The sequence below is a fragment of the Linepithema humile genome, chromosome 6 (assembly GCF_040581485.1).
Source record: "Linepithema humile isolate Giens D197 chromosome 6, Lhum_UNIL_v1.0, whole genome shotgun sequence".
In the NCBI taxonomy this organism is placed as follows: Eukaryota; Metazoa; Arthropoda; class Insecta; order Hymenoptera; family Formicidae; genus Linepithema; species Linepithema humile.
The window spans coordinates 9,344,589-9,603,590 of NC_090133.1; the positions used below are offsets into that span (position 1 = coordinate 9,344,589).

Below are 259,002 nucleotides of genomic sequence, written 5' to 3' on the forward strand. Positions count from 1 at the left end.
ATAACCAATTAATATCCTATTAATTTAACAAATACATCATTAAATAATGTTATGAAAAAAATCAATATTAATGCACAAAAAAGATGACAGTTAACAGAAAATCTATTTCATCTGTTCACTTTACACTTTTAAATTATAGTCTGATAAATTAATTAAATTCAGCATCATTATTCTAGTTAGTTTTATGGCCATTTTGTTCATTACGTGGTATAACAGGTTAAAGAGTATATTTTGTATAAAAATTATACATATAAAAATATATATACAAGGATGAATACAATATATTATGATTAATCTCAATTTTAGAATTTATACATAATTGTAAGCCCTACTTATCTATATTGCAATTCGAGTATTCTGAAAATATTAATAGAAATGTATATCTCTTATCGATTATATCTCTTATCTATAATAATAATAATAATAATGATGATATTGCGTTTTATCACTTTGTTCAAGTTTAAAATAAGCTTAAAAAGCTTGTGAGTTATTCAATTAAAACATATCTATAAATATGTATGTATGCATGCATGCATATGCACACATACACACACACATAGTTGTATATAAAAATTAATAGAAATGAACAAATTTTTATCAGATGGATTCCTAATAAAAAACGCAGCGCAGGTGAAGAAGAAATCGTGTGGTATAAATAAATATAATAAATTATAAAACCTCAAACGGTTTCCTTGACATTTGAAGTAATGGTGGCCATCTCGTGTTCTGCTGCAGGTTTGTTCCTTCCATTAGATATTATAACTACATCTTCACAAGTCTAAAAGGAAATAATATACAAAGTAAGTAATTTTTTATTAGCCTCAACGAAAAAATACACATCTACACATAAATGTTTCTTATAGAACTGAAACATAATTACATTAACTTATACTTTGTCACGATTATTTCACATTAACACATTAACATATTTACATTAACTTATATTAATTCACGAAAGACTTCGACTGGAAGGTTAATTATGCGGATGCTGTTTTAAATAATTTGCGTTTTGAATCACATCTGTCAGTTCTTCATTTTCTTATTTGTGTAAATATTAATAATTTTTGCCCTTAATTATACCGTTGAAGATATTTGCTTTATATCTAAACTCAAATCTTGTGTAGGAGTTTTTGTCTTTGTCAAATTTTCATTTTTACTGTATAAATCATAAAGTTAAGGCACAAAATTTAAGCAACAATAAAATGCTTTAGTATTATTTAAAAAATGATGCGTTTACAAAAATCCCACATCAGATATAATATGTACATTATTTTTCAGAACGTCACCTCTTTACATCAGGCTCAGAATATTTTAAAACAAAATATCTCAGAAAGTGGAGAAGATCGTGATTCAAAGTGCAGATTACTTTGGACTGCATCCTCCATAATACATCACGGCTCTATCTTATATTACGAACAAAACAATAATAGCAAATTACCCATAGTTTCTTGTTGTAATTCTACCTTGTAGGAAGGATTGTCGTACGCTGACGTCGCTTTACGGGGTGATATGTCGGCCTTACTACTCGTTCGTCTCTTCATTAGCATCATTAACAGAATCAGAGTCGATAATATCGCCAAGGAAGCCACAATAGCCACTATCACCAGGGGACCGTAGTAATCTCCTTCGTGGAGAGGCAGCGTCGTGAATTTTCCGGCTGAAAAAAATAAAAAAAGATTCAAATTTGTTTTGTAATAAAAAGAGCTACGTTGCTTATCGCTCGAAAGCATTGTCTACCTTGTTGAGGGACAGTGGCCGCTAAGACGGTACCCGGTTTAGTGATAAAATCTTGCACATTACTCTTCTTTATTCTACCATTCGTCAAATATATTTCAAGCCACAATCGATATCGAGTGCCAGGCTTGAGATCACTAATTAATGTTTTGGCGTGAGAGTCTCTCTTGGCAATCTTGAATTTACTGGTATCTTCTTTGCCGGTATCGCTTTGATAGATCGCACGATAGATGTTTACGTATTTGTCTTCTGGATAAGGCACGCCACTCCATGACACTTCTACGTCTGTCGACTTGATGGTCTTAATCTCGACTTTTACTTCAAACGAATAGGGGTCTGGCTCCGTAGACGTGGTTACCTCAATCTGCGACAACAGATGTAATAATATAGATAGTTTTTTATACGACAGTCCTTATTTAATAAACTCGACTCGAGATTATAAAAATTCACAAAGATCGAATGAAAATATTCTAATCGGTTTAAGATGACCTTTTTCTTCAGCTCTCTTCATTTAACTTGTTATATTCGAAATGTCTTTACACAGATAAATACTCAAGAATGATCAAACTTCAATCATTTCAATACTTCTTACCGTCTTCTCACTCCACAATTCCGTAGCTTGCCCCGGGAATGGTATGAAGTAGATGCCGACTTCATATGTGGTCGATGGTTTCAGATTTTCGATTACGTAATTCGTTACAGCGCGATGAATTAACGGTGTCGTTGAATAAATTTTACTATGCGTATCATTCTCTTTATATCTCAATTGAACACCGTCTATGAATTCCAATTCATATACCGTAAATTTCTTCCACATTACGTTAATCCAAGTTGAGTTGACCTCCACTATTTGAAGCTCGGTGTCAACTGGTATTTGCGGCGGCAAAATTGACTCGTTCACGAGCTTGTCCAACGTACGCACAGAGTAAATTTTGCTAGTTGGACTATTAGTCAAATTCTTCAGCTTCACCGTGATCTTCACCTTGTATTCGGTTGACGGCTGCAAATTGTCTAATTCAAATTCCAAATGAGGCCTCTCGATTAAGTCATTAGGAAGACTGTATAGTTGTGTTCTCCACGTGGACAAGTTGTGATTTCTAAAAAAACGAAAAGCTTTTATTGTTAGAAACTGGTAATGTCAAGAATATCACACACATTATGACAAACGCAGAAAAAAAAAGGGTAAGCAAAAATTAATTCTATTTAACGCGGAATGATTTTGAATGTCCGAAATAATATCTCTAATCACCACAAATGAAGAAGATAAAAACATTTAGTCGTATAAATCTTCGGAACAATTTTGTGTAAAGACATTGTTTTATTTTCTTGAACAATGACGTTTCTTAAGTGTGTTCGAATCGATATCTTATTACATACTCTCTATCGCTGGTGTATCGCAGCTCGATCCTTCCATGCAATCCCACAAAAACCTGAGGTATAACAAATGTTACTCGAACTGTATGTTCGTCCAGCGCCTCCAATTCTTGTATTGTAATTTCGTCGGTGGGAAGTGCGGCTGAGAATCCAGGAATATTCCCGGGATAGCCTGGATATACATTGTCATGTCCCTGACCTGTAATACATCGGAGCGCATTTATCATTGTGCTACGCAATAATGAGAATCGATTCGTCTCGCGTGCGATTGGGACCCGTGTAACGTGAGGACGTATAACATAACCAGGAACGAACCTGACTGATTGGACGCTTGTGCTGCAAATGGGAGATTCAAGTGCGCGAAACCTGAATGCGGTATTTGGGAATCCGTGTGAGGCGGTAAACGGGGTGGCGTGCCGCTCGGTATATTGTGAGTCACGGCTGGTTGTCCGGGATAGTGTTGGAAGGGTCCGGGTTTCGAGTGGTGCTGGTTGATGTATTCTAACAATTCTTCGATCTGCTGCGGGGAATGCGGAATGTTGGGCGTGTGAATGTGATAAGTGACCTGCCCGTTCTCGTCCTTCTGCGCGAAGATGTGGGGCTTCGTCTTCTTCGACGCGGAAGACGGCGTTTCGAAGTAGCCGGGCGGCATGCGATTATTGGGCGGCTGCTTTTGACTAGAAATCTGATCGTACAAACTCGGGTGATCCTGAGAAAGGGTGTGATCGAGCTGAATCGGGCTATCAGGGTGTTGCAAATTAATCAAATGATACAGATGGTCCGACAAGATTTCCTGCTCGGTACTTTGCACATCTTGCGCCGGCCGATTCGGAGTTGGTTTCGGTCTCTCCATATCGACATAAGGGTTATTCGACGTGGGTTTCCTCGCTGGAACCGTGGGAACGATTATGTTCGGCTTGATCGCATCAGGTTTGACAGGAATCGAATCTTGATAAGAAAATTCACTAGTAAAATTGTTAAGCTGTTCGTCAAAATCGGCTGGCGGAATATTTTCTGCATCCGAATGAGAACTCAATTGCGTCGGATGGTCTTTCTGTTGCGATTTTTTCGTATTTAACAAATTCGAAATATGCTGATTCTCATTGACGGGGCGCGGAAGCGTCGAGGTGGCCTTTTGGGGGAATCGGTCGGGCGAGAACGGGCCGGGGAAATGATCGATCGCATCCTTATAAGGCTTCACCGGCTCCACCGGCTTTTTAGAATCAGACTTCGACTTTGACTTTTCCTTTGGAGTCGGTGTCGGCTTTTCGGTATGAGGAGACAAATGAAATATGTTTTCCACAGTTGGATGGCTGGATATGAAATCAGGATTGTAGGGTCCGCTGTAAGGCACTGTGGGATATCCTGGATCCATAGGATAATGAGGCGGTCCGTGAACAGTGGCATCTGTTTGGGTTTTGTCAGTTCGCGGGTCTTCCGGTAAGGAGAAAGTGCTATGCTCCGGTTCCTGGCTGGGCTTGAGCGTTCCCGACTTGTTATTCAGTCTATTGTCGATCGTTTGCCGATCAAAAATGTTTGTGGCCAAGGGGCCGGGGTACGCGGTCGTCACGTTCACTCCTGCAATAAGTAAAGTCCATTGTCACAGAAATTGTCGGTGATCGGTCAGAAAGTGTCCGTAGTCCATGCATATTTACAGCAAAATCCAATTTAAATGCCAATCCAATTTTCAAATGCGGTTGTGTTTCTACATAAAGCACGAATTTACAGCACTTTCAAGGCAAAGTATGTACAAGGAAGGGAAACAATTGCGGCTCTATTCAAGTGTGAACCGAGAAGATGCATGACTTGAAGACGCGATGCTCTTATATGTATGTGTCGGCACGAATATTTCAGTCGGAAGAATTTGTCTCTTCGTTTCATTGATATCTGACGAACTTTTTGTTTCAAATTATTACAAAAATCGTATTCTGTTCGTCAAATATTAATTGTAGCAAACAATACAATTGTTTTGGGGGTAATGATTCGCTTTGGAAATGAAGATGTTTGATGATATCTGGAAATATGTCTTTTTAAGAACACTGTGAGATCAAACAATTTATGATTTACATTCTTATATACAAAATCTCATCTCTGCAGATTATTTAATCCCTTCATTGTTAGACTTATGACGTGTTCAATGAGGATGTTATGGTGATTTACATAAAAATTAATCACAGAGTTTCTTTGTGTTGTATACAAGATTAACATAACATTTTTAAAGCTCAGGATTTTTTAATTTCCATCCAACTTTTTCAGAAAACGTTTAACATATTTGATTCTTTGATTCTAAACTTTCAAGTGCAAAATTATATATTGAAAATGTTTCTTTTATACACATTTCAAAGACAAATAGACACGAAGTCTTCTGAAAGTCAAAATCACAGGAATTATATTCCTTTCCTAGTTCGCGCGCGTCAAGGGTTTCGTTATTTAAAAGATTAAATATGTATGACGCAATGTCTCCCAAATGCTGCGTGCACCCTAAGAGTTAAGAATCATTAGACTAGTTGACAAGTAAGATATTGCTATTTACCGTGCGACGAGGACCGGTTGCAAGTCCATTCCATACAGCACGATCTGTTAAGATTGCGCGTCAATGTCGCTTCATCGGAAGCGCATGGCAAATATGAGGGTGGCAGAGCTGGCACGGGCAAGCAAGCGCGTTGACACTTCACATTGCCCATCTCACAATAACAATGGTTCTCACAGCCAGTGATATTTGCGGGTATCTCGCTCCAATTATTGTAGTTGACGCCTTTATAGTTACAGGAGCCATTGTTCCTACACTGTACTTCCTAAAAGACACATTAGAAACATCAGCGTATGCAAAAGTTGGTAAAGGCTTTAAATATTTTCGTTAGGAAATCCGCGAATTCCCACGAAACACGGCATAGAGTATCTCTTAATATATTGGGTTGGCAAATAAGTTCGTTCGGTTTTTGGTTGATACTGCTTGCAATACCGATTTCACTCTTTTCCTTTCGGTGCTACATTGTAACTCATTTCGGCATTTGAAAGGTTATCTTTTACGTAAATTTTCCATAAAGTTTGGTTGTGCTAACATTAGTATTGTGTGTGCTTGGTACTTGTAAAATGGAAGTGGACAAAGTGCATTATCGTCATATTTTGCGTTACTATTTCCAAAAAGGCAAGCGAGCCGCGGATACTCATAAAAAAATATGCCGTGTGAATGGGGATGATGCCCTAGCAGAACGCGCATGCCAAAAGTGGTTTGCCAAATTCCGTTCTGGAAATTTTGATAGGAGATTTGATCGCCCTACTGAGATTAATTCGGATGATATCAAGGCCTTCGTCGATAATAATCCATCCCAATCGGTGCGAGAGATTGCTACAGCACTCAATAGATCCCACACAAGTGTTGAAAGTCATTTGCGCAATAAATGTGTTATATTCCGTTATAAAAAACCGAACGAACTTATTTGCCAACCCAATAAAAATCTGAAGACTATACCTGCGGACAGCAGTGCGGTGGTTTTGGGTCAAAGTCAACCGTCTCCCAGTCGAGACAGTCAGGATTTAGCAGGTCCAGTCCGAAGTCCGTAGGACACTCTATCGTGGCGCACGAATTCGAAACGTGGCTGCCGTTGTCTAGGCAGACGCAGTAGAAGACGCAATCGTCGTACCACTCTGCGCCAATCTTGTACGACTTGCCTTTGTAGTAGCAAGAGTTTTTGTCCGGCGTTTTCTCCGATACGTTCGTCTTCATCACTTCGGCTGGCAGGATCACTTGTATGGCCGGCCCGGTGTTGCTGCCTTCTGTCACGCGAATGTAGTACGTGTGCGCGGGTGCCAAATTAGAAATTACACCATCTGCGAAATATACAGCCTTGTCTTTCTCATTCTGCTTGCCTTCATTTTTCGTAATTAATATTCTGCAATAAAGGACACCGGCGAAGAAAAGTGGAATTCGATCGATGGGACGCTAATACTGCGCGTAGAACTGAGGATCTACATGTTTGCAGCCTCTAAGTTACAGATTAACGCCTGCTGCTCAATAAATTTCATCTACCTTTGTCGATTTTCCGTTGACTCCACACATGACTGTTCTGTGAGATCTCTGTAACAACGTCTTCCGGGTTCTTCGTAGATAACTGCAGTTTAACCGCCGTCGAATTCAGTACCTTTACGTCTATCAAGTGTACATTTAGGTCCGTGGAGTTCTCCGATTTGATCTCGTGATCGCCCAGAGTGACGTCGCAATATGTGATATTGCAGCAAGGATCGCTAAAGAATAACGCGATTAAGTATGAAAATCGTATCTTTTCTTTGCGAGAAATATTCCGTTTCATCATTCAGTCTGTTCAGCAAGAAAGATCATACCTGGGGCTAGCTAATGTCACGCAGCGATCATGTTGATTGGCCGTGGTAGTCTCGTTCGGTGGACATCTAGGCTGGCACTTCAAATGACCACCGTCCTCGCAGACACATATTCTAGAACAGCCATCTTCAATGCGCTGTTTTCTAGCTACTGTCTTGTTGCCAAACATGCACGTCTCGTTGTCCGTTTTTTTGTTACCTGCAAGTATATTTCTTTTATAAACATGAGCTGGAAACTTGCCGGTGAAAAGACGCAGATAAACACTTCGCCGCACAATTAAGCAGAAACATTTTTTAATTTTCAATACAGATAGTTATTTTATATCAAGCTTTTTTTAGTTCTCGAGAATATTTAATTTACACTTGTCATTTTTGTCTAAAGTGACCATAATATGTAGCAATTGTAAATGTTAAAACGCATTATCTGTTTTACAATTAATTAATCTGTAAATACAAAAAGTACATTTTTGTCAGTATTTTCGAAAAATTTTTAAATCACTGAATTTATGGCATTAACTGGTCATAAATTTTCAACTGCTTCACAGTTGTGTCATACTGTATTGAAAGCTACTGCTGGAAAGCTAATGGCAATTACCAAATTGAATAGCTTATATTAGAAAGTAGTTTGAGTTAGAAAGCTCTGCTGCAAATGCATAAGATTGAATACTATAAATAGTATTATGTTCTCTCTGAAATTATAAATTTCGCACTCGTGAAACACTTTTGAATAATTAAAAAATAAACTATAAGTAAATACCAATAAATAAAATGATGAAATTTCAGGAACAACAACAGAAGAAACAAAACAAAAAGACTGAAGTAAGTCTACAATTAAAAAGCACATAAATTTTTATAATTTATAAGATTCTTCTATTCGCACACGTATTATATTTATTTAGACGAAGATGAATCAAACAGAGAGGATTTATACCTCGTGTTGAATTTATTAACTTTTAAAAATGTGAGAAAACGTACCGGAATGCGGCTCGCAAACAAGTAATGCGCAGCATGGCTCTTCCTCGGTCACGTGCTTCCGACAATACGGCTTGTCGATTTCTTCGCTCGCTTTGATAAAACGGTCGTTGCATACTGGCTGACAGTCAGTGATTCCATTCTCGGAGCACACGCACTTCTCCTCGCATCCCCGGACAATTTTTTCGCCTATTGAATAAGTGTAATTCTCGTAGGTGCATTCTGATTTCTTCGAAAATTCCGCTGAAGAAATACTTATGGCAGTTTCGTTATGCGGTGCGACGTACTCTCCGCCTAAAGACAGTCGGTCGAATTGTTGTAGTCTCAACAAAAGCACGTTGATGTTGGAAAAATAGTTCCCCAACGCTTCATTAATTATTATCAGTTATAAAAAAAAAACATCTGTCATTTATTTCTCGCAAGCAGCGCTCACCTTCAACTTCCTTATCGTCTTCGTCCATGCTGACATCACTGAGGTCCGTAATGTTAGCGTGCAATGAATTCGTTGGCTCCGGAGCGGAAATGTTCAAAGCTCTGCCTCTCGATGACGTTGTTTTGTCTGTCACTTTCACTGTACTGTTCGACATATCTCGAAGATTGGTCATCGGTGTCGCCTTCGTTACGGCGGCTATCGGTGCACCGTGAAGAAGAAACGGAATTGTCACATCTGTAGCGTCCTCGATTTTCGTCGTCGCCGAAGACTGGTTCGTCCTCATAGAAATCGTCGTGGGTGAAATCGATGACGTCATCGGAACATCGGGATTTACAGGTCTCCTCGAGTCATCGTCCTTAACGATAGGTTTCTGATACTTTTGATCGCTTCTAGCTTTAAAATCCATCACGGGCTTTTTCTTAATTTCGTTCGTTGTCTTCGCGCTGACTTCTTTCGTCGTGTACGCGCTTCTCGATTCCGTCGTGTCATTCTGCAATTCTGCTTCAAGTAGCTGCACTCGTTGAATATCTTTGTCATTGGTGTCTACGAATAGAAGGAAATTCAAGTTATTGAAAATTTTGCTTTCTCTTCTAAATTTAATAAATATTCAATACATACGCCATAGAAAATGTATATATAAATTTGGTGTATCGCTTCGAGCGGCGTTAATTATTATAAAAAAACCATCTATCATTTTTTTCTCTCAAGTAATGCTCACCTTTAACTTCCTTATCATCTTCGTTTATGCTAATGTTACTATGCGCATTTAAATATGCTGTTTATTTTATAATAAATATAAATCGCTTGCATAAAATAAATAGATTATTACATACATTTGAAGAATCGTATATAAAAAAATTAATTTATCAAAAGAAATATTTGTTTACTAATTTCAAATTGCATCTTACAAATGCACGTTTGTTTTAAAACCTTATATTACGCGATATGCAAAATATTTACAATAGAAAAAATAAAGATTCTGACTATTGTGAGAAAACACTAAGCAATCCATAAATTTGCAAAACTACATCTTGTGTTACGGACACGTCAACTTTCTACACTCCAATACATTCTTACACGCATCGTTATTATCTTTTGCCTCGTCTAAAACCGATTAGATTCGGTAACAAAGTAGGCTTCACTAATTTATTCATCATCTTTTTTGGCTTATGGTATGAGATCGATGTGGTGACGGAATGGAAAATTATGTTAATATTGTTTTTTAATTAAATCACAAAGCATAACGGAATCAAGATGTGTCGAGTAGACGAGTAACGGCATTCATACGGCTGACGTGAAGCCGAAGCAGGAACGGGAAAGCCGGTACAAATTACCGAGACCCGACAGTCCGGAAAGAAACTTGAGAGTTAAGTATGTTGCAAATGCTTTTGTGTGTATTGAATCGGTCAATTTTAAAGAATGTCGAAAAATGTTTCGTATCCTTAATCTTATTAAGTTACCTCATATTATCTCATATCTTTCAAGTTTCTTCTTTCTTACTTTATATTATTTATATTTACTTATATAAAAGACAGATTGTAATTAAATTTAATAACAAATTAATCAAAATTTGTTTCTATTAAATAAAATCCGCCTTTTCATTACCGATGCGTGAATTACTTATCTTTTACGAAGTCACAAATGTTTATTTATATTTAATAGCGATAAACAATTTTAATAAATGTTAGTCGGGAATTTTATATGTATTGAAGACACTTTTAATATAAGTTCAGTTTTATATTGTTTAAAAAATAGAGAGACAGATAATAATAAAGTACTCACGCGCGTATCTACGTGTTCCGAAATATTATTATTCTATTACGTTAAAATTTATAAATATTGCTATTAAAGTTATTATGTAAAATATTATTTCGCCGAACATTTGTCAATAAAATGCAATAATCAAATTAAATGAGAATGGAAAAGGAACAGGATTCTTATGAATAGCTGTGGATCTTAGCGACTCAGGTGGAATCAGGTTGCAGAACATATTGTAATATATTATCAAAATTTAAAATGATCGAAATTCTTTAAACATGAAACTATGCTAAGAATCGCTTATTAGGTTTGTAAAATCTCTTATTAATATTTATTTGTATCTATAAATATTCAAAAAAGTAACATTTTTTAAATTAAAATACATTAAAACAAATAAATAAAATATATTTAAAAAAGATTAACGGAATGCAACGAGAAAATAATTTATACGAATGTTAAAAAGTTAGAATTTAAAACGTAACGTACATTATTCAATAACACTCAGCGAGCGGTTCGAAAATAACAACACGATAAACAGCAGAAAGACTAAAAAAAAAAAAAAAAAAAATCATACCATTTCTTAAAGATCGTCACAATGTTTCTGTTCTCTATTAAACAATTTAACATAATAATATACTTAGACCGAGACAAGTACGCTTTCTCTATCTGCCATACAAACGAAAACAGGTTTAAATCCCTTTACATCTTGAAATGCCCTTTCACGACCGCCCGATCCACATTCCTTTCCATGTCTTCAAAAAATTTCGCATAATCAGGATGACTAATCCGATCACTTTTTCAGCAAACACGGGCAAAATGCTGTTTACAATCAACGGGGTTCATCCTCCGAAAGTCACTCACCAGGTGTTGCGGTGATTTGCGCTTCGGTGTCGACGGCCGTCAGGCAAAAGGTGACCCCGCCTAGAAGGCAGAGTCCTAGCAGGAAACATCTTTCCCGGGTGTACATCCTACCGCATTCTTCTGTATAGACATACGCACCAATACACGCGTTCACATGCACTCACTCGCTTCGCCGATGAAAAAAAAGTCAAAGATAAATCAAACAAGGGAAAGCCAAATCTGTGCTCTTCTCTTTGACGAATTGGCGTTCGCAGGAGACCAACAGCGCGGGAACAACGGGTAGCTCGTGGCCGACTGGAACGAGTTTCAAAGTCTTGGATGGCAAGAAGAGAAAGAGAATGGTTCACTACGTGTATGCGTATGTGTGTGAGAGACGGGAAGGGGTACAGGTCTCTCGAAGGGATCTACAGGCTCGCAGTTCTCGAAACCACAGTCTCGAGGACAGGTTGAGAACGCGCATGTACACGGCAATCAATTGACTGGTCGCCTCTCTCTCTTTCTCCCTTTCTCACCGCACGGCTTACAATCAGTGCCGGGATCTAAGATGAGGTGCGTTACCAGAGGTGAGCGGGCTTCGCGTCCGCTGTCGGCAGAGGTGGTGTCGGCGAGACACTTTTCTTACATCCGAAAGTGCGCCAAGTTATCGGCGGTCTTTTTCGTCGTATTCTTCGGTCAATTCGGTTTTTTTCTGAACGAAAAGCGTCAATGCTTTTTAAGTTACAAGATTACGATATCAAGAATTTTCGCTCCGCGGGAAGCCGAGTGACAAAACTTGTATATTCTTCAGCTAATATCAGATAGATTTTAATAGTGTTTCAGACTTAATTGCTAAAATATAGGATACAAAAATTTGGAAAATAAACAATATCTCTCACAATAATGCATTGAAGTCACCGAGTGGTTAATTCGTGATGGAAACGTCCGCGCAGCTCCTGAAAGTCTCTTGAGGGCCGCAACCAACGCCTTGCCTTCCGTCGTCGCAAGTACCCCAAGTGTTTCCGGTACGATAATGCCATCTGAATCAATGAATGAATATAATTATATATTAAATCGTCGTCTCTACACGCGAATTCTTTAATTCAACTTATACAAATACTTTAACTTTAATGATAAAATCGAGCAAAAACTTAGATCTTCTTACGCATTTTTAATCATCGACATTAAATAATTTGATAATTAAATATTAAAATGTTGTTCAAAGCTTTAAAATCAATAAAATATATAATATTTAATATAATTTGTATTATTTACAAAGCGCGAAAAGAAAGACTTTTGTGAAAAAGACATCTTTTCTCATTTTTAAAACAAAATCCTAAAGTTTGTTGTCAATTGATTTTTCTCCTTTCTTCTATCCTTCAACATTCTTATATAATCTTTTCATTCCTGACCTGATCACGCATTGTTGACATGTAACACCGCTTGGTAAAACCAGGCCAATCTTGAAGTCACCATTTCCATATTTCGTAATGGGGAACTTGTAGCCGCTACCGTCGGCCAATGATAAAGGATACCGGTCGAAACATTCATCAGTTTCTAATTCTGTCGTCGTCTTCAATGGACAGAGATGGAATTCGAAATGACCCAGATGACCGGCTGTGAGGCGAACGGTCACATCGATGTTAGAACCAGACTTATACCTGTGTGAAGTGACATTTTCGTACGATATTCTTGATATAGTAATTAATTACTACTTTTATGAATTAAATACATTTTTTTAAATATATCAATATATAAAATTCATTAAAGCTGTAAAAAAATGGTCTTTTTATGTAAAGTTGTCAAATATTATAGTTACAAATGTTATTACATTGCTCGCATTATAGAGATAATAAATCTCTTGTTGTATTTGATGAAAGAATTTAATCAAATTTAAATGCTTCTATTTATAACTTTGGATACTTCTTTTGTATATATTCACCGAATTATAATTGAAATAATAAAAATGTCATGTTTTACGATTTTTTTATCATATTGTCTTGTGTAATTTTACTTTTGAACGATGACGCCAGTTCCATAGATGCCACCATTTTCATTCGGCCGTGGTCGGGGGAAGGCGTAATTGTCACCGCATTCTCCACATTTGCCTCCGTTTTGCATATGTTGAACCTAATAAAAATTTTCTTATTCAAGTATACTATATTCTTTTTCTTCAATGCGATCGAAAATTGTTTTCTATTTATATTTTAACCAACACTCGATACACATAACTTTCCTTTCTTGAAGGATATTTGCTAATATTTGTTAAAAACAATATCGTCGTTGAACATTGAAACATTTTATCTGCAGTAACAATTAATTAGATATTATTTTTTTATGATTTCCCAAAATTTCAACGTTAATTATTTTAGGAAAAAAAATATTTTTCAAAAATTTGATGAACTACTCTCTTCATCAATTTTATATTTTCTACATTTTTTACAGTTTTCTATTTAAATTTTCAATTAAAATCATTAATCTTTTTAAGCAAAAATCAGCGTAAAATTAGGAAAAAGATTAAAGTATTTTTTCAAAATTCAATGAATGTTAAATCTTTTACTTTCAGCCACCTATAATCATTAATATCTTCATAGTTTAATTAAGGGAATATCCAAAAATACATCTATCTTGTGATAAGTTTTAGCATACATACAGTGCGTCCTCCACAGAAGTGTTCATTGTCTGAATAGTTGGGCTTCACAGGGAAGCCTTTTCTCCAGGCGCTGCTTCTGTTTATAGGTTCCAGCATATAGCCATGCCCGTAAATTTCCTGCAGATTAACAGCGACGACCAGGATCCACGTGAACAATTTTACAAACGCCATGTCAATTCTTTTTAAATTTTCAATGACGAAGACGAAGGCAACGCTTGAACGCGAATTAAGACACAAAAGACATTCGCCCTCATCTTTATATAGTTATACGGATTACGATAAGCCACCCGCGCCTCTCCCTCTATCTTTCTCATATAAGAAGTTAACGATTGCTTATAAAATTATCTTATCAGGTGCAACGGATCACACATGAAACGAACAAATGAAAGATTTTATACTTTATTCATTGCATTATCGTTATAGCAGGGTTGGCCTTACCGAGTGCGGAGACGCAATTTTTCCGCATCGGTTTCGACTTCATGCGACTTCTTATCTTTGATAATCGAAGGAGAAAACGGCCGAAACAGTATCAAAATATTTAAAGGCAGAGAGAACTGTGTTTCAATATTTAAGCGACAGGTTTTAACGATAGGTAATCGAATAAATTCATAGATTGAACATTTTTGATCTAATTTACGATCTCAAGAATATCATTTCTCTGCTAAGCTCAACATTCCGGTGCATCTATACTTCATTTAGATTATTATTGCATTGCAACATTTAATTCACATTTGTTTTTGTCACTTTTTCTGAAATTAATCGTAGAAATAGGATTATATTAGATTATATATAGATAACATATAGATTAAGATTAGATTGCTTCCTAGTTTTGTCTTCCTCAGTGTAAGGATTATATTATCATGTAATTTTTATATTTCGATGACAAATAGATGCAATTATAAATAATATTGTCAATATTTTCCAACTTCTGTTGTGATAACTTCACAAAAATGTTCTCACAAAGTATATTTGACGTTACACAAAATATTCACATAGAATATTTTTTGCTATGTGGATTTATTAAGCTATTTATATCAATTTTCAATTGTAAATCACTTTACTTTTTGTCATTTTATTATAAAATTATTTTCACAAATTTATGAAACTTTATTATTGAATCATCATTAATGAAATAAAGCAAACCCTATAATTGCGCATTCATGTTTCAAGTTAATATAAAAAAATTGTTAGACAGTTAAATAAAAAAATGTTAATATAAAAAATTGTTAGCAAAATCATATTAACAATTGAATTAAATAAGATCCAATAGCTGGAATATAAAAGTAATTAAAGAAGTTATTAAAATATTAAGACAAAATAATTCCTTTTGGGAAAAAAAGTAGATACATAATCAACACTTGGACAGTCTTTTACCATTGAATGTATAAATTGAATGCATTTTTACGCTTCGATGAGAAAAGAAAGTAATGTAAAATCAACATTAAGGATCATGACTTTGTATATTGACATCGATGTATGGTGCATCCATGCAAAAAAAAACAGATGTCAAAACATAAAGTAATTACATACATATCGTCAGATGGTTTTCGATAAGATAACGTAAATTACATAAAACTTACACTTCGTTTGATATCCGATGTACAGCAGGCATCATATTTACCTTTATATTTGTTTAATTTAGCGTCACTAATCAGTTTTTAATTATGTATTTCAATGATATATAAATATTCAGATACATTACGTCAGACAAAACGTCATGACTCTTCATTGTAATATTCAAAACAATGTTTGAATTAATTTTATAAATATTAAATTACCGCAAATATTAATGGCCTTGTAAAAGAAATTGCGTTTTTTATAAATACCAAAGTTCAATTATTTTAAAAACATACTGTAACTGTTGATTCTTTTTTAAATACTCTCCAAAATATTAATAGTTTAATACTAATCAAGAAATCGCGGAACGCAAACCCGACCGCGTAGGTATACAAATCTGAGGTTCGTAAAAACGACCACGAATATTCATATGCAATCGAGAGTTTAACACAACTATTTAAAGCTTACATCATGACAACATTTAATGGGCATATTTACAATATTTTTATTTAAAACAATTCTATTAAATTAAGAAAACGATATATTGTTAAACTCATAAACTAGTTTTGTTAAATAAAAAAATCAAAGACTTGAAACAAATTAATAAAAAATTTACAAAGACAAAAGAGTTTTGATTTAAAAACAAACAAGTTTATATTTTTATTCTCTAAAATAATTGCACAATTATACCACATTAATCTATTTTATGCCATTTGTTGTGCAAGATTAACATTAAAATTGTTAAGCATTCTACATGTTAGTAATAGTAATACTTAAATATTTTTTGTCACCAATATGCATACATTTAATTTTTTTCATTATTACTCTTCACGAATTTATGAAAATATTAGATCAACAACTTTATATTACATCAATCGAACGACATAAGAGAAATAGAAATATGGAATGCGCGATAATACTAATTTGCTATACACATTTGGCATAATTCAGTTAACATATAATGTTATTATATTTATACATTATGAATGAATATCTTCCGGATTGAACATTCCCTGTAAAGAAAAATTGTGAGTAAGATCTAAAGAACGAATGTCTAATCGTAAATTAAGTTGAACAGTTTCTCACAACTGATAAACATTTGGAAACAAAAGTGCGGGCATACCTTAGCACGTCTTAAAATGGAATCTTTGCTGGCATCATAAGGATGATCCTTGCTCGGAATTTCCAATACGGCAGGTATTGGTTGAGTGTGGCTGTCGATGACGTGACGAATCATCTCGGCTACCTATGATCACCGAGATAAATTTAAAGGGTGCAATGAAAAGTTATTTGATTAAATTTTTTGGTCATGTAAATGTACATACAACGATTTGACTGAAAAATGGCGGGATTAATTTCTTTGAATTTTTTTATGTAAGCGCCATCTACTGACAATTGCCAACACAATACTACCTAGTAACGTTTAGAAGTTTCATGTTGCAATAATGAATTTGAAATCATTTGAGATAATACTTTCCAGGAAGTGTAAAATTTGCATTCAAGCACTTTCATTATAAAGACAAAGTATAGATAATCTATACTCATATAATTTTTGTTGTATTTGACTCTATATTTATATTTTTTATATATTCTTCATATACATTTAAGCATTATCTCTATGTGTGCAAAATATTCTAAGCAATAGTTGACAGTAAAATAAAAATTGATAAAATAGAATATGAAAATAAGATGTAATTATCAATACCTCTCATTATTTGGCTACTTACATTCTGATTAATAAGAATGATGTCGATGTCATCACGTTTGATAAATCGTTTGAATGTATCCTCAATCTCGCTTACTGGTGTATCTATAAGAATTATTATTTAACATTAATTTTGCTATGTCATTTGCTTAAACAAAATAATTAACAATTATTAAATACTGAAAACTTGTAATTATTTTTTAATAAAATTATTAAGATATAATAATTTTTAAATTATCAATTCTTTAAGACATAAACAAATAACAAAAATCTTATTCTATAATTAATTAAAGTTATACTTTTGCAAAATTATTTGCCTTAAACAATTAATCAAAAAATTACAGAAATGTGTATATAAATAGCTTCCAAATAAAATTTAAACAAAATTATTTTAATTTAAAGGTATGCACTATATGCTAATTAAATATACTCAATTAGCTTACATTATAATTATTATACATACTTTTATCAACAACCATAAAATTAGGTTGGCGATGCTTATTGATCTCTCCGACTCCACCAAGCAAAAAGCCTACACAAGTATCCTAAAATAATAACAATTAAATTTTAACAAATAGATATAGATCTATGGTTCTTTTCCAGCTAATGACATAAATCGAGTATCAATCGAGTAACAAGTATCATTCTGTCTTTGTTCGATATCCAATAAGCAACAAACAGAATATTTTGTGTACTCTTGTGTCATTAGCTGGAAAACAACCTACATCATTTTATGCAAGAATGGATATTAAGACATAAACGCACACACACACACACATATATATATAGAGACTTCAATTCGATTCAGAAATATAAACACTTCTTTGAGATAAAATATTGCAAGATCATGAAACGAAACGGAAGACAAAACATCTTTCGTTAAACTATGTTTCAAAGAAAAGATTGTGTTCTAATTAATTTACTGCGAATCAATTAAGTCACATGAGAAACCTGTACTCACCTCATCACCAATCACTGCTAGAAGTTTACCTTTTCCTGCGGAGTGAAGTGCCATTGTACGTGTAATTTCTTAGAAGCAAATCAAGTGCTGCGAATAAAATTTTCAAGCGAAGTAAACTATGTCACAAATCGTCGAACAAATTATAAAATTGTTTTATCGAACATCAGCTGACAAGTTACGCTATAAGCATCACGTGTTACTCAGTGGTACAAACCCACTTCTCGACAAATGAAAAAGCGGCTTCCAGCGCCACTTACATCTATTCTCAAAGCGGCGGAGTATAGCAAATTCTAAATATAGAGTCCTGCCTTAACGGCCGTATAAAATACAGATCCCTGGAAGGTTGAAAAACGAAGTTCAGTTTTCATAGTTTGACGCATCATAGCGTATGATATGATTAAAAAAATATTTATTAATTATAAATTGCCATGTGTATATAAACTTTTGACATATTTGAATTACAATAAATTACGAAATTAACATAGTGTTACAATTAACTATTACAATCGGTAATAATCAACGTTGATAATAGCTCTTTTAGAAAGAAACTATAAATAGTAATTTTAAAAATAAACACGCTATATTCTATGTACATAATTAGTAAAATATATTTATTAATATGGTAGAACTTATCTGAAAATTTGTAGCAAAAGGTATAATTAATAAAAAAATCCAGATTGTAACGTTTATAAAATTTTAATAGAATGATAATTTAACAAATTGTAATTAAATAACAATTTGACGATTACTTATTCATCGAAATATACGATTTATATTTTAGTCTACTTATATATACGAAAATATCTATAAAATTAAATATGATTATATTATTCTAATTAAGCATTTCTTAAACCTATAAAAAAAATGTATTATTGTTATAAAGACGCAAAAATAATAAGCCAAGTAAAATTAATAACAAAGAATAATTACAACAAAATTTTTAATTATAACAAAATTACTAATTATTAATTCACATATAATGGAATTATATATAATTATTAAATTAATAATTACACAAAATTTACAAAAATATCCTCCCATAAAATTTTGTTTGCATAAAATAATATACTGTAACAAAAAAATTAGAAATTCCATGTCCCAATTTAATTTCCTAATTAATTGATTACTTTTCATCTTGTTCATTTCAAGTTTCTTTTGCATCTAGATATTATTTTATTTTATTATTAAAATATATTTTTTATTTTGATCAAATATGATCCTTATCTTCACTACATTACATATTTAACATCTCTCTTTCACTTTCGTACTTATTAGAGATAAAACTGTTCTTTGTAGACAAATGTAAACAGCTTACGCTTTTATCATAGTTAACCGAAATAGGCTCCACAATTTGAACAGCGCCTTGTCTTCAAAAGCATACAGCAAAGAATACCAAAGGGAAAGAAAAGAATTGCGCAGAGCAGACCAAGGCATGTGTAATCATCTTCCATGACACCAACCTATTTTATATATAAATTAAAATTATAAAAATCTTTTAATTTGACAGATATAATATTCAAAGAATAAAATGAAAATAGTTGCATACTCTGCACGCAGGACAGCCACCAACTAAAATAATCTCTGGAACAATTATTGCTGTTGAATGTGTAGAGCCATATGACGGAACATAGTTTCCTTGATTGCCAACGTTAGAGTTAACGTTAGGGCCAACGTTAGAGCCAGCATAAGAGTGAACATAAGGTCCAGCGTTGGTGTTGCTGGGATAATAGCCTGGAGGTGGTTGCCATGCCGTATTGACTAATGATAAAAATTTGCAACAATAAGTAAAACAATTGGCAAGTGAACAATAACTTTATCTCTTCCTCTTCAAATAAATTGCTTCTATCAAGTTCAAAAAGTCTACAGAATATCCAAAACTGCAAGCAAACTCTTGACAGTTTGTTCATTTATATTTTAAGTAACAATAGCATTTTATTATGATTTACATCGAAAGGAGATTAACATCTATAAAGCAAAATCGATAGTTATTTGTGCGTCACTACAAAAGACTACATCTTCTAAATATCATTGTGAAAAAAGATTCTCATAAAATGTAACCTGACTTAATCTAATCTAAAAAAGAATAACACACCTGTCGGTGCTGTTGCGACGGAATATGGCGGTGGCTTTTCAGTATGCTTTTCAGGGGTTTTTAATGGTTGAGTCTCCATAATTTACTCACTAATGCTAAATATCCTATATAACACGTAATTAATATATAGTAAACGACATAACCATAACAAATCGACACAATACACAAGACTCAGATAACGAAACTGATAGAAATTAAGGTGTATTCAGTAAACATAACTACATGGCGTGTACACATGTTTTATGCGATTATGCAAGTGTGTATAAATATACTTTTATGTTTTTTGAGAACACAGCATAAACTCATTCCCAAAAAAATTTAAAAACTTTCTAATACTTTTGTTAAATTTAGATATATAAATACATAACCGCAAAGAAACGGAAAAATACTTTTAATTTAAATGGTAAAACTATCAGCGTAAAAAAATAGGATTATTTTTTTGCACATACTAATTTACAATTTTCTAAGATAATATATTTTCTTTATATAACAATACACAATTTTATCAAAATACAATTTTTTTAAGTGCATAGCTACTAGCATATAAATACTTTTCATACATCATTTTACAAATGTTTTATAACTTAAGTAATTGATAAATATATACAAATTATCGCAAAAAATAATATCATCAATAAGCACACAAAACATTTCTTTGGTAACGCTAAAAACAATCGCAAAATCAAATGCAATTCTCAGATCTATCTTATTTGCAATATCTTTTTCACTCTCGTAACTTTTAGATGTAAAACGTTTCACATCTAAAAATAAAAGTACTTTATCAGTCTCTAATTATGCAATCTTTTTTGGTTTTATTCTTTTTTTAAAATTTTTTTTTATTTTTCATCTTTTTCTAATTTAAAAATTCGTAACGAATTTCTTTAGCTTTTTTTTTTACTCAAGATCAATCCCAGAGCCTTGTGATATTTATTTAATCAATCTCGCGTTCCTCTCTTGCAGACAGGAATAATTTCTGCACAGTGTGAGTAGCTTTAACTGAAAATATAAAAGTTAAATGTAATATATAAATATTGAATAAATATAATCAACAATATTTGTGCCAATTACGAACTGTTCATTTTTTGAAACCATATCGGTTTGTTTTTCCAAGCGACACCGAGAAAGTATGCGGGTATGCCAGATATGGTGATTACTAAACCCATGCCGACTTCAAATGGTCTTTCATAACACGGTACAACGACCAAAAAAATGCACAACGCTACAAACACTATAGGTATCCATAATGGTATCTAAAAAAGAAGGAATTTGCATTAATCTTGATATCTAGATAAGCACTTGATGATTAAATCACACTCTTGACATATAAATAGCGCTATCTCTAGATAACGGTAATTCCTTTCATGAGCTCCTAAAGCAGTGCGTTACCTTGATTGGTCGTTCCATATTAGGTCTTTTATAGCGCAGCCATAAAATTCCCGCCACGGAAATCATAATGAAGAAAGACTCTACTATGCTGCAGTATGTGATCAGCACAAATATATCACTTGTGCATAACATCACCAGAGATAGAATACACTGAAACACCAAGAAGATTATGAAATGCGACAAGAAACAGGCTTACTTCAATATATTTCAAAAATTCATTATTTTTGGCTTTTAACATTATAATAAAAATTTATTCAAAATTGTCAAATATATAATAAGCACTGTACATACCAAAAACACCAAGGCAGGCGTAGGCGTAAATTTGGTCATATTGATATGACTTAACATCGAAGGAAAATGACCGTTCCTAGCGCCAACAAAACACATCCTGGACGACGTCATAATGTGAACGCTTAATCCTCCGAAAGCAGATATCGCTACCATCACAGGTATTGTCCAAGCCATAAATCCAAGGAGTTCATTACCGAAAGTCTAACAAAAATACTGAATTCTACATGCCTATAATGTAGATTCAATTAATAGATCATGAAAAATTATGGAAGCACTTACCACAGCGATAGCATTGGAAGCGATCATAGCGGTCGGCGTCAAAACCGACAGATAAGCAATGTTTGCCATCACATATATTATAGTTACCATTGGCAGTGATATGTAAATCGCGCGTGGTAAATTTCTAATAACAAAAATTTATTCAATTGTTAATTCGACAATCAAGCAGTGAAATATTTTATAACAATTTCTTCTTTTTCACATTATTAAAAGCTGACTTTGTTGAAAGATGTAACTTACACATAAGGATTTTTTAATTCTTCTGTCATAAAATTCAGATAATTCCATCCTGAGTAAGAGAATATACCGGAGTAAAAAGCCACAGCAATTTTACCAGGATTAGTATTTGTGTTTTCAAAAGTATTCGAAAAGTTTTCCACGTGTCCTAATTAATACAATAAATTTTGATTAATGAACGTTACTCCGAAATGCACTACTAATTCATAAGAAAAACATACCCATGCAGAGCCAAGCTAATCCAGCTATAATAATAATCATCAGTGCACCGACTTTGGCGAACATAAATATATTCTGCATCTTAGATGTCTGATTTACATCGTAACAATTGATGAACGTGAGGAAACCTGTGTGAACATAATTTTTTTTAGTAATATATTTAAACTATTAAAATTTTGTACAAGCTATATGTATGTTTAGATATCCACATATATTTTCTTTTCTATGTATTTTTGTCTAGATATGACGTACCATAAGCATTTTATGTATAAATATATCATATTTTGCGTAAGATGATTTTGCAATTGTATTTATATTTAGAAAACTAATTATATTTTTAACAATGCAAAAATCTTACATATACTAAGTGCAGCGATTAGTCGCACACCATCATCCGGAGTGGTACAATTTGGGAAAAACGGTTGCATAACGTACTGAGCAAAGGTCAATCCCATAATAGCATTTGTTGTAGGTCTGTAAACAATTAGTTAAGCAACGTTCTTTTTCAACTGAGAAAATTTAAGCTTAGCTAAGAATTTACTCACACAAAAATTAAATTAGCAGCCCATAAGTACAGAAATGATGGTAGCGGGCCGAAAGCTTCGTGAATGTAAGCATAATCTCCTCCGCTGCGAGGTATGCTGGTACCCAATTCTGCATAGCATAAGGCACCTATCATAGAAAGCAGACCGCACAGTACCCATATGATCAAAGACAATCCTACGCTGCCCACTTCTTTTATTACTCCTATTGGTGAGATAAAGATGCCTGCAAATAACAAATATTTAATCTTGTAAGAATTATAAAATTAATATTACATCGTGAAGTAAGTTATGTATTAAACATATACTGAGTTATTTGAAAAATTTTTTAGTTTCTTTTTCAATTCTATTTAAAAAAAAACTAAAAAAGTTTTTAAATAATTCAATACATTATTTTCTATCTGAGAGAATTATTGTAAAAGATTAAACTTGAAGAAAATGAAGAGTGAAAATGACACCAACAGATGTTTCTTTTTGATTGCATAAACGTATATAAACAACGTTATCATTTGAGCACACATATGGGATCAAATTTCGCAACATCCACGTTATTGATCTTAATTAACACTAGCGTCCACTCTTCCTTTATACATAATAAAACTTTTAAAAAAATTGACTTAGACACAATTGAACTTCTGTTATAAAAAAAAAAAATAAACCAGTAAAATTTACCAGAAATTAATTTTTATAAGATATATGTATGTGTAATCTGTTCTCCAAAATTAGTGAGAAAGTAAATATTCTACATATTTATAACTTGAACATACCAGAGCCAAATATAAATATTCTAAATAAATATTCTATATATTTATAGCTTGAACATACCTGAGCCAAATATAATTCCCAGTATAATAGCTACTCCTTCCAAAAGACCTAATTGCTTTTTCATCTGTACTTTCTCCTGTTGTTTATCAGATTGCAATTTGGATTCTTCTGAGCTTATCAAATGCATCTCTCTGAGAGATTCATCAAATACTTGAGTCACCATTTTTAAGCAATGCCTTCACAGAAGGTATCTAAATTTTTTCGATCAGGATCAATAATAAATTAATTTAAAATTTTTTAATTAATTTCATTAAATGTATCCACCAACAAAAATTGTCATAGAAGATTTATGAAAACTTGATATGTACAGTATCCTTTATTTATGTATAATAGCAGCATTATCTGAAATTCTAATAGAAATCCTTATGTAAAATTTTAGAGTATGATGTAATCCTATGTCTCAATATACACTAAAATTAGTTAATTTAAAAAATAAAAATATATATGTAATTTATTATAATAAATATTGTAACTATTAATTTTCTATTTCATAATTTTTTGTAATTATTAATAACTTCTTTCTCTTGGAAAATCACTTAACACTAAGTAGAAATTAAACAAAATAATGATTATACATATTTACAATGCCAAAATTCAACTGTAAACAAATATCAATGGATAAATATTAGAGCAAACCGCCAATAAGTAAATAAAATATGTTATGAAAAAGGAGTACTAACCTGACTATCGAAGTATGCAGTTTGAATGTAACGTCTACTCTCAGTGCTGCGTTTGCCTGTCCTTCTTTACTTCCTTCTCACTTAACTAATAATTAACGGTGTTGCATGAACCGGTTATGAGTGGATATGTGTCTTATATTACATTCATTTCATACTTTATCTTAAACATAGATTAGGTTACATTTAACTACATCTTACCAAACACGTGCGCCCAACGCCAGCTATATAACACACTAGAGTGAGCCTTGAAAAAGTGGGGGTAATCCAGCGTGGAAGAGAGAGAAAGAGAGAGAGAGAGAGAGAGAGCTATATTGCACTAGAGTCCCTATATATAGAGTCTGGCTTGTGTTTATTTTTATTGGTCGAAACAAAGTTTGGAAAAACATGGCGGAACCAATAGGAATTCTTATAGAAAGTATAATAATTTGAAAAGAAATAGAACAAGAAAATTAATAACAATTTGTAAGATGCAAGCAATAGCATCCGATAGACGGCGCCAGCGGACGGCAGCCGGTTGATCGAGAGCAGCGCCTCGATAAAATAGATCCTGCGCGCACGCATTCCCGCTCCTCATAATTTGTTCATATTAAATTGTAACTGATCTAAGGATCGAGAATATTCGAGGAAGTCGACCTGCGAGAGAGCCGGAGATCGAATCTCACTCTCTATCGCCGAACCAGCCAGAACAGTCGTACTAATCGAAAAAATATAGAGAGACAGTCGGGCCGAATTTATTAAATCGAAACTCAGTCGTTTTCGCACAGTTGTATTTTCTACATAAAGACTATTTGTTAAATATCACATAAAATCAGTGTCGATCTTATTTAATTCATTTTATAACCATCCTCAAAAACAGTTACTTTATTTATCAGTATTAATTGGACAAGGTCGTGTCGTACTCGAATGTCGAATACGTTAAACTTTGAAATAAAAGAGTCGAGTCGAAATTAATATTACTAAGAAGTCGATGATCGAAAGATTTTCGTAAGGCTTCTTTCAAATTAATATTATTTTTTTCTAGAAATTTTTAATTGAAAAATAAAGAAAAATTAACTAATAATACTTAAAATCATATCATTACAGTACCCACATAGCAAAATTTCATCCTACGGATGTCCGTGGGATGTAATGTAAAAAATTTTCAGATATCCCTGGGATGTCTGTACAAAGCCGTAGGATATCCGTAGGGCATCCGTGGGATATCCAAATGTCCGCTTTTCAGATATCCGTAGGACATCAAAAAATAAATCCCTGGGATATCCCTGGGATATCCTACATATGATTAAATTAGATCCCAACAATGTCCCCTGGATATCTTTTTTTATTCAGATAAAGTCCAAATAAAATTATTGAATATAGGATAGTGTAAATAATCCGATCTTATATTCGAAATTATTTTAAAACCTCATTTAATCAACAAAATGGTTGCGCAACATTATTTCATTGTTGAATGAAATCATAAGACGATTCTAAATATAAAATCGGACTATAAATACCACCCAGAAAAATATCTATTTTAAATATTTATTTAAAATGTCTTTAAAAAATATATTTTTTTAAAAGATTTAAACAGAAATTGTTTAGTTTTAAGTTAAGGAAGCAATAAAACAGTAATCTTAATAAGTAACGTTTCTCTCTTTCTCTCTCGAAAAGTTTTATATTAATTATTATTTATATTTTAAAAAATTACGACAATCTCGCTTTAATGACATCACTATCAAGATATTGTTTTATTACTATTTTTTATTACTCCTTTAAAACTAAACAATTTTTGAAACATATTTTCAAAATACATATTTTTTTCAAATATTTTATATAGACATTTGACATGTAAGTATCTTTATGAGCATAAAGGAAAGATTATTAGCAAAATTTCTTCAAAATAAAAGCTTCTATTATATTACATTATTTTAAGAAATAGACATATTTCAAAAAAGGTAAAGTACGTATAAGTAATATAAATAATAGTACATTTGAAGCACATTTTATTATAAAATATGTAATTTTTTAAAAAATTTTTTATTTACTATATAATGTAAAAATAGTCACAATAAAAATAAAATTTGTATATATAAAAACAAAAACTAAAGATACGTCTTGTACATTTCAAAATTGCACTAGTCACAGTGTTAGATGATGGGCTTGTTCGTTTTAGCTACACTGGGGCTGCTCTGGGTCTGCTCTACACAGGATAATACAGGACAGATAAATAGTTTGTCCTGTATTATCTTGTTTAGAGCAGACCCAGAGCTGCCCCAGTGCAGCTAAAACGAACAAGCCCATAAATTAATAAACTTAATATTACTAAATATTATAACTTAATATGAATAATATTACATACATAATATTTTATACATAAAATTGCTAATATTATGTATAAATTATACACATGAACAAAATATAATAAAAAAGTATTGAATATTTTATTGTGCAGCATTCAGTTTTTTTATTTTTTCAGTTGCATGACGAAGCCATGATTTAATTGGTTCCGAAATTTCGTGCTTGGTAGCTTGCGGGTATTTTAATTGAACTGCACCTACAAATACGTATAAACATTTATATAAATATAAACATATATCTCTCAATATATTTTTAATTTTTTTAAACTAGATGTTTAATGAATTAGATGGAAAGTTAATCTAATTTTTATAATTTAATAACTAAATCTAATGACGTTTCCGAAACACTATAATGAAGTTATTTTTCATTAAATACTTTTCGAGTTATGAGGCTTGAAAGTTACAGCATTTTGACACAAAATACAAAATATCTTGTAAAACATTCAATTTTCGGGAATCTTACCTTAATACTTTTATGCATAAAATAATGAGACGAATCAATTGATATAAAGAAAACACATTGTTGCTTTTAAGAAAAAATATGTAATTTGCAACATGCAGCTGCATATTTTTTTTTACTTGTACAAAAAATACTTGTACTTTGATACTTGAATACTTGTACTTTACTTGTACTTTAATCTTAACAAATGGACGGATTAAAATTATATTTGTATGTTATATGTGTGTCTACGCATGCACACAAAATTAAATTTGTTCTCTGTTCAAATTAAGCAAAAAAATGTCTTACTAGAAAATATTTATGTAAAAAATCTTTTGCTAAATTTGAAGAAACAGCAATTTTAATGTACGTATATTTTTTTGTGCTAGAAATATCTTCAGGAAATCCTACGAATAACTATTTATTATCGATCTGTATCGTTTGGATCATTTTGGATTATTTCATCAAAATGGGATGTCCTGCGGAGATCGTACATAAGATATCCACAGGACATGCTACACGGGATACCCTCAGGTAATCCTACGGATAACGTTTTGCTCTGGATCAAACTGGGACCATTTCGATCAAATTGGGATGTCCTGGGGAGATCTTTGCTATGTGGGTTATATATTCTTATTACTTATATATTCAGTATCACAATAATGTTTGTATCACAATAATAAATAAAAATTATTTAAATAAAACTTATTATAAATAAAACTCATTGTAAATAAAACTATTAAAAACAATGTGAGGTTAGAATTACAAATTTTATGACAAATCCTACTTCTTTATAATATCATTATTCTTAGATATTTTATTTTAGAAACCTTATACCAAATAATTGTACTTACTTTTATAGGCTTCACTCTGCTTTTATTAATACTATCAATTTGTAGTCGAATAAGGTGTAGTCAATAAAAGCTTTATTCCATAAATATGGTAAACACAAGATGCGTTTATGCATATACCGCCGCCATGTTTTTCCAAAACTAATTGAAAGTTCTCCGACTAGTTTTAATCGACAAGCGGCTCGACCCGGCTGGACAAGAATCCAGCTAGTCTTTTTAGCAATAATTTGTAACGGTCGGAGCACTGAGTTCTCTCGTTCAAAATGTCCGTTAGCCTTATTAATTTAAACCACGTGCTCCGATTGGCTACCGACAGCAATAATAATGTAAACGCGGTGTATGAATAAATCACTTTTACCAGAAAGAAGAATGGCCTTTATTACTTTGCCTTAATACATTTTACACTGCATATCGCTCGACTCGACTAGATCTATTCTCACGACAATTATCGACGACTCTAAACGCGACTGACTCTATCGCCGGTTCTTTACAGAGTGCTTTACCGGATTTCTCTTCGGATAGTCCTGCTCCTGGGGAAGATTCCGGATCGTTCTCGATCCTTCGGCGGATCCGGTGGCGCGCGCATAGATCGATCCGTTAACTCTCGATCTATCGAGAGTCGATATCTTGCGACCCTGTGTATCGCCTAGTGCATATTTGCGCCTCCTATCGGTCGACCGTAGCTATAACTTACAGCTCGGCCATTCTGCAAATGTACTACGTCCCATTTGTAGTACGCAGACTCTGGATGAAGCTCGTGTGTGTGACGTGCATGTGACATCATGCAGTACCGGTAACTATTCCTGTATTTTACTTTTATTGTTTCTTTCACTAACATCACAGTAAAATTGTTAGTTACTAAACGCAACTTATTCTAACGTATCTTACTCTAACGCAACTTGATTTAACGCAATTTATTTTAACGCAACTTATTCTAACGCACTTATTCTAACGCAACTTATTCTAACGCAACTTATTTAGTGCTGGCTGTCCGTTTTTTGTTTAGGACCTCCTGCGTCGGGCATCTGTTTGGCCCAGGGTTTCATCCGCTCGCTTGACATAATCGTGTTCAGCGGTTTCATCTTTACATTAAAACCAGGTATATCTTTTATTACATATCTGTTATTGCCCAGACTTTTGCCCACTATATACGGGCCGATAAATTTAGGTTTTAATTTAGCGTTTTCCCCGGGTTTAGCCCTTGTATTCCTAATTAATATTAAATCGCCTTCTTCATAAGTTGAAGGTTTCTTAAATCTGACATCGCGGTATTTTTTGTTATAGGCGCGAATCAATTCTGACGCCTCGTGCGCCGTAGCGCGTGCGGCGGTTCGCTCACGTTCCAGGTCCGTATCAACGTCGGCTAGGACCCGTGTGAGACGCGCGAACGGAAAGTCTGCGTGGCTGCGTTGCTCGTACCCGAGCAATAGCTTCGACGGGCTGGACTTCGTCATCGAATGGTAAGTATTATTTATAATATATTGTAATTTACTTAATGCGTCTTTCCACTGCGACGCGGAATCGATTAATTTAGTCAACGAGGACTTTAGGAAGCGATTCACTCGTTCTACCCTCCCGTTCGCCCAAGGCGCAGCCACGGCAACTTTGCGGTGTTTAATTCTGAATTTTTCCGTAAATTCCGTGAATTCCTTCGACGTGAACGCCGTTCCGCGGTCCGAAATTACTTGTGACGGATTACCAAATGTACAAAAGATATTTTTTAAATGATCAGTTACTTCACGCGTCGTGGTTGATTTCGTCGGGCACAACCACGTGAAGCGCGTGAACGCATCCACTACGACGAAGATGTGTTTAAAATGATCTTTCGTTTCTTCCAGCGGCCCGAAATGATCCACGTGGAGTACTTCCAGCGGGATCGACGACGAGGGGTAGAGAGATGTCTCCCCTTCAAAACGATTGACGGCATCGTTCGCCATCAGACAGGTAACACAATTTGCAATGTGCTCATTAATCTTTTTACGCATCGACGGAAACCAATAGTTTCGACTAACTCCCTCGTATGTTTTAGTCAGGCCGCAATGAGCCATATCATCATGATGGGCCCTAATCAGACTCGTCTCCATTGAAGCAGGTACGACGAATCTACAATTATTATTTTCTGTTTTCTTATATACTAGTCCGTTGAACAATATAAATTTATTACTGTCACTAACTGCTAAATTATCGCTAATTTCCTTAATTCTAGGATCAGTGAGCTGCCTCAATTCCAGCTCGCGTTCGATGGGGTGCTCGTTTACATAGCCGACGCAACGACTCAGGGCATCTACGTGTGCCATCTTCTTTCCCGGCCGATGGACCATCCGAAAATAATAATTCTGAAGGGTGAGTGTCCATCTCGCAATACGCGGGTTAAGATTAGCTTTGTTTACGGCATATACTAACGCGCTGCAATCAGTTACTATTGTGAATTGCAAACCGTATAAGTATAAATGAAATCTCTCGACTGCGCGTACAATGGCTAACATTTCTAATTCAAAACTGTGATAGCGTTGCTCTGCCTCATTGGTGGTCTTGCTAAAGTAAGCCACCGGGCACCAGGATCCGTGCTTCTGCCGCTGCAGAAGGATTGCACCGAGGCCTAAGCTGCTCGCATCAGTATGCAGCTCAGTTTCTGCGGCCGGATCAAACAACGCTAACACCGGAGCTGAGGTGAGTTCTTTCTTTAATAATTCGAACGCCTCAATACATTTGTCATCAAATCTAAACTCAGTGTCTTTTTTCAAAAGATCTTGTATCGGCCTAGCCTTAATCGCGAAGTCTTTAATAAATTTTCGAAAATAGCTGGCTAATCCTAAAAACCGTTGCACCTCATGTGCGTTAATTGGTTTTTTATAGTTACGAACCGACTCTACGTGTCTCGGACTCAGTGTAATACCATTACTAGATATTATGTATCCGAGAAATTCTATTTGTTTTTTAAGAAATTGACATTTTTTATAATTTAACTCAAAATTATACGACTTAAAAATGCTCAATACTTCTTTTAATACCGTTAAATTTTCCTCTACAGTTGCCGTCGGGACCAGTATGTCGTCTATGTACACCAGCACTTTCCCGGCACGTATCAGCGGATTCAAGATTTGGATCACTCGCTTCTGAAACTCGGCCGGCGCTTCCGAGTAGCCAAAGGGTAAGCGGGTGTACTCATACTGCCCGTCGGGCGTCGCAAAAGAAAAATACTGTGTTGAATTTTCGTGAACTCGAATCTGGTGAAACCCGTCTTTAAGATCTAACAACGTGAAAACGGCTTTATTTGTCAATCGTGAAAGACAATCCTCAATAACCGGAAACGGATATTTTTGTTTTATAATTCGACTATTAAGCGGTCTGAGGTCCACACACAATCTAATTTGTCCGTCTTTCTTCCTTACAGGTATCACGCGTGCGCAGTATGGCGAGATACTCGGCTGTATAATTCCTCGGCGCATCAGGTCGTCCGTGATCTCTCGGATCTTGATGCGTTCCGCATACGCGAATCGTCTCGGTGAGTATGCATATATTGACGCATCTCTCAGGTGCACTTGCACCTTGTAGTCGTCGTTAATCGGAGTGACATTTTCGCTCTCTATATTCAAAATCGTTTTTTTCAACTTTCTTTTAACATCGGCGTCAAAATCAATCTCATTATTTTCAATTATTTGTTCCAGATTTTCCGGCGTGTTCTCGACAGCGTAAAGCGGCAACTGTTGCAACAAGTTAACTCTATAGTTAATTTGACTGTCCTCCGACTCGACAAGATCATATGATACAGAAATTTTATGTAAGCTAATAAAATCTCTTCCTAAAATTAAATCGCATTCAACTGATTCTCTAATTATATATAATTCTACCGCTAGTGCTAAATCATTTAATTGCTTAATTGTTAATTCGACCGGCACGACTCCGATTATTTTTAATGGTACGCCACTAAAGTTATAAAACCGTTTCATGGTCGGTAATAACCTATGCGGTCTCGGCTTGACAAGATCTCGGTATACTTCTTCTCGAATAAATGAAACAGGACTCCCTGAATCAACTAAAGCTCGTAAATTGCAATTAAAATTACAGATACTTGTAACAACCGCAAACGGCTTGCTGAGACTCCTACTGGCGCCCTCTACTTCCATGACCGCAGCGACGACGGATTCAGCATCGACTTCAGATGGGGCTGCCTCTGTAACAGCTGCTACTGTCCGCGCCGCCGACGGCTGGTTCGGCAACGACGACTTCCCGCCTGCTCGACCCTTCAGCGCGGGACAATCGAACTGGCGGTGGCCCTTCACTTTGCAGTAGAAGCAAACGACGTCGCTTCTGCACACCATATGTGAGTGGCCCTTTCTCCCACAATTCCGGCACACACCGTCTTTGTTTTTCACAGACGCACTCGGCACTGTCTTTTTTTCATTCTCGACACTGCCCTCGGTTATTATTCTCATTCGCTCCAGAAAACTGTCCAAGGTTTCATTCGGCACTGAAAGCGCGATAGCCCTCATTGAGTTTTGCGTGATTCCACCGATTATTAGATGGATCGCGTCTTTTACCGGCAAGTCCATTTTATTAATAAGCGCGAGTTTAGCGATCGAATATTGATCGAAAGTTTCTTTTTGCGCGTTCCACTTCCGCGCTTCGACTCGTTGCATAGCTTTATAAAACGGCACTTTTCTATCGAAAATCTTTAATAGCTCAAGGCGCAGGCCCTGCCACGACTCGATTTCCGGTCCCGACTGTATGTCGTACCACTGGCGCGCGAACTTGACTAATTTGCTCGACGCGGCAAGTAAGGTCACCCCGTCCGTTGCACTGTGTATTTGTGCTACTCTGTCCACTCGTCGCACCCACACCGACACACAATCGTCTTCGGACCCGCCGAACTCGGGAATTTGCGAGGCTAGCCAGGAAATTGCGTTTCCTGCTGGCAGCCCGCTCCCGATGCTCACCAATTGCATCGGTTGAGCTGTATTTAAGGACGACCCCGCGGAGTTCGTCCTATTTAAATTTTCATTATTGTTTATCGGAGCCACTGGCTCCTCGGCTCGGCTCGCAGGCGCAGCGGGCCTCGCTGCCTGCAATTGTTGAACAATTTGTACCATAAATTGCTGTTGCTGGAGCTGCAGCATCGACGTCATCTCAGCGAAAACTTGTCGGAACACCCCAGCGGTCAACGGCTCCGCAACTGTTGACCGCGTGGCGGCCGACGGCACCGGTCCTTCTCCGAACGCACCGTGTGGCTCCGCCGGTGCATCCGTGCTCTTAGCCTTCTCCCAATGGGCCAAAATTGTTTTTATGAGGACCTCGCGGTCCTCCGACAGCGGAAGCTGGTTATGCTTCGCATAATTTTGGAGTTGCTCCAATGAGGCCTTCTCCAAATCGGCTTGCTCCATTTGCGATCTTGTCCTCGGCATTCTCTTCTTTTACTCTCACTCGACTAAGTCTTTGATTTTTTTTCGGCACGACGCGGGTTCTTGAGCCCGTTTTTCTTCTCGACACGACACGACAATGTTTCTTTCTCGACACGACGCGGGTTTTTGGAGCCCGTTCTCCGTTTCGACACGACACGACAACTTTTCTTTACCGACTTCACTTATCCGACACGACGCGGGTTTTTTGAGCCCGTAATCCCACTTCTGAATTTAATACTGAAAGTTCTCCGACTAGTTTTAATCGACAAGCGGCTCGACCCGGCTGGACAAGAATCCAGCTAGTCTTTTTAGCAATAATTTGTAACGGTCGGAGCACTGAGTTCTCTCGTTCAAAATGTCCGTTAGCCTTATTAATTTAAACCACGTGCTCCGATTGGCTACCGACAGCAATAATAATGTAAACGCGGTGTATGAATAAATCACTTTTACCAGAAAGAAGAATGGCCTTTATTACTTTGCCTTAATACATTTTACACTGCATATCGCTCGACTCGACTAGATCTATTCTCACGACAATTATCGACGACTCTAAACGCGACTGACTCTATCGCCGGTTCTTTACAGAGTGCTTTACCGGATTTCTCTTCGGATAGTCCTGCTCCTGGGGAAGATTCCGGATCGTTCTCGATCCTTCGGCGGATCCGGTGGCGCGCGCATAGATCGATCCGTTAACTCTCGATCTATCGAGAGTCGATATCTTGCGACCCTGTGTATCGCCTAGTGCATATTTGCGCCTCCTATCGGTCGACCGTAGCTATAACTTACATAATCGAGTGGCCAGACTCTATATATAGGGACTCTATATTGCACGAGAACGTCTGTCTCATCTTCTTCTATTAATTGTTGGCTCCGGGAGGCTTTCTCTCTCCTTATGGCCATATGGGTCTTGCGCAGTGCAGGGTGCGGGAAATTTAAATGGATAGGTTGACGTCTATCTCATGTCCGTCTTTATTTTTAATATTCCCACCGTACACGATAGTAAATGTGGAAGAAAAACAAATGTCCCTCTCTACTATTGCCATCCTTGAACCGCAAATTACATATTGGTTCTTACGAGAAAGACACATTTCAGTATGTTATATAAGGTTTGTTCTGTATTGCTGCACTGAATTCACACTGCACTGAACTAAAGGTTTGTTCTTTTTAGCTGAACTAGTTCAGAAAGTGTACACTGATGCCCGATTCCACCAACGTAGATTAACTTTAATCTCGGTTCAACTTACTCTGCACCTTTTTCTAATGCTTAGAACTAGAAAAAGATAAAGAGTAAGTTGAACCGAGATTAAAGTTAATCTACGTTGGTGGAATCGGGCATGAGGCGTTCATTTTAACGGAACTGACGTCAGATGTGGCTGTTCTTTTTCAAAGTGTAGCGATCCTCAGTTCAGTAGTTCTCTGCACTGCTTGCCCTAGGTCTTGAGGTAGTGCAACAGTTCAGTGCAGTGAGTCTGGCGCTGCACGCGAACGTGAACACACGCAATTATGTAGTGCTCGGAAAATTAATTGTGCAATAATTTACGTATTAAGCTATTAAAGTTGTTTTTAGTGTCTTGCAGATTTTTAGCATTTTTAGCTCGTCTTGAAAGGCCAGGCTCTATTGCAGGGAAACCTGCCGCTTTTCGGTGAGAAGGGGGGCTAACCTTCCTGATCCCTTTGCACGTGACCGACATGCCTCGTTCTCGATCCCGTTCCCGCCTTAAAGGTAACAAAGGAAATTCTAAAATACACGATGGGGTAAGCAATCCTAAGAAAACTACCTCTATTATTAGTGATTCTAGTGATTCCGACATCGACATGAATACTAATAATGAATTAACCTCTAAGGAAAGTACTAATACGTACCTTGACATCACCAACGATCCAAAACGTATTTCCGATATAATCGGGGCTAATTCTTCCAACTTAAATCCTACACATGATCACGCCACTATTTCTGCACCATCTACGTCTGGGATCAAAAGATCTGCCAATAATGAACCTTATTCGGATTCTGAGATCAAAAAATCCATTAAAATTACCACATCCAATAATAACGCCAAAGACTCTTCTAGTCAAAAAAGCGAGACAATCAATGCTATCGATAACCTAACAAAAAATAGATATGCACATACTAATCAAGGTCCATTTTATGTGTATATTCAATCCTCTTCTTCTCCTCCCTCACCTATTCATCCTCTCTACATAGGACGCACCCTTACTAAATGGGGTAAGAACGATTTTACCGAGGTAAAGAAGTTGGGTTTTTCCAAAATCTCCGTCAAACTAAAGACCAAAGAAGCGGCTAATCTATTAATTTCACAACAGCCCTTCAAAGATCGCAGTATGTCATGCTTTATCCCAAATTATAGAATCTTTCGTCAGGGAATAATCCGAAATATCCCTACGGACATTGATTTAGAGGATCTAAAAACGGGAATTGACTGCCCAACTGAGATCACTGCCTTGAGAAGACTCAACAGAAGAGTCTCTATTGAAGACGAGTCTGGTGGTAAATCCACCCAATTTGTACCTGCTAGGACTATTGTAATATCCTTTTTAAACCAAATCCTTCCCAAATATATCTATATATTTGGTGTAAGATACGAGGTCACTCCTTTTATACCAAAAACAACAATCTGTTATTCTTGTTATAGATTTGGCCACTCAGCCACTCAGTGTCGAGGCAAACCTCGCTGCGCTCATTGCGGAAGATCAGATCATGACAACTCAACTTCTTGCCCTAACATTGCGTCCCCACCATTTTGCGCCAACTGCAGAGGAGAGCACTCTCCTATGGACCCCCTCTGCCCTGAATTTGCCATCCAGAAAAATGTTCAGCTACTTGCAGCGGATAGGAACATCCCTCTTAAGGAGGCTAGGGACTTACTCTCAGGTAAAAATCAGAATTTTAACTTGAGGAACGACATTTTCAATTTCCCCCCTCTTGGTGGGAGTCCTTCCCCCGACTCACCACCTAGCTTTTCTCACTTCTCTTCACCTATCTTCAGATCTTCTCCTTATACTAATGACTCGCCAGTCAATTATAATAATGGTATTTCTTATGCGCAGGCGACGGATAGCTCTAACTCTTATAATAATAAAACCAACAAGAGTCCGTTCTCTAACATAAGGGGAGTTCCTACTCCTAAGGCCCCCAATCGTCCTAATCAGGACAGCCGAGGTTCTGGGCATGACTATTTGCTCGAGCCAAACGGTCGATCTCTTTTTAGACCTCCAGACGGGTGTGCTATCCCTTCTGAACGACCTAATATCAATCACCCCCCCTCTCCTCCTTCTGACTCCCAAGAGAGTCAGCTAAATTTTATTCTGCAGCTGTTTACTCAGTTAATAGCTACGGTTTCTAATATAAACCCATCTTTATATAATATTCTCATTAACAGATCCTCTTTGTCCTATTCTTCCCGGGAAAAGGAACTTCCTTTCAATCCCTACAATAATTCTTATAATGGATAAATCTTCATACAATAATTTAAAAATTTTCCAATGGAATGCCAGAGGACTAATTTCTAAAAAGGGAGAACTCCTTAAGATTATCAATAATTATGATGTTATTGCCATCTCTGAATCGTGGTTAAATCCAAAATTCCACTTTTATATTCCAGGTTTTATAATTTACAGAAGAGACTCTCTTTGCAATAAATCTAGTGGGCTATGTCTCATGATCCGCAACGACATCTAATCTATTATCGAAAATGAAATTATACATTATGAAGGAACCTTAGACACTCTTGGAGCTTCTTTTTCAACCGTACACGGTCAGTTACTCATAGTCTCTCTTTATAAGCATCCAGAAGTTCGTATAGGATATGATCAATGGAACTCGCTTTTCTCCTCATTTACGAACTTCAAAAATATAATAGTACTGGGCGACTTTAATGCTCATAACCTCTCTTGGGGTTGTGCTACTTCCTCTTTCACAGGTAGATCGCTTGAAGAAGCAGCATCAGATAATAATCTAGCAATTCTTAATAATGGTTCGGCAACCAGATTAACATCTTCACTTCAAAACAAAAGCGCTGTTGACCTTACATTTGTCAATCCTGATCTCATCCCCGTTTGCTCTTGGCAAGTTTTAAATGACTCCATGAATAGCGATCACTTTCCTATTATTACTACCATCAATGCTATAATTCTCTACTCTAAAAGATTTTATCACAAAATCGACAATAATGCCACCGACTGGAAAATTTTTAAAGGATACTTTGCTCTCCGAGAAGACGAAATTTCAACTAGACTTCATCGTGAAGACTTTAATGTCTCTGAGCAAATTCACTATCTTTCAACTCAATTTTTCGAGGCAGTTAGTTCAGCCAATGGTAAACCTCTTTATTCCAACTCTCAAACAACCTATCGCTCAATAAAAGGTCCCCCACCAGCTCCCTGGTGGAACCTTGATTGTAAGTTAGCTGCTATTGAAAGGAAGACAGCCCTAAAAAATTTCAGAAAGATTCCATCCTTATCTAATTACATTCTTCTAAAAAATAAAGAAGCTTTAGCTAAAAAAGTATTCCGTAAAGCTAAAAGCGAATCTTGGAGAAAATTCTGTAACGAAATTGAATTCAAAACAGCTTCTGGGAAGATCTGGAAAATTATTAAATGCTTCAAAAATCGTAATCTCTCCGAGGTAAACTACCATCCAAATTCCTTTAAAAAAAACGAAGAACTCAAGGGTATTATTCATTCCCTTTGTCCCGACTCCTGTGCTTCTCCTACTCCTTTTGAAAACGTAGACTTTTCCTCAGGGGAGTGTATACTCTCTCGGTCAATTTCAGTGTCTGAGGTTTCGGATGTAATAGCCAGGGTTAACTTACACTCGTCCCCGGGTATTGATGGTATTAGTTATCGCATGATTTCCCATCTTCCTAGTTTCATGCATGAACACATCTGCAAGTTATTCAACCAAATTCTTTCTTCAGGATCTTTCCCTCAGGATTGGAGGAAAACCTTGGTTTTCCTAATCCCCAAAGCTACACCGGGTAAATATCGTCCGATATCGTTAACCTCTTGTCTTCTTAAAGTCATGAAAAAAATCATTGCCTCAAGACTTCAATGGTGGTGTGAGCACAATAAAATAATTACTAAATCTCAATTTGGATTTCGTAAAGGCAAGTCATGCTATGACAACTTAGCTCTTCTTTCAACAGAAATCTCTACTGGCCTCGCTCTAGCACAGTACACTCCATGCCTTTTCCTCGATATCAAAGGAGCGTTTGATAACCTTCTTCCCAACATCCTAATTCATATCTTAAGGAAACTAAAAATTCCTGAAAGGCTCTGCAAATTCATCTATAATTTTACCTCCTTTCGTACTCTCTTTTTCAATCTGAATGGAGAACTGTCTCAACCATATCATACATATAAGGGCGTGTTTCAGGGCTCAGTGTTAAGCCCTCTTCTCTTCAATCTATACATTAATAACTTACATAAACATATATCTAATAACTGTCGCCTTCTTCAATTCGCAGATGACACGGCTATCTATATAAGAGGAAATAATATTGAGGAAAATCTCCTCAACCTATCTACATCCGCATCTAAAGTGGTAAGTTACCTTGAGGAAATTGGGTTGGAAATCTCCCCTTCCAAGTCATCCTTGGTTATTTTTACCAGGAAAAGGATAGATCCCTTCTCCTGCTGTATTGATGTCAATGGAAGTTTTATTGACTGATAGAGCCAAATTCTTGGGCATTCTCTTGGATTATAGATTTACAGGACACTTACACGTTAACTATCTTTACTCTAAAGGTATCAAGCTGCTTAATATCCTTAAAATGCTAAGAGGTGTATGGTGGGGATCCCATCCCTCTGCTCTGCTAAATATCTACAAAATGGTCATACGTGCTTCCTTGGAATACGGTAATTTTGTCTTTTCCGGTGTTTCTTATAATCTATTTCAAAAACTTGAACGCATTCAGTTCCAGGCCCTTAGACTAGCACTTGGCTACAGGTTAACCACTCCTACTAATATCATTCTTGCTGAGGCCTGTGTATTACCTCCTTACACAAGATTCTTGCTTCTTACTCGAAGATACCTAATAAGGGCCTTCTCGCTGAAAAAACATCCGCTAATTACCAAATTGGAAAACCTTTCTGACATAACTTCTATTCACACCAGACATAACATTTCTAATTCTTTTCTTCTACTTAAGGCCTTCTATCTCTGTCGTACTTTTAAAAATCGTATTAAATCTGAACCCCTGGCTATTGCTCACTCAATATCCTTTGATGCTCTACTTTGGACACCTAACATCAGAATTACAGACAGATCCAACTTTGTTGAGAACTCTGACTCTAATCAGATCTTTAGATTAATTTATAATGATATTATCAGTGGAAAACATGTCTTCTATACCGATGGATCCAAAAAATCCGACGGTCTTTATGTGGGGTTGGCTGTTTATGCCCCCTCTCTAGAACATTCACCCTTCTATAGAATTACATCTTATGCTTCCATTTTCACTGCGGAAAGTATGGCAATAGATATTGCAATTGACCTCAGTTTCTAACCAACTTAAAAGCTCAGTTATTTTCACTGACTCGCAAAGCATAGTCCGTTCTGTTGCAAATTGCTCGCCTTTACATTGCAAAAATGATCTAGCAGTTTATCTTAAAAATAAACTTTACTCCGCACATGCAATTGGGCTGCATATTGAGTTTATTTGAATCCCCGCTCATATAGGGATAGACGGTAATGAAATGGCTGACCGCCTTGCAAATTTAGCCATAAGATATGGTAATAACTTAAATGCACCCATTCCTTATTCTGATTTTTTTCATCATTTCAAAGAAAAAGCATATTCAAGATTTTTTGCCTTTTTGGATCGTTGGAAAAACATAAAAGGTCATTACTTCAAACATTATTACAACAGAAACAAAAAACCCTGGTTCTATCCTTTTTAATCTTCAGATCGGAAATTGATCTCTTCCTTAACTCGCATAAGAAGTAACCATTACAATTTAAATGCTTCTCTTGCCAGATGCAATATTATCGACTCTCCGAAGTGTCAATGTGGCTATCAATCTGAAAACATTGAACATGTTTTATGGAATTGCCCACTTTATAACAGTGCTAGAACTGCTTTTCGTTCGGAATTACTAAAAACTGGAATCAACCCCCCTTATTCAACTACTATTTTACTAAAAAATCCAACTCCCGAAACCTTACACGCTTTTGAAGTTTTTCTAAGAATGTCTAACCTCTCTTTTTAAATCTCCCGCTTCCTTTATCACCCCTCTTCTGCCGAACCAGATGGCCGCAAGAGGGAAGAACCTTCGGAGCCACGACATATTAAACTAAACTAACAGTGCAGTGTTTTAACCTGGAAATTTATGTAAACATATTAACTTTATACTATCATATAAACATTTTATTTTGTGAAGATTACTAAAATACAAGTTACAATATGTGCATATGTTTTTATTACATTATGCAATTAACATATTACATATAATTTACAATTATTACTCTTAACAAGAATACATAAAAATATTTTTTGTTTTGATAATAGCTGCACTAATAAAGATATATATATATATATATATGGGGCATTCTTTCTCAACTTTACACCCATGCTGCCCATTTTCTATTTGATCTAAAAATTTTTGAAAAAATCTTAAAATTTACAGAAAAATGTAAGCTTTCCAATGGCGCGTGGCAAAATTATCAAATTTAATTGGATCATACTTAAAATTTCAGAAAACCAAAAAAAAATAATAAAAACGGTAATTATAAGTGTAGCGATTATTCATTCGACGTTTTTCTCTTCCAATTAACATTTTCGAGTACTCTGTTTATCTGTGCACTGTCACATGAGTCTAAACTAAAATGGCGGATCCAATATGGCCGCCAAAAATTTAAAAAATTTAAGAAATTAACGGATTTTTGTAAAACTTAATACCAAAGAGTTTTTCTGTATGCTGAATACAAATCTCAAATCGGATTTTGAAAATTCAAAATGGCGGATCTAATACGACCACCAAAAATATTGAAAAATTTAAGAAGTTAACGGATTTTTATAAAACTTGGTATCAGGAGTATATTTGGGACGCGATTTTAAAATTTTATCATTAAATTCGTATTTATCGACCTATTTGGTCTAAAGATTATCGAAAAACTATTAAAATTTATAACAAAATTCAAATCCTCCATGGGCGCGTGGCAAAATTATCAAATTCAACTGGATCATTATTTTTTTTCTGAGCCTAGTCAAAAAAGTTTCATAAAATAAGATCGTGAAATCCATTTTGTACACATTCGAGAGAGTTTCTCTACCGCGATATTATCGCCATTTATTACAACATTTTAACGTTAAAAAACGTTTAATTGTGATTCCGTAAATTTTCCGTAAACGCTTTAATATTTGGATTTGTATATCCGACTCCCATGGTTCTGGGCTTTTTTGTGCTTTGAGCGTTTCTCTGAGGTTTTCTTCGAACAGTTCTTTTCAGAGCTACTTTTAACCGTTCTTTTAGGACTGCTCTCAGAACAATACTACAGAAAATTCTATTATCTGTACTATTTTTGATCGTGAATCTTAGAATTTGATTTTGAATATGTCCAGTATACACGGTAAAAGATGTTGCAATCCCTACAATGTGGAAGATCACAGAGGGAAAGATCTTCAATGCATTTCGAGTGTTATCAAACGATTATTCCCAAAATTTCCAGATAATGCTAAAATTTGTGCAGCATGTAGGAAAATGAAATATCCTCGCATGAATGAAGATACGCACGTCTCATCGAGTCTTGATAAAACGTTTGATAATTGTACTCATGATACTGAACAGAATATTTCTGTATCTTCCGGTGCATCTTCATTATCTTTCAGTGGAATTGAATGCAACATAAAATCACAAAGAGAGATTAAGTTGGAAGATATGTTGAGTGGATTGAAAGAAAAATTTTCCACTCTTGAAATTAATGATCCTTTGAGATTGACGATTTTGACTGTAGTACCAGATGCATGAAGTCTAAGTCAAATTTCTCAGGAATTCAACTGTTCTAGGTATTTTGCAAAAAAAGCTAGAGAATTGAAAGCATCTAAGGGCGTTTTAGCAGAAACAACTGCTAAGAATGGTAAACCATTGCCGGAAAGTACTGTTACACGAATTAAAGATTTTTACAATAGTGACGAAAATAGCAGAATCATGCCAGGTATGAAAGATATGGTTTCAGTAAAAAATGACGAGGGCAGAGATTTGATTCAGAAACGTCTTCTCCTTTCAGACTTAAGAGGTCTTTATGATATTTATAGTAAATGCCATCCTGACTGTCATGTTAGTTTTAGTAAATTTGCCCAACTCCGACCAAAACATTGTATACTTGCTGGTGCGAATGGTACGCATTCGGTGTCTGTACGATACATCAAAATTGCAAATTGATGATTGACTCTGTCAATTTAAATAATCTTACTAAAGATTTCAATGTGATTTTACATGATTATAAAGATTGCTTACGCCAAATCGTGTGCAAAAATCCTGATGAAAATTGCTATATTGGTGAATGCAGTAAATGTCCTAGTATTATTGAACTAAAAAAACATTTGAAAGAACTCTTAGATGAGAAAGATATTCACCACATACAGTTCAGTGTCTGGACAACAACTGACAGATCAACTCTTCAGACGCAAATTCTTCCGTCGTCGGAATTTGTCGATGAATTTTGTGACAAATTTATCATTCTAAAACCTCATTCTTTCATTGCAAAAGAACAATCTCGATTCTATCAGGAAAGAAAAGAGAATTAAAAAAAAGGAGAAGTTCTTGCAGTATTAGATTTTTCTGAGAATTACAAGTATGTTGTGCAAGATGCATCGCAGGCGTTCCATTTTAATAATTCACAATGTACTGTCTTTCCTGTCGTGTTACTATAAAAAAGAGTTAGAACTTGAACACAAAAGTTTTATTTTTTTGTCGGATAGTACACTTCATTACACAGCTGCTGTATATACTGTACAAAAGATGCTGATTCCTGAATTGAAAATAATAATTCCTGAGCTAAGAAGAGTAATCTACTTTAGCGATGGGACAAAACAGCATTTTAAAAATAAATATCAGATGATGAATCTAATGCATCACGAAGAGAATTTTGGTGTTGCAGCGGAATGGAACTATCATGCCACTGCACATGTAAAGGTGCTTCAGACAGTGTAGGTGCTGTGTTCAAAAGGGAAGCTATGCGAGCTAGCCCCTTAGTAAACCGAACGATGCCATTCTTTCATTCGAGAAACTTTGACTGGGCTCAAAAAAATTCTAAAAGTATTAGTATACTGTCATATAATGACAAAGAGCACCAAGAGACAAAAAGATTTTAGCTATCATTGCCGGCGTCGCATGTTTTCTTATAAAATGCATATTTCCGCAAATTTTCAATGAATCGATCTGAAAATGTCCAGAAATCTTCCTTCAATAGTGAGGAACAAATGTATCACTGGAAGTTGTTCCAAATTTCAAGTTCTCTCGATACTTTTTGTCGGCGAAACTAAAAAAACGTGGTTACCGATTGGCCTCAATTTGCAATTAATTATTATTAAACAATAGGCATTTTCAGCTTCTTTATTGTTTTGTAGGCATCGCTAGACTATACTGCATGCGTATACCAAATTTCAAACAATTTCAATAAAATTTGGCCAAATTACGACGATTTATATCTTAAAATCTTATTGAATTTGGAGATAAAAATTTTTCAGTTTTTTATTTTTATTATTAAAAATAAGCATCGAACAAAAAAACTGCAAATAGAAAAAAGTTGCATCTCGTCGTTCTCTACAAGTCTATATTTAAAAAAATTAATTTTGCGACTTTCAAAATTTTCATGCTCTGAGACGTTTGGATAATACTTTTACAGGATTTCAAGCGCTGGGCGAATTCTTTGATCCGGGCCGTCAATTCTATCTATCTGTTACGCTCGGTCGACCCGCTGAACTTATTTTTAGCCGAGCGCGCGTTACACAGGTACAGTGTTTCGTGTGTGCGTGAGATGTGCTTGGGCTCGAAATCCCGCTGATCTTATCCGCATGCGCTTATATTGTACTTTATTTAACTATTTTTTCCAGTAGGTCCACTCCACTGAAGATAAAAATGCGTCAGCATTAGTACCTCATGGGTGACGTGGAAATCTATTGAAATATTTTCACTTAATAAATTTAATAATAAATTTATTTTTAATAAATTTTAATAAATTTTTTTAAATTTTAATAAATAGGGAGAAGAATCCACTCATAATTAGATAGTGCCGCTCTTAACGCTCGGCGGCGTTGGCCCTAGCGGCTGTGGCGAGCGCGGTAAGGAGAAGAAAGAAGGCGTATACCGCGGAAATCGGCAGAAATGTTCAACAAACTCCGAGAACTGTACTAGGAAATGGTTTTATAAAACTATAGCACAAAAATTCATAAATGATAAGATCTGGCCAAGTTCCAAAAAAGACACTCCAATATGTTTATATTTTAATAATTATCTAAATTTTTAATATATCACCAACATGAAAAGTAACTGATATATTATTCAAGATGTAAATTCAAAATAAACATACATAAAATATACAGCACATAGATAGTATGTGCTTGCTTTATAAAAAAACACTCCAATATGTTTATATTTTGATAATTATCTAAATTTTTAATATATCACCAACATGAAAAATAACTGATATATTATTCAAGCTGCAAATTTAAAATAAACATAAAATATACATAAAATGTATAAATAAAACTGATCAAAATTTGATTGAAAAAAATTTAACTAACACAAGTATTTTGTATCACACTTACATTCTGTGAAACAGATGTTTTATTTCGAATATTCAAACTAAACTATTTTTTGTTGAAACATCTTTGGTTTGACTGTCCCATTGATATGAAGTCATGGATAGCTGATATAAAATATCATTGGTTTGATATCACGGTTATGTTAAAATTTTTACAAAATATGCGAAATAAAACTATAATATCAAATCAAAGACATGTTAAGCATAAAATAATTTAGTTGAAACATTCGAAATGACACTTATTATGTTTCACATAGCGTAATTGTGATATCAAACGCAATACTTATGTTATTATTAGTTATTTTGTAATATTACCAATAAAATATCTGTTTCACAGAACACAAGTGATATGAAACAAAATGCTTGTGTCAGAATGTGAAATAATTTAGTTAATATGTAATTAAGTTTATATAAATGTACAAAATTAATTATGTGACAGAATTTAAATTATTTTTTAATTATTTTTGCACATTTTGGATGTAACATTTATATTAACTCAATTATATATTAACTAAATCATTTTACATTCTAACACAAGTATTTTGTTTCATATCACACTTACATTCTGTCAAACAGATGTTTTATTTCGAATATTGAAACTAAACTATTTATAGTTGTAATATGTCTTTGGTTTCACTGTCCCATTGATATGAACCCATAAATAGCTGATATGAAATATCTTTGGTTTGATATCACAGTTACGTTAAAATTTTACAATATGCGAAATAAAACTATGATATCAAATCAGAGACATGTTAAACATAAAATAATTTAGTTAAAACATTCGAAATGACACTTATTATGTTTCACATAACGTAACTATGATATCAAACACAAGACTTATGTAATTAGTTATTTTCTAACATTACCAATAAAACATCTATTTCACATGACGTAAATGCAATATAAAACACAAGACGTATTATAATGTAAAATAATTTAGTTAATATGTAATTAAGTTAATGTAAAAATGTACAGAAATGTACAGAATTATTGAAATATACCATACAAATATGTATGGCCTTGAATTATTAAAATATTCAATTATTTAATTGAAAATTTATTTGAAATTTCCGTAGTGCAACTTGAGGAAGTCGAATTCGTTGACCCTTGGCACCTGGTGCGAGAAATTCACGTAGCGCAACTCGGGGTACTCGAATTTATTGACTCTTGACACCTGGTGCGAGAAATTCCCGTAGCGCGACTCCCGAAAGTCGAATTCGTCGACCTTTGGCACCTGGTGCGAAAATTTCCCGTAGCGCAACTCGCGAAAGTCAAATTCGTTGACCCTTGGCACCTGGTGCGAGGAATTTCCGTAGCGCAACTCGGGAAAGTCGAATTCGTCGACCCTTGGCATCTGGTGCGAAAAATTTCCGTAGCGCAACTCGCGAAAGTCAAATTCGTCGACCCTTGGCACCTGGTGCGAGGAATTCCCGTAGCGCAACTCGGGGAAGTCGAAATCGTCGACTCTTGGCACTTGGTGCGAGAAATTTCCGTAAATTATAAATAATACCCTGGGTCCCGCAAATTCTTCATCCGCCCCTGCGGACAGAGGAGAAGAAGGAGACGACGTTTCTTAATTAAAAATGAAAAACATCACTTTTTAATCGCATGTATCTCCGGAACGGCTGGACCGATTTTAATTTTTTTCGACCCAAATTACTCGTGGCGATGCCACCTTTCAGGACATACTATGTGTTTTTATAAAATTTTTTATATTTTAGTTGCTACAAACCCCCGAAAAGTCGACTTTGTGCGCGCAGGATAAGAGACTTAGTAGTGTCATTTTCTGAACTTTGCCAGAGACTCTTTTCCTGACTTAGTAGTGTCGTTTTTTGAATTTGGCCGGAGACACTACCGCGTCTCCTGATAATCTCTTTCAGGACTGTCGATGATATATATATATATATATACTGTGAGTCACAAAATTATTCGCTCAGTCGAGAATGCAACAAAGATGAATGAAATAATGAGACAACAAAGGACTTTTTGAAATTTTTTAATTTGAAAATACATAATTTACAGTTTAATATAACAAAATTGTAAAAAAATTTGGAACATTGTGGTTTATAATTACAGAAAAACAGGTTATAACAATTTTTTACACGTTTCCACGTCATAAAATTATTCGCTCATTTTGTAGAAATTATTATTTTAATAAAATTTATATTTAGTGGGATACCCTTTTTGTTTTATAACTTCGGCAAGTCTTTTTGGCATCGATCCTACTATTTTTTTTAAATAATCGCTTTATTTTTTGCTATTCCTTTTGTAATCTATTTTGCAACTCAGTTTTGCTTGTAATAGAATGTTTGCGTATTTTTTCCGTAGTACTCTTCGAACTGTTTCGTGAGAAACTTCTTTTTCAGAGAAATTTTGAAGAAGTGAGTTTATTCGGAGAGCACTAATCTTCGGATTTTCTTTAACTTTCGTAACTACAAACGCTCTTCTATGAGGAATTTAATAATTTCTTTCTACCACGGCCAGTTTTATTTGCTATTCGTCCTTCTTTTTTGTATCGTTTAATAACGTATCGCACCGTCAAATAACTTTTACAAACAATACTTCCAATTTCTCTTAAAGATTTACTATTTTTTCAATAAAAAATAATTAATTTCCTAACTTCAAGATTTGTTTCTATGCTTTTTTTGCCCATGATAATGAATTATTGTATATAAATAGAAATCGATGCTTACTGAATGCTTTTCTACGTTATACTGACTATCTTAAGCAACAATCAGAAACAAATACCCATCGAAGTTAGTAGACTGCATTTGTTTTAGTCGGTTCGTAGCGTGAGCGAATAATTTTGTGACGTGAAAACGTGTTAAGAATTGTTATGACCTGTTTTTCTGTAATTATAAATCACAATGTTTCAAATTTTTTTTATGATTCTGTTATATTGAACTGTTAATTATGAATTTCCAAATTAAAAAATTTCAAAAAGTCCTTTGTTGTCTCATTATTTCATTCATTTTTGTTGCATATTTTTATTTATCAATCTTTTATAAATAAGATATTTTTAAAATAATTTTTGACAATATCTCATTTATAAAGGATTGGTAAATACAATTTTTAAAAAGGGCAATTTTTAGGGTAGTCATATTTTAAAAAATAAACAAGTATTCGATCCGACCAATATAGTTTCAAGTTTTATGACACGGTTTTTTTCAATTGATATACAATATTTGTTTTAGAAAAAATTAAAGTCTTCCAGAACAAGCACACAAAATTTTGTGTATGTGTAGTGTTAAGAATGTAGAATTAAATTTTAAAACTTAATTGTTAAATGAAACTTTGTGCGGTGCACAACTTGCACACTTGCTTGCGGCGGTTCATGATTATAGTCCTCTCAAATTATAAATGAAAAGATTGTTTTTACTGTCTAGCTTGCATTCGTGTTTAATATGCGAGTATTTTTACATTTATTATAGTTTACGTGTAAACGCCCAACCCTGGCTGTTAATATTCAAAATAAGTTATTGGTCATTATTGTATGAAATATCTATAAGAGTTTATTATCTTTTTAAATATTAACAAAAATGCAATATTTATTTACACACACGCACGCACACACACACACACACACACACACACACGCGCGCGCGCACGCGCGCGCGCGCGCGAAATTATAGAAGTAATTTATTAAAATAATTTAAATGTACATTTTCAAATTACACAGGTTATTGAAATTAACTGATCTTTTGCTAAATAAACTGTAAATGCAAAAACAAATGTTATAATACATGTATTTACAATACGTGTGTATTTATATTTTAAATCTGATTGATATACATAATCATGTTTTACAAGTATGCATTACCGACACTTTGTAGATATAGCACATATTGGAACCAAAAAGTCGTGGACATTACCTACGGGATTCGTGGACATCGGCTACGTAGTTCAATGTGCACGTTTTGTGCACATAGAGGCGCTAGCCCACAAAAACACGAAAAATGCGGGTGTTACGTCCTGATAGATGTTGAATTTTTTTTCATTGGGCTTGGCGATCAACGTAAACGGGCCTGACCGCATGAGCCGAGCGGCACGTTTAGGACTTGCGACGGATCAGCGACTGGAAGAGTCGTTTTTACTCCGTCGACAGGTCAACCGCTTGTGGTTCCTTTTTTGGGTCAAGGAATTGAATCCCTTTTACCCGGGACGGAACCTTTGTGCGCAATTTGAGAAGGAAGATGTGAGGGGGTGACGAACGAGGAGGGTGTGGTTAAATGAAAAAGAACAAAAGTTTAATTTACCAAAGACTTAATATTTTAATTTGATTGAATTTATAATTAGGATACAAAAACTTAACTCTTAATCGCATGCGTTTATAATTTTATTTGTGTATTCTTTACAAGTGTGGGTGTGTGTGTGTGTGTGTGGGTTATTCCTTAGGGGAGAGGACTAGGTTTAGGAAGTCAAACCCTGTGAATACAGGGTGAGGAAGATACGGAGGAGGCTCGACGTATTCTATAGTGGTGGCTTCGGAGTTGACGGATATGTTGTCGAACTCCAGATCGTTATGTGGGAGTTCCTCCAGTTGAGCCTCTACTGGGGGAGGGTGGAAACGGACAAGCGAAAGGGGTCTGTACTCTAGGAGCTCTTTAAGGATCGGAGAGATAGACCTGGGAGTAGGAAATGGTGAAAGGTCAAGCACGGGAAAAGGTTGAGGAGGTTGTTGACGAGATTCCTGAGGAATCGATGGTAATACAGGAGGTGGGTCGGTTTGCGTGTGTGTGGTTGTACGAGAGTTATTACATAGGGTGTGTCGCCTAATTCTAACGGGTCTTACGGTGACCCTCGCCGCGTATCTAATGTATGGTGGGAGAAATATGGCTAGGCAGAGAGCGAATGCCGAGAGGTCCGAACGGTTCCGACAATTGTTGGGTCGCGGCGAATGTTCAGTTCTCACTGATAATCAACACAAAAAATTTTAAACGAAATAGGGACGGAGCACATAATAAGAACAAAGAGAATACTAATAAGAGGAAAAATAAAAACAAATGAACTAACTTACTCGTTGCAGGATAGTTTCGGATCGGGTTGAATATGTTCGGTGGTTCTGAGCAGGCGCCCCGTTGAGGGATGGTGTTGTATATGCGTCGAACCCTTTTGTAAACGTGTGGGCACCTTGCTGCAGGATGGTGTCGTCAGGGTGATGGACCCTCTACTTGAGATGCACCACTTGGTCGCAACAAAGTATCGACTTTTTTAATTCGCGGCCCGACCTACTCGAAAAACTGTGTGAAGAACTTGGCAAAAACTGCTTGAAGAACTGAGTGAATAATTGTGTATAATTGCGTTTGGAGCCATCAAAACACGGGTTTTTATACCCTTTCCTTGGGGTAGATCCATTTGGAAAATCTTAGGTTTTTGAAGCGGGGATCGAATAGGAATTAGTCTGAAACGGTACGTTGTTTTACGCGGAATAACTCGTCGGAGTCAGGAGTTCGGTCGGTTGGGGGCACGTAAAAGAATGCTCGGATGAAATGAGTAAAACGAAAGAATAAAATAAAATAAGATTTATTTTCTCAACTGACGAAGTCTGCTATATACAAATCCGTGTGGATACAGAGCGTTTAATATGTTTGTTTGAACGCGGGTTATAATTTATCTCGGCGGTGATGAACAATGTGTAACGGGGGTCGTACGGTGACGAGCAAGTGTCGGCGCAAGCGCGGGTGCCGCAGTTGTCTCTAGACCAGCGCTCGGAATTAGTTGCACATTTCGGGCCGATTTCCGAGACAACGCCTCCTATTCCCCCACTACCGCTTGGCCGCTGGCGGCCGAGCCGCCGATAGCTCTGGCTCAGGAGCGTTTTATATTAGAAATAGGCTGGATTGTTTAGGCATCTTTCGGGAAATCGTAACATTTTTTTCACTACATAAATAATGTTTATTTTTATTAATACATAATATATATATATATTTAATTATTAATGAAAATAAACATTATTTATGTAGCAAAGAAAATATTACTATTTTCTGAGAGGTGCCTCAACAACCCAGCCTATTTCTTATATAAAACGCTCCTGCGCCAGAGCTATCGGTGGCTCGGCCGCCAGCGGCCGAGCGGTAGTGGGGGAACAGGAGGCGTCGTCTCGGGAATCGGCCCGAAATGTGCAACTAATTCCGAGCGCTGCTCTAGACAACTGCGAGCGCGTGGATCGATACGTTCGAGCGGCGTCGATGGTCGATCGACTGATCGATATGCTCGGGCGCGTGCGCGGTGATTTCGATGTTCGCTGTTGCTTCGATTAGTTCGCGATTGCCTGCCGGATTTGAGGACCCGATTTTAAAAGGATGAAGACGGGAGCGAGGACGCGCGTATTGCCCGCGTCCTGCAATGGCCGGTGATCTGACGTGGAGCCGAGTATTCCCGGCGGTATACGGGTATGCCCGTATGTAAGAACGAAGCCGAGTGCGCTCGGTAATATACGAGTATGCTCGTATTTAGGTGACGAAACCGAGTATGCTCGGTTATTATACGAGTGCGCTCGTATGCGAGGATCGAGGCCGAGTATTCTCGGTAACGTGCAAGTATGCTCGCACGGAGGAACGGAGGACGGTTCCTGGTGGCCGAGTATGCTCGGCAGGAATACGAGTATTCTCGTATCGCGATCTAGAGCCGAGTATGCTCGGCGAGGATACGGGTGTGCCCGTAACGTATGGAAGCGGTTCCTGGGGCCGAGTATGCTCGGTCGGTGCACGAGTATGCTCGTGCTCGTGGACCTGCTGGGCATAGATTTCGAGTATTCTCGAGGATCACGAGTGCTCTCGCGATAGGATGTTCACTGGCGAGCAGTGAACAGGATCTGGTACAAAAGCGTACAGCCGGGCCTCTTTTATACCCGGCTGCCCCCCGACTAGCGAAGGATCGGCAAGCATCGGCGGTTTAGCCGGCGGACCCCCACCTGGTAAATTTCGAAAACGGTCGGGTGTGGGGGGGCCGTCCGGCGATTGACCGTCGGTGTTTATGATACTTTTATCGGCGCTCGATGCGCCCTTTTTGGCTACGGACGATGTTCGGTCCGTAGCCGTGACGATGCATGCTGCATCGTTACAAGTCTTGTGAGAAGATTTTTAATGTGGGGGAGGGTGGCGTCATTTTTAGCTAATAGGATTAGGTTTAGGTAATTAGGTTACTTGGAATGGGGGTAGGAAAAAAAGGGCCCTAACAAATAAGGAATAGCGTCGTTTCGGGTCCATATGCGACGGGGGTAGGTTTTTGAGGTGGCGTAACCCGGTTGGTGTTAATTAGTATAGGTGGAGTGCATCTCAGTGTCTTAAGATCTAGGTGGGCGTAGTCTTTAGACCGTACGACGGAATGAAGGGTGGTCTATAGAGGTGCTTGCCCCGATTCCCGGCTTTCGGATTGGAGGGTTGAGAATCGGTATATGAGTTCGCGAGGCATTGAGTCACTGATCTAATAATTTTGACAGTTTACGACTGTCGCGTAGCCCTGGGGTCGCGTGGAGAGTGCGATTAATGCATCTCGGTTTCCCAGACCTACTGAACACGTGCACCGTATCAGGTGTCATGTCTTCTAGGCGTACGACTGTGGTCATTGCCCGATTGTCACTCGGTAAAACCCTATCTACTAGCTAGGGTTCCCGTAGGCGGAATCGAAGTATATGGCTAGCTGGTGCCAGTTTTTATTTCTTACTTTAAACTTTTGGAGTCGACTAAAGACTCCGGTTACCGCAAGTTTTGACTTTTATGATTTTTCTGACGACGTTAGGCACGCTGACCGACCAAGGTATTTTCAAATATCTATCCCCTTTGCTATTTTTCTCTGTGAGAAAGTTCGAGCTTCTGGTGTCTCGTGAGAAAAACAACTCTAGCGTTATATTAATCTTTAAGAGTTTTTTGTTGGTTCCGTGTTTACTAGGTCTGGTATTTAATGAAAAGAAAAGAATCGTGAAGTCTGATCAGGACGTAACACGGGCATGTCCACTCTCAGTCTTCTCTCTGGTGCGGTAGCAAGCTCCCCGAACGCACTCTAGGGATGGGCGATACAGTATCGATATTTCGAGTATCGATATTTTAAGGTCCGATATATCGATATTTTTATCGATACTTTTGCTACTGTATATTATACTGTATACGATTGGATATTTAACAGTATCGATACCGGATGTTTTGATATCGAACTTCGATACACTCAAGATGCCTTTTCACGCTGACGCTCGCCGCTCATTTTTAGCGTTAAAATAGGTTACGTGATTAAAGTTGACGCTGGATTGTGAGAAATGCATGAAAAGAGTTTCTCGTCAAATTTAGCGTCAGTCAGCGGTCATTTTTATCGAAAATGCTAAGAAAAAGATATATATGGTTATCAGAATTCACAAAATTATTGAAACAAAACCGACGACGTAAAAAACTTTTGGTAGCAGTTCTAATAAATGAATTGCAACAATAAAAAAGAAATTATCGTAAAAAACGTTTTTGGAAAAATCCAATATTTATGAAACGATATCATGGATTTTATCACGTAATCTTTTTTGTTATTATTTTAGAAGAAATGCAATTCAGAAATTATTTTCGTATGACTCCTACACAATTTGAAGAGTTACTAAATTTAGTAGCACCATTTATTGTGAAACAAACAGTGATCCGGGAGCCTCTATCTGCGGAAGAACGGTTATGTCTGACACTAAAGTAAATTCATAGAATTGATTTTGTTATATACTTTTGATTTACTTAACTTATCTATACATAAATTTTTTTTTTATAAATATCAAATTTTTTATATTGATTAGATTCCTAGCTTCTGGTGATTCGATGACATCGATTTCTTATCAATATCTTGTTGGATTAACAACTGTGAGTAAAGTCATTGAAGAAACATGTTACACAATTTGGAATTGTCTGCAGAAGAAAGTACTTCCTTTTTGTTTAAATCAAGATGATTGGTTAAACATTGCTAAAAACTTTAAGACAAAATGAAAATTTAATGTTTGCATTGGTGCAATCGATGGGAAACATGTTCTTCTTCAGGTATGTACACGTACACATAAACTCACTCACACTCTCCGTGTCTTCTCTCTCTCTCTCTCTCTCTCTCTCTCTCTCTCTCTCTCTCTCTCTCTCTCTCTCTCTCCCTCTCCCTCCCTCTCTCTCTCTCTCTCCCTCCCTCTCCCTCTCCCTCTCCCTCTCTCTTTCTGTGTGCGTGCGTGCGTGCGTGTGTGTGCGTAAGAATAAATTAAAAATTTTTGAAATCTTTTTTCAGTGCCCAGATAATGCAGGTTCTGCATATTTTATTTATAAACATAGTCACAGTATTGTATTACTTGCAATTTGCGATGCAGATTATATTTTAATCTTTGTGGACATCGGAGGTTATGGTCGACGCAGTAATGGTAGAATTTTTAGAGATTCTATAATAGATCATAAATTTAACAATCGTAAAATGAATCTGCCAACACCAGAATCTCTTACAGTAGATGGATTACCTTTACCTTATGTGCTTGTCGGAGACGAAGCATTTCAGTTAACAGAATATTTACTTCGACTATATCCTAGAAAAAGTTTAAATCAAGAACGAACTATATTTAATTACCGTCTGAGTCGAGCCAGAAGAATGATTGAAAATACTTTTGGTATCTTGGTGAGCCGATGGAGAATTTTGAAACGACCAATTATTTGTACGGTAGAAAAATCCATGAAAATAATACAAGCTATTGTATGTCTGCACAACTGGCTTCGTAAGCAAGATATCGGAGTAAACCAATATGTTGATGAAGCACTTGTTGATCAAAATAGACTTGATGAGTTTGTTCCTGGATCTTGGAGAGAAGATATGAGATAGTGCATTGAAAGATATTACTCTATGTGGTAATAACAATAGTACGCAAAACGCAATCGAAATTCGTGAAAACTTCTGCAAATATTTTAATACCGAAAAAGCTGTATCATGGCAATTTAATAATAATATTTAAACAAGCTTTTATATACTTATTCTTTACATCAGATCTTGTAAGTTTACATCAGTTTACATTATAATTCTTTATCATGTACATATAACTAGAGAGTGATTTGGAATATGTTTATTTGTTCTTTTAGCAAATCAACAACGATTCACTATACAGTTCGTAATTAGTTGTCTTTAATGACATGTAATGTCATGTCTCAATACTCTAATTACATTGACACGCTAATTCAAGTACGTATCGCTAATTTAACAGATAAAATTATTTATTATATTAAAAATTATTACTTGATAAAATATAAAATACATGAATGTGTTTGCAGGAATATTCAGTTAAACTTTTAGTCGGATTAATTTCGTTGATGTGTCAAAATAATAAAAAAACTTGACACCGATTAATAATGCTTGTGGAAAAGCAACGACTCACATCAGTAGACAGCATCCAATTATGTATTACAAACCTGTTCAAGAAAGAAATACGAGATGATTGTTGATTAGCAACTTTTTATTTTAAGCATATAAATCTGATCGAATATATTCATGTTTAAATTATTTTACATTTAATTCTTGGAAATATTCTCATAAATTGCATTAGGAATTGCTCTGGCTAATAGCGTAAATAATTTGTAATTATTTTTACTAAAAGAGCTATACAATTTAATAATATTCAATTATAATTTTTTGTATTTATACAGAAAAGATTGCGTGATAAAATCCATGATTGTAACGTTCTATAAATATTGAATTTATTTAATAACATTTTCTACAACAATTTCCTTTTCATTTATCGTTTATCAAAACTGCCAAAAGTTTTTCATTGATTTTGTTCGGATAATTTTTTCGTACACTCGCTTTATTAATAAATATTAAGAAAGATATAATTAAGTAAGAATAAAATAAAACCTTCAACTAGTTATTCAATTTATTTTATTTAGAAACACTTTAATATTTACTTTAAAGCTCACTGAATGTTTAAATATATTATTTAATAACATAATAAACATAATAAAAAATATGAAACAAAATATTCTTATTTCAAATAATATATGATTATATTAAAAAAATATAATGCAAATAAAAATAAGTATCACCTTTTGTACTGTTACGTCCTAACCTGAAGGGAAAGGAGCGGAATCAGGCATACGGACGGACGCAACAATAAAAGTATGAATTTGTGGTGTTTGCTTGCTGGTCGGTATGAGAGGAGGCGACCGCGCGAGCCGAACGATTTTCCTTGGCTGAGAACAGGTCAACGATCGTAAGGATCGATATTACGCTGTTAGAGGCCTCAACCAATCGTTTGTGGTTCCCTTTTCAGGTCAAGAGACTTAACTCCTTTTACCAAGGGCGGAACCTCGTGCAATTTTCAAAAGGGGAGGATAGAGAGAGAGAGAGAGAGAGAGAGAGAGAGAGAGAGAGAGAGAGAGAGAGAGAGAGAGAGAGAGAGAGAGAGAGAGAGAGAGAGAGAGAGAGAGAGAGAGAGAGAGAGAGAGAGAGAGAGAGAGAGAGAGAGAGAGAGAGAGAGAGAGAGAGAGAGAGAGAGAGAGAGAGAGAGAGAGAGAGAGAGAGAGAGAGAGAGAGAGAGAGAGAGAGAGAGAGAGAGAGAGAGAGAGAGAGAGAGAGAGAGAGAGAGAGAGAGAGAGAGAGAGAGAGAGAGAGAGAGAGAGAGAGAGAGAGAGAGAGAGAGAGAGAGAGAGAGAGAGAGAGAGAGAGAGAGAGAGAGAGAGAGAGAGAGAGAGAGAGAGAGAGAGAGAGAGAGAGAGAGAGAGAGAGAGAGAGAGAGAGAGAGAGAGAGAGAGAGAGAGAGAGAGAGAGAGAGAGAGAGAGAGAGAGAGAGAGAGAGAGAGAGAGAGAGAGAGAGAGAGAGAGAGAGAGAGAGAGAGAGAGAGAGAGAGAGAGAGAGAGAGAGAGAGAGAGAGAGAGAGAGAGAGAGAGAGAGAGAGAGAGAGAGAGAGAGAGAGAGAGAGAGAGAGAGAGAGAGAGAGAGAGAGAGAGAAAGAGAGGAGTGATTATGAAATTTAGACTTACTACTTGGATGTCTTCGAAATGTATTTAGATCTCCAATTCTAAAGTCCAGGTGTAGTCGGCCTTGAGGTGTACTTGATCTTCCTGGGGTCAGTTAGTGGTATCCGCACTGAGTCGATCGGGGATTGATTGCAGCTGAGGGGGATGAGAGTGAAGGGCCACGGCCGATGAGCGTTGTATCCTTCGCGCCGGGAAAACTGGTCGGAGGCGTTGCACAGATCCTCGTATTCACAGTCAAAATAGTTTCTTTGAACGCCGATGTATTCTGAGTTATTTTCCGTAACCGGTCTCGTGTACTGGAGAAGTAATTGGCGCGCACGGTATTTTACTCCCCCACGTCGCGTCTTATAGCGTTTTCGATTATACAGGATTTGAACGACCCAGGGTTGGTTAATGACGTCATTGCAACCTCTCCACCAATGAAAGACTTGCATTTATAGTAAAATAGTGATTGATCAACCCTGGGTCGTTCAAATCCTGTATAATCGAAAACGCTATTAGATTTGGGCATAAGGATAATGTCGTCAATCCGAAAATTTCAGGCTAAAAGCGTGCGGTGGTCCGCACAACGATTAGCGGGGATACAGAAACCAAGTACAACGTGCGGTGGTCCGCACCGGAGCAAATAGTTCTGAGTGCTGATTCAAAGAAATAACTGGGTTGGGTGTTAGGTAGGGTGTAGGTTGTACACGAGAAAAGAGATCGAATAGTTTTAACAAACACTTTACTGAATCTATATTGTTACAAACACTTACAGTCACTTAAATATGTTACGAATTATTTCTAAGTTCCAATATTCAAACTGTTCGGATAATACTAAAAGTCTCTCTCTACTAACTGGCTAACTCTCTAACTAACTGTCTACTCTCTAACTAACTGGCTACTTTCTAACTACCTAAGGGTGCCGTCACATACAGCCCGTAATCCGCACCGGAAGTCCGCAAAAGTTACTAGGTATTTCGTCCGTAACGTTACGTGTGTTTTTATCTCCTTGTGTCCCATGGAGCCGTAATTCCATGAAATTTCCGTAAAAGTTACTACAAGTTGCTAGTTATTACTAGTAATGCTTTTTTTAATTTTATTTATTTAACTAAATTTGACGATTTAATTAAAACTTTTGTTAAAATCATAATATATTCTGTAGTTTTCTTATGAATAAAATACAAATAAACAATTATAATCTGTTAAATAAAAAATAGTACTACCGTTACGTCTGTATTTACGGCTCCATGGGACACAAGGAGATAAAAACACACGTAACGTTACGGACGAAATATCTAGTAACTTTTGCGGACTTCTGGTGCGGATTACGGATTACGGGCTGTATGTGACGGCACCCTAAGGCCGGCGTCACATAGAACCCGTAATCCGTAATCCGCACCGAAAGTCCGCAAAAGTTACTAGGGATTGCGTCCGTAACGTTACGTGTGTTTTATCTCCTTGTGTCCCATGGAGCCGTAATTCCATGAAATTTCCGTAAAAGTTACTAAAAGTTACTAGTTATTACTAGTAATGCTTTTTTTAATTTTATTTATTTAACTAAATTTGACGATTTAATTAAAATTTTTGTTAAAATTATAATATATTCTGTAGTTTTCTTATGAATAAAATACAAATAAACAATTATAATTTGTTAAATAAAAAATAGTAATACCGTTACGTGTGTATTTACGGCTCCATGGGACACAAGGAGAAAAAACACACGTAACGTTACGAACGCAATCCCTAGTAACTTTTGCGGACTTCCGGTGCGGATTACGGATTACGGGTTCTATGTGACGCCGGCCTAAGGGTGCCGTCACATACAGCCCGTAATCCGTAATCCGCACCGGAAGTCCGCAAAAGTTACTAGGTATTTCGTCCGTAACGTTACGTGTGTTTTTATCTCCTTGTGTCCCATGGAGCCGTAATTCCATGAAATTTCTGTAAAAGTTACTACAAGTTACTAGTTATTGCTAGTAATGCTTTTTTAAATTTTATTTATTTAACTAAATTTAACGATTTAATTAAAACTTTTGTTAAAATTATAATATATTCTGTAGTTTTCTTATGAATAAAATACAAATAAATAATTATAATTTGTTAAATAAAAAATAGTACTACCGTTACAGGCGGGAGCACTGACTTTTGCATAAAGCATAACGCATAAGCATAAGGAAATTGATTGGTCCGTTTCCTTATGCATTTGCTTATGCTTATATATAGACCAATCAATTTCCTTATGCTTATGCGTTATGCTTTATGTAAAAGTCTGTGCTCCGGCCTTACGACTGTATTTACGGCTCCATGGAACACAAGGAGATAAAAACACACGTAACGTTACGGACGAAATACCTAGTAACTTCTGCGGGCTTTCGGTGCGGATTACGGATTACGGGCTGTATGTGACGGCACTCTAACTCTCGCTGGGTCTCTTCCTTTTATACCCAAATTTTTTTATTTTGGAAGGGAGGTATTCCTTCTGAAGGGAACGAATTAAGATTTTAGATCTTTGAGGAAATCTTAGGGTGGAGCAGTGATGCGATCTTTCCCACAGCGGTCCCGGCTCCGCTGCCTCACACAACCTTACAGAAGCGCTCGTCACGTATCCGTGTGAGCTCGGCCGTTCAACCAATGGAAGAGAGCAAACGTCTCCCTTCCACCGAGCCGACATAACAGACGATAAATGCAGGTGTCGTTTAAAATGGGACACCTTGTATTTCTCATTACTCTTGATAGCAAAATATATTTTGTATTTATAGAAAATTATAAAGTAAGTAATTTTCCCAATTCGCCAATATACGCGCAACGCGCAAAAGTACAAGTACAGTGAGTATACAAAATACAGTAAGTATATAGATACAAAAATACAGTGTCAACTACTGTAAATTATTTTAACCTGTAAATAACAGGTGTAAAAAAGTGGTACAATAGGGCTCCAGGCGACGATCCACTTAAAAAAAAATCGAACGCGCCATAAGTGAAACCTCAAAGGTGGTACGGGAGACCACTACTTATTAATAGTACTAATAAAATTACTAATCTTACATCTATTTGACTGCATTTTTAATATGTTACTGTGTTCCTCCACTAATCTTCACAGTACATGTATATGTAGTTACTGCAGTAACTCTTGCTAATATGCAGTAGTTTAAAATAAATAATTAAAAGCTTTGCAGGTGTGTAATCTTTCATGTTGATAAATGTAAAATAGTAAGCATGGCTAAACGAGTAAGGCGAATGGCAAGAATATTAAAAATCTCGTGTTTGAAAACTGTGATTTTGTAACTTTTTTTCTTTTTTCGATATTTATTTTAAGAAAATTATTAGATAATGTTTTTGGCTAAAAGAAATTATTTTATCTTTATTAAAAATATTCGCATATGTTAAATTAGCACTTTGTTGCAACATTGTAAAATAACTTCATTTTTCTATTGACAATAGCAGATCTGTATTATTTCTAAAATTGTTAGTTTAACATATGCGAATATTAATAATAAATAGAAAATATTATTTTTTTGGGCAAAAAAATATTATCTAATGATTTACTATGTTAGAAACAAATGCGGAAAAAAGAAAAGAAAGTTGCACGAAGCAGGTCTCGAACAGGTAATCTCTAATATTCCAGCCACTCGCCTCAGAATTTCTTTTCTGAATCAGAAACGCTTGCTTTTAACATGCAAGTAGCATGCATTTATCGTCTGTTGTGTCGGCTCGGTGGAAGGGAGATGTTCGCTCTCTTCCATTGGTTGAACGGCTGAGCTCACACGGATACGTGACGTAGCGCTTCTGTAAGGTTGGTGAGGCAGCGGAGCCGGGACCGCTGTGGGAAAGATCGCATCACTGGGGTGGAGGAAAGTAATAAAGATAGATTTCCAATAGGAAATCGAACTTAAGGATTAATGTCGGGATAGGCGGAAATGAGACAAGGTACCTGGTGGTGGTATTTAGTATAGACGCTATAAAATTTTATCGGTGCAAACGTGATCGTCCCCGGAAACTCAAAGGACAATTTATCTTATCGGAAATCTCGATTTGTGTCTGAAATAATCTTAGTGAGTTTTATGGTTTTATTTTTATTTGTAAAGGCCAAATTTCCATTAAGATATATATGTATATTTTTTTTTCTCGATAAGATATGTAACGGACAAATTTCCATTGGGGATCTCTTTGAGTTTTACCGACTGATTGTGAGAAAGTTGCGCAAAGAAGAACCGTGTAGGATGTAGGACGTAACAGTACTATCACTTTTTTTTCTTCTTCCTTCATTAAGATTATGAAAAATGACATGTAAAAAAATCATTTAATGCAAACGTTTTAATTAAAAGTATCAAGAAAAATATTAATTCAAACAAATGTTTAAAAAACTTTAAAATATATTTTGAAAAAAGAAAAGAATATCTTATGTATTATATAAAATATTATTCATTAATGTCTTCTTGCATAATTATTTCGTATATTAACTGCAATATTTGTTGCATTATTTTAAACCTAGTCTTTGATGTTAGTTTTTGTAATCTAAATCCTATTAAAGATAAAAAAGAATCCATCTCATTAGGTTCTGGTATCGGAGGAAGAGCTATTTTATCTTCTTTACATATGGCATCTACGACTTTGTCTATTGCACTTGAGGTATCAGTTTGTTTCTTCTTCTTCCTTCATTAAAATCTAAATTATAGAAACGCATTTTTTTCAATTATTTATAATTATTTATAACATAATTATTTATAATAATAATTTCACATGTTTTATTGTACCTTTTTTGATGTATCCTGAATTATTTTCATCATTCGTTAATGATGAGCTTGAATCGACATCACTACTATTTATATTAGACACAGTGCTGTAATGTTATTTATAATTAATGGAACACTTTAATATATAATTCATATAATTACTTAATAAATTTAAATATTTATATTTAAATCTCTATAATATTTATATTTATATTAATATTTATATTTATATCTCTGAGGAAACTCATAGAAAGATAATGAGCCCACTTTTGTACTGTATCCCTCCTAGCAGATCCACTCATTCGTTTTTCTGATTGTATTATTTTACGATATGTATCATGCAATGATTTAAACTTTTTTTGTGCTTTTTCTATACTTATTTTACCTATAAAGAATATAAATTTATTGTTATTTTTGGTATTTTTTGTATTTAGATATTTTTAGAAATTATTTTTTTATACTCACCATTTAATGCCAAAACTATTTCTGCCCATAATCGTTGTTTGATTGTACATCTACGTTGCATCAAAGGTAAAGAATAATCCCACAATGGTGGCCGTTTTTGTACTTCGAGAATTAGTAATTCTTTTTCATCAAAATTTAATTTGATTTCTGAATTATCATTCAGTTTTGAACGTTTAGACATTTGCTTACGTTCTCCAGAAATGTTTCTTTTTTCTTTTTGTGATACATTATTTAAAAAAAAAAATATTTATAAAAACTATTTTTAGAAAGACATTTCTCTATTTAAAAGAATTTTTTACTTACTGATATTGTTATCAAAAGGCTCTTCTACTAATTCCTTATTGCTTCGTCTTATGATAGTTACACCATCATCTAAAAAATATAAAAAAATATTAACATTTCTTTCAATAAATATAAAAAAAGATAAAAATTATGTTATATTAATTATATATTAATTATATATTAAAGTTTTTGATTAATTATAATTACAAACATTGCAGCACGCATGCACACACACATACACACACACACGCGCGCGCGCGCGCACGCACGCACACACATTACCTAAGACAATAAACATTGAAGATAATTCAAACTTATATTTTTAATACACAATAAAAATGACGCAAAAAGCATTCAAACAAATATAGTTAAAACAAATTACAGTAAAAGTAAATTATTTTTCTCAATTAAAAGTAATTAAAAAAAAAATGCTGTTTTATATTTTAAATTCAAGTGAAAGAAAAAAAGAAAAAAAATATTTCTACAAATGGAATAGAAAGAATGATAGATAAAAATACACACCTGCTAATGGCCTGACTTACAAAGGTATTCAAGGTCAAACTGAGAATTTCTCATATATATTAAGTAAAATGACATAGCAGGAATGTGCAGGAATCTAAGAGCAATTTTGTTTATTAATTTCCCAGTAAATGCAGCGATGTAATATATATCATTTTCTTCTATTAGTTGTTGGCTCCGAGAGGTTTTCCCTCTCCTTACGGCTATATGAGTCTTACGCAGTACAGGGAGCGGAAAATTTAAATGATTAGATTTGTTTGGTTATAAAGTTTATAATATATATATATCTCAGATTCATAACATTAAATATTATAAAGTAACCAGTTACATAGTAAGTAACATACATATATGTTTTTATAGTATACATATATAATGTGTATGTAAGACTTAAGTATGTATGTGTGTGTAAGATTTTATTTTGGTTTTACATTGTATTTTTTTATAGTTTTTTTAGCTTGTTATTACTAAATATCATAATATAATTAAGAAAATTATTTGAAAATCAATGCATTATTTATTTTAGTTTTCTTTGGTAAGATCATGTGCGTTTACTTCACGTCCATGTTTTTGTTCCCTTGAAAATCGTAATTTACTCAGCGGAATCATTCACTCGCAGTCTTTTGAAAATGCATTTCTTGAAAATTATAATGCGATGACAATACTACATCTAAAATATTTGTATTAGTACAGAATAATAATATTTACATGTAAATAAATTACATATCAATGATATTTTTCTGATACTTTCTGGTTATATAGCAGAAAATATCAGTTACATGAGCGTTTACTGAGGGTGCGTTCCACTTAACGCTCGCAACGACCGCGACCACGACCACAAAATTGCGCGTTCCACTAGCTCGCAAACGTCGCGAGCAAAAATTTTAGTGGAACGCATTAGACGACCACGGCATCTTCTTCTGATAATTTACTTCTATAACTGTGTCGCTTTTAGTATTGTAAAAAGGAATTATTTGCGACGACATTGTCAAACACTGTCAAACACTACGAACATTCTAGTTTAAAAACACGCGCGAAAATAGCTAAGATCACGACGACCCACGTTTGAACCACGGGCGTCGTGAGTTCGACGCGGTCGCAATCATTGGGCGCATTCAACGAAACAAACCGTTCAGTAGCAATCGAACGTGATTGGCTCTTACTTTTAGAGCCAACAAATTAACAGCGTCATTCAGCGGAAAATCTAGTAACTTTGTCCAACTGTTGAGTCCGCTGAATGCGGTCATTGACGTCATCTATGACGTTTCAAGTGTGACCACAGCGACCGCGGTCGTTAAGTAGAACGAGTTAACGGGTGTTGCGAACGCTGTAGACGTTAAGTAGAACGCACTCTGAGTTGTTCTTAAGCCTTGTGTCCACGATGCTAGAACTCAATCCGAGATCTCGGTCCGAGTCCTCGAACAATAATATTTATACTTGGCTGAATATAGTTAGCGTTGTAATCGAGTTACGATTCTTTACGATGATTTTCTGATCTATGTTATATATTGCCAAGTTGGTTTATAGATATCATCAAGTGATGCACCGCTTGATTTCGAATGTTTTATTTTATTTAGATGGTCCAGATATTGTGATCTTAAATTATTAATTTTTTTTTTGCAATTTCAGTTGTTAGTGGTTGTCCTGTTAATTCTTTGTACTGATTACAGATTATCTGTAAAGCTTGATCTCGTTTCATACGATTATGATAATCAACACTTTTTGTAACATATAAACAAGAATGTTGTTGATATAACATTAATAAAATTTTAACATTTTCCTTATTATCCATTTTTTATTATAAAAAAAGTTTTTTCTGAAAATCAATTTTATATATAATTATACTTTTCTTGAAAAATAATATGTATATATAGGTTATAATATATTTTTAATGTCTAATTTAATCTGCATTAAAACTAATAATAACTACTTATGTAAATCTTATTAATTATTAATCTTATTAATTTATTTTATTTAAGAATTATATTTCTCTTATTTTTTCAATTCTATAATTACTTACTAAAATATTATTTATATTGTTCACAGTATCTCGTATCACTATAAGTATCTTATATTTTGTCTTAACAGATAGTAAAAGAAACTAGTAAAATCTAATAACTCGCAATAACTCGTACCGAAAAATGGGACGCAACGCATTTTTTCGTTCGAGCTTCTTATTCGAGTTTTGCATCCAAGTTCAGTGTGTACATGATCCGAGTTCTAGTAACTTTCCCTCCGTCCGAGATCTCGGACCGAGTTCTAGCATCGTGGACACAAGGCTTTAATAGATTACAGATATTAGATTTTATTTAATAAAATCATTTAACACACTCAATTCCACAGTATTTTATGATTACATTTGTTTAATTTGACCAAACCCCAACCTACCTACATAATTATATTACGTTTTACTTGGACGTTATAACATCTGTATTATGGTTTACACACAATTATTATATTGAAGACATATAATCTTTTACATTAATTAAGTTTTCACACACAATTTCACAGTATTTTATGATTACATTTGTTTAATTTGACCAAACCCTAACCTACATACATAATTATGTTACGTTTTACTTGGACGTTATAACCTCTGTATTACAGTTATACATACAATTATTAAGTTCTTAAATTTATAGACGTGTCTATATTCTGTTCAGCGAGAGAGTACTCCCGGTCTGCGCATAGGAGAAGTATAACGGGCAAAGTGGGGAGAGCGGGCAAAGTGGAAACCTCTGAAAAATGGAATGACTGTAATTGGCCAGTTTTATAAATACAGATGTTATTAAACCCGATTAAGGGTGACGTGTAGACGTAGTCAATGACGTTCCGTTTCGTGCATAGCATCTATACTATACACTAGACCGCTAACTCCCATTCATATTGTACATAAAATTGGTACCCAAAAACCATGTAATATGATGGTCATGCATGCGCAATGCTGATAGAAAAAGAATATGGCGAATATCTGTGCCGATATCTAACCATTGAAATATATACCATACTGGAACGAGCACGCCTTTGTTCTCGACCGGTCAGATGGAGATAGCTGTTCGGACCCGGATCTCTCTATCTAACCAACAGTTTTGGTCACGTGTTCACAGCTACTATTAGTCGAGAGTAGACGAGATAGAAAGAGAAATCCGGTACCGAGTCACTGCCTTGTTTGACCGTTTTGTCGAATGGAGGGGGTAGCCTGTGCTCGTTCCAGTATGGTATATAGTTCAATGTATCTAACTGACCGATACATACACATATAAACATCATACATAGTAGTCATATAGCTCATACATAACATCAATTAAAACGTGACTGCTATCTTATCAACGTTACGCATGCGCGAGAATTTAGTACATAGATTTTGGGGTCATGATTTGACTTGAGTTAGCGGTCTGGTATGGGTGTTTTCCATTTAGTGACGCAAGTCGACACAAGTCGACTCCTAGTACCATTTCTGTTTTCCATTAGGGTCTATCCAGACAAACTTATATAGCTGCATAAACATATGCAAAAACATAAGAAAATTGATTGGTCCATTTCCTTATGCATTTGCTTATGGACCAATCAATTTCCTTATGCATATATTTATGCGACTATGCAGTTTGTCTGGATAGGCCCTTACGTTTGTGTTGCTTTTTGTCGATGACACAAGTCGACTTCGATTGACTCTGCTCAGTTGGTGAGTCTAGCGTGGTTAAATATATGTAATATTCTTATATAGCTGATTGAGCTCGAAAGTTCAAGAAAACATTACGATGCGAATCTTTGACTATGGTTTAGTTTACACCGATTATTTAGTACGCGTACCAAGTACTACATCTGCTTCTCCGATAGGTATAAATCGTTTAGTGTAAAATCTACACCAATCAAAGAGCCACTTTGACTAGAATCAGACAGAAATTCTGAAAATCGCGATATGCAAAATGCATAGACTATGCGGAGAACAAGTTAAACTTGATACAAGCGTTATCATTAACCGAAAAAGAAAAGATCGATTTATCAACAGACGGAGTGAATGATCCGATTAAGGAAAAAGCTTTTCAGTACGTAGATAACGAACATTCCGGACTACTTAGAATACATAAGAAAAATAATCGAAGAAACGACCTTGCCTAAAAAGGCAGCAGACGGACCCTAAACCCTGCCGCCTACTCGCAACCGATAAAAACACCAAAATTCGCTATTCAATAGATACCAGATTCGAAGGATGCGCGAAAAATTTGCGCGCAACTCAAAGGACCAGGAACAGCTGTCGAAGAAAAACAGTGAACTCTCGATGAGCCGTCGTAGTGACTGTGAGACAGTTCAGAGTCGAAAGAACTTGAAGACACGTGTATTTGGCGAATTGTATTAAGAGACTAGAGCTGAATTATTATAAAGTAGAAGTTTGTGAGTATTGTGTAGTAATCTCGATTTATTTATCTGCGCCTCCCGAATCCTTACGCTTACAGTTTAAAATATCAGAAGTAGGATTCGAGCTAGAGTGATTCGTAATTAATCGCAGAAAAACTTGATCGTGCTATTAGGTACGGAGAGCGGCCTTACGTGGACCAATCAAGGGGTGCCGCGCTAGATAGAACAGCGTGGCAAAGATATCGGGCTTTTCGAGCAACCGGTTAACAATAAAGGACTAAGACAAACTAGTTCTGAATCCGGAGGGCTCCAAATACCGAGGGAAGTAAATATGCAAAAGATTGTGCAGGCCGTGGTGCAAGTGATGGGAGAAAGACAGAGAAATCTAGGAAGGCTGCCCCCGGCCACTCGTAGCGGAAGCGCGGTTAGCTCAAGCGGCCAAAACAAAGTTTCGATCAAGGACGTTGCCAACAGACAAGATTCGTCAACGTGCTTCAACTGTAAGCAATCGGGTTACCTATCGAAGGACTATCTGCGGAGCAAGATAACTTGTTATAATTGCGAGCAGGAAGATTATGTTAGTCTTAACTGGCCGAGGAGTTGGGCAGCAGCAACAGCCGGTACGAGTCATGTGATAAACCAGGAAGAAGAGATACCCGAAGATCCAGCATCGTTTTTTGTAGCAACGTTACAGATTAATAAGATGGACTTGCTTGATAAGGACATATCGTGCGTTAAGCTACGTAGTTTAAGTGATGCGAGCATAGAGATAAAAGCGCTCGTGGATACGAAAAGGTTTGCAAGTTTTTAAAAATTTCGTTTATAATAAATTTTTCGCGCCTCCCGAATTCTTACGCTTACAATATGTACACACTGCCGCGTATACGTGTATCTATGTGCTCGGGCTCAAAGTTAATCTGAATTAACTAGTCTTAAGCTCTCCGCGGACGAAAGAGGGAAAGAGGAGTGAAAGGAGTAGCGAGGCGGGACAAAAATCGAGATCAAAGAAATATGCCCTCTGGAGAGAAGAGATCAGCCTTTCTTTCTCTCTTTTTCTCTCGGATGCAGCGGGCTCTGGTTCAACTCTCGAGTCGCATTGGTAGGCGCATCTGAGTTGAAGTGCATTGTCGTATGACGCAATGGAGAACTTCCTTTTCTCTCTTGTTGTCTGTGCGTCTGTCGTGGCGATCAACTCGGCAATTACGCCGACGACGACGTACGCAGCTAGAATTGTGTATCGCTCTACATGCATATCGAATTATTCTGAACCATGCGAACTATTTTTAACAATAAGTAGATTCACATCAATTTGAACGTCGTACACTAAGAAAATTTTTCTTTGTCAAAATGTACATCTATAATTTCCGAGTAGTAAGCTACTAAGAATAAAGTGTTCTCTTTGAAGTTTCGCTATCGAAGCGTGGAAGTATCGTGTTAATTCTGCACATTAACATTTACTTTCTAGTAATTGACTAGAACAAGTCAAACGACACATTTTTGGACAATTCTTTAGAGAAAATTACTTTTTACATTTCTTCAATCTAAAATTTTACGAAAATTTACTTGAATTTTAAGCAATAATTATCTAGTTTTAAATTAGAGCTCTTCCGAGCTCTCGAACTGCAGAAACGTGCCTGCCGATTCGGCGAAATTGTAAATCGCAGCAAGCCATTCAATTTCGACGATTGCTCGCGGCTTCTACTAAAATTGCGGCCAGGCCGCGTACACATTCGTGCGCTTACACGAGCATGCACACAGCTTCGCGCGGATTGCAAAACAATAATTTGCGAGTTCGGAAAGAACAATATTTCGTGCCGATTGTATTAATTTTCTCTCATCACAAGTGAAACGTTATTTGTCACGGCACACGCTTTACTTGCGGGGACTACGTTTCTCATGTTAAATAAATATATATCATTTGTTAATTAATATCCAATTCAAATATAAAAAAATATTTTTGAAGCAAAACAGAGAGAAAAGAAAAAAAGAAAGAGACTGTATATAAACAAAGACAAGTCAAAATAATCAATGATATTTATTACACGTGGAAAAACGCGTTTTTACTCTGTGTCAACCGCACCAAGCTTAGAAGTAAAAATACAAACCCAACTCTCAAAGTGCCCTACTATAAAGGTAAAGAAGAAAACGAGACAGAATACTAAATAGAAAGATTATGTTAGTGTTAGTTAGGAAATTAGAATTGGATGATGTGTTATTATGCGAATGGGCCATAAACAGAGTGACGTATAAGAGAAAGAGGAAACATCGCAACAAAATTTAATAATTATTCAAATATAGTATGCAAATCGAATAATAAGGAGGTTATGTTGGTAAGAGACATAAAGTTTGGATGATGTGTAAGTGCGTGAATGGGCATGATATACGTGTGATAGGCGAAGTGACGTAGTGTTATTGGGAGCTTTCCATCAAGGCATTTAGGCGACACACATCGACACGGTGTCAGACACGGTGCTTTCCAACAATAACACGCCACGGCACGGTTCGACACGGCAGAAGAGCATAGTCGAACACTGAGTCTAGTTCATGGCTGCCAATTTTTGGGATGGTATTCTAGAGAATTTTCATTTTATCCATCTGCAAAATATATTTATACTCATCGCGATCGTAAACAATAATTAATGATGGTTATGTTTGATTTGTACGTACTTTAAATATGTCAATATGTTCTTGGTACGCCAATTTTTCAATTAAATGAACTTACTAGATATCATGGGAAGACATAAGCAGACTCTAGCAGTCTAATTCAGAACTAAACGTATTCCATCAAGTATCCAAGCACGGTGTTTGACTGTGTCACAAAGTGTCGATCTGTGTCTCCTAGATGGAAAGCTCCCATTGTGAGCAGAGGTGATCGCGTTTCCAAATTTCCATACTGTTACCGAATTCAATTTGTGTTACCGATTTTGCGGGCGAATTGTCTCATTACCGCCTTATTAAACAATTACCGCCGTATCGGTTCATGCCGAACTATAATTCTATCTCACACTGCTCATCTTTAACCTTGTCCAACTAATTGTTGAAATATATTATTGTTAAATATCAATTACTGAGTTATCCTTGTGTTCGCCTCTCACTCCGGATTCTCAGCGAAAAATAAAAGAACTGTGCCCCTCTGCCATATACTGAGCGAGGAGCGACCAGACATATTAAGAGAATAATTGAAGTTACCGTTACCGCGGTGCGATTACACGCACCTGGCGCCTATATCCGGATACCGATTTCGTCGAGTTACCGCTGTTACCGAATCGAGCATCTATTGCCGATACCGTGAGTTACCGAATCGTGCATTTATTACCGATATCGCGCAAGTTACCTAGCACCCGAAATACATGGAGTACCGCGAGTTACCGAATCGAGCATTTACTGCCGATACCGCGTAAGTTACCTAACTCCCGAAGAACGTGGAGTATCGCGGGTTACCGATTTCCATTGGGCGTGCTCCCTCGGATCTGGTGTGATTCCAAGACTAGTTCACGTCGCAAAATAAGTCAATCATAAAATCGATTTATTATTTTTAATTCGTGTGCATTAAGCCACGAAGGTCTGCAGTGAGGTAAATAACTCCATAATTAAGTCTACCAATCCATTTAAATCTTCTCTCTAAGAAAAAAAATCAGCTTTGAATTTTGATAAAAATAGCTTCTCGCTTTGTTGCATCAGATACATTACGTTAGAATATATTAAGAGTTGAAAATTCAGCGTGAATGTAGGCCAAAAATAATCTTGCAAAAAGATGTGTATTTTTAAATAATTGCGTATTTGAAGGAAAAAACGGTTTTTCTGTTTTTATTTTACATTATACAAATTTCTTTGTGCATTATATTTCCATTTTATTGCTGAATTTTTTTCGTCGACCCCAGGCGATAAAAAATTACCTTAACTTAATCTTTTAAATACCAAAAACTTTTCTTTCGCCGACCCCGGGCGATGAAAAATTTACCCCAACAAATCCCCTAGGGAACAAAACTTTTTCCTTCGCCGACTCCGAGCGATGAAAAATTTACCCCAACAAATCCCCTAGGGAACGAAAATTTTGTCGCTCTTCTCCTTTTGCAAGAAGGAAGTTTCGAGACCCACAAACAAAGTACAAAAAAGACCGATCCGATACGTGCGTCGAAAGACACCCTTATATATAATTTTTTTTCCAGAGTGCTGCTGCAAGCTCCATCCCAAAGAAAAGATAAAATCATGTTGCCGTCGATCAACGAAAAAATGGAAAACGATGCTACGGAACTTTTGGGTGTGCAAAGTGCGAATTCCACGATAACCAGCGTAAACAGCATCAGTAGTCTTTTGAAGGAGAAACTCCAACTGTCGTTACCACAGGTTCTGCGAAGCAGTGCGAGACGTCAAAATGCTGATTATAGGTAAAAACTTGTTTTTGGGAAAATTTAATATAGAGATAACATAGATGTGGCGGCTCACCGCCACACCGCTGCATTGACGCGGTATAATACGCCGCGGCGCCGCTACGCGCCGCAGGCCTTCTATTAGTTACAAGCTTGCGGACCCACCGCCAGGTTGCGCAGGCGGTGAAGAGCCTTCTCGCGATCAAGCTTCGATCGACGAGATATAAAAGAGCTGCTCCGCAGATCTTTCCTCACTCACTCGCTTCAAGGCGAGCTCTCTCCAGGGCCCTTGAACTGAGTCGTACTCTGCCTCGGCAGAATCTAACCAGAGACACATAGTCTCGCAGTTTTCCTCACGCTGCCTCGCAAGGCGCGTAAAAAGAAAACAGAGTCCCAGCATCGGCCGCACATTTCAACCAAGCGGCCCGCGGATACTCCACTTTCGCCGTCACCTCCTCAGTCTCTAGTTTGGAAATTAATTCCACTAGAGTTCTGCGTCCGGTTGACTCGACCACCAAGGGACACTCTTACACAAGGCGACATCCGAATTCGGAGACCTCTCTCTCCTCGGTACACGGAGCAATCCGCAATTCCAAGAGCCGAGACGGTTGCTACCACCAGCACATCAGAGACTCGTTCCGTAGCAGTACAGACTTCACCGCTCAGAGCCTGCTCAGAGAGCAGTTGTCAGACGGAAGACCACTTCCCGAACGGAGTTCCCCCGACGCCCGGAAAGGGGCTGCAACGAGCTAACTCAATTGAACCGTCCTTTTTAGGACCCGTTCAACACACTAAGACGCGGCCGGTAATTTCTTACCGCGCCCGTCAATTTTTCTTTTGATTCTCGGCCTTACACTCTTGCCGAGAAAGCGCCTCTGGCGCAATCAATCAAATCAAACAAAACTTGTACATTTACTCTACTTCTCTGACGAGGAAAAATAAATTATATTTTTCTAAGAAATTGGTTTCATAATTTCAACCAAGTCGAACACAATCCATTAGGCTATACGCCTATAATAGACATAAATAGATTAACTTCTAATTAACGACAAACCACCACCAAAATCACTTAAACAATTCTCGGCAAGCTAAAAATAATTTGTCGCTCTTCTCCTTCTGACAGAGAAAGTTCCGACGCCCTTACACGACATACAAAAGAGACCGATCCGATACATGCGTCGGAAGACACACTTATACCTGAAAAACCACCCCTAAAATTACTTTGCAGTGACTTGCTATATTTTTTATCAGTGAAACGAACACTTCCTGCAATCATTTTTTATGCATTCATCTTTCAATGACTGAACGTTGCTCGATCAAGGCGAGCTTAATAACATCATGCAGATTTATTTATTATTATTTTAATTAGAATAACAATAGCTGTATACAGATTTCCTTCATAAATAAAAAAGTGGATAAATATAAAACTAGACAAAATAAAAAGAATCTAAAAAAATGACTATTTATCTGTAAATTAGAAACAGATGGCAATTAAAATAATTGAATTTAGAACAAAACATTTGTTACTGCTACATTTTTGTATTAAAGAATTTTAAACGATAATGTTACGAAATCGAAATTTACGCAGATCGAGATTAATCAGTCTTTCAGTCTACGCAGATCGAGATTAATCAGTCTTTTATGTGATCAGTCTTTCAGACAATATCCTTTATGCATTGATAACAACGTATATCCTGTTGGCAATAAGCTAATATCGCCGCTGTTTAAGAGATGACGTAATCTGCATGATGTTATTAATCTTGCCTTGGCCGAGGAACGTTCAGTCATTGACAAACACGCGAAGTGTTCGTTCATTGATAAAAAATACAGCGCACCGCGGGATTTTGGGACAGCGGCGACAACTCATAGCGCCAATAGGCAAGTCGCACCGAACACCAGATCGGTAGCGACGCAAACCTCGTCTCCTCGGGCCTGCTCTGAGAGCAGTTGTCACATTGTAGACCACTTTCCAAAGGAGGTTCCACTAACGCCGGGCAAGGACCTACACCGCGCCCCGTCTGAGGAACCGTCCTTCCTTGGACCAGAACAACACACGGTAATTACCTACCGGACGCGCATATTTTTATTCTGATTCATGAACTTGCACCACACGCCGTGAAAGCGCCTTTTGGCGCAATAACGCTCAAACATAATACTGACTCGTGTACGTAGACGGAATATAATAAAGACTTGTTTATAGCCAACTACTCTTCTCTTTGTATCCTGTAGAGATATCTAGTTTAAAACGACGACTTGGTTTAACGCGCCGCGTCGATATCGGATCTCGAAATACTTCTGGAAAGCCAACGGACAATGCCCTAACAATATTCGTTACTATGGATACTGATACTTCTATCAAACATCGACAACAGATACCTAATAGACATCTATAATGGATTTATAGACGTCATTTATCATAGAGATAATATAAATTTCTAATAGAAATCTATCTAATATCCATCGTAGAGATAGATGTAGTATGGAGTTATGGAGATTATATGGACGTCCATTGGATGTCATGTTCTGTGTGGGACCTTACCGATCTCGCCCGATCCGAGGATCAATCGAAAGCCAACGGCCCAGTTGTCCGGAGAGGGATTTGAGGTTATTTAGCCACCGGAGCGATTGGTAATCGGTGATTACGGTGAATCGATATTCTTCCAGGTAATCCCGCATCCGTCGGATTCCCCAAACGACCGCGAGGCATTCGAGCTTGGTGGCGCTATAATTTTTTTCGGCGGGATTTAGCGTGTTAACGTAGGCGGCTAGCGTAGGTGATGACGCGTTCGCCTTCGTCAAAATTTTGTATAAATACGGCGTTTAGTCCGAACGTGCTAGCGTCGGTCTAAAGGCAAAAGGTTTATGGAAGTCGGAGTACGCGAGAACGGATGCGGAAATTAGAGCGGTCTTGAGGGCCTAAAAGGCATTTTTTTTCTTCGTCCCTCCAGCGAGCATTCTTCCACGTTTATAACCAACAAGACTGTTTTCCTTTCTCGCCAAAACAACGAAAGCAACCCCCATAAACTGGTGACCCCGATGACTGGCAGAGAGAGAGAATGAGCCTCCCGGATAAAGTCGGAGAAATGCCAGGTGCAGAGCCCACACAAGTGGGCAGGGTTTCCGTACGAGTACCACCATTCTGGCCGGAAGAACCGGAACTGGTTTGCACAACTCGAGAGCCAATTCCTGCTAAGCGCAGTCACGGCAGATGCGACAAAATACGCGTACGCAATCTCACAAATAGAGACCAAATACATTCGGAGAATCAAAGATGTAATTACCAACCCACCGGCATACGGAAAATACGACGCCGTAAAGAAGGCATTAATACAACAGTTGAGCGACTTGCAGGAGCACCGCATCCGCCAATTATTAGAACGCGAAGAAATAGGTAACAGAAAGCCGTCGCAGTTCCTGCACCACTACCAAAAGTTCGCGGGGAACGCAGTGCCTGACCAGCTCCTGCGAACATTGTGGTTCGGCCGACTACCGACGCAGATGCAAATCATTCTGGCAACACGCGCTGAGGATTTACTCGAGGAAGTGGCAGATCAAGCAGACTGCGTCCACAAAGTGACGTGTCGAACCGTCGCCACCATTGGCCAATCTACCGAAAGAGAGGAAAAAACACCTAAGCCGACAGGCTCACTGGTGGAACAGATATAGTCACTGATAAATCAGGTGGCTGCTTTAAACACGCAACTGAGCCGACACGAACGCCACAACAAGCAGTATCGCCCGAAGTCACGAAGCCGCACGAGGGCAAACTCTATAACGGAAACTGAGAACAGTTTCTGTTTTTACCACAGGCGTTTCGGCGACAAGGCCAGGCAATGCACAGAACCATGCTCTTACAAGAAGGAGAAAAGCAAGAAACAGGAAAACTGAACGAGCCGGAATTGATGGCGGCAGACAAATCCGAAACCATGCCACCGTCTAGTAACTGATAAACAAATCAAGGTCCGCTACTTAATCGACACAGGGTCAGACATTAGTGTCTACCCTCGTTCGATGGTACACGGGCGAATGTCCGGGGCAACGCAAGCCCTCTTCGCAGCAAACGGATCACTGATACATACATACGGGTAGATCGCACTGCAGCTCAACTTCGGATTGAGACGTGCCTTTCACTGGAAATTCATAGTGGCCGACGTCACACAACTTAATCGGATCGGACTTCTTAGGATATTTCCACCTGTTGCCGGACGTACGAAAAGGCAAGCTGCTGAACGCAACAACAGGACTAGCCACCAATAGCTTGTACAAGTCCGAGCACGTGTCAATGTTGGAAATTATTTTATGGGATATTTAACAGAGAAAAATATTGAGCACGAATTACAGGTTTATTGGATACAAAAAGACAAGAAGTGAAAAGTGAAAAATCAGTATCACCAACGTGTATAGTTAGATTCTAACGCAGTGGAACAAACTTAAAAGATTAAAATAAAGATACATATTTGTTCACTATACCAACAGTCAATTAAAATCCTGCTACAGGAGACGCCTTATCATGCGTTATTGGCTGAGTATCCACAATTAACCAGCTCATCAGGAAAAAAAGAATCGGTACCGCACTCAACGATGCATTTCATTGAAACCACACCGGAGGCGTGCCGACCACGGAGACTCTCGCCGGACAAGTTGAGAGAAGCAAAATTGCAATTTGACCTGCTCTTACAAAAAGAAATAATCGCACCATCAAAAAACGCATGGACCTCACCACTACACATGATACCCAAAAAAAAAGGCACAAATTAAGAACTAAATTTGTTTCTTTGATTGGTGTAGATTTTACACTAAACGATTTATATCTATCGGAGAAGCAGATTTAGTACTTGGTACGCGTACTAAACAATCGGTGTAAACTAAGCCAATGTGTACTTTGATACAGACATAAGGACCACTTCGACCAAGTTCTGATTAATTTAATTGTCGATTACAGAATCGCCAACATGACAAATAAAACACATGTTATAATAGAAAAAAGTTAAAGAAACGGATATATCGACAGAAATACTGAAGGTAACATTAAAAGTTAATCGTTGATTACTTTAACTGAAACTGGGTTGAAGTGGCCTTAAGGTTGACGTGTAAACGTAAAAAGGTAAAAAAAAGACGCCAAGTGCACGCTCTTGTCACAACTAAAATAAAACCGTATTGTTTTACCTTTCAAAAAAATTGTCGTATATATTAAACCTTCCAAAAAACCTGTCATATATATCTAAAAAAAAAACTGTTGTATATATAATAAAATTTTCAAAACAAGCTATCCTACATACTTTTTACAAAAATTCTGTCAAAAAAGCACATGATTCGAGACTTTAGTGTATGATTTGTCTAAAATAAATAAAATTAAATATCAAAGTTTAATATTTCTGTTTTATGTATACTAAATTAGTTCTAACAATATTTATAATTTTTAGTCAATTTCATTTTGTGTATTATAAGATTTCTTGTCAAGTTTGTGTTTATAATTTTTTTTTCTATGGATAAATAAAATTCAATAATATACCTAAAATATGATATAAACATTTTTTTACGCTTAATTCTCTGCCCACACTGTGATGTGGACAATTTTGTTGTCAACCATAGCGTTAACTATAGAAGACGACTTATGCTTAATTTTAAAAAATATAAAATTGACTGAGAATTATAAATATTGTTGAAACTAATCCAGGATACTCAGAACAGAAATATTAAACTTTGAGCTATTTAATTTTATTTATTTTAGACAAATCATACACTAAAGTCTCTAAACAATTGTCACATAAGGTATAGTGATAATTGATATGATTGTATAAATTTTAATTTTACCATACATTCTGTCAAAAAAGTACATGATTCGAGACTTTAGTGTATGATTTGTTTAAAATAAATAAAACTAAATATCAAAATTTAATATATTTCTGTTCTATGTATACTAAATTAGTTTTAACAATATTTATCATTTCCAGAAATACTTCACTTAATACGAATTTCTAACAAATTTGGTCACTCGCACTACACTGCTCTGGATTAATAAGCAGTCTTCAGTGTGCACCAAAGTAACAGAGCAATGTAGTGTGAGTGATCGAATTCACTATTATTACTTTTTATTTTAACACTTTCTGATCTGAAAGGTTATGTAAAAATGTCAAATCGTAAGCGCACACCGCGCGGCTTCTCAGCGCCATCAGCGCACCTAACGTCAGAAATCGGAAACTGAACATTTTAGCTGGACATCCTAGGAAAACGACAATTATTTCAACATTTCGACTTTGGACTATTATAACTTTTTTTCTACAGCACCTACAGTAAAAACAAGCATACTTTTTTATGTAATTTGGGTATGCGCTATCGATTGAGCCTATTATCAATCGGCCCAGCCATTATTGAGGTCCGATAATCTCGGCTCGTCTCAATTTTCGGGCTCGCGTAAAGATACACGGTTGGTCTTGTGCTGCGCGTGAATTTGACACTACCGTGTCTCTTGATCAATGACTCTTAATAATCGAAAACACTATTAATTTACTTATACAATGCTTTCTTTAATACTTTACGTGTGTGTAATGTGTAAATGCGCTAGTGTATATGTGTATGTATGACCGTAGTGTGTGAGCTCAGGTCCGTGGGTTTGCTAAGCCCAAATGACTGTGCGATTCAGCCATCCTTGCGGAATCGGATATTCTAATTAACGATAACTCTTGTGGGCTTGTCTATAAATCTGAGAACTTAAAGGTCGACAGGAGTGACGGCCTGAGTCCAAGCTAGAGTCCATATAGATAGAATCTGGCCACTCAGTTTTGGAAAAACATGGCGGCAGTACAGTATATAGGGTGTCTGGTAATTGCTGAATCACTTCTCGGGTGCAAGTAGAGTGGGTTAAATCGAGTCCTCTATCGTTTTGCGATTTTCGCAATAATTAATGAAAAATTAATTAAAGATCAGCCAATTTGCGCGAATCTAAGCGCGCGGCGAGAAAAGACAGCCCACTGTTACGTGATCGCTAGGACGCAAGGATCTAGCGTTACGCACCGCTCGTATGTTGCCGTTGTTATTTGTAGAGCGCCCAATGCTTCGTCGTGCGCCTAGTTACCAAATAACAGTGAGCTGTACTGCCACGGGTTTCTTCTCGCCGCGCTCTTAAACTCGCGCGAATTAGCCGATATTTTTTAATTAATTCCTTATTAATTAATGCGAAAATCGCAAAATGGTAGTGTAGAAATCGGAAACGACGAGGCAAGTTCCTCGTCACGTAGCTCGCTGCACATTCTAAATCTCGTCCAGAAATATATATCTGTTCAAAACATAATTCAACTATGCAACGGCAATGTGCAGAAGCAGTTTCTCTGCCGGCTATGCGTCGAAAAGACGGAAATATGGAAGAAGAGCAACGGTTGGTTCTTTAAGAGCATGCCTTATAATTATATGCTAAAAACGGAGAAAAAGGAAAATTTAATGTTTTTTGGACTTTAATATTGCCCACTGTTCGAAAAGTTCGGCGTGCTGCTAGAGCCGCGCGCGAATTTGTGTAAAAGATGCCAAAAATATATCACCAGAGAAATATCACTACAGTAGAACCTCGATTATCCGAGGTAATGTGGGAGGAGCATACCTCGGATAACCGAAATCTCGGATAATACGGAAAATAGATACATACAAAGGCTGTTTTAACTTTTATGTATGTATGTTTTTTTATGTATTTGAAAACATAATTTTATTATTAAATAAAAATATAAAATATAAGAGTCAATTGACGAATGCACATTATTCTTTGTTGCAAACATGCGTTATTGGCTTAACAAAGTCAATAATACAAGACTGCTTTAATTTGCTCAAACGTTTTTTAGCTGCAATATCTCTCCATCTTTTTATTAATAAGAGATCATTTGCAGTAGCTTCTGATTGTTCCTCAACATATTTAAGCAGCGTAATATAAATTCATATTAACGTATTATCCGAGTTTTTCCGTATTATCCGAGCAACCGCCTCGGTTAATATGGAGTGCTCGGATGAATTCGGTGCTTCGGATTACGCGGAACGTCAGTTAATCGAAGATCGGATGAACGAGGTTCTATTGTACTAATCAACCGAAAAAAAGCGGCGACGGAAACGACGAGGCGAGTTTCTCATCACGTAGCTCGCTGCGTATTCTAAACCTCGTCCAGGAGTATATATATCTGTTCAAAACATAATTCAACTATTCAGAAGCAATGTGCAGAAGCAGTTTCTCTGCCGGCTATGCGTCGAAAAGATTTTTCTCCGTTTATAGCCTATAATTATAAGGCATGCTTTTAAAAAACCAACCGTTGCTTTTTTTCCATATTTCTGTCTTTTCGATGTATAGCCGGCAGAGAAACTGCTTCTGCACATTGCCATTGAATAATTCAATTATTTTTTGAACAGATAAATATTGGACAAGATTTAAAATGCTTAGCGAGCTACGTGACGAGGAACTCGCCTCGTCGTTTTTTATCTCTATACTACACATTAAACAAATATTATTATTACATTTTATACATACATTCGCGCGTGGTCCGAACAGCATGCCGAACTTTACAGCGCACATCGCGCAGGAACAGACGCAGCCACTTTTGCCGGTGCACCGGCTTCCGCAGCGTCCGTCATCTTTTCTGGCTCTCCTTATGTTTGTTTTTAAGGCTTCCAGCCTTTGAAGGAGTTGTTGGAGACGTTGTTGCTCCGATTGTTCCAGAGCTTCCTGTCTTTGTATCACCTGTAAATATATTTACAGCTTAAAACCAATTTAATTGATTCAATTCATAAATCTGTTTAAGAGGATGCTTAAGTCCTACTTTATCGACCGGTATTTTCAATTTTCTGGAAAGTATGGCATTTTTTATTGCTTTGATAGAATTACAAATCCTTTGGTGTAAGTAAAGTACACATGTTAATCTTTCGGCAGTAAGTAAAATTTAGACCAAAAAATAAAAAAAATTTTGGAAAATTTATCGACAATGTCACCTCAAAGAATTATATCTTTTATATCAAAATTATACTGCTTCAATCTGCAAAACAAGGGTGTGTGCCGAAGAAGAGCGTATGAAACAATAATGGAAAACCAAAAAAATAGAGCTTAGAGACTTATTTTCAAAATGCCATACTTTTCCAGAATTTATGCAAAGCATGCGTGCAATATAGAAGAATAAGGTAAAAAAGAGCTATATATTAGTTCTGGGATTTTGGGATAGAGGCGCTATACAGTTCTCAGTGCTATCTGTCATATACAGAATCTTTTAGGTTAGTTATGGATGTGTTAGTTGTGTGTGTGTTTGTGTTATGTGCTACGAAACCCGGCTGAAAAAAATGGATTGAAGGCACTCTGAAGGATAAAGTGTATGTATTACATATAAATTTTGCAACATTTTTGCAAACATTCACATTATTTAGTTATATACATTCATATTCTAATTTCTGTAAAATACTTTTATTTATGTGCTTCATGTGTATATATTATGTATATTATGTGCTCCATATTATACATATTTACATCAAAGTATCTATGTAAAAAGTTAATATTATTTTGTATATTGTTATAATAAATGTATATGTCATATAACTTATATTATATATTAGTTATATGACGTATGACATATGTCATTTAACACATATCCATTATATATATACAGGGTGATTCAAAATAACCTGATGTCCTCGCAATGCCATATTCTTGAGCGAATTCTGAGACGATTTTTCCTTTTACAAAATTTTGTCCAAAGTTTAGTTTTCGACTTATAATTAAAAATAGTTTACTACTTACGAGTCCGATACAACGGACAGACAGGGACGGTGCAATGCGCCATGGGACGATAGTAAACACTTGACAGTCTCATTATACGTTGCGCGTCCCTGCCTGCCCGTTGTACCCAACTCGTAAATTGCTACCTATTTTCAATTATAACTCGAAAACTAAGCTTCGGACCAAATTTTGTAAAAGGAAAAATCGTCTCAGAATTCGCTCAAGAATATGGCATTGCAAGGACATCTGGTTATTTTGAATCACCCTGTATATATATAAAGCATATGACGTAATAAAAATATCTTACAATAAAGAGTAAGACAAGCCAGAGGCGGTTTTCTCGTGGACTGGCATTAGAAAATTCTTATTCTTCTCTTCAAGCCATAGGCGGTTTTCTCGTGGACTGGCATTAGAGAATTCTTATTCTTCTCTTCAAGCCAGAGGCGGTTTTCTCGTGGACTGGCAATACAGAGTAAGACAAGCCAGAGGCGGTTTTCTCGTTGACTGGCAATATAAAATAAGACAAGCCAGAGGCGGTTTTCTCGTGGATTAGCATTAGAGAATTCTTATTCTTCTCTTCAAGCCAGAGGCGGTTTTCTCGTGGACTGGCAATACAGAATAAGACAAGCCAGAGGCGGTTTTCTCGTGGACTGGCAATATAAAATAAGACAAGCCAGAGGCGGTTTTCTCGTGGACTGGCAATACAGAATAAGACAAGCCAGAGGCGGTTTTCTCGTGGACTGGCAATATAGAATAACACAAACCAAAGGCGGTTTTCTCATGGACTAGTATTAGAGAATTCTTATTCTTGTCTTCAAGCCAGAGGCGGTTTTCTCGTGGACTGGCATTAGAGAATTCTTATTCTTGTCTTCAAGTCAGAGGCGATTTTCTCGTAGACTGGCAATATAAAATAAGACAAGCCAGAGGCGGTTTTCTCGTGGACTGGCATTAGAGAATTTTTATTCTTGTCTTCAAGCCAGAGGCGGTTTTCTCGTGAACTGGCATTAGAGAATTCTTATTCTTGTCTTCAAGCCAGAAGCGGTTTTCTCGTGGAGTGGCAATATAAAATAAGACAAGCCAAAGGCGGTTTACTCGTGGACTGGCAATATAGAATAAGACAAGCCAGAGGCTGTTTTCTCATGGATTGGCATTAGAGAATTCTTATTTTTGTCTTCAAGCCAGAGGCGATTTTCTCGTGGACTGGCAATATAGAATTCTTATTCTTGTCTTCAAGCCAGAAGCGATTTTCTCGTGGACTGGCATTAGAGAATTTTTATTCTTGTCTTCAAGCCAAAGGCGGTTTTCTCGTGGACTGGCAATATAAAATAAGACAAGCCAAAGGCGGTTTTTTCGTGGACTGGCAATATAGAATAACACAAGCCAGAGGCGATTTTCTCGTGGACTGGCATTAGAGAATTCTTATTCTTGTCTTCAAGCCAGAAGCGGTTTTCTCGTGGACTAGCATTAGAGAATTTTTATTCTTGTCTTCAAGCCAGAGGCGGTTTTCTCGTGGACTGGCAATATAAAATAAGACAAGCCAAAGGCGGTTTTCTCGTGGACTGGTAATATAGAATAACACAAGCCAGAGGCGGTTTTCTCGTGGACTGGTATTAGAGAATTCTTATTCTTGTCTTGAAGCCAGAAGCGGTTTTCTCGTGGACTGGCATTAGAGAATTTTTATTCTTGTCTTCAAGCCAGAGGCGGTTTTCTCGTAAACTGGCAATATAGAATAACACAAGCCAGAGGCGGATTTCTCTTGGACTGGCAGTAGAGAATTCTTATTCTTGTCTTCAAGCCAGAGGCGGTTTTCTCGTAGACTGGCAATATAAAATAAGACAAACCAGAAGCGGTTTTGTCGTGGACTGGCATTAAAGAATTTTTATTTTTGTCTTCAAGCCAGAAGCAGTTTTTTCGTGGACTGGCAATTTAGAATTACAAAAGCCAAAGACGATCTAACGTCTGATAACAATTGAAGGCCCGGATCTAAGAACTCACCCAGGGCTCGAAATCCTGTAACAGTATTGTCCAAACGTCTCAGAGCATAAAAATTTTAAAAGTTGCAAAATTAATTTTTTTTTTAATTTAGGCTTGTAGAGAATGACGAGACGGAACTTTTTTTATTTCGTCGCATGTTTCGTCGCATGTTTTCTTATAAAATGCATATTTCCGCAAATTTTCTATGAATCAATTTGAAAATTTCCAGAAACCTTCCTTCAATAGAAGAAACAAATGTCTCACTGGAGGTTGTTTCAAATTTCAAGTTCCTTTGATACTTTTTGTCGGCGAAATTAAAAAAACGTGGTTACCGACTGGTCTCAATTTGCAATTAATTATTAATAAACAATAGGCGATTATCAGCTTTGTTATTGTTTTGTAGGCATCGCTAGACTATACTGTTTGCGTATACCAAATTTCAAACAATTTCAACAAAATCAATAAATTTGAAAGGAGCGTAAAGAGCCAACAGCCAGATATTCGTGCGAAGGTTATCGTGTATTAATTTATAACCATTGAACAATACATTAAAAAACAAACGTTTCAGTCTGTCATCAGGTCTTTATCAATGTTATTACAAAAATCAATCAATACGCAACGCAAAAATTAAATACAAAAAACGAAGTAAATTGACATAATTAACCGAAGAGTAGTTAAACCACGTTAAATTGTGTTAAACATAGTAGAAAGCTCATCCACACAAGATGGAACGAGGTAGGAGAAAAATCTTAGAACCATATAATATGATGGTTGAAACCTCAATTGAGGCTGAAACGTTTGTTTTTTAATGTATTGTTCAATGGTTATAAATTAATACACGACAACCTTCGCACGAATATCTGGCTGTTGGCTCTTTACGCTCCTTTCAAATTTATTGATTTTAACAATTATCAGAGCCTGATACTTCTATAATTTCAACAAAATTTGGCCAAATTACGACGATTTATATCTTAAAATCTTATTGAATTTGGAAATAAAAATTGTTCAGTTTTTTATTTTTATTATTAAAAATAAGCATTGAACAAGAAAACTGCAAATAGAAAAAAGTTTCGTTTCGTCATTCTCTACAAGCCTAAATTAAAAAAAATTAATTTTGCGACTTTCAAAATTTTCATGCTCTGAGACGTTTGAACAATATTTTTACAGGATTTTGAGCGCTGAGCGAGTTCTGCGATCTGTGCCCTCAATTTTTAATAAATATAGTCGGAGGCGATCTAACATCAGCTGACAGTTTAGAAAAAAGACAGCTAAAGACGATTTATTCGTGAACTGGCAGATTTGAAGAAATACGTATTTCTTTTACTTAGTAATTTATTACACGTGTGGTCTGTTTATGTTTTATCGGATAATTTATAAGATCATTTAACCTTTTTTCTCGCAATTAAAATTCTATCGTATGGCTGTATGATGTACATACAAGACGAAATAGACTTATACAAGGTGTCTAATAGATATAAATTAGATATGATAAAATATTTTATTTGAAAAATGTATGTATAATACTATATATATTATTGGGAAAAAATGTTATATGCTTTCCCTATTTTTATTTTTAATTAATACAAAATAAATAAATAAGTTAATTAATTGTTCAATACATACATATACATATTGAATATAGTTATCTTTATATTGTATTTTATATAACTGAAATGATATATACTCTCATTATTTCAGTCATTATGATATAAAATACAAAATAAAGATAACTATTTATTCAATATATGTGTATATGTATATGGGCATAATGCCCTAAGGATGTGTTCGACTTGGTTAAAGATTTATGAGAACCAATTTGTTAGAAAATATAATTTATTTTCAACTTCAGAGAAGTGAGTATGTACAAGTGTGCTGTATTGTGTTTGAATTATTTTATTGCGCCAGAAGCGCTTTCTCGGTAAGAGTGTAAGATCGAGAAGTTTTAAAAGAAAAATTGACGGGCGCGGTAAGAAATTATCGGCCGCGTCTTAGTATATTGAACGGGTCCTAAAAAGGACGGTTCGATAGATCTGGCTCGTTGCAGCCCCTTTCCCGGTGTTGGAGGAAATCCGTTTGGAAAGTGGTCTTCTGTCTGACAGCTACTCTCTGAGCACGCCCTAGGCGGGGAGGTCTGGATAGCCACGGATCGAGTCTCCGGTGTGCCTGAAAATGCAACCATCTCGGCTCTCGGTGCAACAGAATGTTCTGTGTACCGAGGAGAAAGGTCTCCGAATTCGTATATTGCCAGCAACGAGAGTATCCCTTGGGGGCCGAGTCAACCGGACGCAGAACTCTAGGAGAATTAATTTCCACGCTAGAGTCTGAGGAGGTGACGGCGGTACTGGTGAGTCAGCGGGCCGCTTGGTTGAATTGTGCGGCTGAAGCCGGGACTCTGTTTTTCTTTTACGTGCTTTACGAGGCAACGTGAGAAAAACTGCGAGACAAATTTGCCTCTGGTTATGCTCTGCTATTGCAGAGTAAGACTCAAGTCAAGGGTCCTAGTAGAGAGCTCGCCTTGAAGCGAGTGAGTGAGGAAAAGCTTGCGACAAAGCTCTTTTATACTGCTTCGATCGATGCTTGATCGCGAGAAAGCTTTACACCGCCTGCGCAACTTGGTGGTGTATCTGCAGTAGGGATGGTCGATTATTAATCGATTCAACAATGAATCGATTTATTTATTTCGATTAATTGAAAAAATTGTATCAATTCAAGTGTTCCGATGAATCGTATGAATCGATTCACGAGAAGTGACAATCCCGAATCCCAAATCCCGGCTGGCGTCCCATGTGTTCCATGGACTGATATTTTCCGCGTAATGGCTTCTGCACACAGGACGTGGTCAACGCTGGCCGCGCGGCAAAAGACGATGCGGCAGCCAATCAATTTTTTGCTCTTATGGAAAAGTTGTAAGTTGATTGGTTACCGCGTCGCGTCTTGCCGCACGGCAAAGGTTACCGTGTCCCAAGATCTATAGAGAGAAGGTTACCTCATGCACAAAGAGGGACGAGCGGCAAGAGGGACAACGATGATCTCATCGGCGAACAGAAGCTATCTCAGACAGCTACTGTTTGTCGATGAGATCATCATGCTCTCCTCTTCCTTCATCGCCCCTCACCATCAAGCTGTTTCTAGCTCCCCCCTTCCTTCATCGCTCCTCGCCATCAAGCTGTTTCTAGCTCCTCCCTTACTTCATCGTCCCTCGCCCTCAATCGGTTTTACTGAGGTAACCTTCTCTCTATAGATCTTGACCGTGTCCTGTGTGCAGAAGCCATAATCGTATTGCGTAACCAATCAACTTTTTGAAATAGGCCTAACAACAAACGTAGGACATTTCTGATTGGGTTAGGCGATATGCGTTACGCGGAAAATATCAGTCCATGGGACGCCAGCCTAAGGCCGGATACACATTATCACGCAAATGCGTAAGCCGCACTCTGCGATTCTATTAGCTTTGACTCTATTAGCTCTTGTTGCTGTGTAATACAATACGTGTAGCGTCGTGTACTAGTAGCAGCCAATAGAATCACAGAGTGTAGCTATGCTTAATGCTTACGCATTAATGTGTATCTAACTTAATTGTTGCATCAATTGTTAAATGTGCAATAAAAAATTAAAAATAACAAAATTTGTTGTATTATTATTTCTGCAATTATAATGCCTCCACCGAGAGTAAGTGTAGTATGGAAGTATTTTATTCAAGAATCTTCTACAACAGCACGTTGTAGGTTGTGCAATGTTGTTATGAAAACCTGCGGCAATACAACTAATTTAAATAATCATTTAAAACGAAAACACATTAATAAAATGAAAATTTGTGAATTTGAGCAAGAATCGCATTCATCAAGCCGTCTTTCAAATTCATCATGCGTGAGTGCGAGTTCTTTACAATCTGTGCAATCTCAGATAGTTTTGGATTTGGATTCACCAATTCCACCAAGTCCAGAACCAGAAGCTATTTCATTTTGCGTGGCTCGAAGTTCTCAACGGATGAGGATGATATGTGATTACGGATACGAAAGATCACGGGTAAGTTTTCAGACAGCTATAGCATATCTATGTTTAAAGGATATCCCAAAGATGTTTTGAAAACAACAGAAATTGGATCTTTTGAGTCTTTGAGTGTCCTTTGGATGTATTTTGAACATATGTGCTATCTGAGTTTGTAAGCTGATTGTAAAAACTATGATTTTAAAAATATTTATACTTAGTAATTTATGTAAATATTACAGCCTTCAACTTCAGCCGCTTCTTTTTATGAAGAATTTAGTTCTGAGAACAGTGAGAACAGAAAGCGATCTTCAGCTATTTCATCATCAACTACTTCATCAACATCAACTACCAAAAAGAAAAGACAAATTCCAATTGATTTTGCATTTGATAGCATAAATTCATATTCAAGTAAGTGAAACTATATTAGATATTGATTAATAAGTAGGTATAAATATTTGTATAAACATTATATATTTTTTCCTAGGTGGGGGTGTTCAAAATGAGAAAATTATTAAAGCTCTACTTTATATGATAGCAAGAGATTGTTTACCAATATCTACTGTAGAAAATGAAGGGTTTCGAATATTTATGAAAACTGCTATTCCTTTATATAAAATACCTAGTCGGCAAACTATAACAAGAGGATTGGATAAGGAATATGACTACTTGAGTAAGAAAATAAAAAATTATTTTCTTTCTGTATCGCACTTTACATTGACTACAGATATTTGGACAGAAATGCAAACAACAACAAGTTATTATTTAGGAGTTACCGTTCACTATTTAGAAAAAAATCTATGCAACGTTACTATTGGCGTCATTAAATTAAAAGAGAGTCATACAGCTGCTTTAATAGGAGAACAATTGGAGGAACTTTGCAACGATTGGAATATTCAATTAGAAAAAGTTATTGCTGTAGTGACAGATAACGCGGCAAATATAGTAAAAGCTGTGAGCGATCTTTTTGGCAAAAACAAACACATTTCATGTTTTGCGCATTTATTGAATTTAGTTCCGACAAAAGCAATTAAATCTACGGAAGACATCAAAGATGTAATTAAAAAGGTTAAAACTATTGTGACCTTCTGTAAGCAGAGTGTCAGTGCTGCAGATAAGATACGGAGGATTCAGGAACAACATGGTAAAACAGATGGCACATTTTTAAAGTTCATTCAAGAATGTCCAACAAGATGGAATTCTCTTTTCTATATGTTAGAACGATTTATTCTGTTAGCGGATATAGTAAATTCTACTTTGTTAAAATTTCCTCGTGCACCGCCAATGCTAACTGGTAATAAGCTTAATATTTTAAAAGAAATTGTTCATCTGTTAAGACCTATTGAACTGGTTACAAAAGAACTCTCTGGACAAAATTATGTTACCTGTAGCACTGTAATTCCTTTAGTCAACTGCATGAGCAATGCAATCAAGAATTGTTTTCCTGATTCGGATATTGTGAAAAATTTTAAACAACATTTGCTTAATGAATTAAATAAACGCTTTAAAAACATCGAGGATAATAAAATTTTGGCGGTAGCAACATTATTAGATCCTAGATTTAAAAAGCTACATTTTCAAAATCCACTAACTCTTGTAAACGCAATGAGAAAAATAACAACTAAACTTAGAGAACTACCAGATCATTCAAATCTTAGAGAAGTTAGAGAACAAACCCTTTCGATTACGGAGGAAATTGTAGCATCTTCAGAACATTCGTTGTGGTCTTTACATGATGAATTAGTTCTTTCTGCTAATAGTCGGTCCAACGATGATTCAGAAGACATTGAATTAAAGCAATATTTAAATCAGCCCGTGATCGCTTAGACGACCCATTAAAAAATTGGATAAATATGAAAATGATTTATAAAAGCTTATATAAAGTTATGAAGCAATTTTTACCAATTGTGGCAACATCAGTTCCTTCAGAACGTCTCTTTTCAAAAGCAGGGAACATAATAACACAACAAAGAAACAGATTGTCTCCAAAGAGATTATCAAAATTATTATTTCTTGGATCTCTATCCAAAGAACAGTGGTTAGGTACTTTATAATTTTCTTTAATGTAAAATTATATCTTTTATTATTATTAATTATATCTAAATATATCGTAATAAATAAAAAAATTATCTAAATCTATCTATCTATCTGTCTATGACCTATTCTATAAATAATAATTTATTAATAAAATACAAAAATATTAAATCATAAATTGAATTTTTTGATTCAAATTGAATCGATTCAAATTATTCGATTATTAAGATAGATCGAATCGGCCTTATTCGATTTGAATCGATTCACGGGAATCGATTTAATTCATTTTTTTGGCCATCTCTAATCTGCAGGCTCGTAACTCGACAGAAGCCCTGCGGCACGTAGCAGCGCCGTGACGTACTATGCCGCTTTAGTGCAGCGGTGTGGCGGTGAGCCGCCACAATGTATATATTAATTAATTGATTAATTAGTTATTTTGTATGTATTACATAAAAATAAAAATAAGAAAAGTATATGACATTTTTCTTCAGTGATATATGTATATAGTATGATATGTATATTTTTTATTTATTATTTTGTCATATTTAGTTCATATTTATTTGACACCTTGTATACGCCTATGTATTCTTGGACATTATATTGCAGCCTTGCGACAAAATTTCAGTCAAAGAAACAAGCGCAAGTATTGTTTGTTTACAAACTATCCGATCATCCGTACACAGACTATACGTCAGTGTAGTGAGTTACCACTACAAACAAATACGTACACACGGACCTACGCGGCGTAGGCTACGCCGATAATGTCATTTCATTTTTAGTACCATCGAAATGATGGCGCTTTTGCGTCGGAGTTCGGCCAGTGATGCGCTGTCGTAGGAATAAAGTTACGTCTGCGCACTAAGCAAACGCTTTGAACCCTCAGTAATTCACCCTCTTCTTTCACAATATCAGCTGATTTCAATTGTAATTGATTATAATGCACTATAATATGTCGTGTGTCACTAAAAACGCGGGAAAACTATCATATCCCCTATAGTACACCTAGATACATCTGTGGTAGCAGCCGACGTCTAGCTGTGACATTAGCTTACGCATGCGCACGGAGGTTCCATACGGGAAAAAATCCCACGACAGCGCATCACTGAGTTCGGCTGCCACTCCAGCATCCCCTTAAACACTTTAAACTTGTCAAACAGCTATTAAAATAAAGCTGTCAAAATACAAACTGTCAAACGCAATCATCTCTATAAGAACCGATCAATAATAAACAAAATCGTCAATGTGAACTTCGCGATAGAAAAACGATCGATAGAAAAACGATCGATAATCGTCGCGATGACAACGAAAAGAGATTTCAAAAGTCAATAACATGCCTTTTTTAAGATAAGATTGCGTGCCAAAATTCCAAGCCCCCGTATTAAAGTGATAATCGAAAAATTGGTAAATAGGCTAAAATGTGTCGTGAATTATATTACATCATCGCTAAATTTACCTGGATAATTGTTTGCAGTTCATCTTCATTGAATTCGTAAGATTCTCCGTAAATAATACCCGCGTACATATTATCCAATCTCTCTCTGAATTCAGTAGGTGTTTCGAGTCCTGTTCTCACGGACCATCCTCTTTGAGATCTGTAAATCGTGTATAAACTTAATTATATCCTCATATTTTTGTGTCACACAATTTATTATAATTTATCACTTCTAACTTTACTTTCAGGCTAAAGGTAATGAAAATTACGTTACTTGTAAGTTCAGTCTTTAAGCAGAATTTCCCCATAGCAAAACAAATCACAGTGATATTATAATGATATTTCTCTGTGACGCTCAAATATGTCATAATAAAATCATAATAAAGTCTTGGTGACATACGAATATTCGCTTTATCACAGATATAATGTCGCTATCCCAGGGAGAAATGGCATGTCTATAGATATCGAATCGATGTCTTTTATATGCTTCTAAAGGAGATCTAATTTGACGTCTATATAGACGTTTAAATCGTTGAATTTCGATGCCGTGTAGACGTTAACATCGACGTCTATAAAACATCTAATAGACATCTATTTGATATAATAGGTGCATTTAATATTAAAGCTCATCTATATAAGACGCAGAACGCAAGTCGCAAATCGCAAGATTAGACGTAGCGTGCCATGTTTCCAGTAGTTTACAATTTATCTTTCAAAAAAATTGTCGTATATATTATCAAGAGATATATTAAAACCTTTTAAAAAAAACTTGTATATATTAAAATTTTCAAAAAAGCTATTATATATACTTTCTACAAAAAAATATGATATCAGGAAATGGCACCAAGTGGAACTAAAGAACTATGAAAAAAGTTGTACACTATTTCTATAAAACTCTTCTATAAAATTCTATAAAATTAAAAAATTTTTTAAAATATTTAAAAAATAAAAATATTTAATTAAAAAATAAAAAAATATAAAAAATTTAATCAAAATAAAAAGATATTTATTAAAAAACGCAAAAAAATTTGGCGCTGCTACAGTAAACTACATGTTAATTTCATTGTTTTATAATACTTTGTGGTGTAGCAGCGCCAAATTTTTTTGCGTTTTTTAATAAATGACTTTTTATTTTAATTAAATTTTTTATATTTTTTTATTTTTTAATTAAATATTTTTATTTTTTAAATATTTTAAAAAATTTTTTAATTTTATAGAATTTTATAGAAGAGTTTTATAGAAATAGTGTACAACTTTTTTCATAGTTCTTTAGTTCCACTTGGTGCCATTTCCTGATATCATATTTTTTTGTAGAAAGTATATATAATAGCTATTTTAAAAATTTTAATATATACAAGTTTTTTTTGAAAGATTTTAATATATCTCTTGATAATATATATAACAGGTTTTTTTGAAAGGTTTAATATATACAACAATTTTTTTGAAAGATAAAACAATACGGTTTTGTTTTAGTTGTGACAAGAGCGTGTACTTGGCGCCTTTTTTTTACCTTTTTTTAAAAAAGGTAATTTTTTGATAGATATTTCATTTTTTTGTAATATATGCCATGTGCACAAAGTACACTTTTTGTTCTGTCTGTCCACTGATTACAGAATACTGAGAGTGTTGACCATTGAGTTCAGTGTTGCTAGACGGGACGCTTTTTCTCGCGCATGCGCAGCGCTGCAGCTATGAATCCAGCGGTGTATACGGCTTATAGTGTTGGGTGCTGGCGCGAAAAGTTAGACGTTTGACAGGCTACAGGAGAAAGTTAGGCGAGTACATGTAAAAAATAATAATATTTATATCATATATATATTTATATGTATTTTTTGTTACGCGAAATATGGATAGTTCAAAAGGAGCCATTAAAAAGACGCATATTAAAAATTTTCAAAATTCTTGGTTAGCTGACGATTTATTTAAAGGATGGCTGGCTCCTCATCCTACGGAAAATAAGGCAATTTGTAACTTGTGCAATATTACCATTAGATGCTGTAAATCAGATTTATTACGACATTCACAAAGGGCTAAACATATTAAAAATTGTGACAGTAATTCTCAAATAAGTCAAAACCAAAGCCAACATTCCAAAAATTCTCATATTGAAAACGTTAAACGAGCCAAAATTAAATTAGCAGCTTTTTATTCTGAACATAACGTTGCTCTTTATACTGCAGATCACTTAGTTCCTTTGTTAAAAGACATTTGTATAGATTCTTCAATCGTGCAAGATCTTTCACTGGCTCGATCAAAGTGCACCAATATTATTAAAGAAGTTCTTGCAAAGCGGGAAAATAATTCTGCCAAATAAAATATTTTATTGTTATTAAAATGTTATTAACAATTATTTAAACATCCTTTCCTTTTTTAGCTTATTTTTTATTAATATTATTAATTATTTTATTATTATAAAAATAAACATAATATTTACATGCGTTTAATTTATTATTATTTTATTACTTTTTATCACTTTTTAACGATAAAAATTTTCTAATAATTTTTTAATAGAAGAATCTACAAGTGCCCTTTTTTTTCCTCAATTAGTACACCGTTAAGGCCGATTCTCAAGTGCGTTCGTGAAAAAAAGCGTCCCGTCTAGCAACACTGATTGAGTTCTATAACATACTGGAGCGAGCCTTTCAGGAGTGGGGATGTCTCCATCGGTCGAAAAAGACAGATAGATTTACGTTAGGCTAGTCTTCCTTGTCCAGCGTATGTTTTCAGCATAACGTAAAAAGAGACAGAAATCCTCACATTGCTATGTGTCCTTTTCTAAATCGCGGACGCAGTTTTCTTTGTTCGAGATAGGAAGGCTCGCTCTAATATGTTATAGAACTCAATGGTGTTGACAGCATGTCTTGCTACACTTCTGCACTTTAAGATTGAAAAAAATTTTTTTTATAAAGAATACTATTATTTTGGATAAAGTTCCGAATAGGTGAAACGCCATTATTTTGATATACACTATCTTTATTCGTCTCCACAACACGTTATATATATATATACATTTTACGACCGATATTATATCAATGTTAATTAATATCATCAAAGCTGCGAGCTGAGAGGTCTGTGCGCCGCCATATTAGAAATTAGAAAAGGAAAGACGTCTTTTAGAAAAAGAAATCTAAACGCATTAGTTGAGTGCGTTCTGATTGGTTGCATGCTGACAACGCTGACCAATAAGACATGCGTGACATTCTAGCGTGACATCCGAGAAAAATAATGATTTTTTAGATTTCTCGACTTTGGATGCATATATCTTAATTTGTAAAGCACACAGAGCAAAAACAAGCATACTTTCTTTATATATTTTAAATATGCGCTTTCGATTAGCCTATTGCCAACTCAATCGGCCCAGCCGTTATTGAGATCTAATAATCTCGGCTTATCTGAACTTTCCGTCTCGCGTAAAAAGACACGGTCGGTCTTGCGTTGCGCGCTGCGCGTGAACTTGGCGCGAGACACTACCGTGTCTCTTGATCGCAGGCTTTGATACGCAGGATGCACAGAAGTTGACGTTTGCCCAACTTTTCAACATCATGCTGCGTCTAATCTTGTGACCTGCGACTCGCGTTCTGCGTCTTATGTAGATGAGCCTTTACATCGTTCAATAAACAGTTTATTTTGATTGGAATATATTTTTAGATATACAATAAATATAGAAAAATATTCTAATAAAAACAAATCATTTAATGAGCATTCATTGAGTTGTAATACTAAATGCACAAAATATTTTCGGTCTAGAAAATTCACATTACCTTTTCAATTCGTCACTGAAGCAAATAAAACTAAACAACAATTATTTGAATCCTGACATTTATATATTGATTGTTATTTATGTAATTAAGACTAAATAATGGAAAAGATCTTAATCAGAAATTAAAGTGTTTTCTTATTAATCAAAAATATGTATTAAGAGACGCGGTAGTGTCTCCGGCCAAGTTCAAAAAACGACACTACTAAGTCAGGAAAAGAGTCTCTGGCAAAGTTCAGAAAATGACACTACTAAAGGCTCATCTACAATGTGCTTTTTGCGTCTTGTGTTGTGCCTTCTGCTTTTTGTTGTTTGTTTCTTGTACTTTTGTCATATGGAACTGTGAAACATTGTCATGTACAATTTGTTTCTTCTGAATTTCCAAAGAAAAATGTTATTTCACATTGATTAGTCATAGATCAATATTCAACAGCACTCTTATTGACTAATGATGTTTAAGGTAATATTTTAAGATAATTTTAATGTATGAACTATGAATATCGATTAAATAAAATAAATAAATATCCGATACCATTGTTGTCATACGATGTTTCTTTGTTTTCTGTCGCTCGAGATAAAAGTTGACGAACTTCGTAAGAAACAAGAAACACGTGACAAGAAACATGATTATCGGTAAAACAGTGCTCAAAGAGGCAAAAAGATAACAGACAAAAAGCAAAAAACAGGAAGCAAAGAGCACATTGTAGATGAGCCTTAAGTCTCTTATCCTGCGCGCACAAAGTCGACTTTTCAGGGGTTTGTAGCAACTAAAATATTAAAAATTTTATAAAAACACATAGTATATCCTTAAAGGCGGCATTGCCACGACTAATTTAAGCAAAAAAAAAAATTAAAATTGGTCCAGCCGTTCCGGAGATGCAAGCGGTCAAAAAGTGATGTTGGTAAAGCAAAAATTAAGAAACGTCGTCTCCTTATTCTTCTCCTCTGACCGCAGGGGCGGATGAAGAATTTACGGGGCACAGGGTATTATCATTATCATTAAAATTTACGGGAATTTCTCGCACCAGGTGCCAAGAGTCGACGATTTCAACTTCCCCGAGTTGCGTTACGGGAATTCCTCGCACCAGGTGTCAAGGGTCGACGAATTTGACTTTCACGAGTTGCGCTACAGGAATTTTTCGCACTAGGTGCAAAGGGTCGACGAATTCGACTTCCCCAAGTTGCGCTACGGGAATTCCTCGCACCAGGTGTCAAGGGTCGACGAATTCAACTTTTGCGAGTTGCGCTACAGGAATTTTTCGCACTAGGTGCAAAGGGTCGACGAATTCGACTTCCCCGAGTTGCGCTACGGGAATTCCTCGCACCAGGTGTCAAGGGTCGACGAATTCAACTTCCCCAAGTTGCGCTACGGGAATTCCTCGCACCAGGTGTCAAGGGTCGACGAATTCAACTTTTGCGAGTTGCGCTACAGGAATTTTTCGCACTAGGTGCAAAGGGTCGACGAATTCGACTTCCCCGAGTTACGCTACGGGAATTTTTCGCACCAGATGCTAAGGATTAACGAATTCGATTTTCGGGAGTTGCGCTACGAGAATTCCTCGCACCAGATCCCAAGAGTTGACAAATTCGAGTACCCGAGTTGCGCTGCGTGTATTTCTTGCACCAGGTGCCAAGGGTCAATGAATTCAACTTCCCCAAGTTGCACTACGAAAATTTCGCAAACTTGAAAGAGAGAGAGAGAGATATGACATATTTTGGTATAAAATCTAAAATCTCTTAAAATATTTAGTTATCGATAATCTTACCGTAATATTTTTATGCGCAGAATAATAAAACGAATCAATACGTGTTAAAAAAACCCATTGTTATTTTGAAGAAAAAGTATGTAATTTACAATGTACTTTTTTTAACAATTCTGCTTTCTTTATACCACTTGATTCTCATTATTCTAATCATAAAAGTATTACGGTAAGATTATCCATAATATAATATTTTCAGAGATATTTTAATTTAAATTTTATTTCGAAATATGTCAAATTATGATATAAAATAACTCGAAAAGTATTAAAAAGAACTTCTGAAAAATATGAAAAAGAAAATTATATCCTTTAATCTTGTTAATATTTTATTAACAAATAAACTGCCATGTAATAGAATTTTATTAGTATTAATGAACGAAGAACATCTTATCGACGTCGACATCGATCCAGTCGCAAAACTTATAATGTAAAATAATTTAGTTAATATGTTATAAAGTTAATATAAATGTTACATTCAAAATGTAGAAGAATAATTGAAAAATAATTTAAATTTTGTCACATAATTAATTTTGTACATTTCTGTACATTTTTATATTAACTTAATTACATATTAACTAAACTATTTTACATTATAACACGTCTTGTGTTTTATATAACATTTAAGTCATGTGAAACAGATGTTTTATTAGTAATATTAGAAAATAACTAATTACATAAGTCTTGCGTTTGATATCACAGTTACGTTATGTGAAACACAATTAGTGTTCTTTTGAATGTTCTAACTTAATTATTTTATGTTTCATATATCGCTGATTTGATATCATAGTTTATATTATGGTTTATATAAGTATTACATCCGAAATGTACAACAATAATTAAAAAATAATTTCAATTCTGTTACATAATTAATTTTGTACATTTATAGTAACTTAATTACATATTAACTAAAATATTTCACATTATAACACAAGTATTTTGTTTTATATCACACTTATATTCTGTAAAACAGATGTTTTATTGGTAATATTAGAAAATAACTAACTCAAGTAATGCGTTTGATATCACAATTACGCTAGGTAAGACATAATAAGTGTCATTTCGAATATTCTAACTAAATTATTTTATGTTTAACATGTCTTTGATATCATATCATAGTTTTTTCGCATATTTTGTAAAAATTTTAACATAACCGTGATATGAAGCCAAAGATATTTCATATTAGCTATCAATAACTTCATATTAATGGGGCAGTTAAATCGAAGACATGTTACAACTAAAAATAGTTTAGTTTGAATATTTGAAATAAAACATCTATTTCATAGAATGTAAGTGTGATATGAAACAAAATACTTATGTTAGAATGTAAAATCATTTAGTTAATATATAACTGACTTAATATAAACGTTACATTTAAAATGTGCAAAAATAATTAAAAAATAATTTCAATTCTGTCACATAATTAATTTTGTACATTAATATTAACTTAATTACATATTAACTAAAATATTTTACATTCTAACACAAGTACTAGGTGCGCAATTAAGTTTCCGGGTTTTTTTTTATCAATGCAAAATGGAAAATTTCAAGAGAAATACAAAAAACGGTTTATTCAAAGTATCGTCCCTCGCTAGCTACACATTTTTGCCATCTCTCTGGCAATACATGAATACCGCGACGATAAAACGACGCGTCTTTGCATCGAAACCATTTATCCAATCAGTTTTGCACTTCTTCGAAATTGGCCAAGTGTAGCCCAGCTAAGCCATGTGCCATCGACCGGAACAAGTGATAATTGGAAGGGGCCAGGTCTGGTGAATACAGCGGGTGCGGTAGCAGATCCCATTTCAGCGTTTTGATGGTGTCCTGGACGATGGAAGTGCGATGGCACGGAACGTTGTCGTGCTGCAATATCACTCGTTCGTGTCTCGTGTCCCATTCTGGCCGTTTTTCGAGCAATGCATGGTTCAAATTTATCAGTTGTTGTTGTCTTGTGTTTGCGTATCATTTTCATCTAATAACGCTTGCAGATCGGCGTCCTCAAATGTTTTTGGTTTTCCGGAGCGCTCCTTGTCCTCAGTGTCGAAATCGCCATTTCTAAAGCGTTTAAACCAATCTTCAAAAGTAGTTTTCGATTGTGCATGTTCGCCGTAGGCTTTCTCAAGCAAACGGCGTGCTTCAGCTGCATTTTCTTTCAAGTTGAAGCAGAAAAGCAAAGCTTCCCGCAAATGCTGTTTATTTGGCACAAAACTCGACATCTTTATTGTTAGAAAAAATATTTTTGCGTTGCAATATGTGTTGGTATTATGACTGGTTATTGTTGACAGATGTCCAAGTTAATAAAAAAACACAACTTTAGACATGTATATCGACTACATGTATCGTTAGCGCCATTCATGTGTGAAACCCGGAAACTTAGTTGCGCACCTAGTATTTTGTTTATTATATCACACTTATGTTCTGTGAAACAGATGTTTTATTGGTAATATTACAAAATAACTAATAATAACATAAGTATTGCGTTTGATATCACAATTACGCTAGATGAAACATAATAAGTGTCATTTTGAATGTTATAACTAAATTATTTTATGTTTAACATGTCTTTGATTTGATATTATAGTTTTATTTCGTATATTTTGTAAAAATTTTAACAAAACTGTGATATCAAACCAAAGATATTTTAACATCAGCTATCCATGGCTTTATATCAATGGGGCAGTTAACTCGAAGACATGTTACAACAATAAAATAGTTTAGTTTGAATATTCGAAATAAAACATTTGTTTCACAGAATGTAAGTGTGATACAAAACACTTGTGTTAGAATGTAAGATAATTTAGTTAATATACAACTGACTTAATATAAATGTTACATCCGAAATGTGCAAAAATAATTGAAAAATAATCTCAATTCTGTCACATAATTAATTTTCTACATTAATTCTACATTAATTTTCTCTTTTATAAAAAAGTAGGTGATATAGCACAACAATTCATAAATGATAAGGTCTGGCCAAGTTCCAAAAAAGACAATATGTTTATATTTTAATAATTATCTAAATTTTTAATATATCACCAACATGAAAAGTAACTGATATATTATTCAAGGTGCAAGTTCAAAATAAGCATACATAAAATATACATAAAATGTATGAATAAAACTGACCAAAATTTGATTGAAAAAATTTAATTAAAATAACAAAACATTTATTAAAAAATACAAAAAAACTTGGCGCTGCCACACCAAACAACATGTTAACTTACATAATGTCAATTAATTACATGATGTCAATTAATCATTCTAATTATTACACTATTACTCATTTTTATTGTTTCATAATACTTTGAGGTGTAAAGAGAGGCGGAGGGGCTCCTCGACGGGGGTGAAGGGGAGATGGCGCGAAGAGCTGTGCTGGGGAGGGGAGGCAATTAAAGGGGAGGAGCAAAGCCCGTTAGCAGCGTCAAGTTTTTTTGTATTTTTTAATAAATGTTTTATTTTAATTAAATTTTTTTCAATTAAATTTTGGTCAGTTTTATTTATACATTTTATGTATATTTTATGTATGTTTATTTTGAATTTGCACCTTGAATAATATATCAGTTACTTTTCATGTTGGTAATATATTAAAAATTTAGATAATTATTATGTTTATATCTGTGCAGACATTCTTTACCTGCATTTGTATATACATTCTGTACCTTAACTCAAAATTAAATCAGATATATTATTTCAAATCAGTTACATAAATGAAAAATAAAATAAATAATAAGCAAAATAAAGCAAAAAATATCAATAACGTAATACTTTGCAAATTGCACATAAATAGAGTCAATAATAAACGAACAATCCCACACAACACGTATGTTTTAACGACGTTCTGTAAACGTCTTTTTTATTACGTCTTTAAGACATTACCTAAAGACAATATACAGACGTCTGACGGATCTTTTGTAAGACGTCACTAAAAGGCCTTATAAAGTCGTCTGCTATGGCAATTCTGAGAAAAATGCATAATCAATAATTTTATCCAGTTATGCCTAATCTAAACCGGAGGATGATCCTACTTGTAGAGTGGATAATTTCAAAAATGCTATAAAATAGCATTATATCGGTGGAAATAAGTTTAAAACCTGTTGATAAGTTTCCGGTAAAGAATCAATATTGCTCTGTTTATTTAAGTCTTCTTTCTGTCTTTTTATGAAAAGCATCTCTGAAGTATGTCTTTTCATGTAAGAAGGTTCCTCATCTAATATCTGAATGTTATTCCAATCAAATTCATGGGTAGAATCTAATTTGTGACGAGAAATGACAGAGGGAGAGCCACTTTTTTTATTAATATCAGTCCTGTGTTCTTTGATTCTTGTATTCAGCTGTCTTTTTGTCTGTCCTACATAGGTAGCTTCATAATCCAAACATGAAATTTTGGAACTTTTTCGGAAATTTTTCGGAACATTATCATTTCAACCATCCGACTTAGTTTAACTATTTATTCAGTTTTAATCATGGACACTTCGGGCTTTTTAAAATAATTCTACCATGAACTTTAAAGGCATTTTGATGGATAATACCATTCTCTGACTCTTCCATGTTCTTTACTGGACATACAGATCCGATATCTAATTACAAGTATGTATCACAGTTTTTATATTTTATAAAACAAAATCGTTATTATATACGGGCAGTATTGTTGCAGTGCCAATTTACCAATCTTTCTATAATGGAAATTATTTATCATGAGGAATACTCTGCGTATTTTGTCTTATTTATTTACTAAACGCTTTGACTCTTGTAATACCGTTTTATTATGATTTTTACTCGTAACGACACTGAAGAAAGCCTGACATAGGCAGAAACGTTTGTAATTTTTATAATATAATGTGATTTTTTTGTGGCACAAACATCTAGCAACGGCTCTTTTTGCCTTTTTCTCCCAGATTAGTTGTTTAAAAAGTATGTTATAATTAACACAGTAAATTAGTTACTTTTCTTTAAATAAATTTCAAGTATGAAAAACAAATCAATATATACAATTGTTAGATCAATCTAACAATTTAAATGTAACAATTGTTACATTTAAATCTTTATATTTTAACAACAGTTTTTAATATTAAAGTATAAATATTCAATATTAAAGTATAAAGGAATTGTAATTTAAACAGAATTTTGTAATTATTTCAGATTACATTTCTACGGTAGAAAATTGCAGTCTTCATCAGGTGCAGAAAGTTATTCAAGAATGGTCGCGGCACGCAGGAGATTGCCTCAATTATTTATTAAAAAAAGTGACATAAATAAGTACAATTACAAATATATATTTTTATAAGTGTTACAAATATACTTATGTATATTTGGATTTTATATTTTAACATATACTTATATCTTAATATAAAAATCATATAAGTCAAAACTTGCGGTAACCGGAGTCTTTAGTCGACTCCAGATGTTTAAAGTAAGAAATAAAAAGAAAAACTGGCACCAGCTATCCATATACTTGGATTCCGCCTATGGGAACCCTAGCTAGTAGATAGGGTTTTACCGAGTGACGATCGGGCAATGACCACAGTCGCACGCCTAGAAGGCACGACACCTGATACGGTGCACGTGTTCAGTAAGTCTGGGAAACCGAGATGCATTAGTCGCAGTCTCCACGCGACTCCAGGGCCACGCGACAGTCGTAAACTGTCAAATTTATTAGATCAGTGACCCAAGGCCTCGCGAACTCATATACCGATTCTCAACCCTCCAATCCGATAGCCGGGAATCGGGGCAAGCACCTCTATAGACCACCTTTCATTCCGTCGTACGGTCTAAAGATTACGTCCACCCAGATCTTAAGACACTGAGATGCACCCCACCTATATTAATTAACACCAACCGGGTTACGCCAACTCAAAAACCTATCCCCATCGCATATGGACCCGAAACGACGCTATTCCTTATTCGTTAGGGCCCCTTTCTACCTACCCTCATTCCAAGTAACCTAATTACCTAAACCTAATTCTATTAGCTAAAAATGACGCCACCCTCCCCCACATTAAAAATCTTCTCACAAGACTAATTCCTATTCGATCCCCGCTTCAAAAACCTAAGATTTTCCAAATGGATACACCCTAAGGAAAGGGTATAAAAACCCGTGTTTTGATGGCTCCAGACGCAATTATACACAATTATTCACTCTTTATCTACTAGTTCTTCAAGCTATTCTCTATCAGTTCTTCACAGTGTTTTTCGAGTAGTTCGGGTCGCAAATTAAAAAAGTAAAACTAGTCGATACTTTGTCGCGACCAAGTAGTGCATCTCATATTCAAGTAGAGGGTCCATCACCCTGACGACACCATCCCGCAGCAGGGTGCCCACACGTTTACAAAAGCGTCCGACGCCTATACAACACCATCCCTCAACGGGGCGCCTGCTCAGAACCACCGAACATATTCAACTCGATCCGAAACTATCCTGCAACGAGTAAATTAGTTCATTTGTTTTTATTTTTCCTCTCATTAGTATTCTCTTTATTCTTATTATGTTCTCCGTCCCTGTTTTGTTTAAAAATTTTTGTGTTATTTATCAGTGAGAACTGAACATTCGCCGCGACCCAACAATCGTCGGAACCATTTGGACCTTTCGGCATTCGCTCTCTGCCTAGCCATATTTCTCCCACCATACATTAGATACGCGGCGAGGGTCACCGTAAGACCGGTTAGAATTAGGCGACACACCCCATGTAATAACTCTCGTACAACCACACACACGCAAACCGACCCACCTCCTGTATTACCATCGATTCCTCAGGAATCTCCTCAACAACCTCCTCAACCCTTTCTCGTATTTGACCTTCCACCACTTCCTACTCCCAGGTCTATCTCTCCGATCCTTGAAGAGCTCCTGGAGTACAGACCCCCTTCGCATGTCCGTTTCCATCCTCCTCCAGTAGAGGCTCAACTGGAAAAATTCCCACATAACGATCCGGAGTTCGACAACATATCCGTCAATTCCGAAGCCACCACCATAAAATACGTCGAACCTCCTCCCCATCTTCCTCACCCTGTATTCACAAGGTTTGACTTCCTAAATCTAGTCCTTTCCCCTGAGGAATAACACACACACACACACACACACACACGCGCGCGCGCGCACATTTGTAAAGAATACACAAATAAAATTATAAACACATGCGATTAAGAGTTAAGTTTTTTTTGTATCCAAATTAAAAATTCAATTAAATTAAAATGTTAAGTCTTTAGTAAATTAAACTCTTGTTCTTTTTCATTTAACCATACCCTCTTCGTTTGTCACCCCCTCACACTTTCTCTCTCAAATTGCGCACAAAGGTTCCGTCCCGGGTAAAAGGGATTGAATTCCTTGACCTAAAAAGGGAACCACGAGCGGTTGATCTGTCGACGGAGTAAAAACGACTCTTCTAGTCGCTGATCCGTCGCAAGTCCTAAACGTGCCGCTCGGCTCGTGCAGTCAGGCCCGTTTACATTGATCGCCGAGCTCAACGAAAAAAATTCAACATCTATCAGGATGTAACAGACTTGATAGAAAGAATAAAAATTGGGGGCTCGTCCGAGATGAAAAGTGCAATTTTTGAGAGGTAGGAATGACAACGAGGTCTAACTTCGATAAAGATAAAATAGAAGAACAATTTAATGCCGCTATAAAAGGCAAAAAGAAAACTAAATTAGACACATTAGATACACTTCACACATCCACTCTTGCAGCCTCCTCCGCTCGCGTCCCCAAACGAATTAAATTCAACGCTAACGAACCTGAAATTGAAGCATTCTTAGTGGAACCTAGTGCTCCCGAGCACGATTCCGACGATTCTGGCGACGAGACTATTAGACCGTGTGGTGAAAGCGAACACTTAAACTTTAAACTAAGTCCAAGTGACAGTAAAAAGGTGAGAAATATGGCGCAAGGTAATCCGTTCGCTACCCTAAAATACGTGGTCGAAGCCGTTCCATTTTTCGACGGAAAAAATATCCCACTAAATTATTTTATCGAAGGATGCGAAGAGGCAAAGTCTATGTTGCCCCATGAAGCAGAGTCTCAATTTACTAAAATTTTACGAACGCGAATAGTCGGCGAGGCGCGACAAACAATTAGAGATGAAAATTTCGAAACAGTAGCGCAATTAACTAAATATCAAAAACAAATTTACGGCGGATCTAAAAATGTGTATCAGTTACAGGGAGAGTTAGGAAGCGTATATCAAAAGAATGACGAGGACGTCGTCACTTATGCTAATCGTGTAAAACTCTTAGGAAAACAGATATGAGAAGCTTATCGTAGTTTGGAACACGCGTTAACAGATCACGACGTGCGAGCATCTTTAGAAAAAGATATGTGTAAATGTTTCATCCGAGGCCTAAAACCCGAAATTGAGCAGAGGATCGCTCGAAACTTAGACGTACAGGCGACTGTAACAGATGCCCTACGTATAGAAAGAGAGCTTTGTGCTATTACAAACTTACGACATGGACCTGCTAACTCCGACCGAAATAATGTACAGGAAGATCGTTCCACCGGAATTTGTCAAATTTGCTTTAAAATTAGCCACTCAGCAGCTAATTGTAGGAAACTTATGCAAATGGCAGACTCTTTTAAACAAAATAATCTAGGCACTGAAATCCTGATTTACCAGATTTGTAAAAAACGCGGACATAGTGCAGAAAAGTGTTGATTACGAGATCCTCAAGCTTAACGATCAATAAATATGATGCAAGAAAATACCAAAATGTCAATTATGTTTTAAACCGGGTCATAATGCAAAAAATTGCCGCTTAAATAATTCTAATAACCAAACAAGTAATTTTAACAATAAGATCTCCATAATTTGCCAGTGGTGCGACCGACCGGGCCATTCTGCCAATAATTGTTGGAAAAAACAAAACGAGCAAGCAAATCTTAATAATCAAACCAGAATCATCTGTCAAATTTGTAATAACTTGGGCCATACGGCTAAAAACTGCCGTTCAAATTCTAATCAACGAGCAAATTCTGCTGACGGAACGTTTTGCCGTTATTGTAAAGAAAACGGGCACCTAATTGAAAATTGTCAATTACGCATTGCAAGCAATAATCGTAAAAGAGAAGGAAACACGGGAAACGGGAACGGCCCCTCGAAATGCGGGCGTACCGCAGGGGTCCGACCAGACTTCACGTCCATCGACCTCACAGAAAAATGCGTAAAAAGTGACCCTTCGGAAATTCGGCCCGTAACTGTAAATCTTAACAAACAAAGTCGAGTGCCTACTGTCCAAATAAAAATTAACGAAATGATTTTGCCCATAACCTTTATGCTAGACACCGGTTCCGGTCCTAACATAATTAAGGAAAATTTTGTGCCTCAAAATTTAAATATTAATTATAATAACGTTTTACAGTTAAATGGTATAAATAATTACCCCGTTTATACACTCGGAGAAATCGCTCTTACTCTTTTCGGCGAGTCTGTAAAATTCCACATAGCCATGGCCGATGACTTTCCGATTACGCAATCAAGAATATTAGGAACCGATTTCTTTAAACAAACAGCTTCAACCATCGATTACGCACACGAACGACTAAATGTTTTTGGAAACTGCGTGACATTTTCTTTTCCGGAAACTATCGTAGCATCACCCAGATCAGAATCCTTGTTTTACGTGAGAATAGAAAATCCAGAAATAAAAATAGGTTATTTACCAAAAATCAAATTAGCGCACGGAATATATTTGGAAGATACTATCGTGGAAAACGTGTCGAGAAAAGCTTATTTGAATGTCATAAGCACTTTGGATGAAGAAGCTGAAATTCGAGTGCCTACTCTTCGACTCAGGCCCCTGAGTGAACTGCTCGACGACCATAAAATTGATCTTAACCAGGATAGTTTAAGGAAAACGCAAGAGACGACGATACAACCTAAAAGCGACGAAATTCTTAAGATGCAAAATGAATTTAACAACGATGAACTCGACAATAGAAACATTAATAACGTTAACATTATTAATAATAATGAAAAATTCGAAGATGGTAGTAAAAATAAAACTAACAAGGGGAAGACGCGGACTTCGGGTCACCGATTTTAAAGAAATTTTTATATGGTATAGTATTCTATCAGAAGAGTACTTTAGTAAAAGGATAGGGCGCAACGCTCAGCCGTTTTCGAGAAAAATCGATTTGAAGTTTATGGCGTCCTTTATATTCCGGTCCTGTTGGATCGATTGTCGAGATGGCGGCGTAGCTCGGGCACTTAGGCTCTGAGCTATCACGCTGTCGACCTGGGTTCGATCCCTGCCTATTATACTTTTTTTTTCATTTATTTTATTTATTCTAGCGAATATTTATTCATTATATTATTATAATGAAATAAATTTATATTAATTAACAATTTTGTTTTTTTTTAATTTGCACTTTCACTACTTCTATCATATAAAAAATAAAGTAAAAAAAACATCTACGATTTAAATAATATTATAATTATTATTTAATACCAGAAATATTTTATTAATCATAATTTAATTTGGTATGTAATTTTTCACTCAACTTCGTTGAGTTACTTATTGCTCCAACCATAATATTTGTATACCTAATGTTCTCACACCAGGTAACTGCTAACAGTTTTTAGCTCCCCTTCAGACTACTTCCCTTCTGTAACGTATATTCCTACACATCAAATTAAATTATGATTAATAAAATATTTCTGGTATTAAATAATAATTATAATATTATTTAAATCGTAGACGTTTTTTTTACTTTATTTTTTTATATGATAGTAGTGAAAGTGCAAATTAAAAAAAAAAAAATTGTTAATTAAAATAATTTTATTTAATTATAATAATATAATGAATAAATATTCGCTAGAATAAATAAAATAAATGAAAAAAAAAGTATAATAGGCAGGGATCGAACCCAGGTCGACAGCGTGATAGCCTAGGGCCTAAGTGCCCGAGCTACGCCGCCATCTCGACAACCGATCCAACAGGACCGGAATATAAGGGACGCCATAAACTTCAAATCGATTTTTCTCGAAAACGGCTAAGCGTTGCGCCCTATCCTTTTACTCAAGTACTCTTCTGATAGAGTACTATACCATATAAAAATTTCTTTGAAATCGGTGACCCGAAGTCCGCGTCCTCCCCTTGTAAGATCAAAGTGAACAAAAATGATAATGTGTCAAATAATAAAATTAAAAAAGAAATTAAAAATAAAGATAAAATCGAAGATAAGGATAAAATTAAAAATAACGCTGAGAATAAGAATGATCCTGAAGGTAGAAAGGGAAGTTGTCAAACCCCTCCAAAATTATTGAACAATTGTAAAAACGGGGAGGAAAGCCGTCAAACCTCGTCAAAAGAAATGAGTGATTCTATATCCTTTGAAGGGAGAAGTTTCCGTACTTTTCCGAATCATCAAATCATTCCCGGAGAGGGAAGTTACCAAACCTCTCCAGACCCCGTCGGTTGCGAGGAGAGAAGTTACCAAACCTTGCTACGCAATTCGGCACAATCTTCTTTTAAAAATTTAAAAGGGAGAACTTTTCTATCCTCCCTAAAAGATATAAAATTTCCAAAGGTTGGATCACTCTCGAAAAATAATGGAAAAGAAAATCAGGATACATATGTAACAATTGAATAGCTACTGGATAAAATCTAACATTTTAATAAAAAAATAACGATTAATGACAGTATTAAGAATAAAAATAAACCATCTTCGAAAATTAGGACTCAGGAAATGATAGATTAATTTATGCGCAGGAGAAAATCTAAACATAAACATGAAAATGTGAAAAAATTAGTAAATTGCATGGAGAAGTTAACTCCGCGTGAAAATCTAAATCAAGACGTTCCAGTCCGTAGCAAGTGTCTAGTAGTAGCAGAAAAATCTGGAAAGGATCGTCTTACAGAAATCATTGACCTACTACGTTTGGAACACTTAAACGCACGAGAAAAAGAAAGCATAAGAAGGCTTATTACACAGAGTCAAGACCGATTTCACATACCTAAAGAAAAATTAACTGCCACTCAAATATTACAACATCAAATTTCAACAACGGATGATCGACCGATAAACACGAGGCAATATAGATTTCCGCAATCTCATAAGGAAGAAATAAATAAACAAGTAGAAGAACTGCTGACAGGAGGTATAGTTAAACCTTCGCAATCACCGTATAATACACCCATATGGATACACTGAGAAAAATGGTTTTATTATATTAACAAAATTCTTCTGGTTGACCGTATTTTAGTCGAACGAAACAGAATTTCTGGTTATCGTCACAAAATTTTACACCTTATATCAACACCGTTTGGTTAACTTTACTATAAGGATTTGAATAAGTGTTTTCTTGTTGGATCTACAAAACTTCTTGTTATATTTACATAAATCGCAGCGCTCTGCAACAGTTTTGTCATCACTCACTAAACGGTTGATCAACTGTTCGCCGCATTCATTTGTTACACTGCTACTGCGCCCTCGCTACTCGCGGCGTGTATCGCGCGCATTAGATCTTTCGCGAAGCAATGGCGTTAAGCAGTCGGAACAGTCTCAACTGAGCTCGCTAAAGTTTTACGTCGCGTCGTGGAATCCATTACGGAATATTAGTTAGGCCGATGGCAGAGAACGAGAAGTAAGCACTTATGTCTGTCGTAGACGTCTGTCGTGGACGTATGGTAAGGCAGAGAAAAACGTAAGTCGTGAAAGGTTATTGGATACGTGTGGAAACGACTACGACATACATAAGTTTTTACGTCTCGGTCTCTTCCATCAGCCTTACATCCGAAAAGTTTTATGATCACGTGGTGTTTTTTTTTTTAATGAAATATATGTATACCAGTGATGTAATGTTTCCTACCGGGCTCGGGAGCCGGGAGCCCGGTAGGAAACATCACATCACTGAGTATACTTTAAACCAAAATATATTGTTAGTATTTTACAAAAACCACACCTATCCGAACTTGTTTTTTAACTACAAAGTTGTGTTAACCTAACAAAACGATATAGTAAAGTTAACAAGAAATTCTGGTAGAGTTTTGTAAATCTAACAACACAATGTGGTAAGGTTTACAAGAAATTCTGGTAGAGTTTTGTAAATCTAACAACACGATGTAGTAAGGTTTACAAGAAATTCTAATAGATTTAAACAGGATGAAATTTAACAGAATCTTCTGGTAATTCCAACAACAAATTTGTTTCGTCCATTTTTGAACAAACGTACTAGTAGAATCAACCAGAATTTCTTATAATACAACAAAACTTTTTTTCCAGTGTAGTACCCAAGAAGGAAGACTTGAAAGGAAATAAACGCTGGAGAATGGTTTTAGATTTCCGAGCTTTAAACGATAAAACAATCGGAGATGTTTATCCATTATCGAATATTGTCGATATTGTTGATCAATTAGGAGGAGCGCAATACTTCTCCGTATGTGATTAAGTTTCCGGATTTAATCAAATAAAAATAAATCCTGCAGATGGCCATAAAACTGCTTCCACCACTCCTTTTGGACATTATGAATTCGATAGAATGCCTTTTGAATTAAAAAATGCACCCACTACTTTTCAACGTTTAATGGATCTAATATTATCAGAACTACAAGGCCAGGAATTATTTATTTATATGGACGACATCGTTATCTACGCCGCCTCACTGGAAGAACACGAAAGGAAATACAATTTATTAATTGAAAGGCTTCGAAAGGCCAATTTAAAATTACAACCGGGCAAATGTAAATTCTTAAAAACGGAAGTAACTTATCTAGGGCATATAATTAGTAAAAATGGAGTTAAATCTGATCCTAAGAAATTAGAAGCAGTAAAATTATTTCCTAGGTCCAAAACGCCAAAAAACATTAAACAATTTTTAGGACTCGCCGGATATTATAGACGATTTACACCGAATTTTTCAAAACTGGCAAAACCATTAACTAATTTGTTAAAAAACGATACACGATTTGAATGGACGATTACTCAAGAAGAATCTTTCGAAATATTGAAACAATTATTATGTAAACAACCCGTATTGCAATATCCTGATTTTTCAAAACCATTTATTTTAACAACGGATGCTTCTGGGATAGCAATAGGAGGAATATTATCGCAAGAAGAAATAAATAAGGATCGTCCAGTGGCCTATGCATCTCGTATCTTAACAGATAACGAATTGAAATACGATACATACGAAAAGGAAGCATTAGCAATACTGCGTTAAACATTTTCGACCATACTTATACGGACAAAAATTCACACTGGTAACCGATCACAAGCCTTTAATGTGATTTAAGAATGCTCAAGATGCGAATATGAGAATATTACGATGGAGACTAAAATTAGCAGAATACGATTATGAAGTGGAATATAAAGCAGGTAAAATGAATGTAAACGCAGATGCATTATTACGAAATCCTATAAACCTTGAAGAAGTCGATTGTAAACCAGTTAGAAAAGGCAGACGGAAACGAAAAATTTCCAAAGATGCTAAAACAACCTAAAAAACGCAAAGAGAATTTGACGAAGAAAAAGATAATTATAAATTGTGTCTCCCCGATTCTTCAGAGGAAGATGATAATTACGAACTACACCTTTCTGACACTGAAGAAAATGATAATTACAAATCGCATTTTTTTGATAGCGAGGAAGAAAATTACGAATTACATTTTTCCGATACCAAAGAAAATGAAAATGTAATTAAAAATAATACAGATTCGATACCATTTACCCAAGAAGAATTAGATGAACCAAATCAACAAATAATAAAGAGAGCATTAATTCACTGCCCACCTACACATGATAGAAAACTAACGAGAAGTCGGACAGCACGATGTCGAATTACCGATCAAGACGATTTATTAAAAGAGCAAATAGACGATAACATTATATCGTTAGACGATAGAAATGATCTGCCTGATAAAGAAAACAGTGATGAAGACAAGGAACAAGAAGATATAGACAATAACCAAGAGATCAATATATATCAGTAATTATAGTAAACCCACTATTAATAATCAGCAAATAATGAAAAACAATATGATTGAATCTCGCGATCTATTATTCTTATTCTTACGTAAAAACAACATAGCATATTTTGTTGATACAAACGGTAAACCTTTAGATTCCGATTCGCAAAAGTTATTCGAACGAAACAAACTTCCAAATTTAAATAATCTTACGTTAAACCAACCTAAAACCATTAAAGTAAAAAATTATTATCATATAATATTTCCGATAAGCAAAGAACAACGAGAAGGCCCAACATTAACTTTATCTCGAATCATAACCGCTTTAAATAACTTAAAAGAAACTGTTGAAAACTTAAAAATCAAAACACTTAGTATTGCTAAAACAGATTTCATTAACAATGTACCGTGGAACAATGTCAAAAATCAGTTACAATTAATATTTATTGACGCACCAATTAAATTAATTATTTGCAATGGATTAGTTAAATATTCACCTAGAGATCTACGACCAATAATAATAGGAGAAACGCACTGTTTACCCACTGGGGGACATCGTGGAGTAACTAAAACGTATAATAGAATCAAACATAATTATTACTGGGAAAATCTAAAAATAGATGTACAGCGTTTTATTCAACAATGTTTACATTGCCAATTAAAGAAACTAGTTCGCATAAAAACTAAACAACCTATGGTAATTACCGATACACCCGGATCATCTTTCGATAAGGTCGCCATGGATATCGTAGGACCTTTGCCCTAAAACCGAACGTGGCAATGAATATATCTTAACCCTACAAGACCAACTCACTAAATTCAGCATGGGAATACTGTTATCCGACCAAACTGCCGAAACGGTAGCCGAAGCTTTCGTCGATCGATTTATTTGTGTATTCGGTTCTCCGAAGGCAATTTTAACAGACCAAAATAGAAATTTTATCAGTGACTTAATGAAAAAGATAGCTAAAATATTTAGAATTCATAAATTCAGTACAACCATTCCATCCTCAATCAAATGGCTCATTAGAAAGATCGCATTATGCATTAGGAGAATATTTAAAGCAATATGCAAGAGAACAAAAACAGTGGGATAGATGGATAAGTCTCACGATGTATAATTATAACACCAGTATACATGAAGCAACTAAACACACGCCTTATGAATTAATCTTCGGTAAAATAGCACGAATTCCGTCAAATGAACCTCTAGCACCTGGCGATAAATTAGCAACTTACAACGAATATCTTGTAAATTTAGTTAGTCAACTCCACGCAATTCAGAAAAATGTCCGAGAAAACGTTGTCGAAGCAAAAATTAAATCGAAAAGACACTATGATAAAAAGATAAATCCACAAACATTCAAACTTGGTAATCAAGTCTTTTTATTAAAAGGTCCTAAACCTGGCAAATTAGGAGATCAATACACAGGACCCCATGAGGTCTTAGAAATATTGAATAGAAATAACGTAAGAATTAAAATAAAAAAGAACAGTCGCGTTGTGCACCCTAATCGCCTACAAATCTCACACATCAAACCAACTCCTAATAATTAAGTTATTAACCTTATTAATTAAACTAAGTAACTATAAAAAAAAATATATGTATATATATATATACAGGGTGTCCCAAAAATTTTGACACAGCGGCCGTATGCCGGTAGAGCAGACCAAACTGAACCGAAAAGTCCTCTACCATTTTACAATTTTCACAAGGGTTAAAGAGATATTAATTATTAAAGATTACCGAATGCGAACGCACGGCTGAGATACGATCGCCTACAGACTACGGTCGCTAGGCGCGCGGCGTGCGGTAAGCGGCGAGCGACAAGCGGCGAGCGGGGAGCGGCGCGTCTCGCTAGACGTTGTTCTAAATCTTGCCGCTTGTCGCTCGCCGCTTACCGCACGCCGCGCGCTTAGCGACCGTAGTCTGTAGGCGGTCGTATCTCAGCCGTGCGTTCGCATTCGGTAATCTTTAATAATTAATATCTCTTTAACCCTTGTGAAAATTGTAAAATGGTAGAGGACTTTTCGGTTCAGTTTGGTCTGCTCTACCGGCATACGGCCGCTGTGTCAAAATTTTTGGGACACCCTGTATATATATATATATATATATATATATATATATATATATATATACAGAGTGTTCCAGACTTACCGTATCACCCGTTAATGGCAGATTCTTGAGGTCATTTGGAGACGAAAATCTTAATACCAAAAATGTCAAGGCTACTATAATATTTGAATGGGAAAAGCTTAAAGTTTACCCATAAAGAATAGAGATCAGGAGGCCGAACTAGGCTTTCAGAAATGCGACCAAAATCAGGTTTCTTAAGTAATACTGGTGGTACTCGATAGGCGGCGTTCGAATCGCAAAACTCCTCACATATACATATACGCTTGCGTATACATACACAAGAACGAAAGATGTAAAGAATAGAGAGGTTATTGAGTGATATACTTAATGAGCATTGAACTATATACCATACTGGAACGAGCACAGGCTACCCCCTCTATTCGACAAAACGGTCAGACAAGGCAGTGACTCGGTACCGGATTTCTCTTTCTATCTCGTCTACTCTCGACTAATAGCGTTTTCGATTATACAGGATTTGAACGACCCAGGGTTGATCAATCACTATTTTACTATAAATGCAAGTCTTTCATTGGTGGAGAGGTTGCAATGACGTCATTAACCAACCCTGGGTCGTTCAAATCCTGTATAATCGAAAACGCTATAATAGTAGCTGTGAACACGTGACCAAAACTGTTGGTTAGATAGAGAGATCCGGGTCCGAACAGCTATCTCCATCTGACCGGTCGAGAACAAAGGCGTGCTCGTTCCAGTATGGTATATATTTCAATGTTAATGAGCAACCATGCAAACTGTGAGGACGGTGTCGTGGAACGCAAGCGACATCTCGATTAGCATTTTGAACTAATTCAGATGACCACTTTTGAGCTCATAATCTGACGCCATCGCCTATTAAGTTCGGCCTCCTGATCTCTATTCTTTATGAGTTTACCAATCAGCTTGTCAGAATTTCGCGCGCTCAGGGACATCGCATCTCGAAAGGGCCCTTGCACAACACTTTATTCAATACGTTTTATTCACTTCACTCAGCTCTTATTCACTTTATTCACTTTATTTACATTGTTCGCAATACTGACGAATTTACTAACAATAATAATTTCTAAATTGTATTAAAACACGATGCGCGTCGAACTGTCAAAGCAGTCGTGCCATTGACAAATGACGTTTCTCATGTCATGAGAGAAAATCAATACTATCGGCACGAAGTATGATCTGCTACATAAAGTGTTGTGCAAGGGTCCTTTCGAGATGCGATGTTCCTGAGCGCGCAAAATTCTGACAAGCTGATTGGTAAATTTTAAGCCTTTCCCATTCAAATACTATAGTAGCCTCGACATTTTGGTATTAAGATTTTCGTCTCCAAATGACTTCAGGAATGTGCCATTAACGGGTGATACGGTAAGTCTGGGACACCCTGTACATATATATAGTATATACAGGGTGTCCCATTATAAAACATCCACGCAAATTACTCCGAAGATAAGGGTGATAGCAAAAAATGACCTTAACAAACGTTGTAGGATTAAAAGGGGGCCAACTGAAGGTGACCTTGACTTTGACCTCGCAGTTGATTTTCAAGGTTATTTGAAGGTCAAAGTTATTTTTTTAAATGGAAACCCCTATTTTTTATTCCAAAATCTAATAACTGGTGTCAAGAGCTTTTCAAAACACTATAATGAAGTTATTTTTTATTAAGTACTTTTCGAGTTATGAGGCTTGTAAATTACAGTATTTTGACATAAAATACAAAATATCTTGTAAAACATTCAATTTTCGGAAATCTTACCTTAATATTTTTATGCACAAAATAATGAAACAAATCAATTAGTATAAAGAAAACACATTGGTTTTTAAAAAAAGTATGCAGTTGCATGTTGCAAATTACATATTTTTTCTTGAAAGCAACTATGTGTTTTCTTTATACCAATTGATTTGTCTCATTATTTTGTGCATAAAAGTATTAAGGTAAGATTTCCGAAAATTGAATGTTTTACAAGATATTTTGTATTTTATGTCAAAATGCTGTAACTTTCAAGCCTCATAACTCGAAAAATACTTATTGAAAAATAACTTCGTTATAGTGTTTTGAAAAACTCTTGACACCAGCTATTAGATTTTAGAATCAAAAATAGGAGTTTTTATTTTAAAAAATAACTCTGATCTTCAAATAACCTTGAAAATCAACTGCGAGGTCAAAGTCAAGGTCACCCTCAGTTGGCCCCCTTTTAATCCTACAACGTTTGTTAAGGTCATTTTTTGCTATCACCCTTATCTTCGGAGTAATTTGCGTGGATGTTTTATAATGGGACACCCTGTATATATATATATATATATATATATATATATATATATATTATATATATATTTAACACAACAACAAATAAAATTAAAAAAAATATATATATATAATAATAATAATAAATAATAAATGAGTTAGCAAATAAGGAAATAAGTAATAATAATAACAACAAGTTTGACAATTAAAGGTGCGCTATATTAATATACCTTAGACGTGCTAAATTTCAGATGGATCTCCGAGAATTTTTAATAATCGCCGTGCTAAATTTTTGGTTACGCGGCACTAAAGGCATAATAGGATATGATTGCGGATCTGCAACGACGAACATTACGACTCTATCATTACTGGGGATAGAGGAATGTGATATACCACAGCCAGAAGTAGCAGCTCAGAAGATTTATATACAATTGCTACAAATTAACGAATTTACCTCCGCGAGAGTTATACAATGCAAAATAGAAATAGACAGATTAATCAGGAGATGCGAAATGTTCTCTCATTCCATGGACGTGTACAACGGAAAGCACGCGTATATAGAAGAGGTATCAAGAGACGCCTGCCAACGAATGCATATGTATGGTACTTACGAAATCGGGAACACTCGAATAACAGGATTGAAATCCAATCAAACTGCAACACAACCGGTAACACTGGCCGGACACGTGAACAATGATGGCACCTGTTCCGGAACAACATATAGCGATCCATTTGGCACATGGGAAAAAGCCGTGGTACTCGCAACCATAAAAATTACACTACAGGATTATATAGCTGACGTGAAGATAAACACGAACCAAGTCCAACTGAGGTCTGGAGTGACCTGCGCGTTGAGCGCAACACATTGCACCGACATCGAGGGTGGAAATACCTACTGGGCATCCATGCCCACAGATACCTGCAGGTTCGGCACTTATGGAGTATTGTATGAAGGATATGCACACAGAATAATAGACGTCGTCAACAAACAACAGCAAGTTGTTTATTCTATGATTACAGAAGACACAGTTTTTGCATTGGCAAGCAGAGATCCTATTCGACTTGTGGATACACTCTTTTCCACACGAAACATCCAAAATTAGTAATTTTCGAAACTTCACCAAGCGTAGCAATTTTTAAAAAAGAATCACGCATAGCTAATCTGGACATCTTCACCTATATAAATTCTAAATTTGTATATGTAGAGAAACATGTGCGGACTCAATTTAGTGAACTATACAGGAATATTTTACTGCAACAATGCCAGCTCGAACAGAAAATATTACACAATTCATTAGCCATAGCCACGCGATCGCCGGATGTCTTCGCTTATCACTTCATGAAGGGACCAGGATACATGGCCTTACTGGCTGGCGAAGTAATACACATAGTAAAATGTGTGCCTGTCGAAGTAAGAGTAGCACACATCGAAGAATGCTATGATCAATTGCCTGTGACGCGAGAAAACAGAACACAATTTTTAACACCGTAAACCCATATACTGTTACGACAAGGAACGCAGATTACGTACAATTTATTCGCACCACCCATGTATCTTCTGAGAGATGCATGGTATAGATTCACTCCTAAACCAATACATACAGTACCGCCGATGACCATAAAACCGATGACAACACCTAGCTGGAAATACATTAGCCCCGGATCACTTGCTACCAGCGGCACATATACTGAAGGAGATTTAAGCGATCTCAGGGATCATATTATGTTTCTTGCTGAGAGACCAGTAATGTTAAACACCTTGGCCAGAGGAATGATGGGCCACTCTACAATTATGCACGATGGAGGATTTTTTGCAATTTCCTAGATGAGGCATCAGTTGAAAAAATAGGTATCTCGGCATGGCAGAAATTTTGAGATCAATACCTAATTTTCGGCAATATAAGCGCTGGATTTTTAGGAATTTACTTGGCAGTAAGAGCAGTAAAACTAATATTGGATATCATTGTGCATGGCTATACTCTACACACAGTATACGGATGGTCCATATACCTGCTTAGAGCCATCTGGGACTCGTTAACTCAGCTCCTATTACACTTAAAACTGAAAAAACCACGCGATGAAAACCGAGAAGCTACACAACCATCCACAGAACGAAACCCGATAGAAGACTCTTCACAAAGGGAAACCTACCCCCTACTACCTACAAAAGACGCATCCACTTATACATTCGCACTGAAGGATTGACCGCTTGATTTCTCTTTCCCTTGAAAAAAAGGATAAAAAAAAGGGGGGGGGGACGGAAAAAAAGGAAGAAAAAAAGAAAAATACATAAACAACAGCTTCCCTATTAACTTTATACAAGCGCCAACTTTGATTTTACGCATTTTATTGTTTTATCTATTTTAATCTGTTTCGCTCCTTATTATGAGGTCTCGCGACTCAAAATTTGCATCTAACCCCAACACCACCTTTTTGTTTATAGAAACATTGAGATCGAACACCTCGATACTCAAAAACTGAGCCGCTCGCCGTTTGCTGTTAAAATAGTAAGGGTGTTTTCGCCTACGCTAACTTGGATTCACTTGGAAAATAGTAAAGAATCCTTCCAAAAAATGATGGAGGACTTCAACCAGCGGATGAACAAACGCCGATTTTTCCACAAGAACACAAAACTAGGTGACATTGTTGCCCTTGAAACAAAAGGAGGATGGCAACGCGGCATCGTTACAAAGATGAACGGAGATGAGACAGCACAGATAGGCCTCCGAGACTGGGGCGTGTATGTTTGCCATGCAATAGCTGAACTCTACCATCACGAAGAGAGGTTCAGAGAACATTACTGGCAAGCTGTGCCATGTAGCTTAACCTACACAGCCCTAGAGACCCTAAAAAGAGAGACTCGCCAACTCGTCACGTGACTGTTAGTGGACTCTGATTGGCTGGTGTATGGATCGTACATTTGTGTCCCGTGTGCACCATAAAGCTACACTGAACTACACTATAGGTCTGTTCTTTATAGCTGAACTGGCTGCACTAGTTCAGAGTTTATCTTTTTCTCTCCATATTGAAAGGAAAAAGATAAACTCTGAACTAGTGCAGCCAGTTCAGCTATAAAGAACAGACCTATAGTGTAGTTCAGTGTAGCTTTATGGTGCACACGGAGCACAAATGTGCGATCCATACACCAGCCAATCAGAGTCCACTAACAGTCACGTGACGAGTTGGCGAGTCTCTCTTTTTAGGGTCTCTACACAGCCCCTGCCACCACAGGACCCACATGGTCCCGTAGGGCCATAAATGTTACCAGAAGCATCGCAGAACAGCAAGCCGGAATTATGGAGATAATCAAACCAATCCGTGACGAAGGTGCACTCATCAAATTAGATATCAAGAACGAAATTAACAACGTCTACCACAACCTCAGAGACTTATTAATAGAATTAGGAGTTGCGCAAGAAATAGCAAATATAGCCACACACACTGTATAGCCACACCATCTGCGTTAAGTTAAACACCACACCCTTATTATCACGCATAAGAATATATACATAATTAGTTCTATAATCACAGATAATAATGACAAAATAATAAGAATAACAAAAAAAATATACATATACATATATATATATATATATATATATATATATATATATATATACATACATATACAGGGTGTCCCGTAAAGACCGTAACAACGCTTAGGGGTATATTTCTGAGATAATTCTGAGCAAAAAATCTTAATATCAAAATACTCAGAGTGTAATGGTTTTTGAATTAGAAACATTTAAAGTTAGCGAGTAAGATAGCCTGAAATTTGCGCGCTCAGGTGTGTACAACGTACAGTGATAAAAGCGAAATTGACTATCGCTCCCCTGTTGTCAATATTAATATTTGGAAAATAAATTTGCTAATACATATTAACATAAATATTGTTTACGCAATTAAGATTTTGTTGAAAATATTATAAAGAAAAAAATATTATGGTACACAAAACGCAAGCTGTCAAAAATTACATTTTATATTATATAATAACTAATTATAATGATAAAAAAAACATCAGATGACGATTATTTGCTACTTAAGTATAAAATCGTCATATTAATAAAACGTTTGTCTTAAGGGTATCTTAAAATAAGTCTTACAGACGTCTTATAAGACAAATAAAAAAACATCTCAAAGATGTTTCTAAATCGTCGAAAATTGTTGCATAAGACGTCTCATAAACGTTTTAAATACGTCTCTTTGACAGTTTCGTAAGACGTCTGAGTGATTTTAAGATGTCTTTCAGACGAATATAAGACGATATAATGTTGTGTGGGATATCACTGTAACTTTCTGATAATGTGACAGTGACATCACAATTTTTCTGTGACCTTGTGACTCTATTGTGAGTCTGTTGTAATGTCACTGTGACTTTTTTTGCTATAAAAGTTTCTTCCTAAAATAAATTTAAATTTGTCAATTTAAGGGGTTACATACACCTAGAAATTTTGAAAAAATGCATTTTTTTGCATATTCGAAAAGTATAAGGTCTTGAGAATATCCTCTGCAAGTTTCAAAGTGATTCCTTGAAAATTGTTAAAGATATAGCGAAAAAGGTCTAAGCGCGTATCAATGTTTTTATCGGAATGTCAAACTTTAAACGCATTTTTCTCGAAACCATGTTTTTAAAACTCGTGCCAAAAATATCTCGGAAACGGCTGGACCGATTTCCTTGAAATTTGGAAAGCTTAATCTACACAAAAAAAGGCAGTTTTTATCGTGGCGGATTTTTTTTAGAGTTTTTATTTTTTTTGCAGCTAAAAGAACAATCGATTTTTACCCTAAAAATCACTGTTTTTATTTAAACGGCCGCCATTTTGTCAAAAATCAATATTTTAAAAATCGCTCACGATAAAGACTAGATAATTTCATACAGTTTAAGAAAATTCTAGTCTGGTTTATTTCAAACAAGTCCTGTAAGAGCTGTATCTAGTACCGCGGAGCACCTTTTTTCAACATGGTCTTGTGCCGAGGACAATATCGCCATTTTCAAATATTTCTATTTCAAATTTATTTTGAAACACGTTGTAACAACGTACTTTAAAGTAAAAAAAACTAGGATTAATTACATTACGTTTCAAAAAAAAAAAAAAAAAAAATCGAGGAAAAGGCCCATTTTTTACATCTTTAGGTGTATGTAGCCCCTTAAACGTAGAGAATTGATTTTTATTCGTGTCATTATTTAAACATCGATATCAATACCCACATAGCAAAATTTCATCCTACGGATGTCCGTGGGATGTAATGTAAAGGATTTTCAGATATCCCTGGGATGTCTGTACAAAGCCGTAGGATATCCGTAGGGCATCCGTGGGATATCCGAATGTCCGCTTTTCAGATATCCGTAGGACATCCAAAAATAAATCCCTGGGATATCCCTGGGATATCCTACATATGATTAAATTAGATCCCAACAATGTCCCCTGGATATTTTTTTTTATCCAGATAAAATCCAAATAAAATTATTGAATATAGGATGGTGTTAATAATCCGATCTTATATTCGAAATCATTTTAAAACCTCATTCAATCAACAAAATGGTTGCGCAACATTATTTCATTAGTTGAATGAAATCATAAGACGATTCTAAATATAAAATTGGACTATAAATACCACCTAGAAAAATATCTATTTTAAATGTTTATTTAAAATGCCTTTAAAAAATATATTTTTTTAAAAGATTTAAACAGAAATTGTTTAGTTTTAAGTTAAGGAAGCAATAAAACAGTAATCTTAATAAGTAACGTCACTCTCTTTCTCTCTCGAAAAGTTTCATATTAATTATTATTTATATTTAAAAAATTTACGACAATCTCGCTTTAATGACACCACTATCAAGATATTGTTTTATTACTATTTTTTATTACTCCTTTAAAACTAAAGAATTTTTGAAACATTTTTTTAAAATACATATTTTTTTCAAATATTTTATATAGACATTTGACATGTAAGTATCTTTATGAGCATAAAGGAAAGATTATTAGCAAAATTTCTAAAAATAAAAGCTTCTAATATATTACATTATTTTAAGAATAGATACATTTCAAAAAAGGTAAAGTACGTATAAGTAATATAAATAATAGTACATTTGAAGCACATTTTATTATAAAATATGTAATTTTTTTTTAAATTTTTTATTTACTATATAATGTAAAAATAGTCACAATAAAAATAAAATTTGTATATATAAAAACGAAAACTAAAGATACGTCTTGTACATTTCAAAATTGCACTAGTCACAGTGTTAGATATAAATTAATAAACTTGATATTACTAAATATTATAACTTAATATGAATAATATTACATACATAATATTTTATACATAAAATTGCTAATATTATGTATAATTTATACACATGAACAAAATATAAAAAAAAAGTATTAAATATTTTATTGTGCAGCATTCAGTTTTTTTATTTTTTCAATTGCATGACGAAGTCATGATTTAATTGGTTCCGAAATTTCGTGCTCAGTAGCTTGCGGGTATTTTAATTGAACTGTACCTACAAATACGTATAAACATTTATATAACATAAATATAAACATATACCTCTCAATATATTTTTAATTTTTTTAAACCGGATGAATTAATGAATTAGATGGAAAGTTAATCTAATTTTTATAATTTAATAACTAAATCTAATGTATGTATTATATGTATATGCATTATGTATAGATTTATTAGTGTAAATATCTATGTGTTTAAGTGTTTGTTTATGTATTTGTATGTGTGGGTATATATATATATATATATACGTAGTATATATTCACTAAACTTACATTCACTAAATTTATTAACAAAACAAACATTTATATTTCCTACATATACATAATTCTTGTCATTTTTCAAAGAACTAGTTATTCTTAAAGATGCATGTATTATGTTACCTTGTTTATGCCATAAGTTAAGAATATTATGTTACCTTGTTTACGCAATAATTAATGATGACTTAAATATTAGTATCTATAGTCTTTTTTTTATATACTGTAAATAAGCAAACTCTTCCTGCAATATAATTTAAAACAATAATATTGAATCCTATTTTCACTATACTATACATATACATAATATTACATACGTAAAACTAACTTATTTGTAAAAATTATATACATATATATATATATATATATATATATATATATATATATATATATGTGTATATATATATATATATATATATATATATATATATATATATATAATTGTGCTATAAATATATATATAGCACAAAAATTAATATAAAATATATAAATAAAAATTGTAGTAGCGGTGTTCTACTAACCAACATCTCTCAAACATAACCTTATTTATGATATATATAGAAAGATGACCTGCATATGATATAATAATTTTAGATTTTAATAATTATCTGTCAATTTAATAGTTCCTGACGCCTTATATTATCGCTTATGCGCCTTTTTCCGTTTTTTAAGGGAGAATCATAGCACAAAACTCACACTTCACTGTCTGCGTTAATCTCAATGTTCACCGATCTACGACACTAGAATTTGATTCGAGTTGTCGATTCGAGAAAGGTTAGGTAATCAAAAAGCGGTAATCTTATACAGTAATGGGAGAAAGTTCCGTAACGGTCAAATATCTTGGAAATTAATGATTATGGAAGAAAATGTTTAATACAAAAGTTTTAATATATTAAGTGGTCTATTATATGGTTATATTGAAATGACCTTCATGTGACCTTGAAGGACACCGCAAAGGTCAACTTTGAAATCTTAAATGGAAACTCCTATTTTCTATTACATATTCTTAAAGCTGGTGTCAAGACGTTTCCGAAACACTATAATAAAGTTATTTTTTATTAAATACTTTTCGAGTTATGAGGCTTGAAAGTTACAGCATTTTGACATAAAATACAAAATATCTTGTAAAACATTCAATTTTCAGGAATCTTACCTTAATACTTTTATGCATAAAATAATGAGACGAATCAATTGATATAAAGAAAACATTGTTGCTTTTAAAAAAAAATATGCAGCTGCATGTTGCAAATTACATATTTTTTCTTCTGAAAGATTTCTGAAAATTGAATGTTTTACAAGATATTTTGTATTTTATGTCAAAATGCTGTAACTTTCAAGCCTCATAACTCGAAAAGTACTTAATAAAAAATAATTTTATTATATTGTTTCGGAAACGTCTTAACACCAGCTTTAAGAATATGTAATAGAAAATAGGAGATTCTATTTAAGATTTCAAAGTTGACCTTCGCGGTGTCTTTCAAGGTCACATAAAGGTCATTTCAATATAACCATATAATAGACCATTTGATATACTAAAACTTTTGTATTGAACATTTTCTTCCATAATCATTATTTTCCAAGATATTTGACCATTACGGAACTTTCTTCCATCACTGTATATACTGGCTTCTCGAACCAAGAACTCGATGACCAAGTTCTAGTATCGTCATATAATAGAAATAAATATTTTCTCTATATATACTTGTACTTTGCTCTTAACAAATGGACGGATTAAAATTATATTTGTATGTTATATGTGTGTTTACGCATGCACACAAAATTAAATTTGTTCTCTGTTCAAATTAAGCAAAAAAATGTCTTACTAAAAAATATTTATGTAAGAAATCTTTTGCTAAATTTGAAGAAACAGCAATTTTAATGTACGTATATTTTTTGTGCTAGAAATATCTTTAGGAAATCCTACGAATAACTATTTATTATCGATCTGTATCATTCGAATCATTTTGATCAAAATGGGATGTCCTGCGGAGATCGTACATAAGATATCCACAGGACATGCTACACGGGATATCCTCAGGTAATCCTACGGATAACGTTTTGTTCTGGATCAAACTGGGACTATTTCGATCAAATTGGGATGTCCTGGGGAGATCTTTGCTATGTGGGTAATGTCAATAAAATTTTTCAACTTACGTCGCTCGCATCGCCAATTGCCGATCGTTCGGACATCTCCATCTGTCACCTCGTATAAATCTCCGTAACGCACGAGCCAAAATTGGATCGTTTATTCCGACGGGAAACATTATTCTATTTGTAGCCTTTTGTTTCGCGCGGTACCCGTCCGTCTACAACAATAAATATTTGCAATTTATAAAAACGTATGTAAATTGGTACGTGTCTCTCTTTTATTTACTGTTCCTTCCAAATAAAAGCCCATATTCACTGATTACATTTAGCGCTAATAATAAGTGAGCCAGTCTAATTTTTTATTTTTTCTATGTTGCATGGCTTTTAATATTAATAATTGATCATGTTGATTGTTAATACCCAGATAGCACTGCATATCTTATGGACGTACATTTTAAATCCAGTTTATATCCACATGTCCGTGGACACAAATGGGACTTAAATCAGATGTCCACAGACAACATATGTTTTAAAGACATCTTTTTTAAGGGCCACCGCACAAGCTTTTCCATAACGAGTTACGTTACGTCCCAGCAAACGCAGCGATGTAATATATATAAAGAACAGACCTCTTATCTCTTTCATAACATTAAATATCATAAAGTAACCAGTTACATAGTAAGTAACACACATGTTACATGTACTTCTGAATGTTAGCAACAAAAGCACTTTTCTGATATATCTGAGATATGTATCACTGTACTTTTAATATTACCCTAACAGAGTCGACTCTAAGTCGATTCTGAGTCGACTATGGCTGCTGGACGTCTGGAAAATAGACGTCCGCAAGTCGACTTTAGACGACCTAAAGACGTCTCTAAGTCATACAATGTCCCACTTTGAAGACGACTGTAAGTAAAGGCACTAGATATGTAGGTATTCTCATCCGCCATTTTGGTTCCTATTAGATGGAGAATTATAGCGTATACAGGGTGACACTTAAAGACTGCCCACTAAGTACATAGCGTTATTCCTTGCCAAAAAATGAGTCGAAAAAAGTCCTGAATCATTTTTAATAATTGACGTGTTACACATGTACGCTATACTATACTATATACGCTATAATTCTCCATCTAGTAGGAACCAAAATGGCGGATGAGAATACCTACATATCTAGTGCCTTACTGTAAGCCGACTTCAGTCAACCATCATACGGACATTCTCGGATTATTACTGCGCATGCGCACCTTGTAATGGCGGGAATATTTAAATCGGGAAAATAGGCTTTGTTTTTGTTAAAATAGTCCAGATTGTATTATTGATTAAAAAAAGGGTGTATATACTTAGAATATATATATATATTATTTTAATTATATTTTTTTAAATAATTATAATATACAAATAACTTTAATACCACACTCATTTTCAAATCAATAAAATAATACAATCTGTAATACTCTATGCCATTGAACAAATAATAATAAAACTTATAACATTTAATAATTTATATATTTATGAAGTTATAATATCAAAATTAAAACTGTTCTATAATATTACGTTAACAAAATAAAAATTTTTTATTATTATATAAGATACATACTAAATATGATTGTTTTTGTTTAATGTGTCTTATTCGATCGCCTGAGCGACGGAGCCATTCTTGAATGGCAGCTTCTAGCTCCGCAGATGTCGAAGCTGGTAGCTGCTTCATCACCAAATCTGAAATACATAATTTAAATCGCATTAATAAAAATATTAAATATAATAATTTAACCAGTTAAATATAAAGCAATATGTGTTTTTGAGTTTGGCGACCTCGATTCTTATTTGTTTATCGCACCTTTATTCTCATGATATTCACATATATGTAATTAAAGATGAGATTGAGTTTGATAAAGTTTGAGGATTATGTAGTATAAATTGGCGTTTTCCCTTGGGACTGCACTCGTGCAATGTTTCTATAAGAGCAATGTTAAAATTTGCACGAAGGCAGTGTAGATTTTAACATTATAGGTCTGTTCTTTATAGCTGAACTGGCTGCACTAGTTCATAGTTTATCTTTTTCCCTCCACATTGGAAGGAGAAAGATAAACTCTGAACTAGTGCAGCCAGTTCAGCTATAAAGAACAGACCTTATCCTTATGGAAACACTGCAAGAGTGCAGTCCCAAGGGAAAACGCTATATATGTGTAGTTGGACATTTATCTGATGTCAGAAGCAGTAGACATTTTACAAACAAATCTAATTTTGAATGTAATCTTTGCATTCATGTAATTCACAAAATAGTACTACTAACTGTAGGGGCCTTTATACTTTGGTATAAAGTCTTATGTTTAGCTCATCGGTATTTTTTAATAACATTTACCACAAATTGCATGGACGCTACGAAGATTATGTGCAAAATGCTATGGTGCTTCTAACATTACAAAAATATCTTAAACCTTGTTGTTATATAGGGTGCTTTTCTTTTACGAAATGCACACTCCATCTGTGCATTTGTTTCGTAAAAAGAAAGTCCCGTAGGACCCATAGGAAAATGTAGGTGTAATGGAATAGGTGCGTTATCGATTATAAGTTTGCATATGGATGTGGATTTAAAGTCTACACCACTCTTTTGACTTGTCCATGACATCTGAGTACCCAGTTCATTAGAGACAATCTGTGGTAGAGTATTTCTAACGAACTGCTTACCCGTTGAACCTCCAATTCGACATATAACGTGTTCCTGTAATAGAAATTAAAGACAAAATTGCAGAGAAAAGGCAGACAAAGGACTCCTTACAAACCTTATGGAAAGTAGCCCCCGATGAAATTCTCTGAAATTGCAGTATGTTATAGTCCTTGGTGTTCTGATTAAAAGTCTCAATAGGCACAAAGCTTGAAAATCAATAGTTTTTTGTCTAGAGATGTTTGAAGTCCTAAACTTTTGCTATGCTGTGATGACATAGCTGTGATATAATGCCGGACTATGTGTGTGTCTGTTTGTCTGCTGCTTTTTATGTGTGTGGGGAGGGGAAGAGTATGGGTGTGTCTGAGTGGATGTGTTTGCACCATGGAGGTAAAGGAGAGAGAATAGAGCCGAGGAGTTGAAGCCAAGGTGGGGAAGAGGGGTAAGCCGTCAGCCATCTTAATAGGCGACATTAGTGCTGCTATCTAATGCATAGCAGTGAAATTACTTCATAGTGTAAAGAAGTGTCAAATGAAATTAAAGTAAGAAGTATACGAATAAAGTATTAGAAAAATGCCATCGTGTATTTTGGAAACTTGTTCTAATAGAACCTACCGAAAATCATATAAACAAGAAGAACTCGAAAAAAAGCAGAAGATAACTTTTCACACGTAAGTACAACAATAATGTAAGATCTTTGCATAATAGAATTTACCAAATCTTATCAAATTAAACATAGACTTATTACAATAAATAATTGTTTAAAGATGTAATATATATTAGAAAATATTAAAAGTAAAATTTGAATTCTTAATATATTTAATAGATTCCCAAAAAATACGTGCAGGCAAAAACAGTGGTGTGAAATATTACAATTGCCTGAAAATACTATAAAATCAAATTCAGTAATATGCTCAATGCATTTTCATGAAGAAAGTTTCGATAAATCGTCACAACGTTATATTAGATTAAAAGCTGATGCCAACCCATATGTAAGATATATTGAAACTGTACCATTATCTATGTGTTTGTCTTGTCACTATCTGTCACTGCTCAGATGATTTTTGTAGAGATATTTCTTTTTATTTCAAAATCAAAGGAAATATCGACTATGATTATCAACTTTAATATATAATATAAAAATAATATTTAGGAAAGGTGTGTTACATGTATCATCTTGGTGGAATTTCCTGCAATATTCAGGAATATATGATGTTAAGTAACTATGTAATATATATGACATAGTATATGTAATATAATATATATAATATACTCAAGTAGCAAGGTAATGTCTCGACATGGCATTTTATTCAAGTTAGAAATGTTAATAAGACTTCATTTGACATCACATTGCTACTAGGGATATATATATATACACATATATATATTGTTTGAAAAAACATTATACATATATTTTTAGTTACTTTCACAAACATCATCAATGCAGAGGAAATCTCCAATAAAATGTATAGAACAAATATATATAAAAAAATGTACAGTTACATCAGAAAAGTCATTATCTGATAATGAGTATCACACACAAAGTATTCTAGACTTGCAAGCAGAAAATATATCTACGGAACAAATGGATACAATACAAAATATTGATGCTTTTAATGTAAGTGGATATTACATATTTGAAATGTATGAAACATTTAAATGTTTCTGTTTACTTAACAACAAAGTAGAAAAATGAGAAATAGAATTCTTATTATGCATACATTATTAATTTTGATTTGATGTTTACAGATGGAAATGCTTGTATGCGAAGAAACAACTAATAAAAAAAGAAGAAGCAGTAATGTCATTGGTAAGATGTTATAATTTAAAAGTAATATATTGTATAAAATAATTATATTTCTTGAAATATTTATATTTTGTAAGAGAGAGAATCTTATTGTTGTTATATGACTTAAAAAAATATGTATTGTGAATTTTTTTATAGCTCCTGATGCGCAACATTTTACGCAAGAAACTGATGCACAGTTATCTCCGAAAATATCAAGAGCTACTTCGGTATCTCCATGTAAAATTTATAATTCACCCAGCAAAAAACAGTTAAGAAAAGAATTAAGAAGAACGAAAGAAAAGTACAATCTACGAATAAAAACTCTTACACAAAAAACAAGACGCATGAAAAAAAAGATAGCGTCACTGAAAAATGTATTGGAAGCTATAAAGCAAAAAAATTTCTTAGAAGAAGAGCAACTCTACAATTTAAGAGGTATCAATATTGGGAATGTACATTTATTAAAACGTGTAGTGTATAAATCAAAGAGAAAATCACTAAGTCAAAAGTATTCGCCTGAATTACGTACATTTGCTCTGACATTACACTATTATTCACCTCGAGCATATTCCTATGTTAGAGAATCTTTCAACTCGTGTCTGCCACATCCAAAAACATTATATAAATGGTATTGTTCTGTTAATGGAGAACCAGGCTTTAATAAAGAAGCTTTAGCATTTATCAAAGAACGAGTGAGCAAAACAAATCACTTATTATTTGGTGCTTTAATAATGGATGAAATGGCAATACGACAACAAATCGAGTTTGATGGTCAAAAATTTTGTGGAAAATGTGATATGGGTGATAATATTGCTAGTGAAGAGCACAGTATTGCAAAAGAGGCATTAGTATTTTTAGTTGTAGGTGTAAACGAAATGTGGAAGATACCAGTAGGATATTTTTTAATTAATAGTATAACTGGAGAACAAAAGACAAATTTAGTTATGCAATGTTTATCACTTTTACATAATACCGGAATATGCATAAAATCACTAACATGCGACGGCGCTGCAAATAATTTTAGCATGATACGTCTCTTAAAGTGCAATATTACTAATCCTAAGTGCATGCAGGGATATTTTGAGCATCCAGTTTCAAGTGATAAAGTCCATATATTTTTAGATGCATGTCATATGTTAAAATTATTGAGGAATACTTTGGGTGATTATAAACGTATTGTTAACAGCAAAGGGCAGATGATTAAATGGGATCACATTGTTGCCTTGCACGAACTTCAACAAAATGAAGGTTTACATCTTGGCAATAAATTACGGCAACAACATATACAATACCACAAGAAGAAAATGAATGTACGTTTCGCTGCTCAGGTGTGCAGTGCATCTGTTGCAAACGCTCTTAAAATGTGCAGGACTGTATTACAGTTAGATAAGTTTAGAGATTCCGAAGCAACAGAAGAATATCTTAACGTGATAAACGACTTATTTGATATATTTAATTCTAAAAACTTGAGACAAAAATTTTATAAATGTCCGATAAATCCTGATAATAGTCACGTTATTTTTAATAAACTAGAAGAGTGTAAGCAATATTTATTAACTTTAAGATTGGAAGATGGACAGTTGTTAGTAAATTCCAATAGAAAAACAGGTTTTCTAGGCTTTTTGATTAATATAGAAAATTTGAAAGTGTTGTATCAGGATGTTTGCCAAAGCAAATCGCTTCTTCCGTATATACCACTATATCAACTAAGTCAAGATCATCTTGAGCTATTTTTTGGATGCATTAGAGCATTTGGAAGGCAAAATAATAATCCAAGTGCTAGATTATTTAAAACGGCATTTAAAAGAGTACTTGTAAGAGCGCAAATTAAAAGTGCAACAACAGGAAATTGCATTGAACTTGCACATACCAATCTTAACAGCATCAAAACCAGAGGAAGTAATAAACATAACGTCATCTGTTAGTCGTATGATTGACTCTGAGTACGAGTATAATAAATATATAAATACAAATAATACAGTGCTTGAGATTGATCATCCATATACGTTATTTGTTAACAATCTTTCATTATCCGAATATTCCCAAGAAATTATAATTTATATAGCAGGTTTTATTGTTAAATATTTAACAAAGCATATTATTTGTGAAATATGCGTTCAATCTTTAACAGATAATAGCAAAACGGGCACTTTAATCCGTTTAAAAGATAGAGGTTCATTATTTTATCCCTCACAAAGTGTTGTAAATATTTGTAAAGAAACAGAAAAAGTTATCCGTTTTTATACTAAAGAACAGCGTACTATTATCTCTAATACATATAACGCCAATTATATAGCATATTGCGTGTTAAGTAATTTAAATATAAATAATATATTTACAGAGTTGATCACTCACTCAAATGATCAAAATGCTTTAACTTGTCATAGAGTGCAATTAGTAAAAAGTGTAATATTAAAATATGTTAAAACTCGTTATTTTTATATTGGAAAAACAACAGATATTACTATAAGTAAAAGACATTATTATAATAAATTAATATTATTTGCAGGAAAATAAATAATATATAAATTATAAACAATATATATATATTCTATATTTCTGTATTTTAACATATAAAACTGATATGTAATACGTCAAAGTAATGAGAGATGGCAGCACTAATGTCGCCTATCAAGATGGCTGAAGGCTTACCTCTCTTCCCCATTAAAGCTTCAGTCCCCTTGCCCATAGTAAAGCCTAATGGCCGGAGCACAGACTTTTGCATAAAGCATAACGCATAAGCATAAGGAAATTGATTGGTCCATTTCCTTATGCATTTGCTTATGCTTATATATAGACCAATCAATTTCCTTATGCTTATGCATTACGCATTATGTAAAAGCTTGTGCTCTCGGCTTAATGCTCTCTCCTTTACCTCCATGGTTTGCACGCACATATCCACTCACACATACAGAACACACATGCTCACACCCACATACAGGCAGACACATATTCACACACCCACACACGCGTACATACACAGACACACATCCATACACAGTCACACACATATAGCGTTTTCGATTATACAGGATTTGAACGACCCAGGGTTGATCAATCACTATTTTACTATAAATGCAAGTCTTTCATTGGTGGAGAGGTTGCAATGACGTCATTAACCAACCCTGGGTCGTTCAAATCCTGTATAATCGAAAACGCTAATAGTCTGGCATATCACACTATGTCATTACGGCATAGCAAAAATTTAGGGCTTCAAACATCTCTAGACGAAAAACTATTGGTTTTCAAGCTTTGTGCTCATTGAGACTTTTAATCAGAACATCAAGGATTATAACATACTATTATACAATTTCAGCGAATTTCATCGGGGATCACTTTCCATAAGGTTTGTGCTTTGCAGAGAAAATTGCTGAAAAACTTAAGACAATTGACAGAGAAATTGCAGAGAAACTTAAGACAATTGACAGAGAAATAGCATAGAAATTGCAGAGAAAACTGTGAAGAATCGAATTTAATGTGACGAAATTAAAAAGTCATAAGATGGTGAATAAGTTTCTAATACTAGAAAACAAAATTTTCCTAACAGACATTACAAGCAATATGATAAATATAACAATATAAATATACTTACAAATTGTTTTTTTATCTCGGTATCCACTTCCAACTGATTTTCGCAATAAAAAAACTATTGAAGTGTCATCAGAGGCAACGGAGGTAACAGATCGTCTGCAACTACTTTATTTGCCTCATCGCATCGACCACGTGCTGTACTCTCTTTTAGTAGAGCTTCAATCGCCTACATTTGCCTGGACAAAATGTTTCAGTTCCTTGCGGAAGTATTTTCTGCATTCGTCTGTAAAGATATGAAGAAATTGTAACATAAAAATTGAAATGTTAATAACTGTTTATATTTTAATGAAGTGCAAACCGCCTGTTATTACAATTACTATTATCGACATCACCATTATTCTTATAGGAACATGAATGAGTTTGTTATGTGTATTTACTTAAAATAATTTTTTTATTACGAGCTTTTCAATTGCAAATATTTATCAAAGAAAAATTGAAATATCCTCCACTATAATAATTAAAATATAATACTAACAAGAAAGAGACATTAAAAAGTCAAAAACTGCTAAAAAATAATCAGTAATATTCCCCTGTAAGAAGTTTATATTGGTTTACTACAGCAATTTCCATGATTCCTTGTTGGGGGTTGCTTCTTTGTATCATCGAGTTGTGGCAAACCAGGTAAGTCTGAAAATCAAATGTTCTATTAGTATGCGTACTACATATAGTACGTACTTATTTGTTGTACATATGCTTTTTATAATTACTAATACCAAATTGGCTAATGGAAAAAAAGTTTCAAATCGTGGAAAACCATGAAATTTTTTTTATTCTAAATTTCACTTTCTTTTCACTTTTCTCTAATTATATATAATTATTGTAAAGCTAAAACATTTGAAATAAAGAGAATGAAGGTTTTGCATGAATTAAAACTTTTTTTCCATTGGCCAATTTGCCATTGGCCATGGAAATTTGTTTTAAGAGAAAAGTACTAAAAAGAAGAAACACAGAATAAAACTTACAACTGCTATCAGTATATACTGCTTTTTTTTATACCCCAGCAAACACAAAGTAACAGTAACATAACATTAATGTTACAATTTCTCACTCAACAACATCATTGTTACGTACAAGGCATGTTATATTGCAGTTACATTGTTAAGTGGAAAATTATAACATTGACATTATGTTACTGTTAGCTTGTGTTTACTGGAACTATTAACATTTGTAATAGGTCAGTTTTATAACGGTAGTCAGTTCTATAACTAGTAAACCTTAGTTTATCAATGGGTTAGCCGTAATCAAAATCGAGTTTAATAGCGTTTTCGATTATACAGGATTTGAACGACCCAGGGTTGGTTAATGACGTCATTGCAACCTCTCCACCAATGAAAGACTTGCATTTATAGTAAAATAGTGATTGATCAACCCTGGGTCGTTCAAATCCTGTATAATCGAAAACGCTATAAGAATGTTAACCGAAGCTTAAGGGTGCCGTCACATGAAGCGTAACTTGCGTAAGCGTATCTTGTGTTAGCCAATCAAATCGTTCAGATACTATACGCAAAATTTTGCATATGATAGCTGAATGATTTGATTGACTGACATAAATTACGCTTACGCAAGTTACGCCTCATGTGAAAGCAGTCTAAAGCCTTGTGTCCACGATGCTAGAACTCGGTCCGAGATCTCGGACCGAGGGAAAGTTACTAGAACTCGGATCATGTACACACTGAACTTGGATGCAAAACTCGAATAAGAAGCTCGAACGAAAAAATGCGTTGCGTCCCATTTTTCGGTACGAGTTATTGCGAGTTATTAGATTTTACTAGTTTCTTTTACTATCTGTCAAGACAAAATATAAGATACTTATAGTGATACGAGATACTGTGAACAATATAAATAATATTTTAGTAAGTAATTATAGAATTGAAAAATAAGAGAAATATAATTCTTAAATAAAATAAATTAATAAGATTAATAATTAATAAGATTTACATAAGTAGTTATTATTAGTTTTAATGCAGATTAAATTAGACATTAAAAATATATTATAACCTATATATACATATTATTTTTCAAGAAAAGTATAATAATATATAAAATTGATTTTCAGAAAAAACTTCTTTTATAATAAAAAATGGATATATAATAAGGAAAATGTTAAAATTTTATTAATATTATATCAACAACATTCTTGTTTATATGTTACAAAAAGTGTTGATTATCATAATCGTATGAAACGAGATCAAGCTTTACAGATAATCTGTAATTAGTACAAAGAATTAACAGGACAACCACTAACAACTGAAATTGCAAAAAAAAATTAATAATTTATGATCACAATATCTGGACCATCTAAATAAAATAAAACATTCGAAATCAAGCGGTGCATTACTTGATGATATCTATAAACCAACTTGGCAATATATAACATAAATCAGAAAATCATCGTAAAGAATCGTAACTCGATTACAACGCTAACTATATTCAGCCAAGTATAAATATTATTGTTCGAGGACTCGGACCGAGATCTCGGACTGAGGGAAAGTTACTAGAACTCGGATCATGTACACACTGAATTTGGATGCAAAACTCGAATAAGAAGCTCAAACGAAAAAATGCGTTGCGTCCCATTTTTTGGTACGAGTTATTGCGAGTTATTAGATTTTACTAGTTTCTTTTACTATCTGTCAAGACAAAATATAAGATACTTATAGTGATACGAGATACTGTGAACAATATAAATAATATTTTAGTAAGTAATTATAGAATTGAAAAAATAAGAGAAATATAATTCTTAAATAAAATAAATTAATAAGATTAATAATTAATAAGATTTACATAAGTAGTTATTATTAGTTTCAATGCAGATTAAATTAGACATTAAAAATATATTATAACCTATATATACATATTATTTTTTAAGAAAAGTATAATAATATATAAAATTGATTTTCAGTAAAAACTTCTTTTATAATAAAAAATGGATAATAAGGAAAATGTTAAAATTTTATTAATGTTATGTCAACAACATCCTTGTTTATATGTTACAAAAAGTGTTGATTATCATAATCGTATAAAACGAGATCAAGCTTTACAGATAATCTGTAATCAGTACAAAGAATTAACAAAACAACCACTAACAACTAAAATTGCAAAAAAAAAATTAATAATTTAAGATTACAATATCTAGACTATCTAAATAAAATAAAACATTCGAAATCAAGCGGTGCATCACTTGATGGTATCTATAAACCAACTTAGTGATTGGTTTGAAGATATGAGTTTTCTATAACATAGATCAGAAAATCATCGTAAAGAATCGTAACTCGATTACAACGCTAACTATATTCAGCCAAGTATAAATATTATTGTTCGAGGACTCGGACCGAGATCTCGGATCGAGTTCTAGCATCGTGGACACAAGGCTTAACTCGCTTGAACCGTATGTTGTGAAACCTGACCTTAAAGTAATGAAAGTTATGAGAAGGATTTATTTCTCAGCTTAGTAATGCAAATTCGAAACTACTGGCACCATGGCACCACGACAGGGAAAGCACGCACACAAGTGAAAATCGCTACGTCACGCGTCTGTGTACCGGTAACCGAACAGCTGAGCGCATACAGATACGTGACGTAGGCAATTTTCACTTGTGTGCGCGCTTTCCCTGTTGCGGTGCCATGGTGCTAGTGGTTTCGAGTTTGCATCACTGTCTTAGCTTCTTCAAGTACTTCAATTTAATAAGTAAACTTGGACAAAGTCCTGGGATCAAATTTTAGATACAAAATATAAGTACTTGGAGACATTGAAAAAAGTCCTTATTATAACTCTATTCCTTTAACAGTAGGAAAATTAGTTAAAATATCAATAAAGTCATAATCATTGTACGATAATAAATCACTGTCGACTTCTTTCCTTTGCTGACTATAATGGGCTTGTTCGTTTTAGCTACACTGGGGCTGCTCTGGGTCTGCTCTACACAGGATAATACAGGACAGATAAATAGTTTGTCCTGTATTATCTTGTTTAGAGCAGACCCAGAGCTGCCCCAGTGCAGCTAAAACGAACAAGCCCAATGATTAATTTCTTGCACTTTTCCAATCATAGACATTTTAACTAACTAGTTTTCTATATACAACTCTTGTTTAAAGTTGTAAATTGAAAGAAATTGCTATATTAAAGTAAAATAAAATAAAATAAGATTTAACATAGAAGATTGTAGAGACCATTAATCTTTTGCGATGATCAATCTCTACAACTTCTATAGGATATAAGTATAAATAAATAAGAAAATAAATGCTATTTTAGATCATCACCATGATATTTTATATATTTTATGTATTTTATCGCAACCAACCTTGCATATCAGACAGCTGACTTTCTGCGTGCCGCTCTTGAAAACGATCTACTGACTTGGTCAGATTTTAGAGGTGATGGATGAAAGGCCGGGCAATTTCGTCGACTTCTGTTGCCAGTCTACAAAAATTAAAATAAAGTTACAAAAGGAATTTCAGGTAGAAATATATGGGTTAATGAAGTCAGATAAGTATTTTTCAGACTATTCAAATCGTTAGTCCGTTTCGAAATCGAGTTTACTGCAATCACAGAGTATTAAATTACATACAATTAGTCATGCATTTATTGAATGTATTATGAAATAATTAACATCATATAAACTTACAAGTCTGTTCGTAATAGTCTGGCGAGAATCTAGTACGCTTATAATTTGCAGTATCCACTGATTGCGATGATTCCTTGGTCGTTCCACCTCCGCATCGTTCCTTCGAAATGTAAGAACATTTTGGTAACGGTATCGACTTTGACGATACTTGTAATAGTGAATCTCCTGAAAAAATTAAAATCAAGTTGATAATAGTGGGAGCTTTCCATTAAGGAGACAGATCGACACTGTGTGACATGGTCAAACACCGTGCTTAGATACTTGAATGCGTTTAGTTCTGAACTAGACCGCTAGAGTTTGCTTATGTCTTCCCATGATATCTAGTAAGTTCATTTAATTGAAAAATTGGCGTAAGTACCAGGAGCATATTGGTATATTTCAAGATCTATAGAAAGAAGGTTACCTCAGTAAAATCCGTTGTGGGCACGGTGTAAGAATATAAGGTGATTTCACGGCAACAAATTTTTGTGATTTTCCCGTCATTGTTCCACATTGAATCGCTAGGTGGCTACGTGTTGAGGGACTTTAAATATATATATATACACATATAGAAATTTTATTAAAATTTTATTGTCCTGCGGAACTTAATTATAAATATTCATTTTCTTAAAAAAACTTAATTTTCTATAAAGACTGGAATACATTATTAATTATATTTTCTGCAAATTTAACTAAGAATAATTTGTTATAAAAAAATTAAAAAATATTTTGTCAGTAATATATATTTTTATACACAATGTTAAAAGTTTTATTTAAAAAAATTTGTATTATTTAGGATTATAATTATATATAGATGTGCTTTAGAGATTCATCATCTATCCTTTTCTATCCACATCTATCCACATCTTCTATTCTTTTTTACTTGGGATCTTGCACCAACGTGACATCTTGTGTGACATGCCTTAACTATGACATCTTGATCACAGATTTTTTGATAGAATACATAGAGTCCCTATATATAGAGTCTGGCCACGCTTGTGTTTATTTTTATTAGTCGAAACAAAATTTGGAAAAACATGGCGGAACCAATAGGAATTCTTATAGAAAGTATAATAATTTGAAAAGAAATAGAACAAGAAAATTAATAACAATTAATATTATTTTTTTCTAGAAATTTTTATTGAAAAATAAAGAAAAATTAGCTAATAATACTTAAAATCATATCATTACAGTATATATTATTATTACTTATATATTCAGTATCACAATAATGTTTGTATCACAATAATAAATAAAACTTATTTAAATAAAACTCATTGTAAATAAAACTATTAAAAACAATGTGAGGTTAGAATTACAATTTTTATGACAAATTCTACTTCTTTATAATATCATTATTCTTAGATATTTTATTTTAGAAACCATATACCAAATAATTGTACTTACTTTTATAGGCTTCACTCTGCTTTTATTAATACTATCAATTTGTAGTCGAATAAGGTGTAGTCAATGAAAGTTTTATTCCATAAATATGGTAAACACAAGATGCGTCTATGCATATACCGCCGCCATGTTTTTCTAAAACTAATCGAGTGGCCAAACTCTATATATAGGGACTCTAAAAATACAATGGTCGTGAAATCACCTTATATTCTTACACCGTGGTTGTGGGCGAGGGACGATGAAGTAAGGGGGGAGCTAGAAACAGCTTGATGGCGAGGGGCGACGAAGGAAGGGGGGAGCTAGAAACAGCTTGATGGCGAGGGGCGATGAAGGAAGGGGAGAGCATAATGATCTCATCGACAAACAGTAGCTGTCTCTCTCTTTCAAAGTTCTTCCTTTTCTAACTGTTTCTAACTCTGTCACTCGCTCTCATTATTGACTTTCATGTGTCAGTTTAAGAGGTTATATAGTAAAAAATCGAAGGTACGTATATTAATTATTTTGTCTGTTATTTCCTCTAACATATTCAAATGAACAAAACCAAAGAAATAATTTAACCCACATAACCTAAATAATATTTCTTTTATCTAAATACATACAATTTTTATATTTCATTAGCAAATATTTAAAAATTGTTAACACTTTGTAAATTTTATCATATAAATATTTACATTTGCAATGTTGAAACATATATTACAATTTCATTATTTAAATTTGTATCATAATAAATTTGTGTATGATGCTTTTTATATTACCCTAGAATTGTACTTACATTTATGAATTTCAGTTACAATTTCTTGACAATTTTTGAGGTTTTCGCAATTAAATATAAAAAATAAATTTCTTTATAGTATTTCTTTTGTAAATAATGCATATAAACAGTAAATATTATTTTAAAAATAATTTTTAAATATGTACTATTTTTTCTTTTATTTTACTACTTTACAAATGATGTTTTTTGTGTATATCCCCAAATTATATTTTATTTTCATTGATATTACAGTCTAAATACGAGTACAAAGCAATTTGTATTACAAATGCATCTGTTGAAGCGATATTTAACATTATAAACGTTAAATATCTAGCGCCATAATTTGCAATATATGTAATTTATAGCGCCTTTCTAATTTACTTTTCAATTTTTATTACGCAATTTCCAGTGCTATCAATATTTTACAAAATAAAAGTATTTTTTCGATAAAAACTCAAAGCATTTCTATATTAAAGGAGCAAGAGAGAAAACACTAAAGCGTGCGAGAGAGACAGCTACTGTTTGCCGATGAGATCATCATTGCCCCTCTTGCCGCTCGCCCCGCTCAACATTTGCCCCTCTTGCCGCTTGCCCCGCTCAACATTTGCCCCTCTTGCCGCTCGTCTCTCTTTGCGCATGAGGTAACCTTCTCTCTATAGATCTTGGGTATATTTAAAGTACGTACAAATCAAACTTATGGCCGGTTTATGCTTCGGTCTTAATCTTAATCTTAAGAGTTGATAACGTAGAATGCCATAAGGGCGTTTATACTTCCCTAGTCTTAATCTTAGTCTTAATCTTAATCTTGGAAAGATCCCATCTTTTAACTTTAGTCCCTAATGTCCTAAGGCCGGGCCAATGAGGTAAGTCTGACGTCCGACGCAGCACGAAACCGCGCGAAATAATGGTTTTCGATTCTTGTAAAATACAAAAATGAGTGATGCTGATTTAATTGAATGTGTCCAACAATTCGATGTTGTTTGGAATAAAAAAAATCCAAATTATAAAAATAAATTAATGGTTAGGTTTTGTTACATTTGCACATGCGTAGTCCGAATTTCCAGGGAAGCATAAACGAGTCCTTAAGATTAAGTTAAGACTAAAACTAAGATTAAGATTAAGATCGAAGCATAAACCAGCCAATAACCATCATTTATTATTGTTTATGATCGCAATGAGTATAAATATATTTTGCAGATGGATAAAATAAAAATTCTCTAGAATACCATCCCAAAAATTGGCAATCATGAACTAGATTCTGTGTTCGACTCAAGATCTATAGAGAGAAGGTTACCTCAGGCAAACCGGTTGTGGGTGAGGAACGATGAAGTAAGGAGGGAAGCTAGAAACAGCTTGATGGCGTGGGGCGACGAAGTAAGGGGGGAGCTAGAAACAGCTTGTTGGCGAGGGGCGACGAAGGAAGGGGAGAGCATGATGATCTCATCGACAAACAGTAGCTGTCTGAGATAGCTTCTGTTTGCCGATGAGATCATCATTGCCCCTCTTGCCGCTCGCCCCTCTCTGCATTTGCCCCTCTTGTCGCTCGTCCCTCTCTGCATTTGCCCCTCTTGCCGCTCGACCCTCTTTGCGCATGAGGTAACTTTCTCTCTATAGATCTTGTGTTCAACTATGCTCTTCTGCTGTGTCGAACTGTGCCGTAGCGTGTCATTGTTGGAAAGCACCAAGATCTATAGACAGAAGTAGGGATGGGCGATGCTAAAAAAAAGAATCTACTTTAAAATAACCGATTATCAAAAATAACCAATTTTTATAAACGATTATTTCTTGAAAACATCGACGATGTTCGATTAATTTCTAATTTTTATAACAGGCCTGGTTTACACCGTTTAGTACGTATACCAAGTACTAAATCTGCTACTTTGATTGGTGTAAATTTTACACTAAACAATTTATACTTATCAGAGAAGCAGATTTAGTACGCATACTAAACGATCGGTGTAAACAAGATTCTAAACAAATCTGAAGCTCATATCAGACTACATATAAAAGATTAAGGCCTGTTCTACAATAGAGTCGTAAACCGTAAGTCGTAAAAAATTCATCAATCACAGACTACGTTTACACGTCACCCATAATCGGGTTTAATAACATCTGTTGTAATAAAACTGGCCAATCACAGCTATTCCTCTGAAAAATAAATTGACTGTGATTGGTCAGTTTCATAACTACAGATGTTATTAAACCTAGAGAGAGACCCTAAAAAAAGAGACTCGCCAACTCGTCACGTGACTGTTAGTGGACTCTGATTGGCTGGTGTATGAATCGCACATTTGTGCCCCGTGTGCACCATAAAGCTACACTGAACTACACTATAACCTATTTTAATGAAGTGTGATGTGGTTACGTACGTAATGATTAGTGATGATTATATACGGATATATATTTTTAAACATCTATTGTTGGTAAGTTAATTATCTTATCTAAGTAAAATTATGAGAAAGAGCAATATATATTGTTATAAAAAAGCTTTCAATTGATAAATTTAGACGCTTTATAGTAAATAAGTAGTATGAAAGTTAGAGATCTATTTCATTAATAATATAATTCTTATCATAGATTTGGATCTTATATTTTGCAATGCCATACATCTGCTGCGCATCGAGGTGCTTCAATAAATCCGGTGAAGGATATGCATTAGTGCGATTCCCTAAAGAAGACCAATATCAAAAAGCATGGTTAGATGCTGTTTGGGGCAAGAATGCGTCAAAACGTTCCCTGGAAAATCTTAGATTGTGTGAAGTGAGTGTACATCATAAAAATGTTATGCAAAATCAAATAAAAATAGTTTTAAAAGTGTTTCTCCATTTTCAGGTACACTTTGAGCCATCCGATTTTTTGGTAGTGGGTCGCCGGAAAGAAATAAAAAAAGATGCAATACCATCACGCTTCTGTCGTTGTTCTTCTGACAATTTTACAACAAATCGCAAGCAAAGAAGCGAAAGAAATAAGTTTCCTCTTTCTTCTGTTTTCTAGATTGCGATTTGCTATAAGAATGCTCTAAAATCTTTGGCGAAATATTATTTAAAGGAAGACGATTTTCTGAAAGCCTCTTGCTATAAGAATGCTCTATTGAATATTGATGATTTGAATTCTGTGAAGTATCCAGTTTTGCTTTAATATTGCGCACATAAGTTTCCTTTTTCTTTCGCTTTCTTGCTTGTGATTTGTTGTAAGAATTGTCAGAGGGAACGACAGAAGCGTGATATTGCATCTTATTCTATTTCTTTTCGGCGACCCACTACCAAAAAATCAGATGGCTCAAAGTGTACCTGAAAATGGAGAAACACTTTTAAAACTATTTTTATTTGATTTTGCATAACATTCTTATGATGTACACTCACTTCACACAATCTAAGATTTTCCAGGGAACGTTTTGACGCATTCTCGCCCCAAACAGCATCTGACCATGTTTTTTGATATTGGTCTTCTTTAGGGAATCGCACTAATGCATATCCTTCACCGGATTTATTAGCTGCGTTCGGCTGCGTTCGATTGCAAATCGGAGGCATCCGTTTGCTCTTTTACCTAGAAAATCTATACGTATACATGACGAATACTATAGATTTTCAAGGTGAAAGAGCAAACGGATGTCTCTGATTTGCAATGCCGAACGCAGCTAATGAAGCACCTCGATGCGCAGCAAATGTATATGGCATTGCAAAATATAAGATCCAAATCTATGATAAGGATTATATTATTAATGAAATAGATCTTTAACTTTTATACTACTTATTTACTATAAAGCGTCTAAATTTATCAATTGAAAGCTTTTTTATAACAATATATATTGCTCTTTCTCATAATTTTACTTAGATAAGATAATTAACTTACCAACAATAGATGTTTAAAAATATATATCCGTATATAATCATCACTAATCATTACGTACGTAACACGGTGTAAGAATATAAGGTGATTTCACGACCATTGTATTCTATCAAAAAATCTGTGATCAAGATGTCATAGTTAAGGCATGTCACACAAGGTGTCACGTTGGTGCAAGATCCCAAGTAAAAAAGGATAGAAGATGTGGATAGAAAAGGATAGATGATGAATCTCTAAAGCACATCTATATATAATTATAGTCCTAAATAATACAAATTTTTTAAAATAAAACTTTTAACATTGTGTATAAAAATATATACTGACAAAATATTTTTTAATTTTTTTATAACAAATTATTCTTAGTTAAATTTGCAGAAAAAATAATTAATAATGTATTCCAGTCTTTATAAAAAAATTAAGTTTCTTTAAGAAAATGAATATTTATAATTAAGTTCCGCAGGACAATAAAATTTTAATAAAATTTCTATATATATATATATATTTATAGCGTTTTCGATTATACAGGATTTGAACGACCCAGGGTTGATCAATCACTATTTTACTATAAATGCAAGTCTTTCATTGGTGGAGAGGTTGCAATGACGTCATTAACCAACCCTGGGTCGTTCAAATCCTGTATAATCGAAAACGCTATTAAAGTCCCTCAACACGTAGCCACCTAGCGGTTCAATGTGAAACAATGACAGGAAAATCACAAAAATTTGTTGCCGTGAAATCACCTTATATTCTTACACCGTGGTACGTAACCACATCACACTTCATTAAAATAGGTTATAGGCCAGTATTCATAGTCATTTCTTATATTTAAGATCGTCTAATGGCCGGTTTATGCTTCGGTCTTAATCTTAATCTTAAGAGTTGATAACGTAGAATGCCATAAGGGCGTTTATACTTCCCTAGTCTTAATCTTAGTCTTAATCTTAATCTTGGAAAGATCCCATCTTTTAACTTTAGTCCCTAATGTCCTAAGGCCGGGCCAATGAGGTAAGTCTGACGTCCGACGCAGCACGAAACCGCGCGAAATAATGGTTTTCGATCCGTGTATATTTAAAAAATTATTCCTGATCGTATTCAATATTCAGCATATCTTTCATTAAAGAAAAGAAATGACCAGTTTCGTGTCTTTTTCGATTCAGTGGCCGAACAGCGTATCTCCGTTGTTTTTTTTTATTTTTTTTTTAATTTCTTAATAATACACATGCTGCATAGGCACTTGATAACAAAAGTGCTATTCCAAACATTAAAGTTTTTTGCCGCTGACAATTCATTTTAACATTCACTATAATTTGCAGCACTGGGATCTATTACAATTTGTGGTTAGGTTAGGTTAGGTTTTGTTACATTTGCACATGCGTAGTCCGAATTTCCAGGGAAGCATAAACAAGTCCTTAAGGGCGGTATTCATAGTCCGTTCTTATATTCAAGATCGTCTTAAGCACGAACTTATATTCGCTCTCTTCGTCAGACACAATCTATGTGTGACGAAGAGAGCGAATATAAGTCCGTGCTTAAGACAATCTTAAATATAAGAACGGACTATGAATACCGGCCTAAGATTAAGTTAAGACTAAGGCCGGTATTCATAGTCCGTTCTTATATTTAAGATTGTCTTAAGCACGGACTTATATTCGCTCTCTTCGTCACACATAGATTGTGTCTGACAAAGAGAGCGAATATAAGTTCGTGCTTAAGACGATCTTGAATATAAGAACGGACTATGAATACCGCCCTAAGACTAAGATTAAGATTAAGACCAAAGCATAAACCAGCCATTAAATATAAGAACGGACTATGAATACCGGCCATAGTGTAGTTCAGTGTAGCTTTAGGCCGGCGTCACATAGAACCCGTAATCCGTAATCCGCACCGAAAGTCCGCAAAAGTTACTAGGGATTGCGTCCGTAACGTTACGTGTGTTTTATCTCCTTGTGTCCCATGGAGCCGTAATTCCATGAAATTTCCGTAAAAGTTACTAAAAGTTACTAGTTATTACTAGTAATGCTTTTTTTAATTTTATTTATTTAACTAAATTTGACGATTTAATTAAAATTTTTGTTAAAATTATAATATATTCTGTAGTTTTCTTATGAATAAAATACAAATAAACAATTATAATTTGTTAAATAAAAAATAGTAATACCGTTACGTGTGTATTTACGGCTCCATGGGACACAAGGAGAAAAAACATACGTAACGTTACGGACGCAATCCCTAGTAACTTTTGCGGACTTCCGGTGCGGATTACGGATTACGGGTTCTATGTGACGCCAGTCTTATGGTGCACACGGGGCACAAATGGGCGATCCATATCATTGAGTAAAAAGAAACAGGAGGGAGCGTTTGGTTTAAAAGTGCGGACGGAAGTGACTATATAAAGTGGTCGCTCAAGATGGCCACTCAAGGGCGCCAATATTGAATGACTTGTTATGTTTAATTAGGAAATAATGTACAATTAAAAGAAAATAACTAAAATATGCAACAATAATACCAAATTTTAATGGCGTTTTTCATTGGGATTGCACTCGTGCAGTATTTCCATAAGAGCAATGTTAAAATCTAAAATCTAAATTTATATTAAATCCTTCGTCCTTACAAAAATTTATCCATGCATTTCTTTGATCCGGATTTTTCGGAAACCTGTTTGTGAGTAAAAATTATTTAGTAATTATTGTGAATCTACAATTTCACAATACTATACATATGATTATAATCTCCAAAATAAAAATCTCATTATTGTTGATAATACTAACCGATGAAACGTTATTCCATGATTTCGAGCTGCTGCTGTTATGCCACAAGCTCTACAGTATATCATATTGATCGTTTATTTCCATACACTGTTGCATAAAAGACTATACACTGCATATTAATGCGTACGGCGTACGGTATGCCGCTTGCCGCTATGCTCGAGCATTCCCTCTCACTTTCAAAAAGTGGTCGCTCAAGATGGCTGCCATGACGTACATCCGTTCGCGGATTTACCTAGTCCTGGCTAGTATATGCTCCCTCCTGTTTCTTTTTACTCAATGATCCATACACCAGCTAATCAGAGTCCACTAACAGTCACGTGACGAGTTGGCGAGTCTTTTTTTTTAGGGTCTCTAATTAAACCTAATTATGGGTGACGTGTAAACGTAGTCACAAGCAAATTATAGAAAAATAATAGACTGTGATTGATTAATTTCATACGGCTTAGGCCTGTTCTACAATACGTCGTATGTCGGCGTCGGATGTCGGACGCATGCGCACTCGGTTGTCGGCAGTCGCATGAAGCTGTCTGGAGTCGGTTGTCGTTATCGTAACGAGAGATGGTCAACTCTCATCTTTTCCGGCTTCCGACTTCCGATAGGCCTTACGACTGGATGCAAATATAATATAAGAGATCATGTAAGTGATCAAATTGTTGCACCGACATCCTTGTAAGTTTAAAAAACTCCTCATGATCATTTGTCCGAAAATATGTAAATAATGTTCGATGAGCACTATGGGCGGTATTCATAGTCCGTTCTTATATTTAAAATCGTCTTAAGCACGGACTTATATTCGCTCTCTTCGTCACACATAGATTGTGTCTGACGAAGAGAGCGAATATAAGTTCGTGCTTAAGACGATCTTGAATATAAGAACGGACTATGAATACCGCCCTATGAGTTTGTCTTATATTTCTTGAAATATGTGGTTTTACCCACCACCTTTTTGTTATTTTGCGTCTTTTTCTTAAACATAATCTAATTTTTGTTATATGTAACAAAATTAATAATAGATTTAAATAATTTCTCATCACTCTACTTTCCATTTTTATATTTGTTGTTGCACCGACTTATGACTATATTGTAGAATGACAAGTCGTATTCAGATCCGACATTCAACGTACGACAAACGACAAACGACATCCGACGCCGACATACGACGTATTGTAGAACAGGCCTTAGGCTTGTTCTAGGTATTTGGTCCGTAACATTACGTGTGTTTTTAACTCCTTGTGTCCAATGGAGCCGTAATTCCATAAAATTTCCGTAAAAGTTACTACAAGTTACTAGTTATTACTAGTAATGCTTTTTCTAATTTTATTTATTTAACTAAATTTGACGATTTAATTAAAACTTTTGTTAAAATCATAATATATTCTGTAGTTTTCTTATGAATAAAATACAAATAAGCAATTATAATCTGTTAAATAAAAAATAGCACTACCGTTACGTCTGTATTTACGGCTCCATGGGACACAAGGAGATAAAAACACACGTAACGTTACGGACGAAATACTTAGAGTCCCTATATATAGAGTCTGGCCACTCGATTAGTTTGGAAAAATATGGCGGCAGTATATGCATAGACGCATCTTGTGTTTACCATATTTATAGAATAAAACTTTCATTGACTACATCTTATTCGACTACAAATTGATAGTATTAATAAAAGCAGAGTGAAGCTTATAAAAGTAAGTACAATTATTTGGTATATGGTTTCTAAAATAAAATATCTAAGAATAATGATATTATAAAGAAGTAGGATTTGTCATAAAAATTGTAATTCTAACCTCACATTGTTTTTAATAGTTTTATTTACAATGAGTTTTATTTAAATTATTAAATTTAAATTATTATATTTTATTATTATTTTATTATTTTAATTATTATATTTAAATTTATAATAAGTTTTATTTAAATGAGTTTTATTTATTATTGTGATACAAACATTATTGTAATACTGAATATATAAGTAATAATAATATATACTGTATACTGTAATGATATGTTTTTAAGTATTATTAGTTAATTTTTTTTTATTTTTTAAATAAAAATTTCTAGAAAAGAATAATATTAATTGTTATTAATTTTTTTGTTCTATTTCTTTTCAAATTATTATACTTTCTATAAGAATTCCTATTGGTTCCGCCATGTTTTTTCAAACTTTATTTCGACCAATAAAAATAAACACAAGCGTGGCCAGACTCTATATATAGAGACTCAAGAAATACCTAGTAACTTATGCGGACTTCCGGTGCGGATTACGGATTACGGGCTGTATGTGACGGCACCCTTAGGCTTGTTCTACAATACGTCGTATGTCGGCGTCGGATGTCGTTTGTCGTTTGTCGTACGTTGAATGTCGGATCTGAATACGACTTGTCATTCTACAATATAGTCGTAAGTCGGTGCAACAACAAATATAAAAATGGAAAGTAGAGTGATGAGAAATTATTTAAATCTATTATTAATTTTGTTACATATAACAAAAATTAAATTATGTTTAAGAAAAAGACGCAAAATAACAAGAAGGTGGTGGGTAAAACTACATATTTCAAGAAATATGAGAAAAACTCATGGTGCTCATCGAACATTATTTACATATTTTCGGACGAATAATCATGAGTTTTTTAAACTTACAAGGATGTCGGTGCAACAATTTGATCACTTACATGATCTCTTATATTATGTTTGCATCCAGTCGTAAGGCCTATCGGAAGTCGGAAGCCGGAAAAGATGAGAATTGACCATCTCTCGTTACGATAACGACAACCGACTCCCGACGGCTTCATGCGACAGCCGACAACCGAGTGCGCATGCGTCCGACATCCGACGCCGACATACGACATATTGTAGAACAGGCCTAAGGGTGCCGTCCACGGACTAAGGAATAGAGGGACTGAGTCTAAAGTCCTAGTTTAGGCGAGAGGAGATGGTAATTCAAGCGTGCGGGGGGGACTGCTTTCCGCCATATTGATGTAGCAATTCTCACACAGAGATTCTGTGTCTGTGACATGGTTACACTTGTGTAGTGGTGCCACTAGACATAACGAATGACAAGCGTAAAGAGATTAGGCGGTTTTATTATTGTTGTACTATAAATTTTATAAAATACTTTAACTTTTATTACTTTGAGGCTCTGTATACAGTAGACAAAATATTAGAAATAGCAATAATCATTTAATATTAAAAAGAGAAATTATTTTACATCTAACAAGAGAATAAAATATATTAATTAGTTCCAATTCTTATTTCTTAATTCATGCATTAATTTTTTTAATTCTTTTTATTTTTAAAATAAATAATTCCAATTTCTTATTTCTAATATTTAATAATTATTCCTATTTTTATTTTCTATTTCTATTTCCTATTTTGTTTATTGTGCGCAGAATCTGACTTTCATTTCTCACACATACGCAAATAGTGAGTTTTATGTGTGATGATTACTAATAGCGTTTTCGATTATACAGGATTTGAACGACCCAGGGTTGATCAATCACTATTTTACTATAAATGCAAGTCTTTCATTGGTGGAGAGGTTGCAATGACGTCATTAACCAACCCTGGGTCGTTCAAATCCTGTATAATCGAAAACGCTATAAACGAATACGGCGGCCTTCCCCCCTCCCGCCGCAAACGTGCTCCCCGGTATAGAGATCCTTAAAGGAGAAATCGGCAGAACGTTAACGATTTCTGATTGGTTCCGTCGCCTGGTGTAAAACCGGAAGTGTGAGAAAAAAAGAACATAGTAAGATAGGGAGAGACAGGGAGTAAGCGAGAGAGAAGGCACTATACCACGCTATGCTATGGCCTATGGCTATACTTATACTCAGCTATACTGCATTACGTCTGTTAACCTGCGTAACGTGATATCGTGAACGTGTTGTAAGTTGTAAGTTTTAACGTGAGGACTGTTAAGAAATACTTTGTGCAAAGTATAAGGTATGTTATATTCTTGATTCTAAAATATAAACATCTGCGTAACTCTTCCGATATGATGTTTGTAAGCAATATAACCTCAAAAAAAGTTTTTCATTTTTGTGTCAAGGTGGATAGATTGTACAATGCTTTTTTCGGCTTAGTATTTTATTTACTATTATTCTTTTGGAATCAACTTTGAGTAAGTTTATTACTTTTATTACTTTTATTTCAGATCTTTCAGATACAACCATATCCACCTCTCAAAGGAACTGCATTAAAATTTTATAAATAGAGGATACGAGACGTTTACAATCAAAAGATGCAGTTGGGAACTTCAATCAATCAAATTTATATTATCTATAGGTATTGTTCTATGCTGCAGAACGAGCAATTGTGATATAATGATGAAATTACAGTACTGGACAAAATAAATCATACATCTTTCAACAATTTGAATTCATTAATGTAACTATTCTAAAAAAATAATAACAGTAATAAATTAAATTTATTGAAAGGTGTATGATTAATTTTATCCAGTATTGTATAATATAAAATTTCCAAGGAGAACAGAAAGTCAAAATAATGTCATTTATCTTGTTGACCAAAAAATTACAAAAAACGTCATTTTTACATCATTTTTGCCATAAACAATGTCAAATTGACATTATTTTGATTTTCTGTTTTTCTTGGGTTGTATATACTACAAATTAATTTATTGTATACACAACAATTACAAATAAACGAAATTATTTGCATCTTATCTTCTATAAATATTTTTATTTGCTATTCTACGTTTATATATATTTTTGTTTTTATATTTGTTTGTATGTACTTTTATTGTGCTTTTTTATGTGCCATAATAATTTTAATAATTTAATTACTTCTTTTATATATATTAATATATTAATTTCTATATAAGCATAAAATATCGTACTGAGATAAAATTGTTTTTAATTATTTTATTGCACTAATGTCAGTTACAACAGAAAATAAATATATTAGTTATTGTATACATTCAAAATAAAGCGCCACAAACGTCACATCCGCTTTTACACCAAGATGGCGACAGTTCTGCCGATCTCTTTTTTAAGGATCTTTACCCCGGTACAGCTTGTGCTCCGTCCCTTTATTCCTTAGTCCGTGGTGCCGTCACATACAGCCTGTAATCCGTAATCCGCACCGGAAGTCCGCATAAGTTACTAGGTATTTCGTCCATAACGTTACGTGTGTTTTTGGGTGTTTACGATAATTCAAGTTCGAGTTAGTTTCACTAGGACCGAAAAATGAGATAGACATAACCATCTAGAACCTTTATGATTTATGACAACTCGACGCTGTCTTGTATTGCTTGAGTTAAATTCATTGAATTTGTTGAGTTTATTGAGCAAATTTTATTGTAATAGAAAAATGTCAACTGCAAATCAGTCTATGAAAGAAACAAATAATGTTGGTATGTATGTTGGTATAACTCTTTAATAAATTAATAATAATATAATTAATAATAATAATAAATGACATTTTTCTATTACAATAAAATTTGCTCAATAAATTCAATGAATTTAACTCAAGCAGTACAAGACAGCGTCGAGTTGTCATGAATCATAAAGGTTCTAGATGGTTATGTCTATCTCATTTTTCGGCCCTAGTAAAACTAACTCGAACTTGAATTATCGTAAACACCCTTTATCTTCTTGTGTCCTATGGAGCCGTAAATACAGATGTAACGGTAGTGCTATTTTTTATTTAACAGATTATAATTGCTTATTTGTATTTTATTCATAAGAAAACTACAGAATATATTATGATTTTAACAAAAGTTTTAATTAAATCGTCAAATTTAGTTAAATAAATAAAATTAGAAAAAGCATTACTTGTAATAACTAGTAACTTGTAGTAACTTTTACGGAAATTTCATGGAATTACGGCTCCATGGGACACAAGGAGTTAAAAACACACGTAATGTTACGGACCAAATACCTCGTAACTTATGCGGACTTCCGGTGCGGATTACGGATTACGGGCTGTATGTGACGGCACCCTAAAGCTTACATGGACATAGGAATATAGAAACGGAATGTAACGTCGCGAGGGAAAAACCACTGAAGAAAGGGGACGAGGTAAACTGTGCACATTTTTGATTGGCTACTATTTGACGCAAGTGCAGTTGGTCATTATTCGACGCAAAAATATTATGCAATTTGGGCAGATATAATGAGCATTTGAAGTTATATCAAGAAAAAACATTAATTAAAATTGTTATTTTAAATATATTTTGTGAATATAAAAAATGGTGCAGTGTTTTGTACAATCTTGTAAAAATAGATCCGACTATCAAAATTGGAAACAAAGTAATAGCGGAAATAATGTAAAAATAACATTTTACAGGTATTGAAATTATTTATTCATATTAAAGTTAATATTATATGTTTAAAGTAATATTATATATTTTATTTTAAGAGTATAAGAGTTGTTAAAAATATTGTTTTTTTTTCTTAGTTTTCCCAAAGATCCTAAAACTCGTACATTGTGGTTAGATATTTTGGAAATAAGTTCATCATCTATCCCAAGTACAGCTCGTATTTGCTCTGTCCACTTTGAAGAGAAATTCTTTGACAGAACATGTTTGATAACTCGACTTAGACGAAATGCATTACCTAATTTATAATAACAGCATACGTATAACGATAACCAATCAGATTCAGGCACAATATCATGGCGGACCCCCCGCATTTTGGCTTTACTCTCCTCGTCTATCAACCAAGTTTACGCTCCGTCCCTATATTCCTATGTCCATGAAAGCTTACTACATTTAGGGCCGGTTGTTCCAACTTCTAGGTAGATTTATCCGTCAGTTATTTATTAATAAATATCAGTAATCCTTACTCAATAGTTGGAATACCAAGTAAAATTACATCTTGGTAATAACGATAGAGGTAATTTTACTTGGTATTCCAACAACTGAGTAAAGATTACTAATATTTATTAATAAATAACTGACGGATAAACTTACCAAGAAGTTGGAACAACCGGCCCTTATTGTCATTGAAATATATACCATACTGGAACGAGCACGCCTTTGTTCTCGACCGATCAGATGGAGATAGCTGTTCGGACCCGGATCTCTCTATCTAACCAACAGTTTTGGTCACGTGTTCACAGCTACTATTAGTCGAGAGTAGACGAGATAGAAAGAGAAATCCGGTACCGAGTCACTGCCTTGTCTGACCGTTTTGTCGAATGGAGGGGGTAGCCTGTGCTCGTTCCAGTATGGAACGTAAAAGTATGGTATATAGTTCAATGGCCGGTATTCATAGTCCGTTCTTATATTCAAGATCGTCTTAAGTATAAACTTATATTCGCTCTCTTCGTCAGACACAATCTATGTGTGACGAAGAGAGCGAATATAAGTCCGTGCTTAAGACGATTTTGAATATAAGAACGGACTATGAATACCACCCAAATGTCTATTGTAGATTCAGTCTTATAACTAGTAAATCTAGTAAAAAATTTTGTAACATCAAGAAAAAAAATAACGATGTTGCGATTGATCGAACATAAATACATTGGATGAATAATCGTTTTCTTAATAAAAAAAGCAACGATGTTTGATTAATCGAGTGATCTTTGCCCATCCCTACATCTGTTGATGTAGAAAGAAATTTTTCGGTCTATAAGCAAATATTATTGGATCGCAGGCAATCTTTTTTGGTTGAGAATTTGGAAAAGCATCTTATTATTATTATTTACAATTCTGTAAAAAATTAAATATTCAAAATCTAGTTTTGTATTCAAATAATTTCGTTTTCTGTTAATACTATTTTATATATTTTTTGCTTAAAGTTAATTGTTTATTCTATTATATTTTTGCAATTATTTCTTTCTATGCTTTTCATTTAATAAATGTATACATTGTATATTTATTGCATCTTATGCAAACATCTCATTGTTAGTATTTACAGTTCTGTAAGAAATTAAATATTCTAGATTTAGTTTTGTATTCAAATAAGTTTGTTTTGTGTCAATACTATTTTATATATTTTTTTCCTTAAAGTTAATTTATTTGTTTATTTTATTATATTTTTGCAATTCTTTCTTTCTGTACTTTTCATTTCATAAATGTATATATTGCATATTTTTGCATATTTTTGTATTATTCCCTAATATTTCTGCATATTTTTACCAAATTTTGTGTATATATATGTGCATATATTCTTGTTTTTGCGTGCATATAATTCCCAGCATTAGTTATTACTAATTAATTATTCATAAATCTTTCTTTTTTCAGTTGATAGAAGTAAATGTCAAGTAAGGCGAGTCGCTAGAATATTGAAGGTATCGTATTTGAAAATTGCTTCTTACAACTTTTTTCCGTTTTTACACATTAGTTTCTAACAGTAATCGATTAAATTATTAAATAATATTTTTGACCAAAAAATATTATTTTATATTTATTTATAATATTCGTATATGTCAAACTTGCATTTTATTGCAAAATTGTAAAATTATTTTTTATTTTTTTATTGACAATAGCGAGTATTCAGTATTTCTTTCTAGAGTTATTAATTTAATATATGCAAATATTTTTAATAAATATAAAATAATATTTTTTAGCAAAAAAACATTATCTAATCATTTATTTGATTGTGCACAGTTAGAAAGAAAAGCGGAAATGCGGGAAAAAGTTGCAAAAAGCAGGTCTCAAACGCGTGATGTTTAATATTCTAGCGCGACTCGCCTTACTCGATTAGAAACGCTTGATTCTTAACATTTATCGTATGCTGTGTCGACCCAAGATCTATAGAGAGAAGGTTACCTCATACGCAAAGAGGAACGAGCGGCAAAAGGGGCAAATGCAGAGAGGGGCAAGCGGCAAGAGGGGCAATAATGATCTCATCGGCGAACAGAAACTATCTCAGACAGCTACTGTTGGCAGATGAAATCATTATGCTCTCCCCTTCCTTTATCATCCCTCGCCAACAACCGGTTTTACTGAGGTAACCTTCTCTCTATAGATCTTGGTGTCGATCGAACGGCCAAACACACACGGATGCGTGTCGTTCTCGCTTGTGTGGTGCTTGTATGGTGGGGACCCTGCCCCTTACGTTGCCTGTTGCACGGAGCTCGAGTTTGCATCTCTTTTTTACCATCCCGGAAAATGGATGTAACACGGACATGAACCAACCAGGGCTCTTTTATCATCCCGGAAAATGGATGTGGCCATGTAGTTCCAGGCAGGCTGTAAAATGGATGTACGCCGCTAGTGTACGGCCTAGGTTGCGTTCCGTTTCGCACATTATGCGCACGAATTACATAGAAAACGTTCCGTTTCACTCAATGCGCGCATGAACAGAGCTTAGAATTCCCTAGATCCCCACCACCTGCAGCGCATAATACACGCATCAGCTACCTCAAGTTTGAGTTGCAGCAGCTTATGCGTTCCATGCGATTGCGTAATTGCATATGGCGATTGATAGCGATATTGTAAAAAGTGTCAAAATAGGAAGAGTCATAATGGAAGAGTCATTGATGATTCACTACTATTACTGTCACTCATTTCATCAATTAAAAACATTGTCACATTGATAGCGCAATTTATTGTGGAATCCATTTTGATTTTCCGCTTCTAATAGCGTTTTCGATTATACAGGATTTGAACGACCCAGGGTTGATCAATCACTATTTTACTATAAATGCAAGTCTTTCATTGGTGGAGAGGTTGCAATGACGTCATTAACCAACCCTGGGTCGTTCAAATCCTGTATAATCGAAAACGCTATAATGCGTTCAATATCGTTCCGTTTCAAAGCATGTATCATGCGCATAATGAAACGAAACGCAGCCAATGCGCTAAGCATTAGCGATGCGAACAATGCGTGCTATGCGCAAAACGGAACGCAACCCTAGTAAAAGCGTCGTACGAAAAATGGCAGCGTGGCCCCTCTCAGGTTTCTCTCTGATATCGGATGTATGTACAGGGTTGTGTTATGATAAGATTCGGATATTTTGATATTTTTATACACAATGTTAAAAGTTTTATTTTAAAAAATTTGTATTATTTAGGACTAAAATTATATATAGATGTGCTTTAGAGATTCATCATCTATCCTTTTCTATCCACATCTATCCATATCTTCTATTCTTTTTTACTTGGGATCTTGCACCAACGCGACATCTTGTGTGACATGCCTTAACTATGACATCTTGATCACAGACACGGACTAAGGAATAGAGAGACGGAGCACAAGTTGTACCGGGGGAGCACGTTTGCGGCGGAGGGGGGGGACCGCCATATTCGTTTAGTAATCACCACACATAGAATTCACTATTTGCGTATGGTGAGAAATGAAAGTCAGATCCTGCGCACAATAAACAAAATAGGAAATAGAAATAGGAATAATTATTAAATATTAGAAATAAGAAATTGGAATTATTTATTTTAAAAATAAAAAAAATAGAAAAAATTAATGCATGAATTAAGAAATAAGAATTGGAACTAATTAATATATTTTATTCTCTTGTTAGATGTAAAATAATTTCTCTTTTTAATATTAAATGTTTATTGCTATTTCTAATATTTTGTCTACTGTATGCAGAGCCTCAGAGTAATAAAAGTTAAAGTATTTTATAAAATTTATAGTACAACAATAATAAAACCGCCTAATCTCTTTATGCTTGTCACTCGTTATGTCTAGTGGCACCACTACACGAGTGTAACCATGTCACAGACACAGAATCTCTGTGTGAGAATCGCTACATCAATATGGCGTAAAGCAGTCCCCCCCGCACGCTTGAATTACCATCCCCTCTCGCCTAAACTAGGACTTTAGACTCGGTCCCTCTATTCCTTAGTCCGTGATCACAGATTTTTTGATAGAATACAATGGTCGTGAAACCACCTTATATTCTTACACCGTGGTCAAGTGTCAAGACTGTATCAAGTGTCAATACATGGAGGCAGCCATATTAGTTTTTTTAGAGCGCTAAAGATGTAGGTATTCTCATGTTTGCTTACGTCTCCGCCATTTTTGTTCCATTCCCCCACTTCTTGCCCTCTCGCCTCTGTCGCTGAGCTGAGAAGTTTATGATGATTAGGTTATGGTTTATAAGCTGCTTGAAGTCTGTGTTTACGTGTATTTTGATTATCCGACTGTGAACAAAAAAATAGATACAAAATGCCTTGCTGCGTTGCGGTCAATTGTACCAATAGAACAGAAAAAGGCGCTCGATTATTTATGTTTCTTGCGGATGATGTTCGTCAACAACAATGGATACGTAATCTCCGCAGAGTCTTGAACACCAACCAAATCATCGTATTTCTGTGAAGTAAGTTTATTCTCTTAAATTTCCAATTTACGTAGCTTTTTCTGTTTGTTTAGAATCATGGATCGTTTTTTTAAGTGTAGTTTAGATTTGTCATCGTTTGAAATTACATAAATATGAATAACTGTAATCAATAAGGACATTTATCTTATAAGCAGTTTTTTTATTTCAAAAACGTTTTGAAGAATCACAGTTTTTTGAGACTGGTCGAGCAGATAATTGGCGAAAATTAAAACCAAACGCCATACCAACACTTTTCGATATACCTGATCCATCTGCAATGAATAAAAATGAAACAGATGAACCAAATACAAATGCCACTGCTGAGAAAGACGTAAGTTTCTATGATACATTACAGTAAGGTAAAAGAAATGATATATTAATTTGTTTGCTTATTTATTTATTTATTTAATATTATTATATTTATGGGCATGACTAATACTCTTGTACACATCGTACGAGTGATTAAATATAAACATAAGATTAATGAAAAAATTTACGTCTTTCTCAGCAGTGGCATTTGTATTTGGTTCATCTGTTTCATTTTTATTCATTGCAGGTGGATCAGGTATATCGAAAAGTGTTGGTATGGCGTTTGGTTTTAATTTTCACCAATTATCTGCTCGACCAGTCTCAAACTGTAATTTTTCAAAATGTTTCTGAAATAAGAAAACTGCTTATAAGATAAATGTCCTTATTAATTACAGTTATTCATATTTATGTAATTTCAAACGGTGACAAATCTAAACTACACTTAAAAAAACAATCCATGATTCTAAACAAACAGAAAAAGCTACGTAAATTGGAAATTTAAGAGAATAAACTTACTTCACAGAGGCGCGATGATTTGATTGGTGTCCAAGACTCTCTGCGGAGATTACGTATCCATTGCTGTCGACAAACATCATCCACAGGAAATGCAAATACTCCAACACCTTTTTCTGTTCTATTGGTACAATTGACCGCAACGCGGCAGCACAAAGCATTTTGTATCTTTTTTTTGTTCACAGTTGGATAATCAAAATACACGTAAACACAGAGTTTGAGCAGCTTAGAAACCATAACCTAATCATCATAAACTTCTCAGCTCAGCGACAGAGGCGAGAGGGCAAGGAGTGGGGAAATGGAACAAAAATGGCGGAGACGTGAGCAGACGTGAGCAGACGTGAGAATACCTACATCTTTAGTGCTCTAGTTCGAGCAGCTTAGAAGCCATAACCTAATCATCATAAACTTCTCAGCTCAGCGACAGAGGGCAAGGAGTGGGGGAATGGAACAAAAATGGCGGAGACGTGAGCAGACGTGAAAATATTCACGTTTATAGTGCCCATAGATATATTACATATAGATAGAGCTTTGTGAATTTTACGCCTGCCAAGATAAAATTATCTTTTCCTCCCTCGCGCATGTGCAATCACGCATTTATCTTCAGAAAACAGAAGTATTTATCCATGACAGCCAAGGATATAACCTAATTTTATGTAAAAGTGCTGTATCCGCCGAGATAAATATACGAATGCGCATGCGCGAAGGAGGAAAAACCGTCATCTTGGCAGGTGTTGCATTATAGCAAAAATGGTACAAAGCTCTATCTATATGTAATATATCTATGATAGTGCCTTAGTTTTTCTGCTCGACGGTAGCGCACCATGCGTTAAATCTGTGCGAAAAGTGGCCTGTATTTCGTCACATCCGTTACCATCTACCAAGCATTGCCCATAGACATAGAAAATATAGGGACGGAGTATATCAATGCGGGGGGGAAGCCAGTGCGGGAGGGAGCGGAGGTAAATCCACCATGATACTGTGCCCATTTCTTACTCGCTGTTGTTCCGCAAGCACAGATGTCTATACTAGTACTAGATCGCTAACTTTAGGCTTTGACGTATGGAAAAACTGAGGCTGGCAGGATTTCCGGTTTCGGCCATGACACCCTACAACAAAATGGCCGCTCAACAACTGCTCAACAACTGCTCAACAACTGCTCAACAACTGCTTAACAACTGCTCGGCATCTTTCAAGAATTTTTACAATGGCTGCGTTCAGCAGAACAACTGCTGAATTGTCGTCTAGTCAACACTTAACGTTGATTTGTTGGTTCTAAAAGTAAGAGCCAATCATGTTCAATTGCTACCAAGCGATTTGTTCTGCTGAACGCGCCCAATGGCCGGTATTCATAGTCATTTCTTATATTTAAGATCGTCTTAAGTCGTCGTCATCGTCGTCTTAAGATATTAATATGGCTTTTTGATTGATTCGTAGCATTTTAAGACAAAACTTAAGACAATCTTAAATATAAGAACGGACTATGAATACCGGCCATAGTCCGTTCTTATATTCAAGATCGTCTTAAGCACGAACTTATATTCGCTCTCTTCGTCAGACACAATCCATGTGTGACGAAGAGAGCGAATATAAGTCCGTGCTTAAGACAATTTTGAATATAAGAACGGACTATGAATACCGCCCAATATTATCAATTTGTATCACCACGCCGAGTATCGCATGTGCATACGCACGTACAGATATACACATACACACGCATTGTCGCCATTTTGTTGAGGGTGTCATGGCCGAAACCGGAAATCCTGCCGGCCTCAGCTCTTTTGACGAAGTTAGCGATCTAGTACTAGTATAGACATCTGTGTCCGCAAGATCTATAGAGAGAAGGTTACCTCAGGAAAACCGGTTGTGGGCGAGGGACGATGAAGTAAGGGGGGAGCATGATGATCTCATCGACAAACAGTAGATGTCTGAGATAGCTTCTGTTTGCCGATGAGATCATCATTGCCCCTCTTGCCGCTCGCCCCGCTCAGCATTTGTCCCTCTTGCCGCTCGTCCCTCTTTGCGCGTGAGGTAACCTTCTCTCTATAGATCTTGGTTGTTTTGCACAAGCAGTGATGCGATGTTTTCTACCGGGCTCCCGGCTTCCGAGCGCCACACAAGCGAGAAGCGTGTACATGTGCTGCGCGGAACGCTTTGCGCAGCACATGTACGCGCTTTACGCTTGTGTGGGGCTCGGAAGCCGGGAGCCCGGTAGGAAATATCGTATCCCTGCGCACAAGCGTTGTAAGATGTCAGGATATTATCTGTGCAGTGTGCAGCAAAAGGTTTGTTCTTTATAGCTGAACTGGCTGTACTAGTTCAGAGTTTATCTTTTTCCCTCTACATTGGAAGGAGAAAGATAAACTCTGAACTAGTGCAGCCAGTTCAGCTATAAAAAACAGATCTAAAGTAAAGAAAGTTATCAGTGCAGTGCAGTGTGCAGTAAAGATTAAGCTATAAAGAAAAACGTAATCGTGCATTGTGCGAAAATGGTGTTGTGCTTTGTACCTTTATGCAAAAATAGATCGGATTATCGAAACTGGAAAAAAGATATTGATAAGAAGAATCGTTTAAAAATTACATTCCACAAGTAATAAAATATATTATTTTATTGAAAGAATAATGTATGTGTTTGTGTGATAGTTTAATCACAGTTGTTTTCTATAGTTTTCCAAAAAATTCTATAATACGCAGTTTTTGTGGTTGGAAATATTAAATATTAATTTAACATCTATTCCAACAAAAGCACGCATTTGTTCAGCTCATTTTGATGAAAAGTATTTTGACAGAACATCTACTTCGATAAACCGATTACGACCAAATGCATTACCAAATGTAAATAAATAATGTCTAATATTTCTCTTAATTTTCATGTAGAATATGTCTCAATTAAAATTATTTATTTTTTGTTTATGTTTATATATTCTAGAGAAACTCTGGAACAACATTGCCTTTAAACCTCTCAATAGTAACACAGAAATTTTCTGCTATTGATCTACAAGAGAAAATTTTAAAAAAATCGAAAAAGTGTCATTATCCATTCTTGAACCAGGTAATTCAAAGAATTTAATGCATGAAACGTTAAGATCAATTACAAATGACTGTATACGTAATAATAATAAGTTTTTATTAACATTTTATTTTTAAATTATTAAGTAAGATATTAATAGAAAAAAAGCGATTTAACTTTAATGTAGCAAAATCATTGTAGATGTTATTATTAATATTATTATGTTTTTAGCTCAATCTTCAACATCTCAAGCAGACAAGGCAACGGTTTCGGATGGTTTCGTTTGATTTGATTTAAACTCTCCAGAAAAACGCAGATTGAGACAAAGAATTAAATTTCTGAAAGAAGAATACGCAAAACAAATAAAAAACTTACAACAAAATTTGCGACGTAGCGCTAATGAAAATGCCAAATTGAAGGATGTATTGAATACTTTGAAAAAACAACATTTATTAAATGAAGAACAAGCTGATATTTTACATACATTAGATGGGTCTAATGGTGAACTTTTTAAACGACTAATGAAGAAAAAGAATACTCAGCCTTTATCTAAACAGTATAATGAACAATTGCGGTGCTTTGCATTAAATACTTGCGACAATTCAAATAGTCAACGCCAATTTTTTAATAAACTTATATTGTTCAAAGGCCAATAAAAATTGTTACACACAAAATTTGTATTTATTTGCAAAAACAACATATCTTTAATATTATTTATTTCTTAATAAATTAACACAATTTCAACCTATGCAATTTTTATACTTTTATAATAAGAGGTACTGAGCATGCGCAGAATTGTAACCAATAAGAAGTGGGCACACAAATATGACGGCCCCCCGTCCCTCTGGCTTCCCCCCCTGACCACGCAAGTGAGCTTTACACTCCGTCCCTATATTTCCTATGTCTATGGCATTGTCTAATCACCTTATGCTCTCTCCAGGTCCTCCATGGCACCAATCCGTTCTTCATTGTAGTGCAACAGAATTCAGTGCAACAGTTCACGGTATTTGTTGCACTTGGTTTTGAGCAAGAACAAGCAGTGCAGGGCAGTGCGAGAATCGGGTAAGTTGATAATGGTGGGAAATTTAAAAAGTACACATAACCTATTATAAATATTAAAGTAACCTATTTAATATTAAAGTAATTAGTAATTCTCTTAAAATTAAATTATAACCACTGAAATTGTACTAATAATCTGAATTTCAGAAAATCAAACTGTGATAGTGCTAACTTTTATTAAATGTGAAAAATTTTATCTTTTTAGAGAAACTAAACGTACATAAAAGTTTTTTATGCTGTATTTGCGTAACATAAAATTATACTTATTGTTAATAATAATTGCAAATTTATAGAACAGCTGAAAAATATGTATGTATATATATATATATACAGGGTGTCTGGCAATAATCGCCCCACCGGTCATATACAGGTAGAGGAGGTCAAATCGAGTAGAAAAGTCCTTTACCATTTTTTAATTTTCATAATAAGTACTGAGTAATTAACGAAAAAAGATCGGCGAATCCGCGCGAGTAAAGCGCGCGCGGTGAGAAGGACGTCCCACTGCTACGCGATTACTAGGACACAAGGATCTAGCGTTACGCGCCGCTCGTATGTTGCCATTGTCATTTGTAGAGCGCTCCTCCCAACGCTTCATCGCGCGCCTAGTGATCGCATAGCAGTGGGATGTACTTCTCGCTGCGCGCGCTTTACTTGCACGGATTCACCAATCTTTTTTCGTTAATTACTTAGTACTTATTACAAAAATCAAAAAATGGTAAAGGACTTTTCTACTCGATTTGACCTCCTCTACCTGTATATGACCGGTGGGGCGATTATTGCCAGACACCCTGCATATATATGTATATATACAGCGTGTGTCAAAAGTTCCGAGACGGCTAAATAATTTGAAATATACGCATCACAGAGGAAAATGACCTCGACAAAAGTTGTAGGATTTTTCTCGGGCAATCCAATGGTGACCTTAGATTTGGTCTTGTCCGTGATCTTCAAGGTCATTTCAAGGTCAAATCAAATTTTTTAAATAGAAACCTTTATTTTTGATTCCAAAATTTAATAGCTGGTGTCAAGAGCTTTTCAAAACACTATAACGAAGTTATTTTTCATTAAGTATTTTTCGAGTTATGAGGCTTGAAAGCCTTTTTACAGCATTTTGACATAAAATACAAAATATCTTGTAAAACATTCAATTTTCGGAAATCTTACCTTAATACTTTTATGCACAAAATAATGAGACAAATCAATTGGTATAAAGAAAACACATAGTTGCTTTCAAGAAAAAATATGTAATTTGCAACATGCAACTGCATACTTTTTTTAAAAACCAATGTGTTTTTTTTATACTAATTGATTCGTCTCATTATTTTGTGCATAAAAATATTAAGGTAAGATTTCCGAAAATTGAATGTTTTACAACATATTTTGTATTTTATGTCAAAATGCTGTAACTTTCAAGCCTCATAACTCGAAAAGTACTTAATAAAAAATAACTTCATTATAATGTTTGAAAAGTTCTTGACCCAGCTATTAGATTTTGGAATAAAAAATAGAGGTTTCTATTTAAAAAATTTGATTTGACCATGAAATGACCTTGAAGGTCACGGGCAAGGCCAAATCTAAGGTCACCATCGGATTGCCCGAGAAAAATCCTACAACTTTTGTCGAGGTCATTTTCCTCTGTGATGCGTATTTTTCAAATTATCCAGCCGTCCCGGAACTTTTGACACACGCTGTATATATATACACATATATATATATATATATATATATATATATATATATACAGGGTGTCCCATTTAACTTGAGACAACTAAATATTTCGAAAAATAAGCATTGTACGAAAAAATGTCCCAAATAAACTTTTAATATTATCAAGGGGGACGTCTGCCTGTGTAAAAATTAACCCGCCCCTATTGCCTCTTGGGGGTGGGGTAGGTGGCAACTTTGAAATTTTTAATGGGAACCCCCATTTTTTATTGCAGATTCGGATTCCTTGAAAAAAAATACGCAAGTTTTGTCCGAGACATTTTTTCGAATCGTGATAGATGGCGCTGTAATCAGTGAAAATTAGTTTTTGCCATTTTCTCTCATTATCGGGATGCTTTATTTCGGTGAGTCCCCTTGCCTCTCACTATTTAATTACAATAAATGCTCGAAATGATGACTTTCCATTTCGATGCATTTATTAACTTGAGCTTGGAATGCTTGTACACATGTAGAAAGTGTATCTGGCGTTATTTGTGCGCAAGCATATCTAATACGTTCCACCATGTTTTCTCGAGTATTTGGTACTTCTGTATACACTTTTTCTTTAAGGTAACATAAAATTATTTCAACTTTCAAAATTATTTCAAAATTATTTCAACTTTCTCCTTTAAAGATAAATAATCCATTATTTATTTGCTGAAATAAAGAACGCGTCCGTAAAAAACAAGTAGCTAGCGTACGTATTACTGAAATTTACTTGACTTGAAATTTAAAGAATCCAGTTATTGAAGAATTGTTCTGACTTAATTTCTTTCATTTATTTTGTTTTTCCTTTTCAGTATTATCAGTATTTCAGAAATTTACTACATATGTAGATGCCTCATAATTTTAGTACGCTAGTTACTTGTTTTTTTACGGACGCGTTCTTTATTTCAGCAAATAAATAATGGATTGTTTATCTTTAGAGGAGAAAGTTGAAATAATTTTGAAATAATTTTGAAAGTTGAAATAATTTTATGTTACCTTAAAGAAAAAGTGTATACAGAAGTACCAAATACTCGAGAAAACATGGTGGAACGTATTAGATATGCTTGCGCACAAATAACGCCAGATACACTTTCTACATGTGTAAAAGCATTCCAAGCTCGAGTTAATAAATGCATCGAAATAGAAGGTCATTATTTCGAGCATTTATTGTAATTGAATAGTGAGAGGCGAGGGGATTCACCAAAATAAAGCACCCCGATGGTGAAAGAAAATGGCAAAAACTAATTTTCACTGATTACAGCGCCATCTATCACGATTCGAAAAAATGTCTCAGACAAAACTTACGTATTTTTTTCCAAGGAATCCGAATCTGCAATAAAAAATGGGGGTTCCCATTTAAAATTTTAAAGTTGTCACCCGCCCCACCCCCAAGGGGCGGTGGGGGCGGATTAATTTTTACACAGGCAGACGTCCTCCTTGATAATATTAAAAGTTTATTTGGGACATTTTTTCGTACAATGCTTATTTTTCAAAATATTTAGTTGTCTCAAGTTAAATGGGACACCCTGTATATGTACATACATATCCGATGCAGCAATCGCTCTGATTTTCTCTGATATATACATACATATCCGATGCAGCAATCTGATTTTCCGCCGGTAGAAAATCGCACAGGTGGTCGCACCACTTGTACTGGAGTGCGTATCGCTGCCGCCACAATCAGCTACCGGCTGGCAAGTGGGTGCACTTGGGTACTGTTACTGGGGTATTGCTGCTGATGTATAGCGATCGCCGCTATTCCTGGAACTGTGTCGTGTGCGCGATTTCACTCGGCATCAGACTCCATCGACGACAGTAGGCGGCAGCGGTGGTGGTGGCAACGGCGGCAATAGGAAAACAGAGAAGGGCTATAAAGTGGATGATTGGTTAGATGGAAGGGCGTGAGAGTTCCCCTCGAATGATCCGCAGGGATGTATCAAACTACCGAGAGCGGAACTAGAAAGAGAGAAAGAAAGAGCGAAAAAAGAGAGAGGAGAGACACAGAAAAGGAGGCGGTGGAAGAGGGTGGCCACGGGTGAAAGGCAAAAGAGCGCGAAACGTAGGGAGAAGAGAGAAGGCTAATAAAGAGAAGAATAGTCAGACGCAATAGGCGCGGGCGTAGATAAAAGCGGACGATGGCGTATGTTGCCTCATCGTCGTCGTTGTCGTCGTCGTGCGGCTCTCCGCAATAATTGGAGCTATCCCGCACGCGTTGAACTGACTTTTCAGCGTATTAGCCTCAGATAATCGTGCAAATTAAACGGCGCGTGGCGATCAAGAAGTAGGACATTCCGCAATGACATTATGTGACGGCAAGTTCTGTATAATGCGTTGTCGCGAGACTGAGTAGTATAATTTTGCAAAATAGATACATATTTCTTTCTCGGATACATTAAATGCGCATTTGCGAGAACTATGAGTTTAATTTATTATTGTATCAAGTTGCTACACATTCTCAGTTAATGTAACTTAACTCGCTGATATTTTCTATAAATAAAATAATTAATTACTTCGAGAATACGTAATCGGTTACATGATTGATCACTTTTAATTACGATAATCTTCACCGACATATTGATCGAGACTTTCTTATCGATTCTGGAAGTCTAGGAATCAGTGATGCAAGATCGAGCATCCTGCATCAAGCACCACATGAGGGGAAGAGCCCTCACGACTCCTACGACTCATACGCTATTGGAACGGCGAGCGCACACGGACACGTGACGTCAACGATGCTCGCTTGTGTGGTGCCGCCATGGTAGGGGCTCTTCCCTTCATGTGCTTGATGCAGGATGCTCGATCTTGCATCACTGCTAGGAATTGACATAAATGTGTTAAATGTCGGAATGAGAGATATAAAGCGAATTTTCCGTACCTATGTCACACGCAGCTAGTGTAAACTTTGCAATTATGTCCTGATTGTAACGACGGCACGCTTGCCGCTGTGCACGCTGGTCAAGGCAAACAGGTGTCCTTGTGCTATATCGTATTATTGACGTATCGTACTTCGCAGTCGCCGTGATAGTCTGGACCCGGTACGGAGGGTCGATGATCGGGAAGAGCTCGACTCTCGCTCTCTCATTCCTTCTTACGGGCTTGCAAGGGATTCTGGCTCACGTAATAAAAATTTTACATGTAGGCATGTGCCGATTTTGCCATGTACCCCCCCCCCCCTCCCTCCCGCCCCATATCTTCTTCATCAACCTACTACAGGAAAAAAAAGACATTTTTGCCGGAACCATATTTGTCCCAAGAAACAATATAAGAGATAATAGCTACGAGAAAATGTTTTTGTAAAAAAGAGAATATATCGAAAGTAAACTGACGAATTCGACAGAAAGATTAATTATTTAAGCTATTTTTATTGTTTCGGCGTTATAGATTCAGCATGGTGACGTAGATTGGGTAAAGCTTATCTATCTATTTTTTATTATAAAAAAAAATAGATACATGATAAAAGAGAATACAAATATCTATTTATTAATTTTCTGAACTCTAGCACTTTAGGATCAATACATTAGATCAGGGCTCGGAATTATTTTATCTTTTCGGCCGATTCTTATGGTATACGCCTCCTTTTCTTTCCTTACCACGCGCGCGGCAGCCGCTAGGGTCAGCGCTGCCGAGCGTTAGGAGCGGCGCTATCCGATAAATGTTAGGTTCTTCTCCCTTGATCATTAAAAGTTAAAAAAATTTATTAAAAATATTTTTTTTATTTTTAAATTTATTATGTGAAAATATTTCAATAGATTTCCACGTTACCCATGAGGTACTATTGCTATTGAGAAAAAAAATATTTTTAATAAATTTTTTTAACATTAATCGGATAGCGCCGTTCCTAACGCTCGGCGGCGCTGGTCCTAGCGACTGCTGCGCGCGCGGTAAAGAAAGGAAAGGAGGCGTATACCACGAGAATCGGCCGAAAAGATGAAGTAATTCCGAGCCCTGCGTTAGATATAACATCTTATTTTTCTACATTTTTACTTTTTTTTTTTTGATGATAAGAATATGATGAATATAATAAAAATATATTTCAATTATGTATGATGAGAAAAAGAAAATTCTGAAGATAATTTATTGTTCTGTGTAGACATATCTGTAATTGCAGTGATGAAAAAAGAAGACAATGAGATTTATATATTCGATAAAATAGAATAAATACGATATTTGAGACAATATCACTTGTTAGATTTAAAGCAATCGTCGCTTATTCATTTTCTGATGTTTTAAAATAGTCATCTGTATGCATTTAAAAATTGTTGTATGTTGTATTATGTGCTATAAAATTTCCGTATATATTTCCGAATAAATATTTGTGCAGAGCAGAGGCTAAAAAACTTAAAAATACGTAAATATTCATACATAGATGCAAAAAGCTGTCTAATGCTGTTAAAGATATGCATTAAACAATTATATAAGGCAGATAAAAATATATTCTATGCGAATGTTTTATATCTATAAGATACACATTGATTTGAAAACGATATTTATATATGATACTTTTTTTTATTGCAAAATTGTCACTTGATTCCTAACTGGATACTGAATTTCGAATCCTTCATCGAAATGTTGTCACCGGAGATTTTCGATTGTGGATGACGTCCGAGCCGTTATACTATTTGTAGTTTTATTAAAAAAGTTTTATTAAAACATTTACAATTAAAATATTTTACAAAAGAATTTATCATGTTTTATCTCACGTCTTTATGTCATGTTGCATTTTTACGTATGATATTTGTACGTTATCAACTACAGCATTATTTGATGATTATGTGAGATATAAGTATAAAAGATTTACCTTTCAACAATCCATCACTGTTTGGTATGCATTCAAATGATATAAATTGCATGCAAACGAAAGCATACGCCTGCCTCGCAACTCTATCAAGTATACAGTGTAAAGACCTTGGTATTGTAATCACAAATGTCGAACAAGTGACAAGTGAAATAACTAATAATATGTTAGTCATAATTTCTGAACCCTTTAACTTAATTGTGATGCAAATGAGGTACATATTGTACGATATATTTTTTACATGGAATCCTTGCAAACAATGTACCTAATTCGAAAAGAAACATAAAAAATAGTTTTGATCTAGTTGAAAAGTTGAACGGTGTTTTTTTAGAATCGGATCATTGCCTTGCTTCTTTAGATGTTGTTTCTCTTTTTACGAACATTCCTGTTGAAAAGGCAATAGAAAGCATAAAAAACAGATGGGAATGGATTAGAAGGTACAATTCCATACCAATAGAAGAATTTTTAATTGGTATCAATTTAGTTTTAAATTCAACGTATTTTAGTTTTAATAAAGTAATTTACAAGCAAATTTTTGGCACTCCAATGGGTTCTCCTCTCTCTCCAATAATAGCAGAATTTGTGTTACAAGATTTGGAAAATTCAGCAATCGAACGTCTACCTTACAAATTACCGTTTTATTTTAGGTATGTTGACGACATACTATTTACGGCTCCAGAAAATCATTTAGACGAAGTTTTGGAGACATTCAACTCAATGCATAGCAGATTACAATTCACATTGGAAAAAGGAATAAATAATCATATCAATTTCCTAAACGTTAAACTAATATCGGAAAACAATTTTATTAAATTTGATTTGTTCCACAAACCTACTTTTTCGGGCAGATATTTAAGTTTTTATTCGCATCATCCCATGGCACACAAAAAAGGTGTTATCATTGGCTTATTTGACAGAGTTGTAAAGTTAACACACCCACAATATTGGCACAAGAACATCGAGGAAATGATTTCCCTACTTTTAATTAACGGCTATCCATTGGAATTAATTTTTAATAGTATTAACGAAAGACTTAAAAAATTTAGCAATAATTGTTGTAATAAAAACAAAAATAGCAATGATAGAACGGGTTATTTTACGATACCATATATAAAAGAAACTTTTGATAAATTCACACGGAACATGAAAAAATACAATCATCATTTAGCCTTTTCGTGTAACAATAAACTTAATAGGTTTATAAAAACAGGGAAAGACATTATTGAATCCATGAGCCAATGTGATGTAGTATATAAGGTAACGTGTCATGATTGCGAGGCTAGTTATGTGGGACAAACAAAGAGAAAATTGAAAACTAGAATTAAAGAACACAAGTCGGATATAAATAAAAGAACGGGATCCCCTTCTGTCATTTCTTGTCATAGATTAGAAAAAAACCATGAAATGGATTGGGAGAATGTAGAAATATTAGACAAGGAAATGTCTTATAGCAAAAGGCTTATTTCCGAGATGTTGCACATAAAACGGCAAAAAACGAGTCTCAATAAGCAGAACGATACTGAGTTACTGCCAAACTTGTATTTGCCAGTTCTCAATTTGTTTACTGCTTAAAGATCACTCACTCTCCCACCACGAATCTCCTTCACATACGAGTTCTCTAATATATCCTCTATTATATTCAACTAGTTTGCCATGTCCACTCAAACGACACGGACCTCCAATATCATTTTTAGCAAACTGACTCGTTACACCGAATAGTTTTGGTTCTTAGTTTTTTTAAAATAAGAAAGTTTACACGAAAACACAACATGACGGTACTGCTATGCATTGAGGTAAGAATATTTTTAGTAATTTTAATAAATAACAAGTAATATAAAGATAAAAGTAGACATTGGTTCATGCTGGTTTTAGAATAATTGCAATCAACCACAATTCAAATCTTAAAAAGGACATCGTGTATGTTTAATGTAAAACATGATTTCCTTCCTGATGATCTTAAGATTGGTGTTATTAGAAGAGGCATGACTTTCAAGATGTGTTGTCCTTCTAAACAATTTTTAAATGTAACGAATATAAGAAGATTGTAATCCGAATTAGTTTTATAAGTAACGATTGTTTATTAATATGTTCCGAATTTTATAATAACTAACTACTGAAGATGACCACAACCAGATGGTCGAAACGTCTAGATTGACCTAAACATTTGTTATATTATATTAATAAATTAAGCACGAAAATCCAGCTTGGGCTCTGTAGCTTGTTGTTAATAATTTATTTATATATTTTTTCATTGAAGTCCTGATATCTGAGTCTTCAGCTTTAGTGTACTTTTAATATCATTTTGTAATCATAATTTAAAGGAGTTTTGCAGCTTTCTTTTGACGTATGCTAAAATATCTTTTCTAAGGAAAAAACATTATTTTCCATTTTTCATCTTTTAACTATTTTTATTATGTATATTTGTATTAAAAGATGTTTTAATTATTAGATATATTTTTAAATTATTCACATATGTAATAATTTGTAAGATATTTATGAGACATCATATATGAGAGCGTAGTATCATATCGAAAACCGTCAACATTGTTAAGCATACTTTCGAAGAATAAAATCACTTTCTCCAGAACGCTGCCCGTGATTGATTTTCCATTGAATTTTGATTCCTTTCCTTTTGGTCTGTTTACACATAGTTAAATTATTTACATTGAAAAAAAAGTTATAAGTTTTAATTTATAATTTAAAGTTGTATTTTTATACGCAATATAACAAAAAAATAAGAATGTTTAGATAGTTTTAAGACAAACATAGCAAAAACGAATAAAATCTAAATTTAAATGATAAAAATAAATTGGTTCTTTAAGTAAAATGCTAATTAAATTTCAAATATTCGTTATTATACAAAGAATCTTTTAATATTGTTCTGTTATAAGAAGCTCGTCGATACAAAACGTGATCGGCTTACTCGAAAACGTGATCAACTTTGTAAGATCTTTTAAAAGCTTTAAAAGGTTTGATCGTCATGCCGGAGCAATTCGAAACAATAATTATTAGTCTTTTTAATAAAATACCCGCAAATTGGCAAAGCAAGAGTTATCCTTCTCTAAAATCTTGGGTATGTGTAGAAAAATCTAAATCACAAATTTTTAATAATATATTAATTTTTTTAGTGATTTTATAGATTTTATTTAAAGTTAATTATAATTAAAATTTTTTAATTGTTTTAATTAGCCACATGGTTCCACGATTTAAAGAAAAGGATTAAATTTATAAGCGATTGACGAGATCAAGATATACCGTCAGCATTTTGGGTGCCCGGTTTTTACTTTCCTCAAGCTCTCCTAACTGGCACATTGCAAAACTTTGCACGCAACTTTGCAAACATATAGTATCCATTGACACAATTGATTTTAGCTACAAGGTATACTGTCAATTATACCTTTAATTAATCGATTAATAGTTAATAATATGATAATTATAGAAAGTTAAATTAGAGGAGACTAATGGATTTTCAAAACATTTTCAGCTATTTGAGTTTCATTAAATATGAATAACAATCAAATATACTAATTAAATAGAACTTTATATGCAAATTCTATTTTATAACTTTGATCAAAAATATCTGGAAATGTGTGGAATCAATAATTATTAATTAAATTATTATTAAATTGTTGTACGTTGATTTGCAGCAATTTTAAATTATTTTACATTTGAAAATTGATAGCAGGTGAGGTATTGCACATACGTAATCAATTCTACAAAACAATTTTCTTTCGTTGCAATAAGTAATAAAATTAATTGAATAAATATTGAATTTTTTATTTATATTTATATTTATAATCAATTTTACGAAACAATTTTCTTTCGTTGCAATAAGTAATAAAATTAATTGAATAAATATTGAATTTTTTATTTATATTTATATTTATAAAAATAGATTTTTATATTGACACAAATATACATTTATAATGCATATTTGGCAAAAAAAGTTTTTTTTCTTTATCATTAAATTTTGTATTAATTTTTTAAGAACAGCATCCACTCTCCAAAAAAGCATGAAAATTCGATATTATATTCAATACAAATGTATTGAAATTTTGAAAATCTCGAAAGTATTGTTGCATCTTTTCCGCGACGCTGATTGGTTATCTCGATTATTCTGACAGTTTGATAGTTTAACAGGGAAGATTATTATTATAATAATATTAAACGGTTATTAAATTATCATAATAAGTGCCTGCGCGTAACGCGCGCTTGTATTGTTCTAGTAATTTAAAAACGACAGTCTTAAGTGAAAATTTTATTCATGGAATACAAATCACTTGTTAAATTTAAAACTTGCTTAATTAATTAATTAATTAATTGATTCACTTATCATTCGCATATAATTTGAGATCTTTGCGATTAAACCGATCATGTGCAGCAGTGGACCATTTATATATCACAGCTGACATTATGAAACCTGTGCAAAGAAATATGGAATTGTGGACAAGTATCAAAAAATTAAATTAATTAAAACTTTTTGAAAAAATATTGCAAATATGAATCGTTAATCGGAATAAAAATTAGTGAAAAGTTGATAAAAATAAATGTTTAGAGACATTTTGTGATCTTATACGTAATAATTTTGGCGAGTCCCAAAGATTTCTTTATAGAAAAATATTAAAAGTATAATGGTAACTTTTTTTATCAATATCTTTTATATTATACAAAAAAATATATAAATAATATATAAACATATTTTATGTCATGTAATCACACAAATTCTTTTATTTATCATATTTATCAATATATTCATTTATGATCCATTTATTTGATGCATAAAATTTGTATTGATTTATATTTCAAAATCTGTCAGTAAAATAACATCATTATCTTCTCATTTTTTTCAACAAAAACAATATATATAAATATATTTTTGTGTAACATCTTTTTCTGTTATGTTCCTATGAGGTAAATATAGTTCAAAAAATTTCAATTTTATATATTACAAAAACTATAAACACACAAAATTAAGTTAAATAAAATTATATTTATAAATATTATCTCAATCAAAATTTTTTTAATGCCAAAAATATCATTAGCTTAATTAATAATCATTAAAAGTTATTAAAAGTTATATAAAACTTTAATCTCATCTTCTATTTTATACTAATCAAAATTTAAAAAATTGTTTGTTACACTGGAAAAAAAGTTTTGTTGTATTATAAGAAATTCTGGTTGATTCTACTAGTCCGTTTGTTCGAAAATGGACGAAACGAATTTTTTGTTGGAATTACCAGAGGATTCTGTTGAATTCCATTTTGTTTCAATCTATACAAAATTTCTTGTTAACTTTATTACATCGTTTTGTTAGGTTAACACAACTTTGTAGTTAAAAAACTAGTTCGGATAGGTGTGGTTTTTTAAAAATAATAACAATATATTTTGGTTTAAAGTATACTCAGTGATGCGATGTTTCCTACCGGGTTCCCGACTCTCGAATCAAACGGTGTAGTTATAAAATGTAAAATCTTGTTACGATAACCAGAAATTCTGTTTTGTTTAACAAATACGCTCAACCAGAAGCGTTTTATTAATATAATAAAACTATTTTTCTCAGTGTATAAATATCGCATATGAAATCGTTTAGGAAATACCGATGTATAATTGCTGATCAGATGTCACATATGTATTTATAAGAATCGATTTCCGTTTTGGTTATTATGTAACATATTGATATTTGAATATTTTTGATAGCGATTAAATTAATTAGCTTTTAAAGTTATTTGTATTAAAATATTTCCTCATTCGTTATTGCGCGCATATAAATCGCTATCTAAAAAGTAATATCTTAAATTTTAATAAAGATGCACACCTGGAAGCACCGTTGGGAATGTACGCATGACTCTATTCACCATGTTAGGTATTCCATGAGTCATCGATTTTGCCCAAGCTTGCTGCTCTACTGGTGACAAACTATAATATAAGATTCTACGAATACGGACTGGTAAATTACCAAATTCTAAACCCATTTTATGTAAATAATCAATAATATATAGCAGAGATCGGAATCAGTTGCAACTTTCAGCTTGATTTTTGTGATTGACGCTCACTGCCACCTCCTTGCCGCTCGCATGTTAGCAACGAGTCGTCAGACGCAGGTAACTAAGCCGCGCGATACTCAAGTCTTAGGGCCACTTTGACCAAGCTCCAGTTAACTTAATCGACGATTAAAGTGCTACCAACATGAAAAATAAAATATAGAAAGAGATCTTTTATTTTTTTCTATAACCTTACAAATTTATAATCGTGACATGTGCATGACTCTCTTTGACATGGAAAGAATTATTAGTAAATATTTTGTTTGATGATGAACATAAATATTATAGACAAAATCGACGAAGACCACGTTTCATTAGGCCACGTATTAATTACTTGGAAATTTTTGATGAAGTCGATTTCAAAAAAAAATTTGTACTTTCAAGATTTAGTTTCATGATGTTATTAGAAAGAATTGAAGATGAAATACAACATAAAACCAATCGGTATGTGTGAATATTCTATGTATACAAATATATACAGTATAGATATTTAAAGTTTATATATTTTATATATTTCAGTAATAATGCTATTCCACCTGCAATCCAATTAATGGAATTACACTCTTAGATTTTATGCTACTGGATCATTTTTAAAAACTATTGGCGATTTTTGTACAATTAGTGAAGTAAGTGCACAAAATATAATTCATCGTGTGTCTCCTGCTATTGCTGCATTGAGAGATGAATTTATAAAACTTCCTATATCTCCAGAAGACATTCAAAGAAACCAACAAGAATTTTTTCAAACAGCCAAATTTATACGTGTTATTGGTTGCATGGACTGTACTCATGTCAAAATTCAATCATATGGTAAGAAAAATTTATTTCTAAATATATCTTTAAAATATACTTTTTTTTATTGTTTATTTTTAGGTGGAGAAAACAATGAATTGTATCGTAACAGAAAAGGTTATTTTTCTATAAATGTACAAGTAGTTATTAATGCAAGATTGGAAATAATAATAGATGTAGTAGCACGTTGGCCAGGGTCCACACATGATTCCACTATATTTTATCACTCAAGGATTAAGAGTTTATTTGAAGAAAATAGATTCAGTGATGGTTTACTGCTTGGAGATTCTTCTTGGATATCCGAATCTATCATACTTGATGACTCCGTTAAGAAATCCGACAACACCCGCAGAACATCTTTATAACGAATCGCAGATTCGAACACGCTCAAAAATTGAAAGATGTTTTGGTATATGGAAAAGAAGATTTCCTGTTTTGTCTATTGGATCGCGTTTCCATACAGTTGATAAAATACTTACTATTATTATAGCGACAGCTGTATTGCACAACATTGCGCAGCAGGAAAATGAACCAAATTTGATTAATCCTGAAACATATAATAATGTTATAGCACAAGTGCAAAATGTAAACCTGGATAATGAGAATTATAATGATGAACGACAACGTTTAATTTTGGAATATTTTGATAAGTAATGAAAATTTTATATTCAATTTTATAAAAATTTATTATAATATATGATATTTATAATAACTAATATATTTTAATAATTACAGGTTATTTTAAATAAAATTTGAAAATAACGGCATAAACAATAAATAAATATTTTTATTTTGGATTTATTGAAGGTAATAAACAGTTACAGTTTTATGAAATACAATTTTATTTAAAAAATTATAAAAAAATTTGTTTTATATTTTTCTTATGTATTTTATGATAAATATATGATATACAATCATATATATTGTTTTTAACATTTACATTTTGAACATAATACTTTTCAGAGTTAATAATAAAAGTGATTTAACAAAATATAACATACTTAATATGAGATCACTTTTTTTTTAAAGTAAAACAATTTAACTTGTTACAGTCTTATTAAACAGTCTTATTGAATAAAAGTTAAACTCAAATACAAATTAAAGTTAATAATTTTATTGTAAATATTTTAAATAAAATATTTAAAATAAATTATTGTTGATTGATTGATTGCTATTCTTCTCTTTAACATAACTAAATAAATATTTTATATTTATCACATTTTTAAACTAAAATATTAATCAACAACTTTAATTAAACAAAATTTAAAAAATTAAAAAAAAAGCATTAATAATCAACAAATATTGCAATCTTTTTTTCTATTATAAGATTTAATTATTATAAGATAGATTGTGAGATGTTCCTTTTTTCTTCAATTGTATTTTTCAATATTTTTTCTTTCTCTAACGATACTTTTAATAATTCTATTTTCAATTTTTCCTTTTCAAGTTTAGCTTTTAGTATGTCAATTTTATAACTCTTTTTTTCTTTTTCATTTATTTGCAGTGTGTAGATTAATTCAGTTTTAGCCTCATCTAATGTATTATTTTCAAGTTTTATTTTCTTGCAATTTTTATTCTTCGGTGTCGATGTATTTTCAAAATGTAATGGATAACTTTTCTGTAATTTTAATTTTTTTGTGTCCCAAGATTTCCACAACCATCATCTTTATTCTTAAGTAAATACTACAAATTTAAAATATAACATTTAAAATATAATGAAACTTTACAAACTTTATAAATGATTTGATTTCATAATGACTTACTAAAATTACTTTCTTTGGATTATTATCTTCACTAATTTCTATTATATTTTTAACAGTATTGGTATTTTCGTTATTTGAATCATAAGAATTAAATGATTCATTTACTGTTGTTACTCATATTTTCCTTATTATAATCTGAATCAAAAGGATTAAATAATCCATTTACTGTTGTTTCACCTATAATATCTCGGGCTCGCTTAAATAAATGATTTTTTTTTTTTTCAAAGTGTACTACACCACCACCTACAAATGCCATAAAAATGTATTAAATTAAAATCTTATAGCTTTAATAATAAATTAACGCTTACCTGTTTTATAACTTTTACGCTTCAATTCTGCAAAATATTTTCTTGTATCTCTTTTAATGTTTTCCCAACAATTACGTAAATTTTGTTCAGATCGTATAATTGTTCTATTTTTATTATATTCCATAGCAATATTAGTTCATGCTTCATTTTTTTTTTAAATGTAATGTTATCAGTTTCTTTATTTTCAACAATGTGACGATATAAATATATAATATCTAATAAGTCATTTTTCTCAACAGTAGTAAAATTTCTGGCTCGTTGCATGTTTTGACAATTTCTGTAAGTTGTATATTATTTGTATATTTAATAACTTTAATTAAATTAAGTTGTAAAATTAATTTAACATTACCTTATCTTATTCAATATTTTTCTTCTGTTATGACAATTATATCTCTTGATTTTTTGACAGCTCTGAAAAAGATTAGATTAGAGCGACGGATTACAGTAATAGAAATTACCTCCTCGTTGTGCGCCACCTTGTCGTGGTGAGGGGGCTCACCGTGGGATGGCTCATTGAAGTCTTCTCACGGTGCTAAGAGCGCACAGTTCCTTTTTAGGAGGGAACGGGGGTCCGGCTACCCTTTTGGGATGTTCCCGATTAGCCAGTAGGGGTTGGCGGCCCTGACTACAATCGCCCGGATGCCTGGATCCGTTAGGAGTGTTTGTCACTCCACCGGGACAGAGGAGTAAACCTCGAGAAAAAATCCGGGGCCTGACCAGCCTCGTTAGCACGCCGGTGTTCCGGCATAACGGTCGGCCCCCTATTGCACGAGGGGAGGCGTGGCGACTCATACCGTAATCCCAGTTTATGGGGCCGGGGGCCGGTACTAGCGTAGCTAGGACGGGCCGCGAGGGTGGACAAACCTCTATAAAAAGACCCGGGTAGGCCGAGCTCGTTAGCCCTGGGTGGGCAGTCGGCCTAGGAGAAGGAAACTCCGAGAACAAACCACAGGATTGGTGGGGGGGGGAGGTGCGCTGCTCTCCTCCCCAGTTGTACCCGGACTCGTCGCATTCGGCCGGGGGTCGTCCTTCTCCGTGCTCGCGCGACCATACACACACACGCTTATACATACACATTCTTGGCCCCCGTACTCTCTGGGCGCCTTCGCTGATGCGAAGCTGCTCGGAAGTCGGGGGCCATGCATGCATTCGGCGGGGGGCCCCCGCGCATCGTGGTGATGCGTAGGGTGCCGCTTCTCGTACTGCATACACACACACATGCACTCACCATTCATACACATACACATTTCATTCACACTTACACACACTTCACCTCATTCACGCCCGCCCGGGTGAGGACCTGTGGTCCGTTTCTGCGGGCCGGCATGTGGGTGGTGAGGGGGCGGCTGTGTCGGGACGTGTTCCTCGGGGGATGTCCCGCTTTCGACCCGGGGGCGCGCTTTCGGGGCATTCCGTCGCCTGTGATCCGCCGCATGTCGGGCCTCATGCGGGCGGGTGGCGGAGCGGGTCTCCCTGCTGGCCGGTCGGTAGCGTGCGCCAAGCGGGCCAGTTTCTTTTTCGGGGGCCCGTAAGGCGTGCGCGCCGATTGATGTGTCGGGTCCGGGACAATAGCGCGGAAGTCCCAAGGTGGAAGGCATCGTGCCGAGGGCTGAATGGCCGCAGAGATTCAAAAAATGTGCGGTCGCAAACGATCCCTGTGGGGCACCTGGCGCAACCCCACAGTATTTTAGTCGTCTTACCCCGGTATGGAGGCTCTGCCGGGGTGGACATGTTTTCCTACCATAATCATGGGACAAACATGGAAAAATTTACAAAGACAAAAACAAACAAACAGCGGGACGGACAAAACAAAGACGACGAGGCAATCTTTAAAGAAATTGAGATGGGGCTGGCACATATTCAGGCAGAGAGGGGCTAAACAACCGGCCAGGAGATTGTAGCCGCCAAATCGGGGGTAGCGAGACTGAGGCGCGACGAACCGGGAGCTGCAGCTAGCAGGGAATCGTCACCTGCTAGCATAAAAAGGAAGGGCAGCACCGCTTTCTCTTCCTCGAATGAGAGTGGAGAGGAGGCGGATAAATTCTGGACCCCAAGAGGGAAGATGGGAAGAGGGGACATCTCCGACGGGAGCATGGAGAAAGGAGGAGGAACCATCGGAGAAGGACCGAGCAGGCCGAGGAAACAAAAGAGAAGGGAGATGGCCATCCCTGAAGAGGAACTCCTGGACCGATATGGGCGTCTCCTCGATGAGAATGGGGCTCTCAAAGAGGAGAACGCCAGACTCAGGAGGGAGTTGAAGGGGATAGAGAGGGACAATTTGCCACCTCCCCCTCCTCCCACTCCAGGCCTACTGGTCCGCAGCTCGGTGTTGGGACCTATGAGGAGGAGGACAGAGGAAGAGAAGGAGAAGGAGAAGGAACTCACCCGATCGTCCGCGCGGGACCGGACGGCGAGGCGGGCACGGACAAGGAGGAGAGAGCCCCCCACCCCTATCACGGGAGAAAAGGTGATGAGAAGGTTGCCGGAATTGCTGGAGGAATTGATCCCGGCAATCCTGGCAAAGATGGGGATGATTCCATTCCATTCCGTCAGCGGGGAAAAGGGTCCTCCCTTCTAAAGAGGGGAGAGGGTGGGGCAAGAAAGGAAAAATGGCCAAGGCCAATCTCCCTCCCTCCGCCACCCCCTCTAAGGGAGCCCCACGTCCGCGTTGGAGCGGGGAAGAATCGGCGGCGTCTCCCGCAAAGCAGCTGGCCATGAGAGAAGGGGGGCCTTCCCTCCCACGACAACAGCAACGGCAGCAGCGGAGTGCATAAGCCTCCCTCACCATTCACCGCCAACTATGCGAGGGTGCTGGAAAGAAGGGAGAGAGCCAAGGCAGCGCAAACGGCCAAGGCGACTCAGGCGGCAAAAGGACCGCAGGGAAAGGAGAAGGGCCCGACCAAACCCGCCCCCTCTAATGCCCCGAAAACCCGGAGATCCCCCAAGAACGCGGCCATTACGGTCACACGCTCGCGGGGGGAGTACGCCCGGGTTATGAGAGAGGCGAGGGGGAAGATCGATCTCGGAGGCTTGGGGATCGGGGAGATAAAGTTCGGGACGGCCAGGACGGGCGCCACCCTCCTGGAAGTCCCAGGCCCGGACAGTGGCAAGAAAGCCGATGCCCTGGCCGAGGCCCTCAAAAAGGCCTTCCAGGGGAAGAAAGACGTAAGGGTGGAGAGACCCATAAAAATGGGGGAATTGCGGATCCGCGACCTACATGTATCGATTGATTCGAATAAGGTCGCGGAGGCCGTGGCGGAGGTAGGAGGATGCCCTCTCCCTAGGGTAAGGGTGGGACCCATCCGGCCCTCTCAAGGCGGAAGTGAAATGGGCGTGGTGTGTGTGCGGTGCCCCCTCGATGCGGCCATTAAGGTTGTCGCGGGAGGGGGCCGTATCAAAGTGGGAGGATGGGCGATTGTAGGGGTCTCTCTGTTAGAAGAGAGACCCTTACAGTGCTTTAAATGCCTGGGAAAGGGCCACGTGCGCGTTAATTGCACGAGCTCTTTTGGCAGGAGTGGCGCCTGCTACAGGTGCGGATCAACGGGGCATATCGCCAGAGACTGCAAGGCCCCTGCGAGCTGCCCTGTATGCAGGGACAAGGGGCTCCCACACGCGCATAGGGTGGGGGGCTCTGCTTGTAAGGCCCCTAGTAGCAGGGGGCGTACGAAGAGGGGCGTTGTAGTGGGTATGGCCTCAGCCCCCGTGCCCACCTCCAAATCTGCCAAGTCCCCGGGAAAGAAGGTGGGGACGGAGAGGAAGGAGGGGAAGGGCGTGGCCTTGGCACCCACGCCCTCTCCGGAAGTGATGGATGTTGAGGAGGCGGGAACACCGGACGCGGTTGCTTTGAACTCCGCGTCCGGACCCGCAGACTTGATAGGAGAGAAGGTGGGACAAGCGGGCGTGGCTTTGGACCCCACGTCCGCTCCTGCTGGCCGTCCGTGAGCCGGCGGTAAACGCGGCAATTGAGGAGGATGAAACCCTCTGGATTCCTCCAAAAGAAGAGAGACCCAGGGGGAATTTTGAACAGCGCGGTGGCGGTAGAGCAGAACCGACACCGGCCGAAGAAATTGCGGTGGGAGACCTGGAGGATTCTGTGTAGAACCATTTTCTCCTACAAGGATCCTCCAGGCGAATGCGAACCACTCCGCCATGGAACAGGATTTATTTAATCAAACCATGGCGGAGAGGGGGTTCGAGTTGGGGGTGGTCTCGGAGCCGCTTAGGATTCCGAGGGACCACCCCAACTGGTTCACGGATCCAACCGAAGAGGGGGTCGCCATTTTCTGGCGACCAGCCACGATTTCCCGCCCGTGCTCCAAATTTGGAGCCGAAATAGGGTTCGTGGCCATCGAGTGGGGGGACTGGTTTGTCCTAGGGTGTTACGCCCCACCGAGGTGGAAACTCCCCTCCTTCAAGACCTTCCTGTCGGAGCTGGGGGACTGCATCCGCAGATGCCTCCCTCGGCCCACCATTGTCGCGGGAGATTTTAACGCGTGGTCGACGCAATGGAATTCCTCGTGAACCAACAGGAGAAGGGGGGAGATGGAAGATTAGGCGGCGGCACTCGGCCTGTGCCTGTTAAACACAGGTTCGAGGAGCACCTGCGTGCGTACCCGGGGGGAGTCTATCGTGGATCTTATGTGGGCTTCTCCGACGGCCGCGCGCAGGGTCACGGGTTGGTGGGTAGAAGAAGACCTCGAATCGGGGTCGGATCACAGGTATATTGTGATCGAGGCTTCGACCACCCCCACCGGACAGCTCAGCCGTCGCGGGCGTAACACCCGGGGGAGGGGTTGGGTCCTCCGAAAGATGGAAAATGACGTCTTAATAGCGGTTGTTCTGGCGGAATCCTGGCCGATGCCATCCGGCCAGGCCGTGGACTTGGAGGAGGAAGCCACGAGGATCGTGAGCATGGTTGAGGACGCGTGTGAGGCGTCCATGCCACGATCTAGATGGTCCCCCGGCAAGGCAATGTACTGGTGGACCGGGGAGATCGCCGAGCTTAGGCGTCTCTCCTCGGCCGCCAGGCGCATATTCCTGCGTGCGCGCAGAAGGGGGGATCATGCCGGAACAACTGAAGCACTGGAGGGATTTCGTGCCGCACGAAAGGCCCTCCGGGCCGCCATTGGGACAGCAAAGGCCAGGGCGTGGGAGGAGCTTACCTCCACCCTGGACCGGGATCCGTGGGGGCTACCCTTTAAGATAGTTCTCAGGAAACTGAGACTAAGAGCGCCCCGTACTGCGGAGAGACTTAAGCCGGAACTCCTCGGCAACATCGTAAACACACTGTTCCCTGTGGGGGGATCTGTCACCCCTCCCCCCACAGTAGGGGAAGTGTGGCCAGAGGAGCCGGCAGTTTCGACAGAGGAGATGTCCGCGGTGCGGGCCAGGCTTGGCGGAGCGGCCAAAGCGCCTGGACCCGACGGAATCCCCGGCAGGGCGTGGGCCCTGGTGGCAAAGGTGCTAAGTGACCGGCTGGGGGGGCTCTTTACCGCCTGCCTCAGGTCCGGCACTTTCCCCTCGCGGTGGAGGAGGGCAAACTTGGTCCTCCTCCACAAAGATCGCAAGCCGCCGGAGTAACCCTCCGCATACCGGCCGATATGTTTGCTGGACGAGACGGGTAAGCTCTATGAGCGTATTATCGTAGGGCGCCTCGTTCAGCACCTGTCTCGGGATGGTCCCACCTTGAATGAAAGGCAATTCGGCTTTCGGGAGGGGCGGAGCACTGTGGATGCAATACGCCACGTCCGCTCCTTCTCGGAGGCCGCGTTGGAGGGGGGAGAGGTGGCAATAGCGGTATCGCTTGATATCGTGAATGCCTTCAACTCCCTTCCCTGGGGCTGTCTGGGGGCAGCATTCGAACATCTTCAGCTGCCCCCCTATCTTCGGGCAGTCCTGTGGGACTATCTCCGGGACAGGACGTTCTTGTATAGGAACGGGAACGGGGAGGTATGCGAGAGGGCTATGTACTGCGGGGTTCCACAGGGGTCTGTTTTGGGCCCGACGCTGTGGAATCTCGGGTACGACGTGGTGCTTCGGGCGGCCCTTCCCCCAGGCTGCGACGTCGTCTGTTACGCCGACGACACGTTAGTCATGGCTCGAGGGGAGGAATGGAGAGAGGCCGCGGCTGTAGCAACCGCAGCCGTGGCCAGCGTAGTGCGCGCTATACGGGGCCTGGGATTACAGGTGGCTCTTCATAAGACGAAGGCCCTGTTTTTCTATAGGAAGGCAGGAGAGAGACCACCCGCGACAACCATAAACGTCGGAGGGTCCCGTATCCCTGTGGGGTCCAAGATAAAGTATCTGGGCCTCTGGATGGACTCTGGGAATTTACACAGCACTTTGATGCTCTTGCTCCCAGAGTGGACAGGATGGCGAACGCGCTGAGTCGCCTCCTGCCCAATCTTGGCGGTCCAAGTGCCAAAATTCGGCACTTATACGCAAATACCGTCCGGTCGGTGTCCCTTTACGGGGCACCGATTTGGGCAAACGACCTGGTGGCCAACAAACGCGCCATAGCCTTGGTGAGGAAGGCGGATAGGCGCATGGCCATCAGAGTCGCCCGGTGTTACCGGACGGTGTCGTATGTCGCGGCCACGACCCTGGCGGGGGTGCTTCTGTTCGACCTAGTCGCTGCGTCGCGTGCCGAAGCTTATCGGTGCGCGATTGAGGTCGGACGGAGCGGTATTGCCCCCGAAGACATCCCCAGGGAAATGGATAGAGAGAAAGCCAGGGCCCGGAGGTGGGCGCTCAGGGAGTGGAGACACCGACTGGGCGAACACGCTACTCCGGGTCTTCCTGGAATTAGGACTGTCGAGGCCATCCAGCCCTACCTACGGGAGTGGGTAGGTAGGAGAGGAGGAGGAATTTCCTTCCGCATGGCGCAGGTTTTCGCCGGGCATGGTTGCTTCGGTGAATACCTGTGCCGCATTGGGAAAGAGCGCACTACGCGGTGCCACCACTGTGCGGCCGACCTGGACTCGGCGCGGCACACGCTTGAGGATTGCTCGGCGTGGGCCGGGGAGCGTCGGGTTCTGGTCGAGGTGGTGGGTGAAGACCTCTCCCTCCCTTCCCTTGTTAGGGGAATGTTGGAGGGGGAGGATGCATGGGAGGCGGTCTCCTCCTTCTGTGAGACGGTCATGTCTCGGAAGGAGGAGACCGAGAGAGTGAGGAGGGGGGGAGGCACTACCTCCTCCCAAAGGAGGAGGAAAAGGGGCCAAGGAGACGATAGGCCTAGGCCACGCCCTCCGCGCCGTCAATGCGCAGAGATAGGATAAGAGGGGGGATGGGAGAGTTTAGCGACTTCTCTCATCTCCCCCTCCGGCAGGCAAACGGCTCCCTTGCTGAGGGACCGTGCAAAGCCCAACGACTCCGACAGGGTCCAACCCAATCGCTGGAAGGAGACGGGGACTCTGACTTCAAACCCCCGGGGGCCTGAAACCGATAGGTGTGTTTTGCACACCACCAGGATAGAGGAGTCGACCTCGAAAAAAAATCCGGAACCTAGCCAACCTCGTCAGCACGCCGGTGTTCCGGCATAACGGCTGTGCCCCCCACTGCACGAGGGGGGGCGTGGAGACTCACACCGTAACCCCAATCATGGGGCCGGGGGCCGGTGCTAGTGTGTTGCTAGCGCGGGCCGCGAGGGTGACAAACCTCTATAAAAAGATCCGGGCAGGACGGGCTCGTTAGTCTTGGTCGATAACCGTCCTAGTGGAAGGCAAACCACGATAAATACACTCGGAGAAAACAACTCTGTGAACAAATTATTATGATAACCTGTATGTCAGATGAGGAAACAAACTTACCGCAGCAGGGGGTCGGTAACCCAGCTGCCGGCGCGGAAGGGGGTATAGTCCCTGCCTCCGCCGCGTCGTTATTTGACAAAGGGCCTGCCGCGGGGTTGACTCCGAGCCCCGCGGTAGATAGAGCTATCGGTGGTAACTCCTCTGCAGAGGAGATGGACGTGGAGAGGGACATGGACCCCCAAACGGCGGAGGGCCTCCAGAGGGAGGATTCACGGAGGGATAGGGGCGGGAGACCCCCTGAGGGAGCACAACTTCCTCCCCCCCCCCCCCCCCACCAGGCCAGGACACGGTCGGGCCCGCCCTCTGTATAGAAAAGCGAGCGATAGGCGGCGGCTGCTCCGCAAGGGGCGGGGCAGGCTCCGCAAAGACGGGTTGGGCCCGTTTAGGCCTCCCCCGCTGTTCCCGTCTGACACCGACTCAGACGGGGAATATGAGGGGGCTACAGTCGGGACATCGACGGCGGGCAGTGCAGCGGAGGGCACTGCACTGTCCGCAGCCGGCAATTTGGTGAGTGGAGTTTCCCCACCAGAAATTGTGCCACCGGCATTCACCGGCCCTCAAAAGAAAAGGGCAGATGAGGCGATTTGGAGCCGGATGGAAAGGGGCACCTCCGAAGAAATGCTTATAAGCATAGATGGGATGCTCCTCTCCATGGAGGAAGTGCGCCAGCGGGCCACTGGGCTAAAGGGAGAGCTCAGTGGCAAGCTGAAATTCGGGGTTTACGTCCTCAGAGAGGCCGTCCGGACGCTCGCCGGGCGGGCCTCGGAGGGCGGGGACCCCGGTTTTTGGCGCGAGCGGGTCTCGGCGCTGGAAAGGGATATGGAGTCCCAGAGGTCGGAAAACGGCCGTCTCCAGCGTCGGATCCGCAAGTTAAGGCGGAGGCAGCAAACCTTTGCGCCGGCGAGAGGCCCGTCTCGCCGGTGGTGGAGGGGTTCCACCCTAGCCCTGGGCCGGCAGAGAAAAACACCACTAGAGAGAAGGGTGGGGGCGGGGCCTGGTCCCCCCGTCCCCCCCCGTCGGGCGACCCACAGATTTTGGCGAGCCTGGCGGGGATAGCCGAAACCCTATGTGGGTACGGCGAGCGATTGAGGGGGCTGGAAGAGAGGGTGGCAATGCCCCCTCCCTCGATTACAGCACCTACCCCCCCCCCCGCTCCCGAGACCTCCCTATGGGGAAAGGGAGTAAGGGCAAGAGGAGGAGGGGAAAAAGAAAGGAGGGAGTTATTGGGGAGGCGATGCCTCGGGGGGGGCGGGGGGTGTTCCTCGGTCCCCGTCAGAGGCTTTCGCCGGCCCCGCCATCCCCCAAGTGACGGAGGTGGTGAGTGCGCTGAGGGCGGTGGAACCTGAGGAGGGGTACACCGTGGTCCGGCGCAAGGAAAGAACCAGCAGGGCTGATGGAGGGATTAGGCCCCCCTCTGCCAGGCCCACGAGAAAGCCGACCCCCTCCGCAAAGGCGGCCCCAAAGGAGGTGGTGAATAAGAAAAGGACGGCGGCACAAAAAGGTCGCAAGCGCTTCCCGCAAACGGTGGCGGTATTGCTATCCGGACAAGGAGATCTGGCCGGGGCAATGGCCGTTGCCAGGCAGAAAATCCGCCTGGAAGAGGAGGTAGGCCAGCTCCCGAATGGCCTAAAGGCACGGAGGGCCTTCAACGGGGGTCTCCTGCTGGAGATCTCTGGGGGCACAGATGCGGAGGCCAAGGCAAGTCGCCTGCCCTCCGCAATGAAGAAAGCCCTAGAGGGACTTGAGGGGGTGGTAGTATCCCACCCCTCAAAGAAGCTCGACCTCCGGCTTTCGGGGGTCGAGGAATCGGTCTCCGGGGAGGAGATTTGCGACGCTATAGTCAGCATAGGCGGATGCTCCAAACCGGAGATCCGGGTTAGGCCCCTGAGGCCAACTGCACGGGGGGTGAGGACCGTGTGGGCCCAGTGCCCAACGCGTGCGGCAATAAGGGCAGCGGAGGCCGGAGTTGTGAGGATAGGATGGATCCCGGTGCGGGTGAGCCTGCTGAAAAGTAGGCCCATCCGCTGTTTCCGCTGCCTTGCACGAGGACATGTGCAGCAGAGGTGCCCGTCCACGGTGGACAGGGCCCTCTGCTGCTACAATTGCGGAGAGACGGGACACAAGGGGGGGACATGTCAGCGTCCCCCCCCGATGCCCAAAAGGGCGGGGAGGGAGGCGAAGCACAGGGCGGGACCGGAGGTTTGTCCCCCGGTCCCCCATGCGCCCCCGGGTCCCCGCAACAAAAGGGTGGTGACTCCACCCCCGGTACCTAGTGGGGCCACCTCGTGCGTTCCGCGGGTGGTCCTCACGGATATCGGGGAATTGGAGAAAATTTCGCGGGCGAGGTCTCCGGAGCCGGGCCCTAGTGGGGTCGGCTCATGTGTGGGTGCCAGGGTCACGAGGGCCGAGTCCTCGCGAATCCTGGCGGAAAAGCGCCCTAGGGGCAGTGGGGGGGAAAAGGGTAGCCCTCCCCTCCAGCTTCACAAGGTGCGGGCCCTATCCGCGCCTCGGTTATCCTCGGGTAAACCGGGACCGAGATGTAGGAAGGGGGAGGAAGGGTCCCCTGCGAAGAGGACAGAATCGGACCACCCCCCCTCGGATTGAGGGGGGAACTGGTCTTTGTCCATCCTCGTAGGCGGGACCGTAGGGCCAAGGCCCAAGGGGTTGTTTATTTTCGAGGGTTGGGGGGGAGTTTCGACCTCTCCCCACACATTTTATGAATGGAGCCGGGCAACCGGCAGTCGGGGGGGTGGCCGGATGTAATGCGATGCAGTTCCCGGCCATTCCCCACTGAACGACGGCTGAAGGCCGAGCAACGGGGGTGGAGTTTAGTTGGTAGGCGCCTGGGAGTTAAAGGTTTCTCTGAACTCCAAATCTCAGGCGAATCCAACACTATCCTCTGGCAGCGAGTCTCGTAGAAACTCGCATTGCACGCCAGAGCGTGTCTTTGAAAGATTCTCCACCCCCGGGGAGGGGGCGGGGCTATCGCACAAAAAAAAAGTGATAGAAATTATGTTCTGTTGGTAGCACTTTAATCGTCGATTAAATTAACCGAAGCTTGGTCGAAGCGGCCCTTAGGAACGTCCGTATCACAAATGCGATGAGATAATATTTCCCTAGGTATTCTCTATATTTCTTTCTCATTAAAATTTAAAAAGAAATATTTTACATATTTTATTAATAATTAAAATTATGTTGTTCGTATTATTAATTAATTAATATATTAATATATTAATTAATTAATATATACTTTGTAACAATTAAAAAATTCTTATAACACTTTTTTTAAAACTTTTGATCCGTCATTAAAGTCATATCAAATTGTGATATTAATTTATGATTTACTTTCGCAATATATGTTATAATAATAGTCAATTGACAGTATTACACAGTGTAATCCGCGCGTGTTATATAATTATAATTAAAAATGTATTTATAATATAATCATAAACATGAGGCTGAGCATTGCGCGTTTTAGTTACGCGCATCCGGCGACTCGTTGCGAGACAAGGAGGAAGCAATGGACGTCAGTCATGAAAATCGAGCCGAAAGTTGCAATTAATTCCCATCTCTGTAAAATTTATATTAAAATACACAATAATGAAACATCTGAAATGTATTAAAATGTGAAATTTTAATTGAGTGAAATTATTTCTTATCTCAAACGACGCTACGAGTTTATAAAATAAAGTGAAAGTATTTACGGAAGAATTTATATTGTTTTTATGTCCAAACTTCCATTCATTTAGTCAATTTTTGTTAAATGTACGATAATTGTTAAACTTTGGAACAGGTACCGAAAAATTACAGAATAGAGGGCTTACTACTTTCTTCTTTCTTGATAACGTCGACGTTAACGCATGAGATTTCTGGACCAAATTTAATATTATATATATATATTTTTTATTCGTTATAATTCCTTATATTCGTAAAAATTTATATTATTTATTAATTTTTGCCTTGTTGTATCATGTAATAATTAATAGAATGAATGCCGGCGCACGTTCGGTGCACGCGGTTCTTTTGCCTGTTGAGATATTCCACTGTTCACTGTCCGTTTCGCTGTCTTATTTGCATTCCTCTATTCAACCGTCGAATGAGTGAGATAGCTATTGGACACCGTCAATCATATTCTGTATATACGTGATGTTAAAATATTTCATTAATATTAATATCATATACGTTTTATGAAGGTTGTAAATCTCGGAAGATTTCGTGTGCAGTGAAAGCAACATGCCACTGGTCGACTTACAAGAGAACGTTTACAAGTGTCTCCCCCCCCCCCGATTTGATTCTCCTTGAAATATGTTGTAAAACATACAATTTGAGGAGACACGTATTTTTTTATAGTGGCCCTATCTCAAATTTAAGGGGTGAAACACCTTTTTGAAAAAAAAACGGTTTTTTTCTTTGTGTGCAACTATCGCCAAAACCGTAGGAGATATAAAAAAATGTTTCAAATAGAAGTTGTAATATATTGATATATTACAACTTCTATAATATTTAATATAAATATTTAATATTATAGATTAACATTAAATATTTTGCTTTAAATTTGAGAATAATATATCGTTGTCTAACATAATAATTAATTTTTTGACATATGCAATAATTAATTTTTAAAATGAAATTGTTTAGAAAATTCTATTAAAAATAATGTATACGGGGTATCCCTAAAATTTTGACAAAGCGCTCGTGTGCAAGTAGAGCGGATTAAACTGAGTCGAAAAGTCCTGTACTATTTTGCAATTTTCGCAATAATTAACGAGTTATTAATTACTAAAGATCGCCAAATGCAAGCGCGCGGCAAGATACGCTCAGCGATCATGGTCACTAGGCACGCGGGGAGTTGTTTGCTGCAAGCGGCAATGACTATGCTCAAGCGGCGCGTGACGCTGAACCCCCACTCTGAGATATGATTGTCCCTCGTTTTTTTTAGTCTGGCGCTGCATGTTAGTGTTAACACGCGATTATGTAGTTCTCTAAATTAAACTGCGTAATATTAAATTCACGAAGTATTATCGGGTGGTAAAGAGTGTTTTTAGACTTTTCAGCAATTCAAGGCTAGTGATTAAGAGGCCAGTCTCTGATCAATTGCAAGGGAACCTGCGGTATTTCGGTGAGAAGGGGGGTAACCTCCTTAACCTCTTCCCACGTGTCCGATATGCCTCGCTCTCGCTCTCGGTCACGTTCCCGCCTTAAAGGCAACAAAAGTAACTCGAAACTAAATGTAAATGCCGGGGTAAGCAATAAGAAGAAAATTACTTCTAATCCCTTAACTATTAGTGATTTTAGTGATTCAGATATGGACATGAATGTCGATAACGATGTAACCTCCTCCAAGGTAAATAATAATTTAATTTCTAACATCACCACAGATTCTGAGACTATCTCAGACATTATCGGGGTTAACACCTCTAATAATTGCAATTCTCAAAATTATGCTACTACTTCTTCTATCCCAGCAATGACAGGAACTAAAAGATCTGCTGTTGAAGACACAATTTCGACTTTAGAAATTAAAAAATCCAATAAAGATAATACATCGAACAATTCAAAGAATGCTTCTAGTCAGATAGGTGAACCAAAGAACGCACTCGATACCTTGATTACTAATAGATATGCGAACTCTAATCAAGGTCCCTTCTTTGTTTATATCCAGTCTTCTTCTTCTCCTCCCTCGCCCATTCACCCTCTTTATATCGGGCGCTCCCTAACCAAGTGGGGCAAGAATGAATTTACTGAAGTAAAGAAATTAGGTTTTGCCAAAATCTCAATAAAACTCAAAACCAAAAAGGCGGCTAATCTCTTAGTTTCACAACAACCCTTTAAAGATCGTAACATGACATGTTTCATTCCTAATTACAGAGTATTTCGTCAGGGTATAGTTCGCAATATCCCCACAGATATGGATCTAGAAGAACTCAAATCGGGAATTGACTGCCCATTTGAGATAACTACATTAAGAAGACTTAATAGAAGAATCACAGCTGAAGACAAATCCGGTACAAAATCTACTCAGTTTGTTCCTGCCAAGACGATTGTGATATCTTTTCTAAATCAAATTCTCTCCAAATATATATATATATATAAGACAACTATTTGTACGGGGTAAATTTTTAAACCAAAGTGTGTTTCTCTGTAAACAAAGCGGAGAAATTTTATTCACTACTTAACGATTGTTATTTACACTATTTACAATCTTACCTGTAAACAAAGAAACGACAATTAAAGTTTACAATTATCGCTTCTCTATTCACACTACTTGATTTATTCTTAACTTTATTTCTCTGTAAATTGCACGTGTGCTTTATTACGTAATGACTATCTGTCTCTCTCCAACTGTGTGTCCGTGTCTATCTACAATCATCCTCGTGATCGTACATGTCGCTCCATCCAACGGTAATTAATCAGAAGACGCGCGGAACATGAGAAGCGCGGCTAATTCGAATTGAAGAAAGTATGCTTTCTTTACATATATATTTTCGGAGTCAGATATGAGGTCTCTCCTTTTATTCCAAAGACCACAATCTGCTTTTCCTCCTACAGATTTGGCCATTCGGCTACCCAATGCAGAGGCAAACCTCGTTGCTCTCATTGTGGTCGCTCAGACCACGACAAGTCAAATCCTTGCCCCAACTCCGCATCTTCTCCATCGTGTGCAAATTGTAGAGGAGAACACTCTCATATGGACCCTCTCTGTCCTGAGTTTGCCATTCAAAAAAACGTACAGCTTCTCGCAGCCGATAAAAACATTCCTCTTAAAGAGGCCAGGGATTTGCTTTCAGGTACAAACTCCAATTCAGGCTCTAATTTGAGAAACGATATCTTTAATTTTCCCCCTCTCAATGGAAGCTCTTCTCCCGTTTCACCACCCAGCTCTGCTCACTTTTCTTCACCTATGTTCAGATCTTCTTCTTATAATAACTCTCCGACCACTAATAATGGTATTTCTTATGCGCAGGCGACGGATAACTCTAACTTCCGTAATAACAAAGCTAAAAAACATATGTTCTCTTCTACTAAGGGAATTCCTACCCCTCATGCCCCCACTCATTCTAATCAGGATGGCCGAGGTTCAGGACATGACTATTTACTTGAACCTAATGGTCGAGCTCTCTTCAGACCTCCAGATGGGTGTGCTATCCCTTCTGAAGGACCCAATACTATTTTCCCCCTCTCTTCTCCTTCTGGCTCTCAAGAAAGCCAGTTTAATTTTATTCTTCAGCTATTCACACAACTGATAGCTGCATTTTCTAATATAAATCCGTCATTGTATAATCATCTCGTTAATAGATCCTCTCAGCCTTATCCTTCTTGTCAAAATGAAAATTTGTTCAATCCCTACAACAACTCTTACAATGGATAAGTTCTCTTATAACACTATAAAAATCTTCTAATGGAATGCCAGAGGATTGATTTCTAAAAAGGGCGAACTTCTTAAGATTATCAATAAATACGATGTTATTGCCATCTCTGAGTCCTGGTTAAATCATAACTATCATCTCTATATTCCAGGATTTACGATCTACAGAAGAGATTCATCTCGACATAAATCAAGTGGGCTATGTCTCATGATTCGTGATGACATTCAATCTCTTGTTGACAAGGAGATTATACATTACGAAGGAGCTTTAGACACTCTTGGCGTTTCTCTTTCAACCACACAAGGTCAGTTACTCATAGTGTCTCTTTACAAGCATCCAAAAATTCGTGTGGGATACGATCAATGGAATACGCTCTTTTCTTCTTTTACAAACTTTAAGAATGTTATAGTTCTGGGTGATTTCAATTCACATCATCTCTCTTGGGGTTGCGCTTTTACCTCCGCAACCAGCAGATCACTGGAGGAAGCAGCATCTGATCATAACCTTGCTATCCTTAACAATGGATCGGCTACCAGACTGACATCTCCACTTCAAAACAAAAGTGCTGTTGACCTCACTTTTGTTAATCCAGATCTTATTCCAGTTTGTTCTTGGCATGTTTTGGAAGACTCCATGAATAGTGATCATTTCCCTATTGTCACTACTGTCAATATTACAATCCTTTATTCCAAAAGATTCTGTCATAAAATAGATAATAACACCACTGATTGGAAAACTTTTAAAAGATACTTTGTTCACAAGGAAGATGAAATTTCAACTAGACTTTACAGTGAGGAATTTGATGTCTCTGAACAAATACATTACCTCTCTTCTCACTTCAAGGAGGCAATCAGTTCAGCTAATGGCAAACCTCTTTATACCAATTCTCAAGCAACTTATCGTTCAGTTAAAGGCCCCCCATCAGCTCCTTGGTGGAACCTAGATTGTAAAACAGCCGCCCTGGAAAGGAAGACAGCCTTGCAAAATTTTAAAAAGTTTCCCTTCTTCTCAAACTACATAGTTCTCAAAAAGAAAGAAGCCCTAGCCAAAAAAGTATTCCGTAAAGCTAAAAGCGAATCCTGGAGGAAATTTTGTAGTGAAATCAAATTTAAAACAGCTCCTGGAAAGATTTGGAAGATTATTAAATGTTTTAAAAATCGTAATCTTTCCGACATAAACTATTATCCTAACTCTAGCCAAAAAAATGAGGAACTCATGGGCATTATCCACTCACTCTGCCCAGACTCCTGTCCTCTTCCCTCTCCCTTCGAGAATTCAAATTTCTCTTAAGGAGAATGTATACTCTCTCGACCAATTTTAATCTAAGGTTTCGGATGTTATATCTAGGCTTAATTTACGTTCTTCCCCGGGTATAGATGGCATCAGCTACCGCATGATTTATCACTTATTTAACTTCATGCATGACTTAATCTGTAATCTCTTTAATCAAATTTTATCTTCAGGATTTTTTCCTCATGACTGGAAGATAACCTTGGTTTTTTTAATTCCTAAAGCAACACCGGGTAAATATCGCCCTATATCACTGACCTCATGTCTTCTTAAAATCATGGAAAAAACCATCGCTTCAAGACTTCACTGGTGGTGTGAGCATAATAAAATTTTCTCTAATTCTCAATTCGGATTTCGTAAGGGTAAGTCATGTTATGACAACTTAGCACTTCTTTCAACAGAAATTTCTACAGGTCTCGCTCTGACACAATATACGCCATGTCTTTTCCTCGATATCAAAGGAGCGTTTGATAACCTTCTTCCCAACATCCTAATTCACATCTTAAGGGAGCTAAAAATTCCGGAGAGACTTTGTAAATTCATTTATAATCTCACCTCCTTTCGCACTCTTTTCTTCAATTTGAACGGAGAATTATCTCAACCATTCTATACATACAAGGGCGTGCCCCAAGGATCAGTACTAAGCCCTCTTCTCTTTAATCTTTATATTAATAATTTGCGTAAACAACTATCTAATAACTGTCGCATTCTTCAATTTGCAGATGACACGGCCATCTATATAAGAGGAAATAATATTGAAGAAATACTCCTCAACCTGTCTTTATCTGCAACTAAAATTGTTAAATACCTTGAAGACATTGGACTGGAAATCTCCCCTTCTAAATCACCTCTAGTTATCTTTACTAGGAAAAGGATTGACCCCTTCTCTTGCACTATTGATGTTAATGGAAGCCTTATCGACTCGACGGATAGAGCAAAATTTTTGGGTATTTTCTTTGATTACAGATTCACGGAACATTTACATGTAAACTATCTTCATTCTAAAGGTATTAAATTGTTAAACATTCTCAAAATGCTTAGAGGAGTATGGTGGGGAGCTCACCCCTCTGCTTTGTTAAATATCTACAAAATGGTTATACGTGCTTTCTTAGAATATGGAAGCTTCGTCTTTTCCGGCGTCCCTTATAATCTATTTCAAAAACTTGAGTGCATTCAATTTCAGGCTCTAAGACTTTCACTTGGATTTAGGAAAATTACTCCTACTAATATTCTTCTGGCTGAGGCATGTGTACTGCTTCTATCTACGAGATTCCTGCTTCTTACTAGGAGATACCTTATAAGGGTCTTTTCGCTAAACAAACATCCCTTAATCACCAAATTGGAAAACCTTTCTAATACAACTTCTATTCACTCCAGACACAACATTTCTAACTCTTTTCTTCTACTCAAGGCTTTTTATTACTGTCGTACTTTTAAGAATCGTATTCAATCGGAATCCATGGCTCCTGCTCACTCAATACCTTTTGACGCCTTACTTTGGAAACCTAACATCAGGATCACTGATAGATCTAACTTCAGTGAGAACTCTGATTCTAATCAGATCTTTAAAATGATTTATGACAACATAATCAGAAGGAAAAACGTTTTCTATACCGATGGATCTAAAAAATCCGACGGCCTCTATATAGGGCTGGCTGTATATGCCCCCTCCCTAGAACACTCACCTTTTTATAGAATAACATCTTATGCCTCCATATTCACTGCCGAAAGCATGGCAATCGACATCGCAATTGATCTCATTATTTCCAACCATTTCAAGAGTTCTGTTATTTTTACTGACTCGCAAAGTATTGTCCGCTCTGTTGCTAATTGTTCACCACTACATTGCAAAAATGAACTTATCATCCGTCTTAAAAATAAACTTTACTCCGCACACGAAAAAGGACTGAATATTGAGCTTATCTGGATTCCCGCTCATACAGGGATAGCAGGCAATGAAATGGCCGATCGCCTTGCAAATTTAGCCATAAGATATGGCAACAACTTAACTGCGCCCATTTCGTATTCTGATTTTTACTACCATTTCAAAGAAAAAGCATACTCAAGGTTCTTCTCTTTTATTGATCGTTGGAAAAATATAAAAGGTTGTCATTACTTTAAACATTATTTTTGCAAAGCCAAAAAACCTCGGTTCCACTCTTTTCAATCTGTTGATCGTAAATTGATCTTTTCCATATCTCGCATAAGAAGTAACCATTATAACTTAAATGCATCTCTAGCCAGATGTAATATTGTCGACTCTCCGAGATGTCAATGTGGCTATCAGTCTGAAAATATTGAACATGTTCTGTGGAACTGCCCACTTTATAATCCTGCTAGAGCGGCCTTTTAATTGAAATTAATAAAAGCTGGAATCAATCCCCCCTTTTCAACAACTACTCTATTAAAGAACCCAACTATCGATACCTTACAGGCATTTGAAATTTTCCTTAGAATGTCTAACCTCTACTTTTGAATCTCCCGCTTCCTTTATCACCCCCTTCCACCGAACCAGATGGTCGTAAGAGGGGAGACCCCTCGGAGCCACGCCATATTAAACTAAACTAAACCTCGTTTTTTTTATCAGAACGAAATCTTCTAGCGATACAGAGAAATGTATTTTTTGTACGTATGTATAAATCACTATAAAAAAACGCGCCATGCTATCTACCGCAAGATGATGTGGAAATGATAGAGCTCTGTCATTTTTTTGTCACGGAAAAAACGAGAGAAATTATTTTTCGGTGCGCGATCTTGTGTCACACGTCGCTCGTTTTTCATGCGCATATGTACGCACACACGCACGCACGCTCGTATGCACGTGCACACGCATACATACGATTATGATCGCTGGGCGGTCGTATCTCGCCGCGCGCTTGCATTCGGCGATTTTTAGTAATTAATAACTCGTTAATTGTTGCGAAAATTACAAAATGGTACAGGACTTTTCGACTCAGTTTAGTCCGCTCTACTTGCACACGAGCGCTTTATCAAAATTTTAAACACCCTGTATATATATATAAGTTATTAACCTTAATTATTTATTACTTGTAATGACAGAGAATTATGAAATAATGTAAGTCTATCGAAATTATGTAATAGTCAATGTTATGTCGAGTTTATTCCAAACATAAAATTGATTAAAAAAGTCCCAAAATAAATAGAATGCGCACATAAATATACAATATTTATTATCTTTTTAAGTAAAAACAGTGCATTAATAGGAAATATAATTAATGCATACAGAGTGTTTCACAATGTTCATGTCAACGCTTGTGTGCGGGTAAAGTGCAGGTAAATTAAATGAAGAAAAGTCCTTTACCATTTTGCAATTTTCGCAATAATAATAATAATTGAAATATTAATTAAAAAGGATAAATAATCGCGCGTTGCACGCGGTCAGATTGTGGGCTGTATGCTTTAGACGTGACGACGAGGATCGCACGGCAACGAAAAATAACAACGCGTGATGAGAGCAGGAGTAATACGCGAGCAGCGGGCGGGCAGAGGCACGTGAGGCTGAACCGATCAATAATTTTTTCGCGTTCTTTCTTTTTATAAGTTTTTCTCATAAATAAAATTATTTTGTGTCAAGAAAATGTCGCGCTATCATTTCCACACCACCTTGCGGTAGATAGCATGATGCGTTGTTTTTAAAGTGGTTTCTCCCGTAGACCTAATCCACTCTTATAATTTAATGCAAACTATTCGAAGTAGCTTCCTTGTTATTGAATGCACAATTCTGTATTTCGTACAATATTGCGCGTCGCACGATGCCCCATTTCCGGCGTGATAGTATTGAAAGCCGCGAGAATTGCTTCGCGTACTTCATCTTCTGTACCATCACGCTGATGTTCAAGCAAATTCTAAACGTAGCTTTATACAAAAAAATCGATACATCAAGATCTGGCAACCATGCCGGCCAAGTGATTGGGCCACCTCGACCCATTTACTTTTCTGGAAAACGCTCATTTAGAATTTACCCTACCTAGCACGAAAAATACATAAGAGCTCCGTCGTGTTGGAAAATCAATTCTGCTCGCACATGGAGAGAAACGTTCTTAAGGAGTGCTGGCAGTTTATTTTCCAGAAAATCTACATAAATTCGTCTATTAAGGAACGTATACACCTAGAGGGGTCCAAAAAATAAATTTTTTTACATATTTTTAAAGTATAATGTTTTAAGAATGTTTTTGTAAAGTTTTAAGTCGATCCGACGAAAAATAAAAAAAGTTACACGAAATTATAGTCGAGTAAGTTTGAGCGCGCTGAGCGCGTCAAACAAATAATGGTCGTGTCTGTGACAGGATCGTACAGGTGTACGCAGGTAGAAGAGTCGTTCTTTCTATTCATTATATTCATCAAGGAAACCTTAGAGCCTTGTATTTAAAAATACGAACGGTCGATTTAGTAACAGTTCTTGCCTGGACGTGTAACTGAGAAAGTCAAAGCGTGAGCAACGAAAATGGGACAAGAAGATTAAAAAAGTTCTAGAGAACGTCAATTTTCGGAAAATTTTCGAAAATCAAGACCTAGAAAACGTATACCTCCAAAAAATCAGCTATGAGGCTGAGCAAAAAGAAAAAAGTTACAGTGCGTCTGCCAAAAAATTAAAAACATTGAGTGATATTATTGTGCCGGAAGAAAATACAATCCAGTATCGTATTTACTCATGATTACAATGCTCTTCCACAAGATTTTTTGACTGCGATTAAACCTATTTATAAAATTTTAAGCCAAGATACTTTATTGGAACAATGTGTTGGTGGATTTATACAAAATAATAATGAAAGTCTCTACAATATTATTTGGAAAATTGCCGAAACATACGTACAGCGGCGCTATTAGAGTCGAATTAGCTGCTTATATTGCCGTTTGTACGTTTAATGAAGGTGCACGAACATTATTACAAATACTTCGTGCAATGCAAGTAAAAGTAGGCCCGTACGCACATGCATATGTTACTGCAGAAGACGAAGACCGTATACTTCAGGCGGAGACGCGCGCGCTAAGCAACACAAGGGAGAAGAGAATACGTCGCAGACAAGACCAAAGCACTTTTTTGGAAGCATCTACTTCCGCAGAGGATTTGCTTTGATCCTGGAGTAGATAATTAAATATAGTAATTAAGTATAATTAAGTAGTAATTAAGTGTAATTAAGTGTAAAATTTTAAATATTTTTGTAGTGAAATCTGAATGTAGAACTTTAAACGCTTTCTTCTCGAAACGTGATTTTCAAAACGCGTGACCACTTTATCTTAAAAATGGCTTGACCGATTAATTTGCAATTTTACACGTTTTTTCCAGACATTAAAAACTACTTCACTACGTAGGATTTTTGTTTACGATGTTTCCTTTTTTTCGCAACCAAAAAACGAGCAGCAAGATTTAGAGTAAAAAATCACTATGTTAACTTTAACCAGCTGTCATGTTGTTCAAACGCAATATTTTGAAAAACGGCTACGTAGTGAAGTAAATCTATGTTTCAACTTTATATAACTCGTTGCATTTTGCTTTCAAATGAGTTCTGTAAGAGCAGCAGTGGTCACCGCAAAAGCCGTTTTTTAAAACTTGATTGAGAAAAACTAAAATAGCGACGCCATTTTTAATCACTTTTTAATAAATTATATATATTTAAAAAGAGAAAAATATGATCTTTACAATGAAATAAATTTGACGATCTTGCAACGACACTGAAGAAGGCCTAACATAGACAGAAACGTTTGTAATTTTTATATATAGACAATCGTTTATAACGTTCTACGTCTTCCGATGCCAGATCTCCACGCCTCTCTGTCTCTCTACATATCCTTGTAATTTTGATAATTTTTGTAATATAATGTGATTTTTTGTGGCACGAACACCTAGCAATGGCTCTTTTTGCCTTTTTCTCCCAAATTAGTTGTTAATTTTTTGGAGCCTTAGTATTATTATTAATTTGAAGAAATAATAGTCTTATCGCTATATTTAGCTTAGCTCATCCGCGCCTTCCGGTGACACGTAGCCTATTTTTAACAGCCAATGTCTCTTTTGGCAATTGTCCTTAATTATGCAAAAGTCCCTTTTTGTCAATGAAATGTGATTTCTGCAAAAGTCTCTCTTTGCCAGATAATCGTGATTGTGCAAAAGTCCTTCTTTGCTACAATTATGCAGCTTTCCTTGGCGAAGTTCCTTACGCCCGTAATTCACTCACACTTAAAATAATTACGACTGTTCTCTTTACTTGTAAGAGCCGAAAAACCCCGTGTCCTCTTTGAGCCCTTTTATATACTTTTCCTGGAATGAGCATTCTCGCGCTTTCTTGTACATTCTGAAAATTACCTCACATCCGGCGTCGCAAGTAAGCTTCGCGCATATTGGAAATACAAGTCAGAGCCCTCATAATCATAAACAGAGACTAATCGGTTCGGAATCGGTTGCCGACGTCTCACTTATCCTGTGAGAATCTTACAATTTTAACGGAATAATTACATCATTAAAAAAAAACACAATAACGCAGTATTACTCTATGTAATGCTTTCTCTCTCGATCGTCCGACTTGCGTTAAAGATGCAAGATCGAAACGTCTCCCACACATTTCCCCTTGCTACATACTCTGCCCCACGTGTCAAAGACGCGCTTTCGGTTGTTTCATACGTATCCCCTCCCTAGTCAGCGGACAGCCTTAGCCGGTGCATGTACATATCTATAAATATGTATAGATACTTAGATGTTCAAATATACTTAATGATACTTAATAATACTTAATGATAATGTTATATCATAATTTATTCTTCCTATTTTCAGGTCAGCATTTTATTTTATTTATTCTGTGTTCTATCATTCATGTGGAAGGTACTTTGATGCGTGCCACGTGAACATCATTAAAGACGAAGGAACATTCCTTGATAACAGCAGACATTTATAACCCTTTATTTTGTACATAAATATGCACGGATATGTAAACTTTTATAATTTGTATAAATTAATATAATACAAGGAAGAGTGAAAAAGTAACTTCAATATTTAGATTCTCTTTTTATTAAAGTTATAATTATAAACACGAACGATTGCCTGAGAAAACAGAGTAATATCAGCCTTTATTATTGTTGACCTGTTTCTATCCATCGTTCGTTTCGCACGGTCACCTCCTCTTAAGGTAGTTGTCTGGCGACAATATGACCTAAAAATGATTTTCTTACAAATTGATTCAAATTTTCACTATAACTTTAATGAAGTAATATTTAAGTGGTCCTGCAAGAAAAAAAAATTTACCGTCCAGAAGCTGAGATAATTGCAATTATATTTAGTGCTTTTTACTAAAACTACTTTTAATACTTTTTACTAAAAATACTTTTAGTACTTTTTACTAAAAGTACTAAATATAATTGCAATTATCTCAGCTTCTAAACGGTAAATTTTTTTATAATCCCTAGGTAATCCCTCTCTCTCTCTCTCGCGCGCGCGCGCGCGCTCCGCGACAATGCCTGCTGTAGCACCGGCCATCCTGTAACTGACAATTAATTCGAAGTATTCCTCGGCAGTAAACTTTGCCATAATTGACAGAGAAATGTTTCGCAGACGCAAAGTCTTGACATAAAAAAAAACTTACAAGAAGAAAGAACACCAGAAAATTATTGATCCGTCCAGCCTCACGTGCTTCTGCCCGCTCGTTGCTGGCGTATTACCTCTGCTCTCACCACGCGTTGTTATTTTTCGTTGCCGATCCTCGTCGCTGTCATGCCTAAAGCATACAGCCCACAGTGTAATCGCGTGCAATTTGCGATTATTTAATTCTTTTTTAATTAATTTTTAATTAGTAATTTATTTAATTTTAATTAATTTTTAATTAGTATCTCTATTATTATTGCAAAAATTGCAAAAAAACAGTAAAGAACTTTTTTATTTAGTTTACCGCACTCTACCCGCACATAAGCGTTGGCACGAATATTATGAAACTTTGTATAACAAAGTTATCGATAATTACGCAAATGTAAAAATAATACAAAATTTGCTTACCTTAAATAAAGAAATAGATATTATTAGTTCAAATTTTAATTTTAAAAGAAACAATTCACAATACAAAACACAATATAAATAATTATAAAAATAGGAAGAGAATAAATATATGAAAGACTGCCAAAGAACTGCCCTCTCAACCGCTAGCTTGAATAGAATTATTTTATGATTCGCTTTTGTCGTAATTTTTAACATTTGCCTGTCAACAATGCTGGTAATAAGGTGAAAAGCGCCCGCGTTTGTCGTTTTGCATATCTTACCACATTTGCCTATTATATTTATTATAATTTAATCTTGAATGGCAAGAGAAGAGAAATTATTTAAAAATATTAATAGAATGCCTTCACAATATTTTAATTTTATTAGACGCAATTTGGGCGTTAACACTTGCGTTATGATGAAGGAATTTATAAAACTAACTTTGCTTAAGATAAGATTGAGGTCACGGATTAAGTTTTTAAAAAATTGTACCAAGCACATCCCGAGTAGAAAATGGTTACGGTTTGCCTGAATTTTATTCCGAGCGCTATCAGGTAATGTTCCGGCATGCCTTATTGTGGAAAGCCTGATCCAGCTCTGTCAACGCCGGATAATGGCTGCTCTATTAGCGCCAAATTCAGGCAATCCTAACAGTGCCCTGATCAGGTTTTCTCTAAAATTCTTTATCGAATGTGCGCATGACCATTTTATGAACCTAACCTAACCATTATATGATAGTTAAGCTAGTTGACATCAAGAGTTTAATAAACAGTTTAATTTACAGTTACGTTACAATATCGTGTAGTGCGTATCGTGTATATTGTGTTTGAAATAAAGTAATAATCATACAGAATGGATCATACAGAAAGAAATCGGAAATTAACACGAATGCGTGTTAAAAGATTTCGTGCAATTCGGAAACAAGATACGTACATATACTATATTATTATTTGTAGATAAAGTTACTATTTTTTTATAAATGTTCTGAAGCTGTAAACTTGTTTTCAAATCTAGAAACATATATTCGAATATTTCGAATCCGTTTTATTGGATCTGAATGTAAATTATAATAGTTTAATTGAGAAACAATTTTGAACAGTTTAGGTTAACCGCAAAGATCATTTAAAGGATTATTCATATAAAAATTGATTTTAGATGAAAATTATTCAATATCAAAACCATCGACATCTACGGTTAGTAAAAAACGCTGTTTATCGATGGAAAATTTTGATACAAATAAAAGCTCTGATAAAAGTCAAAAGAATTGTCAGATGTCTTATATAAGTGGAAGTGCTAATGAAGAAAATATAAATGAAATTGACAGCAGCGTTGGGTAAGTTAATATATATATATCTTTATTTTTCAGCTTTTTTCATTCTACGTGTGTTAAAGATGGCATTTATGTTATATCTTATAAAAGCTCATTTTAATACTGGTAGATAATCTTTTATTTTATCATATTTATTGCTATATTGCTAAGACAATCTTAAATATAAGATCTGACAAAGATTACGGTCAAGCGGATGCTGCAGATGCTTCGGAAGCGTTTCATTGACCAATCAAAATAAAATGTAAATTTCTTTATTCTGATTGGTCGATCAAACGCTTCGAAGCATCTGTAGCATCCGTTTGACAGTAGCCTATGAATATCGGCCTTAGACATATTTTTAAACAACGTTTACTTCACAACGTTTATTTTAACGTTTTTTTTACTAGTGTAAAATACCGTTTTTATACGAGACATTTCGACCGGTTAATAAACGTATTTTTATACATCACAAAAACGTTTCGGCTAAACGTTTGTTAAACATTTATTAAACGTAATTGTGTTGCTTGGGAATACTTTAAACTCGATCTTTAAAATCTTTTTCTTTTTAATAATTTATTCAATAACAAAGTTTCAAAATTCTCGATTATTACATTTACGATATAAGAATCCTAAAATATTATTAAATTATATTTGATAGATTGAATTTGTTAAATGTTCCAGAGACTCTTTCCAATTTATAAATTAATAAATAATTGTTAATTCAAATTGAATAAGACGTTTTTATTAAAAATTTTTATTTTATTAGATAGTGTTTAAAGTATTGATATTTGGCAGTCAGGGAGCATGGAATCTCATCGCGTTACAGATGCGTTGTATCTGAGGCAGAGCGCCCTATGCGTTGTCTCAAGAGATAGTGGGGAATCGGTAGACGTTAATTTACGAAAATCGGCCGAAATGTGCAGATCATGCCAAGCTCTGTTCAGTATTATTGCCAATATACAGGGTGTCCCGCACAAGGTAAATCACCTCTCGTGTACAGGTAGAACGGGTTAAACCGCGTAGAAAAGTCCTCTACCGTTTTGCAATTTTCGTAATAATTAATGAGAAATTAATTTAAAAATATTGACCAATTCGCGTGAATTTAAGGGGTGAGCCTCGTATGATCGGTTCAAAAAATCAAAATTTTTGGTTTTAATCCAGCGCTCGGAATTAATTGCACATTTCGGGCCGATTCCCGAGACGACGTCTTCCGTTCCCCCACTACCGCCCGGCCGCTGGCAGCCGAGCCGCCGATACCTCTGGCTCAGGAGCGTTTTATATTAGAAATAGGCTGGATTGTTTAGGCATCTCTCAAGAAATCGTAACATTTTCTTCGCTACATAAATAATGTTTATTTTTATTAATAATTAAATATATATATGTAAAGAAAGAATACTTTCTTCATTTGAATCTGCTGCGCTAGAAGTCTAGTTGTCTCCCGAAACGATAGAGTTTTCAGCTACAGTCCTGAGAGACTTGGAGTGGGGAGAAACAATAGAAAGTGAGACAAAAGCGTGAGAAACACATATGAGATTCTTTGTGATATTTTTGCATATAGAAACTAACAAATAGCTTTAATAGAGAGCGGAAGAATAAACTTCAATTGTCGTTTCTCTTATTACAGGTAAAGTTGTAAATATTATATTTGTTGTTGCAATAGCGAATAAAGTTTAAAACTCTTATTACAGAGCAACACTTGAGTTTAATCACAAAACCCCACCATACCACAGTTGGTAAAAATTGTCTTACATATATTATGTATTAATAAAAATGAGTGCAGTTCCGAATAGGTGAAACGCCCGATTGTTTTGAAACTCCACTATTTTATGTAGTTTGGCGCGCTGATTACGAATATGATAATGAAAATCGCCGACTAGGTCATTTTCAAGGTCAAAACAAGGTCAAAAAAAGTGAAAAAATATTACTTTTTTGAGATTATTTCGAGAAATATTGATGTAACAAAAAAAAGTTGTAGTTCTTGTAAAAATACATCATTTATGTCCTATGCATTTTTTGTGTAAAACTGATAGTTTTCGAGAAAATTGATGTTAAAGATTAAAAACTTTGGTAAGTAGGATGAAACACAGGGGGTTCGGGGGGCGGAGCCCCCCGAGGGGGAAATGGGTGCAGGCGGGGAGGGGGGTGCAAGGGGGAGGGGCGGAGCTTCTCCCCCCGCCTATTACATAGCTAGTGTCTATTATAGAAGTTGAAAATAACTTTCAAACACAATATGCTCTCTACCTTGCGTAGGGGTCTTGCTAATCTTTTCAGTATCAAATATTTTTAGTATATTGTAGACTCATCATACTTTTAGTAAGGCGAAGATTTAATTCATATAAACTTTCTGCGCGCACACACCTTGCGTTGGGGTCTTGCTAATCTTTCCTGTATTTAAAATTTTTAGTATATAGTAGACTCATCATACTTTTAGTAAGGCAAAGATTTAATTCATATAAACTTTTTGCGCGCACACACCTTGCGTTGGGGTCTTGCTAATCTTTTCAGTATCTAGTATTTTTAGTATATTGTAGACTCATTAGATTTTTAGCAAGGCAAAGATTTAATAAATACATAAATTGTATACGCACACACGCCGCTACATTCTTGAACGGCATGCGCATGCAAGCTAAGGCCTACAAGTTTACCAAAGTTTTTAATCTTTAACGTCAATTTTCTCGAAAATTATCAGTTTTACACAAAAAATGCATAGAACATAAATAATGTATTTTTACAAGAACTACAACTTTTATTTGAGACATTTTTTCGTTACATCAATATTTCTTGAAATAATCTCAAAAAAGTGATATTTTTTCACTTTTTTTGGAGTTTTGACCTTGAAAATGACCTTGTCGGCGATTTTCATTATCATATTCGTAATCAGCGCGCCAAAATACATAAAATAGTGCAGTTTCAAAAAAATCGGGCGTTTCACCTATTCGGAACTTTATCCATAAAAATAAACATTATTTATGTAGCAAAGAAAATATTACTATTTTCTGAGAGTTTCAACAACCCAGCCTATTTCTTATATAAAACGCTCCTGAGCCAGAGCTATCGGCGGCTCGGCCGCCAGCAGTCTAATAGTAGTGGGGGAACAGGAGGCGTCGTCTCGGGAATCGGCCCGAAATGTGCAACTAATTCCGAGCGCTGCTTTAATCAATAGTAGTCAACATAGAAAATGTATTCCTAAAGTTGCAGGACGAAATTCGAAGTTTTAAAGAGTCCATAGCCCATTTCTTGCATGTAGGTATACGAGCGCGCGCGCTGACTCTTCGCTCGGCTCGGTCAACGGTAATAAGAGAGGCAGATGTTTTCTCCAGCATGTTTTGTGTCGGCATTTGTGTGTATACGTCCTTTATTGTTGTAGACGACACAGTAAACGTGTGTCCGTAGTGTGATTCATCACACAAGAACGATATTCGACAACGGTTTTTCGAGGGTCAGTCCTGCTCCGAATTTCGGCCTGTTTCGGATCTTTAAAAACGCCAAGATGTTTTATTTGAAAGAAAATAGAAGCACTAATACTTGTGCAGCGAAGACTCCGAAGCAAAAGTTTTACGGCAATCAATTTACTGATAAAGAAAGTGAATCTATAAAACAAAGTGTATCCGCGAAAAAATTAGCTACTGCGAGTAGTAAAGATGTGATTTATAATTATATTACCTATTCATTATTATAGAATTGTAGAATTTCTAACTGTTTTTGGCACGCTGTCGGAAACGCTTATTTGCAGAGAGTGCAAGCAAAATGTTAAATTTGAAGAAGCAAAAAATCGGGGCTTCGGTTTTATAGTTATTGTTACATGCTGCTGTAATCGCAAAGAAATAAACTCAGGGCCTCTTATAAATCATGGTTATGAAATTAATCGAAGGATAGTATTCGTAATGCGGCTTTTAGGCGTCGGTGAATCCGTCGATGAGATGGCAAAAACTATAATGGCAACATATTATCATTTATGTTCCAAGAATAAGAAACCAATGCATGAAAACTGCCCGCCGGGACTTGACAGCTGGTGCAAGTATCATGTCGCTCAGGCCTCAGGTACAAATTTCGACGCGCACTCGTATACCTGCACGCAAGAAATGGGCTGTGGACTCCTTAAAACTTCGAATTTCGTTCTGCAACTTTCGGAATTTTTTACATTGACTACTATTGATTAATGCAAAAAAAATTTTTGATTTTTTGAACCAGTCATACGAGGCTTCCCCCTTAACCCTTTCGTTACTACGAGCAACTATAGTCGCTCGTCACGCAATGCTGTTCATATAGTACGGTCGACTATGGTCGTCTGATATACTACATCACATATTGAAATAGGAATAAAATAATAATTTAAATTAAATTTAAAATAATTTAATAATTTAATTATTACAAGAATTAGTCCCATTTAGCGGTGGCGTATTGGCGGCCAGTTTCATCGTAACGAAAGGGTTAATTAATTTTTCATTAATTATTGCAAAAATCACAAAACGGCAAAGAACTTTTTTATTCTTTTTTATACCTCTTGGGTATGTTAAACTAGGTGATTTTTTGTGTATTAATTTTTAATATCTTCTGCATAATAAAAAAGTTTTTTTTTGTTGTTGACATAAGCAAAAAGTTTTTTGTTAGCTAAATTTTTAATAAAATTGCAAAGAAAAATTAAGCAATATACTAAAAAGTAAAAATTTGTCCTTTGTCTGTTTGACATAAATATTAGAATGACGTATAATTCTATAATGACAAAAAAGTTAACTGAAAAAGGAGCTATAAAAACCAAGGCGCAGATATCAAGGCGCAAAAAGTTTTATTATTAATTAATACAAAGTAGCGATATAGAAACGTTTTTTTCCAATTTCGAATTTTCAGCTTGGTAAGATTATAACTAGTATAATGATCACGTAGAGAGATATAACGTGCAGTAATAAAAAATAAATATTATTAACAGTCAAATTTTTTTTTCTTGATTTATTTCTTGTTTTTATTAATTTCTATTATATTACATCTCTATAATTCAATTTCTTATTTTTTCCAATTTTTTATTTCAGCATTTTCGACTTTATGTTATGTTTCTGTATTAAATGTTACGCAAAAACCATGCTTTATTCATGCAACCATGCAATATATTTCAATGATTACTCTTTAAGCCTTGATTTGCTAAATATATTATTCTACATGTTCATTGTGCGATATTATGTCATATTTAAATTTAAAACATTTGTTCATATAAATTTTGATAAACATTTAGTTTTCTAATATACTTTTAATTATTGTCACTATTTAATTATTTACCGATGTATTACAAAATGGTAGGTATGTAATAAATATCACATTTTTAATAATATCTCTTTTAAACGTAATTGAATGTAATTTTTGGATAAAATCGCATATTCTTGAAAAATATAATGCAATAATGTACAGTCTAGCATAATAATATTTAGTTGGTAAATATTTTTTCATCATAACCAGAGGCTAACCTGCACAATGGCGTTTAGAAGATAAAATATATTGAAGGATTTGTCGCCTCTATGTATAAAATAAATTAAGCGATTTTACTTGCGGTGATTCTATCGCATATATGCTTCTTACGTTTCATTATACTCTGTTACGTGCCACAATCTTTTATCCTATCCTTTATTTCAGAAAACGTGCCGCAACCTTTTGTCTTATTCTTTATTTTAGAAGAATCATTATTTTCTATAATCTAGGGTTCTAAGTAATAAATAATACTTGGAAAATTATATTTTTTCTTCTTTGGAAAGAAGATCTATCTCTAGCGATACAGTAGTCACTTACAATTAGTATATAATAATACTTTTCTCTCGACTTTTCTATAAGGCAGAAATAAAACACTAGACAGTATCCCTGTTATTTATTATTTTTTTTATTTAAACCTCCTATATCTCGTCGATTTGCAGCTGACCTATTTTGCTGCATGACGGGTTGCCGCGGGCATCTCTGACATAACACTATTGTTTTTCAACTGAACTCTCTTATAACAAGATGACGTTTGATACCTGAGAGGATTGCTATGCTGTTCCAGTTTTATTCATGTCTGTTAGTCAATTGATCAATTCGCATTCAACACACATTTCCATACGTACTCTCGTGTAATACAGCGTACAATATTCGTAACGATTAATATTTTTGTACTAAAAACTCAAGTTTTAAAAAATTTTGTAAAAAAAAACAGAATAAACATGTTTTATCATTTCACATTAATTAATACAAGCCTATTTTAAATAATATTGGCTAACTCAACTTAAGGACAATTTTTCAGTATTACTGATCTAAAAACGTCTATATACGTATAAAAAGAAAACAAATTTTTGTTTACTTTAATGACAAATTATAATTTATTCTTTATATTATCGGAACATTTTAATCGTAGGTTAAATTAATGAAAATGAGTTAAAGCGAGCTAATAAAATTACATATATGGAATTATTATCGATATTCCTGCTAATGTATGCTCGACCTCGTGGAATCATGATATGATGCGGTCTCTTTCGTAAACTGCCAATTTACAATCAAACTGTTGCATTCGTTTCACGTCCAGAAATACTTTTATAGGTACAAACAACATTGGAACGTTGTTTTGATCAAAATAGATTAATTAATATTTATTATCATAAGCCGCGAGAAGTGACAGATTGGATTTAGCCTAATTAATTCCTCGTGATCAAATATAATTTTTCTTAAAACTTTTCTTCTCTCCGTTTATGGTTAGTCTGATATACAGCTAAATATAAAAAAGTTAGTTACCCACCAAGTCTAAAATTCGATTTTGAGAGCCTTTGTGAGATAAATGTATTCCAGCCATAATTGATCTGACACTTATTTTTGTTAGAACCGCTGCTTTATTACAATAATTTTCCCGAATAATCCGTCTTCTCATCTCGTTCGAAAATTCATTGCAAATTATTATTTATAACGTTCAATGTAAAATCCATAAACGAGCTTTTTGACATTTTAATTTACAAAGATAAAAAGTATTGATTTGTTTTAAATTTAATTATTTAATTAATATTAAATATTAATATTTCTCAACAAGAAAATAAAAGACAAAACAAGCCGAGTTGGTTGTTATTACATATATTTGACTTTTTTTTATCAATTGTAAACGACAAACGTCTCTGCCTCTATCAGGCCTTCTTCAGTGTAATAACTTAGTAAATTAAAATTCGCAATCATAAATTATAAAAGTTGTATCGTACGCATCCTTAATTAATTTAGCAACGCAAAATAATTTAAAATTCTTGATAAAAAGTTATGTCCGAGTAGTTGTATTTCATGTTTATGATAATTGTTAGAAAAATCGTAATTGAACCATTAGTAGTTAAAATCATAATGTTCAGAGTGTCCAACGTATCGATGGAAGAGTCAGAGACCTTTTTCTTGCCAATTCAGTGAAATTGTGAGAAAAATTTAATATATAACTATATAGTCACTGGTTAAAATATATGTTATAATGTGTCAGTGGTTAAAATGTTAATAAGTAGCTCATCGGCGACTCGGCCATCGAGCCTCGAGTGGTAGTAGAAGAATAGGAGACGTTGTCTCGGGAATCAGCTAGAAATGTGCATCTAATTGTGTGCTTCTAATAATTCCGAGCACTGCACTGAACGAATATTTTATTCGACAGTCACACTATTAGCGGAAAAATTTCGTGATTTTAAAAACTATTTTGTTATGATTCTGCATTAATTAAGCTCTTAACACATTCATAAATTTTTATACAGTTTTCAATAATTTAAATTGATTAATTAGAAAGTTTTAACATTTTTAATTAAGAAACCAAATATATGAACATTGTACGTACTTTTACGCTTTTTTCTAAAAGATCTATATATAGCAATAAAAGTTTTTAATGTAATTACTGTCTACATAATAAAGTAATATTTAATTCATTTAAGACATTTTTATGCAACTTTTATATAAACCTAATTAATTTGTTGAATTTAAAATAACTCTGAGGTAGGTTCAGAGTAGGGCAGTAGGTTAAACATTGATTTTATAGAAAGTGCTTGTATTACAATTGAAAGGACTCTTCCGAATATCTTTCGATTATCGACTTTTTACTAGGAATATTCTTATCTCAAAGAATATTCAAACTATTGCAACGGTTACGTCCTAGACGCGACCCCGGTTATTTTGTTTAATTTATTAGCGATTGTACTTTGATGGAAATGGTAAAACGGCAGGATGGTACTCAAATGATTTAAATAAGATCGACACTGATTTTATGTGATATTTAACAAATAGTCTTTATGTAGAAAATACAACTGTGCGAAAACGACTAAGTTTCGATTTAATAAATTCGGCCCGACTGTCTCTCTATTAATTTCGATTTGTGCGACTGTTTCGACTGGTTCGGCGATAGAGAGTGAGAACTCGATCTCCGTTCTCTCGTAGGTCGACTTCGTCGAATATTCTCGATCCTTAGATCAGTTATAATTTAACATGAACAAATTATGAGGAGCGGGAATGCGTGCGCGCAGGATCTATTTTATCGAGGCGCTGCTCTCGATCAACCGGCTGCCGTCCGCTGGCGCCGTCTATCGGATGCCATTGCTTGCATCTTACACAATGTCATTTTTATTTTAGTACCACGGCTGATTCTGACACACGAATTTTTACACAAAAAATTTCAATTTTTCAGCGTAAATGAATCTGTAAGTTATCTTTTCTCCAATAATAGCTTACAATGCCGTCGGCAATACTTGCAAATGACATACACTTTGCTTGTCTGTTTATTCATTTCCAATTAAACATGGTCAGTTGCCGACTAATATACATTTCGTATCTAGAACAGCTAATGTCAACTCTTTTGGAAAATATTTCATCGTGGTACAATTATAATATTGCTTATCAGATAGTCATCGGATTCTGATATTGCAATGATGCAATTTTGCCCAACCGCGACTCCCGGCCCCACTGCCTCACACAACCCAAGATCTATAGAGAGAAGGTTACCTCATACGCAAAGAGAGACGAGCGACGAAAGGAGCAAATGCAGAGAGGGGCAAGCGGCAAGAGGAACAAATGCAGAGAAGGGCGAGCGGCAAGAGGGGCAATGATGATGTCATCTGCGAGCAGAAGCTATCTCAGACAACTACTGTTGGCAGATGAGATCATCATGCTCTCCCCTTCCTTCATCGCCCCTCGCCGTCAAGCTGTTTCTAGCTCCCCCCTTACTTCATCGCCTTTCGCCTCAAGCTGTTTCTAGCTCCCCCCTTCCTTCATCATCCCTCGCCAACAACCGGTTTTACTGAGGTAACCTTCTCTCTATAGATCTTGCACACAATCGAGAACCGCTTACGTCACGTGTCCGTGTGCGCTCGGCCGTTTGATCAATGGAAAAAAGCGGACTTGTACGTACTTTTATGCTTTTTTTCTAAAAGATCTGTATATTGCAATAAAAACTTTTGATGCAATTACTGTCTACATAATAAAGTAATATTTAATTCATTTAATTTATTTTTATGCAACTTTGATATAAACCTAATTAATTCGTCGAAATTAAAATAACTCTGAACGCGGTAGTAGGTTAAACATTGATTTTATAGAAAGTGCTTATATTACAATGTCATTTTTATTTTGGTACCATGGCTATTTTAGTACCATGGCGTTTCGTTTCCACCAAATCGACGCAGCAGACGATAAATGCTAAAAAGCAAGCGTTTCTAGGGCAAGTGGCTAGAACAGTGCTCGGAATTAGATGCACATTTCGAGCTGATTGTCGAGACGCCTCCTATCCCCCCACTATCACTCGAGGCTCGACGGCCAAGCCGCCGATAGCGCATCTAATGTTCAGACTCAGGAGCGTCTCTGTATAAATGTTAATAACGATTTCATAAAAGGTACAATCCTAGCCTATTTCTTATATAGGGACGCTCCTGAGTCAGAACATTAGCGGCTGGGCTGTCAAGCCTCAAGCAGTAATGGGAGGATAGAAGACGTCGTCTCGGGAATCAGCTCGAAATGTGCATCTAATTCCGAGCACTGGTTTACATCAATAACAAAGATGCGGTTTAGCAGCGGAAAAAGCAATTGGCCAGAAGTATACGAAAATATTGTTATATGTTGCGACATTAATTGCTTCCTTGATTTCCATTCGCCTTACTCCAAACTGCGTCGAGCTTGAGCCATCGGAGTTGTATAAGTCGCGATATCTTTCTCCGTGGGTATCGATGGTCATTTATTCACGTTGGGGTTAGTATCTAAATCAGAGCTCGAAATTATTTCATCTTTTCGGCCGATTCTCGTGGTATACGCCTCCTTTCCTTTCTTTACCGCGCGCGCAGCAGTCGCTAGGACCAGCGCCGCCGAGCGTTAGGAGCGGCGCTATCCGATTAATGTTAAAAAAATTTATTAAAAATATTTTTTTTTTCAATAGCAATAGTACCTCATGGGTGACGTAGAAATCTATTGAAATATTTTCACATAATAAATTTAAAAATAAAAAAAATATTTTTAATAAATTTTTTTAACTTTTAATGATCAAGGGAGAAGAACCTAACATTTATCGGATAGCGCCGCTCCTAACGCTCGGTAGCGCTGACCCTAGCGGCTGCCGCGCGCGTGGTAAGGAAAGAAAAGAAGGCGTATACCATAAGAATCGGCCGAAAAGATAAAATAATTTCGAGCCCTGATTTAACCTATTGCTCCTAAAGTGCTAGAGTTCAGAAAATTAATAAATAGATATTTGTATTCTCTTTTATCATGTATCTATCTTTTTTTATAATAAAAAATAGATAGATAAACTTTATCCAATCTACGTCACCATGCTGAATCTATAACACCGAAACAATAAAAATAGCTTAACACGATAAATCCCGCCGAAAAGAATTAGCAGCGATACGCACCCCAGTACAAGTAGTGTGACTACCTGTGCGATTTCCTACCGGCGGAAAATCAGAAGTATAGCATCGACGGCGCGCATACAAGTTCCTGAGATAGCGGCGATCACCATATCGGTAAGAAAAGGAAATACTAAAATGTTTGTAATAAAAATATGTTATTTATTTATTTATTTATTTATTAATATAAAACATAAATATTTATTAATATAAGACATAATTAAAAATATATGTTTTTTTTTCAATGAACATGAACAAAACGTTTGCCGTGCCGCGCGCAAGTACAATGTTCATTATGCGGAACATTGTTTTTCACACGCGATACAACATTCGAAAACTACATTGTGATTAATTCTTCTACGTTCCGGACAACGAATATTATACTCGCGCGCGGCATGGCAAGCGTTTTGTCCACATTTGCCGTAAATAATCAGCATGTCAAAATATTCGATCGGCGTGTAATCCATTTTGCACAACATTGATCGTTATATTTTATCGGTTTTTTTTTCTTTTTTTTCTCTTTTTTTCCATGCGTACCATTATACTAAGGTGCAAAATTTATTGCCCCAAAATTATGAAGCAAAAGTGAGATTTTGTACATGGCTACTGAATAAAGAAGAGAATCAACCCGGTTTTATAAATAACATCTTATTTACCGATGAATCGTGCTTTACATGCGATGGTATTTTCAATACGCACAATACACATATCTGGACTAATCAGAATCTAAATGAATATCACATAAAGAATTACCAGCATCGGTTCGATATCAATTTATGAGTTGGCATATTAAATACCTCAATAAGTTTTACGATTTTGTACAAAAATGTGTAAGATTCTACGAATTTTATTTCTCATATGAGAATTTCTGATTGGTCTGTTTGAAATGCCCGCAAGACTCACTAGACATGTTTACAGCAATTTTTTGGAAACAGACTTAATAGAATTAATAGAAAATGTGCCATTAAATCAAAGACAAGAAATGTTTTTTCAACACGACGGAGCGCCGCCTCATACATCTTTACGCGCGCGTCGCGTGTTGGATGCGAGCTATCCGGAGAGATGGATAGGCCGCGGAGGTATTGTTAATCGGTCAGCAAGATTTCTAGATTTGACGCCGTTGGATTTTTTTCTTTGGGGCACAGTAAAACAATATATTATATTTACCGAGAGCGCATTAATAATCGTGAGGAACTTTAGGAAAAAATAATCGAAGCATTTGCGATTATAACACCAGAAATTGCTGCACGCAGCAAAATTTAATTTAATGCCTCGCGGTCGTTTGGGGAATTCGACGGATGCGGGATTACCTGGAAGAATATCGATTCACCGATGATCACCGTGATCACCGATTACCAATATGAATTAAATCAATTAAATTGGTTTTAAGCTGTAAATATATTTACAGCTGATACAAAGACGGGAAGCTCTAGAACAATCAGAGCAACAACGTCTCCAACAACTCTTTCAAAGACTGGAAGCCTTAAAAATAAACATAAGGAGAGCCAGAAAAGATGACAGACGTTGCGGAAGCCGGTGCACCGGCAAAAGTGGCTGCGTTTGTTCATGCGCGATGTGCGCTGTAAAGTTCGGCGTGCTGTTCGGACCACGCGCAAATGTATGTACAAAATGTAATAATAATATTTGTTTAATATGTAGTGTAGAGTAGGGATGGGCGATACAATATCGATTTTTTTAGACTTTATTATCGATATTTTGTATCGATATTTTTTGTTTTGTTATTAGCATGCATCGATATTTCTGCAGAAATATCGAACCTCCGATATTATAGCACGTATTACTGCGTCCTGTGTGCAGAAGCCATTATGAAACTAAGAAGAAACTAAGAAGCAGATGAACTTAAATATTATTTGAATCAACCATCAATAAAAATGGATGACAATCCACTACAATATTGGCTAATAAACATGCATTCTGGATTAAAAGATATAGCATTAAAATATTTAAGTGTAATTGCTACCTCCGTTCCAAGTGAACGATTATTTTCACGGGCTGGAAATATTATTACCGAAGATAGAAATCGTATAACAAGTGAACATTTACAGCAGTTATTATTTTTAAACTCTCTTTTTCTGGAAGATTGGTTATTATAAGTAATATAACTGTTTTATGTAAAATATTTATATATGTATTGTATAATAAAAAAATGTAAATATATTTAATTGGAAATTATTATTAAGCCTATTAGACTATGCATTGAAAACTGAGATTAAAGATCGAAGATTGGAAATTTGACCAATCGAGAAGAAGCAAACAAATATTATTTCTTTCTAATTGGTCAAATTTCCGAATCTTCAATCTTTAATCTCAATCTTCAATACGTAGTTTGATACGGGCTTTATATATTTAATTAAAAAATAGTTGATAATATCGATATCACCACTATCGATATATCCCATTCGATATTTTTGATACATCGATATTTTATTTACGATACATATTGATATAAAATATCAATATTGATATAAAATATCGATATTTTCTATTGTATCGCCCATCCCTAGTGTAGAGATAAAAAATGACGAGGCGAGTTCCTCGTCTCGTAGCTCGCTGAGCATTTTAAATCTCGTCCAATATTTATCTGTTCAAAAAATAATTGAATTATTCAATGGCAATGTGCAGAAGAGCAGTTTCTCTGCCGGCTATGCGTCGAAAAGACGGAAATATGGAAAAAGAGCAACGGTTGGTTTTTTAAAAGCATGTCTAATAACTATATCATGGACGAAGTAGCGTCCATGCGCGAGTTAGCCACCCGCGCAGCTGAATACGAAGAGATCCTCGTACGCAGCAAGGAACGACACCGGAAAACAAAGAACGTTACGAACGTGGCCGCAGCAGCATATAACCGAGACGAATGCTGCTGGCGCTGCAAGCAGCGCAGTCACACCTGGGCCGACTGCAAGAGGCCTCCGAAGAAGTTTTGTTCTTGCTGCGGGAAAGACGGCATCTTAACTCGCGACTGTTATCCGCCATCGGGAAACACCGACCGAACCGGAGCCGGCGCGGACACCGATCGGTCTCCGTCGACATAATTTATAGATCGCGACCACACCTTCAAATATCTTGCTATCTTAAAAAAAATGCGGTGGAACAATGGCCCACTGTCCGCAAGGTGCGCTATTTTTGGGAATAGCGTCCTAGTACCGTCGCTTCGTTGAAAATTTCTCCGCCATATCGGCGCCTTTGACTCACGTGGAAGAATGCTCGCTGGGGGGACGAGAAAAAAAATGCCTTTCAGGCCCTCAAGACCGCTCTAATTTCCGCATCCGTTCTCGCGTACCCCGACTTCCACAAACCACCTCTGTGAAGTTGGCACCCCATTTTTCAAAAAATCAATTTTTTTTTAGAGTTCTGAATGCATCCCAAAGAGTTCTAGAGTTCTCCATAAAATTTATAAATAGTTCCGGCAAATTAGATAAAAAAATCCATTATTGAAAGTATGGGGTGCTAACTTCACAAAACGTTATCACAAAATTGACGATAACAGCTTAATCGTCGGAAATAATTAAAAATATCATTAGAATTATTTGTAGAACTCTTGAGGTGCTACCCAGAACTCCAACGAAAAAATTAAAATTCCAAAAAAATTTTATTCTTATTGGAACTTAGAATATTTTCTTAATCGGTGATACGAAAAATAGCGAGAACTTTTTATATATTGGTCTAAGCGCTTCGAACCTTAATAATTATCGTTAGAACTCTTGAGGTGCTACTCGGAACTCCAATAAAATAATCAAAATTCCAAAAAAATTTCTCGCTCTTCCTGACCTAGAAAATTTTCAATCGGTGATACAAAAAATTGCGAGAACTTTTTATATATTGGTCTGAGCGCTTCGAACCTTAATAATTATCGTTAGAACTCTTGAGGTGCTACCCGGAACTCCAATAAAATAATCAAAATTCCAAAAAAATTTCTCACTGTTCGGGACTTAAAAAATTTTCAATCGGTGATACAAAAAATTGCGAGAACTTTTTATATATTGGTCTGAGCGCTTTGAACCTTAATAATTATCGTTAGAACTCTTGAGGTGCTACCCGGAACTCCAATAAAATAATCAAAATTCCAAAAAAATTTCTCGCTTTTCCTGACCTAGAAAATTTTCAATCGGTGATACAAAAAATTGCGAGAACTTTTTATATATTGGTCTGAGCGCTTCGAACCTTAATAATTATCGTTAGAACTCTTGAGGTGCTACCCGGAACTCCAATAAAATAATCAAAATTCCAAAAAAATTTCTCGCTCTTCCTGACCTAGAAAATTTTCAATCGGTGATACGAAAAATAGCGAGAACTTTTTATATATTGGTCTGAGCGCTTCGAACCTTAATAATTATCGTTAGAACTCTTGAGGTGCTACTCGGAACTCCAATAAAATAATCAAAATTCCAAAAAAATTTCTCACTCTTCGGGATTTTGAATTTTGTGTATTTAAAATGAAGCACACATCATTGCACTGGAACTTAAAATAATCCAGCTATTAAAAAACGCACATAAGAACTTATAAGAGGCAAAGGATCTTGCGATTGGTCACTCGCCCTGTATTTAATGACTCCAAACTTTCTCTGCTGCTGTGTGTGTGCGTGCGTGCGCGTTTGCGTGCGTGCGCGCGCGTCTGTGTTTGTGTTAATGTGAGTAACATTATTACTCATCAATGAATATTTTGTTTGGATTTTGTTGCGGTGGTCTCTGACTAGCATCTAATGCAGAAGTACAGAAGAGATGCGTAAGGATAACCTATAATTGGTTTGTATAATATTCATTATTTTGGCATATATAAATTTTTAATATGTATTATTCAGGGTATACATTATTAAATGCGGTGCAAATTTTTCGGTATCTGATACAGCTTTTCGCTTGTGTGCCATATCATCGTACAGATACCAGTGAGTTGTATCGTAAATATACGCAGTGTAATGCCCATTATTTTTGTCAATTGCGTATTGCTGATAAGATGTCGCACCAGCTAAGATATATTCTGCTTTATTAAGTTGTAAAATCTTTGGTATGTCACCGAGAATCATACTTTTTTCCTTTATATCGATAGCAGCAGCGTATTGCTTATCTGTAATAATGCTGCAGTCCACTATTAAATGCGATTCAAAATTATATTTCTCAGTAATTATTTTACAGCATTTTTTGCAGTCTGTATCTTTTTCGTGATTCGTATCTAATATAGCCTCTTTTATTTTAGATAGACCATTTTGCATAATTATATTGACATTCGTAGTAAGCACTGGAATGTTTCGTATGCTTTCATAATTGCAAGAATGACATTTCTTGCTTATTGTCATGCTTGGAAAATCTACGAATAAGTGTTCTGCGAGATGTGCGACATTGCAATTTGTATTTAAATGCATAATGTTCCTTCTGTATGGTATTATGTCAAAAATCGATACGTTACTGAGAATGTTCGCGCGTTCGTGATAAATATTGCTTGGAATTTTGTGACAATCTATTAATGAAATATTCCTTGCAAAATTAGCAAACCTGTTATTTTGTCTTATAACAATGTCAGCGTACTTTTCGTTTGTTACAATTGCGTTCGTCATTATTTAGGTTAACGAATCGAACGCACATGTTTGGCGAAGTACGATAAAGTTATGTAAGGTTTAGGATGAACGAGAGGTTTTTTTTTTAAATAATAAATCGTCTTGTAAAACAACACTGGTACTATATTTAATACACAAATTAATACAGGAGGAAAAGAGGGGGTCGCGATATGCCACGTTCCCTTTTTCCAAAAGTTAATAAAGAGTTTCTTATTAAAGGTACGCTCACCTTTGTTAAACACTAAGTGCACGCTCGCACCTTCTACTTTCAATTGTTCTTTTAACACTTTTTTATTAGAAAAACTCCGGACCAGTACACGCTCGCACGGCCGTAAGGATCCTCTCTCAACTGTTCGTCTTCGTCGTTCTCTCTTATATCGTAGCTCCGAATTAACGGCTCCGATTTTTCCCTATTTGTCTCTTCTTTCTAATAGATGGCATTAATCGCCTAATACACGTGTGGCCTACCGACGCTTGTCGCGAATGGTCTCACTATATATATATATATTACCTATATTCTTACAGTTTTCGGCCATCCTGATATGTTGTTCGTCCTCGAACATCAACGAGTATATCACTATATGTAAATATAATAATTACAAAGTTATTTCCTAACAAATCAACGTTTATAATCTGTTTTTACTTATGATTAAAGTCGCAGAAACTTGTAACAATATATTAGAACTGTTTATTTCTTTATTTTTCCTGTCTTTTATTTTCTAACTTATTTTCTATTTGTTAATCTATTCTATTTTATTTATTTATTTTAAACTTATTTGCTACGTTTTCCTTGTATTTTCAGACTTATTACTATATTTAATTTCAAATATCGCAAGCAAAAATTTTTTTTTTTTTTTTTTTTTTTTTTTTTATAACAATATTCTTCGCATATTAATCGCTAGTTTCTCCATTTATTTTAATATCATTATCGCTTCCTTTAACAGGCTCATTTTTACGGATCCATGGTTTTATTTTATCGGATGACAAAATTGTATTTAATGGTTTTTGAGTAATATTGTATCCTGGAATGTCCGTTACTACAAATCGATTTTTCTTTAATACAGCTTTAATATGATAGGGTCCTTTGAATTTAGGAGCTAATTTTATATTGGTTCCCGGTTTGTGCTGTACAATCTTTATAAGAACTAAGTCTCCTACATTGTATTTAGTATTTCTTTTATGCCGCTTATCATATTGTATTTTATTGTACTCTTGCAATTTTCGGTTTACTATTTGTGCAGAATCTCGTGCTTTCATTCGCTCGGTTTCAAAATATTGTTCGTCAGTTAGCAACAGATCAATTAAGGAACGCAAATATTCATCTTCTTTGTATCGTTGTTCGTATCCTAATAATAGCTTACTTGGAGTTGAATTAATCGCTTTATTCAGAGTATTATTTATAACATATTGTGTCGTACTCAATTTGTCTTTCCATTCATTTGGTTCATTTGTTAGTTTAGATAAAGTAGATTTTAGAAAACGATTCACCCGTTCTACCTGGCCATTAGCCCAGGGGGATGCTACCGCTGTTTTTACCTGCTTTATTTCTCTATTTTTTACAAATTCTGTAAAATTATTCGACGTAAAAGCGGTACCTCGATCACTAATAATTCTTTTGGGATTGCCAAATAAATGAAACAAAAAGGTTAAATAATTTATAACCTCGTCTGAACCAGTGGATTTTGTAGCAAAAAGCCATACAAATTTAGTGAATGCGTCTACTATAATAAGAATATGTTTGAATTTATCATTAGTCTCTGGTAATGGGCCAAAATAATCTATGTGTAAAGTTTTGAACGGTTCGGAATCTTTTTCGAATATCTCCATTTCGCCTTCAGGTTTGCCTGCTGCCAGTGAATACGATAAACATTTAACGCAATTGTCTATATATTGTCGAACTTTAAGTTTTAAACAAGGAAACCAATAATGGCTAGTTATTCTGTGTATGGTTTTATCTATTCCAACGTGACCTATTTCATCGTGATTTATCCGTATAATAGTATTAACCATATTTTCTGGTACAACAAATAAATCTTTATCTTTGTATTTTCTAAAAAGAAGGCCATCTATTAAGGTGAAATATTTGCTCCCCTTCAGCTCTATGTTTTCTGCTATTTCTTTGAGTTTTACGTCCGTCAATTGCTTGAACATAAGTTCATCTTGTTATCGCGTTGACTGTTATTACATTGCGGCTCAGAAAATCTACATGCAGCATTTTATCAGAAGGTCGATGCACCATTTCGAATTTATAATTTTGTAAAGCCAATGTCCAACGCGCGATTCGAGGATTGATATTCACCTTCCGCATGGCTAAAGCCAACGAATTACAGTCGGTTATGACCTTAAAAGTGATTCCTTGCAAATATACATGAAAGCGTTCGATTGCTTTTACTATTGCCAAGGTCTCCAGCTCAAAGCTATGATAATTCCTCTCGGCGTCACTGGTTGCTTTACTGAAATACGCGATTGGTGCCATAGCGCCCGAATTTTGTTTTTGGAGTAAGATCGCTCCGAAACCATGACTGCTTGCATCCGTATGGAGCTCGGTTTCAGCCGTTGGATTATAGATGCACAAGACCGGCGAAGAGGTCAATTCTTTCTTTAATAAATCGAATGATTTCATGCACTCCTGGCTAAAGTCAAAATTAACATCTTTTTTTGTTAAAAATTGTAATGGTCTGGCTTTTACAGCGTAATCCTGTATAAACTTTCGAAAATAACCAGTCAGTCCGAGAAAACCTTGTATTTGTCTTATATTTTTTGGATAAGCATAATCGGATATAGCTTGAATATGTCTTTTGTTTATCGTAATACCTTTGGCAGACACTAGATATCCGAGATATTCAATTTCCTCTTTAAAAATAGGCATTTAGCCAAATTTAATTCTAAATTGTATTTTCGTAGTGTTATTAGTACTTCTTTCAATATTGTTAAATTTTCAATGATAGACGACGTCGCGATTAAAATGTCATCCATATATAAGAGTATCTTGTTACTACGTACCATTGGTTCAAAAACATACAATATTCTTTTCTGAAATTCTGCAGGGGCCTCAGAATATCCAAATGGCATTTTGGTATATTCATACTGTCCATGAGGTGTTGCAAACGAAAAATATTTTGTATCCTCAGGATGTATTTTTATTTGGTGGAATCCATCTCGCAAATCTAACTTAGTATATATTTCTTTACCGTACAGCTGATCTATTTGATCTTCAATAATTGGAAAGGGATATTTTTGAGGAAATACCCTTTGATTAAGCGGTCTTAAATCTATGCACATACGCTTCCTTCCGTCTCTTTTATTTACTAATACAACTCGAGAACAGTAAGGTGAGATACTTGGTTTTATAATTTCTCGCTTTAATAAATCCTCCGTAATATCAAAAAGCTCCTTTTTTTCTACGAACGACATTCGTCTTGGCGCGTAACGAAATAAGGATGAATCTTTTAAATGTACTCTTATATTATAATTATCAGTAACAGGCTCGACTTTTATTTTTTCAACTTCGTGAAAGACATTCAAGAGAGAATTTTTAATCCTAAAGTCTAAGTTATTATCCAAATTTTCCATTATAATATCATCCTGTGTTTTTTCATTTATCAATTTAATCGAAAATATAGTATTATCTAATTCATGGGTGTCATTTAAACATTCAAAATCAAACCGACCGTTGCAGAAAGTTAATTTCAATCTAGCTTTCGTAAAAAATTCTCGACCTAGCAACATATCAAAAGCAATAGTATTATCATCTACTACATAAAAAATAATATCAAACCATTGATTCTTTAATTTCTCAAGACAGATCTGATCGCATATCTTACCGTAAACTTTAATGACTGAATTATTAATGCCTTTCAAATTTAAATTTCTCCCAACTTGAAGCAATTTGTTATCAATAAAATATTTGGTGTAAATTGATTTTCGAATTAGATTTACAGGGCTACCCGTATCTACCAGTGCACCGAAAAATTTATTTTTGTTACCTAGACTGCAGACCGATATATAGGGTGTCTCGTGTTCGATCACGCATACGCTGTGTGCGGCAATTCCCGATGAAATAGGCGCTTCTGCTTCCTCCTCGGTCTCCTCCGATGTATCTTGTACAAGATGATTCAATGTAGATCCAGATGCAGTTTTCTTTTTCGGGCAGGCTGAACTAAGATGTCCTTGCTGGCCACAACTAAAGCAAGTACCGTTAGCCAGTCGGCAGTCTTTCAACACATGTCCCACTTTTTTGCAATATGTACACACTTTTTCCTGAAAAGAGGTCGTCGGCTTTGAAGGCAATTTAGAGTCTGTCCCTGGCCTACGAACCATCACATTGTCTTCCGTGATTCTCCGAATATGCTCGATGAATTCAGGTACACTCGTCGCTCTCGCGTCCAATGCAAATCTTCTGAGAAAAGGATCTCTAACTCCATCGGCTAGTAGTTCGATTTTTTCCTTTTCTGAAAGTTTTAAGAATTGCATTAATTTCAGTTTATCCTCAACGTAATTGATAAACTTTTCCGAGTGCGATTTCCAAACACGACTGTTGATCCTGGCTAGGGTCATTGTAATTGTTTCCTTTCGTTCAAAATAGGATCGCAATTGATATCTAAATTCTTCCCAGGTAGCAACCGAATCCACCGGTTAGCGGTTGTACCAATCTAAGGCACGGCCACTCAGCTGATTTACCGCCGCTAGCACCAGGACTTCATCCGATATTTGGTACATCCTTGAAACACTAACAATTCGGTCAATCCACGTAACAACATTTTCTTCTTCCTTTCCAGCAAAAGTGGGGATCAATTTTGCCGTAAATTTAATTTGATTCCAATTGTGAAATGCATTACTTGATGACCCGGCAACCGACTGGGCTGACGTTCTTGATCGCGCTCGGGGAGACTCATTATTTGTCTGCGAAGGTCCTGAACGATTAGCTTCAAGGGCCTGCAACACTGCCTGCACAATTTCCTGTACATTCAAGTTAGTCTGATTTCCCGGCACCGCATTTCCCTCTTCATTGCGTCGAACATTATTCAAATTTGCGTCGACATTTTCTGGAGCACTTGCTACTCCACTTGTTATTTCTAGAGAGGAGGGATGCCCTTCATCTTCTGCATTTCGACTATCATAAATCGGACCGGCAAGCATTATTTGCTCTGGCCACCCGTTTCTTTCGAAATTATCTATCAGGCGATCACAGAGTGCGGCGCGCGAACCTCGGATGTCCAAATTGTGCTGTCGCGCCAGCTCTCGGAGCCCATCCACATTCAGCTGCTCTAATTGCACGCGACTCATAGCGAATGCTCACGTATCGATAACGACAACGATCCAAGACAATGATCGGTAGCGCCTTAGTCGATATCACAGGACACTCAGTTATCCTTCCCTATCGGCGAAATCTAATAATTGGAAGATCCGCCAGAGTGATCCAGCTTGGATTTCGTTTCCGGTTTCTCGCACTTTCTAGAACTTTCGTTCTGCAAATGGCGGTATCCCGACTTCCGGTTTCTCGAACCTTCTATATTCGGCTATCCGGCTCACACTTGTCACGTTACCACTGGAATTATTGTTTCTTTCACTTTTGTAATTAATTGTTCTCTTTCGCAGCTCTCCTTTTATACGGAAAACAGCCGCGTATACCATTCGGCTTCACTTCTCTTAAAGCACGTGTACAGTCAACTTCTTTCGGAGTTCACCGAAATTATCGAATTTTCGTTAATCCCACTTCTGACGCGTTAACTGTAAGGTTTAGGATGAACGAGAGGTTTTTTTTTTTAAATAATAAATTGTCTTGTAAAACAACACTGGTACTATATTTAATACACAAATTAATACAGGAGGAAAAGAGGGGGTCGCGATATGCCACGTTCCCTTTTTCCAAAAGTTAATAAAGAGTTTCTTATTAAAGGTACGCTCACCTTTGTTAAACACTAAGTGCACGCTCGCACCTTCTATTTTCAATTGTTCTTTTAACACTTTTTTATTAGAAAAACTCCGGACCAGACACGCTCGCACGGCCGTAAGGATCCTCTCTCAACTGTTCGTCTTCGTCGTTCTCTCTTATATCGTAGCTCCGAATTAACGGCTCCGATTTTTCCCTATTTGTCTCTTCTTTCTAATAGATGGCATTAATCGCCTAATACACGTGTGGCCTACCGACGCTTGTCGCGAATGGTCTCACTATATATATATATATATTACCTATATTCTTACAGTTATTACCGCAATGGGATCCTTTCAACAAATTGCCATTTTTCAAAAGAGGTATGGTAACTCGTTTCATAGTTGTCATGTGATCCCAATCTGGACAATCATCGAGGTAACTTAATTTATTTTTTTTACTTGTCACATCTGTTTGTTTTTTATTTACATTACCTTTATCGCTGCTCAATGACTTTGTAGTTAATCCACGCCAATTTTCCACCGCAGTCCACGTATCCTTTTCATTATCATTACTACAATCCATATTATCTTTATCATTATTGTTACTACCTATTTTTTCTATAGTATCTTTACATGCCGTGTCAGCAAACGATAACAACACTTTACCTTTTAACCAATCGATGTGTCTAATGACAAATTTATCGATTTGCATTGGTAATTCGCCTTTAAACGCTCTGCATTTTAAATCTGCAAATGCTGCTTCGAGCTGAGGATGTGGCTGTTTCTTTGCCGCAGTGAAAATAACGACGCATGATGGCTGTCCACAAAGGTAAATAGGATATTAAATTTTGTAATTTGACTGCAACTTGTGGATTATAGAACGCATTTACCACAGAGCCTGTTGTAGCTTTTGTTGCACTTGCTTCTGCCGATGCAAGAATGGAGTTTGCCCATTTCGCCCATCCACTTGAATCTTTTGAATCGTCAGAAGATTCTTCCATCGATGCTTCTTCATCGATATTTTTCTCATCGACAGGATCCTCGATTGTTGTTCCCTTAATAATTTTAAAACTATAAAAAGAATTTTTTAATTAGGCTCAATTTTTCAATTAAAACTTTAAAATGATGATACACGCTTATTTATTGAGCCTTAGCTTGTTCTAGGTGCTATTTATTAATATATTTTACATGTGTTTGTCGTATATCTTACATCTAATTGTCGAACGTTTCGGCACCTTTTTTTGGGCCTTCTTCAGCAAATCTAATTTTTGTTGCGTCTCTTAGTCAAAATTTAAACTGGTTGTTTTTTTGGTGTGGGTCTCTTTTGTCCATTTTTACGAACTTTTTGTCCACCCCTTGCTTTTTCCTCGTGTGTCAGACATGGCAACTTAATTCTTCTGACTGTCTGGATTGATTTTTATTGTGACTTGTTACTTTTGGTGTTGTTCGTTTCATACTGAGTCCCTTAATAATGTTATTCACTGATTGTAAATGAAATTCTGAAACAAGAAGTTCTGAATTTTCATCGCAGCCTATATCTTCGCTCAAAGCAACGATCATTATGGATGTTATTAAATTTTTAATATCTTGAACATTATCCATCTTGTAAATATGACCAATACTGCGTAAATAAAACTGTCGGACTTTCGTCACTTTACCGCGAAGACAATCCCATCTTGCTACAGCGCCAATAAAATGGCTAACATCAAGTCTAATATAGCAAGTTGGCAATTTCTCATTTTTCTCTAAAATGATTATATTGTACAATGTTTGCAGATAAGCACGTGTATCCGCGCAATTTGCAAACGTTTTTGAAACAGCCACAAGAAGAGCCTTGCCAAAATCGGTGACTATCATTCGCGGTAAGGGTGCACCATCCGCCAAAATTGATAAAAAAAAAAATGTAATTGTTGCAGCGTCTTGTTTGGTTGACACCATTTGAAAAACCGGAGTACTATTTGTCTCCGTTGCCAATACACATTGATAAAGAAAAATATGTGGACTTTTCATATTGTGGAAACGTAATCTTTTGCCAATACTCCCGGTTGCGTCGATTGTTAAAAAACTATTTAAGTTTTGTTTCGTAGTATTTTTGTAAAGTAATTTTTGCTCCTCCGTCCAATACATACAGAAAAATGGATCAAATCCTATGTTCCGTATAATACCCGCAAGGGACTCATATTTTGCGACACTTAAATTAAGGATTGGATCGCAATGTTTTAATTCGAGACGGCGATCCAATTCTTCTTGCTTCGCTTTTCGTAGCACTGTAGTATTGTACAATATTGGAGGCATTGGATCTCCATTGTCCATTATATTTTTTGTCTCATTTGCTCTCCATGTGCTAGCATCCTTTTTACCATCTAATAAATCCGATGCTACTTCTCGGCGCAAATGTCCTCTTAACTGTCGTTTCTTTTTGTGTAAAAAACCGGATTGAAAATTTTTTAATCTGCACTCGAATATTACATCTGCTTTTCCTTTTGGTTTTTGAAGCAAATGCCCTGATAATTTTGCTTTACATTCCGCGCATAAAGCAGTAAACCGAACGTAACACTTGGCATTGCTACTCTTAAAAACTTTTGCATTTTTGAAAGTAAATGCACATGGAATTTTGTTTTGTTCCCATATTTTGGAGGCAAATATATGAGTCCACTTTTCAGGCTGAAGTAAAAAATATTTGCGATTGCAGTACGCTTTGTTTGTAGGTTTAATATTTTTCCAAACTTCATTGGATAAAACAAATGAAAATGTTATATTTTCAATAGTAGCTGTGTTAGATAAATTAAATGAGCTATCATATATATATATATATATATATCTACTGACTTATTTATATTTGTATTACTTATATTAAAAGTACGCAAAACGTAATCTCTCATACCACTTCTATTAGTATTCAAGATAGTATATACATGCTTTGGAGTAATAGCAGAACCTTGATCATGCATGTAGTTAGAAATTTTCTTAAAAACCTCATCAGATGGCGGCAAAACTTTGCCATTTTCGTCAATAGATCGGTGTTCTGCTTTCCCCAAAGCTTCAATCAATTTTTCACGATTGTACATTATGGTATCATATAATTTAAAACAATTCACGTTATACACAATAAATATATATAATAGTACAATATTATATATTTTAGAAAGTTGTTTAGTAAATGCAAATGATTTACTAAAACAGAAGAATTATCAATTCGTGTACAAACGTTTAAGAGTGAGCTTCAAACGAGGATACTGAGCAATCGAAATATATTCAAAAAAGTTCAGTAAATGCAAATGATTTACTAAAACGGAAGAATTATCAATTCGTGTACAAACGTTGAAGAGTGAACTTCAAACAACGATACTGAACACTCAGACAAAATGTTCCGTAAATGCAAATGATTTACTAAAACGGAAGAATTATCAATTCTTGTACAAACGTTGAAGAGTGAACTCCAAACAACGATACTGAACACTCAGACAAAATGTTCCGTAAATTCAAACGATTTACTAAATCGAAAGAATTATAAAATCTTGACCAGAATCAAAGCAGCTTTTTCTTGTAAGAAATACGTAGAAGCGAACTGAGAGCGATGTCCAGAAACAATGAGTGGAAGAAGAATATTTGCCTTATATTTATACTAAACCATCTAGCGACGACGACCAATCACGCGCTATTTGTACAATAGTTGTTATGACAAGTCGGCGCTGACCGGCGAGAGGAAGGAGGAAAGAATGCAGGCGACGTTATTACACTGCGTATATTTACGATACAACTCACTGGTATCTGTACGATGATATGGCACACAAGCGAAAAGCTGTATCAGATACCGAAAAATTTGCACCGCATTTAATAATGTATACCCTGAATAATACATATTAAAAATTTATATATGCCAAAATAATGAATATTATACAAACCAATTATAGGTTATCCTTACGCATCTCTTCTGTACTTCTGCATTAGATGCTAGTCAGAGACCACCGCAACAAAATCCAAACAAAATATTCATTGATGAGTAATAATGTTACTCACATTAACACAGACACAGACGCGCGCGCACGCACGCACACGCGCACGCACGCACACGCGCACGCACGCACGCGCACGCGCGCGCGCACACACACGCACACACACAGCAGCAGAGAAAGTTTGGAGTCATTAAATACAGGGCGAGTGACCAATCGCAAGATCCTTTGCCTCTTATAAGTTCTTATGTGCGTTTTTTAATAGCTGGATTATTTTAAGTTCCAGTGCAATGATGTGTGCTTCATTTTAAATACACAAAATTCAAAATCCCGAAGAGTGAGAAATTTTTTTGGAATTTTGATTATTTTATTGGAGTTCCGGGTAGCACTTCAAGAGTTCTAACGATAATTATTAAGGTTCGAAGCGCTCAGACCAATATATAAAAAGTTCTCGCAATTTTTTGTATCACCGATTGAAAATTTTCTAGGTCAGGAAGAGCGAGAAATTTTTTTGGAATTTTGATTATTTTATTGGAGTTCCGAGTAGCACCTCAAGAGTTCTAACGATAATTATTAAGGTTCGAAGCGCTCAGACCAATATATAAAAAGTTCTCGCTATTTTTCGTATCACCGATTAAGAAAATATTCTAAGTTCTAATAAGAATAAAATTTTTTTGGAATTTTAATTTTTTCGTTGGAGTTCTGGGTAGCACCTCAAGAGTTCTACAAATAATTCTAATGATATTTTTAATTATTTCCGACGATTAAGCTGTTATCGTCAATTTTGTGATAACGTTTTGTGAAGTTAGCACCTCATACTTTCAATAATGGATTTTTTTATCTAATTTGCCGGAACTATTTATAAATTTTATAGAGAACTCTAGAACTCTTTGGGGTGCATTCAGAACTCTAAAAAAAAATTGATTTTTTGAAAAATGGGGTGCCAACTTCACAGAGGTCCACAAACCTTATAAAATTATTAAATAATAATTCTTCAACTTTAATTAATAATTATTTCAATTAAAGAATGTAATGAATAACATTAACCTCTAAAGAACGGGAAGCCGATATATATATTACTATGACATATATCTCAAAGTTTTAAATTGAAAACTATAGAAATCGTTCGAAAACCATCCCGTCCTCTAAGGGTTAAGACCAATAAGCATAAAAAAAAATTAAGACCGATGAATAGGTTCAAACCAATTGACTAATAATTTTTAACCAATTAAAAAAATTAATACATTTATAAACAAAAAAAGATTAAGACCGATAAATAGGTTCAAACCAATTGACCAATAATAATTTTTAACCATTAAAAAAAATTACATTTATAAACGAATTCGACGACTTAGTTTACCTCGCAGTATACAAAAAAGTTTGATGAGGCCAACATCCCTCGTAGAGCTTTGATAGCCATACTTCTGACTACTCCACACGTGTGTTTACTCCATTTCCTTCTTCTTAGCCTTATCGCTTCTTTCCTTTCGCTGCTTGGCAAAGCGAAACCATTCGCTGGCGATATTATCAAATTCAGTCTCTGTAAGACTGAACTGCGATGTTATTTCTCCTGCAAAAATTAAACACAATACATTAATAAAAACATTTAGAAATTTTTATTTATAAGTTTAAGAATGTATATTAACATACCTTTCAGAATATTTATCACCTTTAAGTTAGAAATACGAAAATTATTTCGTAACCCTTTCCAAGAACATTGCATTGCACATTCATTGCTGAAGATTTTCTTCAGATTTCGATGTATGCTGTCCTTCGGGTTATTTCCGCCGGTTTTTAAGATAAATTGTCTCTGTAACACAACAATGTTTATATTCAAATTAAAATTTTAATATTATGAGATTAAAAAATTAATAATAAAATTTTTAAACTTACAAATTGCACTGCTATCTCCTTCGTACGCAATACCTTGTCAAATTCCCGTACAGCATCAATTGTTGTAAAAGGTAAGAATTCTTTCATTAATTCACAATCTTGATGTAGATCTGAAGCTCTTTGTGGATAGGATGTTTTTACAACATCCTCAAGTTCTTTTAAACGTTGTTTCACTTCTTTATGCGAAACATTTAATATGGCATCCTTAATATTTGCTATAGCATTTCTGCAAAATAAAATAATATACATAAATATACATAAAATATACATAAAAATGTTTTTATGTATATTTTGCCTTCACAAATTTTAACATTATAAACAATCTTAATACTTTATAATGCCTTCACAAATTTTAACAGTTAAAAACTTTATAATGCCTTCACAAATTTTAACATTATAAACAATCTTAAAAATTTACCTGTTATGTTTGAATTATTATATCAGTTTCCAAATCATTAGTATTTTCAAATCCTAAAATATTTTAATAAATTCATTATATATAACAATAATAAAAATTTATTATATATTATTACTTTATTTTTTATTTTTTTCAATAACGTACCTTCTATTATTATCGGTGTGTTGAGGTCTACATTACTTGCAACATGTGATACCATTTCTCGTTCTGAAAATGTATTAACATATTATTTTTTACAATACAATTATTACTAATTATACACTCACCCGAAAAAAAAGCGGTACACTGAAAATGTGGGAAAAATTCATCAAATTTCAACTGACGATAACTTCGTAAATAATAAAGATAGAAAGTTCTATAAAATATGGAAATGAAGCTAAAAATCTCTACTTTAAGAATCAATTTATTTCAATGTTGCAAAATAAATTTATTGAAAATGGCGGATGACAAAGCGCGAGCATGCAAAATTGAAAAATAATGGTTCGAGTTTGCGACGGTGCACGATATAAACAAAAAATTGTAGCTTATTGGGATCAAAAGCGTACGAAAGTACAGAGTCTCCTCTTTAAAATGCTTTTTTATGCATCTCGATACGATGATTTTTCGCCGAGAGATTCGCATTTGAAGAAAAAGGCAGATTCTTACTTCAAATGCGAATCTCTCAGCGAAAAATCATCGTATCGAGATGCATAAAAAAGCGTTTTAAAGAGGAGACTCTGTACTTTCGTACGCTTTTGATCCCAATAAGCTACAATTTTTTGTTTATACCGTGCACCGTCGCAAACTCGAACCATTATTTTTCAATTTCGCATGCTTTTGCTTTGTCATCCGCCATTTTGGAGAAAGTTATCACACATTATTGCGTTATGAATTTTCGAACACTAGACATCCAAACTTTTAAAATGGTTTTTAAAAAATCCTGCTAGCTGTATTACGTGCCGAGATGTTCAATTTTGAACCAGACCGAATTGCAAGAATAAGAATTCTGTGGTTATCAGCTCCGCGGTATTTTAAAACTCCAAACTCTCCTTACGGTTATAAGTGTCAATTCTGCTCTTGGCGTTACCCAGGATCAACGGCGTGGACGTGGCAGAAATCTGATCCCGTGTGCACATGTTGGCACGTGTGTATGTGTGTGTGTGTGTGTGCGTGCGTGCGTGTGTCCGTGCGTCCGTGTGTATGTGTGTGTGCGTGCGCGTGCGTGCGTGCGTGCGGTCGCGTGCATGCGTGTGTGTGCGCGTGCACCACTGGGATAAGGACCTCATGGCTCGTTAGATCCACGATATTTTACGACTCCAAACCCTCCCGGTGGTGCGTGTACAATTGTGTGTGCGCGCGCGTATATTAATAATGGGTATGACCTTCTCGTGCGCGTATTACCTCATTCATGCGACGAGGCATACTTCTTATTAGTGTTCTAATTTCAGTCTGCGTAATGTCATTCCACTCTATTTCAAGAACTCTTCGAAGTTCTGGCAATGACTGAGGAGCAGGTATATGATTTCGTACTTTTCTGTTAATATTGTCCCATAGGTGTTCAATGGGATTTAAATCTGGACTCATTGCTGGCCATTCGAGTCGATTTATGCCAACTTCATCGCAGAAATCAAGCACTTTTCTCGCAACGTGCGGTCGAGCATTGTCTTGCATAAACAAAAAGTCCTCTCCGATGAAGTGCGCATACGGAACAACGTACGGTATGAGTACGTCTTCCACGTATACATCTGCGTTCATGTTTGCGTCAAAAAAGTGGAGATCTGTGTGAGCATTCGCAGAAATTCCTGCCCAAACCATTACAGAGCCACCATTGTAGCTAGGCCTCTCACTTACAGTACAGTCTGCAAATCGTTCTCCAACGCGACGGTATACTCGTTCTCGTCCGTCTGAAGAATACAGACAAAAACGAGATTCGTCGCTAAAAAGAACGGTACTCCATTCTGCATATGTCCAGCCTGCATGCTCGACAGCAAAATTGAGTCGAGTTACGCGATGGCGACGCATAAGCGAAGGTACATTTGCTGGCCTGCGCGGAAAAAGACCGTGTTCCGCTAATCTGTTTCGAATAGTGTCAACGGATACATTACATTCGCGGACATCTCTTAAATTGTTTCGAATTTGAACAGCCGTTCGATGTCTGTCTCTTAATGAATTTAAAACAATAAATCGGTCATCGTTTTCATTCGTACAACGAGGACGTCCCGAACCAGGTCTTCTTTGGACAGAATTAGTCTCCAAGTACCTAGCATAAGCACGTTGCACGGTTGACACTGATAAATCAAGTGCCTCAGCAACGTACCTTCGACTTCTCCCATCTTCAATTAACGCTACAACTTGAGCAGCTTTTTCAGGACTTATCGTCGCCATAATTGACCAATAATTTCAATGCGAAAAGATTAATTATTGTTTACTTTGACGAAGTCGTACGAATAAGTAACGCGTCTCGAAAGAAAAAGATCAAGAGAAATCAAGCACTCTTCTCGCAATGTGCGGTCGAGCATAAACAAAAAGTCAGGGCGGAGAAATCACAAAAGATCTGCAGACATCTCCTTCGGATGCAAAACAATTGATTGAAAAATAATGGTTCGAGTTTGCGACGGTGCACGGTATAAACAAAAAATTGTAGCTTATTGGGATCAAAAGCGTACGAAAGTACAGAGTCTCCTCTTTAAAATGCTTTTTTATGCATCTCGATACGATGATTTTTCGCTGAGAGATTCGCATTTGAAGTAAGAATCTGCCTTTTTCTTCAAATGCGAATCTCTCGGCGAAAAATCATCGTATCGAGATGCATAAAAAAGCATTTTAAAGAGGAGACTCTGTACTTTCGTACGCTTTTGATCCCAATAAGCTACAATTTTTTGTTTATACCGTGCACCGTCGCAAACTCGAACCATTATTTTTCAATTTTGCATGCTCGCGCTTTGTCATCCGCCATTTTCAATAAATTTATTTTGCAACATTGAAATAAATTGATTCTTAAAGTAGAGATTTTTAGCTTCATTTCCATATTTTATAGAACTTTCTATTTTTATTATTTACGAAGTTATCGTCAGTTGAAATTTGATGAATTTTTCCCACATTTTCAGTGTACCGCTTTTTTTTCGGGTGAGTGTATATTATTGTATGTTATAATTACTTTGTTGTGCAGTTGCTGCCATAGCATAGTCGCTTGCGTTTGATATGATTGGAATTGCGTTTGATTGCGATTTATTTAATACAGATGCATTCGATACGAATGCATTAAAAACAGATGCATTAAACATAGATGCATTGGATAGAGATGCGTTAGAATATCCATATTCTAAACTGAGCGTATCGAGATACAAGAGTGATGTTGATATTGCATTCGAATACAAGCGGCTTTCTATAAATAATACAATACATTTTATTTAACATTTATAATTGTGCCAAAAAATTATTTAAGTATTACACTTTAATATTCATGTAATTGAATTATTAATATAATTCAAATATTGATAAACATTAAATTTTCATATATTACATACCTTTTTTATTTACACATGGCTCAGATTCTTCCTCAGTACTGTAACAATTGAAAGGAATATGTTGCCTCTTCCCTCGTCCTAATCTTTCTTCATCTGTTGTTTCATAACTTGCATCTGATGCATTTTTCCGGGTGGATTCAAGAGATGTTGCAATGAAAAAAAGAAAGTATAGTATTTAGTAAAATCGTGAAAATGTTCAAAAATCTAATTTTGTATTATTTATTATGCAATGTAAGATATAAAAATCTTTAAATACTTACTACAATATTTTATACTGTCCACGTCATATTGTTTCCATGTACTATTTGGATGAGCACAATTTGCTATTAGTGTTGCACAATTGGCTGTCCGTGGTGGCCACCAACATTCACAAACCATATTATTATTTTGAATGAGTTACAATACTGCAATTTCTGAGAAAGTTCCATCCAACAAAAATTTTACTATCGCGGAGTTTGTTTCTTTATTTACTTTGGCCATGTTCTTTTAATGTAATCTAAAAAAAAGATAACATATCAATTTATAAGGTTCAAAAAAATAAAAATCTTTTTACTAATTTTATCATATTTTGATTGAGAAGAATTTATTCATAAAATTAATAAAAAAGTTTCATATTTCCAAATCGTCAGTTGAGGAATAAATAAAGCGACATAATTGGACGATTCTCTATGTTAATAATTTTAATCGAATAATTAAACTTTTCCAATTTTAAACTTTATTATATAAATGTTACTAAATCTTTGCTATTTTGTACACTTACCTCAGTACCAAATAGTGCCATTGTACACCAGAGGTCTGTTCTTTATAGCTGAACTGGCTGTACTAGTTCAGAGTTTATCTTTTTCCCTCCACATTGGAAGGAGAAAGATAAACTCTGAACTAGTGCAGCCAGTTCAGCTATAAAAAACAGACCTCAGGTCACACAAATGCCTTAACATATGAAGTTGCACGGGTGTCAAGACATATCGAGTCGGCGTATTTCGACTCTACATATTTTTACATCATGACTGGTTATAAACATAACGGCAATGCTGTTTTGGCTACTTCAAAGCAACTGGAGCAATTGATTGATATTATAAATATTAATCTTTATTTGTCAATTGCTCCAGTTGCTTTGAAACAGTCAAAACAGCTTTGCCGCTGTGTTCATAACCATAGTCATGATGTAAAAATATGTAGAGTCGGAACACGCCGACTCGATATGCCTTGACACCCGTGCAACTTCATATGTCAAAGCATTTGTGTGACCTGGTGTACATAGATCCGCTAGATATATTCAGTGTTTATTTGATGAATACGAAAGAATCAATTTTAATTTCGAAAATTTTTTATAGTTCATTATTAACGTTAAAAAATTTTTTAATTCACATTACTTTTATATGAAACATTATAATACATGCAATCAAATTTATTGCATCTAATTTCATCTATTGTATCTATTTTCAATAATTTACGCTGCAATATATCACGAGTGCAATAAGGATACAGGGCAAAATTAAATCTGAGCAGTGAAAAATCTATTGCTACGCGTTATTACAAATAAAGAACTTGAGTAAGTAAAGCTAGCATTATAAAAACCCAAGGTGATTTCGAGACTAATGCTTTCATAGAATTCAAGCCAATGCGGACTCTATCTCCAAAAAGAGATAGTCCCAGCACCCACTGGCTTAGACTCTGAAAATCTTATCAGTGCGGACTCTGCCATTTAAAAATTGACAGTCCCAGCACCCACCGACGTGATTTGAGGTCAAAGCCCTCATAGAGTTTAAGCCACTGCGGATTGTATCAGACAATTGATTTGTTATTAGAAATCATCCTTATAAATTTATAAATTAGTTTTTATAAATGTTAGACCAATATAGAAAAAAAAAATTAAAACCAACAAAAACCAATGGAACTTTGACCAATGAAGCAATATTTATAAATGTAAGACCAATATGTTGAATATAAAAAATTCAAAATCAATAATAAGAAAAAAATTTGAGAACAATAAGCATAAAAAAAATTAAGACCAATAAAGACCGACGAACTTTAACCAAATAAGAAATGTTTACAAATAATGGATCAATACGTACAGATCAATCATTTAAAAAAATTCAAGATTATAAGCATAAAAAACCAAGAAAAACCGATAAACCTTAATCGAAAACAGTTTATTTCTGATTATTTCCGCCAGTTTTTAAGATAAATTGTCTCTGTAACACAACAATCTTGATATATAAATTCAAATTTTAATGTTATTTAAACATAACAAAAAATAAAGACCATGACCTATATAAGCATAATGAAAAATAAAGACCGATAAAAACCAAAAAACTTATTTGATATGGTATTGCAATTAAACAGTATTTTCTGTTGCAGTAAGTAAAAGCGGAATTGTGATGTAAGAGCCTACTTCAGAAAGGTTTATAACTTTTAAACATTTTTTGGTTATTCGTGTTACTGGAATTTTAATAGTATTTGAAGTCGTATTCTTTAAAATTTGAAATATGCCAAGTCTTTCTGAAGGACATGGTGTTGTGAGAAAAGAAGTTGGATTTAAAAAACACTGCGCAAGAACAAATAAAACCTTATTCTCTTCAAATATTTCTAAGATAAAAGCCATCGACTTGTTATCTAATAAAACACAATTATCAATTTCATTTATTCCAATTTTAAAATTTTGAAATTGTAGATAAGAAATTCTGTTGTTTTTAAAAATAATGATTGGATATTGCATAACGCGGAACGGTTGGATTGAAAGCTGTGATTCTTCGAATATACGATTAGACAACTCTTCTAAAGGTTTTCCAGATTGGTGTAATTTTCGTTTTATCTTCTGCATATAATTTTCGTATTTGAAACAACTAAAATTATCTAAGCAACCAAAGGTTTGTACATCTTTGGCTATATGAAGCAAGTTGTGAACATTATAAGACAGATATTCATCACCGTAGATATTACCATAATTAGAAACAAACCATATTAACAATGAATTCGTATAATCATTGAATGAAATACATAATTGAGGATCAGCCAATATCCTTACAGCAATGCTAAGAGTAACAAAGTGATTGTAACAATACGGAGATAGCACAGATTTCATAACAATTATACCCGTGTATAACAAAAATTGACGGAATTCCGTTGCCTTCCATCTGTCTACATCATTTAAAGATCTAAGTTTTCTTGAAAATTCGGATAAAATGCAATTTTTTATCGCGAATAAATCATGTGAAACGGAATCAATATCACCTGTTACTAATCTGACATCTTTTTTTCCTCTGACCCATAATTGCAACATTCGTTTCATAACACCTAAACAAACAAGATGCATATAATCCAACCTAATTTGCAATACCATGTCAATTGAAAGTCTCTTTAAAATAGAATCACCATTATGATGTTCGGGTTAAGTCCGATTTCTAAATGACTGATCTGTACGTAAAGCGTTATTTGTTTCGGGAAAAATCACTCTATTTCGCACAAAATCACCTTCTTGAATGCATTTAGAACATGCAAAGTATCCCATACTTTTGTACACGTAATAAATGATTTTGCTGGAGCATCACATACTATTGCATTTACAATAACAGCATTTTTTATTGGAAACAATTATGCCATTTTTGGAAAGTAATACCAATTCATCGACAAAGTTTGCTAAGAAATCATTGCAATTATTTGGTTTGCACATGCCGTGATAAACTCCAATTATAACTGGCAACGTATATATATCAATATTTTGAATAGAAATCATTATTGGCCAGAATTGACTACCAGAACTTTTTGAAATTGGCAACCCATCAACATTAATATTAATCTTAACGTTATTATCATTAATAAAATTTGAATACATTTTTATTGATCGTTTCAAACCTGATGCAAGACCAAAATGGATATATTTACCACTGCCCAGCGAAATAAAAATTGTAGATGTATTGCATGGTGTTTTAACTAAAACCCTAACATCAGTAGACAATTCAACGTGACCGTGTTTCCTCAAAATTCGTAGTAATTCGTTTGAAGTATTATGTGAAATACAACGCTCAATTATGAATTGTTGTAAATCTTCTCTTAAAGTAGTACCATTATTGCATTCGCTATCTGTCATTGAAAAACTTTCCTGCGATTCAGAGTTATGCTGTACATTTTCAGTATCTGACAGCAATTGTGCTGATAACTCATTATTTTCGTCTTCATCTTGGGAAATGTTAATTTTAGTCGTTTCAACACTGTTAACCATAGTTATTTTTGTATTTGTCATTGCACTAGACGCCTCATCCAATTTAATTAAATGCAAAGTATTATAATTAACAACTTTATTTAATTCGTGATTTATTAATTGATTCTTTCGCCTTTTGGATAAAGACTGAATATCCTTAGGTATGATGTATTACTATAATTAAAAAAAAAAAAAAATGGTAAACAAATATAAAATATAATATTATAATATTAACAAAATTATATATTGCAACTTATGCAAATTGCAATCTATTTCAATTTTAATATTTTTATGTAGAAAATTTGATGTTCAAAGATTATGAGAGCAAATTGAAAATTAAAAATTGTTGAGAAAGTTATTGCAAAGTTATTAAAAAGTTAAATATTTTGTACTTGTATAATTATACTTTGTATCATTTAATAACTGACACATATTAGTACTAACAACTAATCTATACTAATCTATAATTGAAAATATCGTAATTATGAAAAAATTACTTACCAACAACGGAATCCTAATTGTGTCCCAAAGTCTGCACCGCAGTTAACAGTTTATTGCCAAAAGTTTTAAATTAGTTCGCAGCTCGCAGTTTATCGCCACTGTAATACTGAAAAAATTGAAGATAATTATAGTATTTAAATCTTATTAAGAAATACATAAATTTATAAAAAATGTATAAAAATGCATACGTATTCTACACGCACAATGTGAAAGAGACTGAAAGAGACGTCTAGCATTTGTTAACACGTATGAAAAACTTGAACATCAAAACAAAAGCATGTAATACACACGTGTATGCAAATATACAGGGTGTCCCATTTAACTTGAGACAACTAAATATTTCGAAAAATAAGCATTGTACGAAAAAATGTCCCAAATAAATTTTTAATATTATCAAGGGGGACGTCTGCCTGTGTAAAAATTAACCTGCCCCCACCGCCCCTTGGGGGTGGGGCAGGTGGCAACTTTGAAATTTTAAATAAGAACCCCCATTTTTTGTTGCAGATTTGGATTCTTTGGAAAAAAATACGTAAGTTTTGTCCGAGACATTTTTTCGAATCGTGATAGATGGCGCTGTAATCAGTGAAAATTAGTTTTTGCCATTTTCTCTCACCATCGGGGTGCTTTATTTCGGTGAGTCCCCTCGCCTCTCACTATTCAATTACAATAAATGCTCGAAATGATGATCTTCCATTTCGATGCATTTATTAACTCGAGCTTGGAATGCTTGTACACATGTAGAAAGTGTATCTGGCGTTATTTGTGCGCAAGCATATCTAATACGTTTCATCATGTTTTCTCGAGTATTTGGTACTTCTGTATACACTTTTTCTTTAAGGTAACATATAATTATTTCAACTTTCAAAATTATTTCAAAATTATTTCAACTTTCTCCTCTAAAAATAAATAATCCATTATTTATTTGCTGAAATAAAGGACGCGTCCGTATAAGCCGGCTCGGCCAGCATAACGACACCTGTCCTGATCCGGAATCTTGCCTAAGCAGTGCCTCAGGGAGCTCCCGAGGCAGCCGACCGCATCTCCGCTATTCCGTCGACGAAGAGAGGTTGCTCCCTCTTCGAAGCCAGGGTACTCCCGGCGTTCGACTCTCCGCTATTTCCGCCGACGAGGAGAGGTTGCTCCCTCTTCGAAGCCAGGGTACTCCCGGTGTTCGGCCTTCCGTCACTTCCGCCGACGAAGAGAGATTGCTCCCTCTTCGAAGCCAAGGTACTCCCGGTGTTCGGCCTGCCGTCACTTCCGTCGACGAAGAGAGGTTGCTCCCTCTTCGAAGCCAGGGTGCCCCCGGCGGTCGACTCCCCGCTATTCCCGCCGACGAAGAGAGGTTGCTCCCTCTCCGCGACCGGAGTATTGCCGGTATTTTGACGCGTAGAAATTAGTACCCCGTACGCGAATTGTAAAGGTTTCCGCCTATCCTCTCGCAACGCGATTTGCGCAGCCGCGCAACCATTGTACATAGTAGATAAGTTGAAATAATAAAAATTCTGAGTTATATCCACTCGAGTTACATCAGTCTGGACTTCCCCTTCTCTCGAACCCTGACTCCGGCGAGCCGATCCGCTGCGTCGAGAAAGGAGCCCCGTTACAAATTAAATACTTTTATTATTATTATTTCAAAATATTTCACATACACTCCAGAGACGCAATCTCTAGGACAATAGTAATTTAACAAATAATAATATTTAAAGTTTTACTTCATAGGTGTAAGTATTTTTATATTACTTTTCGACACAAAGCATTAAAAATTCGAAAATTTTATTCATAAAAATTCAATAGTTTTAAAAGCATACATCGCGGTAACTCAGCCACATTCGATTGCAACTCTGTGAAACAGAAATACGGATTACTATTACATTAGGTCCTAATATAATGCTTTGTGTCGAAAAATAATATAAAAAAATTTACACCTATAAAGTAAAACTTTAACTATTGTTATTTGTTAAATTACTATCGTCCTAGAGATTGCGTCTCTGGAGTGTATGTGAAATATTTCGAAATAATAATAATAAAAGTATTTAATTAAGGAACCATATAAATAATAGTTCGTCATTTCGATATTTCATGGAGAGTGGGCGATTGTTCAAATGTATAACCATTAAAAAATCATTATAAAATCGAGTCCTGAAAAGCCGAACGGCGAGTATGCTGCCTGATGGTGCTCAACGCTCACGGAGCAATCATTGGCGGCGTCGCATGTTTTCTTATAAAATGCATATTTCCGCAAATTTTCAATGAATCGATTTGAAAATTTCCAGAAACCTTCCTTCAATAGTAAGAAAAAAATGTCTCACTGGAGATTGTTTTAAATTTCAAATTTCCTCGATACTTTTTGTTGGCAAAACTAAAAAAAACGTAGTTACCGACTGGCCTCAATTTGCAATTAATTATTAAAAAACAATAGGCGATTTTCAGCTTCTTTATTGTTTTGTAGGCATCGCTAGACTATACTGTATGCGTATACCAAATTTCAAACAATTTCAACAAAATTTGGCCAAATTACGACGATTTATATCTTAAAATCTTATTGAATTTGGAAATAAAAATTGTTCAGTTTTTTATTTTTATTATTAAAAATAAGCATTGAACAAGAAAACTGCAAATAGAAAAAAGTTCCGTCTCGTCATTCTCTACAAGTCTATATTTATAAAAAATTAATTTTGCGACTTCCGAAATTTTCATGCTGTGAGACGTTCGGACAATGCTTTTACAGGATTTCGAGCGCTGAGCGAGTTCTTTAATCCGCGTCCTCAATTATTAGCGAAATCCTAACACGAGTCAATCCTTATTGGGCCTAACTTGATAAATTGAACACTCAAGATATTAATTTTTAAGTTTAAATAAGAGAGAAATATAAAAATACATAATATTTGAAAAATTTTATTTTACAACCTTGATACGTATTTCTCGATATATAATTCTCATTATATTAATATTTCAGAAAGTTTATCCCAGGGCTCAATGACAGGAACGCAAAAGTGATAGAGAATGCAAGAAGGAATGGGCGTTCAATTCAAGAATGAATTCAAGAAACACACTTCTTTATACGACCATCTGTCACGCAAGAGGTAAATTACAAATTTAATTTTTAAAATTATTAAAGTATAGGAAAAGGGATAACAAGCCAGCGCCAGATGTTTTTTTTCTATATATTACAATCTTCTTTAACTTAATACAGACGTTTCGATCATCATATGATCATCTTCAATGTAAATATGTAAAGACGGAGGTCACAAACTAAAATTTAAATTATACCGACAATTAAATTTTAAATTAAGAACTTAAAGAAAAGTATATTCAATAGAAACATATCTCTGAAAATGTGAAACTCAATATTATGCAGAATGTTAATGTTTTAGCTGACAACGGACGCATGTGATAAACGCTTGAAAACGTATGACAAAAGAAAAAAGAGGAGAAAAGAATCACAGTGGAAGAGAGAGGAGTACAGGAAACAAAGACTGAGTGGGGATGCAAAGAAGAAGAGAAAAGTTTAAAGTGATGGTAAAAAATTAAGAATCGTCAGATATGAGTCTGATAAAAATCTGTATCACTTTGCCGATTAAGGCCGTGGTTTTTTTTTTTTTTTTTTTTTTTTTTTTTTTTTTTTTATTATCTTTGATGTGAGTTTTTTGTAGTATGAGGGTTTGTTCTCTAAAATTTCAATTTTTTTCGGTCAAATTTTTCGTGATTTTCTTCTAACCGGTGACAAGAGACAACTGAGGGAGAAACACTATTTTTAATGTTTATTTTATGTTCCTTAAGCCTAGTACCAAATCTCTTCTTTGTCTGTCCGACATAAGTTGCATCGCAATCCTTGCACGAAATTTTATAAACCCGCCACATGGAAATAATTTTTCCAATTCATCTTTTTGTGAATTACTTTAAATCATTGACTCGTAAGTAAGCCATTCAGAATTCATGCTGTTTGGTTAAAGATGCAAATTTTTCAGAGACTATTAATATATAATATAAAACGATACAAAATTTTTTGTTTTCGAACTCATTGCCTTGTGGTTTTTTTTTTGTTGTGAAATTGGTGTTGAGTCTGTCATTTATGTTTTTGAATACGAATTGTACAGGATATCTTTTTTCTATTATGAAAAATTTGCATCTTTAACCAAACGGCATAAATTCAGAATGACTTACTCACGAGCTATTTAAAGCAATTCGTTAAAACACAAAAAGTTTATCACAGACTTTATTTACAGAAACGCAAAAAGAGATAGAGAATGCAAAGAGAAATGAGCATTCAATTCAAGAAACACTTTTAATTCAAAATTGAAGGTAAATTAGTTTTTCTAAATAAATCTTTCATAAAAATTAAATTTGTATTATTAATAATTGTGTTATTTATTACAGCAAATACAAAAACTTTAGTGAGAATGGTTGCTGAGTTATACAATTACAGATGAAAGGTATAATTCAGCGTATCAACAGGATTACATCTACACTAAAAATAGTTTCTTCGATAGAACGTATCAAATATTGTTATCCGGAATTGTCTGAGAGAAGCTGACCTGAGGTCACGAAACCGAGCACGTATGCCAATGTTGACGGCTGCTCATCGACAAGCTCTGCTGGAATACACAAGAAATCACATCGACTGGACTCAGAGGCAGTGGAGGCAAGTTCTTTTCACGGACGAGTCTCGTTTTTGCCTCTTTGTCAATGATTGACGAGTTCGTGTTTAGCGTTAACATAATGAAAGATCCAATTGTGCGTCTGTGTCGCAGTAGATCAAGCGTTTAATCTTTGTATCCTTTGGACACTTTCGGTTGTCATCGAGTACTTGCAACGATAAGCTGTACTATTTTGTCTAGCCTTGCTGCGCTTCTCTTCGTCGCGCAATGTATGGGCACCTCTAAAATGACGATTTCTCTTCGATTCGCCTCAGTGGGCGCGTATTTTAATATTGCCGAGGTCTGTCTCATCCCCTGCAATATACGGTGTAAAGATAGATATATTTTGACTCTTCGTTTCGCCTACCTACCGTCCATTGAGGCACGGCGAAGAGAAGCGTCCAGACGAATTTTTTGTATATTCTATCGTGTACGCTATAGCAAAATTTGTATTTGCCTTATTTCGATAAAGCACTCTTGATTTTATCGTTATTACGCTTATCTTATTTAAAGTTTAATGAAAAGAAGAATTTATTGGAAATGTTTTAAATCCGACAATATTAAATAATTTAAATAAATCGATAGCACCGGGCACTCGTAACCTGGATTATCACCTTTACAGTGATTTCAACTCGAAATCGCTGACACTATGGCACCGCGATAGAGGAAACATGCACACAAGCGAAAATCGGCTACGTTATGCGTCCGTGTGCTGGTACGGTACCGAAACGGTTCAGCGCATTGTTGTAACATAAAATAATATTGTTGCGTCCGAATATTAAAATTGACAGCCCGAAATTGCCCGAACAATATTTAACAAAACACGCACAAAGAACTGAACACAATTTAATAGTCAAACACTTTAATTGTTAAACACTGAATAACACAAACGTAACGAGAAAAAGAATACAATATGCTGAAGCTATCAGATACGCGTCCGCACAACCTAACAGCTAGCATAATTCTGACCAGTGATGCAAGATCGAGCATCCTGCATCAAGAACCGCATGAGGGGAAGAGTCCCCACCATAGCGGCACCACACAAACGAGCATCGCTGATGTCACGCGTCCGTGTGCGCTCGCCGTTCCAACAGCGTACGACTCATACGCAGTGTTGCCGTTTCTATTACAATTGTATTTTTTTATTACATTTTAACCTATTTTAGTACGTCATTACAGAACACCTTATATCTATTACATTTTCAAGAATTTGTTACAATTTGTTACATGTGTTTCACTTGGCAGTTAATATGAAACACTGATGGCTCCTGCATACAGGACGCAATAAGGGCGACACGGTAACCAATCAATTTTTCGCTCTTATGGAAAAATAAATTGATTGGCTATCGCGTCGTCTTTTGCAGTGCGGTAAGCGTTATCGTTCTATGTGCAAGAGCCATGATCTATGGTCTATCTTCTACAACATCTATGATAGTAAGTTATGAAGTGAAAAGTGAAAATAAATGTATGCTCAAAAACAGAAAAAAACCTTAATATATGAATTGTCAAGGCATAAACGAGAAACACTAAGATCTTTCTGCCCATATGCGATAATGGATAAGTAAGTAATTTTTTAAATATATTTATGTTTTATTCTTGTAAACATTTTTATTTTAATACTGCCAATTGCAGTTGCACTTGGGTTTTATATATAGTTTTATATATATATTATAATTTATATAATTTTTAATTTGAATTTTTATTTATTTAATTACAAAATAAAAATAAAATTGCTTATTTCAGGTTTGTTATAAAAAAGCATCAAGAAGCAGTGGAAAAAAAATCTGAAGAAACCAATACCAAAACTAATGCTGTTGGTAATGATTGCAGTCTTCCACTTGACACAATTATACAATATAATAACAAGGACAGTAGCGAAAGTGAAAGTGATGTTGAGATGGTAGAAGAAAATATAACAAAATCAAAGAAAAAGAAATATACCCAAAAGTTTAAAATTGAATGGAAGCAGAAGTGGACTTGGCTTGAAAACATAAAAGGAAGTTCTTACTGCACTCTGTGCAATAAAACTTTAATGGGTGGAATAACACACTTAGAAAGACATGCACAAAGTAACATGCACAAAAAACAAGAAATATATCTATCTAAAGTATCAATGACAGATTTGAAAATATTATATTCGAGAAATACAACAGTACGAGTAGCTGAACTGAAACTATGTATGTTTCTTAGTGAGCATAATTTACCATTTAGGATACTACAGCATTTGCCAAAGTTGATTCAAAGTGTTTGCCCTGACTCAAACATTGCTAAAGAAATTAAATGTAGCAGAACAAAGGGCACACAGATTTTAAAAGAACATGTAGCACCTTGTAGCATGATGGAAATATGTAACATTTTAAAAACAACGAAGTTTTCACTAATAATTGATGAGACAACTGACATTTCTGTTATAAAAAGTTTAGCTGTAGTTGTTCGATATTTTGATACGATAAAATTAATTATTAGGGATAGGTTTTTAACTTTATTGGAAGTGAAATCTTGCACAGCAGAAGATCTTTATAATTCCATAGCGTTTTTCCTTGAAACAAATGGAATACCTTTTGAAAATATGATTGGTAGGTATAAATAAGTATTTGTATGTGTGTGTATATGTGTTTTATTAAATAAATTTTATGTTATAGGATTTGCTGCAGACAATTGTGCTGTCATGATGGGCGATTCCAATGGAGTACAAGCCCGATTCAAAAAAAAAATTCCTAATTTATTTGTATTAGGATGTGTCTGCCATTCTATGCACTTATGTTCATCAGCTGTCTGCCTAAAGTTACCATCAGCTATGGAAGATTTAGCAAGGGATATTTACAGCTATTTTAAAAATAGTTCAAAGCGTTTAAATGAATTTGTTGAACTTCAAACATTTTTACATTTAAAGCCACACAAAATTTTAAAAGTCAGCCAAACTAGATGGCTATCAATTGAAGCTGTTGTTAATCGGATTTTAGAACAATGGACTGCAATAGAATTATTTTTCACCCGTGCAGCTCTTGAGGACAACTTACAATCAGCAAAGACAATTCTCAATGCTCTGAGAAATCCTATTTATAAAATTTATTATAGTTTTCTTTCCTTTATTTTAGAAATCATTAATAAAATTAATCTTTTATTTCAAAGTAGGAAACCTCTAATTACTCAATTATTAACTTCAATTGAAAAATATTATATTCTAATTTAAAAATGCTATTTTAAGAACGATTACTTTAAGAATTAGATTATTTTAAGAACGATCAATAATACTCCTTTAACTTTAATAGATCCTGCCAATGTTAAAGAATATTTAGAGATAAATAAAATGTATTTTGGAGCAAAAACTGAAATACTGTATACAACTGTGAGCTCCACAGAACTTCATTCTTTTAAAGTTAGAGCTTTAGATTTTCTTGTAACAGTGTCGCAAGAAATTAAAAAAAGATTTGATTTTAAAAATAGAACACTAAGGTTAATAGAAATGCTTGACCCAAAAAACGCTTTAAGTGGAGAATATACATCAATTGTTCCTCTTATTAACGAATTTCCCAATTGCGTTACATTAAATGATTTGGAAGCTCTTAACTTAGAATGGAGATTATTGCCAGAATATAAAGAAAAATTGTCACATTTTGAAGAAGCTGAACAATTTTGGGTAAAAGTAGGTTCAATAAAAGTAGGAAATGAATTAGTTTTTCCAAGATTATATAAATTTGTCACAGCAATATTGTCTTTACCTCATAGTAGTGCGACAACAGAGTGTATTTTTTCTAATCTCAATCTGATAAAAACTAAAATCAGAAATAGATTGCATATACAAACATGTAATTCTCTTTTACATGCCAAAGAAACATTATATAATACAGAGTGTTATAAATGGGAGCCTTCTAAAGAATTATTAAAACAATTTTCAAAATATGCTTTCCATAATAACTATGAAAATGATTGTGATGACATAATATTAAAATAGTTTTATTTTTATATGTAATAATAACAGTATTTTGTGATTATGTGATTATTATGACCTGATAATTTATTTACTTTAAAAGCATAAAAGGCTACATGTTGCAATATATTGTTAATTAATTATATATTGCGATCTCGTATGTTTATTAATAATATATAGTTTATTTGCTAATATAATTTTTTAGTGCAATATATATTTTGTTTCTTTTGTACAAGATTAAGGTTCTTCTGTACAAAGTTTTGTATAAGAATAATAAAAAACTGTTTTTTATCAAATAAAAAAATATTTAAATTTTATCTTACCTAAATTTCAAATTTTTCGCTTAATTTTTATATTAAATAACACAAACATATATATATATAATGTAGTACATATATATATATGTATTTATATATAAACTTATGTATTAAAAATATAAATTAAATATATATTTATATTTTATTACAATTTGTTACATTTTGCCACCAGATGTCAGTACATTTAATATTTTCGTTGCGGCAACACTGCTCATACGCTATTGGAACGGCAAGCGCACACGGACGCGTGACATCAGCGATGCTCGTTTGTGTGGTGCCGCTATGGTGGGGACTCTTCCCCTCATGCGGTTCTTGATGCAGGATGCTCGATCTTGCATCACTGATTCTGACAGTCATAGAAAATCGATAATTCAATAAACATTAGTGAGTTTCTATGGTAACATTAACACATGACATTTAATTTATTACAACTCTTTTACAAACTAACAAATAGTTCGCTAATCAATTTTGCCATAGCAATGCGGCAAAGATAAACGGCGCGTAATTCATGGTACGCAACATTATTTATTATTACGTAACGTAAAATAATATTTGTTATTTTGAGAACAATCGCAATAATTACAATTAACATATATTGTAAGATATCTAGTTTAATTGAATTAGATATCGATTAGTCAGGAATTAATAAGAGGGGAATTGGAATACATCGATAGCACTCACGTATGAAAACGAACTTTTATAAACTTTATTATTAGTAAAGTTATTTAATACACCATAAATAATATCTCGCACTGTGATACGAAGATTTTATTACTAGATCTCGTTTAATGGGGTACGCGATAACACATAGAAACTTCGAGAAAACCGTATCACGATTACAAATCAGAAAAAGCGTCCGAATGGTCGCGCGTCTCCCGAAACAAGACAACCGCTTAGTAACAGATCTTCGCCTCAATCCCTCTGTTTACATATTTCCTTGGTAACGCATTTCGCAGCTTAAACCAACATCTTAATACAATTGAAATGCGCGCTCACACATGAATACAAATAGCTTGAATTTATAACCAATCAGGAATCATTCAATCATTACATATTCAGCCTACAGAGTACGCTATCTTCTGACCAAATACGCATGACATAAAAGTCACCATTAAAAACTTTACAGTTTGGCCAGCCTGAAAATGTCATTCGTCTCGAATAATTAACAATTTTTGAAAATAAAAATTTCAATAAACATTTTTATTATAAATTAAATTACCAAATAATACTAATTAACCCTTCTTTTTTTTTAAACAAATAAACTTTTTTTTTAAACAAATAAACCTTTCTTTAAACAACCAATTACTCAAAAAAAATCTCTAATAAATACCTTCACTGAGAAATATTGAAAAATTCCTTTACACAATCATTTGTCGCTAATAGTTTCATTATTTACAACAAGTTTCACTCAAGGTTTGATTCTGTCAGAGGACAAAATAGAATTATATGGCCTAGGAGAAAGATTGAAACCTGGTATATCAGTAATGACATATCTATTATTATTTAAAACTTTAGCCACTTGGTAAGGACCTTTATACTTAGGCTTAAATTTTTTATTTTCACCTGGTTTAACAAAAGTATCTCTTATAAGCACATATTCCCCTTCTTTATATTGAGATGGTTTTGTATGATGTTTATCATAATATATTTTATTATAATTTTTAATTTTTTCAATGGCTTCTAAAGCAACTTGACGATTTGTCTCTCTTTCTGAACAAAAATCCAATTCTGTCTTTAAAATTTCTTTCAAAAAATCAACTAAATCTGCATCAGCATGATTCTTCTGATCATAACCCAGAAGAAGCTTTGACGAAGACGTCTTTAATGAAGAATGAAAAGTGTTATTGATTACATATTGGACAGAGCCAAGACATGCATGCCAATCTTGCAAATCATCAATTAACTTTTGTAAAGAAGATTTCAAAAAACGGTTAACTCTTTCTACTAAACCATTTGCCCATGGGGCAGCGACAGCAATCAAGCGATGTTTGATTTTTCTTTCTTTAATAAAAGATTCAAACTCAAGTGAAGTGAAAGCAGTTCCACGATCTGAAATAATTAATTTTGGATTTCCAAAAATCTGAAATAAATTGACCAAATGTTTAATAAGTTCTTTTGAACTTGTAGACATAACGGGAAATAACCATGTAAATCTGGTAAAAGCATCGACTACCAAAAATATATGTCTAAAACCCTGCTCAGATTTATTTAAAGGACCGAAATGATCCATATGAATTATTTCAAACGGAGTGGAAGAACTTTCTGTGATTTGCATCTCACCTTCACGAGAGTTTGGCGCCGTATTTGCCAAAAGACAAACAATACAATTATCAATATGATTTCGAACGCGTTTACGCAACGAAGGAAACCAGTAATTCTCAGTAATACCTTGGAAAGTTTTTTCCATGCCACAATGAGACATATCATCATGATACACACGTATTACATTTTGAATCATTGATTCTGGTACATAAAATCGAGATTTGTCTGGCCCCTTTCTGAAAACTAAACCGTTTATCAATTCAAATTTTTCATGATCTGTATGTTCAAGATCCTCAGCAATTGATTTAATATGCGAATCACTTAATTGTCGATATTCAAGTTCACGTTCCATAGGTAGAGATGAAATTAAAGAAACTACTCTACTTAGAGCGTCCACATGAGCCATTTTAACTCCAGGTCGATGAGAAACCGTAAAGTGGTACGCTTGTAATCTCAAAGTCCATCGAGAAATACGTGGATTTAAATGCGCTTTATTTAAAGCATACACAATCGCATGACAATCCGTAATAACCGTAAATTGAATTCCATATAAATATATGTGAAATCTCTCGATAGCTTTTACCACTGCTAACATTTCAAGCTCGAAACTGTGGTAACGAGATTCAGCATTATTAGTCGTCTGACTGAAAAAAGCCACCGGAGCCCACAAACCTCTTTCTTGCTTTTGCATGAGAATTGCCGCTAAAGCAATCGAACTCGCATCCGTATGTAGTTGCGTTTCAGCCAACGGGTTATAAAGACGCAAAACCGGATAAGAAGTCAATGCGCATTTAAGAGATTTGAAAGCTTGACGACATGCAGCATCAAAATGGAATTTAACCGTTTTACGCGTTAAACTATGTAAGGGTCTGGCTATGAGAGCATAATTCTCTATAAATTTTCGAAAATAATTTGTAAGACCAAGAAATCGTTGAAGTTCAACTAATTTTGTTGGTTCTGGAAAATTATGAATCGCTTCCGTATGACGCGAACTTAAAGTTATGCCAGAAGCAGACACAATATAACCAAGATACTCAATTGTATTTTTGAGAAATAAACATTTTTTATAATTAAGCTCAAACGAATATTTCTTAAAAAGTAAAAGAACCTTATGCAAAATTAACAAATTCTCATTAACCGATGAAGTCGGAATCAATATATCATCAATATATACAATTACTTTATCGTCACGTATAAGAGGCTGTAAAATATGAACAATTCTTCGCTGAAATTCCGCGAGAGATTCACAGTAACCAAACGGCATTCGATTATATTCATATTGCCCGTCCGGAGTGGCAAAAGAAAAGAATTTTGTGTGCTCCGGATGGATTTTTATTTGATGAAAACCATCCTTGAGATCTAACAATGTGAAAACCGATTTATCAGAAAGCCTGGCCAGACAATCTTCAATAAGCGGAAAAGGAAATTTTTGCTTAACAACTCGATCATTCAAAGGACGTAAATCTACACATAAACGCAAAGTTCCATTCTTCTTGCGAACAGGAACGACACGCGCACAGTATGGAGACGTACTTATTTTAATAATATTACGTTTTAAAAGATCGTTAATAATTTGACGAATCTGTAAACGCTCCGACCAAGCAAAACGTCGCGGCGCATAAGCATATGTCGATTCATCTTTTAAGTTAACTTTAACAAAATAGTCATTGCTCGCAAGAGAAACAGTTGTATTCTTAATTTCTTTAATTAGACTAATGACTTTCTGGTCTACTTCTGTACCAAAATCAGTTTTAAGTTCCGAGAACAATGTGTCTTCAGTTAACGATGCATCTTCCAATACATCCCCCGCCGAAGCAACCTCATTAAATATTTTTAATCTATCATCTGCAAAATTATTAGACGGATGATAATAGACTGATATTTCATTCTTTTCAATAAAATCTCGACCAATTATTAAATCCGCAAAATGTGTATCTTTTTCAAAAACAAGTAAATCTATTTTTCCATTAAAACTTGGAAGAGACTCTAAATTAATCAAAGTCGAAATAGACCCGAGAATAGGAATTGGATTTCCAGAAACCGACTGATAAGAAATTAACGGTTTATTTATTACAATATTCGATTCACCAAAAAACTTTTTAAATATGGAAAATGAGACAAAAGAAACGGGACTACCGGTGTCAAGTAATGCAGACAAAGTACAAGAAATATTATTCAAAGCAACAACCTTAAAAATTGAATCCTTCGTATCCAACCTTCGGGGAAGAGCTTCTCTTACAGCAGCAACAGACTCCGATGTACCTTCTGAAGAGTCCACTGCAGCGACAGGATTGGAGAGAGGGGAATTCGTTGTCTTCTGCTGCTCCTTTCTTTTAAGCTTGAAGCAATTGTCCTTTACATGACCACGAGTACGGCAATACACGCAGAAAATGTCTTTTAAATTCTCATCTTTATGAGCTTTTGAATCCGATTTAACAGATGAAGCACTACTGTCTTTAATCTTTTCTGACTTACGCGAAACCAGAGGAGATTTTCTTTGCGAATCACTGTAAGTCACTGTAATTTTATGCATTTTTTGCAAAAAAATATCCACAGTATCAGCTTCTAAGGAAGAAGCAACTCCGCGCAAAGAACGGCTTGTAATTCCAGTGATTAAATATTGAATTGCATCACTGTCCGACAAATTCAAACTTTGCATTAATACCAATTTATCAGTGGCGTAATCTTGAAACGATTCCTTTGAAAATATCCATTTTCGGGCTTCTACTTTCTGCATTATTACTTGCAGCAAAACCTTTCTTTCAAATCTTCGAAGAAGGGCACGTTTAAATTCTGACCAAGATTCTAACACTGAATCTGGACACAAATCAAACCATCGGCGCGCTGATTTCACGAGCTTGCTCGTCGCAGCCAAATACGTAATTTCAGATGAAACTCCATGTATTCTCGAAGCACGTTCAACTCTTCGCACCCAAATGTTTACGTCCTCATCTTCTGAACCACCAAAATTTGGAATTTGCGAAAAAAGTAATTGCACTGCTTGAGCTGGCAAAACTGACGAAAGAGCAGAGCGACGCGACGAATCAGGAGCGTCAATTCGAATTTCTTGCACCGGCGACGCCGCACGCGACACCGAATGATGCACTTGATTTGAAATGTCTGGAAATTGATTAGCACCACTGTTTTTAAAAGTCAATGAAGCAATTAATTGATGCATTTCTTGTTGTTGTCGATCCAATTGTTGTTTCATAAACTCCTGTTGAACTCGCAATTGTTCTTGAAATAATAAACACAATTGTGAAAGAGAAGAATTTGATGATGCTCCTTGGCAACCTTCTGTTATTTTGGCATTTGTTTTTTCGCAATGAGTTGTTACCACCTCGTTGCTAGCCGAATCCAAAGGTGTAACACCTGACAAAGGAAGATCGGGACCTTGAAATCCTTGCAATCCAAAATTTTCAGAAAAATCTAGCAAAATTTCGATGCATTTTTTCTTTGTATTTGCAGGATGTAGTCCTTGTTTAACGATCTCGCTCCGAAGTCCTTCGAGCGTCATCGATTCTAAATGTTTACGATCCATAGCGATTTTCTATATGATGCACTACGCTGAAAGTTCCTGATCAAAACACAGCGTGACCGCTAATCGCAAAAGTTTGTGTTTCACTGTAACACGAAACGAGCAGAAAAAGCGTAACCGTTGAAAGTCTAAAAACGCACTGCTCCGAAAAAAGTTCACCGACACACGAAAAAAGAGCGCACACACGCGAAAACTGTATTCTCGCGGACCGATTATTTGAATATATCCCACTTCTGAAGAATAATTACTGTAAGATATCTAGTTTAATTGAATTAGATATCGATTAGTCAGGAATTAATAAGAGGGGAATTGGAATACATCGATAGCACTCACGTATGAAAACGAACTTTTATAAACTTTATTATTAGTAAAGTTATTTAATACACCATAAATAATATCTCGCACTGTGATACGAAGATTTTATTACTAGATCTCGTTTAATGGGGTACGCGATAACACATAGAAACTTCGAGAAAACCGTATCACGATTACAAATCAGAAAAAGCGTCCGAATGGTCGCGCGTCTCCCGAAACAAGACAACCGCTTAGTAACAGATCTTCGCCTCAATCCCTCTGTTTACATATTTCCTTGGTAACGCATTTCGCAGCTTAAACCAACATCTTAATACAATTGAAATGCGCGCTCACACATGAATACAAATAGCTTGAATTTATAACCAATCAGGAATCATTCAATCATTACATATTCAGCCTACAGAGTACGCTATCTTCTGACCAAATACGCATGACATAAAAGTCACCATTAAAAACTTTACAATATGTTTATTCATTGCAAAGAATATTAGTTGTTCCGCATGTTCTGCAGAAACATGCACGTGTGTCGGTTATAATATTTCCTGCGCAACTAAACACACGTTCAGATGGAATACTGGTTCCTGGTAGTATCAAATATTTTTCCGCAATATGACATAAATTTGGAAAATCTTTTGAATGATCGTTCCACCAGAGTGGTGGATTCTTTTCTAAATCTGTTATTGGAGATTTGATATAATATTTTCATTCCGTATCCACCAACTCCTCGAATGTCTCAAATATATGAGGCACCTTCTGCAGATGCAACATGCCAATAATAATCATTGTTGGCTATTTGGTAATTAATAATTTAAATTATTGAAATATTTAATTGAATTAGTAAAATGTAAAACAAACGTTCAGATTTATGTAATTAAAATTATTGAACTAATGTGAACATTTTTCTTTTATTTTTTAAAGAGATTCTGGATATCCATTGGAACCATGGTTGCTAACTCCGTATCCTGAAGTACAGCCAGGTACACAGGAGAAATATTTTAATCAAAGACACGGTACCACGCAAAATACTGTAGAACGTTGTATTGGTGTTATGAAAAAACGATTTCGATGTCTTAGACATCGTTCATTAGAATATACATCACAGAAAGCAGGTCAAATTATTAATGGCTGCGCAGTATTGCACAATATGTGCATACGTGCAAAAATACCTTTTCCTTCAGAACCTGAAGAGGCAATTATGGCTATGGAAGATGAGGTGAATAATTTTGAAATACAACCAACACCGGAAGGTTGAGCCATATTTAATGAAGGGCAGAAAACGCGCAATAATCTTGCAGCTCGATTGATAAATATGATTAATGTTATATAATATTGATATAAAATAATGTTATATTTAAAAAAAATGTAAAATTACTTAAACTACTTAACTTAATAATATAATGTAACTACTTAAAACTACTAATAAAATATATTATTATAATTGTTATAACTTGAAATGTTATTTATTGTAGTCACACATAAAATACATTAGATCAAGTGGAAACTAATAATCAAAAGTCTCTGAAAAAGTCCGTCCTATCTTTTTTGTCTCTTTTCTTCTTTCTGGCCCGTACCTCCTCGCGCGACCCCTTCCCAGACTCGACTGTGGGCGAGTCCACAACACTCCTTCCCCTTACAAGTTGAGGCGGTTCACGGGCCTACGGATACGGCCCGAACGGCGAGGTTCTTGTGTCTGCTTTCCGTAATCCTTTTCCAGCTGCTTTTCTGTTATCTCTGACGGATTTTCATCTTCAACTGCCGTGCCCCATGCTTCTGCATGAGCTTGCTGAGGAGTCCCCGCCTGGTGATCTTCTTCAAGTAGTCCTTCCTTACTCGAATTTGCCAGTTCGGAGACTGATGGTGTGTTTCTGGTCTGAATGTTCAAATGACTCGGCGATCGTACTGTGGACTCCGGTATCGACTCGACGGTGGTGGCTGCGACCGGTTTTCGGATGATCTGATCTAAGTGACGTTTCTTTTGGTCCCCGTCCGGTGTTTTGATTGTAAAGTTTCGTGAGCCATTGATTTCTTCAATCTTCCCAGACTCCCATTTAGGGCCTCTGCCAAAATTTCGATATAATACGTCATCGGATACTGAGAGTTTTCTGTTCTGCAGCCAAGGCTTCTCTTCTCCTTTCTCTTCGAAATTTTGGCTCGTTTCGGGGTGAAATTTGTCCAACAGTGTACGCAGTCGTCTCCCCATTAGTAGCTCCGCCGGTGATTTTCCTGTTGTAGCACCCGGTGTCGATCTTAGTGCCAGCAAGATGTTTGCCAATCCTACTTGCCACTCTCGCGCAGGTATTTTTTTCAGTTGATGTTTCAGTGTTTGAACCATTCTTTCCGCTAGTCCATTTGATGCGGGATGGTACGGTGCTGTTTGAATGAATTTTATTCCGTGCTTCTGAAGGTACTCCTTTACCTCAGCTGCCACAAACCCGGTACCATTGTCCGATACGACTACGTCTGGAATACCGTGAGTTGCAAAAGCTTCTCTGAAGCCTTTTATCACGGTGTTGGCTGACATTGACCCTCCAGTTTCTTTGACCTCCGGCCATTTCGTGTGGGCGTCGACCATGACTAAAAAAGTATGTCCCATTATGGGCCCCGCAAAATCGACGTGAATGCGTGACCAGGGTTTCCCAGACGGTGCCCAACTCACCGGTTCCGCCTTTCGGGGTTCTTTCCTCGTCTGTACACACGCTGCACAGTTACCGATCATTTCTTCGATGTCTTTGTCTAACGCCGGCCACCAGACATAGCTGCGGGCGATAGCCTTTGTTCGGTTTATACCTTGATGTACTTTATGAAGAAGCCCCAGGACGGCAGCTCGCAAAACTTTTGGAACAATCACGCGGCTACCCCACAGCAGACAGCCTCGCAATACCGATAGAGATCCGTTTCTATGCTTCCACGGTATGTAATCCGGTTCATTAGGAAGTTCTTCGATAGTTCCGTGCAGGACTGCTCTTCGGACTCTTGCCAGCACTTGATCTTTTGACGTCGCCTGTTCGATGTTTTTAGCGGTTAATGGTGATCCTGTCGGCGCTTCTTCCAGGAGAAGCACGTCTGCCGGTTCCGGGAAACTTCTCTCCTCTCCGGGCAATGGCAATCTGCTGCAAGCATCCGCGTTCGCATGTTTTTTTCCTGGCCTGTAGTTCAACACAAAGTTGTAGCTGCCCAAAATCAAATTCCATCTGAGCATTCGAGGCGATAATGTTTCTGGCACGGCTTTTCCTTGTTTTAGCAGCCCCAACAGCGGCTTGTGATCTGTCAGGATGGTTACCGGGCGTCCCCAAATGAATCTGTGGAATTTTTTGAGTCCAAACATTATCGCCAGAGCCTCCTTGTCGATTTGCGCGTAGTTTTTTTCGCTTGTCTGCAGAGTTCTTGAGC

The 259,002-nt window shown here is 35.7% G+C and overlaps 10 protein-coding genes, 4 long non-coding RNA genes and 4 pseudogenes across 38 annotated transcripts; 11 read left to right on the forward strand and 7 right to left on the reverse strand.

Moving 5' to 3' along the window:
* Positions 1-210: 210 nt before the first annotated feature.
* sas (stranded at second) lies at positions 211-12,020 on the reverse strand. 2 transcript variants are annotated; one of them, XM_067357282.1, is made up of 13 exons: positions 11,471-12,020; positions 8,852-9,394; positions 8,422-8,712; positions 7,450-7,645; positions 7,139-7,353; positions 6,581-6,939; positions 5,642-5,903; positions 3,424-4,686; positions 3,112-3,307; positions 2,327-2,831; positions 1,738-2,098; positions 1,439-1,657; positions 211-778 (listed from the first exon to the last, which is right to left on the reverse strand). In XM_067357282.1, the coding sequence occupies exons 1-13, from the start codon at positions 11,574-11,576 to the stop codon at positions 771-773; spliced, it is 4,524 nt and encodes a 1,507-aa protein (XP_067213383.1). In that variant the 5' UTR covers positions 11,577-12,020; the 3' UTR covers positions 211-770. The 2 variants fall into 2 exon arrangements, with proteins under 2 accessions (XP_067213383.1, XP_012216516.2); XM_012361093.2 differs by having other exon boundaries at positions 1,464-1,657; positions 11,471-12,018.
* Positions 12,021-12,249: 229 nt separating this feature from the next.
* Positions 12,250-14,350, reverse strand: LOC105668636 (uncharacterized). The gene is made up of 4 exons (XM_012361095.2): positions 14,100-14,350; positions 13,461-13,576; positions 12,859-13,107; positions 12,250-12,486 (listed from the first exon to the last, which is right to left on the reverse strand). The coding sequence occupies exons 1-4, from the start codon at positions 14,268-14,270 to the stop codon at positions 12,372-12,374; spliced, it is 651 nt and encodes a 216-aa protein (XP_012216518.1). The 5' UTR covers positions 14,271-14,350; the 3' UTR covers positions 12,250-12,371.
* A 1,935-nt stretch (positions 14,351-16,285) lies between these two features.
* On the reverse strand, positions 16,286-18,557 carry Vha14-1 (V-type proton ATPase subunit Vha14-1). Its single transcript, XM_012361079.2, has 5 exons — positions 18,323-18,557; positions 17,825-17,906; positions 17,384-17,466; positions 16,780-16,902; positions 16,286-16,669 (listed from the first exon to the last, which is right to left on the reverse strand). The coding sequence occupies exons 1-5, from the start codon at positions 18,374-18,376 to the stop codon at positions 16,637-16,639; spliced, it is 375 nt and encodes a 124-aa protein (XP_012216502.1). The 5' UTR covers positions 18,377-18,557; the 3' UTR covers positions 16,286-16,636.
* A 442-nt stretch (positions 18,558-18,999) lies between these two features.
* LOC105668630 (membrane protein BRI3) lies at positions 19,000-20,620 on the reverse strand. Its single transcript, XM_012361081.2, has 3 exons — positions 20,415-20,620; positions 19,869-20,080; positions 19,000-19,782 (listed from the first exon to the last, which is right to left on the reverse strand). The coding sequence occupies exons 1-3, from the start codon at positions 20,491-20,493 to the stop codon at positions 19,651-19,653; spliced, it is 423 nt and encodes a 140-aa protein (XP_012216504.1). The 5' UTR covers positions 20,494-20,620; the 3' UTR covers positions 19,000-19,650.
* Positions 20,621-20,866: 246 nt separating this feature from the next.
* Positions 20,867-25,213, reverse strand: gb (genderblind). Of its 3 annotated transcripts, none has more exons than XM_012361078.2 (12): positions 25,072-25,213; positions 24,874-24,958; positions 24,194-24,384; positions 23,372-23,594; positions 23,185-23,300; positions 22,829-22,954; positions 22,611-22,755; positions 22,371-22,494; positions 22,092-22,292; positions 21,801-21,950; positions 21,487-21,664; positions 20,867-21,410 (listed from the first exon to the last, which is right to left on the reverse strand). In XM_012361078.2, the coding sequence occupies exons 3-12, from the start codon at positions 24,354-24,356 to the stop codon at positions 21,346-21,348; spliced, it is 1,491 nt and encodes a 496-aa protein (XP_012216501.1). In that variant the 5' UTR covers positions 24,357-24,384; positions 24,874-24,958; positions 25,072-25,213; the 3' UTR covers positions 20,867-21,345. The 3 variants fall into 3 exon arrangements, with proteins under 3 accessions (XP_012216501.1, XP_012216500.1, XP_067213389.1); XM_012361077.2 differs by adding an exon at positions 24,462-24,543 and having other exon boundaries at positions 24,874-25,122; XM_067357288.1 differs by having other exon boundaries at positions 24,874-25,122.
* A 10,503-nt stretch (positions 25,214-35,716) lies between these two features.
* LOC137000437 (uncharacterized) lies at positions 35,717-38,081 on the forward strand. Its single transcript, XM_067356936.1, has one exon. It carries the CDS (start codon positions 35,717-35,719, stop codon positions 37,373-37,375), a length of 1,659 nt encoding a protein of 552 aa, XP_067213037.1. The 3' UTR covers positions 37,376-38,081.
* Positions 38,082-40,585: 2,504 nt separating this feature from the next.
* Positions 40,586-41,626, forward strand: LOC137000438 (uncharacterized; annotated as a pseudogene).
* Positions 41,627-50,327: 8,701 nt separating this feature from the next.
* On the forward strand, positions 50,328-56,988 carry LOC137000439 (uncharacterized; annotated as a pseudogene).
* Positions 56,989-61,480: 4,492 nt separating this feature from the next.
* Positions 61,481-63,005, reverse strand: LOC137000508 (uncharacterized). The gene is made up of 4 exons (XM_067357311.1): positions 62,825-63,005; positions 62,627-62,744; positions 62,381-62,466; positions 61,481-62,291 (listed from the first exon to the last, which is right to left on the reverse strand). Exons 1-4 carry the CDS (start codon positions 63,003-63,005, stop codon positions 62,242-62,244), a joined length of 435 nt encoding a protein of 144 aa, XP_067213412.1. The 3' UTR covers positions 61,481-62,241.
* Positions 62,823-166,440, reverse strand: LOC137000507 (rab effector Noc2-like). Of its 13 annotated transcripts, none has more exons than XM_067357300.1 (9): positions 165,993-166,426; positions 137,827-137,991; positions 137,503-137,621; positions 133,760-133,828; positions 133,203-133,424; positions 126,754-126,872; positions 125,220-125,371; positions 91,533-91,671; positions 77,922-81,061 (listed from the first exon to the last, which is right to left on the reverse strand). In XM_067357300.1, exons 6-9 carry the CDS (start codon positions 126,862-126,864, stop codon positions 80,594-80,596), a joined length of 870 nt encoding a protein of 289 aa, XP_067213401.1. In that variant the 5' UTR covers positions 126,865-126,872; positions 133,203-133,424; positions 133,760-133,828; positions 137,503-137,621; positions 137,827-137,991; positions 165,993-166,426; the 3' UTR covers positions 77,922-80,593. The 13 variants fall into 13 exon arrangements, 12 of the variants coding, with proteins under 12 accessions (XP_067213408.1, XP_067213401.1, XP_067213400.1 ...); XM_067357299.1 differs by having other exon boundaries at positions 133,757-133,828; XM_067357298.1 differs by having other exon boundaries at positions 133,677-133,828.
* LOC105669042 (THAP domain-containing protein 2-like) lies at positions 127,917-131,586 on the forward strand. Of its 5 annotated transcripts, none has more exons than XR_010890753.1 (7): positions 127,917-128,492; positions 128,648-128,813; positions 128,980-129,040; positions 129,242-129,439; positions 129,571-129,631; positions 129,767-130,045; positions 130,797-131,586. XR_010890753.1 is itself a non-coding variant. In XM_067357294.1 (7 exons), exons 2-7 carry the CDS (start codon positions 128,800-128,802, stop codon positions 130,808-130,810), a joined length of 627 nt encoding a protein of 208 aa, XP_067213395.1. In that variant the 5' UTR covers positions 127,917-128,492; positions 128,648-128,799; the 3' UTR covers positions 130,811-131,586. The 5 variants fall into 5 exon arrangements, 4 of the variants coding, with proteins under 4 accessions (XP_067213395.1, XP_067213393.1, XP_067213396.1 ...); XM_067357294.1 differs by having other exon boundaries at positions 128,975-129,035; XM_067357292.1 differs by having other exon boundaries at positions 128,980-129,048.
* On the forward strand, positions 147,163-151,256 carry LOC137000509 (uncharacterized). Its single transcript, XR_010890758.1, has 2 exons — positions 147,163-150,519; positions 150,731-151,256. It is a non-coding gene; the product is annotated as an uncharacterized lncRNA (long non-coding RNA).
* Positions 157,292-162,371, forward strand: LOC137000510 (uncharacterized). 3 transcript variants are annotated; one of them, XR_010890760.1, is made up of 4 exons: positions 157,292-158,983; positions 159,060-160,928; positions 161,573-161,695; positions 161,885-162,371. It is a non-coding gene; the product is annotated as an uncharacterized lncRNA (long non-coding RNA). The 3 variants fall into 3 exon arrangements; XR_010890759.1 differs by having other exon boundaries at positions 157,292-160,928; positions 161,885-162,364; XR_010890761.1 differs by lacking the exons at positions 157,292-158,983; positions 159,060-160,928 and adding an exon at positions 160,988-161,478 and having other exon boundaries at positions 161,885-162,364.
* A 9,576-nt stretch (positions 166,441-176,016) lies between the features above and the next one.
* LOC137000440 (putative nuclease HARBI1) lies at positions 176,017-177,342 on the forward strand (annotated as a pseudogene).
* A 34,591-nt stretch (positions 177,343-211,933) lies between these two features.
* Positions 211,934-213,460, forward strand: LOC137000875 (uncharacterized). The gene is made up of 2 exons (XR_010891049.1): positions 211,934-212,509; positions 212,710-213,460. It is a non-coding gene; the product is annotated as an uncharacterized lncRNA (long non-coding RNA).
* Positions 213,461-213,480: 20 nt separating this feature from the next.
* LOC137000874 (uncharacterized) lies at positions 213,481-216,579 on the forward strand. The gene is made up of 4 exons (XR_010891048.1): positions 213,481-214,049; positions 214,592-214,813; positions 216,105-216,314; positions 216,443-216,579. It is a non-coding gene; the product is annotated as an uncharacterized lncRNA (long non-coding RNA).
* A 28,234-nt stretch (positions 216,580-244,813) lies between these two features.
* Positions 244,814-245,146, forward strand: LOC137000873 (uncharacterized; annotated as a pseudogene).
* A 1,279-nt stretch (positions 245,147-246,425) lies between these two features.
* Positions 246,426-249,484, forward strand: LOC136996880 (zinc finger protein 862-like). 4 transcript variants are annotated; one of them, XR_010891047.1, is made up of 4 exons: positions 246,426-246,810; positions 246,993-247,426; positions 247,716-247,825; positions 247,892-248,380. XR_010891047.1 is itself a non-coding variant. In XM_067358463.1 (4 exons), the coding sequence occupies exons 2-4, from the start codon at positions 246,803-246,805 to the stop codon at positions 248,440-248,442; spliced, it is 1,392 nt and encodes a 463-aa protein (XP_067214564.1). In that variant the 5' UTR covers positions 246,426-246,683; positions 246,760-246,802; the 3' UTR covers positions 248,443-249,484. The 4 variants fall into 4 exon arrangements, 3 of the variants coding, with proteins under 3 accessions (XP_067214564.1, XP_067214563.1, XP_067214562.1); XM_067358463.1 differs by having other exon boundaries at positions 246,426-246,683; positions 246,760-246,810; positions 246,993-247,825; positions 247,892-249,484; XM_067358462.1 differs by having other exon boundaries at positions 246,649-246,714; positions 246,760-246,810; positions 246,993-247,825; positions 247,892-249,484.
* Positions 249,485-259,002: the final 9,518 nt, after the last annotated feature.

Coding starts and splice junctions, on each gene's coding strand:
- Vha14-1 (XM_012361079.2), bottom strand. CDS start 18,376: ATGGCACTTCACTCCGCAGGAAAAGGTAAACTTCTAGCAGTGATTGGT. Junction 16,903..17,383: donor TCATTCTTATTAATCAGAAT/GTAAGTAGCCAA, acceptor CGGTGATCATAG/GTAGCCGAGATGATTCGTCA. Junction 16,670..16,779: donor CCATTTTAAGACGTGCTAAG/GTATGCCCGCAC, acceptor TTTTCTTTACAG/GGAATGTTCAATCCGGAAGA.
- sas (XM_012361093.2), bottom strand. CDS start 11,576: ATGTACACCCGGGAAAGATGTTTCCTGCTAGGACTCTGCCTTCTAGGC. Junction 4,687..5,641: donor CAACCGGTCCTCGTCGCACG/GTAAATAGCAAT, acceptor TACTTATTGCAG/GAGTGAACGTGACGACCGCG. Junction 1,658..1,737: donor GGCCACTGTCCCTCAACAAG/GTAGACAATGCT, acceptor TATTTTTTTCAG/CCGGAAAATTCACGACGCTG.
- LOC105669042 (XM_067357292.1), top strand. CDS start 128,395: ATGCCATCGTGTATTTTGGAAACTTGTTCTAATAGAACCTACCGAAAA. Junction 128,493..128,647: donor CAGAAGATAACTTTTCACAC/GTAAGTACAACA, acceptor TATATTTAATAG/ATTCCCAAAAAATACGTGCA. Junction 129,440..129,570: donor AAAATATTGATGCTTTTAAT/GTAAGTGGATAT, acceptor TGATGTTTACAG/ATGGAAATGCTTGTATGCGA.
- LOC105668630 (XM_012361081.2), bottom strand. CDS start 20,493: ATGGAGACTCAACCATTAAAAACCCCTGAAAAGCATACTGAAAAGCCA. Junction 20,081..20,414: donor CGTCGCAACAGCACCGACAG/GTGTGTTATTCT, acceptor TTTTATCATTAG/TCAATACGGCATGGCAACCA. Junction 19,783..19,868: donor GTGGCTGTCCTGCGTGCAGA/GTATGCAACTAT, acceptor TATATAAAATAG/GTTGGTGTCATGGAAGATGA.
- LOC137000507 (XM_067357300.1), bottom strand. CDS start 126,864: ATGAAGCAGCTACCAGCTTCGACATCTGCGGAGCTAGAAGCTGCCATT. Junction 125,372..126,753: donor AACAAAAACAATCATATTTA/GTATGTATCTTA, acceptor TTATTGTTGTAG/ACGGACGGGTACCGCGCGAA. Junction 91,672..125,219: donor CAATTGGCGATGCGAGCGAC/GTAAGTTGAAAA, acceptor CACGATTTACAG/ATCTCAAAGAGGATGGTCCG.
- gb (XM_012361078.2), bottom strand. CDS start 24,356: ATGGTGACTCAAGTATTTGATGAATCTCTCAGAGAGATGCATTTGATA. Junction 22,495..22,610: donor GAATTAAAAAATCCTTATGT/GTAAGTTACATC, acceptor TTTTGTTATTAG/AAATTTACCACGCGCGATTT. Junction 22,293..22,370: donor CTTCCAATGCTATCGCTGTG/GTAAGTGCTTCC, acceptor TATTTTTGTTAG/ACTTTCGGTAATGAACTCCT.
- LOC105668636 (XM_012361095.2), bottom strand. CDS start 14,270: ATGGCGTTTGTAAAATTGTTCACGTGGATCCTGGTCGTCGCTGTTAAT. Junction 13,577..14,099: donor ACTTCTGTGGAGGACGCACT/GTATGTATGCTA, acceptor AATTTTTATTAG/GTTCAACATATGCAAAACGG. Junction 13,108..13,460: donor ACTGGCGTCATCGTTCAAAA/GTAAAATTACAC, acceptor CACTTCACACAG/GTATAAGTCTGGTTCTAACA.
- LOC136996880 (XM_067358461.1), top strand. CDS start 246,713: ATGTATGCTCAAAAACAGAAAAAAACCTTAATATATGAATTGTCAAGG. Junction 246,811..246,992: donor CCATATGCGATAATGGATAA/GTAAGTAATTTT, acceptor TGCTTATTTCAG/GTTTGTTATAAAAAAGCATC. Junction 247,826..247,891: donor ACCTTTTGAAAATATGATTG/GTAGGTATAAAT, acceptor TTTATGTTATAG/GATTTGCTGCAGACAATTGT.
- LOC137000508 (XM_067357311.1), bottom strand. CDS start 63,005: ATGTCTAAACGTTCAAAACTGAATGATAATTCAGAAATCAAATTAAAT. Junction 62,745..62,824: donor AATAGTTTTGGCATTAAATG/GTGAGTATAAAA, acceptor TATTCTTTATAG/GTAAAATAAGTATAGAAAAA. Junction 62,467..62,626: donor AGGAGGGATACAGTACAAAA/GTGGGCTCATTA, acceptor ATAACATTACAG/CACTGTGTCTAATATAAATA.
- LOC137000437 (XM_067356936.1), top strand. CDS start 35,717: ATGAATACTAATAATGAATTAACCTCTAAGGAAAGTACTAATACGTAC.